Source organism: Hypanus sabinus, chromosome 9 (assembly GCF_030144855.1).
Source record: "Hypanus sabinus isolate sHypSab1 chromosome 9, sHypSab1.hap1, whole genome shotgun sequence".
NCBI lineage: Eukaryota > Metazoa > Chordata > Chondrichthyes > Myliobatiformes > Dasyatidae > Hypanus > Hypanus sabinus.
This window is the reverse complement of record NC_082714.1, coordinates 120,855,537-121,143,894: the sequence shown is the minus strand read 5'-3', so window position 1 is coordinate 121,143,894 and position 288,358 is coordinate 120,855,537. Positions and strand designations below refer to the sequence as shown.

The 288,358-nt window shown below is 41.1% G+C and overlaps 1 protein-coding gene and 1 pseudogene across 1 annotated transcript; both read left to right on the top strand.

The window, feature by feature from the left end:
* Positions 1–31,985: 31,985 nt before the first annotated feature.
* Positions 31,986–44,073, top strand: LOC132400114 (uncharacterized protein K02A2.6-like; annotated as a pseudogene).
* A 45,698-nt stretch (positions 44,074–89,771) lies between these two features.
* Positions 89,772–212,559, top strand: LOC132399759 (breast carcinoma-amplified sequence 1 homolog). Its single transcript, XM_059980477.1, has 10 exons — positions 89,772–89,851; positions 101,726–101,798; positions 148,111–148,631; positions 166,722–166,883; positions 170,311–170,373; positions 171,604–171,759; positions 175,726–175,743; positions 175,936–176,112; positions 202,063–202,344; positions 209,525–212,559. Exons 1-10 carry the CDS (start codon positions 89,780–89,782, stop codon positions 209,597–209,599), a joined length of 1,599 nt encoding a protein of 532 aa, XP_059836460.1. The 5' UTR covers positions 89,772–89,779; the 3' UTR covers positions 209,600–212,559.
* The last annotated feature ends 75,799 nt before the right edge of the window (positions 212,560–288,358 follow it).

Below are 288,358 nucleotides of genomic sequence, written 5' to 3'. Positions count from 1 at the left end.
AAATCAAAGTACTGAGTACAGGAGTTGGGATGTTATGGTGAGGTTGTATAAGACATTGGTGAGGCCAAATTTGGAGTATTGTGTACAGTTCTGGTCACCTAACTATAGGAAGGATATCAGTAAGATTGAAAGAGTGCAGAGAAGATTTACTAAGATGTTTCCGGGTCTTCAGGAGTTGAGTTACAGGGAAAGATTGGAGAGGCTAGGACTTTATTCCTTGGAGCGTAGAAGAATGAGGGGGGATTTGATAAAGGTTTACAAAATTATGAGGGCTATAGGCAGAGTAAATGCGAGTAGGCTTTTTCCACTTAGAATAGGAGTGATAAATTTGCGAGGACATGGCATTAGGGTGAAAGTGAAAAGGTTTAGGGGGAATTTCTTCACTCAGAGAGTGGTAAGAGTGTGGAATGAGCTGCCATCTGACATGGTAAATGCAGGCTCACTCTTAAGTTTTAAGAATAAATTAGATAGATACATGCATGGGAGATGTCTGGAGGGTTATGGACTGGGTGCAGGTCAATGGGACTAGCGGAATAAAGTTTCAGCACAGACTAGAAGGGCCGAATGGCCTGTTTTCTGTGCTGCAGCATTCTATGGTTCTATGGTTTCCTTGTACAGTCTAATGACAGAGAATGAGACAGATGTGGCATCATCTGATACTCACTCAGTCCCTTACATTTGGCATTGTATGTATGGATGTCTGAAACTTAGAGAAAATTCAATAGCTGAGTGCCAGAAATTCTAGTCAGAACTGTTAACACCACCTGGTAATCACAATCCCAATCTTGTTTTGAATGTGGATAAATAGGTCAGTACACACTTTACGGAATGTAACAGAATTCTGATAATGATAGCAATGGAAAGACAGAGCATTAAAGTTCAAGATAGAGACAGAGGCTGTTGGGTTTATTCTGGGGAGGGGTCAACTAAAAAAGATGATGGGTGATGTAAACGTATTTCCAAATGTCAAGATGAACTCAGTGAACTCAATGCCCTCGTCTCACCTAAACAGAATGTTTCTGGGTATACTGTAACTCTATGTGGAGAAGCTATTTCCACATATGGAAATGTTTATAAAGGTTAACTTCAAAATTGATGTTTTTATTCTTTAATTGTGTCTTAAAGTTCTAATCACAAGATTTATTTAACACCATTGAATGAATGTGAAAGAACCATTATATTTTTATTGAAGGACTAGAGTGAAAAATCAAGATAATCAATACAACATGCTCCAGGGCTGAAGAAAATTTTTGAAAGGAGAAAAATAAAGAAAAGCAGAATATTGAGGAAAATGTACAACTTACATTATTGCATTCTGATTAATGTACAGTTTCAGCTGCAGTGTCAAAGTAGAGCTCAACAGAACAGTTTACTCACATCACAGTTCAGATTTTGACTTTTATCCAAGGATTAAAGTCAAAATATTCCAGCTTGTGAAACTTTATAAAATTAGTTTTAAAGTCCTTGTACTTTCTAAAAAGGAACAAAAGACTAAGATTCAGAGAGCTCCCCGTTTAAAAGAGAGTTTAATATATATTTTAAAAATACTTTATAAAATCAAAGCACCAAGATTTGACTCCTTCAAAGACTGCTAGAGAATATTGAAAATAAGATGAAAATCCTGAATGTCAATCCCATGTTGTCTAAACCACACAGAGCTATGTTGGTGGAGATGACACGACACATGAAACTAATTCCATCTTCACTTTGACTGGTTTATCCCTGTTGATATGAGAATATTACACTCCTCATGTCTTAAAAAAATAAGCTACTTTCTATTTTCATGATGCTCTAATACAGAAATATGTGGAGAATTAACTACTTGAAGTGAAATTGCTTACATACACAAACTTTAAATTCCTTCCTCCATTATTACAGCTGTACATAACCATTGGCACTATACTACAGTACAGTTACTCAACTTGCATATTCTGTGTTCCTCTCCTGGATCTACAACCTCTCTCCACTCAGAAGGAAAGAGGGTGAGACTCAAGGGAGTACAATAATCTAAATGTTCCTCAAGTTGCTCATCACCCTGATCTGGAAATATGTTGCCACTCCTTCTCACCACTTGAACAAATTAGTGGAACTCCCACTCAACAGCACTATGGAGATTTTCTCAAAGAAGGTTAGGGTTGCACAAATGATAAAATATCCCATTAATGAATGATAAAATCCCTTACTTAGCTCACCAACTTTCCTCAGATATCATCCACTAGCCTCTGCAGGACAAATTCGTACACAATGTTTGCAGAAGTAAGTGACCAGAGCTGAATAATATTTGCTTTGAATTTCCTTTCCTGCACATCGAGGTTGCACAGGAGGAAAATGATGATATTGATGAAGAGGAGAATGCTACTGAAAAGACCATTTCAAATTTGTAGGTCTATGTTATCATGTTCTTTCATCATCAAAACCATATACGTTAACATCATTCTTCTGCTTTCCAACCCGTGTTCCAGCAATAGCAATTTTAATATAAAGCTGTGTACTTGTTCAGTAAGCTATCGTTTGATATTCTAAATGTATAATCCAGAGATTGTGATTGTAAATTGTTCTATGCTAATTTAAGAATATGAATTAATTTCCAAAATATATGGAAATTGAAACATCATCATTGCCAGAAATAATTCTGGCAATGTTAAATTGTGGGTAAAATTGAATTGGAAATCAAGAAGAAATTTTAACTCAGACCCATTTCATTTGTTTGTATCGTTAACACTAGACAACAAAGATTTTGCTTCCTGAATACTTTTGGGTGTATACTATGGATTTTGGGTTGCTGATCATGAAATTTCCCTATCACTCACTTTTTTTCTGAAATTACTCATATTTGGTATTTCAATTCATAATTCTAGTCAATTAAAATGTTGCCTACAATGCAAGCCAAAAAATTTTCTACCTTGTCCAGGCATGCCGATGCTGCACGGCAGGACAGTTTTAGAAAAACAGGACATGGAGTCTAAAGGAGGCAGATGAAGACGCTATGATGCGCGAGCCAGGAATGGAAAACAACACTGAAGTTGATACAGACTTTGAACCCTTTATATTGAATGAACCTCATCTGATAATTCAAGCTGAGTTAAATGAGCTGATCAGAGACTTGGGTTGTCAAAGGTAAAAGCAGAATTACCTGGTTCAAGACAGCAAGGATGGAATCTGCTATCACCAGGCAGAAAAATTTCCATGAAGAATTTCAACATTTGTGACAGATGTTTCCCAGAACAACTGATGCCAAGATTAAGGAAGACAATTTTGCTGGTCCATTAATCAAACAGGTCATCAATGATAGCAATTCAAAGAACTTCTAGAGGGTCTAGAGAAAATCACATGGAAGACACTCAAGGATGTTGTTGAAAAATTTCTTAGCATCCAGAGCACCAAACTATGAGCAGCAGGTTAACTACATGCTTCATGCATACAAAACCATGAAGTGCAACACGTCACTAAAGATTCATTTTCTGCATTCCCATTTAGATATTTTCCCTGCAAATCTTGGTGCTGTCAGTGACGAGCATGGTATTTGCAGTCCAGGACATTGCAGTCATGGAGAAACAGTATCAGGACAAATGGAATTCATCAATTCTGGTTGATTATGGTTGAACACTTAAGCGTGAAGCCTCAGACACCGAGTACAAATGAAAATCATCAACAAAACGTTTTCAATTTAGTTAAACTATTGCAAGATGTCAGCACTGTTATGCAATTAAACACATTATATTCAATAATAGTTCATTGCTTGCATCTCCAAATTCCTATGTGATAGAAGTAATCTGAAATTATACTTGTGTTCAGCTTCAAGTGGTCAATCATAACCCAAAACATATTCTGAGGAAGAAACACTTTTGAAAAAAAATTGTTTCCAGTGTAATTGTTGTAGCTAGAAAGCCTCTTGCATAATTAAGGAAGATGGTTGTGAAAAGTTATTAAGTCAAAGGACAAAATCAATATCCAGAGGTCTGAATTATTGATCTGTAGACTCGAGGTTAAAGTTCATGAAGAGCTGATTCTCTGCATATAAAATGAACGTGCTGGAGGAACTCAGCAGGTCGGGCAGCATCCGTGGAAACGAACAGCCAACGCTTCAGGCCAAGACCCTTGGTCAGGACTGAAATATTTTGGACTGAAACATTGACTGTTCATTTCCACGGATGTTGCCCGACCTGCTGAGTTCCTGCAGCGTGTTGTGCGTGTTGCTTTGACCCCAGCATCTGCAGAGTATTTTGTGTTTAAAATGAACATGTCTGGAATTATTTTAAGAAGTACAAGTAATTGTCCATGAAAGAGTTGGATTGTATTGAAATCCCACCTAGTTCAGTCTTATCCTTTGGGGAATGCAATCTACCATATGTCTAGCCACATGTGGTCCAGGAAGTGGATTGGCTTTAAACTGCCCTGAAGATTGTCTTGGATGGTTAATAAATTCTGGCCAAATCACTATACACTAATTGTGGGAACAAATAAATAAAATAAAAGTTAGTTTGTCAGTGACACCATGATCAAAATAGTGATTAACAGAAAATACGTGGTTGAAATTCTTACAGAGGTGGAATTAAGGAAGAAAGACCAGGTTTCTGTTTGAACAGGAAATTGTGGTGGTTATCTTTATGGGCAGCTAATAGAAGGAGATGGGTTTTTTTATCAGAATCATGATAAACATGCAAAGGAAATTTAAAGCACACTTTAGATGTCTAGGTTGTCCTAAACTGCACAGTTCAGCTTGGGTGTCAAGATTCATGGTGATGTTATGTGGGTTACAGAATTTTGCAATAATTCAAATCTATAGACCCAGAGGCAGTTGTGTGAGTGTCTAAAACCTGGAGCTGTTATTTTAAAATTAGAGGTTGCCCTTTTAGAACAGAGCTAAGACAATTTTTTCCCCTCTCAAAGAGTAGTAAATTTTTGGATTTCTCTTCCTGAAAGGATCCCTTAAGATTGTCATAGCCAGGGAAGTAGTGGTGATAAACTCCCATGATCTATTAAAAGCTTCCAATGGCACGAGTCTCAAATAGCCTCTGACAATCAAGTCTAGCTCCTGGCCTTCACATGTGGCTTAGCTTTTAAGCCCAGTGGAATAATTTTGTCTCAGGCTCCAGGAGCAGGATAGCTCTGATTTCAAACTTTCGCTGCCTCAAGAAAGGCTTCATGGGGAAGTCTTCGGGAGTAAATCCTGACAGCTGGAGTCAAACTGTATCTGTCTCTGCTGTTTCTTTGGATTCATTAGCTATGTAGAGAAGGGTAGCCTGCTGCATGGACAACAGCTTGCTCTCCGTATCTATTGCCCTGGCTTATGTAGACAGCTGGGATGCAACATCCATGGCTCATCCCAGTGAGGAGAGGACCTATTAACTTCCTAAAAGATGATAGAAGCCAAGTCTTTGAATATTGTTAAAGCAGAGACACAAAGGTTCTGGATAAATGTGGGTGACAACTGACTGGAGCTGCAATTACAGACAGATAAACCATGATCTTATTGAATGGTGAAGCAGGCTTGAACCTGCTTTGGACCTTATCAATTTGGTATAGGGACGAAATACTAAATTGCATCTGAACTTTTATGCCTTAATCTTTTGATTTAGATTTGATATTCATTTGGGAATTTTTCTCACTGCCAAATGAAAAATGCTTCAAGTGTGATCAAACTGGCATTAATCTGGTCATCAATGGTAAAACAGATCCCGAGGCTGAGAGTTTCGAAGGAATCTGGAATGAAAGCTGCAGTGATGTATTTTGAGAAGTTTAAAATAAATATGTCAGAAGAGTGGAAAATCAAAGCGTCATAAAGAAGCAACAGATTGCTTTCTACATGATTTGAATTTTTGCATGACATGAGCAGCAAGAAGGGATAAAAATTTTGAAAGAAAAATCCATTGGAAATGCTATCAGAATATTACTTATTAAAGTGTTATTAACACAATACACTGTTAAATTAGCATGTTTTGGATCAGCACCAATTGTTCAGAGTTTTAGTTCAAAAGAAGTTTCAGAATACATGCTGCAGTATAAGTTCCTTCTTAAACAGCCAAATGTTGACCAATGTTAGTCTATTAGTATCCTGCCCCATCTTGCAGCAATAAACTCGCGTTTACATTTTCATTTACTGAATCACTCTACATGTCAGAGAGTGCAAAAAGGTTATCTTGTTACAAAATGAACTGTTCTAACACCAGCTAAACATTCCAATCTGGAGGTATACACCTTGTGACCTTCCTACTAATGAAGCTGTTAATATGTATCCAAAGAAAAAAAGGACTCAACACAAGGTTTCTTCATGACTTAACTTCAGAAGTCCGAAAGTTCAGGTAATGTCAAAGCCTGACATTATCATCTGGTAGAGATATCCAGCATGTCTGCTCTGAGGCGCCTGTAATCATTCCTTTTTCAACAGTCTTCAAGAGGAGAATGTTCAGAGAACACTTGTTGATACTCTGCAGTATCTGAATGGTTGCAAACCGAATGACCTCGCTGATAGCAATCCACAAAGTGGATGTTTTATCAACCTTTCCTGCTATCACAAACAATATGATTCACTGTCTTTCATTTACTTTCATTCAATGGGTTAGTTCCTATACTTCTGGAAAAGCATGTAAAGAAATGCTGTACAGAGGATCACTGTAATTTTTAATAAAGCCCTGTGGCCAGGAGCTTCTTTCGTACCTGATCCTAGCTGTTGAATGTTATAAATCTGGTCTCAATCTATGGAGATCACTATATATCCAGGCCTCCCCTTGCTCCACTATAACAAGGTATAGGAAGTTCAGGGATAGAGCCAGTGGGGCCAGAGATATTAGCAATGAAGATTCAGTGGTTAAGGGGCTTGGGTGTGTGATTGGGTCAAATTCTGGGATTTGGTCAAACATTCAATAAGGAGTAAAGATGAATTGGCTTGGCAGAATGCAAAAAGATCAAGGGCTTTCTCAGTGTATATGTCGAATAAACTCTTCTCGGACTTCCAATTGGGTACAGGTATCAAATATAACCGATGTTGCAATAACAGACTCTGCCACCTTTATCAGGGATGATTCCTGAGCATGTCTAGTCCAGTGGTATATATACCCCCCTCATCCATTCCTCCTGATTAGTTAACCCTCATCCAATCAGGTTTCCACTGTCCCAACTTGTTTACAATTGAATTCTAGTTCTTACTTAGAGTGAGACATTTGTCTTTGTTAATTTTTTTTTACTCTAGTTTTATTTCAATAGCTTCCTCCACCAGTCTCAAAAGCCATCGGCGCATCACAATAGTTTTGTGCCATTGAAGTCAATCCTATGGCCATTGTGAATGCAATGTTTTACTACTGCCAATTTTTCTGGGTAACCCAAACGGGTACACCTCCTATGCTCTTTGATGTGGGTTTCCACTGTGCACCCAGCTTGGCTGATATACGCTGCTCTGCATTCACAGGGAATCCTGTAAATGCCACCAGTCCTGAATCCCAGATCATCTTTGACCCACATAAGCTGTGATTTGAGCTTCCTTACGGGTTTGTGGATGGTAGTAATACAGTATTTCTCCAGGACCCTGGCAAAGAGGAGGAACCCATTACTACTGCCTACCTTCCCTATATTTCCATGGTTTCTGGATGGAATGCCAGCATCTGAAGAAATACCAGCCAGATGGGATGCAGGGTGGAAACCCACAAAAGAAGAGCACAGAAGGTGAAAGAAGCCATTGAAATAAAACTAGGGAAAAAGAATTTTAACAAAGACGAAGGTTTCGCTCTAAGTAAGAACTGGAATTCGATTGTACGCTAGGTGGGACTGTAAAAACCTGATTGGATGAGGACTAACCAATCAGAAGGGATGAACAACAGGGGTATAAATACCAGCGGACTAGACATGCCCAGGAATCATCACTGATGAAGATGGCAGTTTGTCGTAGAAACATCAGTTAAAATCGAAATGTGTACCCGGTGGAAGCCCAAGAAGAGTTTATTAGTGAGCAGTATCTTTAATATTATAGGTAGTAAAAGGTGACGGGTATGTTAATTAGAGGTAAGAGTGAACACTAGGGAAGTAATTAATGGATTGTCTATCTGGAATATAACTGATGTCTCATGCACAACAGCCAGGAAAGGAATGGTGCTATATAGGCAGAACTTAAGGAGATAGAAAGAGTTCAAGAAGTGAGACTTAAAATATTTACTCCTGGAGATGCACAGTAGCAGGTATTGAGTACAGATATAGGAAATAGAGCTGATAATGTATGGCTGGAGAGGCTTAGGAGGATGGAGGGCTTTAGATTCTTCGGCACTGGGACTGGCTCTTGGGAAAATGGAACCCATACAAGGCAGAAAGGCTGCACCTTGATGAAACTGATAACTGTTTGTGCTTCTGGGGAGATTTTAAATTAGCTCACCAGGCAGATTGGGAACCAAGCATAAATTCTGAAGGAAAAGAAAGTGGGTTTGGAAATGGAAGATAGAAAATTAATGAGAATAAGGAAGGCAAAGCAAATATTTGGCAAAAAAAAAAGAATCTGGTTGGACTTTGGTATGTACTTAAATGCAGACAGCAAATAAAACACATAGGGTAACAGCACAGGTATACATGTAGAACCATGATATCTTAGGTACAAATGGAATATGGATTAAACAGGGATAGAATTGGCAGTATGGGCTTCTTGGTTACAAGGCTTTCAGATGAATTTGAGAGTAGATTGTAAAATAAAACCAAAATGGATATGCAAGAGAGACTGAAGATGCTGGAAATCTGGGTCTACTCACACAAAATCCTGGGGAAGCTCAGCAAGTCAGACAGCTTCAATGAGGTGAAATGAACATTCAACTTTTCGGGTTGAGACTCTTCATCAGGGCTGGAAGGGAAGAGAAGAGAAGTCAGAATAGAAGAGTAAGGGGAGGAGGAGGGCGAGAAGAGCTGATAGGTTTCAGCTCAATCCAGACAAAAGGACACAAAATGCCTAAATTGCTTGCTTAGCAACTTTTTAACCAGTATACTGCATGTTTAAGAGGCATGCACATGTGTATGTGTGAGAAAGAGAGAGAGGGTGGGGGGCGGGGGTGCAAAACAGCAAAGCTGATGTGTGACCCCAAGTGGTCTATACTGCAGGAAACCTAGGAGAGTACAAGAAGTGTAACGGTGAAATTAAAAAAGAACATAAACAGGGCAAAAACCCCCACATATTTTCCATGTAAATTCAAAGAAAATACACTGATGTTTTGTAAACAGGTGAAAGGTTAAAAGATAATTAAATAGAGAGTAGGGTTTATTAAAGTTAACCTGTGTATGAGTAAGGTTCTTAATTAATACTCTGCTGCTGTATTAACCACTGGTTCATAAATCAGATAAAAAGGCTGTGAGATTCTCCCACCTTATCTTTTTTATTTCCATTCGCCATTCTGGTTACCCTTTCACCCTTTCTGTTCTCATCATTTGCCTATCAACCCCTCTGTTTTCCTCCTCCTTCCTTTACATCCATCTCCGCTGATCTTTCCAATTAGATTCCTTCTTCTTCAGCATTTTGCCTCTTCTACCTATTGCCTATCAGCTTCTTACTTCTGTCACCCTCCCCCATCCAGCCACTTTCCTCCTCACCTGGTCTCACCTATCATGGGCCAGCTTGTATTCCCTCCCCTCCTCCTATCTTTGTATTCCTCTCCTACCCTTTATTATCCTTCCTTTCCAGTCTTGACGAAGTGGCATGGCCCACAGCATCAGGCATTTTTTTCCCCACCATAGATGCTGTAGGTCTTGCTGAGTTTCACCAGAATTTTGTGTATGTTGCTTAAGATTCCAAGCATCTGCTGCAGAATCTTTTGTGTTTATGAAATTCTTTCCTTTGCAAGCCAAGACATAAGAGAACAGAATCCTGTTCACCTCCCAATGGAGCAACGATATAGAACCCTCTCCAACTCATGATCTTTGACTGAGTAAGTGCACTACCTGCCGATTATCCAACCAGACCAACCCAGTACAATCATTGACCACCTCTTTTACAATGCCATAGCTTAATCATTGTTGGCGCATGGCAAGGCATCAGACTAGTAACCTGAAGGTCACTGGTTCGAGCCTAAGCTGAGGCAGTGTGTTTGTGTCCTTGAGCAAGGCACTTAACAACACATTGCTCTGCGACATCACCAGTGCCAAGCTGCATGGGTCCCAGTGCCCTGCTCTTGGACAACATCGGTGGCATGGAGAGGGGAAGGCCTGCAGCTTAGGCAACTGCCTGCGCCCTGGAAACTCCAGGTGCAGATCCATGGTCTCTTGAGACCGACGGATGCCACCACCACTACCAGCTTAATCATTTACTGTCACCCTCCCAAAATTGCCTCCTTTCAAATGATTATCTGGGAGGATGAGGATAACCTAAGCCAACCGTGTTTCTCCTCAGTCAGGATTCTGTCCTGTTATCTAATTCTTGCATCATCACCATCACCATTACATATGGTCTTTCATTGATTCTATTCTGGTAATTGGATTTATTGAGTATGCCCACAAGAAAATGAAACTCAGGGTTCCACGAGGTAACATATATATACTTTGAACTTACGAACTTTAAAAACTTAGCTACTGGTAATGTGTTTCTAATTTGAATTTTCTGAAGGTTTTCCAAGCTTGCTGCTGCATTGGCATGATATTTAATGGGAAGCCTAACCAGTCGTCATGTAAGTTATTCATTGGCACTAATTATATGACATAGTAACTCATTTAAGCTCAGTGAGTCTATGTCAGCAACATAGAGTTCCCTCGCTAATTCTCCCTGTAACCTATTAAAACAAAACATAAAACAGTATAACACAGGACAGGCCTTTGATCCCCGACATCTGTGCCCATCACAATGTTTAATTAATGAAAGGATCTTCTGACGTAAACCATCTAACCTCTTCCACCTGTACATGGACCATATTCCTCCCTTCCCTAAATATTCATGTGTCCATCTAACTACCTCTTGAGAGCCAGTATCATATATGCTTTCACCACTAATCCCGACCCCTCCCACTCACTGTGTAAGAAGACTTGTCCTGAACCTCTTTAAATCTGAAGGCTTCTTACGTTCTTCCAACATTTCCACTCAGCCCCACACCACTGTGCGGATTCTACCACTCACATACATATTCAGGATAATTTTGCAGTGTTGTTATCCTACCAACATGCATGTCTTTGGGATCTGTGAGTAAACCACAATACTTGGGAGAAAGCCTCATGGTCACAAGGAGAACATGCAAACTCTACTCAGACAGCACCGAAGGTCAGGATTGAACCTGTGTCACTTGTGCTCTGAGACAGCAGCTCCATGTATTACCCCACTGACAAGGGAACAAACAAATAAGTATGGTTATTCACACAAAATGCTGGTGAAATGCAACAGGCCAGGCAGCATCTATAGGAAGAAGTACAGTGGACATTTCGGGCCGAGACCCTTCGTCAGGACTAACTGGAAGGAAAGATAGTAAGAAATTTGAAAATAGGAGGGGGAGGGGAAAATGCAAAATGATAGGAGAAGACAGGAGGGGGTGGGGTGAAGCTAAGAGCTGGAAAGGTGATTGGCAAAAGGGATACAGAGCTGGAGAAGGGAAAGGATCATGGGACGGGAGGCCTAGGGAGAAAGAAGGGGAGGGGAGCACCAGAGGGAGATGGAGAACGGGCAGAGTGATGGGCAAAAAGAGAGAAAAAAAAGGAGGGGAAAAAAACTAAATATATCAGGGATGGGGTAAGAAGAGGAGGAGGGGCATTAATGGAAGTTAGAGAAGTCAATGTTCATGCCATCAGGTTGGAGGCTACCCAGCTGGTATATAAGCTGTTGTTCCTCCAAGCTGAGTGTGGCTTCATCTTGACTGTAGAGGAGGCCATACTGTTAAGATGAAGCCACACTCAGGTTGGAGAAACAACACCTTATATTCCATCTGGGTAGCCTGCAACCTGATGGCATGAACATTGATTTCTCTAACTTCTGTTAATGCCCCTCCTCCACTTTTTACCCCATCCCTTATTTATTTATTTCCTCCTTTCCCTCCCTCCTTTTTTTCTCTCTCTGCCCATCACTCTTTGTCTGTTCTCCATCTCCCTTTGCGATCTCCCCTCTCCCTTTCTTTCTCCCTAGGCCTCCCATCCCATGATCCTTTCCCTTCTCCAGCTCTGTATACCTTTTGCCAATCACCTTTCCAGCTCTTAGCTTCACCCCACTACCTCCTGTCTTCTCCTATCATTTCAGATTTCCCCCTCCCCTCCTACTTTCAAATCTCTTACTATCTTTCCTTTCAGTTAGTCCTGACGATGGGTCTCCGCCCGAAGCGTCCACTGTAGTTCTTCCTATAGATGCTGCCTGGCCTGCTGAGTTCCACCAGCATTTTGTGTGTGCTGTTTGCACTTTCAGCATCTGCAGATTTCCTCATGTTTGTATAGTATAGTTATTGCTGCTGTGTGGCCTTGGATATGCAATTATGATTTCCAGTTGTACATTCTTGAATGCCTTGACCTTATGAAGAGACATCTTTGTTGAAAATCTGACAGTGACCAAGCATGTATAACCCTGCTAGGGGGTGGAAAACAAACAGAAGAGACGGAGGAAGGGGCAGTTAGCTCACAAACAGAGAAAGCTTGTAGGCAGTGTGAGAGGGAGGATAGGCGGGTGATAGAGAAGGGATGCGCTCAGACTGATGGTTTAAGATGTGTCTATTGGATGGCTCAGGGATAGGAATGGCTACTTAGAGTGCCACGCTTTAGATGTTTCAGAAAGGACAGGGAGGGAGGCCAAAGAGGTGGAGGTGTGGCACTGCTGATCAGAGATAGGTTCACGACTGCAGAAAAGGAGGAAGTCATGGAGGGATTGTCTACGGAGTCTGTGAGTGGAAGTTAGAAACAGGAAGGGGTCACTACTCTACTGAGTGTTTTTTATTGAACACCCAATAGTAACAGGGACGTCAAGGAACAGATAGGAAGACAGATTCTGGAACGGTGCAATAATAACAGGGTTGTCGTGATGGGAGATTTTAATTTCCCCAATATTGATTGGCATCTCCCTAGAGCAAGGGGTTTAGATGGTGTGGAGTTTGTTAGGTGTGTTCAGGAAGTTAGGTGTGTTAGGTGTGTTTCCTGACACAATATGTAGATGAGCCTACAAGAGGAGAGGCTATACTTGATCGGATATTAGAAATGAACCTCGTCAGGTCTCAGGTCTCTCAGTGGGAGAGTATTTTGGAGATAGTGATCACAATTCTATCTCCTTTACCATAGCACTGGAGAGAGATAGGAGCAGACAAGTTAGGAAAACATTTAATTGGAATAAGAGGAAATAAGAAACTATCAGGTAGGAACTTGGAAGCATATATTGGGAGAGGATGTTCTCAGGGAAATGTACAGCAGAAATGTGGCAAATGTACAGGGGATATTTGTGTGGCATTCTATATAGGTACATTCCAATGAGACGTGGAAAGGATGGTAGGGTACAGGAACCATGGTGTACAAAGGCTGTTGAAAATCTAGTCAAGATGAAAAGAAAAGCTTATGAAAGGTTCAAAAAACTAGGTAATGATAGGAATCAAGAAGATTATAAGGCTAGCAGGAAGGAGTGTAAGAATGAAATTAGGCGAGCCAGAAGGGGCCATGAGAAGGCCTTGGTGAGCAGGATTAAGGAAAACCCCAAGACATTCTACAAGTATGTGAAGAGCAAGAGGGTAAGATGAGAGAGAATAGGACCAATCAAGTGTGACAGTGGAAAAGTGTGTATGGAACAAGAAGAGGTAGCAGAGATACTTAATGAATACTTTGCTTCAGTATTCACAATGGAAAAGGACCTTGGCGATTGTAGGGATGACTTACAGTGGACTGAAAAGCTTGAGCATATAGACGTTAAGAAAGAGGCTGTGCTGGAGCTTTTGGAAAGCATGAAGTTGGGTAGCTCACTGGGACTGGACGAGATATACCCCAGGCTACTGTGGGATACAAGGGAGAAGACTGCTGAGCCTCTGGTGATGATCTTTGCATCATCAATGGGGACAGGAGAGGTTCCGGAGGATTGGAGGGTTGCAGATGCTGTTCCTTTATTCAAGAAAGAGAGTAGAGATAGCTCAAGAAATTATAGACCAGTGAGTCTTACTTCACTGGTTGGTAGGTCGATGAAATCCTGAGAGGCAGGATGTTGAACATTTGGAGAGGCATAATATGATTAGGAATAGTCAACATGGCTTTGTCAAAGGCAGGTCATGCATTACGAGCCTCATTGACATTTTTGAGGATGTGACTAAACACATTGATGAAGGTAGAGCAGTAGCTGTAGTGTATTTGGATTTCAGCAAGGCATTTGATAAGGTACCCATGCAAGGCTTATTGAGAAAGTAAGGAGGCATAGGATCCAAGGGGACCTTGCATTCTGGATCCAGAATTGGCTTACCCACAGAAGGCAATGAATGGTTGTATGACAGTATTCTGCATGGAGATTGTTGACCGTGATGTGCCTCAAGGATCTGTTCAGGGACCCTTTCTCTTTGTGATTTTTATAAATGACCTGGATGAGGAAGTGGAGGGATGGGTTACTAAATTTGATGATGACACAAAGCTTGGGGGTGTTCTGGATAGTGTGGAGGGCTGTCAAAGGTTACAACTCTACCGTCATCAATCCTGATCATCAAGATATTTGTACATTTCATCCTAACTTCCAATTCTTTGACAACAGGGTGCCTGATCCTGATCTGATACCCTTTCCAAATAATCCAACCTCGAAATTAATACCCCTTTTACTGAGCTGTGCTCCCTTGTACTCCACAATTACAGTTACAGTTCTCTCAGTCCCATTCATAGAGCAGAATAGGTATAAAGATTGCATGATCAACTTTGCAGAGGAAGAGAGAGGAATCCTCAATGAAGCATGGACCAGATGGGCCAAATGACCTGTCTCTCTGTAATCCAATGCTTTGTTCCACCTTTTAATAGAAACGGATAGGACTTATAAATGTCAAACTGCTGTCAAACGAAGAAATCCTGGTTACAAATGTACTCACACCCTGCACTTCCCATTTCTAGCTCCTACCCTAGATCCACAAACCTGCCTGTCCAGGTAGACATATTGTCTCAGCTTGCTCCTGCCCCACCGAACACATTTCTGTATACCTTGACACTGTCTTATCCCCCCCCCCCTGTTCAATCTCATCCCACCTATGTTCATGACGCTTCTCATGCTTTGAATTTTTTCAATGATTTTAAGTTCCCTGGCCCCCACCGCCTTATTTTCACCATGGACATCCAGTCCCTATATACCTCCATCCCCCACCTGGACAGTCTCAAAGCTCTTCGCTTCTTTTTGGATTCCAGACCTAACCAATTCTCCTCTATCACCACAATCCTCCGTCTAGCGGAATTATTTCTTACTCTCAATAATTTCTCCTTTGGCTCCTCCCACTTCCTCCAAAACAAGGGTGTAGCCATGGGCACCCATATGAGTCCCAGTTATGCCTGCCTTTTTTGTTGGCTTTGTGGAACAGTCTATGTTCCAAGTCTATATGGGTATCCGTCCCCCTTTTTCCCTTCGCTACATCGACGACTGCATTGGCACTGCCTCTTGCACACATGCTGATCTCGTTGACTTCATTAACTTTGCCTCCAACTTTCACCCTGCCCTCAAATTTACCTGGTCCATTTCCAACACCTCCCTCCCCTTTCTTGATCTTTCTGTCTCCATCTCTGGAGACAGCCTATCTACTGATATCTACTATAAGCCTACAGACTCTCACAGCTACCTGGACTATTCTTCTTCCCACCCTGTCTCTTGCAAAAATGCTATCCCCTTCTCACAATTCCTCCGTCTCCACTGCATCTGCTCTCAGGATGAGGCTTTTCATTCCAGGACGAAGGAGATGTCTTCCTTTTTTAAACAAAGGGGCTTCCCTTCTTCCACCATCAACTCTGCTTTCAAATGCATCTCTCCCATTTCCCACACATCTGCCCTCACCCCATCCATCCACCACCCCATTCGGGATAGGGTTTCCCTTGTCCTCACCTACCACCCCACCAGCCTCCAGGTCCAACGTATAATTCTCCGTAACTTCTGCCACCTCCAATGTGATCCCACTACCAAGCACATCCTTCCCTCCCCCCCTTTCTGCTTTCTGCAGGGATTGCTCAATACACGACTCCCTTGTCCACTCCCCACCCCCCCATCCCTTCCCTCCAATCTCCCTCCTGGCACTTATCCTTGCAAGTGGAACAAGTGCTACACCTGCCCTTACACTTCCTCCCTCGCCACCATTCAGGGCCCCAGACAATCATTCCAGGTGAGGCAACACTTCACCTGTGAGTCGGCTGGTGTGGTATACTGTGTGCAGTGCTTCCGGTGTGACCTGATGCAGACTGGGAGACCATTTCGCTGAATACCTATGCCTTGTCCGCCAGAGAAAGCAGAATCTCCCAGTGGCCACACATTTTAATTCCACATTCCATTCCCATTTTCATATGTCTATCCATGGCCTCCTCTACTGTCAAAATGAATCCAAACTCAGGCTGGAGGAACAACACCTTATATACCGGCTGGGTAGCCTCCAACCCGATGGCATGAACATTGATTTCTCTAACTTCTGTTAATGCCTCTCCTCCCCTTCTTATCCCATCCCTGACATATTTAGATGTTTGCCTGTCCTCCATCTCCCTCTGGTGCTCCCCCCACCTCTTTCTTTCTCCCAAGGCCTCCTGTCCCATGATCCTTTTCCTTCTCCAGCTCTGTATCACTTACGCCAATCACCTTTCCAGCTCTTGGCTTCATCCCAACCCCTCCGGGTCTTCTCCTATCATTTCGCATTTCCCCCTCCCCCCACTACTTTCAAATCTCTTACTATCTTTCCTTTCAGTTAGTCCTGATGAAGGGTCTCGGCCCGAAACGTCGACAGTGCTTCTCCTTATAGTTGCTCTCTGGCCTGCTGTGTTTCACTGATAATTTGTGTTGTTACAAATGTAGGTTTTGCTCTCATGTTTTTTGATTCAGTGCAATATGCACTGACCCCTAAATGAAAAGCAGCTTTTTGGAGCAACAATTACTTTCTATGTTCAAGGAAACTGTTAACACGAGCCATTAAAAGCCTTTTATTAATATTCCTGGAAAAGGCAACCCGACTAGTTGCCTACATCAATGACTACATTAAGAACACTAAATAATCTGCACTATTCTATTTAATTGTTTGTTTAATGCCAGGGCAATGGCACATTCTAGGAATTTCCTTCTGCATTCAAAATAACTCTGAGAAGTCAACTGTTAAAAGGTCACTTGTTTTTCAAATATTCTAAATGAATTAAACCCAACTAATTCAGAAAAACTTGAAGACCTTATTCAACCCCAGTGATAGTTGAAATACTGGGTGGTAAATTTAGCAGAAGAGTTGGCATAAGCCCAACAAAATATCTGTTTATTTTATTCTTGACAACAATTCACTCAAATAATCAAGTTTAATTGTTTCACCTCCAGGCTTCCTGGCTGATGAGATCTCAGTTTTGACTGTGTCACTGAGTTCAGTAACAAGCTTGGGCAAGGCAGCTTGTTGACACAAAAGACAAGCAAGCATTCTTTCCTTCAGTGCCATTTATTTCCTGTTCACTCATGGAAATACCTCTCAACTTTTTGCTCTAGTAGCAGTTCATGAGGATTTCAGCAGGGTTGAATGTTGGTTGCGTATAAAAGAGTGATTTCTTTTCCTCAGATAGATTGCCTTTTCTGTTCAGAAATCCTTAATGTTTGGATTTAGGCCAGAACAGTAGTTAATTTTGTAAGATACTTCTAGCAGTCTTTCTAATATAAAGTCTTTGTCCTAGAAATTCTGGTATACCCTGAAGCCTGAACTACAAAGTTTTATTGGCTACTTGCCAGAAACTCTTTTGCTTGCAGGCTTGCCCACTGCAAGCTTCATTTTTGGTGAGAAGAAGTGCAGACTGACAGTCCAAAGATGGGGGTGAATGGGTGTTAGGGTTGTTGGGAGGTGGTTGGGACATGGGTGGCGGCTGATGTCTGATTGAAGCTCGTGGTTAGTTAGGAGAAAAGTTGATGTTGGGTGGACGTGAGATAAGTGGTTGAGGGGATTGTTTTCAGATTGTTCCTTAACCATGTTCAAGATCCCATTTCTTCCCTCATTGTTCACTCAGGCCGTGGCCTGTGTCCACTCATTGCTCACATCATCCATTGTTGAAATTCTTTTCTCTCATTATTTCACCAAGAGATCTATTTTGTAAAATTATCCCCAGATATGTTCTCTATTTCAAATCCTCCACAAGCGTGGGCTCATTTAAAATTCTATTTCTTGTACTATAACTTGCATCATCCAATTTAAATGTTAACCCTTTGCTTCCTGATCTAAACTAACTTCCAGTTCAGTGACACCTAAATTATAAAACTGACAGAGCAGGAATTATATTTTGTTATTGTTCAGTGTTGAATGCAGTTGAGAGTTTTGTCCCTCTGTTGTACCCACCTCCAACATTTAGTTCTATTGAAGTGTATGTGTTGAGAGAAGAATGAATAGTCAATTTTCTGGCACCTGTTTAACATTGATGAGTGAAGGCAAATTTCTGGGTTCAGAGCACAGTTTAGCCTCACCCCTTTGGATCCATTGTCAAGTCAGATCATATCAAATTAGTTTATACTCTGGGGTGCAATAAAATTCTTTGCTTACATAAGGCTCACAGAGTAAACAGCACACATGGTAGTATTAAATACAACAGTAAATATAGCCATGAGCACAAACATAATGGAATGGTGGAATGCATGGACCTACCAACTGTACTAATTCAAACAGAAATGCTAAAATAATTCTTATCCTTCCTCCTGTCATATCCTTACACTCCTACAATTGTAGCCTCTTGCCAATCTCAGTTTGTTTTGTTCCACCATTGATAGTTGAGTTTTCAGTTGTTCAGACCCAAGGTGCTCTCTGAGATTCTCTTATGCTCTCTCCCACTTCTCCTCTGGTTGTTCCTTTAAGATGCATCTTAGACTTGCTCCTAGATCAACATTCTAGTTATCAGAAATAATGCTTTCCTATGTCTCAAACATTGGCTAACCATTACTCCTAAGCTTAAGAATTAATTGCAATGTTCAAAATAACTTGTTGCTGTTGATTAGAAACTGAGTATCCTAATACAGAAATGAGCAAAAATTTGCAGCTGTTTAAAATCCATGCAACACGTGCAAAATGCTGGAGGAATTCCGCAGGTCAGGCAGCATCTATGGAAAAAAGTACAGTCGATGTTTCAGGCCGAGATCCAGGGTCCCAAAACACATGTGGTTGAGCTTCTCAAAGAAAAATTTATTATGAGTATGTATATGTCACCAAATATTACTTTGAGATTCATTTTCTTGCAGGCATTTACAGGAAAATAAAGAAATACAATAGAATTTATAAAAAGCTATACATAAACAAAGACTGACAAACAACCAATGTACAAACGTTTGTACAAAAGGGGACAAATTGTGCAGATAAAAAAAAAACACCAAGAACGTGAGTTGAGGAATCCTTGAAAGCCAGTCTGTAGGTTGTGGAATCAGTTCAGAGTTGTGCGGAGCAGACTCAATGGGCTGAATGGCCTAATGCTGCTCCTATGACTTACATCTTAGGGAGTGAAGTTATCCATAGCAGCTCAGGACCCTGATGGTTGTAGGGTAATAACTATTTCTGAACCTGGAGGTGTAAGACCCAAGGCCACTATACCTCCTGCCTGATGGTAGTAATGAGAGGAAGAATGACTTAATTGGTGGGGGACTATGATGCTGGATGCTGCTTTCTTGTGGAAGCGCTCCATGTAAGTGTGCTCAGTGGTGGGGAGGGCACTGCCTCTGATGGACTGGGCTGTATCCACCACTTTTCATATTTAATATTGTCATAGAGTGTGAAATGGCATGTATTTACAGGCTTTAAGGTACTCTGTATCTGAAGAGGGGGCTGAAGGCTTAAAAGTTTATTTAATAGTATGACAATGGAAATATGATTGTAATTCCAACAGGAATATACTCAAGCCTATCAGAATAGAGAGAAAGGAAAAGGATTTAGTTTAACAAAAATATTGTTGTGAAGGAGCTCTGAGTGTGGAGATACATACTAGAAAGCAATTTGCCACAATTTTGTTCATATATTGAATATGTCTCATGCTTTAAGTTAACGGTGTAATTTACCACAGGACTGGTACAGACACATTTATATATTTATAATAAAAATATATCTGGAATGTTTAATTTCTACCTGTTCACCGACTTCAGAACTATTCCTTAAAGTAAACACCCTCTTGCATATTTGCATTTTGCATATACAACTTTTATTTTACTTGTGCCATTATCCCTTTCGCCGTCTCCTCTGTTCTTTGTTTGCACACCTGCTTTCGTACGTCCCATTCTACCTTGTCACAGCCCATGCTTCACTGTCCTCAGTGATTTGTGTGCATCCATGTAATCAAGATAACAGTTTACGCAGCAGCCAACCGCCAAAGGTAAACTAGTTAACCTTGTTTCAGCCAAACATTTGGCTGGGTGCATATCCACAAGCTCTTTTCTACTGATAATTCAGGAAAATAATCAACCACATCTAATACTCTAAGCCAATTCAAAAGTCGAAATGATTTAACCAGATGTTGTCCCAGGTACTTAACTGATGAGTTCAGCATCAGCAAGCAAATAACTGCAATGTCATCCTATTTACATTGAGATAAATATCTTTAATATGCTAGATGCAAACTTAGGCTCCTGAAGGTTAACGGGTGCATTTGTTAATTTAGTTAAGTCCAGTTCAGGAGGCATTTGAACTCAGAAGTCTGCTTTTCAATATATGCTTAGGCCATTAGATTTAACAAAAAAAAAATAATCGGAGTATTTGTATTGAGTGAACATGATTACTATTTTAAAATCATCATTTCTTACACTCTGTGCAACTAAAAGAAGCAATGGTACATTTTATAAGCATAAATAAGGGAGTATGACCAAATGGTTTGGTCTCTGAGACTGTCTACAACAGAAAACGGCAACATTCATGAAGAAACTGAATGAAAGGGGCATCAAAACTAACCCACAACATATTTTCCACATCGCACTCATCACATTTAACGCAACAGATTGGATTTTGTGACACATTACTGAGACTTTTTTATATTTCGCTGCTTTAAAATTTCGTATCTGCCTTTCTCTTATATTGCAAATAAAATCACCTTCATAGACTCGCAAGTAACTTTGAATACAAAGGAGGAATGAAAATCAGCTATTAATCTTCTGCATCCAGGGAAATGGAAATCCAGAGAGATGCAGCATGCAGTGTCAGTGTCATGCCATCGCAGAAAATTCTGGAGCAGCACACAAGGTTGCTGGAGGAACTAATTGGGTCAAGCAGCAATATGGGGGGAAATGGAAAATTGATGTTTCTCAACCCGAATCCTTGACTGTTGATTTTCCTCCATAGATGCTGCTTGATCCCCTGAATTCCTCCAGCATCTTGTGTGTTGCATTGTTTCAATAACTCATCATTCTCCACCTTTAATATGCATTCCATTGACTTTAATGGAATTGGAGGCTGATACTTTTAAACAGTGCAATGAGCATTGCCAAATGGGGATGAAGTTATTGGTCTTATTCATTAATCCTGTTATAGTTGCCATTCTATAGATTTGCTGAGTAAGCCCACAAGAAAATGAATCTCAGAGTTGTGTATGGTGACATTTATGTACTTTGATAATTGAGTAATTTGGTAATTGAGCTCTCGCCAGTGACCCATCCAGACATCAGAAACTTGAGAAGAGGGGATTTCACTCAGGTCCACTGACCAAGTAGAAAAAGGCATGACCGGATCATGGCGGCTTAATTGAGCTCTGACCAGTGACCAGTCAGTGATTGGGATTGATTAGCAAGAGCAAATTAAAGGAAAGCAAAGGCAAGCACTGCGGGGCCATCGTCAGAGGCCATCACTGGAGTGGACAAAGTTAGAGTGGTGATGCTGAGGCTTTAGCTCTTCGAGGCTTCAGTAACGAAAGCTTTAGCCAGATAAAGCAAAAAAAAAAAAAATCTCCAGGTAAAGATTTCTTCTTCCTTCTCTTCTTAACACCTGCCCAGTTAGGACAGAAAAGATGTCAGGCAAGATAATGGATTGCTCCTCTTATGGGATGTGGGAAGGCAGGGAGACCTCCAGTGTCCTTGTCAACTACAGCTGCGAGAAGTGCATCCAGCTGCAGCTTCTAGCAATCCTCGTTAATGAGATGGAGCTGGAACTGGATGAACTCCGAGGATCATTCGGGAGGCTGATGGCATGATAGATAAGACATGTATAGAGACAGCTACACCCAAGATGCAGGATACAGGAAACTAGGTGACAATCAGGAAGGGAAAAGGGGTTAAACAGCCAGTGCAGAGTACCCCTGTGTACATCCCAAGAAAGCATATGGTACATTGGCCTTCATCAATCATGGGATTGAGTTTAGGAACCAAGAAGTAATGTTGCAGCTATATAGGATCCTGGTCAGACTGTGCTCTGTTCTGGTCGCCTCACTATAGGAAAGATGTGGAAACCATAGAAAGGGTGCAGAGGAGATTTACAAGGATGTTGCCTGGATTGAGGAGCATGCCTTATGTGAATAGTTTGAGTGAACTTGGCCTTTTTTTCCTTGGAGTGATGGAGGATGAGGGGTGACCTGATAGAGGTGTATGAGATGATGAGAGGCATTGATCGTGTGTATAGTCAGAGGCCTTTACCCAGGGCTAAAATGGCTAGCACAGTTTGATGGTGCTTGTAAGTAGGTACAAAGAAGATATCAGGGGTAAGTTTTTTATGCAGAGAGTGGTGAGTGTGTGGAATGGGCTGCTGGCGACGGTGGTGGAGGTGGATACGATAGGGTCTTTTAAGAGACTCCTGAACAGGTACATGGAGCTCAGAAAAATAGAGGGCTATGGGTAACCCTAGGTAATTTCTAAGTTAAGGACATGTTCAGCACAGCTTTGTGGGCTGAAGGGCCTGTATTGTGCTGTAGTTTTTCTATGTTTCTATGTTTCTAACCCCTCAACAACATGTATACCACTTTAGATACTGTTGAGGGGAATGACTTAACAGAGGAAAGTCACAGCGGTTGAGTCTGTAGGACTGAATCTGCCTTTGTGACTCAGAAGGGAAGGAAGGAGAAGAGTTGTGCTGTGGTGATAGGGGATTTGCTAGTTAGGAGAACGGACAGAGAATAAGATATTCCAGGTTGGCATGTAACCAGGGTGCTGGACATCTCAGATTGAATTCTCAGCATTCTTAAGTGGGAAGGTGAACGGCCTGAGATTGTGGTTCATGTATGTACTAATGACATGGGTAGGATGGGTGACAAGGTGCTGTATAGGGAGTACAGGGAGTTAGGTGCTAAGTTAATGGGCAGGACCTCTAGGGTTGTGATTTTTGGATTGCTACCCATGCCACAAGCTAGTGAGGCCAGAATTAGGAAGATTATACAGTTTAACACCTGACTAAGGAGTTGGTGTAAGATGAAGGGCATAAGATTTTTGGATCATTGGGCTCTCTTCCAGGAAAGGTGGGATGTGTACAGAAGGGTCTAGCTTGTACCTGAACTGAAAGGGAACTAACGTCCTAGCGGGAAAGTTTGTTAATGCTGAATGGTGGGATTTAAATTAGAGTTGCTGGGGATGGGAACCAGAGTGCCAGAAGTTAGTGGAGAGATTGTGGAGACAGATGTTGGTAAGACATTAGACAAAGTCAGGCATCAAAAGGTTGAGCATGGAGCGACTTGTATCCTGAGCTGTATATATTTCAAAGTAAGAAGAAAATTCAGATGAACTCAGGGCATAGATTAATACGTGGAATTATGAAATTGTAGCCATTAGTGAGACTTGGTCACAAGAGGAGCAGGACTGGCAGTTCAACATTCTGGGGTTCCCTAGTTTTAGGCATTAAAACAAGAGGGGTGAAAGGAGGTGTTGCTAGTCAGAGGAAACCTCATGGCCATGCTCAGTCAGGACCGAATGGAGAACTCATCTAGTGAGGCTTTATGGGTGGAATTGAGAAGTAAGAAAGGTACGACCACATTATTTGGGCTATATTACAGTTTACCCAACAGTCCTAGGGATTTAGGGGAACAAATTTGTAAAGAGATCACAGACTGTTGCAAAAAAACATATGATTGACATAGTAGGTGATTTTAACTTTCCACATATTGACTGGGAATCCCCTACAGTAAAAGGACTAGATGGGATAGAGTTTGTCAAATGTATTTAGGAAAGTTTCATTCTTCAGTATGTAGAAGTCCCATACAGCATGCAATACTGGATCTGCTATTAGGGAATGAGATGGGGCAGGTAACAGAGGATTGTGTAGGGGAACACTTTGCATCCAGTGACCACAGTGCCATTCTTTCAAAGTAACTATACAGGTCTGGTTTGGGGGATGAGATCCAATTTTGGTGGTATCAGAAGTGAATCAGAATCAGGATCAATATCACCACCAAATGTCACAGAGAGTCACAGAAAGCTACAGCACAGAAACAGGCCCTTTGGCCCATCTAGTCCATGCTGAACCATTTAAACTGCCTTGCCCCATCAACCTGCACCTGAACCACAGCCGTCCATCTCTCCCATCCATGTACCAACCAAACTTCTCTTAAACATTGAAATCGAAATGGCATCCACCACTTGCTCAGGCAGCTCGATCCATTCTGTAGCTTCCAGGATTATTCCTGTTTCCCAACATTTTCTCCACATTTCCGCAAAAGTTTAAATCTATTTTTGCATTTATTTATCAAATTGGCAATAAGACATGGAGTAAGGCCTTCTGACCCTTTGAGCCACACTGCCTCTGCAACCCTCAACAATCCCGAGAAAGCCGATCATCATGGGACAATTTACAATGACCAATGAACCCACCCTGTATGTCGCTGGACAGTGGGAGGAAGCTGGAGAACCCGGGGGAAACCCATGCATTCCATGGGGAGGACGGACAGAGACTCCTTACAGATGACACCGGAATTGAACTCTGAACTCTGACATCCCAAGATGTAATAGTGACGCGCTAACTGCTACATTACCATGGCAACCATTAATTTATCCCACTACTTGGTGAATGATGATGTCTGCAAACTCCCCCAACTCCCTGGAGATTGCCCCCCCCCACTGAAATGAGTCTGGGCTTGTTCAAACACCTCCAGGTAGTATCCAGAATGGGATCAACAAAATGATCTGGCAAGTGAAATGATCTTCCACATGGAAGGTTAGTTAGGAAGGTTCAACCATTAGGTATTAATATTGAAGTAGTAAAATGGATTCAACAGTGGCTGGATGGGAGATGTCAGAGAGTAGTAGTGGATAACTGTTAGTCAGGTTGGAGGCCGGTGACTAGTGGTGTGCCTCAAGGATCTGTACTGGGTCAAATGTAGTTTGTCATATACATTAATGATCTGGATGATGGGGTGGTAAATTGCATTAGTAAGTATGTAGATGATTCTAAGGTAGGTGGCATTGTGGATAATGAAGTAGGTTTTCAAAGTTTGCAGAGAGGTTTAGGCCAGTTAGAAGAGTGGGCTGAAGGATGGCAGATGGAGTTTAATGCTGATAAGTGTGAGGTGCTACATTTTGGTAGGAATAATCCAAATAGGACATGCATGGTAAATGGTAGGGCATTGAAGAATGCAGTAGAACAGAGTGATCTAGGAATAATGGTGCATTGTTCCCTGAAGTTGGAATCTCATGTGGAAGAAAGGGTGGTGAAGAAAGCTTTTGGTATGTTGGCCTTTATAAATCAGAGCATTGAGTATAGGAGTTGGGATGTAATGTTAAAATTATACAAGGCATTGGTAAGGCCGAATTTGGAGTATTGCGTACAGTTCTGTTCACCAAATTATAGGAAAAATGTCAACAAAATAGAGAGTACAGAGAAGATTTACTAAAATGTTATCTGGGTTTCAGCACTTAAGTTACAGGGAAAGATTGAACAAGTTAGGTCTTTATTCTTTGGAGCGTAGAAAGTTAAGGGGAGACTTGATAGAGGTATTTAAAATTATGAGGGGAATAGATAGAGTTGATGTGGATAGGCTTTTTCCATTGAGAGTAGGGGAGATTCAAACAAGAGGACATGAGTTGAGCGTTAGGGGCCAAAAGTTTAAGGGTAACACGAGAGAGAGTGGTAGCTGTGTGGAACGAGCTTCCAGTAGAAGTGGTAGAGGCAGGTTTGGTATTGATATTTAAAGTAAAATTGGATAGGTGTATGGACAGGAAAGGAATGGAGGGTTATGGGCTGAGTGCGGGCCAGTGGGACTAGGTGAGAGTAAGTGTTCGGCATGGACTAGGAGGGCCGAGATGGCCTGTTTCCATGCTGTAATTGTTATATAGTTATACCTGTAGATTGGCTAGGCTGCCTCCTGGCAAAGATGTACTTGGAAAGTGGGAGGCCTTCAAAAATGAGATCTTGAGAGTACAAAACTTGTACAAACCTGTCAGAATAAAAGTTAAAGATAAGAGGTGTAGGGAACCTTGGTTTTCATGAGATATTGAGGACCGAGTTAAGAGAATAAAGGAGGTACATAGCAGTTATAGGCAAATAGGAACAAATTAGGTGCTTATAGATTATAAGAAATGCAAGAGAGCTCTTAAGAAAGAAATCAGAAAGGCTAAAAGAAGGAAAAAAAGAAGGCTGAAGTTGCTCTAGTATGCCAGGTGAAGGAGAATCCTAAAGGATTCTACAGATATGCCCAGAGCAAAAGGATTCCAAGGGACAACATTGGTCCTCTGGAAGACCAGAATGGTAATCCATGTGTAGAGCCTAAACAGGTGGGAGAGATCTTACGTGAATTATTGGCATCTGGAGTTACTCAGGAGACATATAGAGTACATAAAAGTGAGACAAAGTGACATCAACATCATGGACCTTGTACAGATTACAGAGAAGGAGGTGTTTGCTGCATGAGGCAAATTAGGGTGGATAAATCCGCCTGGCCTGACAAGGTGTTCCCTTAAACCTTATGGGAGGCTAGAGGAGAAATTGCTGGGGCCCTAGCAGAGATATTTAAAACACTCTTAGTAACAGGAGGGACACCAGAAAAGTGCAAGGTGTTGCACCTCGGTCAGACCATCCTGGGTAGGTCTTATACAGTGAACAGTAGGGACCGAGGAGTGTGGTAGAACAAAATGATCTGGGAATACACGTCCATAATTCGTTGAAAGTGGTGTCACAGGTAGATAGAGTCATAAAGGAAGCTGTTGGCACATTGACTGTCATAAAGCAATGTATTGAGTATAGGAGATGGGGTGTTATGTTGAAATTGTATAGGCTGCTGGGTAGGCCTAGTTTGGAGTATCTTGTGCAGTTTTGGTCACCAACCTACAGACATGATATCAACAAGATTGAAAGAGTACAGAGGAAATTTACAAGGATGTAGTTGGGTCTGGAGGACCTGAGTTACAGGGAAAGATTGAATAGGTTAGGACTGCATTCTTTAGTACATAGAAAATTATGTGGGGCATACATAGGGTAAATACAAGCAGGCTTTTGACACAAAGGTTGGGTTGTATTACAACCAGAAATCATGGGTTAAGGGTGAAAGGAGAGAAGTTTAAGGGGAGCAGTAGGGGAAATGTCTTCACTCAGAGGGTCACGTGAGTTTGGAATGTGATGCCAGCACAAGTGGTGTATGCGAGTTCATTTTCAATGTTTAAGAGAAGTTTGCTTGGGTACGTGGATGGTAGAGGTTAGGGGTACAAATTTCCTTTGTACTCTTTCAACCTTGTTTACATCATTCCTGTAGGTAGGTGACCAAAACTGCACACAATATTCCAAATTAGGCCTCGCCAACATCTTATACAAGTTCAGTATAACACCCCATCTCCTGTATTCAACATATTGATTTCTGAAGCCCAATGGTCCCAGTGCAGGTTGATGAGAGTAGGCAGTTTAAATGGTTTCAGCATGGACTAGATGGGTTGAAGGGCCTGTTTCAGTGCTGTACTTCTCTAAGACTCTATATTAAAATTTAATTTGAACTTTGAACTTTGAAGAGAAAAAGATAAAGCATACAAAGGCAATTATAATATGAAGATGGAAGTAAGAATGACAAAACAATCATTTCAAATAGTGTTTAAAATCATGTGATTTTATTTGAAAGAACATCTGTGTCAAATCATTAAAAAGTGAGCATATTAAGTGATGCTGGTTGAGCAAGGACTATGAACATATATGTGTGAGTACTAAGGAATGCCATGGCACCAAGTTATTTTCATGAAATATTCAAGCCTTACATTTATTAAGTTTTCATTCCAGTATATTACCATATGATCAAGAGCTTTGATTAAGACAATTAACCTGAAAGATATCCAGCAAATCTGCAGTGTCTTGCTCTCAATGCTGCTAATGGAATATGAATATTAATTGTTTGGTGTAACACATTCATATGTAAGTATATCAGTGTCTCTCTCATAGCAGCTAAGGGAAAATTACTTCTCATTCTCTAATTCTCATCCTTCAACTTCCTCTGTTCATCACAATTTTGCCTTTATTGTATGAATGGTGATATAATTAATAATCCACTGATTTTTTTCTCTCTTCCATCTAACTTGTAAGTACTTCAATTTTTATGGATCCTAAACTAAATGAAATCAAGTCATTCTTTTTTAAAGTCCCAGAATTAGGAAACATCTTCCAATCTAATTATTTTCTATCTCCAAAAAGAAATAAAGCTTGGTGTCACTTAATCACTTCATTTAGACTATTTTGTCTCTTTTAACCTAATCCTCCTGCTACCCTCTGAATGAACCTTGCCCTTTCACCCTAGTTTCTCAATAAAAGATAGCCCAAACCTCAAAGGTTCTGCAGTTCTTTGGCAATCTCTTCACTTTGAATTTTTTTCTGTAGTAATTCTAATCCAAACAAAATGACCAGCTGGTACCACCAAGTGGTCATATATTTAAAAGTGCGATGTTGGTAATATTTCAGCAAAGTTTCTGCCAGGATTCAACTTCCCACAGATTATGAATTCAATCCAGGCAAGAACAACCTCAGTGTAATAGCAGAATTTTCGTGCCTCCTGTGGGGGTTAGAGGGAGGTCAAGTATCAAGATTCAACACAACACACACAAAATGCTGGAGGAACTCAGCAGGCCAGATAGCATTTAGGAAACGAGTACAATCAGCATTTTGGGCTGAAACCCTTCTGCAGGGTTGTTGACTCTTCTCCTGGATGCTGCCTGGACCGTTGAGTTCCTCCAGCATTTTGTGTGTGTTGCTCGGATTTCCAGCATCTGCAGATTTTCTCTTGCTTGTGAATTAGAATCAGGTTTATTATCGCTGGCAGGTGTCGTGAAATTTGTTAACTCAGCAGCAGCAGTTCAATGCAATACATAATCTAGCAGAGAGAGAAAATAGTAATAATAAATAAAATAAAACACAATAATAAATAAACAAGTAAATTAAACATATTGAATAGATTATTAAAAATGTGCAAAATCAGAAATAACTATATTAAAAAAGTATCAACACAATGCAATTTACAATAGGTATAAGTCAAACTGTCAGGAATCCAAATATTGACCAAGTAAAATGAATCATCAAATTATCTCTAAGTTTAGCATCAACCAAATTTCCATCACTATGTATATCATCCAGAAGATAAAAAAGTAATCTAGTACTTCGAGATAATGTAAAGAAATCTGGTTCTTTTAGAATATCACCATTTGTCTACTTCACTAAGACAGAGATTTCCAGAATGATGATGCAGAGATTGGTGAAAATAATCTATGTCAGTCAGAGAGAGGATAGAGTGAATATCAATGAATTTTCTGATACACCCCTGGATTTTAAAATCTGTTCAAAGTTGCACTTATTATCAAAGAATGTATAAATGCAGCCGTGACTGGGCTAATGAGTTAAACAGACAGACAGACAAACATACTTTATTGATCCCGAGGAAAATTGGGTTTCATTACAGTCGCACCAACCAAGAATAGTGTAGAAATATAGCAATATAAAACCATAAATAATTAAATAATAATAATATGTAAATTATGCCAAATTGAAATAAGTCCAGGACCAGCCTATTGCTCATGGTGTCTGACACTCCTAGGGAGGAGTTGTAAAGTTTGATGGCCACAGGCAGGAATGACTTCCTATGATGCTCAGTGTTGCATCTCGGTGGAATGAGTCTCAGGCTGAACGTACTCCTGTGCCTAACCAGTACGTTATGGAGTGGATGGGAGACATTGTCCAAGATGGCATGCAACTTGGACAGCATCCTCTTTTCAGACACCACCGTCAGAGAGTACAATTCCACCCCCACAACATCACTGGCCTTACGAATGAGGTTGTTGATTCTTTTGGTGTCTGCTACCCTCAGCCTGCTGCCCCAGCACACAACAGCAAACATGATAGCACTGGCCACTACAGACTTGTAGAACCTCCTCAGCATCGTCCAGCAGATGTTAAAGGACCTCAGTCTCCTCAGGAAGTAGAGACAGCTCTGACCTTCTTGTAGACAGCCTCAGTGTTCTTTGACCAGTCCAGTTTATTGTCAATTCATATCCCCAGGTATTTGTAATCGTCCACCATGTCCACACTGACCCCTTGGATGGAAACAGGGGTCATCGGTACCTTGGTCCTCTTCAGGTCCACCACCAGCTCCTTAATCTGTTTCACATTAAGCTGCAGATGATTCTGCTCGCACCATGTGACAAAGTTTCCCACAGTAGCCCTGTACTCAGCCTCATCTCACTTGCTGATGCATCCAACTATGGCAGAGTCCTCATGGCAAGACTCTGTGCAGTAGTTGAAGTCCGAGGTGCAATGGTGAAAAGAAAGGGAGACAGGACAGTCCCCTGTGGAGCCCCAGTGCTGCTGACCATTCTGTCTGACACACAGTGTTGCAAGCGCATGTACTGTGGTCTGCCAGTCAGGTTATTAATAATTCTTCGATAGGTTTAACAATTGCCCTCCTGTTCACAACCCCCCTCAGCACACCAGTCCAGGAGATGAGGCACCCAATACTCACCCAGCACTAACACCACCCCTCCTCACTCCTCCCCCTCCAGTTCAACACTTGGATAAACAACACAGGGTACCACTGTCTACATCCCCTCCTTGCCCTGCACCTACCATCCACATACCAACTGCTTTCATCCTGATCATCACCTCCACCCCCACCGGCCCCCACCTTCCACCAACTCCCCAGTAATCATGGACTCACCTTAACAGGTGAGAAGGGCTCTGGGAAAGCTTCACACGGAAAAGCATTGCAACCAGATTGCGTGAATCCCAAGGTCCCGAAGGAGTTTGCTGAGCAGCTGTGTGTGTGTGGAATTCTCCAGCACATTTTCAATCTGAGTCTCAGCCTGGAAAGGGCCCCGAATGTGTGGTCCCATTACCCAAGAAGGGTCAACTGAAAGTCTTGAATGACGACCGTCCAGAGGCCCTGATCTCACACATCGTAACAACCCTAGAGAGGCTGGTCCTGGTTGACCTCTCACCTCGCTGGTGAGATCAGCCCTCGAATCCCTGTAGTTTGCCTACCAGAAGCACTTTGGAGTTGATGATGCTGTCGCCTGCCTGCTGAGCAGAGCCGACTCCCATTTGGATAAGCAGGGCAGCCCTGTGAGGATCAGGGTTTTTGATTTCTCAATTGCCTTCAATGCCATACAACCCTCACTGCTGGGAGAAAAGCTCCATTCAGTACAGACTGGCACCTCCATTGTATGTGGGCTAATGGACTACCTTACTGCCAGACCACAGTTTGTGCGGCTTCAGGGCTGTGTGTCAGACATGGCTATAAGCATCACTGAGTTTTCATAGGGATCTGTTTTCATAGGGGACTCCCTTCCTGTTTACCCTGTATAACTCAGACTGTAGATACAACACTGAGTCATGTCATCTGATGACTCAGCAATAGTTGGGTGTATAAAGGGAGGACAGGAGGATGAATACAGGGCCCTGGTGGAAGACTTTGTCAAATGGTGCAAGTTGAATTATCTGTAGATCAGTATCAGTAAGACAAAGGAGATGGTGATGGACTTTAGGAAGACTAAGCCTGCACTGCTCCCTGTTACTATTGATGATGAGGACATGGATGAGGTGAGGACCTACAAGTATCTGCGAGTGCACCTGGATGGACTTGAGCAGAGCACCAACACAAAGGCTGTGTACAAGCAGGGCCAGGGTCGCCTCTATTTCCTGAGGAGAGTGAGGTTTCTTGGAGTATGCAGGCCTCTCCTTCACATGTTTTACCAGTCTATTGTTGCCAGTGCAATCTTCTATGTGGTGATGTGCTGGGGCAATGTTATCAACATGTGTGATGCCAACAGGTTCAATAAACTGATTAGACAGACTGGCTCTGTTACAGGAGTCAAACAGGAAACACTGGAGGCTGTGGTAGAACAAGACCCTATGGAAAATCCTGGCAGTTCTGGATAATGGTTCTCACCCTCTGCACCCCATCTTGGCTAAACGGAGGAGCACTTTTAGTAACAGACAACTGTGCTGTTCCAAAGAGCGCTATAAGAGGTCATTCTTACCCTTGGCCATTAGGCTCTATAATGAGTCAACATATAGTCGGGGAAGTGATGACCCCCTCCTGTTCAACTGCTTAAAGTAACTTATTTTGTATTCATATAACCATATAACAATTACAGCACAGAAACAGGCCATCTTGGCCCTTCTAGTCCATGCCGAACGCTTACTCTCACCTAGTCCCACTGACCTGCACTCAGCCCATAACCCTCCATTCCTTTCCTGTCCATATACCTATCCAATTTTACTTTAATGACAATACTGAACCTGCCTCTACCACTTCTACTAGAAGCTTGTTCCACACAGCTACCACTCCCTGAGTACAGAAATTCCCTCTCGTGTTACCCTTAAACTTTTGCCCCCTAATGCTCAACTCATGTCCTCTTGTTTGAATCCCCCCTACTCTCAATGGAAAAAGCCTATCCACATCAACTCTATCTATTCCCCTCATAATTTTAAATAGCTCTATCAAGTCTCCCCTCAACTTTCTACGCTCCAAAGAATAAAGACCTAACTTGTTCAATCTTTCCCTGTAACTTAGGTGCTGAAACCCAGGTAACATTCTAATAAATCTTCTCTGTACTCTCTCTAATTTGTTGACATCTTTCCTATAATTCAGCGAACAGAACTGTACGCAATACACCAAATTCGGCCTTACCAATGCCTTGTACAATTTTAACATTACATCCCAACTCCTATACTCAATGCTCTGATTTATAAAGGCCAACATACCAAAAGCTTTCTTCACCACCCTATCCACATGAGATTCCAACTTCAGGGAACTATGCACCACTATTCCTAGATCACTCTGTTCTACTGCATTCTTCAATGCCATACCGTTTACCATGCATGTCCTATTTGGATTATTCCTACCAAAATGTAGCACCTCACACTTATCAGCATTAAACTCCATCTGCCATCCTTCAGCACACTCTTCTAACCAAATGTCTTGTGGCAACTAACAGTAATTTTTATTAGGGAATGTTAATGGCACAAAATGACTGCAATGTACGCTCTCCACAAGATATATTGTAGTAACTGTGATTGTTTCATTGATCATATTATGATAGATAATGAGGACTGCCGAGCGCATCATTGGAGCCTCCCTGCCCTTTATTTTGGACCTGTACTCTTCCAGGTTGAAGAAGAGGGCGGGGAACATAATAAAGGACTCCTTCCATCCTGCGCACGGACTGTTTGAACTGCTTCCATCTGGTAGGCGCTTCAGATCCCTCCAGACTAAGACTAATAGGCACTGGAGAAGTTTTTTCCCTACTGCGGTCACTTTGCTGAACAGTTAACTGCCGGTTAACTGTCGGCTAACTATTACTTGGATTGCTCTACTTGTATGTATAATCTATATTTTCATTTATATTTATCATTATTATTGTTATGAGCAGAGAGACAACATCTGCCGGAAGTAAATTCCTTGTATGTGCACAGGTACTTGGCGATTAAAGTCTGATTCTGATTCTGATAAGTTTAGGGTATAAGTGGGAATTTGAAAATTTAAATGGTAAATTGGATTATTATTGTAACATGTACTGAGGTACAATGTAAATTTTTCTTTGCATGCCATCAATATAGATCCTTTTATTACAATATTGAATTTGTAGGTTTTCACAAATAAAACAAAGTGAGGCATTTTACGTGTAATGAAACCCCTAACACATTTTGTCGTCCTCCAAAATCTACACACAAAAGTGTGCTCAAAATCGTCATGTAATAACATAATCACGTAAGACCAGACTCTTAAATTGAAACCCCAATTCAAGGTCGTTATTTGTGAATTATGTAAATTTCCACCAATTATGTTACTCTACACATTAAAGTAGATTAAGGTAGATGGAATAAAGAAAATTATTATCATATATAAGTTCTCTTTCACGCCACACATCAACCTGAGCTGAGGAAGTACAGGATCATTTGTTGACTACTGTCAACTTAAAGTTCTCGAAGTCCTTTGCTCAAAACAAAGTGCACTTTTAACACAAGGAATAGAGCAGTTCCAGTCAGTTTCTCATTACTATTTTCTCATCAAAAGTGAAGCCAAGGGTATTAGGTTAAATAATTTTAAAAGTTATTAATGTTGTAACCCAGTCAAAATAAATCAATAATTCAAATGATAACTTCTATTGCAATGATTTTCTGACCAATCAAAGATTTTGCTTCAAACACTCTGTGTTGTAATGTCAGTATTATTAAAAGTAAGTTAATACTAATCGGGGAGTTGTTGGTAGCAAGAGGTGGGATCTGGGGTCGGTGGGGTCTTTACTTCCGCTCTTTTTACTCCCAGTATACATTGTATATAGTTCCTCCACCCAGGCCGCACGAGGTACCTGGAAGCATCTGTATTGTAAATATCATTTGCTGTCCCAGATAAAGATGCTCTTTTGGCCATCAAGTTGTCGAGTGGTCTCTTTGTAAAGTAGAAGTTACCACATATTTTTGATGACGGGGTAAACTGGTTTTGTGGCCCCGTTTTCGATCAGTAGCTGTGAGCAGGCGAGGAGCCTCGTGTTTGGATGGCTGCGTTCGGAACGGTCAGTGTGTTCGACGAGCAAATCGAGGAGTGGCCGGAGCACGAGGAAAGGTTGGGCCATTTTTTCTGTGCTAATGGAATTACTGAGGAGGCTAAGAAGCGCTCTATTCTCCTGAGTGTGTGTGGGGCAAGGACGTACAAACTGATATGGAACTTAGCTACACGGCGGAAACCGGGAGAAATTCCATACGACGAACTGGTCAAGCTCGTCGGGAACCACCACAATCCGAAGCCTGCGGTGATAGTTCAACGGTTCAAGTTTCACAGCCATGTCCGGAAGCCAGGTCAGTCTGTGGGCGATTTTGTGGCTGAGCTTCGGCGGCTGTCAGAGCATTGCGATTTCGGAGCCGTGTTGGATGATATGCTCCGTGACAGATTAGTATGCGGCATTAATAACGCCGCCGTACAACGCCGCTTGTTGGTGGAAACCCCACCGTTGACTTTCAAGACAGCCCTAGAGATTGCTCAAGGCTGCTGATAATGCCAAGGAGATACAGAAAAGATATGGGGGGTCGCAGTCGTCGGCAGTGCTCCAAGTCAGGAGGGAGACTGGTAAAGTGGGTGGAATGTTTTCGGTGTGGAGGGACGCACTATGCAAATGTTTGTAAATTCAAAGATACCGTCTGCCATGCTTGTAGCAAGAAGAAATATTTTGTTAAAAAGTGCAGGAGCATAAAGGGTGAGGTTAAGCCTGGGCAGGGGAAAGCTCAACAGACTCAGGCAGCTGCACATCACCTGGGAGAAGCAGACGTTGAGGCAACGTGTGCCTACGACATGTTTGGGGTGGAAACGGATGAGGGACCACCTGAACCATATTACGCCACAGTCACTGTCAAGGGAAAGGACATTAAGTTCAAGATTGATTCAGGGGCTACTGCATCGGTCATTAGTGAAGAGACCTACAGGAGGACATGGGGATCCAACCTGCCTCCCATCAGACCATCTAAGCTCCAACTCAGGACCTATAAGGGCAGCCCAAACCTCATTTATGGGTGTTATATGTGGATATTTCAACCGGGGGCCAGAAGGCTGAAGCCAGGCTGGTGATCGCTAAGGGCAGTGAGCCCAGTCTTTTGGGCCGTGATTGGCTTTGCAAAATCTGGCTCAACTGGCATGAAATTAAGTATGTACGCACAACAGAGGACATTCTGCAGCGGTATAGTGACATTTTCAGGGACGAGCTGGGCACACTGAAGGCTGTGACCATGAAATTCTATGTCAACCCTGAGGCCACGCTATATTTTTTTAAGCCCAGGTCAGTGCCCTATGCCATGAAAGGCAAAGTCGAGGCGGAGCTGGTACGTTTACAGGGGCTGGGCTGGGAGCTTCCAGTTTTGAAGGCGGATAAAACGGTGAGCATATGTGGGGACTACAAGCTTACGGTGAATCAGGTCTCTCAGCTGGAGGAGTACCCATTGCCACAGGTGGATGACCTGTCTGCGACCCTGTCAGGGGGTAAACTGTTCACAAAGCTGGACATGAGCCATGCCTATCAACAGTTGCTGCTCGACGAGGATTCAAAGGAGTACGTCACCATGAATACGCACAAGAGGTTATTCAAATACAATCACCTGGTGTTTGGAGTGGCGTCTAGCCCCGCCATTTTCCAAAGAACAATGGTCTCTTTGCTGCAGGGGATTCCACATGTAGCAGTCTATCTTGATGATATTTTGATCACGGGAGCCACGGAGGGGGAGCACCTGGCTAATTTAGAACAGGTGCTGAAGAGACTTTCAGATGAAGGCTGTGATTGAAATGCGGAAAATGTGTGTTCCTGGCTCCGAGTGTGACCTACCAGGGACAGAAGATTACAGCTGAGGGGCTTTGCCCAGTGGAGGACAAAGTGAGAGCTATCAAGGAGGCCCCAAGCCCCAGGAGCATCACTGAACTCAGATCATTTTTGGGCATGGTGAATTATTATGGCAAGTTTCTTCCAGACCTCTCAAAGGTTTTGGCCCCACTGTACAAGCTGCTTCACCATGACACTGTGGCAGTGGGGTGAAGAGCAGGAGGAAGCTTTCAAGAAAGTGAAAGAACTCCTGCACTCAGCGAAGCTGCTCGTTCACTATGACCCAGACAAGGAGATCACCCTTTCATGCGACACTTCGCCCTATGGAGTCGGGGCAGTTCTCTCACATGTGATGGAGGACCGTTCAGAGAAGCCTATTGGTTTTGCTTCATGTACCCTGGCGGCTGCTGAGAAGGGATATTCACAGCTAGACAAAGAAGGTCTGGCTATTGTTTTTGCGGTGAAACATTTTCATCAGTACCTCTATGGATGTGCATTCACAATTTATACGGATGATAAACCACTGATGAGCCTTTTTAGGGAGACCAGATGCATCCCACTGCTACCCTCAGCCAGGATACAGCGTTGGGCTCTCATATTGTCAGCCTACCAGTATACTGTAGTGTACAGAATGGGGATAATGCAAATGCTGATGTGCTGAGTCAACTCCCTTTACCTAAGATGCCTGTTACTACATATGTGCCTCCAGATACAGTGTTTTCATTGGAGGAGCTGTCAGAGACACCTGTAAAGGGGACCCAGTGTGGTGAACTATGTGCCTGTCGGGACACGCCCCTGCTGACTGCTCCTGTGGCTCCTCCCACAGGCCCCTGTATAAAGGAGGTCTGAGGCCTGACGCTCGGCCTCAGTCTCCAGGACATTGTATGATAGACACTCACTCCTGGTTCCTTCTTCCAGTCAATAAAAGCCGATATCTCGCCTTACGTCTCAGTGTGAGTTATTGATGGTGCATCACCCAGATCAAGCAATGGACAGACAGGGACCCAGTCCTGTCTCAAGTCAAGACTTTTCTTTTACAAGGTTGGCCCAGAGCTGTGGAAGGAGAGGAACTGAGGTCTTATGCCAAATGCAAGACAGAACTGAATCTGCAGGATGGCTGCATTTTCTGGGGGGCAAGGGTCATCGTGCCTCCCCCTGGCCATTCACAGATTGTGGAGGAAATTCATGAGACTCACCCAGGGGTGTCTCGAATGAAAAGCCTTGCAAGATCCTACATCTGGTGGCCAAGAATGGATCAGGATCTGGAGAACAAGGTAAAATCATGCACGCAATATCAGACCAATCAGAACATGCCACCACCAGCTCCTTTGCACCCATGGGAGTGGCCAGTCTACCCCTGGTCTAGGCTACATTTGGACTTTGCTGGCCCCTTTATGGGACGGATGTTTCTTGTAATGGTAGATGCACATTCCAAATGGATTGAAGCTCACATCATGAGCAATATCACAGCCCCCTCAACCATAGACAAACTCAGGTTCGCAGTCCATGGGTTGCCTGACACTCTGGTCACTGGTAATGGCCCGACGTTCACCACTGAGCTGTTCAGTGAGTTCATGCGGCAGAATGGCATTCGTCACATTCGGATGGCCCCTTTCCACCCGGCCTCAAACGGTTTGGCTGAGCGGGCTATTCAGACAGTGAAGGAAGGCCTGAAGCAGATGACAGGGGACTTTCTTAGTACCTGGCTTTCGCGTTTCCTGTTTAAATACTGCCTCACTCCACAGACTACGACTGCACGCACTCCAGCAGAGATGCTGATGGGGCATAGGCCTAAGTCAAGATTGGACCTGCTGCGCCTGGACATGAAGGCAAAAGTGGGGAGAAAGCAGGAAAAGCAGAAGGAGGGACATGATCAACATGCGTGAGACAAACTATTAGAACTGGGTGACAATGTCTATGTGAGAAACAATCAGCAATGGCTACCTGGTGTTATTCTTAAGCAGAGTGGTCCAGTCTCCTATGGTGTTAAGCTGACTGATGGGCGTGTTTTCCACAGACATCAGGACCATGTGCACCTGCGTCATGATTCCGGCTCAGAGGTAGACAGTTCCATGGAGTTTCCAATGGTGAGACAGACTGCTGGGGAAGCATGTCCACCAGTGACTTTGCCAGAGGGAGACACGGCAGAGGGGGCAGAGTCCCCTGAAGAGGATGGACCTTCTCACGTGGCACACAGACCCCTCTCGTGTCCCCAACAGTAGATCCACCCAAAACATCCTCACCAGCGGTGCCTGCTGGGTCACCAGGGGTAGTGCGTAGATCGCAAAGCCCTCGCAAACCTCCTGACAGACTGAACCTTTGATTGGATAGTTTCTTTTGTTGTTAGATTGAATGTTGAATTTGCCATGTTTTTTAGGTGTTTTTGTATTGGTAACCTATTGCTAATGATACCACTGTTTTTATACCCTGACGAAGGGACTCGGCCCAAAACGTCAGCAGTTCTTCTCCTATAGATGCTACCTGGCCTGCTGTGTTCCATCAGCATTTTGTGTGTGCCACTGTTTTTATTTCCCAGTTCTTCTATATTTGGGGAATGTTGGATTTTAAAGGGGGAGAAGTGTTGTAATGTCAGTATTATTAAAAGTAAGTTAATACTAATCGGGGAGTTGTTGGTAGCAAGAGGCGGGATCCGGGGTTGGCGGGGTCTTTACTTCCGCTCTTTTTACTCCCAGTATACATTGTATATAGTTCCTTCACCCAGGCCGCACGAGGTACCTGGAAGCCTCTGTATTGTAAATATCATTTGCCGTCCCAGATAAAGATGCTCTTTTGGCCATCAAGTTGTCGAGTGGTCTTTTTGTAAAGTAGAAGTTACCACAATATACATGTACTGTTCATAGCTGCAGCAATGCACAAAATGCTGGAGGAATTCAAGAGGTCAGATATCATCTGTGGAGGGAAATGCAGCCTCCTGTATATTGTTGAGACCTGACATAGACTAGGAGACTGCTTCGTCAAACACCTTTTGCTCCATCTGCCAAGGATGCAAAATTTCACAGTGGCCATCCATTTCAATTCTACTTCCCATGCCCATTCTGTCATTTCATTCCATGGCCTCCTCTACTACACTCAGGTTGGAGGAGCAACACCTGAGTTGCCCCAACCTGATGGTATGAACATTGGTTTCTTGAACTTCCAGAAATTGTCCCTCCCCTGCCTTTCCTCGACCATTCCCCAAACATGTTTGCCTCTCTCACCTTATGTCTATGTTCCTTTCTCTTCCCTTTTTTCCATGGTCTTCTGCCTTCTCCTATCAGATTCCCCCTTCTCCAGCCCCTTATCTCTTTCACCAAGCTCTTTACTTCACCCCCCCCCACCCTCTCCTGGTTTCACCTGTCACCTGTTACCTTGTACTAGTTCCTCACTTCTCCCCACCTTCTTAGTTTGTCTCATTCCCTCTTCCTTTACTGAAGAAGGGTCTCAGCTCGAAATGTCAACTGTCTACTCTTTTACATAGATGGTGCTGGGCCTGCTGAGTTCTTCCAGCATTAGTTTCTGTTGCTTTGGATAATTGACAGTTTGGGTTCAGACCCTTTAGCAGAATTGTCATATACAGAGGCAGAAACAGACTGCAGAGATGGAGAACAATAGAGTTGGAGGCTGTGGAGGGGATAGTTCAACATTATATACTGGCATCAGGCACATTGGTAAACTTTGAAAATAACAAGCCTAAGACAGGTTTTAAAAATATGTTTAAAATTTGTGAAAATATCTATTACATAATGTAACCCTATTAGTCCTAATTTAATGCATGGTGTTTGTTATTAAGAAGCACCTTTCTGAAGACACATACTTGACCAAAAGTTTCTACACAATACTTCTGTTACATTAAATTGATATAGTGTACCACCTTAACTGTGTTTGTGAAAGTTGCATGAAAAGCATAATCTTTAACTGTGAGGTTCATAGAACAGTGAGCTTATATTCCTTCTGTTACCATATGCTAAAGCCAATGTAGTCAGTTTCAGTTATGGACTTTATCTATATTTCTCACTGCCTCAGGAAAGCAGCCCTCCCACCCTGGGCATTCTCTCTTCTCTCCCTTTTCTTCAGGCAGAAGATACACTCTACCAGCTCAAGGACAGCTTATTTACCACTGTTACAAAACTCTTGAATGAATCTGTTTTATTATAAAGATGAACACTTGACATCACAATTGACCTCATCATGACCCTTGCACTTTGTCTACCTGCACGGCACTTCTCTGTAACACTATTCATTCTGTTATTGCTTTTCCCATCTCACCTCTTCAGTGTAATAAAGCTTGAAATGATGTATGTGGAAGGCATTTAGAATAAAGCTGTTCCCTGTATCAAATGTGACCAATTACCATCTTTTGCAAATTCCCACAGTAGTCCAACAAATGTAATCTCTACAGATACAACATAATACAGGAACAGGTCCTTAACCCACAAACTAATAACTAATTAAATGAGTTATCAAATCCCCAACTAAACTAATCCCTTCTGTCCACACAATGTTCATATTTTTCATTAGTCATTCATTATTCATTAGTGATAATTTTTCAAAACTCCTTAGATTCTGGATTAGTTCCTGAGGATTGGAGGGTGGCTAATGTAACCCCACTTTTTAAAAAAGGAGGGAGAGAGAAACCGGGGAATTATAGACCAATTATCTGACATCGGTGGTGGGGAAAATGCTAGAGTCAGTTATCAAAGGCATGATAACAGCACATTTGGAAAGCGGTGAAATCATCGGACAAAGTCAGCATGGATTTGTGAAAGGAAAATCATGTCTGACGAATCTTATAGAATTTTTTGAGGATGTAACCAGTAGAGTGGATAGGGGAGAGCCAGTGGATGTGGTACATTTGGATTTTCGAAAGGGTTTTGACAAGGTCCCACACAGGAGATTAGTGTGCAAATTTAAAGCACACGGTATTGGGGGTATGGTATTGATGTGGATAGAGAATTGGTTGGCAGACAGGAAGCAAAGAGTGGGAGTAAACGGGACCTTTTCAGAATGGCAGGCAGTGACTAGTGGGGTATCGCAAGGCTCAGTGCTGGGACCCCAGTTGTTTACAATATATATTAATGATTTAGACGAGGGAATTAAATGCAGCATCTCCAAGTTTGCGGATGACACAAAGCTGGGCGGCGGTGTTAGCTGTGAGGAGGATGCTAAGAGGATGCAGGGTGACTTGGATAGGTTAGGTGAGTGGGCAAATTCATGGCAGATGCAATTTAATGTGGATAAATGTGAGGTTGCAAGAACAGGAAAACAGATTATTATCTGAACAGTGGCCGATTAGGAAAAGCGGAGGTGCAACGAGACCTGGGTGTCATTGTACACCAGTCATTGAAGGTGAGCATGCAGGTACAGCTGGCGGTGAAAAAGGCAAATGGTATGTTGGCATTCATAGCAAAAGAATTTGTGTACAGGAGCAGGAAGGTTCTACTGCAGTTGTACAAGGCCTTGGTGAGACCACAGCTGGAGTATTGTGTGCAGTTTTGGTCCCCTAAGCTGAGGAAAGACATTCTTGCCATAGAGGAAGTACAAAGAAGGTTCACCAGATTGATTCCTGGGATGGCAGGACTTTCATATGAAGAAAGATTGGATCGACTAGGCTTATACTCGCTGGAATTTAAAAGATTGAGGGCGGATCTTATTGAAACGTATAAAATTCTAAAGGGATTGGACAGGCTAGATGCAGGAAGATTGTTCCTGATGTTGGGGAAGTCCAGAACAAGGGGTCACAGTTTAAGGATAAAGGGGAAACCTTTTAGAACAGAGATGAGGAAAAACTTCTTCACACAGAGAGTGGTGAATCTGTGGAATTCTCCGCCACATTTGTTGATGCCGGTTCATTGGCTATATTTAAGATATGGCCCTTGTGGCTAAAGGGATCAGGGGGTATGGAGAGAAAGCAGGTACAGGGTTTAGTCAGTGAGGAGGTCACAGAGATGGGCGATCAGCCATGATCATACTGAATGGCAATGCAGGTTCGAAGGGCCGAATGGCCTACTCCTACACCTATTTTCTATGTTTCTATATTTTTCCATTTCCTGAACATACATATACCTACCTTGAAAGCCCTTATAGTGCTAGCTTCCACCATTCCAGACAGTGCATTCCAGGCACCAAACACTCCCGGCGTAAAGAACTTGTCCAGGTCATCTCCTTTGAGCTTACCCATCCTCCCCTTGATCAATGACTTGTGGCTTTAGATATGTCAACCCCGAGAAAGTGATACTGATACTCTACCTATGCCTCTCATAATCATATAAATCTCTATCAGATCTTGCCTCTGCCACTCCAGCGAAAATGACCCAGGGTTGTGAACATACACACACAATATGAACAGCACCTGTCCAGTGACTGTGAGAGCTGCTAGTAACTCAGTACATGCCGCAACGATGGGAGAGAGGTGGAGAATGTTCCCAGGGGATCAGAAAGACCTCATCAGGCTGTGGCAGCCTTGCACCTAGTCGTCATTCAGCCAGTGAATGTTGAAGTTGCGTGTTCTCACATCTGTGACCCAGACATCAACATTGCTCTCCATTATTCCCTTTCTACAATTGCTTGTTGATCACTACGTAGAAGGAAGGGAGTCAGTTTCACTGTTTGTGAAAGTTTTGCAGAAGTGGACAGTTCAAATGAGAATTCTTAACTCTCTGTAAGGCTGTGTGGCCTTTTGTAATACTACACGACTCTATGCGCAACAATAGCCAAAGGACATAATGCCTGAGCTACTGCTGTAATCCCTGTGTCTATATGAGTATCTACAAGCCATTAAAGGTATTAAAAAGAAACAAGAGAAAATCTGTTGATGCTGGAAATCCAAGCAACACATACAAAAAGCTGGAGAAACTCAGCAGGCCGGACAGCATCTATGGAAATGAGTACAGTCGACTTTTCGGGCCAAGACCCTTCAGAAGGTCTGAGTGTAAAACTTTGTTTAAAAGTTACAAAGTATGAAAGTGTTAAAACTTTGGATAAGTTGTAAAACCTACCTTATTTTATTTACTTGGCATACACACTTCGTGAATATCTTACTCTTCACATTGTTCTTATTTCTTAGCAGATGTATCAAATAAATTATTTAAAAACCATACAAAATACTGAGTTTCAAAAGATGTCAATTGAATTAAACATTTTATTTTAGCTTTATTTATTTTACATTTTTTGCAGACCCAATTTAAGTTGAAATGTTGAAGAAAAGGAAGTATATTGAAAACTATTATATGGTTTCACTTGCACTAAAGGACATGATGGGACACAAAAGCCAAGGTGTCTTTACTGTGGAAAAGTTCTTGCGAATGGAAGTATGAAGCCAGCAAAACTGAAAGAGCACTTCGCATCTGTCCATCTTGAAAATGCATCTAAAAATGTGGGTTATTTCCATGCGAAGAATGCTCAATTCGAAAAAGTTCTGATACATCCAAAACTTGGATTTGCCATTTCATAAAAAGCTTTTCAGAAACCATGATATACAAGTTGTTTTGGCAAAGACCACACCACAATTTAATGTTTTTATTCAAGCTACGTTACAACAGCCTTCACACTGATATTTTTTTTAAATAAAATTTAATTTTAACTTGCCTGAATTTTAAATTTATCGTCTTGTTATTTAATGTGTTACTAAAGAAGTATATATATTACAATATCATAATTTGTTTTTTATATATATATTGATATCTGTATTTCAATATAATTGGTTTATTTTGTAATCCTTTGTATTTTATTTTATATATTTAAATGCATTATTCTGAGAAGGGGTCTATAGGCTTCACTGGACTGCCAAAGGGGTATAAAAAAGTTTAAGAACCCCAGCATTAGTGGGTCTGTGAAAGCCCCTTGTACCTTCCCTCTTGAAGGAAATGCCCCAGTCAACACCATACCCACTACCTAGTATGGGATGATTAAGGAGCCAGTGATTACTAAACCCAGATCACAATTGATTCTTTAAAAAGGCTGTGATTGGTTATAGGATCTCCAGTGAATTATTTAACATAACACTGGAAAATAAAAAGTGATGATAGGCAATACAATGCCTGAGATATAATCGGAAATGTAGACTCTTTAATTACAGTGTAGTTCTGGTACACTCTTCAGTGTGCTCCTAGTTTTCTATGAGCTAAAGAGGGAGGTTGTCCATTTTCCCCAAAAGCTCCATTTCTGTTGGTCATGGATAAAATGTTCTTCACATGACTTATGATGTCATTGGGAGTATGATTGATGGTGAGCAAGTGTCAACAATACTGAAATAGAACTATACCTGAAAGTGGCATGGCCACTTCTTGATAGTCACTCACTGAAGTGATCATCAAACATGATTTAACATGCGCAAGATAACTTTTATACATAATTTGTACATAAAACATATGAAATCAAATCCAATTTCTGGCCACCAGCGTGTTCCCTGATACAGTCAGTGGGAAGTACAACAAAAACAGAACATAAAAAGTGAAGTAATTATTCTTTGGTAGAGGGACTGCTCATTAATAAACAAGATTATAGACTCTGGCTTTCTCATTGTTTAATTTCTGTGACAGTACTCCAGCTGCATTGTACACCCTATACTTATATTTTTATTTTTATATGAGGCATGATAGCCAGATCAAACTGTATGATTGAAATTTGTTGTTTAATCAACACAGTCATATTAACATCTACTTGTTGATAATAAATTCTGGTCATTTAAAGATACATTGTCTATAAAACTCAGTCTTTAGCCCTACAGTGTTTATGTTATGGACTTTATGTGTGCTAAATCGATTCCCACATGGCATCCAGTATCTGTACACGTTTGTGTTGGAGTCAATCTGACTCTAATATAATTGATGGCTTTCATTCCTGCTCTGTTAACACCAGGTTATAAAATGACTCTAAATGTGATATTGATTTGAGAGCAGGAAATCATTATTGAACCTTAACATTATATCTTGTGCCATTTAACCACACACAGCGTAACAGCCACAGGAGCCTCCTTTCCAGCAGTGAATACTGGAAGAAGATAGTGCCAGCAAACAGCGGGACTAAGGATGACATCAGACGGTTCACAAAGCTGCTTCTTTCACTTCTTTTACGTATCCTTTTTCTTTCAAACGTGGTTCTGTTACTGTTGGAGCCTATGATCTACGTTTCACTGATGTGTTTTTGGGACAATTGAGCTAGCTGATGCTTTACTGTCTCTGAGGTTGTTCTGTGAGGCATGTGGCCTCAAGACCAAGAAGCCTGGAGACAAGACGTGAACCCATGATCGACCCCATTTCAGTCTGATCTTGCCAATTAAAGCGCTGAAGAAGATGGAAATCATTGACGCAAAGTAGAAGGCGAGGGAGTGCAACGCCATCTAGCAGCCTATCATTTGCAGCTGCTGGAGGAAGGTGCCTGTGTTTGACAGTCTCTCTCTCTCTCTCTCTCTCTCTCTCTCTCTCTCTCTCTCTCTCTCTCTCTCTCTCTCTCTCTCTCTCTCTCTCTCCCTCTCTCCCTCTCTCCCTCTCTCCCTCTCTCCCTCTCTCCCTCTCCCCCTCCCTCCCTCCCTCCCTCCTCCCAGAAGAAGGTCCCTGCCTTCCGATGGTCCTTCTCTCCCTCGAGGCTGTTGGAGGAACTGGGTTTTGGGCAGTTTGTGGACAGGACCCTCTAGTTCACATTATGGTGTTTTCTGATTTCCTGTCATTCCCTTTTTTGTTGCTATTTTGGGCGATCTTAAACTGGGCTGGCCTTTAGATAACAAACACCGAACTGAATTAAGTACGCCTGAACTCTTTCAACTTTGTGTTCTATATTCTGTGTTTTAGGCTAATTTTTTTTGTTGCTACTTACACAATTTTTTTGTGCAGATGGGGGGTTGGTGGTTGATGTTTTTCTTTGAATGGGTTCCATGGTTCTCTTTGTTTCATAACTGTCTGTGGGGAAGACAAACCTTAGGGTTTTATCCTGCATACATACTTTGATAATAAATGTACTTTGCTTGTCTGGATCTTTTTGAATGGTATTGATGCACCATCAATAACTCACACTGAGACGTAAGGCGAGATATCGGCTTTTATTGACTGGAAGAAGGAACCAGGAGTGAGTGTCTATCATACAATGTCGTGGAGACTGAGGCCGAGCGTCAGGCCTCAGATCTCCTTTATACAGGGGCTGTGGGAGGAGCCACAGGAGCAGTCAGCAGGGGGCGTGTCCCGACAGGCACATAGTTCACCACAGGTATACTGTAGGATCACATTACAGGGACCATGTTGAAGCAGACAAATCATTTTCTGGAAGTTATTGGCATCTATCTAAAATGCTTTTAAGTGCTTCCCACAAAATTGATCACTATATACAGGACTGTGAATCGTCTGAAGTATCGCTTTACATTTTATGGATTACCAAGAGAGCTTTCATCAGATAATAGTTCTAAGTTTGTTGCACGTGAACTTGAGTTCTTTTTTACTGAAGTGAAAAAGATTCATCATATTTTATACTCCATCATATCAATCTGTAACCAATTGTCCAGCTGAACATGCTAAACAAATATATAAGAAGATCTGAATAAAGCAGAGTTCTCTCTCATTCCTTTCACAAAATTAGGCTCAGTTTTTACTTGCATACTAGAACACACCTCACATGGTGACAGGAAAGATACCTGCTGTGATGTTTTTAAAAAGCTATCTTCACACACAGTTAACCTTGCTCAAGCCTGTCTTATCCTCCATAGTTTCAAAGCATCAACTGCAGTAATTCAAAAGCATGATAAAATGATCAGGTCTGACAAGTTATCCAAAACATGTGTGGACATTTGAAATCACAAGGAACCATTGACCGACACGGCATAAGTGGAAAATAGACAAAATCACATTCACGTGGACCATGTTTTACTTTACAAATCCCAAAACAAATAGCAGATGTTCTTTAGAATCAAAACAGAGACATGGAAGAGTTTACACTAGCTCATAAGAGAGCAGCAGAATCCATTTCACAGGCTAACAATTGTCCAATCTCACCAGTATACATTACCCTTAAATGAGGATATCCTATCTGGCAATGAGGCACCAGAGAGTCCCTGACCTTTCCCGTGAACATATCTGACTGTGTTTTATTAGTTATCAACAACAGATTCTATAAATGGGTAGAATAATCCCTTGAAAATCTCTGGTGTAGATCAGTCACTTCAGCCCAGGAGTTAGAATCTATTGGTGTTCTGTGTTGATTGGGAGTTGTAACCTGTTTACCCTTATTAAGGGAAATTTAATATATGGAACTTAGAAAACAGAATTCAGGATGAAAGCAACAGGTCAATCAACAGCAACACAGACAAAATGCAGTAGGAACTCAGCAGTTCAGGCAGAATCTATGGAACTGACAAACAGTCAATGAATCGAGCCAAGACACTTCTTCAGGACTGTGAAGGAAGGGGACCAGAATAAAAAGGTGCAGAGAGAGGAAGGGTGAGAGCTAGAAGGTGACAGATAAAGCCCGGGGAGTAGGAAAGATAAAGGGCTGCAGAAGAAGAAATCTGATAGGAGAGGAGAGTGGACCATAGGAGAAAGGGAAGGAGGAAGGGACCCAGGAGAAAGTGATAGGCAGGTAAGAAGAGGTAAGATGCAGGAGTGGGGAACAGACAATGAAGTGAGGGAGAGGGAACTTTTTTCCACAAGGAGAAATTGATATTCATGCCATCAGGTCAATCAACATGGAGACATAAAGATTGAGACCTTGCATCTGGACTGTTGCAAGGTGTCAACATTTAAGTTTGAAGCAAGGTGTCAATCTTTTGCTAAAATAGATGCAGACTTAACGCTGAAATCCTCCAGCATTCTGCTTTTTTTATTGTTCCAGATTTCAGCATTTGCAGTATCTTCTGTCTTCATTTAGGACTTTGCCTTGTTTTGTTGTGGGGGGCGGGCACTAGGAGGAGAATAGCTGCAGAGCCTGTGAAGAGCCCGTGGCTCGGTCTCATTATTATTAAAACAAGGTGATAGCAAGTTGGTAATCTGAATGAAATTCATATATCCACAAAACAGATCCTGGAAATGAAGGTTAGAGTTAGATAAGAACAAGAACAGAATCGCAATAAAAATACTTGACCTTCTGCTGCCTTTGAGCAGAATTATTTTTTGTAATGCTCTGTAAAGATTACATTTGTAATATATCAATTTCTGAAGAGAAGATAAAATATTTAGGGGGAACATTTATCTGTTACAAGACCAAAAGCTTTAAGTGTGAATATCTAGGTGTACTAAAATGGCACAAGGCCCGATGTAAAGATCAAGATCTTTCTTTCTTTGTCTTGCTGAGATCTTCAAACTTATTAATGGATGGAGTTATAGTAGGTATAAGTGTGGAAACCAGACCAGGGATCATAAATACCAGAATGTCACCGATAAAGTGATTCCAGTTAATTAGGCCATCAGGTAGTTGGGCAGCTGTTTACTTCAGACTGCTCTTAAAGAACAAAACCAGTCCAGAAACTACCCAGTATTCACTTTGTTTATCTTGGACACTATGCCACTTAACTGATTTAGGAGATTGTTGCAGAACAATTTCTGAATAGCATCAGTCACGTGCACTCATGTGTCCATCAGGCACAACACCCTGCTTAGAGAGAAAAATTTTTTAAATCGTGTCAGTTGCCTGTAGTTCTGTTCAAAAAGCTGTGATTTTTCTCACTGGTAGGTGGTGAGAAAAAAGCAGTAAGACAATTCAGAACTGCTTTGCTCAATGTGGTTTTGAACGTTCATGCTTTCATTTGCCCAGAAACAGTACTTCAACAAGTTCAGAACTATGATGAATTTTAAGGAGTCAATAATCATCTTGAATGTTACAATAAAATGAAGATTTGGAGATTGCAATCATTAAAAGCATTGTATGATGGCAGTCCATTAGCTGCACAAGGTGTCTTTGATTTACAGTCAATTGGAAGAACATGGCAACAGACACTGGATGAACTCCTCCATCAATAACTATTAAGGACTAATACACAGTTTTATAGTATTGTAGTAGTATTGGTAGAGATCCAACTTGTTCTGTATTTTATTTAAATATATAATTTATTACTCAGTTAAATGTTAGTTTGTCTGTTTCATGCCTTTTTAACTATTTCTACAAAGCTAATTGTGGCAGCCACTTAATTGGCCATAATGTATTTGTCCTGACGTGCTCCAGTTAACTGGAATCCACTGATGTCTGAAAGGTAATTGAAAAGTGATTGCAATCTAGTTATAAACACAAGAGGTTCTACAGATTCTGGAAATCAAGAGCAACACACACAAAATGCTGGAGGACCTCAGCAGGTCTAGTCAGCATCAATGGAAAGGAATAAACTGTTGACATTTTGGGCCAAGAGAAAAGAAGGAGGAAGAAAATTACTGAAAGTTAGAGAAATTAGTCTTCATACTGTCAGGTTGGTGGCTATTCAACTGAATATGACGTGCTACTCCTCCAATCTGAAAGTGACCTCATTGTAGCAATAGAGAAGGCAATGGAAAGACATTTTGAAATGGAATGGGGATTGCAATTAAAATGGATGGCTATTGAGAAATCCCACTTGTTGCAGGTGGAGTGGAGATGCTCTACAAAGCAGCTTCCCAATCTATGTAGGGTTTCACCAATGTAAGGGAGGCCACACCAGATACAGCAGATGATTCGGACAGACTTCTGCTTGCAGGGATATGTGCCAGTTGGGAGATGAATGGAGTGTGGAAAACGGAGAGTAGGAGGAAAGGTAAAGATGTGCTTTATGGTAGGATCCTGTTGAAGATGGTGGAAGCTGTGTAGAATTATATACGGCATGTGGAGGCTCATGCGGAAAAGCTGGATACATATATGAAGCAAAAAGGTATAGATGAACATAATGATAAAACAAATTGTGTTGGCTTGAAGTTTGTGTAGAGAATGAAGTAATAGTGTAGACCAGTTGAGGAGGTGCCTACTCCATTAGCATCATTTTCTGCCTTATTTTGCTGGGCTGGATGCTCAATAGCCTCAATGTATCGGCATATTCCCTCCATAGGCTTCAGAAAACAAGTGCATATTAAATGTAAAATGATAGGAGTGAGCTGAATATCTTTGCTGTGGAGCTGACAAGACATTTGTGGGCAAGCAACTGTGTAGTTTCTTATTCAGTTAGATGAAAGGATTTTGAAATAAATAGCATGAAGACTGTTCTGAAAATATTTTAAAATTCATTCCTTGTTCTTTCCTGATTCAGCAACAAGAGGTATTCACGAACAAAGAAGGCATTGTATACATACTAAAAGCTATTTAAAATGTACTTTATTAGAATTATATAAAGGGTACAAGGAAGAATACTTAACAAAGAAAACAAAATAAGACTTATCATCCACTTAATAAACTGATCTATACAATGCCAGGGGAATCATAGATGCCCAAAACCTTTCATGCAATCTTCTCACTCTACCCTAGCATCTTTCAAATCAGTAGTAAAAAAGCAAAGTTTAGTTCAAATTTAATGTAGAAATATGCAAGTTCACACCATTCTGTATATTTCAAGTATAGCCCTTTGTAACCAACAGCTAGCAGTACAATTTAGAGAGTATCTGTGAGATGTCTGATTTTATCTACATGTCTGGCTTGCTTGAGTTGCTGTATGATTGGATATAAGTTCAGGGAAGCAGTTGGTCTGGCATCAAGTTTGCCCAAAATAATTCCACATAATTCTTTCTTTGAGTGAGTAAGCTTACAGTTGATAACAGTATAGGCAAAACTTTTGTTTACAAAGGATGGGAATTAGAAGCTAGAGTGGAGATCTCTGGAATTGTTAACATGGTGCTTCAGCACAAAGATGGGAAAGCAGTTCCCATTTGAGGGATATTATTTGAGATGATCTTAAGACTATAAAACCATATGACATAGGAGCAGAATTAGGCCTTTGACCCATTGAGTCTGCTCTGCCATTTCATCATGGCTGATGCAATTTTCAATTTTCCTCTCAGCCCCAATCTATTGTCTTCTCCCCGTATCCCTTCGTGCACTGACCAATCAAGAATCTTGAAGCTGTCTGGCATGTAAGATATGAAGCTGAATTTTTTGTCAAACATATCTCTTGAATTCAGCCTGAATAAGCCAACATCAAAATGCCGACAACACACACAAAATGCTGGTGGAACACAGCAGGCCAAGCAGCATCTATAAAGAAAAACACTGTTGACGTTTTGGGCCAAGACCCTTCGTCAGGACTAACCGAAAGGAAAGATGGTAAGAGATTTGAAAGTAGTGTGGGGAGGGGGAAATGTGAAATGATAGGAGAAGACCGGAGGGGGTGGGATGAAGCTAAGAGCTGGAAAGGTGATTGGTGAAAGTGATACAGAGCTGGAGAAGGGAAAGGATCATGGGATAGGAGGCCTCAGGAGAAAGAAAGGGGGGGGGAGCACCAGAGGGAGATGGAGATCAGGCAAACAACTAAATATGTCAGGGATGGGGTAAGAAGGGGAGGAGGGGCATTAACAGAAGTTAGAGAAGTCAATGTTCATGACTTTCTTTCTCCTGAGGCCTCCCGTCCCATGATCCTTTCCCTTCTCCAGCTCTGTATCACTTTCGCCAATCACCTTTCCAGCTCTTAGCTTCATCCCACCCCCTCCGGTCTTCTCCTATCATTTTGCATCCCCCCCCCCCCATTACTTTCAAATCTCTTACTATCTTTCCTTTCGGTTAGTCCTGACGAGGGGTCTTGGCCCGAAACGTCGACAGTGTTTCTCCTTAAAGATGCTGCCTGGCCTGCTGTGTTCCACCAGCATTTTGTGTGTGTTGCTTGAATTTCCAGCGTCTGCAGATTTCCTCGTGTTTGCTATCAAAATGCCGAGTTGAGACAGTACACAAACAAAATGCTGTTAATAAGCAAGAGAACATGTATCTCACACACAACCTCACACACTGAAAGATACTAAATGAGTGATAGAGCCATGTACTATCAATATGCCAAGGAAACGGGACTGTAGATGGAGTTTTGATACCCAAATTGTCTATTCGAGGTCTGATTGGTAAGAAAACAAAGCATATTTCTGTTACATAATCAAATGAATTGTACAAGCTGCCAAATTCCAGGCACTAGTATATAACAGTTTAGATCAGGGGTGGGCAAACTTTTTGACTTGTGGGCCACAAAGGGTTCTAAAATTTAACAGGGGGGCCGGACCAAGAGCAGATAGATGGAGTGTTTTGGTAATACACCTCATAAGAGAAAATAAAATATCATGGGATATGTAGAAAACATGTGCTTTAATTTCAATTGAAAATGAACAAATGCATTACAACAAAATATCTGTCTTTGAAGTCCCATGGTATTTAGCTATTTATTGAAATGACTTTTAAAACACTGAAAATTAAATGAATCAAATACAGCTTTTTTTAATAGTAACAGTTATTATTTTAAAGCACTGAAAATTCTGTTATCCTTCAAGATATTATCATCATCACTCTCCTCCTGACTGTCTTTATTTCAAAAACGGTAGGAGATGCAGGTCTACTTGTCCTGCTCCTTCTTATTCAATTGTCCCCTGTGCCAAAACTCAACAACGACCAGCACAAGGACAGAACAGTGACAGCGCGCCAGTATGCGGAGTGCGTTATTTGATCTGGAGCGCATTTTTTATTTTGAGAACGTACGTGCACCTGTGCACTACTCATGTCCATCACTTAACAGAAATGACATGTAACATGTAAGGCTTATTGAAAAAAATATTTTCAAATGCATTTTTTACATAACACAACGAAGAAACTTATTTTTAATTTCAGTGGGAACAGTGTTGTTGGTCTCCCTTTTTAGCCAGCGCATCAAAGTCTGGATTTAGTTTTGTTGTGGCGATTCTCACGATGGATCTGAGGTGCTGGTCAGTTAACTTGGATCTGTGGCTGGCTTTGTTGATGTTCATGACGCTGAACGCCTGTTCACACAAATAGGTCGAGCCGAACAAAGAGTAAAGCGCAAATGTGGAGTAATACGCTGCACCTCAACAAAGGTCAATGTATATAGAGTGCGTCATCTATTGGGAAAACGCCAGAACTGCGGGGAAAAAATGTTAACAAGGTTTATTAATATAATTTCATCAAGTTCTGCGGGCCGGATTAAAAACCTTAACGGGCCGCATATGGCCCCCGGGCCGTAGTTTGCCCATGCCTGGTTTAGATATTACATTTATACAACACAGGATTTATCAGTTGTTTCCAGGCCAGGTCTCTGTACCTGACTCTCAAAATGAAGCTTAACTTCTCTTGCAAATAAGCACCTTCAGGAATTACTCTTGCCCACTACTGAGAGCCTCTCTCCACCGCATATCCGAAAATCAAAAGAGGATATAAAAATTCATAAGGATTTATTTTGAAAAAAACAAGATGAAACTAATATGGGATGATCAGAAATCTAACAACATTACACTGAATGATAGTCATTGAAGTATATTCAGGTCCATGTATGACATTGTGTTTGTAGGGTTCTCAGTATCAGTAGCAGTGGTGTTAACTGTTCAGGCTAACAAAATAGCTTCTCTGTATTTTATAATGAAATGGCTTCTCTGTAATGCTGTAATTGGATCCTGTGTCTCACATGTTTGGGTTATAGATATTGATAAAGGGAAAGCTAACCAATGGAGAATTGTTATGCTATCTTGTCTGTATAAGCTGAGCGGGAGTTCGCGGTCTTTTTCGGGAGGAAAGCGAGGAGGACGGACATGTGTGGAGTAGGCAGCGGTTCCAGAGCAACGGATACTAGACGTTGGTGGTTCGGACAGTGGCGGAAGGCTCGGAAGGTCGTTGTGGAAGGGAACCGGATGCTTGAGCTCCAACGTATTAAAATATGTGCACAAACTGACAAACTGATTATTACTTTGGCACCTTTAGATTATTTGTTTCTACTAACCCATCACGAAGAAATCACTATAAAGTTGCAATTATTTACTTGCTTTTGGGTATTGTCTGGTATTTGTCTTGTGAGTGTGTACTGGGGGGCATTACACCATATTTTCACAGAAGTATTGCACTACTGGCGGGGCAACAGCAGTTTACCCTAGGTGAACAGGGGTCAACTGGGGGCACGGGGGCTACACATTCAATTTTTCATTTACTTAAAATTGAAAGAATTTTGAAATAAATGGTGCTGTTACTTGCTGAGGGGTACCATCTAGTGGTGGCAAACTGTTGCTTCTAAAAGCTGATGGTATCTAAACACATCCATAGATGGCAGTAGATGTCAGTACAGAATGTAATAGAATTCGTATCATGAAAAGTAGATCTGAGTGGATAAGTAAAAACCAAAGTTCAAAGATCAAAGTAAATTTATTATCGAAGTACATATATATCACCATATACAACCTGAGATTCAATTTCTTGCAGACATTCTCAACAAATCCAAAAACCAAAATAGAATCAATGAAAGACCTCATCTAATAGGGCAGCCAAACAGCATGCAAAAGATAACAAATGGTGTAAGGACAAAAGGAGAAAAAGGAACTAATAATAATAAATAAATAAACAATAGATATCGAGAATATGAGATGAAGAGTCATGTAAGTGAGTCCATAAGTTGTGGGAACAGTTCACTTATGTGGTAAGCAGCATGCATCATCAAGGACCCCCACCACACAGGTTATGCTCTCTTCTCACTGCTGCCATGAGGAAGAGGTACAGAAGCCTCAGGACTCACACCACGAGGTTCAGGAACAGGTATTCCTACTCAACGATCATGTTCTTGAACCAAAGCGGATAACTTCATTCACCTGCCCTCGCCCCATCACTGAAATGTTCCTACAACCTATAGACTCAATTTCAAATACTCTTCATCTCATGTTCGTGATATTTATTTCTTATCCTTTCTTCTTCTCCTCATCATTATTATTATTATTTCTTCTTTCTTTTTGTAATTGCATAGTTTGCTTCTTTTTTGCACAGTGGTTGAATGCCCAGTTGATATGACCTTTCATTGATTCTTTTATGGTCATTGGATTTATTGAGTATGCCCATAAGAAAATGAATCTCAGGGTTATATATGGTGACATACACACTTTGATAATAAATTTACTCTGAACTTTGAAGTAAGAGATGCACACAGTATATTTTGAACAGGAGTTTGTACAATATATCGAGTCCTGCAACAAAAACATTGTCTCTTGACAAGGAGACATTCTTAAATTTTTTTTACTAGAAAATATTACAGAATGACAAAGAAAAGTACAGCAATATTTGTCCTGTTGAACAGGTTAGATAATGAATGAGGTATGAATAACTTTTATCCTATCAATGAAGACATCAACAACAAAGTGGTGTTAATGGCACACAATTCAAAGTTCAAAATAAAATTTGTTATCAGAATGCATACATGCATCACATACAATCCTGAGATTCTTTTTTCTGTGGGCATATTTAGCAAATCAAGAGAACGGTAACTGTAAACAATGAACAGCAAACTGTGCATTTGCAGATATAAATAAATAGCAATAAATAATGAGCATGAAATAACAAGATGACTCTTTAAATGGGTGCAGTTATCCTCTTTTGTTGAAGAGCTTGATAGCTGAGGGGTAGTAACTGTTCCTGAACCTGATGATGCTAGTCCTGAGGCACCTGTACCTTCTACTTATTGGTAGCAGCAAGAAAAGTGCATGGCCTGGGTGGGGAGGATCTTTGATGATGGATGCTGCTTTTCTACGACAATTAAAGTATCCTCTCAATTAACTCTAAGTATCCTACCTGGAGTCTATTCTACATGTGGGAGTTGAAAGTCTGGTGCATTACATATTCCATTGTGCAAAGGCCTGAAGTTCAAATTCTTCAAAAAATCCAACATTAAAGAAAACAACTGTTCTCTGGTTTATTGATGAAATGCAGTATAACCACACATTAAGTTACTGTGACTTTCTCAGGGAAGTAAACTTCTAAGCTAAGACCTCAATGTATTGAACATTGATACACAGAAGTGCTGGAGGTACTCAACAAGTGAGGCAGCATCTATGGAGAGGAATAAACAATCAATGTTTTGGGATAAAATCCTTCAGCAGTACTGGAAAGGAAGGAGGAAAAAGGCAAAATTAAAAGATGGGAAAGGAGAAAAAAAGTCAAGCTGCAGGAGATAGGTGAGATCAGGTGAAGGGAAGTGTGGGTGGGTTAGTGCAGATTAGGGGAAGGGTGATTGGGTGGATGGGTGAAGAGGAGGATGAGTAAGAAGCTGGGAGGTGCTAGATGGAAAAGGTAAATGACTGAAGAAGAAGTAATCTAATAGGACAGGACAGTGGACCATGGGAAAAAAAGGAAGAAGAAAGGAAATCAGGGAGAGTTGATGAGCAAATGAGGACAAGTGAAGGGGTGAGGTATCTTTAATCCCCCACTGCCAATCAAGGCCCAAACAGTCCTTCAGGGTCATCTATTGTATCTGGTGCTCATAGTGAGGCTTCATCTACATTGGTGAGACCATTTCATTGGGGGATGGGGGACTGCTTCATTGAGCACCTCTTTGTAGTCCATTTCAATTCAATTTCTCATGTTCATTATGATATGTCTGTCGATGGCCTCTTCTACTGTCATGATGAGGCCAAACTCAGGTTGGCAGAGCAACACCTCATATTATGTCTTGGTAGCCACCAACTTGATGGCCTGAACATCAATTTCAGTAAGTACTTCCCCTCCCTTTTCTCTTCTTTTTTCATTTCCCATTATGATTATCCTCTCATCCCTTCTGTTCTACTCACCAGCCCATCCTCTGGATCTCCTCTTCCATCCCTTTCTTTTTTAGTCCACTCCTATTTGATTCCTTCTTCATCCCTTTACCTCCTCTACCTCCCAGCTTCTTACTTCATTCTTCATTTTACTTCATACGCAGTCTGCTGAGGGCTAGTTTAGTGGCATTCAGGTTCAGAGACGAAGTAAAATACAAGATGTCCGATCTCCAGAAAGCCATCTCATTTGCAAAGTGGCAATTCTGGACCAAACTTGAATCACTGAAGGTTGCTTGACAGCTATGGCAGGGCTTGAATGCTATCAGCTCTTACAAAGTGACATACATGACAAGGCCAAATGAAGTCAATGCCTTTCGACCTCACCTTAACCATCAAAACATGGAGGCACCTTCATGAATTCCCACAGTCCCTGACTTCATGAGGGTGAAGCCACGGAAAGCATCCGGCCCAGTCAAAGTAACTGGCCAAGTGCAAAAGACCTGTGCTGATCAACTGGCTGGAGCATTCGCGGATATTTTTAATCACTTGCTTCAGCAGTCTGAGGGGCCCACCTGCTTCAAACAGGCCTCAAATATACCAGTGCCTACGAGGAACATGGTAGTCTGCCAAAACGACTATCATCCAGATGACAACACACACAAAATGCTGGTAGAACACAGCAGGCTAGGCAGCATCAATAGGGAGAAGCGCTGTCGACATTTCGGGCCGAGACCCTTCGTCAGAACTAACCGAAAGGAAAGATAGTAAGAGATTTGAAAGTAGTGGGGGGAGGAGGAAATGCAAAATGATAGGAGAAGACTGGAGGGGATGGGATGAAGCTAAGAGCTGGAAAGGTGATTGGCGAAAGTGATACAGAGCTGGGGAAGGGAAAGGATCATGGGACGGGAGGCCTCAGGAGAAAGAAAGGAGGGTGGGGGAAGCACCAGAGGGAGATGGAGAGCAGGCAAACAACTAAATATGTCAGGGATGGGGTAAGAAGAAGGGGAGGAGGGACATGAACAGAAGTTAGAGAAGTCAATGTTCATGCCATCAGGTTGGAGGCTACCCAGCCGGTATATAAGGTGTTGTTCCTCCAACCTGAGTGTGGCTTCACCTTGACAGTAGAGGAGGCCATGGATAGATATATCAGAATGGGAATGGGACGTGGAATTAAAATATGTGGCCACTGGGAGATCCTGCTTTCTCTGGCGGACAGAGCGTAGGTGTTCAGCGGAACGGTCTCCCAGTCTGCGTCGGGTCTCACCAATATATAAAAGGCCACACTGGGAGCACCGGACACAGTATACCACACCAGCCGACTCACAAGTGAAGTGTCGCCTCACCTGGAAGGACTGTCTGGGGCCCTGAATGGTGGTGAGGGAGGAAGTGTAAGGGCAGGTGTAGCACTTGTTCTGCTTACAAAGATAAGTGCCAGGAAGGAGATCAGTAGGAAGGGATGGGGGGGGGGGGACGAGTGGACAAGGGAGTCATGTAGGGAGCAATCCCTGTGAAAAGCAGAAAAGAGGGGGAGGGAAAAATGTGTTTGGTAGTGGGATCCCATTGGAGGTGGTGGAAGTTATGGAGAATTATATGTTGGATCTAGAGGCTGGTGGGGTGGTAGGTAAGGACAAGGGGAACCCTATCCCGAGTGGGGTGGCAGGTGGATGGGTTGAGGGAGAGGGTGGAAAGAGGAATAGTCCAGGTAGCTGTGAGAGTCTGTAGGCTTATAGTAGATATCAGTAGATAGGCCATCTCCAGAGATGGAGACAGAAAGATCAAGAAAGGGGAGGGAGGTGTCGGAAATGGACCAGGTAAATTTGAGAGTAGGGTGAAAGTTGGAGGCAAAGTTAATGAAGTCGACGAGCTCAGCATACGTGCAAGAGGCAGCGCCAATGCAGTCGTCGATGTAGCGAAGGAAATGAGGGGAATGGATACCGGTATAGCCTTGGAACATGGACTGTTCCACAAAGCCAACAAAAAGGCAGGCATAACTTGGACCCATATGGGTGCCCATGGCTACACCCTTGGTTTGGAGGAAGTGGGAGGAGCCAAAGGAGAAATTATTGAGAGTAAGAACTAATTCCACTAGATGGAGGAGAGTGGTGGTAGAGGGGATTTGGTTAGGTCTGGAATCCAAAAAAACCGAAGAGCTTCGAGACCATCTCGGTGGGGGATGGAGGTATATAGGGACTGGACGTCCATGGTGAAAATAAGATGGTGGGGGCCAGGGAAATTAAAATCATTGAAAAAATTCAAACCATGAGAAGTGTCACGAACATAGGTGGGAAGAGATTGAACAAGGGGAGATAAGACAGTGTCAAGGTATGCAGAAATGAGTTCAGTGGGGCAGGAGCAAGCTCAGACAATAGGTCTACCTGGACAGGCAGGTTTGTGGATCTTGGGTAGGAGGTAGAAATGGGAAGTGCGGGGTGTGGGAACTATGAGGTTTGTGGCAGTGGATGGGAGATCCCCAGAGATAATAAGGTTGGTGATGGTATTGGAGACAATGGCCTGGTGCTCCTTAGTGGAATCATGATCAAGGGGTAAATAAGAGGAGGTATCAGAGAGTTGTCGCTGTGCCTCGGCCAGGTAGAGGTCAGTATGCCAGACAACAACAGCTCCCCCCTTATCAGCAGTTTTTATAGTGAGGTTGGGATTGGTGCGGAGGGAACGGAGAGCAGAGCGTTCGGAAGGAGTGAGGTTGGAATTGGAACAGGGTGTGGTGAAGTCAAGACGGTTGATGTCCTGTCGGCAATTGGCAATAAAGAGATCCAGAGCAGGGAGAAGACCAGAGGGGGGTGTCCATGAAGAGGAGGAGGGTTGAAGACGGGAGAAGGGGTAATCGGTGGGGGTAGGAGAGTCCTTATCAAAGAAGTAAGCTCGGAGACGGAGCCGGCGGAAGAAGAGTTCAGCGTCATGGCGTACGCAAAACTCACTGAGGTGTGGGCGAAGGGGGACAAAGGTGAGGCCCTTACTGAGGACAGAGCACTGCCTCAGAGAGTTGAAGGTCGGAGGGGATGGTAAAGACCCGGCACGGATGAGAGATGAGATCAGAGGGGGAAGGGAGGCTGGTAGTGTCAGTGGAGAGGGAAGGGTTGGGGTGAGAGGAAGATGGAGCCTCTGAGGGCCCAGGAGCAGATGATGAGATCTGAGGGAGAGGGGATGGCAGAGTGGTGGTGGGGGAAGGGGAGACACGAGTCACAACCGCAGCATGTGAAGACCCGGCCTGGAGTTCAAGGCTGGAGTCGCAGTCAGTGGTTGCGCAATCGCTTTGAAGCTGTCCATGGTCATTGGAACCTGCGTTGATGGTGCTGGAGTCCGGGTTTTCAAAAACCCCTGGGTCGCTGGAGCAGCCGAGATTGACAGCCGGGGCGAATCCATGGCCGTTGGAACCCGCGTCATCCAGATGTACTTACATCCAGTGGAATTAAGAGTTTTGAGATGCTGGTGATGAAATATATCAACTCTTGCCTGAGTAGCAAATTGAATCTGCTCCAATTTACCTACCATCACAACAGATCAACAGCAGGTGCCACTTCTTTGGCTTTTTTCTCAATCCTGGAATATCTAGACAGTGAAGATGCATACATCAGGATGATCTTCATTGATTACAGCTCAGCACTCTATACTATCATCCTCTCAGAACTAATCAATAAGCTTCAAGGCCTAGGTCTTAACTGGACCCTTGATTTCCTAAATTGCAGACCCCAGTCAATTTGCACATCACCACCACAATTTCCCTCAGCACAGCTCTCCCACAAGAATAAGTGCTTAGCTCACTGCTCTAATCTCTTTATACTTATGACTGTGAGGCTAAGCACAGCTCCAATGTCATATTTATTTAAATTGTTGCTGTAGGACGAATCAAAGGTGGTGACAAATCAGCATATAGAATGGAGACTGAAACTCCGGCTGAGTGGTGCCACAACAACCTCCCACTCAGGCTCAGAAAGACTAAGGAACTGATGGTTGATTTCAGAAGAAGGAAACAGGAAGTCCATGAGCAAGTTCTCTTCAGGGGATCAGATGTGGATCAGCAACTTTAAATTCCTCAGTGTTATTATTTCAAGGGATCTGTCCTGGGTCCAGAACCTAAGTGCCATTACGAAGAAAGCACAATAGCACCTCTACTTTTGTAGAAGTTTACAATGATTTGGCATGTCATGTAAAACTTTGACTAACTTCTATATATATGTGGTGCAGAGTATATTGACTGGTTGCACCATGGCCAAGTATGGAAATACCAATGCCCTTGAATTGGAAAGACTACAAAAAGTAGCGCATATGTCCCAGTCCATCAGGGTTAAAACCATCCCACTATTAAACATATCTGCACCAACACTGTCACAGGACAGCAGCATCCACTATCAAGGAACCCACCATCAGGTCACGCTTTCTTTTCACTCCTGCCATCAGGAAGAAGGTTTAGGAGAATTAGGACCTGCACCTCCAGGTTCAGGAACCATCAGGTTTTTGAACCAAAGGAGATAACTTCACACAACATCATTCATCTAATCCCTGAACTATTCCCACAACCTATTGACTCACTTTCAAGGACCCTTGAAAGTATGTTCTTGATACTTATTGCTTTTTTTTAATTATTATCTTGGCATTTTTTGCATTTCCTCTTTTGAATGTATTGGTCATTCATTATGCATTTTTCATATTTTTGTGTTAACCATCTGTCCTGTATTGGCACAAGGAATCCCTCCATTTCTGAGAATAACCCTACTACAACCCTAAGTCAGGAGTTCAACGCTTCCTTGTCGATATCTAGTCTCCTCAGATTCTGGGGATGTCTTCCATGGAGGGTCGTGGTCTTCCATTGGTTAACTTCTTCTTCCACTGTAATAATCTCTTCATTTTTCTGGGTTGTGCTTTCATTTAAGTTTAGTGGTGTGTATTTATCAGAATTGCATATGCTTGCGTGGAGTGTTAAACCTGTTTTCATCGATGAAGATATATCCTTAGAATTTTTATCTGACTGATGTTTACTTTTTTTATGTCTGCAATTCTTCTTACTCCTTCTGTCCTAGGTAGTGTTAATCCAAATGCATTCGAGTGTGTGGCGACCCATTTCCTAGCGTATCCGAACCGACTCACAATTAGATAGCCTACGGGGGTTTGCGAGCACAGAGCTTTGGAGCCTCTGCGCCATGGGGGGCCGGTTGACAGAGGCTTAAAAGTGAGGCTGAAGTTTTCGAATAAAGTTTTTTCCTTCGACTGCAGTTACCAACTCCGTGTCGTAATTTCAGCGCTGCGTGTAGCACACCGCTACAAGTGTATATAGTATTTTCTAAAATTTGTCATTTCAGTTCTTATTTTTCTTTGTAAATTTTCCTAATTGGTTTCAGGCCAAAATATTATGTAAAAGAATACGTGAATACATGTTTACTATTGAGCTCTATTTGGCAGTTTTTCTTACGACTTGAAGTAAATTCTGTCAAAACTTTCCCCTTTATTACACTAGGATCTACAATCTTTCCTTGCTGATATCCCAGATATTTATATGCTTTATAGTCATTCAAATGTTCCAAATTTCAAAGTTTCAAAGTACATTTATCATCAAAGAATGTATAAATTATACAACCTTGAGATTTATTTGCTTACAGGTAGCTACGAAGTAAGAAATCCAAAAGAACCCAATTAAATAAAAGAAAACAACCCAACACCTGATGCACAAGAGAAAGGAAAAAAATACAAGTCATTGAAGTAAACAACATTCTGAACCAAACTGAGTCCTCAGATCTAAACACCAGAGCAGCCTGGACTAGGCCCAAAGCCTCTTCATCATACTAGCAGGCACAAAGCATAGCAGCTGGGGCAGTCTTCATAGCCTCAGAGCCAAGTAGAGAGGAGTGACCATCACAGGAAGCAAGCAAAATTGGCTCTCACCTCGGATCCCAACACTCTGTCCTTTCAGTCTATCTGGGTCAGCATTTAAATTGACCAAAGAACAGATCAGCAAAAAGCTCTAACACTCTGGAGAGAAGAGTGAACATCGTGGAGAGTGAGCGAAATTAGCTCTCACCTCCAATCTGGGCTGGCATTTAAATTGTCTAAATAGTGGATCATACCTCGCACCAGGACCTGGCTTCTGCGAAGGCCTCAAGGCCTAGACCACACCACTCTTCAACTCATCCCGGGCCCAGGTTTCACTAGCCAGTCCAAAGCTGATCTCAAGCTCTTCAAATCAGCTTGGGCCCCAGTGTGATCCGAACTCACACCAGGGCCATTTGAATGGCTATCAACTCTCCTCTGCCTCGACTTCTCCTCTTGGCACCCTAAGGGATCCAACCTCACACCCAGGACAGTTGTACAGGCATCAAAACTCCTCTGCCCTGACTCCTCCTCTCTGAATGGCTTACTCCATTTGCATCAATTCTGTAACACACCATCTCAGGTCATTCCCCAAGGTCAGCTCTCCATCACTTGCCCCTCACTGTTTGCCACAATACTTAAATTTAACACAATTTACCTCTGAAACAGTGATGTTAGTGATGTTTTTAGTCAAATTTCCTTCCTTTTTAACTACCAGTGAGCTGTCGCATGCATTTGGTAGCACAATCTTAGCCAGAAGTATCCATCAGCTGTATCGTATCCTGTTTCTCTGTTTTATATTCTACTAGCTCTATTGCACCTTTTTATATGTTTAATTTGGACTTATCTAGTCCAAAGTTCATATTTATATCTTTAGAAGATAGTTCTACTATTTGAATTAATTGCTTTAGCTTTACTGATGAAGGAGTGCATAATTTCAAATTGTCCATATGTAGAGCATGTGTCAAGATGTAATTTGTTTGGATATCTCTGATTGGATAACCTATTTTCATCCTATTCAGTAAATTAGAGAGTGGGTTTAAAGCTCAACAAAACCATAATGGGCTTAGAGAGTCACCCTGGAAAATACCTCAGCTTATTTTGATAATGATGGTTGTTCTTATTTGGTTGTTTATAGGTAGAGTGATTGTAGTATGCCAATGCTTCATCAGATGTTGAAGGAATTTCACAAGTATTGGTTACAGTTTATATATATATGAGGAGCTTTTAATAACCATGAGTAGGTAGAACCAAATACATTTTGGTCGTCAATATAACAACATGAAAGATTTCGCTTATCCGCCGGGCTTGATTTAGAATTATGGAATCAATTATCAGTTGTTCTTTACATCCTTTCATACCCTTAAAGCATCCTTTCTGCTCTTCTGTAAGTATATTGTGGTTATCTAAGTGAGTGGTGATTAGTTGTGAGATGCATGATGTTACAATTTTATATATAGTTAGTAAACAAGTAATAGGATGATCATTTGATGGGCCATTTGTGATTTCCCCTTTTGGTAAAAGATATGTTTTACCTTCTGTCATAAATTAGGGCACTTATTCAGGATTTTTAATAAAATTGTTGGTATGGATGAAGACAAGTAAATTTTTATACCATTAATTATATTAATTATGAAAATAATAACTGCAAGTAATTTTCCAGTTGTTATTTTTAATAACTGCTTTTAGTATATTCATTATAATTTCAGGAGTTTGTATGTCTTCTATTGTGTGAGTGTATTCTTTTTCCTCACTAATCCAGTTTGTTTCTTGATTGTGCGTCACACTGTTTGACCAGATATTAGACCACAGGTTCGTTATCTCTGTGCTTGTTGGTTATTCTGTGCTAAGTTGGTGACATTTTGGTGCATCAAATTTATTTTCAATGTCCTGTATAAATATTTTGTATTGCTCCTGAAATGATCATTCTGTTTTCTTCACCTGGCACATTTCATATTTCAATTTAGTTTGGCTTTGTATGCACCAAGCTTTAGTTTTAGTGTATAAATTCTATAATGCTTTCATTAGAGTTATCATATCTTGGATGGACCTTATAGTTCCTTGGTATTTCCTTAGCTTTTCACTTAACTTTCTTGTTTAGTTTATCCATTTTATACTCCATTAGGTGGGCTATTTCTGCTCTTAAGGTAATCCTGCTGAGGGCACTGCATCTGATTTCTCTACATTGTACAAAACAGATGTAAACTCCTAAAATGTAATTTTCATTTTGACAGCATATTTTGTTGTCCAGATCTTTTATTCTGCTTAGTTTTTGATTGTTTTTTTCAGTAAAATTATGTATTTTGGGATTAATACAAAATGAGATGAGTGCAATGTTTCTAAGTGTAGCTCCAGAATTCTAGGCATGATTTTCTCATTTCAATTAAGATTTCAGAACATTTGTGTATATGAGTTTGATACGTATCTGAGTTGGCATGATTTATGCTGCAATGACCTTGGATATTATAGTTACATGTCTGTAAAGAAGTACAGTGGCATGCAAAAGTTTGAGCACCCCGGTCAATATTTCTGCTACTGTAAATAGTTAAGTGAGTAGAAATAAACTGCTTTCCAAAAGTCATAAAGTTAAAGATGAAACATTGTTTTCAAAATTTAAAGCAAGATTTGTGTATTATTTTTTTTTGTATAATTTTAGAGTGAAGAAAAGGAAAGGAGCACCATGCAAAAGTTTGGGCACCCCAAGAGATTTGAGCTCTCAGATAACTTTTACCAAGGTCTCAGACCTTAATTAGCTTGTTAGGGCTATGGCTTGTTCACAGTCATTGTTAGGAAAAGATAGGTGATGCAAATTTCAAAGTTTTATAAATACCCTGACTCCTCAAACCTTGTTCCAATAATCAGCAGCCATGGGCTTCTCTAAGCAGCTGCCTAGCACTCTGAAAATTAAAATAAATGATGCCCACAAAGCAGGAGAAGGCTATAAGAAGATAGCAAAGCATTTTCAGGTAGCTGTTCCCTCAGTTCATAATGTAATTAAGAAATGGCAGTTAACAGGAACAATGGAGGTCAAGTTGAGGTCTGGAAGACCAAGAAAACTTTCCGAGAGAACTGCTCATAGGATTGCTAGAAAGGCAAATCAAAACCCCCGTTTGACTGCAAAAGACCTTCAGAAAGATTTAGCAGACTCTGGAGTGGTGGTGTACTGTTCTTCTGTGCAGTGACAACTGCACAAATATGACCTTCATGGAAGAGTCATCAGAAGAAAACCTTTCCTGCATCCTCACCACAAAATTCAGTGTCAGAAGTTTGCAAAGGAACATCTAAACAAGCCTGATGCTTTTTGGAAACAAGCCCTATGGACTGGTGAAGTTAGAATAGAACTTTTTGGCCGCAGTGAGCAAAGGTATGTTTGGAGAAATAAGGCTGCAGAATTTCATGACAAGAACACCTCTCCAACTGTTAAGCATGGGGGTGGATTAATCATGCTTTGGGCTTGTCTTGCAGCCAGTGTCACTGGGAACATTTCACTGGTAGAGGAAAGAATGAATTCAATTAAATACCAGAAATTCTGGAAGCAACCATCACCCCGTCTGTAAAAAAGCTGAAGATGAAAAGAGGATGGCTTCTACAACAGGATAATGATCCTAAACACACCTCAAAATCCACAATGGATTACCTCAAGAGGCACAAGCTGAAGGTTTTGCCATGGCCCTCACAGTCCCTCAACCTAAGCATCATCGAAAATCTGTGGATAGACCTCAAAAGAGCAGTGCATGCAAGACGGCCCAAGAATCTCACAGAACTAGAAGCAAGGAAGAATGAGTAAAAATCCCTCAAACAAGAATTGAAAGACTCTTAGCTGGCTACAGAAAATGTTTACAAGCTGTGATACTTGCCAAAGGGGGTGCTACTAAGTACTGACCATGCAGGGTGCCCAAACTTTTGCATGCCACAGTAAAACAGTTGTGGCCAATAAAAATTCATTGAACATTGATTATTCCAGAACTATACAACTTAGTTTGAAAGTTATAGCTATTAAGTGGAGAATGATTAAACTCTGTTAATTATACTTGTAATTGAGTGGGAGGTGTCAGAGTATAAAAAATAATTTCTCAGCTGGTCAGGCAGTGTCCATGGAGGGAAATGGACAGATGATGTTTTAGTTCGAGAGCCTTCATTATAAAATCTCTTTCATTTGCTTTATGCAAAGGATAAAGGTATTGCTGCTTTACCTTGAATTCATCTCAGGAAGAAAAGAATCAAAATAATAAAATAGAAAAGTGTTCTTTGCCAGGAAGCAATGGAAAGCCATAAGTTAAGGGGACCTTTAGTCAGGAACTTAAGGCTGGAGTGTGACATAACTGGTTTTGAGTTATAGGATTACATGGAATTATGTGTCTCTCATCTCAGCTGTCTATTGGATCAGTGACCAGCCCAGGGATCAGAATGCAACACCTGCTTGAATTTGAAGCATTTTTGAAGAAGTGTCTGAGTAGCAGCACTGTTCCTTCCACCTGCTGATATGATATAGCAACATCCTAGGTTTAGGTACTAGATAAACAATTGCCCTGAGCCATTAGCACTGAGGACTGAAGACTTGAAGAATGGAATTTAAAATGTAATGGCTTTAAGCTGTGGTTACGTACCTGTTAACATCAGCCAACCCTTTCTTTAACTGATCAAAATTCTCCAATTAGCAATATTTTGGATGTGTAACCTATTCTAAATAACTTAACATTCTAGACAAATTTCATTTACTGTGGGAAACAGAAGGAACAGATTCTTGGGGTGGGGACCTTGAAATAATGCAACTTGAGTGGATCACATAGCAACTTACCTCTAACGTAGACAGAAAGAAAACTACTCTTGCCTGAGGATAAGGGAGTTATAATTCACAAGGCCAAATATTTTGTGAACACGGAAGTATTGTAACTTGTGTAATTCAAAATAGATGTTCGGGTGTACATTCTCTCCATGACGACATGGTTTCCTCTGGGTGCCCCAGCTTCCTCCCTCATTCCAGAGACAGACAGTTAGTAAGGGTTAGTAAGTTGAAGGTATGTTTGCTCCAGAAGTATGGTGACCCGTGCGATTCTCCTCCAACACAACTTTCAATAGTGTTGGTCATTGATGCAAATAATGCATTTCACTCTTTGCTTCAATGTTTTGTTGTACAGTACATATGACAAATACAGTTAATCTTTATTTTAGTTTTTATGATCTACTTTTCTTCCACCATAGAAATTACAGCCAAAGATTATTTTTCTTAAGGTATATATATAAATTTTTGCTTTGAAATATGTCCAGGAAAATTTGTTTAAAACTGAACTACTGTTAACTGTTAAAACTGAAAACGGTTAAAATTTTCTTAACTCTTCTCTGAATCCTTCCCCTTTAAATTAGATTGGATTAGATCTGATTCAACTTTATTGTCATTGTGCTGAGTACAGATACAAAGCCAATGAAATGCAATTAGCATCTAACCAGAAGTGCAAAAGAATAGTGTTATTTACAAAATAACTGTGACTAAAAAGTGCTACAACACACAAATATAAAAGTACTGAGACAGTACAATAGGGGTGCAATACTGCTTAATGCTGCAATGTGAGGTTCAGCAGTGTCACAGCCTCAGGGAAGAAGCTCTTCCTGTGCCTGCTGGTGCAGGAGCGGAGACTCCTGTAGCACCTACTGGATGGGAGGAGAGTAACAAAATCCATCGTTAGGGTTAGATGCATCCTTGATAATGCTTTTTGCCCTGCCTAGGCAGCAATTATGGTAGATGTTCTCAATGGTGGGCAATTGGGTGCTGATAATCCGCTAGGCAATTTTCACCACACGCTGGAGTGCTTTGCGGTCCGATACGGGACAATTGCCATACCACACTGAGATGCAGTTGGTGAGTATGCTCTCAGTGGTACAGCAGTAAAAGTCCGTCAGTATCCTGGGACAGAGGCGAGCTTTCTTGATGCTCCGCAGGAAATAAAGGTGCAGGAAATATAAGTATACATATCTCCATTTCTTAAGTTGTCCGGTGCAAAAATCATACATCCTTCTTGGACTTTTACATCCTTTAGCCTTACTAATTTGAATCTTTTCATCATTTCTCCAATAATCACCTCTCCAACAAAACGGCTGTTTGTCTATTCACATGCCCATATTATGTAGTCCATTTGTTTTAGTTATTCTCTGTTTATCATGGAGATATGTCCTTCCCATAATGAAGCTTTCAAAACTGTACAATATATTCAATAGTTCAATTAAGTTCCCCAGCTGCTGTGATGGTACTTGATCTTGTGTCTGCAGTTTTATTCACGGCCTGTGAGCTGAGTGGGCTGAGCTTTAATCCTTGTCAAAATAGTACTCCCACTTTCAGTAATATGGTCGGTAAGGGCTAAATGAAACTCCCTGTAGAGGGGTAGTATAACATCTCCTGATGTTATCCCTGACCTTTTGTATTGTCCTTTTCATATCTTCAACGAGAGTCTGACAAAAATATTGTCTTAAGACATTTGCCTGTTATAAATCTCAAATCCTATTTCTGATTCATATCTGTTAGCACTTTCCACTGCATATGCTTCCCTTGTAACTTTATATTTAATGAGATCAAATTTATTAAGCGTTTGCTTATGTACCCAGCCTCTACCTTCCCTCAGCTTCCCCTCAGCTGTGACTGGAGAATTTCAGATAAAATAACACGATTTTATAGATTATAGATGCATCCAAAAAAAAAAATTCCAAACTAGAAATAGAAAAATCTAGTATATTCCTAAATATCAACCAACAGCTGCAGAGAGAGAAAGAAAAACAGCATTAACGCGTCAGGTTGATGGTTGGAGCACTGGTTTGGCAACTGGTTGGAGCACTGGTTTGACCTAGAGCTATTAAACTGAGCCATCTGGTTTATTGCCATATCACACTTCATTCTTATCCGGATGCTTCATCGTCATGCTTGTTCAGGGTGAGGCACTCAACTTTAATAGAGCTCACTGGGTGATATAAACCCACAAGTTATATATGAGTTTATATCTTACTGACCATGTAACTGACAGTACACTATGTTAATTTACACTATTTTATACCTTTAACTATGGATGATTGTACTAAACACTGGGAAATGCTAAGATTTTTAAAGTTTTAAATTTTTTTTAAGGTTTTGAAGATTTTTTTTAAGGTTTTGGACTTTGTACCTATAGTTTGGGATCTCTAGTCCTATCTAGCTTTTTCTAGTTTCTATATTCAACAGCACCGCCACTTTTGCTCAATTAATTCAAGCATCTTATAGAGTAGAAGATCCTGTATATCATCAATAGCTGCACCTATTTTGTCTGGATTCTTTGTATTACGGTGTATTGTGTTCCTTACAACATTGTGGGCTTTCTTAAATAGTATTTTACTCGTATTTGCTCAACATACAATGGCATTTACTCATAACTTTGGCATTACTGCATAGCATTGGTAGCTTAATAATTCACCCAACCAATTGAGAAACATAATGACTGAAAATGAACAAAGAAGCTCGTCAAACCCATAAGTAGAACAGATCTTTTTCAACAATGTGGACTTACAATATTTGCAGGAAGTGTTATGAATACATAACTTATCAAGTCAACAGATGCTGATATAAGCACATAGCTGCTCTTAAGTTGAGAATTTTAAAAGTAAACACTGGGAAGCTTTTATATTCATGTCAATGAGGTGTTTGTGTCACCATTTCCAAAAAATGTGAACAGTGTAAACCAAAATCCTCAGTCTTGGTAACCGAAAACTGTTACTGTAGGTAGATGCAGTCCATGTGGAATTTGTATGTTCCTCGTGTGACAGTGTGGGCTTCTTCCAGCTACTTTGATTTCCTCCAAAAATGTGAGGCTGATACATTAATTGGCCAGTGTGAACTGCCTCTAGTGTGTTGGTGTGTTGGTGAATGTGAGTAGAGTTTAAAAATAGATTAATGTAGAATTAGTGAAGGTGGGTTATTGATTATGTGGACTCAGCGAGCTGTGGCAACTGTTTCCAGTCTGTATCTTCATATGACTCCATGCCTAATAATAACTGCTAATTTTATCCACGTAATACACAAGAATTAATAACCAAATATTATGTGATTTATTTCTGATAACCTAAGCATTTTAACATAACATAAACACTTTTTTAAAAACTTTTTGTTTCAAGACTGCTCTTCAGCAGACACAAATTCAACCTGCTACTCAAATGTTACAATGCAAAGGATTTTCCATGCATGTATGTCAACAATATTGATGACACTGGCCATGACCATATGCTGTAGCAAAGAAAAATTATAACATATTGCATTCATTGAAAAAAAACTCAAAATACAGAATCATCTTTAAATGGTTCCAATCAACTTCAATATAAAATGTTTGCTTGTGGGTGGAGAAGGAACTGTTTAAATAAAGCAGCACAGAATTACTAGATGAGCCATTTGCTTTCCAGTATGTGGGAATGTTGGGAGGGAAATTATGTATCTAGATTCTTGCTCCACCCACAGTAATTGTATTCATGTTGTATGGCTTGTTATTTCACAATACATAGCAATTGCTTTTTTTATTTAACAGAGAGAAATGTCTGACACATTTTAAATAGAAACACCAGGAAGTTTGTACTCAGTTAAACAAAAGAGGAAAGATATTAATCAAATTAAGTTTGCTAGTTTACAACACCCTTTTTAACATTTCTCAATAGGCCCACCTTGCAACATTTTTAAGCAGGAATCTGTAATTTTTTAAAATTTCTTTTAAAATTGAAGCTATGTCTGGCTTGAACTTTGCTGGTTAGGGCATAAGAGTGCCTCTGTGCATTTTCTGTACTGAATGGTGCACGTGGTTGTATCCTGATTAAAGAGACATAATGAACATAAGAAATACACGCTAGGGCTGGCCTTATGAGCCATCTGGTCTACTCTACCATTCAATATAATCGTCATTGATCTTTCACATCAGTTTCACTTCATACACTATCCCTTTATCCTTTGTTAATCTTGAACATAAAGAGATTCAATCTCATTCTTGAATATGTTGACTTGGCACTAGTAACCCTCTGCAGTACAGAGTCTGCATTCCTCTGTGAAGAAATTATTTGTGTCAATATGAAATGTCAAACTTCCTTCTCCTCAGGCTAATTTTTAGAGTCATTAGTCAGGACAAAGAGACTCTGCAACCACTACACCAAGCCCTTTAAGAATGCTAAATGCTGCATATTGATCACCTGTCATTCATGAGCACCTAATAGAATATTATTTTCAAACTCAGCTCATGGATGGGCACAGAAGTGAGCCTTTATTTTACAACCTGTAAAGGGACTAGATATGTTTATCAGACTTTAGTGATGAGGCAAAGTTGTGCAGAAAGGAACCCTCAGCTCATGGAATTGTATCCTACTGAACCGATAATATTTCCCATTGATGACATCACCCTTGTCATTGATCCCTTTGTTTTCTTCAACTATGGGTTGTCTCAGCACTCATGAATCTCACCTGCTGCAGGGTGGTACAGTTATATCTCCAGGATCATGTCAGTCTCCAGTAATTTTGCTTATTTCAACCACAGGAATTGAAAACTTTTTAGTCTATCAAACTAAACTCTCCTCCTAAGCACCTCTAGATAACAGATACCGTATCTCCATTGACTATATTTACACATATTATTTCACTAGGCGAATTCAACTCTAACTGTTTACGGATTTGAAAAAATATGCTACTATTAAATTAATCGAAATTGAAAAAAGCAAAGATTTAATACAATAAATGAAAGTACAGTATATAAAATAATTGGTTTGGTTTATAAAATAAACTCATTTGTATTTCTCATAATTATATTCCTGGAAAATTTCAAAGCTCAAAGTAAATTTATTTTCAAAGTGCATACTGTATACGTCACCATTTACAAACCTGAGATTCGATTTCTTGCAGGTATTCTCAATAAATCCAAGGACCATAATAGAATCAATGAAAGACTACATCCATCAGGGTGGAGAAATAACCAATGTGCAAAAGACAACAAACCGTGCAAATACAAAAGAAAAAATAAGTAAGCAATAAATAAATAAATAAGCAAGCTAGCAATAAATATTGAGAACATAAGATGAAGAGTCCTTGAAAGTGAGTCCATAGGGAACAGTTCAGTGATGGAACAAGTGAAGTTATTTCCCCCCCCCCCCGGTTCAAGAGCCTGAGGATTGAGGGGCAATAACCATTCCTAAACCAGGAGGTGTGAGCCCTGAGGCTCCTGTACCTTCTTCCAGGTGACAGTGGTGAGATCAGAGCATGACCTGGGTGGTGGGAGTCTCTGATAATGGATGCTGTCTTCCAGTGACAGTGCTCCATGTAGGTGTGCTCAATGATAGGGAGGGCTTTACCCGTGATGGACTGGGCTGTATCCACTACTTCTCATAGGATTTTCCATTCAAGGGCATTGGTGTTTCCATGCCAGGCTGTGATACAACTGGTCGATAAACTCTCCACAACACATCTATAGAAGTTTGTCAAAGGTTTAGATGTCAAGCCATCTTTGTAACCTTCTAAGGAAACGAGTCACTGTCATGTTTTCCTTCATAATTGCCCTTATGTGATGAGTCCAAGACAGGTCCTCCCAAATGATAACTCTGAGGAATTTAAAGTTGCTGACTCTCTCCGTTTCTAATCCCCCACTGAGGTCCGGCTCATGAGCCTCTGATTTCCCCCTCCTGGTCATTAATTAGCAGTTTGTTCTTGCTGATGTTGAGTGAGGAGTTGCTGTTGAGTCACCACTTAAGGCAGAATTTCGATCTCCATCCTATATGTTGATTCATCACCACCTTTGATACCAATCAATACTTCTTCCAATGCCCTTTCCTTGTCACCAAGATGAGGTCACATTCATTGTTACTTCCCTTGATGACTTCCTCATTTCTAACTTGTTAGACAATTTGTTCAACATTCAGAAATAGAAGAATAGACTTTAAATCACACTGTACCCTTTCCATGACTCAAGTATTACTATACTTCGACTATGGTCTTGTGGAAATTTGATATATCACATGAAATATTATTCTTGATGTATACTCTCAGTGTCCACTTTATTGGTTATGCCAGTACACCTGCTCATCAATGTGAATATCTAATCAACTAATGCATGTAGGGTACATGGTCAAGAGGTACAGTTGTTGTTCAGACCAAACATCAGAATGAGGAAGACATGTAACCTATGTGACTTTGAATGACTGTTGAAGCCAGACGTGGAGGTTTAATTATCTCAGGAACTCCTGGGACTTTCATGCACTACAGTCTCTAGAGTTTATAGAGAACAACGTGAAAAAAAAACAGTGAGCGGCAGTGCTGTGTGAAAACACCTTGTTAATGAGAAAGGTCAGAGGAGAATGGCCAGACTGGTTCAAGCTGACAAGAAGATGACTCAGCTAACCACATGTTATAACAGCACAAAAGCATCTCTGAATGCTCAACATATCAGACCTTGAGGTGGATGCACAGCAGCAGAAGACCACAAACATACACTTAGTGGCCACTTTATTACAGGAGGTATCCAATAAAGTGGCCACTGAGTGTATAAGAATTGCATAATATGTTTCCTACAAATCCAGAGCTGAATGGTCATTTAATATTGCAACATTATTAATTGAGGCATAAATCTTTATGTTGAGTGTGGCTATCATTTTTACTGCCCAGATTTCAACTATTTTAGGTTTATGTTAAAACCATAATGTTTTGCACAGCTAGCAAGTCATAGTTATACAGATAAAAGATACCAGAAGCCTGGTGGTGAATATATGATTATTAATTACAATGTAAATTTCAACTAATGTTCACAAATGTGCATGAATATCATATTTACACCAAATTCTACATGATTTCTTTGATTTTATATTGAAGAGCCCACCTCTATTGATTTAGAAATATTCTGAAACATGGTAGATTAGTGTCTGGGGCTGAAACCTGTGATGTCCTGGGTTGTATGTATTGGGTTAAGAACATTGGAATAGTAAATAATCTCAGAAAAATCACAGAGAATGGGGAAAGAATACATTTAAGTACTTGTATAACAGTAAAATCTACATTTTATCCCTTACATTGACCTTCATGAAATGAAAGAAGCATGTTGTTAAATATGATGATGGCATTTCAACTATGTTGTTTGAATGAATTAATAGACAAGAAGCCATGATTGAATCATAATGGCATCCCTGTTATGTCATTAGATTATCCAAATTATCCAAATCATGCTGAAATATTTGTATTAATTCCCCCTACTCATCCCATAGTAATTTCTGAATCTATAAACAACTAATGTCACAATACTATAAAATTTCAACTATGCAGCAAAAAAATTAGCATTTTAGTTCTGAAACGACATACATCTTGACAGAGGCAGTAATGACCATTCATCGCTTACAGTGCAGTATTCTACCAGGAACTGATTAACTAAAATGACTTGAATTTTGAAATAAAATTCCCATTCAGAATGGATCTGAAATGAAACTAGGAAATTTAGGTGCAGTTAGACACAAAGTCATTAGTTAGTTTCCTCTAGTTAGTTTACTGAGAAATATTTTCAAGCTGTCAAGGCTGAAACTAGCACTGCAATTCCTGATTCTTTGAAAGTACATTTATGTTCTCAATGCGCACATTAAAAATGAAAATTATCTTAAATTGTATGCACTTGAAAAATGCTGTGTTTAATGTGCATGACTGATAGGTATATTGTTTGAAGGTTTAATTTGTTTATATTTTGAAGTTTAACACTTTCTCAGCTCCACTTTTTTAAAGTTGTTTTTCTGTTTCTTTATACCCTTTGCTTACTAATGAGTACCTAGAAATTTAGATGAGAATTGGCACTTATAAACCCTTCATAGCTGGGTATAAACCTTTGGGTAATTTAAAATTTACATTATATTAGTCTCAATTTTTTTTGTTTCAGTCTTAATAACTTTAGTACCATCAAACGAACATTTACATAATCTATTTTCCTTTGTAGGTGCGCCAGATTACTCTTGCAAATTAATTGTAAAAACATAGCTGCAATATCTTCAATTTATAATCCTACGCTTAATGTAAAGAATGAAAATATCGGCCACATAGTTCAAAATACCAATGTATTGTTGGGAATATTTTAAAACACCCTTCATCGTCATAACATTTATTAACTGGTCACTGTCCTGTCAGTCTATTTCTTTTGATGATCACACAATGTAGGTGCCATGTATAAAGCAGAGGAATGGATCTAGAAATCGCATTTATTCATTCATCAACTCTAAACTTAAAAATATAACAAAATAGAGAAAAAAAGTAGCAGGAACAGAACACCTGGCACCTCAGGTTTGTAGCCCCATTCAAAAAGTCTATGGCTGATCATTCACCTGAGTACAATTTTTCCTCACTAAACCCATTTCCTTTGATTTTTTTTAATATCCAAGAATCTATTGATTCCTGTCTTGAAAATACTTAGTGACTGAGCTGCCACAGACCTCTTGCTATAGAAACCTCATCACATCTCAGTTTTAAATTCCGGTCTCCTTAATTTGAAACAGTCCATGGCTTTGGATACCCCAACCAGGATAAGTATTATCTCTGCATCTACCTTGGCAAGTGATATGACAATATTTTAATGAAATACCTCTTATGTTTTCTAAATCAAAATTATTTCAGGCTAAGTATGTATAATTGTCTCAGATAGAACAATCTCACCTCATCCCCTTCTTAAGTCAGCAATCAATTTACTGAATCTCTGTATAACTCTCTCCGTGGTTGAATGTCCTTCCTTAGAGGGATACTTGAACTTAAGCCATTCAAATTTCTGCATATCACAGAGGCTTCATGACTCAGATAGGACATTTTCAGCCCATTATATTCTTGCAGAACAAGAAATTGATACAATCTAATATCACCTACCAGTACATGATCCCTGCTCGTGCAGGTCATTAAGTACATTGTCCAGTCATTTTCCAAATGCGATGAGGGTTTCTGGGTCCACTCCCTGCTAGGTCACAAGTTCCTGATCTCCATCAGACTCTCCAAGAAAAGCCCACCACTGTAAACTTCCAATGAATTGTTTTAAATCTATCTTCCTTGACTTTGACTCCTCAGGTAGGAAAAGAGTAAGTCTTTTATATTTACTCTGTCTAAGCTGCTCGTTATTGTACACATCTTAATTAAATCTTCCTATGTTTACTCTGTTCTAGAGAAAACAATTCCAATTTATCCCATCTTTCCTCCTCACTAAAATTTTCCAGTCTCTTCAATTCAGAAAGGGCTGCGTTCATTTAGCAATATCAGCAATCCTAAAGTCAATGTCAAAATCAAAGCTAATTTATTATCAAAGTATGTATATGTCAGCCTATACAACTTTGAGATTCATTTTCTTGCAGACATTTACAGGAAAATAATGAAATTTATAAAAAGCTATACATAAACAAAGACTAACAAAAAACCAAAGTGCAAAAAAGACAAATTGTGCAAATAAAAAACTAAATAATACTGAGAACATGAGCTGTGGAGGCCTTGAAATTAAGTCTGTAGGTTGTGGAATCAGAACAGAGTGAAGTTTTCCACATCAGTTCAGGACCTTGATGAATGAAGGGTTTCTGCACCTGGTGGTGTAGGATCTAAGGCTCCTATACCTCCTGCCCAATGGTATTAACAACAGGAGAGCATGGCATGGATGGTTGGGACCCTTGATGATGGATGCTCCTTTCTGGAGGCTTGTTGCTGTTTTCAATGGTGGGGCTTGTACTGAACTGTATCCACTATTTTCTGTAGAGTTCTGCATCCCTGGACATTGGAGTTTCCATACCAGGCTGTGATGCAACCAGTTAGTATATTCTCCACTGTGCATCTATAGAAATTGTCAAAGTTTTAGGTGATATGCCAAATCTATACAAACTTCTAAGAAAATAGAGGCTGTTCTGTGCCTTTTCTGTGATGGAACTTTTGCCCCAGGGCAGATAATCTTATATGATAACAACAATGAATTTAGAAGTTCTGACTGTCCATCTCCAATCCCCTAATGAAGACTGTGCCCTGCTTACATACATTTTTAAAGTGAGAGTTTGAAGACATTCCAGTCAGTTGATTAACACAGGTCAGCAGTACTCAGCCAAGTATGCCATCTGGGCAAGGAGCTTTCCAAGGATTTACCCTTCTGAAGAATGCTCTCACGTTGGCATCAGAGGGCCATCTCAGAGAGTGAAATTACAGGCTTGTCAGGGTCTATGGGATTCGTGAAAGCACTTTACAGCTAATGAAGGACTTTAGCAAAGTAATGTTGAAGGGAAACAGGGATAGCCAAAGTTCTCCTTCCAATAACTGTATGATAAGTGAAAGATTATTTACTTTTATATGTTGATTGGGGAAATACATTCTCACTGGGAGATGACTAAGTAATCCTACTTATTTTAAAACAGAGCCACTGGAGTCTTAATGTTCTGTGAGAAGAAGTAAAGTTTGGTTTGATATATCCAAAAAAGCATCTCTGCCAAATGAAATAGTTGTTAAAATTTATAGAATCAATTTAATAACTTCAAGTGTGCATGGTCCTTTTGGTGCATCTTTGATTATGTACTTCAATTCTTTGCTATTCACCTATCTACTTGAGCAATTTCTATACAAAGTATATAACTTTCTCAAATAATCTAGTGTTTTCATTTCTTTTCTAATGATTCCCTTGGCAAACATTCAGTTGTTGCAAAATATAACATGACAAATGTTTAGTTGAAGGTTATTCAACAGAAACAGAATTTTTACTTCAGTGCTCTATTGACATCAACAGAATCAGTGGTTGTATTGTAAGTTTTTAAGCGTCTTGTATTGGTTGTTATCTCACTCCTACAAAAAGAATTATAATGCCAGCTATTGTTTCATATTTTCATGCTACAACACAACACTGTTTAACTTCAGTTCATTACTAACAATAAAGCCTTATCTCAGTATGTGGTGTTTCTTTCAGAATTTTGAAACTGGTGCACTGTTATGTTTTTTATCCATCCCTTATACTTTTTTGACATGGAGTCTTTTATCTCAACATATTTGGCCATTTTAATGTTGATAATGAAAAATAATTAAAACAATTACCACTCATTAGTAAATACTGTATATGGAACAGAAGGAGTTGGCATCTGATAACAGGTGCAAATAAATGCCCTAAATGCCAATTCCCTTATTTTGCTTTGATATTTATTGCCCTGTTTGTCATTGCAATTAGAATAAATCGAAGTTTATATTAATTGCATCCAGTAATATAGATCGATAAAATTTAGGCATAAGTTAGGCATAAGTTATGTGGGTTGAACGTTTTCTGTTGTCAAGATTCTCCAGTAATTAATGTCGTGTGCTGGATTTGTTTTCACCCAATTCTGCACACAATTAGACGAGGCTAGCAGTGATAGCTCCGCCCTTGAGTAACTTGTGAAGCTGCAAGATGCAGGTAGCAGTTCGCTGCGAATGGAAGTGGCGATTTGTAGCAGGGAAGCAAGTGACAGGGGTCAGCAATTGAGTTGTCTCTTTCTCCTCCCCTTTCTGGATCCATTGGTTTTACGCTGAGGACAAGCTCACGCGAGCGGCAAGGTGCTTTTTACAGGCAAGTCTCACCTTTCGCCTTCACAGACCGAATCACAGGCTTCTGCTGAAAGATAGCCTGCCTCGCTAACTTAAAGGGATCATTTGTGAAGTTTAAGGCAATTTATCGTAATGTGACGGTTATTTTGTTAAAGCATAGATTTAATGAGGAGCCACATTTAAAAGCCGAACTTTGGTAAAACAAATCTAACCAGGCAAATTTTGCCTCAAGCTTTGAAAATGATCACTAATACCAATATTTTCCGGTAATAGTTTGCTCGTAGTTCTGTTGTATAATTTTATCTTTCTTGACATTCGGAAGTGTAACAGCACCTTGGGGTACATGCGCAGTATTTAACTGTGATTTATCGAGCGCACTTGTTAGTTGCCCTGTGGCTACTGCTGACTGCAGAACTGGAGTGGTACAGAAGTCGTCAGAATATTGCATGGGCTACTGAAATCGAGATATTTATAATTGACATCCACAAGCTCATTCCAGGGAAACTTATGGATGGAGAGAATACCAAGTTTGACCATGTGTTCAGACCAGAAGCAGTTGGGGAAAAATATGTATATGAAACCACGATACTTTTAATTGTCCCAGTATTGCTCCATATCAAAAAAAGTTCCGCTCCTAGAAAATAGTGATGGCAAAAAATAAACAGCAATAAAAACAGAAGAAAATGCTTATTGGCTTTAAAGCAATAGCTTGTTTGTTATTAACTAGTGACTGGTAAAACATTGGCACTCACACGTGACAATGACCCCATTGACAACGTTTCTTGATCAAAGAAACTAGTGATATCCATTACTACCCACTACTCTGACATACAATTATTGTTTGATTTATTATTATTACGTCCTTATATCTGTTTGTATGAAAAAGCATTACTACAATTTTTGTTTTCCTGCTTTGCACTGGCAAATAAAGAGTCCTTGTAAACCATAAAACATAGGAGCAGAACTAGGCCATTCAGCCCATCATGACTTCTCCACAGTTTCATCATGGCTGATCCCAGATCTCATTCAACCCTCTACACCTGGCCCCTCAGTATATCCTTTGATGCCCCGACCAATCAGGAATCTATCAACTTCCACTTTGAATATACCCATGGACTTGGCCTCCACCGCAGCATGTGTCATAGCATTGCACAGATTCACCACTCTTTGGCAAAAGAAAATTCCTCCTTACTTCCGTTCTAAAAGGTTGCCCCTCAATTTTGAGGCATTGCTGTCTAGTTCTGGGTACTCCTAGCAGAGAAAACATCCTCTCCACAACCACCTTATCTAGTCCTTTCAACATTCCTTAGGTTTTGATGAAATTCCCATGCGTTCTTCCAAATTCCAGTGAGTACAGGCCCCAAAGCTGCCAAATGCTCCTCATATGTTAATGGCTTTCTTTCGGCCCCAGAATAATCCTCTTGAACCTCCTCTGAGCCCTCTGCAACAACAATACATCCTTTCTGAAATAAGTCCAAAACTGTTGACAATACTCCAAGTGTGGCCTGTCTAATAAAGCTTCAACATTATCTCCTTGTTTTTATACTCTATTCACTTTGAAATAAATACCAACATTACATTTCAAACACGAGGAGATCTGCAGATGCTGGAAGTTCAAGCAACACACACAAAATGCTGGTGGAACACAGCAGGCCAGGAAGCATCTATAGGAAGAGGTCCAGTCGACGTTTCGGGCTGAGACCCTTCGGCAGGACTAACTGAAAGGAAAGATAGTAAGAGATTTGAAAGTAGTGGGGGAGGGGAAAATGCAAAATGATAGGAGAAGACCGGAGGGGGTGTGGTGAAGCTGAGAGCCAGAAAGGTGATTGGCAAAAGGGATACAGAGCTGGAGAAGGGAAAGGATCATGGGACAGGAGGCCTAGGGAGAAAGAAAGGGGGAGGGGAGCACCAGAGGGAGATGGAGAACAGGCAGAGTGATGGGATGTGGACTTAAAATTTGTGGCCACTGGGAGATCCTGCTTTCTCTGGCGTAAGACCGTTTTGCTGAAACGCGATGCAGACTGGGAGGCCATTTTGCTGAACACCTGTGCTCTGTCCGCCAGAGAAAGCAGGAACTCCCAGTGGCCACAAATTTTAATCTCACGTCATATTCCCATTCTGATATGTCTATCCATGGCCTCCTCTAATGTCAAGATGAACCCATTCCCTTGTGGATCCATCATTGATGCACTGTTCAATAGATGAGTTGCAACTTACATTGTAGTAAAAGTAACAGCCATCCAAAGTTTGAATGGTGGAGGAATATAGCTGAAGCCCAATCTGTCAGACAGAATCAGCCTGTTGACTGTCAACTTGAACTGCTGTCACTGGGTGTGGAACACAGTATGCAAAGTTGTTACAACAGTTGTCATCTATCAAGAATGCTGACCTGAGGAGTGGCACTGGATTAATGAAGCACAAACCTGAAATTCCTCCTCACAAAGCCGTACTGTAATTTTCCCTTCAATCTTGCCACTCTATCAATGTACTAAAATTTGCTGTCCACTATCAACTCAAACTCCTGCTGCCCATTTCATGGCAATGACAAATAGAACAGTTAACGTGGACAAGGTGGGCTGAAGCATCTGTTTCTATGTTGAATGATTCTATAGCTTTATGATCTGAAGATGATGCAATCCACAGTTCCACCTTTTGGTTTAGAGATGATGAAACTCATTTTACTAATCTAGCTGAAGTGACTTCAAAAGAAAACTCATTGGATTATGGCAGTTTATGCATAATTAGGACAAAAGGATCCTACAGAAAATTTAGGGCAAATAGCCTGATGGATTTTCATTAATTAAATTGAATACATACATTACTAAACAGGAAAATAAGATCAATTTTGCAATGTTTGCTCAACAACAATTATGTTCTTTTATTCCAATTTCAGTGAATCTGGCTGAAGATGGTTGTAAAAATGCTTTAGTCTTGTCTTTGCCACTCAGGTGCTAAGTACCTTCATTATTAGGTTTGCAGATATTATTGGAGGCTCTTTTTTTAATTGTACACTGCTCTTTATATCTAGATGTAAGGTTGATCTAATCAGGCAATTGTGGGATCACTTAGCTCCATCTGCTGCAAGCTGCATATAGAATGCATGACTCCTCATATTTAGATCTGCCTGGTGCTCTTTCCAACTTGGCTTTCATACCTCACTGTACACGGGTACCCTCTGGACAATAATGAAAAGATAAGTGATATGGTGGGCCGAGTGCTACAGATTGGGATGTGAGGCTGCACCTCATGGATAATTAGTACTGAGTGACCCAATCTTTTCTGAACCTAAAGATCAGATTAGAATAGAAAATGCTGGAAATAATCAGCAGGTCAGGCAGCACCGTGGAAGTAGAAACAGAGTTAATGATTCAATAGGGGACCTTTGGTCTCAATACACACAATGAATTACGAATGGAATCCTCAATGTGAAGTGGGGAATTTACTTCTATAAGGAGTGAGCTGGTCATTCCTGCCATGTTGTCTTAAATAAATTTATCTAAAATATGTAGATTGATACAGATGAATACAAATGATTCTGCAGATTCTAGAAATTTTGAGGATCATGCTGGAGGAACTCAGCAAGTCGGACAGCACATATAGAGGGGAATAAACTGCCATTGTTTCAGGCTGAGACCTTTCATCAGGACTCCTAGACGGGCTGTTTATTCTTCTCCACAGATGCTACCTCACTTGCTGAGTTCTTCCAGCATTTTGCTTGTATTGATGCTGATGAATTGATGTGTTGATTCACCTCCCATAAGCAATCTGGCAGTCATGCCTTCAGTGCCCATGTCACTCCATACATAGTTGCAAATAACACTTACCATGAAGGAATACAGATTCATTGGCTGCAAAAGAACATCAGTAGGTTTCCATGTTCATGGTTGAGAATCCACTTGGTTCAAGTAACTGTTAAAGATTCCCTATTCATCTTTGATTCCTAACCACCATTTTACCATCTATATTGGACTGATCTTCTCTGCTAGAGGACACAGTCAGTGATTTTGATGGAGGAGACTGGGGCTTTGACTGAATGTTTTGGTACTTTGAATGAAGCTCTGTATACTGGAGAAGCAGGATCCATTTGATGCCTTGGTACATGTGTGAGGACTTGTCCAGTTTTCTTCTTGCTTTGTTTTAGCATGGTTATTTTGATACATCTGAATTGTTTGCAAGGCCATTTCAAAGGGTAATCTACAGACAATGACACTCCTGTGAATCTGAACCATCCACCATCAAGGCCATGACCTCTTCTTGCTACTACCATTAGAGATGAGGTACAGAAGCCTTAGGTTCCACACCACTGGGTTCAGAAACAGTTATAACTCTACAACTGTTAGGCTCCTGAACTGAAGTGGATAACTTCAGTCTCCATCGCTCTGATCTGATTCTACAGAGTTACTTTCAAGGACTCTCTACAGCTCTTGTTCTCAGTATTACATCTTAATTTGTACAGTGTGTCTTTTGCAAATTGGTTGATTGTCAGTCTTTGTTTATATTTTTGTCATAAATTCTATTTTATTTCTTTCTTTCCTGTTAATCCAGGCAAGAAAATGAGTTTTCAAGGTAGTATATGTTAACATATATGTACATGGATAATAAATTTATTTGAAGCCACACATAAGTCAGATTCAGCCGTGCCAAGCCCTACTTGAGGGCTAATAAGGGACAAGTAATGCTACCTCCTTGAAACAATACCACACTGCTTAATATTTTTAATATTATTTGTTCCTGTTTATTAATTCAGGGATTGCTATAAGTTTTTCTGTTAAGTAGTATCTGCTGCGCATGTCCCACATACATACAGTTAGGAACATATTACACAGAGCATAATCTGATCAGAAGTATGGCTTAATTGCTATATTTACTCATTTGATCTCATTTTATGAGAGAGATTCCTTTTATGAAACCCATCCCTTTCTTTAACTTGTTTTCTGTTGTTTTCCCAGTTCTGATAAAATGCCCCCGACTTGAAACATAAACTGTTCCTCCTTACGAGAATGCTGACAGACCTATGTTCCCATCATTTTCAGATTTATTTTAGATGTCCAGCAACTGGAGTATTTTTAATTTTTATTTACTGGGAATATAGCATCTGTTTCCATAGTCTGGTGTAAGGCATACAACAGAGGTGACCAACTCAGAGTATCTGGTGATGTTGGTTGGGAGAAGTTCCTAACATTGGTTCACTTGTCCTTATGGTGAGTTGGATGATTTTTAGGACATGGTGTTGGAAGTATTTTTATACAAGGTAAATAATATATTTTTAATAGTTACTGAATATTCACAAACATTTACTCCTTTCTTGAACTTTGACAGTGGATTCAGCGCACAGACATTTTCATCATTGGGGTTTATTCAGTTCCACCAAGTAACAGGATATCCAACTCAAAAGGTCTCATTATTGCTTTAGAGCCTACTTTGTTGACAAAACTGTTGTGAGAAGATTTACACTGGAGCTTGTTTAAAGGTTAGGAAACGGATTATGAGTGAAGACCTACTTTTAGACTTCACAGCTGTTACATGAGGATCTTTGCTAGAATCTCACCATTTTACAATCTATGTGGATGACTCAGATGACAAAGCAGTGAGTAACCCATCCAAGTTTGCTGACTTCACAGATTAGTTTGCAAAGTGGACCGTCAGGAAGCTGTAAAGAATTACAAAGTAATTATTTGTTTTGTTGGAAGAATAGGAAAGTGTTTTTAAAAAGACCTTCGGCAAAGCTGAAAATGAAATACTGAAAATTCTTGTGCATTTAGGAAGACAGGTTTTGTTGCATTTTTTATTGCATAAAGGTTGGAGCACACAAACACAAATGTTTTGTTCTGATTGTACTATGCTTGCTTATGATTAAAATTTGAGTACTTGTGGGGTCCTGGGCTTTGGAATGTCTTGAAAGTTGTGCTGCAGAGCTGAAACATGGAGGAGACTCATGGGAGAAAGGGTTGTTCTTTGAGGAGGAATTAAATAAGATTGACCCATGGTCACTGGAGTTTAGTAGAATGAGAGGACATACTTAAGAATGCAAGATTCAAAAAAGGATTGTTGAGAAAAATGCTATGAGGCTACTTACCAAGAGACTCTCGGGACAAGGGATGTACCATCAAAAGCATATCAAGAGTATGATGAGGTAGTTTCCTGATAAGTCAGACTCCAACAACACCTGAAAAATTGGGCACCGTCCAAGACAAAGCATCGCATTTGATTGGCAAGCAATTTGCCATCTTAAGTGCTGGATCCACTGCCAAGCAAAGGCTGTATCATGTATCATCCACCAACTGCGCAGTAACAATTCTTCAAGACTTCCCCCAACTGTATACCCCAAAGTTCTAACCTCTACCATCTAGCGTAGAAGCAGTTATAAAGACATTGCCTGTAAACTCACTCCAAATGACACACAACCCTAATATGGAAATACATCTCTGTTCTTTCATCATCACAAGCTCCAAATGCTGCAACTCCTATCTCTAAAGCAGTTTAGGACTACTGTCCCCACCCAGACTGCAGAGGATTCACCCCCTTCTGTTTATTTTAACTGAGAATTTTTATTTGTGAATTACACACTCTTTTTCCGCAGAAAAACAGGGAAAATTGTAAAGTGTGAAAAAATACAAATTCAAAAACAGAAATATCAGCAGTACCCTTTGTTGAATACTTAATATCACCACCTCTCGCAGCTATTACAGTCAGTTGGGTTTTTTTGGGTTAAGTCTCTATTAGGTTGCACAATGTGATGGAGCAGGATTTGGCAATTCCTTCTTGCATGATTGCTCAAGCTGTACCAGCTTATTTGGGGAGCGGCTATGGACAGCAATCCTGATGACTTGCTTCAGATGTTTGATCACGTTAAGGTCAGGACCCTGACTAGGCCAATCAAAGAAATCAATTTTCTTCATTTGAAACCACTCCATGGTTGCTCTGGCAGTGTGCTTTGACTCATTGTCCTTCTGAAAGACAGACTTCCTTCCCAGTTTAAGCTTTCTGACAGAGGCTGGCTGGTTTTTATCCAGGACCTCTCTGTATTTAGCAGCATTCATCTTCCCATCAATGCTGACCAGATTTCCTGTCCCTGCTGCTGAAAAGCTTCCCCATAAAATGAAGCTACCTCCACTATACTTTACAATAGGAATGGTGTTACCTGGCTGAGGCGCTGCATTAGATTTATGTCATAGGTACTGCTTATGTTGAGGCCAAAACATTCCACTGTAGTCTCATCCAACCACAAGACCCTCTTCCATACCTTTACAGTATCTTCTAAATGATGCTTTGGAAGGTCTTTACAGGCAAGTATATGCTTTTGCTTAGCCAGTTTGTCTTCCTTGCCAATCTTCCAAAAATACCTTTTTTGGGCAAGGTCTTAGGGAATGTGGAGCCAAGAACTTCATCTCCATTTGCAGCCACTGACTTCTGCAGCTCACTGAGAGTGACTGTAGGTGTCATGGTAGCCTCTATTACAGTTGCCATTCTTCTTCTGTGACTAAGTTTGAAATGACGGCCTGACCTAGGTAGTATGGCTTGCTTTCATATTTTTTCCACTTTTTCGCAATGGACTGCACAGAGCTCCGAGGTATGTTCAGTGAGTTTGAGATAGTCTTGTACCCTTCACCAGATTTATGCTCCTCTATTATCATTTCACTGACTTATCTTGAATGTTCTTTTATCTTTATTCTAATTTAGTTTGTTGAAAATCTATCATACTGTTGTAACTTACAGAGAAAGGGGCTTTCTCTGAATACTGAATACTTCAGTATTCTGCTGAAGTCATTGAAAATAGGCAACCCTCCAATTTTGCACAGTATTGTAGTAATTTTATATATTGCACTGTACAGCTGCCACAGAAAAAATGTGAGTGATAATTGACCTGATTCTGATATGGGTCTCTATTTTGGTCTGAGAGTAGGAAGGAGCAAGGAGAGGGAAAACGTGGTCAGGAAAAGGGGAAGGGAGAGAAGATCGTGCAGAAAGCCCCAGAGACATTCTGCAATGATCAACAGACCAATTGTTTCAAATCAAATGGCCTTGCCTGGTGTTTCAGGGCTGGGTGTGTCCGCACCTGTGCCAAACCCCCCCCCCACACCTGGCATTATTTTTCTGCCACTTGCCCCATACCCATCCCTTGGTGCTCCACCATCACTGTTCCCAACACACTTCGTTCCGGCCAGATTTTCAAGCTTGCTCTCTGCTCCATGTTGACAAATACAGTGCTGTGCAAAAGTCTTAAGCACTCTGGCTATACATATGTACCTAAGACTTTTACATAGTACTGTATATCAACAGACTGGGTGAGTTGGTAAGGTAAAACTGCATTTTGCACCTGAGGAAAGTTAGCATAGTATTTACAAAGAGGATGAATATTTTTTTCAGCCTTACGATTTTGGTTTTCAGTTAATTATTGAGAGGTTTGAGAATTTTCCTTTGATTTGACATGATGCGCAATGTTTTGTTGATTGGCTCAAAAAATTTTAAAGTTTAAATTTTACTTCAATATATTTTAAAGTTAGAAAATTGTTGTGGGAGCTGAATATTTTTTCAAAGCATTATATTGCATTCACAACTCTCTGATAAATTAACATAAAATTGAGGCAGAATATAATGAGATTAGCTTTAGCTTTATTTGTCATATATACCTCAAAACATTGAAACATATAGTAAGGTGTGTTGTTTGCATCAAATCAGATCAGCGAGGATTGTGCTGTGCAGCCCATAAGCGTTGCCATGCTTCCACTGCCAACAGAGCATGCCCACAACTTACTAACCCTAACTCTACAGGTTAGTCTTTGATAAGATGCTAAAATTAGCAAAAATGTGTGCATTTAGAAACAATGACATGCAAGAGTTGTCTGTTTGTGACACATGTAATGAGCCTGGTTCATCAACGGAGAACAGGCACTGGGGCTAAAGGGTGTTCTGTTGTGAAATAGTAATTTTCTTGTGCTGACTTCCCACCTGAAATCTTGCTGAAGTAAAGACTACTGGATCTCCTGAAATTGTGTTTAATCACTGGGATTGTAATTCAAAATTATGACATATGGGTTGTACTAAACTGCTTGTACAGCTATCAGATGAAAAAGGGAAGGGGAGTGGAGTACTGTTTTCTCAGGGCCGGAGGGAAGGTAGGAGAGTGAACCACAGTGTTAATTTGCAAATTCCAGTTACACTAATCCTTCATTAATCCTATATTCATCCAACATTCTCATCCACTCACTCAAACTCTTCCATGCGCCCATGGGTTTAATTGCTGTGGAGAGGGGAGACTTGCAGCTTGGGCAACTGCCGGTCTTCATTAAAAAAAAACCTTGCCCAGGTTTGCGCCCTGGAAACTTTCCAAGGTGCAAATCCATGGTCTATTGAGACTAACGGAGGCCTACTAAATGCTGTGGTCAATTAACCTATCAAATTTTACATCTTTGTGATGTGGTGGCATCTCGTGCACCTGGAGGCTCCCCTTGGATTGTGAAGAACTCTGATGAACTGGCTTGTCTGGAGATGGTTGTTGGTTTGTCCAAGGAAAACATCCCTCAACTTTCCTAAACTGCTCTCTATGGAATTTTGGAACTTGAATGAAAAGTAGAAGGGACCAAATTTATCAGCATGCATCAAGGACCGCAGCAGTACAGGAAGGCAATTCATCGACACTAAGCTATGGGGAGTCAAATATTTGCTCAGCTTGAAAAGTCACATGGGATTATTAGAGCAGCCTTTTTTAAAAAAAAAATTCGTTTATGACAAATCAGAGACAAATTGATGCTCAATAATAAATAAGACTAACACGGGTCAAATTGCTGTTAGTTATGTCCAGAGGTTGATTAAGTGATGCCATTAATTGTGACAAGACAGTGTATTTTATACAATGTAAATATTTAAGAACAGATTAGATTCATTTTCTTATTTCTAGTATTTTGATGTTCCAATTTTCTATGTAATGCCTGGGTTTATGTTATTATAATTTAGTTAGCGTTATTATCATTTGCCCTATATTTTCAAAGCAGTTTTAAGTTAATTAACTTCGGATTATGTTTTTTGTTTTCAAACAGAATATTCACAATGGGAAATGTAGTATCAAATGAGCCTTTGAATGACTCAGAATCAGAACCTTCAGCATTGAAACAAGCCCAGGTAATAGCGGGTGTACAATTATCTGCAATTCATTTTTCATGAGCTTCTAATTGAATCTTAATTGTGTACTGTATTATTAAAGGATCAGCCTATTTAAACCAAGTCACGTTCTACTGTAAGTGCCTTAAATTTGTTATTGTGACTTTATAGTTGCTTTCTAAAAGGAGCTAGGTTTTAAACACCATTCAGGAACACAGACATTCCAAGATATTTATAGCTAAAATATATTTAAAGTGTAGTCATTTCTGTGATGTACAGAATGCAGCAAGGAATATGTGTATGGTATAGCCACCCACCCCCAATTAGGAATGTGATAAATACAAGTCTATTATACTTTTATTGGTTGAGAGAGAAGTATTCACCAGGACACTTCCATACTTGGAAGTAATACGATTGGACTTTCATATCTTTGTGAGGGACCAGATGAAGTCCTGTTGAATGCCTTGCTTTACAAATGGCATCTCAGTTATTAAAACCCTTTCTTTGAATTGCAAAAGAGCATCAGCTTGAAATATACATTCAAGTGTCTTGTGTTGGACTTGAATCCATGACCCTATAGTAAACACTAAAATGTCATCAACTGAGACATGGTTGGCAATGGGAATAAAAAGGGTACTACTCAAAGTTCAAAGTAAATTTATTACCAAAGTGCATATATGACACCATATGCAAACTCTGAAATTCATTTTCTTACAGGCATACTCTGTAAGTCAAAGAAAAACAATCAATTCAATGAAAGACCACATCCAACAAGATGGACAAATAACAAATGTGCAAAAGACAATAGCTTGAACAAATTCTTAAGGGATAAAATAATAATAAAAAAGCAATAAATATTGAGAACACGAGATGTTCTATTTTCTGCCTGTACTCCATTATTTGTGATGGAGCCCACCCCAGTGCTATCATCTGCAAACTTATAGATGAAGTTGGAGCGGAATCTGGCCATCCAGTTATGAGTGTACAAGGAGTAGAGTAGAGGGCTGAGAACACATCCTTGTGGTGCATCAGTGTTTAGAATAATTGTGGGGGAGGTGTTGCTGCCCATTCTCACTGACTGCATTCTGTTGGTCAGAGAGTCAAGTAATCTTTTGCAAAAGTAGTTGCTGAGTTCAAGTGTCTAGAGTTTAGTGATGAGCTTGCTTGGACAAGATTTGATAGAAACAACACACTTCACTATATGTCTCAAACAAGAGGAAATCTACAGATGCTGGAAATCCACCAAGGCACACAAAATTCTGGAGGAACTCAGCAGGCCAGGCAGCATCTATGGAAAAAAAGTACCGTCGACATTTCAGGCCAAGACCCTTTGGCAGGACTGGAGAAAAAAAAGATGAGGACTAGATTTTAAAGATGGGGGAGGAGAGAGAGAAACACAGGGTGATGGGTGAAACCGGGAGAGGGAGGGATGAAGGGAAGAGCCGGGAAGTTGATTGATGAAAGAGGTGCAGGGCTAGAGAAGTGGGAGTCTGATAGGAGAGAACAGAAGGCCATGGAAGAAAGAAAGGGGGAGGAGCACCAGAGGGAGGCAATGAGCAGGCAAAGAGATAAGGTGAGAGAGGGAAAAGGGGATGGGGAATGGTGAGGGGGCGGGGAGCATTACCAGAAGTTCAAGGAATCGATGTTCATGCCATCAGGTTGGAGGCTACCCAGACAGAATATAAGGTATTGTTCCTCCAACCTGAGTGTGGCCTCATCACGACAGTGGAGGCAGCCATGGATTGACATATCAAAATGGGACGTGGAATTAAAATGGGTGGCCACTGGGAGATCCTGCTTCTTCTGGTGGACAGAGCGTAGGTGCTCAGAGAAACAGTCTCCCAATCTACATCGGGTCTAACCAATATACAGGAGATCATGTCGGGAATACCTTGTCAAGGTTGATATTGGTACCAATTAGATAGGAAGTAAGCAGGGTGTCCCCCAAAAGACATGGACGGATTGGAAGAATGGGCAAAGAATGGGAAAAGGAAGATGGGGAAAAATGGAGAGAAAATTCAAAAATTAGTGATGCAACAGGACTTGGGAGTCCTCATGCAGGATTCCTAAAAAGTTAACTTGTAGATTGAGTCAGTGGTAAGGAAGGCAAATGCAATGTTAACGTTTATTTCGAGAGGACTAGAATTTAAATGTAAGGATGTAAATCTAAGCCCAGGAATGAAAGGGTTGACATTTGAGGAGCTTTTGTCGGCTCTGGGCCTGTACTCACTAGAGTTTAGAACAATGTTGAGGTGTTCTTAGTAAAACCTATGAATATTGAAAGGTCTAGATAGAATGAATGTTTTTACAGTTAAGGAGCACAGCCTCAGAATGGAGTGACATACATTTCGAACATTTCTTTAGCCAGATGGTGGTGAATCTGTAGAATTCATTATCACAGTTGGCTGTGCAGGGCAAGTCACGGAGTACAGTATATTTAAGACAGAGGTTGATAGATTTTTGATTTATTCTGGTGTCATGGGTTATGGGGAGAAGTCAGGAGAATGGGGTTGACAGGGATACTATATCAGCCATGATGGAATGGTGGAGTAGACTCGATGGATCAAATGGCCTAATTCTGTGCCTACGTCTTTTGGTCTTAAACCCTGATTGGTGACTGTAGATTCAGATGCACTGAGAACCATTAAGATGGGTGGTGACACACCAGTTTATTATGTTCAAAATGTGCATCAAATATGTTAAGCTCATTGAGAAGGGATGTGCTGTTGTCAGTGATACTGTTCCACTTTGTTTTGTAACCCATTATAGTATATAAGCCCTTCCACAGATGCCGGCTGAACTGAGACTCTATTTTGGACTGGTACTGTCTCTTAACATCTCTGATAGCCTACCTTTTGGTCTTTCTTCCATGGTCAACCCGAGTGCCCTAATTGGGTGGCAATGGAGTTGAGCTCCACTAAAGAACTATCTACCTCTGCACTTCTTGGCTCTGCACTCCCTAGTAGTCTGTCCAGATTAATAGCTAATCCTCTTGTTAGACACACTTTGTGTATATGGGCTCAGTTTAGGAAATGCTATGGTTTCCATGGCTTTTCCGTTTCCAGCCCTGTCGTACATAATCACCTTTTTCTACCTACTACGTACGATTCAGCATTCCATGTTTGGTATAGGAAGGGCACTAGGCATTTTGAAGATCTTTTCATTAATAATCGCTTCACTTCTTTTCAGCAGCTCTCTGTTAAGTTCAATCTGCCCAATGCTCATTTTTTTTAGATATCTCCAAATTAGACACTTTATTGCTCCTTTAATTCCTAACTTTCCTGAAATGCCTGCGAAAAATGCTATGGGCTTATTTCTTTCCATTAATCCACTAGGTAAAGGTTTAATATCAATTTTTCGAGATAAGTTAGCAGCCTTACGACGGGCCCCTGTGGATAAAATTAAAATGGCATGGGAGCAGGATTTAAATATCTCCTTATCTGATGAGAGTTGGGACTCGATTCTCAAATCAGTTAACTCAACCTCTCTTTGTGCTCGCCATTGCCTTTTACAGTTTAAGATTGTTCATAGAGCCCATATGTCTAAATCTAAACTATCTCGATTCTACCCTAACATTAGTCCGCTTTGTGATAAATGCAAGAGGGGTGAGGCCTCTCTCATTCATATGTACTGGTTCTGTCCTAGCTTGGAGAAATTTTGGAAAGATGTCTTCACTACGTTATCGTATATTCTGAATCAGCACCTAGAACCAAACCCCTTAATTGCTCTGTTCGGTTTCTGGGGCGAGACAGATTTACATCCGAGTCCGACCAAATGCCGAATATTATCCTTTGCCTCTCTCCTGGCTAGACGCTTGATCCTCCTTAGATGGAGAGATGTTGCCCCGCCCACTCATGCTCAATGGCTTAACGACACTATGGCCTGTTTGGACCTCGAAAAAATCCATTATTCAGTTCTTAATTCGGATTTAAAGTTCCATAAGGTCTGGGGACCTTTTATCGAGTACTTTCATAAACTTCCTCTTGACTAGGGTTTTTTTTTCTTTTCGGTCCCTTGCTTTCAGCTCCTTTTTTTTTCTGGTAGTAGGCATTATTATCCTCTGTTGCTAAGTTTGATTGTCCTGATTTATATTCTCTATATTGTGTTGTGGTTGGTCTGGAGTTTTTTTTTATTGTGTTGTGGGGTTGGGGGAGGATACTAAGTTTACTTGTCTTCAATTTAGGGGCTTTTTTTAATTCCCTTTCTTTGTATCATATTGTCATTGTATGCTTAATTTTGCACTGTATTAATGTTCCTCATTCTGATTTGGGGTTTTTTTAATTTGTAAAATGTATATAAAAAAGAACATCTCTGATAGCTTTGTGAAGGTCATATCTTGATCTAAGGTTTAGGATTAACTGATATGAATGCTGCAGATCTGGACTTCATAAGAGAGTGTATCTCCCATTAATTCATGGTTTCTGGTTTGGAATCACCTAATACAAACATTAGCAACACACACAAAATGGTGGAGGAGCTCAGCAGGTCAGTCAGCATCTATGGAACTGCATAAACAGTTGACACTTTGTGCCAAGATCCTTCTTTAGACCTGGCCTGCTGAGTTCCTCCAGCATTTTGCATGTGTTGCATTGGATTTCCAGCATCTGCAGAATTTCTTGTGTTTATGTAGTAAACATTATTCAACAAAGTGTCAAATCTAGATTGTGGTACACCAAATCAATCACTATGGAAAGCTTGGATGCAGGATTTAGAATGGATGTCCATGGAAAATAGCAGAATTCCAATCTGGTGAAATCTTAAGCAACAAACAATCTACTGGAGGAATTTAGGGGGTTGAGCAATGTCTCTGGATAGGGGAAGAAAATGACGATATGTCAGGTTGAAACCCTGTGTCAAATCTCTATATGATTTCCATGCACACCTTAATTACTAAAACAATCTTGTCAGGCGCATTAAGACTTGTATAGTTTTGTGTCTCTAGTTGATAAAGAAAAATTAGTGTTCATCCCAAATAATTAACAATTTTGGAGAGAGATTAGCTCTATTTGTCACATGTACATCGAAACATACTGTAAAATGTGCTGTTTTGCATTAAATTTTATCAAAGAAAATTGTGCTGGGGCAGCCGCAAGAGTTGCCATGATAAATAAAACAGGTAGTCACTGGGATGTCCTGTTTTTTCTAGTAGACAGGACACAGGTGCTCTGTGAAGCAGTCTCCCTATCTACATCAGGTCCCTTCTCTTCCCTTCCTCCACCATCAATGCTGCTCTCAACTGCATCTCTTCCATTTCGCGCAAGTCTACGCTCACCCCATCCTCCCGCCGCCACACCAGGGATAGGGTTCTTCTTGTCCTGACCTTTCACCCCACAAGACTCTGTATCAAGCACGTAATTTTCTGTAACTTCCACCATCTCCAACGGGATCCCACCACCAACCACATCTCCCCCCCCTCCACAAACTTTCTGCTTTCTGCAGTGATCACTCCCTATGTGACCCCCTTGACTATCCATCCCTCTCCACTGATCTGCCTCCTAACTTGCAAGTGAAACAAATGCCATACCTGCCCCTACACCTCCTCCCTCACTACCTTTCAAGGATACAAACAGTCCTTCGAGGCAAACTGACACATCACCGATGAATCTGTTGGAGGTCATCTACTGTATCCAGTACTCCTGGTGATGCTTCTTGTACTTCGGTGAGACTTGATGTCGATTGGGAGACCACTTTTCCAAGCACCCATGCTCCATCCGGCAGAGAAAGCAGGATCTCCCTGGGGCCACCCATTTTAATTGCACTTCCCTTTCGAATTCTGACACATTCATCCATGGCTTTCTCTACTGTCATGATAAGACACACTCAGGTTGGAGGAACAATGCCTTATATTCCATCTGGGTAGCCTCCTATCTGATGTCATGAACATCGATTTCTCAAAATTCTGGTAATGCCCCCACCCTTCTCTATTCCTCATTCCCTTTCCCTCTATCACCTCAACTCCTTGCCTGCCCATTGCCTCCCTCTGGTTCCCCACACCATTTTTCTTTCTTCTATGGCCTTCTGTCCTCTCCTTTTAGATTCCTCCTTCTCCAGCCCTGTATCTTTCACCAATTGACTTCCCAGCTATTTACTTCACCCCTTCCCCACCTTCCAGTTTCACCTATCACCTTGTGTTTCTTCATCCCTAACCCCCACGCCCACCAGCTAGCTCTGACTCCTCATCTTTTCTTCTCCAGTCCAGATGAAGGGTCTTGGCCCGAAACGTCAACTGTACTCTTTTCCATAGATGCTGCCCAGCCTGCTGAGTTCCTCCAGCATTTTGTGTGTGTTGCTACGGTGGGCAGAGTGGATATTTAAAGTTGTTAGTTATCAATCAAATGAGCTTCTAGATCCAACTAATTTTTCTTGACATCAAAAGATATCACCATTACTGAGTTCACCACCATCAACATGGTGGAATCAGCTACAAAAAGACATTTAACTAGATCAGCTTAATAAGTATTCAATCTACAGAAGTTAGTGAGTGGCTGGATATTTGGCAGTAAAGAATTAAATTCAGTTCCTGACTGCCCAGTTCTGTTCACCAATAGCTTGGCACTAATTCACTGGTTTCATAGCGCATTGATGTAACCAATTACCTCTCGAGCAGTTTATGCTCCATCCAGACCACTGGTGCTGCCTGTATGGGGAATGCACGTTCTAACTGTGACCGTGTGGGTTTTCTCTGGGGCACACGTTTTCTCCCATCTTCGAAAGGCATGGATGGCTACATTTATTTGCCATTATAAATTACCCTAAGTATATAGATGGGTGGTAGATCTGGTGGCATTGTGTGGAACATCTTTCTGGGAGATGGGGTTGCTCATTGGGAACTTGATTGACCTTAAGTCACGAAAGTTAGATTGAATGGCATTATATGGTAAGGGAATATGAAAATTAAATGTACCACCAAGCAATCTTCACTTACCTGGATAAGTGCCACTCCAAAAACTCATGCTCAAATCCATTCCATACATAGCAGTTTATTTACTTTATTCCCATCTATCACCATCAATATTCACTCCTTCCACTATTGACACATCATGTTTGAGGTGAACACCATCTCTTAGAGTCAGGCCGCAACTCATCAAGACTTATCAAAAAAGACACCTACCAGGCCCATGATCACAGAAGAATGAAATCACCAGAGTAAGGACACACCACTGTCCAAAAGTTCTTCAGAACCTGATGCAACAAGCTGATTCAGAAATGTGCCACCATTGATCCACAATCCTGTAGCTCAAAACTGAGAGCATCCTGACTGGCTGCCTCACTGCCTGGGATGGGAACTGTATTTCCTTCAATCGCAGGACTCTGCAGAGAGTGGTGCGGACAGCCCAGCGCATCTGTAGTTGTGAACTTCCCACTATTCAAGACATTTACAGAGGCAGGTGTGTAACCAGGGCCTGAAGGATCATCGGGGACCTGAGTCACCCCAACCACAAACTATTCTAGCTGCTACCATCCAGGAAATGTTACCACAGCAATAAAGCCAGGACCAACAGGCTCCGGGACAGTTTCTTCCACCAGGCCATCAGACTGATTAAATCATGCTGATACGTTTGTATTTCTACGTTGACTGTCCTGTTGTAATACTATTTATTACAAATTACTAAGAAATTGCACATTCAGACGGAGACATAATGTAAATATTTTTACTCCTAATGTATGTGAAGGAAATAGGAAATAAAGTCCATTCAATTCATATTAGTAAATGACTCTCACCAGACTGGGTTTAATGCTTCAAGAAGATTGCTTTCCTCACTTTCTCAAAGGCAATAAATACTGACCCAGAAGTGTAGCTCAATTGGCTCAGAAATAGTTCAGCTCCCAGAAAGGCCATTAAGCTATTAAATTCTAGTACGGCAACAACTAATTTTGTTTGTTGACCAAGATGGAAGTTCAGTTGCTGGAAACTGGCAAATGAGATCGGGTAACTCGATAGGACCAATTACCTGTCAGAGTAGTTGAATTTGTGGGGGCTGTCAACACTGAAGGGGGTGGGGTTTTGTTGTCAAGAACAGGAAAGCAGATCAGTAGAAGGGGTTCAAATTTCAAAGTGACTTTATTATCAGAGTACATATATGTCACCATATACTAGACTGAGATTCGTTGAGGGTTCAAGCTTGAGGGGCACTGAATGAGAGATGGGTATGTAGATTTTAAGGAGCTACATTAGTTAGCTTCCCAGCACTGAGCTGGAATCTGCACAGGGATGGTTTATTGAAGCATTCTTCAAAGGACACCTGCTAAAGATGGCTGAAAACAACCTCCTTGTTGCATGCATGCTAGGCTCTACTGTCGGTGAAGCTAATAATGTTCACAGAATCTTCTGAACCATTGGTTATTTAGTTGTCCTGCACTATTAATGAATGGATGTCAGTTAAACACATCTCTAATCTGACTTGTTAGTTCTGGTATTGGTTCATCTGTAGCATGTTGATTCTGATGGCTAGAATGCTTTCCTGTGTTGTACCTACATGAAGATCCCCTTCATTTTTAGGTACCCCAATGCTGCCTCATCCATATTCCACATTGATGAATGCCTTAAGGGGAATGCTAAGAAGAGGAGTATGAGGGGCAATAGGTCAAGATGTTATGTACTGTGTTGGACTATAAATCTGTTGCTGCTGAATTCCTCCTTAGACTGCAGCACAAGGACAGCAGATTTCATTCCATAGTTTGAAAATTACTGGATTTGATCTGATGGTTCCAACCAGTTTGTGGTGGTCATTTTGATGTGACAAACTTAAACCGCTGCTGCTGGATGGCAGGATAGTGAAGTAGCTTGCAATGGGGTTTGGGAGATTGAGCCTACTTCAGCATTATTTAATATTGCGATCCACTCCCCTCCTATGTACTCCATTCTTCAAAAGAGTGTGGAAGCACACAGAGGAAAGGCCTTTGTGTGAGTCCCCCATGCAAAGGCTGACCCTCATTACATTATGGCTTGGTCCCTGCATGTGGCAGACAACCACTCTATTTCTCCACACACAGCTGCTTTACTATGTCTTTTTTGTCATGCCTTGACTTTTAGCCCACTACACTATATTTCCTTATTCATTTATAGAAATAATTAAATTTAAATCCATGCCTCATGATTCGATTGGACTTCTAGCAATACCATAAGATTAATAAGAATCATTAGGTTACATTTCATACACTGACCCTTGAAACAGGGATCCAGTCTGTCCCCAGTCAAACATTTTGCTGAATGAAATGAAACGTATATTTTAATTCCCCAACCTGCAGATCAGAGAAAAAATCTTAAAATTAATCCTTTGTGTTGAAATAATTAGGTAATTCAGGAAGATAATGGGGTGAGTAATAAGGATGAGCAATGCGTAAAAAGGATATGCAAATCACAACCGATATCTCTGTGGTAGGAGGAAACAGTTTAAGCTAGTGACAAACACATTTATGGTTGTTATGAGGATCCTTTCTTCTCAGATCAATATATGGATAATGCCAGTAAACTCTGTAATGGTTTTTCGTGTTGAATACTGGATCATGTTTTGGATGTGTGCAATGGTTGCCTAACAGATTAGGTGGGATAAATGAATGGTCCCCTCCATTTATCCTGACTTATAACAAGCAGATAAACTGAAAGTGAAATAACTGACAGCTAATTTATGGTCAGCAGGCTCTCATTCTAATGGCATTTCATTCTCGCATAGTGTAAGCTAGTGAACAATGGTGGTTAAATAATGGTTTGCATCAGGACACTGAATATAAATTTTCACTTCCCACTTGTCCCTATGCATATGTTGTGCATTTATCTGAAAGAGGAGCTGCATTTTGAAGTGTCTCTATGCACTTAACTTTTAGTCTGTTTCATAATTATTGTAGTCATTTAGTTTGAATATTTTTGTTCTTTATTATCAACTCTGCAAGAAAGTTTGATGTATAAAGCAAAAAATACAACCAAGAGAGCATTATAGTCTGAGTAAAATTCTATTTGTTCTTTTCAGTACAGTGGAATAACTCATATGAAAATAGTTGAAAAATAAGGGAAATTTGCTTTAAACAGCCAAGCTGATTAATAAAGAATTTAAACTGCTGTATTAGTCACTGAATATACATAAATTGTGTGTGCTGTGAACATTTTGGTGGGGGGAGTAGTAATTCTTTTAAAATGGTAAAAACAAATGACAGGAACTAGTTTGGAACTATTTACAATCATTAAGATAATCAGATTACGCAATTTGCAAATAATGGAGATATGAGTGATTTAACTTCACCCGTAGAACAAAACAAAGCTAAATTTGATGAAATCATCATGGAAATAATAGAAAATTGAATTAGTAATGTTTTCCACTGTTTTTTCACTCAGAGTTTTGTTTTCCCATACCAGATGGGAATGGTTAGATAAAAGGGCTGGAAGATTTGTAGATTTTGTGGTCCCAATCATTTTCCTGTCACATCCCTATAACTTGGAATATCTATTTCCAGGATTAAGTAGTTGTATGTGGCAGCAATGATAACATTAGCAGATGAGGCATAGGACACAGAAAATGTTAACTTGTGATAGAGTTTACTAACTTTTAGACCCCACTTCTTTTTGATGGAATGTTTGTCCTGTTTTGGGTGTTGATACTATGGCCCAGGTGGTGAAAACCCATGGAGAGAAGGAAACTAATGGGACTTGCTTGAGCCATATCTCTCCTGCCAAAATGTTACTGAAACCTGGTTGCTATTGTACAGTGTAATGATAAGATGCTCCCAAATAATCAGATAATATTCCAAGATAGTGTTGTCCAGCTGCATTGTCAGAATTGTGTCAAATACCTAATGGAGATATGCAGCTGGAAATGTTCAGTTGTATTTCTAGGATGGTAAACTTCAGCCTGGAAATGCATTTCCCACCTTATGATTAAATGATTGCTGTACATGTTGTGCACGGTAAAACAATACTGAGAATATAAATTTCAAAGACACCGTGCTTGAAGTCTTGGTGTTTCCTTGAAAAGTTCTTTTTATTTTATTTCAATACTGATGAACCCATGTTTCTAAGAAATGCAGCATAACCCAACAGAAAAATCTTCTGACAGTCCTCTCTTGTGAAAGCTCATTGGGATTTCCTGAGTGTGTTTTTTATTCGTTGCTGATGCACTTCTGCAGTAAAATATTATGCAGCAATGAACACACTTAACAAAATACATTCAAATTATAATAAAGCAGGTTTCCTGCTGAAATCAGTGTCATAGTTTTGTCCAGACTTGAATGATTATGGAATGCAATTACATCATCATTAGACTAGATCTCTTCATGATACTTGTTTCAGTTTTCTGAGGAATAATGTTTGTTTTTGGTATTCGGCAAGATTATTTTCATTGCTGTAATTTTACTCATTGTAAAGGATAGGATACGCTGTCGCAAATTTTGCAGCTGGAACAGAATTTTTAAAGAAATCAAGATTGTTTTGAGTCTTGATATTGACTTGTGAAAAAGATAATTTCTTTAGTCTTGGGGCTGAGCTTTACAGATATTTCAAAAAACTTCTCAAGAGGTATAACTTGTATTAAGAAGATACTGTTCACAATATACTTGTATTATACCATAGGAACACATTTTATTCTTTTAAGAAAATAGAGATAATTGAATGTGACTGTAGCATTAATGCCAGAGAACAGGTGAATACAGAATTTATTACACTGTTGAGGAAAATCAATTCTTTACATGAAACTTCGTTATCCATAAATTATCAGCCTTTTTTCACTTAGTGATGTGTGAATTCCACATTTCAATAAGATGTGCAAAATTATTTTTTTCATTAGCTGTTGGTCTTAAATTGTCCAGTTATATATTTCTCAATAGGAGATTGTAACGGATATCACAATTAGTCATACACAAATATAGATTTATCTTCTGATAATTATACATATTTTTCTTTCTCAGGCTCAAAGCAATACTGAGGTTATTCAGAATGGTCCAACTCAGCAAAATGCTATTCAAGATAAGTGTGAAAATGGTATGTCAGAGCTTTATCTATAAGCAAATAATTGATTTAAGTTGAACAAGATTTTGTAGCATTATTCTGCTTAGTCCATATTTTGGGCTTTTGTATTTTCAAGTTGACTGCTTAGGAGGTCATATTTACAAAAAATCTGCGTGATAGCCAGCAAAAAGTAAATTAACATCCAATAAGTTTTAACTTAAATTTACTAGATCCTTTTAATTAACATCTTTTAAAAAAATTTTTTGTCAGGTATATGGACAGGAAAGGAGTGGAGGGTTATGGGCTGAGTGCGGGTAGGTGGGATTAAGAGTTCGGCACAGACTAGGAGGGCCGAGATGGCCTGTTTCCGTGCTGTGATTGTTATATGTTATATGTCCATCAAATGATTTCAAGCCCACAATCAAATTCATGTACATGTAGCATCAGATATTCAGTCCCAGTTCATTCACATCCAAATATATTTTCAGTTCTCTAAACAAAATCGGATGCAACACTGAATGGAATTATTGATCTGTTTTGCATACAATTAACATTTAGCTGATCTGCGGCAAGTGCATGCTGATGTGAGTTGGAAAGTACCTGCTGCTGTGACAAGAGATCTCAAGAATTGTAATATGTGACTCCGCTAAATCCCACTAACAATTTGTTCACGATATTGGGTCACTGAAAGTTCTAGGAATGGCGCCAACCAGCTGCAGGCATTTTAATCTAAACTGCTCGGATCACTTTGAAGGGCCTCACAGTAGGAAACTGGTATGAACCTGGATTACAAGGTCTGAGTGATGATGGACCAGGTAGAAAAAACATTAAAGTGTAAAACTAAAAACTTGAATGTTACGTTTTAATTGGATTTTCATTCCCATTGGTTTCACTTGGTGGAAGCATTGTGATTTGCTATCTAACTGGTGAAGCTGGATTCTGTTGACATCACATACTTGCTTGAAACTTGAAGGCACATTTCACTTTAAGCTGTCACCCTGGTCTGTTTGGTTACAAATGAGCATGTGGTCTTTCAAGATGGGTAATTTTGACCAGTTTCAGCTGGATAGCCATGTTACTCCATGCTGATATCGTACACGCTGTTCCAGTAAAACACATGGCTTTTCCAATTTTACGAAGACTTCCCTGGCTAGAAAGTTGCTGAGGATTGGCGTGGAGAATAATTGGCAGAAGATTTGTCCATCTTTTAAAAACTCTGCCTGATTTCCCTTTCCAATGAAATACCCTCTAAGCAGAATCACAGTACTTAACAGCTGGCTATGAATGCTGATATGTCATTCTATAATTATGCAGAAGGAAGTCACACTGCCCAACAAATCTACAGTATGTCATCTGCTAGTGATGCAATTATATTAGTCCCAGTCCTCTCATTTTATTTCCTTTATTTATTCAATCAATCACATACATGGGACTCTTTCAAAACATTATCATTAATCTACACCAAAGTGTAACTTTGAGTAACTTGTCAATAGACTGCCACATCACTGGGATATGGGAAGAATCCCAAGCATCTGGAGGGAAAGCCGCACATTTGTGAAGGAAACAGACAAGCTCTGCACACAGCACTCCAGGTCAGGATTGACATGGGTCTTTGGAGTTGTGTAACAGCAGTGCTAACTTGTGGGTCATTACGCTGCCCTACTTGTTTAGTATTTAGGTAAAGGGGATGCATAAACTACTAGCCTGTTCCACAAACTGCACCACTTAACATCCTATCACTTTCTTTCATTAACATTTTTCTGCATCATGCTCAAGTACCACATATGGTACTACATGACATATATATCAATAATTGTAAATGCGACAAGTAAAATCGTCGTCCTCCTCAAATTCAGCTTGGACAAGTAAAATAACAAGATTCTAAATTTCTTCCCTTGGAAAATCTGTTTGAAAATGCACGCCTCCAGCACTCCACTCCCAAATATACTAAATTGGATTTTAATCATTCTCCACACATTGTTTGCATGTAAGTGCAACCAAAAGAATAAGGATCATTAAACTGTGGATGAGTTTGAGCTGATCTTCAGTTCTATTCCTTGGTTCAAGGCAATTATTTCTGGTAATAGATGGTTTCAACTGAAGTGAAGTGATAAAATAAATTATTGCCATCATTTACTTTATAAAAAATAGGCCTTGTGCAAGAACTATGTTACTTCAGTACTGATTCAACACGGCTCACAAAAATCCGTGAGCATGACTATTTCTAATCTGAGAAAGTCAATATACAACAACATAGTCTGGTTTTGACATGCAGTACTAATTCTTCACCAATAAATGGCTCTAGTGTACTTCATAAAAAAAAGTCCTGTACTGGTTTCCCAGGGTATCAAAATACTTTAACTCATGGATCTTATACTGGTCAGAACTTTTCTGGACTTGTGTTAGAGAAAGTATTAAATAGTTAGCAGTACTGTACTCCTGAACAGAGAAAATTAACTCTGCTATAAATACTCGAACATTGGGTGTCAACCGATTATCACACAGTACAGTCTTTAAACACCAACATCCTGGCAATCAACTCTTGTAAACCCTTTATGTGCTCTCTGATGTTTGCTTTACTGTTCTATAAGCAAATATAATTAATCAGTATCTGAAAATGCATATTTGCACTTAGCTTTTGCCAATTCTCTTTTAATCTTGTGGCATTTTTTCAGCCTGACTTCACTAAGTGTAATACCAGCTTTCTTGGAACAATTACTTAAAAAAAAGACAGCAGATGTATTTTCCTAAAAGCATATGATGTGCTTTTGGTAATAGCTGAATGTTAAAATATTCATCTTTTATGGTGTTAAACTAAGATTAAATACAACAAATATGAATCTCTGAGTATCAGTTAATTATGTTTTGTTTATGAATGCAAATGGTGGAAATGAACTTTGCAGATTATCTGGGTGTTGCTTTTGAAAGACTGTACTGGGATTAATCAGCACGCTGTTGTGAGTTGACACCCAGAGTTCCAGTACATATATCAGGTCATTCCACACGCAGTGGAAATGTTAAATCAAGTCGTTAGTCACAGTCATACAGCACAGAAGCAGGCCTTTCAGCTCACTAGCCAGTCCATGCCATCAACCACACAAATCCTACACCAATCCCATTTTATTTTCCCCCATATTCCCATCAGCTCCCCATTCACCTGCTCATTAATGTCAATTTACGGTGGCCAATTAACAGGCCAACCTAAGTTTTTGGGATGTGCGAGAGAGAACTCAAGCACCTAGAGAAATCCATGCAGTCAAAGGGAGAACGTGCAAACTCCACACAGACATCAGGGAACAGGATCAAACCTGAATCACTGGAGCTGTGAGGTAGCAGCTCTGCCATCTGTGCAACCTGGGTAGGCATTACATTTGCTGTGCTCTGTAATTTTCTTTATAATAACTAACAACAATGTCATTATAAATAAAAGACCATTCCCAATATCACCATGGTGATAACTTAGCAGTCAACTTTAAATAAATAGTTCGTTTTAAGATAGGTACATGTTGCAGAATGGGAGGATGTATAAGAAATATATTGACACTGGATTCTAGATTAAACTTGCTTTGGAATTTAAACAATAATAACCAAGTTAATTTATTTAATATTCCCATAATACCAATTGTGGGGTATGTAGATAAACCAACTAAATGTCATGAGGAAGACATATTGTACCATTATCTATTTTCAAAAACATGAACTGATAAAGAACATAAATTATATTGTACATATAACTCATGCTTCAGCAAAGCATAAACAAAGTACAAAGTATAAAGAAAAGTTGCAAAGCAGCTTAAAATTCCATTTTTAAATCCTCATATGTGGTTCATTGTTTAATTCCACTTTGCCCACAGTATAAAATCAGAGAAGCATGGGATTCTGCAACACAGTAATGGCCCTTTTGCTTCTCTAGATCTCCCCCCCCCCCCCGACCCCACCGTCCCCACCGTCCATGCTGATAGTGATGCCTACACACATTATTCCCATTTGCCCATATTAAGACAAGTACCTCTCATCCCTTTGTATCAAGCACCTGGCCAAACACCTTTTAAATGTGATTGTGCCTGTCTTCTCTACCTCCTCTGTCAGCTCATTGAATATATTCACCACACTGTGAATCACTTCCCTCCAATCTCCATCCAGTCTCTCCTAATAACTACAGCTCTCCATTCCATTTAGCATACTGGTAAAGCTTGTCTCTACACTCTATTGTTACTACATCTTTCCTGCAGTGTAGCAGTCAGAATGGTGCACAGGACTCCAAATGTAGTTTAACCAATGTTTTCTACAACATCCTGTCTCTTATATTTAACCTCTGCCTATAAAACCAAGCATTGTAAATGCTTTCTTTACTACCTCATTTAGCTTTTATCACTTTCAGGGAGCTAAGAATTCACACCACAAGGTCTTTATATACATCAGTGCTCTTAAGAGCTTTGATATTTACTCTGGGTGTTTGACCAAAACTTGAATTTCATCTGTCTCTGCTTCACCAAATAGTCTAGTTGATTTATGTCCCGCTGTATCCTTGAAAAACTTCTTTGCCCATTGTGACTCCAGCCTGCAGAGTTACTAATAATATCATTGAGATTCTCGGCCAAAATGTTAATACATATTACAAACAACAAAGGTCCCAGAACTGATCCATGTTGTACATAACATGTTAAAGAAGTACCAATCCACCACTATTCTCTGCCTCCTCAAGTTTGGATCCTGTTTGCCAATGTTTCTTTGGCCCTTTCTGCCTTAGTCTTGTGGATTAGCCTAGATGATGTGGGATTTTTGCCAAACCACAAGTTTATTGCAGAAATTTCCTTCCACTCTGATTGCTTTTGGACTTGACTAAGACTTCTGGCTTGGAATTTCCAATGACACTCTGCTCCTTGGTCCTGATCTCACTGAGTCAAATCCAATGGTAACCTAGCATGTAGTTAGGCACCTCCCAGCTTTGGTTTGCCATTTAGCTGTCAGGTCTTCAATTTTATCTTTAATCTGGCAGCCAGTCTCTAAACTGGTGCTTTGCACTTTCATTCTGTACTCTAAAACTAAGGCTTCATGTCTGAATTGTTAGTCAGGCTGAATGGATCTCATTCAAGTAACTGTCAAGGATAGAACTGTGGCATAGGTAGAGAAGCTGCTGCCTCATAACACCTAAGACCAAAGTTTCAACGCGTGGAGTTTGCATATTCTCCCTGTGCAGAAGAGGTGCTTCATCTTTCTCCCACATTAAAATGATTTACGTGTTAATTGCCCACAGTAAACTGCTCCTACTTTGTAGGTAAAATATGCAGAGAATAAAAAAATAAGTGAGTTTAATGTAAGAATGGTGTAAATGGGTGGTTGATGATCAGGACAGACTCCCTGGACAAAAGTGCCCATTTCTATGCTGGGTCTCTCCATGACAATGATTAGGATGCTGGCAATTATAGTTGACTTACTTAACAGGCACTAGAAATCCTAACCAGAGAATAGTACTGAATAGATAATATTTAAATCTGTCTAAAGGATCCAATGATCATTAGATCAAGCACCCCTCCCATGGTGTTCAACCCTCACCATTCCCAAATCCTTTGCCCAATCCAGATTTACAAACTTTCTCTCTGCTCCATGTTGACAAATACCATACTGTGAAAAAGTCTTAGGCTATATGTATGAGTCTAAGACTTTTGCACATTACTGTGTATGAAGTTATGTGAGTAAAATGCTCAGGTACTTAGTCATTAAGCAGCTGTAAGGGAGAGTTAAGCATGTTCCCTACAGTGTAACACAATGCAATACTTACTTATCACTTTGCTTCCTGTCTCTTTATATCCCATGGATTTTTTTTTTCATTTTCATCATTCTGTCTCCTATTCATCTTTTCATCCATCTGAAGATTTCTGGCGATTTGATTACCTGATGAGGAAATTGCATTTAAAATCCAGAAATAACAAAGGTATGTAGTCAAAGTTTGAGATCTCCTGTGTTCCACCTTCCTAACATTACTATCTCTCCCTTATTGATGTAAAGCAATTTTAGAATTCTGTTTCGCTTATCTCATACATTATTATTTTACCTGCTTTGTATCCAAATGTTTCAGACAATATTTTTCCTGTGTCACTGGATATCTTTTCTATTCATTGTGTATCATCGATGTGAAACTCCTGCATTTACTTTTGATTCCCCAAAGAAATCTTTAATTTGTTATTGAACAAACATATTTAACTGCATGATCCAAATTATGCTGTCCTTTATTGGGAAAATGGGTATGAGTTTTGAGTAACCGTGTGAAAAGCAACCATAGTTCCACTGTGCAAAAGAAAAAGAAACTGAAGCTGTTGAAGTTTACGCAGAAGGAAGTATAAACTTCACAGATTAAAAATAATCTGTATAGTGACAAGCGTAACATGTTCAAAATATAGATCCATATCCATTCCACCTTTGTACTCTGCCTAATGCCACTGCGATTCAACAAAAAGATCCATTTCTAAAAATAATATGCAGATTTAGCAAGTGCTAACATATCACTACTGATAAGAACTTGAATATCAATTCACGTACTGTAAAAGCTGATCCATGAGCACATTCCATTTTAGCATGCTGGGCAAATATTTTCTTTCCAGATTGATTTGTTTCCAGCTGTTACAGAACTGAACAGCCTTGTACTTTATATTCCTCCGTTATGCATCATCAGAGTATCTGTTGCTTTTAATCAAAATGTATGTAATAAAAATGAACCTGATTACTATTTTCAATATAATGAAATTAATTATTCATGCTGAGTATCCTTGGGAATATGTTTTCTTTCCTTTAAATGCATGCTGAGAATACTTGGAGATTTGGCAAGATAAATCCTGGAACTAACTTAATAACCTTGTCACTTTTCCACAAAAAAAAAGTCCAGAATGGGATAAGATGCAAACTCAGCAAATAAATTAACAAACTATTGAAAAGATTCAGTGGTGAGCTTGGTTGCCTTGTGGGTATGGAGATCGGGTTTATGCAATTCTTTAAATTTGTTATGGGTATGTTCTGTCATGTAATGCAACTTGATGACTTGAAAATATCCATCCTGCATTATAGCAGTGAGGATGTGGCTTTAAAGAAAGAAACTTTGTGAAATAATGAAGGCTGGTGAACTAAACAAGATCAACTAGTTCATTAAGAAAGATATAATAATTGTTTAGTAATGTATTTATTTACCAAAATTTGTGTGACTGAACTTTTGAAATATTGTTTCTTCATCAATTTGCAAAATGCTATTATATGCCAGCTCCTGCAATTTTCGTTACTGCTTGTTAATTACTCATGATTAAACAAAGTTTATGCAGAAAATGCACCAAAGTCCTTTCTAGAAGTACTGCAGTAATTCTTACCTATAGCTCAGCCAAAAGATAAAAGTTCTTATTTTCCAGGTTTTTTTAGTTGCAGAATGATTTTAAAACTTCCAAGGGATGGGAGATACAAATAGATCGTGGTTGCAGTACAATTTGTGATAGCATGAGTGCTAGCCATTGCCGTTGTGACTTCCTGCCTATTGAACTACTTCTCTAAATCTTCGACTACTTCTTCAGATGTGAAAACATGTCGTTCAAATATGAGTATTGGTTTGTGAATGAAGACATATAGGCTTATTCCATCCACAAGGATGAGCTAAACTGAGGTTGTGTGGATCAAGGTCCGATACAAAAGCTTGTACAATGTGAATGTGTGGTTTTCTGAAAGTGGAGAATATGATTTCCTTACTCTTATTTTGAGGTTTAGCTGGATTTATGCAAGTACAAGAAAAAGTCCATTAAAGAAATACTATAAGGAAGCAATACAACAGGCAATGGAGAGACCAAATTTACACTTGGTTTTCTACTTCGGATTATGGAAATTCCAAAGTTCTATTCAAAATTCATGGAGATTTGAACTGAATTGACTTTATTTCTTACATCCTTCATATACAAGAGGAGTAAAAATCTTTGCATTATGTCTCCGTCTAAATGTACAATGTGAAATTTGTGGTAGTTTACAATAAATAGTATGTACAATAGTATAGACAGTCAATATAACATAGAAATGCAATTGTATCAGCATAAACTAATCAGTCTGATGGCCTGGTGGAAGAAGCTGTCCCGGAGTCTGTTGGTCCTGGCTTTTATGCTGTGGTACTGTTTCCCGGATGTAGTAGTTGGAACAGTTTGTGGTTGGGGTGACTCAGGTCCCCAATGATCCTTTGGACCCTTTTTACACACCTGTCTTTATACATGTCCGCAAATTGTGGGAAGTTCATATCTACAGATGCGCTGGGCTGTCCACACCACTCTCTACAGAGCCCTGCTATTGAGGGAAATACAGTTCCCATACCAGGTGGTTATGCAGCCATTCAGGATGCTCTCAATTGTGCCCCTGTAGAAAGTTCTTGGGATTTGGGGCCCATACCAAACTTCAACCATCTGAGGTGAAAGAGGCTATTTTGTGCCTTTTTCACAACACAGCCAGTATATACAAACCATATGAAAACCTCAGTGATTTGTATACCAAGGAACTTAAAGCTGTTCACTCTCTCAACCCCAGATCCACTGATGTCAATAGGGGTTAGCCTGTCTCCATTCCTCCTCAAGTCCACAACCCCTCCTTTGTTTTTGTGACATTGAGGGAGAGGTTGTTTTCTTGACAACACTGTATCAGGATGGTGACTTCTTCTCTGTAGGCTGCCTCATTATTATTTGAGGTTAGGCCAATTAGTGTAGTGTCATCTGCAAATTTAATTAGCAGATTGGAGCTGTGGGTGGCGACACAGATATGGGTATACAGAGAGTAAAGGAGGGGGCTTAGGACACAGCCCCCTCATAATCAAGTTTGATTCTGTATTTAATATCAAAATAATGATTTACTGATTATTAGATACATTTGCTTGAGGAATATTATTATGTGCGTGCACACACACACAATCTGCAAGTCAAGTTTATTCATATAATATTTAAAAAGTACACTGCAAATGCATGTTCAATCTTTAAGGTAATAAAGATTTAAAATTGAAGTACTTTAGTTGCTGAAGTAAATATCCTTGTATTTCAACCACAAAGGATTAAGAAACAATTCAGGAAATAATGATCGAAAGTGCACATTGACCTTAGCAATTTTTCAATGTAAAACTGGGTCGAGACACCATTGTATGAGAAGGAAGTAAGGTTTTCTATCAAGAGAGAAGGGGATTCCAATGAATTCCAATTCCATGGAAGGCCAAATAAACAATTATTTTCAGACTTCATTATTGTAAGTAAGTGGTGATCATGTTAGTGAAAATGTACGGTATGTGCACTGTAGTACAGAGTGGGTTTGAGGTAGATTGGTGGTGGGGTAGGGAAACAAAAGATTGTTCAGGACAGAGTCACCGAACATTACAGCACAAAACAAGCCTTTTGGCCCATCCAGTCTGTGCCAAACAATTAACTTGCTTAGCCCCATTGACCTACACCCACACTCCATCCCCCTTTCATCCATGTACCTATCCAAATTACTCTAAGTGTTGAAATTAACTCCACATCCACCACTTGCAATGGCAGCTCATTCCAGTTTCTCTCCACGCTCTGCGTGAAGAAGGCCCTCCTCATGTTCCCCTTAAACATTTCACCTTTCAAACTTAACCCAAAGTCTGTAAGAAAAGCCTGTAACCTATCTAAAAGCATTTACCCTATCTATACCCCTCGTAATTGTGTATATCTCTATCAAATCTCCCCTCAATCTTCTACGTTCCAAGGAATAAAGTCCTAACTTATTCAACCTTTCTCTGTAACTCAGGTCCTCAAGACCCAGAAATATACTTGTAGATATTCTGTAAACTCTTTCAATCTTATTTATCTCTTTCCTATAGGTCAGTAACCAAAAATGCACATGATACTCCAAACTAGGCCTCATCAGTGTCCTGTACAATTTCAACATAACATCCCACCTCCTGTACTCAGTACATTGATCTATGAAGGTTAATATGCCAAGAGCTTGATTTATGACCTGTTTTACCTGTGACTCCACTTTCAAGGAACTATAGAGCTGTGTTTGGAGATCCCTCTGTTCTACTGCATCCCTCAGTGCCCTACCACTCATCGTGTACACCTACCCTGGTTGGTCAGCCCAAAGTGCAATACCTCACACTTGTCTGCGTTAAATTCCATCTGCCATTTATCAGTCCATTTTTCCAGATTCTGCTGCAATTTTTGATAGTCTTCCTCGCCATCCACTACATCACCAGTCTTGGTGTCATCCACAAATTTGCTGATCCAGTTCACCACATTATCATCCAGATTGATGTTATAGGTGACAACAACAACGGACGCAGCACCAATCCCCGCAGCACACCACTAGTCACATGCCTTCAGTCAGAGAGGCAACAATCTACAACAACTCTCTGGCTTCTTCAGCAAAGCCTGTATCTAATCCAGTTTACTACCTCATCTACTACTGGATTGTCATCTTGAATACCAAGCGACTAAACCTCCTTGACCAATATCCACTGCTTTGTCCTCATCATTTTTCCTGATGACTTCCTCGGAAAACTCTATAAGATTGGATAGATACAATGTACCATTCACAAAACAATGTTGATTTATCCAAATATTTATATATCTGGACATCTAGAATAGCTTCCGATAACCTTCTCACTACTTAGCCTCATCAGCTTATAACTTCCATATGCTTAGAGCCATTCTTAAACTACAGAACAATGTCAGCTACCTTCCAATCCTCCAGCACCTTACTGTGGCTAAGGATGTTTTAAATTTCTCTGCTAGGGCCTTTGCAATTTATGCACTAGCCTCCCACAGGGTCCAAGGGAACACCTTATCGGGCCATGGGGATATATTCACCCTGATTTGCCTCAAGACAGCAAATACCTTCTCCTTTGTAATCTGTATGGGGTTGTTGTCATCGCCACTGGATTTCCTCATCTATAGACATCTATGGTCATTCACCCGAGTAAATACAGATGCAAAAAACTCCATTTAAGTTCTCCCCTACCTCTTCTTGCTCTACGCATAGATTACCACTCTGATCTTCCAAAGGACCGATTTTGACCCTTGCTATCTTTTTTCTCATAATATATCTGTGGGAGCCCTTAGGATTCTCCTTCACCTTGTCTGTTAGAGCAACCTCTTGTCTTCTTTTAGCCCTCCGGATTTCCTTATTAGGTGATCTCTTGCATTTCTTATACGCCTCAAGCATCTCATTTGTTCCTACCTGCCTATACCTGCTATGCCTCGTAACCAATATCTCTTGAAAATCAAGGTTCCCTAAACTTGTTATCCTTGCCTTTTATTCTGGCAGTTACATACAGACTCTCTACTCAAAGTTTCACCTTTGAAGATCTCCCATTTACAAAATACACTTTTAACAGAAAACAACCTATCTGATCCCACACTTGTCAGATTCTTTCTGATATTATCAAAATTACCCTTTCTCTAATTTAGAATCTTGACGCATGGATTGCAACAATCGTTTTTCATAATTACCTTGAAACTAATGGGATTATAATCACTAGATGCAAAGTGTTCCCACAAACATGACAAACTCTTTCCCATCGAGCCCTTCGTCCCAGTCAATATATGGAAAGTTAAAATCACCTATACTACAACCTCATGTTTCTTTCAACAGTCTGTGATCTCTCTCCAAATTTGCTCCTCTAAATCCCATAGACTATTGAGTGGTCTATAATATAATCCCATTAATGTAATCATATCTTTCTTGTTCCTCAATTATACCCATAAAGTCTCTCCAGACGGGCTCTCCAGCCAGTCCAGTCTGAGCACAGCCATGGCATTTTTCCCTGATTAGTGCCGCCCTTCCCCCCTTTAATTGTTTCTGCTCTGTCACATCTAAAACAACAGAACTTTAGAACAGAGCTACCAGTCCTGCCCCGTCTGCAATCAAGTCTCACTAATGAGTACAGTGTTATAATTCCAGGTGCTGATCCTGGAATTCTCCTGCCTTTCCTACAATATTCCTGACATTGAAAAATATGCAGCTCAGAACATTAGTCCCACCTTGTTCAACCTTCTGATTCCTGATCTTGAATGTAGGCTTACCACCTTTCTTCACAACCACTCCGCAATCTGTCCTGGAGCTCTGGACCCCATCCACCTGCAACTCTAGTTTAAACCCACCCCTGTGCAGCACTAGCAAACACTCCCACAATTATATTAGTCCTCCCCTAGTTCAGGTGTAAACCATCCCTTCTGTCCAGGTCCCAACTTCCATGAAAGAGAGCTGAATGATCCTAAAATCTGAAGTCTTCCCTCCTGGACCAACTCTTTAGACACGTGTAAAACTGTATGATCTTCCCATTTCTGGCCCCACTAGTGCATGGCATGGGTAGCAATCATGAGATCACAACCCGGGTGGAGCTGTACTTTAACATAGCACCTAATTCCCGGAATTCACTTTGCAGGACCTCATCACCCATCCTACCTATGTCATTCATACCAAGGTGGACCACACCCTCTGATGGCTCTCTCTCCCATTTAAGAATGCTGTGGACTTGATCTAGATGTCCCTGATCCTGGCACCCAAGAGGCAACAAACCATCCAGTTCTCCTTCACAGAAACTCCGTTCTGCTCCCAAAGCCAATAAATCCCCTAGCACTACAGCTTGCCTCTTCTTCCCCCCCCCCCTTCCTCTCTGAGCCACAGATCCAGACTCAGTGCCAGAGACCTGCTCACTGCAGCTTCTGTTTGCCCTGATCATCAAAGTGACGTCCAAAGTGGTTCTCAGTAGGTGCAAGAGCAAAGAGTAGTACACTAGGGGGAGTGTTGTCTGGACAAGGCAGAGAGTCATCCATGACAATGGTCAAAAGAATAGCAGGTTAGAAAAATAACAGTGAGAAAGTGGTGGAAAAGTGGAGAATCAGTAATTGAGTGGAAGAATAGAAGATCAATAATGGAATAGAAGAGTGAATTGTGAGTGTCTAGGTGGAAGAATTTTGGGTTTTTCGATTGTGTGGATGAACAGAGGATCTGTAATTGAGTGGAAAAACAGAAGGCTGAATCCCTTCTGAAATAATTGGAAATTGAGTTCTGATTTAGGAGAAAGGTGATTTGCCATGGATAAAAATTAAGAGGAAGGGAATTATGATTGATTTAATTGTGGTCAAGGGGACCACAGTTCTGTAAGAAGTCATCATTTTACTAGAAGAACAATAGAGCCTCAAATTTGGATTGCATGTTACATCATTATTACTGAATGTGTGATTTAGTTTCAACAAAATATCATTTGGAAAGGAAAACTGTGGATTACTAGGAGCTCTAAGTCTGTACTTTTTCCTGCGGCCATAAGGAGTGGACACACAGGGTCCAGGCCAGCACAATGGTATTTAATGACATGAAACACATGCACCTTGGGATGCAACTCATGGATATATACTAATTTGACACATCCAATGCTTGACACATCCAATTCAGTGCAAGAAGCAGTATTTTGCAGATCACAAGAGATTTGGTTCTACAGTAGTTGAAGACATTTTACAGATTTCTCTAATGCCAGTACGCTGTGGCTACATTAATAAATCTACTTCCACAGTTTGAAGGCTGGAAATTGGGACTGCAAGGAAGAACATAGAACAATACAGCACAGTACAGGCCCTTCAGCCCACAATGTTGCGCCGACCCTTAAACCCTGCCTCCCATTTAAACACCCCCACCTTAAATTCCTCCATATACCTGTCTAGTAGTTTCTTAAATTTCACTAGTGTGTCTGCCTCCTCCACTGACTCAGGCAGTGTATTCCATGCACCAACCACTCTCTGAGTGAAAAACCTTCTTCTAATATCCCCCTTGAACTTCCCACCCCTTACCTTAAAGCCACGTCCTCTTGTTTGGAGCAGTGGTGCCCTGGGGAAGAAGCTCAGACATTTCTTGAAAGTTACTAACCCTGATGTCAAGATGTGCCTATTGTTTTAGCAACCATCTCCAGGTGTAGTGGTTACATTTTGTTTTAATCTTAAAATCTAAATGTGGTTTCCCATGCAACTTTTTGATGCATTACGAAATAGGATATTATAATCTACCCATGGTTTATAATGTGTATTAGTTTCAATGATTCACAACATAATTCACGCTTTGAAGAAAATTATTTAGATTTTGTTCTAAACCATTGCAGTCATTGTGTAATTATTACCAATATAGTGAGCATATAAAAATGCACAACTCCTTTAAGTAGCTTTGAGGTCTTTCCTGAGATCTAGTGTGGTGACTAAGATTTAGCAATGAACAAGTAACATACTGATACGTTTTTTTTTAAAAAGTAGAAACATTTCATGTGTACAATTAAAAGAATATTGTTTTTTAAGAACTAATTGGCTCACTCTGCAAATTTTCAAACTAGTTATTTTCACATCTATTGTAATCCACAAGCATTGCAATTCAGACAGTGCTCAAAGTATGCATTTTAGATAATGTATTCAGCATTTATTTTACAAGAGGTTTATTGTAGTTGTGAAATGCTGGGAAGTCACAAGTTTTGCAGGCTGAGTCATAGAGCTTGTATTGTGCTTTGTGCGTTCCTGGACACATTCTACAGGACCAGATGGTGTCAGCTGCAGTTGGTTATCATTTGCACTTTAGTTAATTAACACGTTTACGTGCCACTAATGCTTGACTAATATTTTAAAAAATTATTGTTCTAGTTAGTTTTCGTGGAGAGATTGTTGACCCTACCTCTAAGAAATCAAGGGCAACATGAATAAAGTTACAGTTTCAAATTAGTTAGACTTACCAGTGAAATAGAGGATACTATTACAAAACTATAATCAAGGCTCAAATCTGGAGCAAAGGGTTGAGATATGAATTAGAAATTCACTTAATATTAGGAAGCCTGATAACCAAAGTAAAATAAGAATGTGTGAGAAAATTTGAGAAGCACTGAAATATTTCAAACATAAAAAATTAGATTTTACAGTGCCTGGCAGATAATTCAGTTCTAATCTAAGTAAGGTAGTTTTAAGATCAGACCCTCAGGACAGAGAAGAATCATTCTGATCACTCTATGTAATAATCTCAAGGAATGGAGCATTCAAAGAACATTTGCAAGCCTCCAGTGTGATTTAACAAGAAGAAAACAGATATGATGACTCTTTTATTCATCATTGTCTTATTTTACAGATCTATTAAGAATTAAAACCAAAGATTTTCAGAACTTTGCATATAATTTTGTTCTGTTCTTACAGTGTTGGTAAACTTGTGAAGAAATGTCATGCTACAAATGGCTGAAATGGGCATTGTTGTTGTTCTTTAGGATTGCCATTGAAGACATAGTGGTAAATTGAGAGATCTTTCTGGGTCCACATCTAACCAGCTACTAACAAGACTAGGAGCTACACATATAGTACCTCAAAAAAATTACTGGCACATTTTCAACCAGTATGTTCATGACTTTGTCTCTTTCTTCTGCCCTTTATTGGCATTATGCATACATATCTAAACAACTATCCCTACATCTCTATTCCTAACAGTGATTCTGATCTATTTCAGTTTTTCAGTCAAAGATTTGCTCATACTAATAGGTTTATGAATTCACAGGCATTCACTGGATCACCACGAAACAACCCTTTTCCCAAAATATTTATTCTCTCAGAGATGTATTTATAAGTGTAATCTCACTACAGAAAATTATAAATTAGGAGTATCTCTCCAGCTTGCCAACAATCAACATGGGTGCCCCCACTGCTCTACTCTCTGTACACTCATGAGTGTATGACTAGACACTGCTCAAGTGCTGTCTATAAATTCAGAAATGGCACAACTGTTGCTGACAGAACATCAGACGATGGCAAGGAGGCTTACAGCAGTGAGGTAGATCAGTTTGTTGAGTGATCAATCTTGTGCTCAACATCAGCAAGACTAAGGAATTGACTCAGGTCTTCAGGAATGGAAAGAAAGGACAATACTCAACAGTGCTCATTGAACAGGTTGGCAATGGAAAAGATAGGGAGCTTCAATTCTTGAATGTCCTAATCTCAGAGGACCTAACCTGAGCCCAGTGCATTGATACAATGATGAAAAAGGCATACTATCATTTCTGCTTTGTTAGGAGGTTGAGGAGATTCGTTGTGTAGGCAAAGACTCATATAAATATCTACAGATTATGCTGGGGAGTATTCTGACTGGTTGCATCACTGCCTCGTATGGAGGCTCCAAGGTGCAGGATTGAAAGAGGCTGCAGGGGTCTGTAAACTCAACCAGTTCCAACATAGGCACAACCCTCCCCACCACTGGAGTCACCTTCAAGAGGCAATTCCTGAAGAAGGTGGCATCCATCATTATACAGAACATGCTCACTACTGCCGTTGGACAGGAGATACAGGACCGTGAAAACCTTCATTCAATTTTTTAGGAATAGATTCTTCCCCTCTGCCATCAGAGTTCTGAACAGTCCACAACCCCATGAATACTACCTAATGATTTCCATTTTGTACTATCTATCTGTTTATTTTAACTTAGAGCAATTTTTATGTGTTGCACTGTACTGCTGCTGCAAAGCAACACATTTCACAACATATGTCTAATAATATTTTGAAATGGGATTGGTTTATTATTGTCTCATGTACTGAGATACAGTGAAAAGCTTGTCTTGCATACTGATCAAGTAATTCTTAGTGGATTGAAATAGAACAAGGTAAAATAAAAAATAAAACAATACAAAATAAAGCGTAATAGGTACTGAAAAAGTGCAGTGCACAATAAAGCATAACAGATAGTGCAGTACAGGTAAACAATAAGACACAAAATTATAACAACACAGCTTGTGAGGTCAAGAGCCCTTCTTATCATATTAGGAGACCGTTTAATATCATATAATAGCAGGGTTAAACTATCCTTAAGCCCGATGGTATGTCCTTTCAGACTTTTATATCTTCTGCTCAACAGAAGAGGGAAGAAGAGAAGATATCTATGGTAGAGGGGCCTTTGATTATTCTGACTGCTTTACTGAGGAAGTGAAAGTATAAAGAGAATCCACAGAGGGGAGGCTGGTTTCCATGACGTGCTGAGCTGTGTTCACAACTCTACTGTTTCTTGTGGTCATGTACAGAGCAATTGTCGTATCAAGCCATTATGCATCCAGATGGGATGCTTTCTATGGCACCTTAATAAAAAATGCAAAGGGTTGACTGGGACATGCCGATTTTCTTTCGCCTCCTGAGAAGATGGAGGCATTGTTGACTTTTCTTGGCCATGCAGTCTATGTCATTCGACCTGGACAGGCTATTATTGATGTAGGAACCTATAGTTCTCAGCCCTGTCAACATCAAGGTCTTTGATGTAGACAGGAGTATGTGCAGCACCCCCTTCATGAAGTTAAAGACCAGCTCTTTAGTTTTGCTGACATTGAAGGAAAGGTTGTTGTCATGTACTATATTATCTCTTATTAATTCTTTATCTCCTTCCTGTACTTGGGCTCATCGTTATTTGAGATACCTGATTCTGAATGCCTTATGCAAGTACAGATTGCTTATGATAAAAATAAACTTTTCAACAGTCCTGGATAGTTGAGGATGATTTCCTCCAGTTCTGCAATTCCTGAGATCAATAATGCAGTCAGTGAGTCTGTGACGCCTCCACAGGTGGAGTGGAGGTGCTTGAGAGGGTGGTTGAGTGTCAGGGTTGCTAGTGCATTTGTCCCACTGTTTTCAGTGGGCTTCAACAAGAAATGATTCAGCACCATTAATCCCAGCTGCTCTGTCCTCCCTGTGAGTGGTCACGAGCTAAGATTTCCAAATCAGTGCGAATATAATACTCTTACATAGAGAACTTTTGAGTAATTTTGAAGTGCTCCCTTTGTCATGCTAGTACTTCCTTGCCTGACAAAGCTTAGAGTGCAGAGACAGTTCATAACAATATAACCTTTCCAATCATTAAAACTGCAATATATCTTTCATTCAATGTTGGATCCTTTTCTCTCTCTTATTTTGATTGTAAGACATCCCAATTACAAATGAAAGAGAGCAGCAGTCTACTTCAACCTGCTACCTATATTAACCAACAGTAAGCTATGTTTATTTCTGTGTAACTGCCTTCATGTCCATGGAAATTTTTTTCTTGAGAAGCTACACCTGTTTAATGCTATTTAATGCTTACGATATCAACAGAGACAAGGATGAAGGCTATAATCTACAAGATTATAATGGTTCTTAATATATTATTTTCTCTCTCTCACTTCTTTATTTACTACTTTAAATTTCTTTCAATGCACTAATCCTGTACACCTCAACCATTCCCAAGAACCACATTAGCCATTCTAGGATCCGTTGGTAATTATGCTGCAAGTGTTGTCTTTCCTGAACATAGGAAGATTTCCACAAGCCAAGTTCCTCAATTAGAAAAGGTACTACAAAAGCTTACACATGTTGGAAATACTGCCTGGCCTGCTGTGTTCCACCAGCATTTTTTGTGTGTGTTGTTGTTTGAATTTCCAGCATCTGCAGATTTCCTCGTGTTTGCTCTTGGAAATACACAATTTGTCTTGTGGCAGCTCAGGTGAAAATAAAAGATGGAACAGTTTTGTTTGATGTTGCAAACCTGGGACCAATGATACAAATCCTTTTTGAACTTTCTCTGGAGGCTGTATGTACATTTTAGAATGTGGCATGAGAGCTGTACAGCATGGTATTTAAAGTGCTTATAAAATGTTAATTGATTTTTTTATTGCTTGAGGTTGATGCCTTTACTTCAAGAATTCAGGAGTGTGGATCTATAATCAGCTGCCAGGAAACAGCAAGAAACACACTGATGTAATCTTCCATTATTTTCCCGTTGACTGTAAGAAAATGATACAGTACTGTAGGATGTAGGATATCACTGTATATGAGTATATTACAGTGGCATATGGGTCATCATGTTGGAAAGGAGAATCCATGCATTGTAATGCAGGCACTGTTGCAACAGTCTCGTGGGACTTGAGAACTCATTGACAGATAGATAGATAGATAGATAGATATATATATATATATATATATATATATATATATCAGCTCGTGTTATTTAAGAATAAACCACTAATTCTTTCGGTGAATGTATAGCAAATGAAGATATTACAAGTACATTTATTTCATGGATTACAGCAGTTAAGGAGTTATTAGACCTTGACAATAATTTCATGAATAGATATAAAATAAAAGTAAGTCTCCACTCCAGTACATCCCTGTATATCGAGGATTGTCTATAATGCATTTTATTTTACATAGTGCTCTCACCCTTCACATTGCTAATACATTTTATATTACATAACAATTGAAAGTTGGATTAGCAATGATTATTCATCCATCTGGATCATAGCTACAAGTCTGTATATGCGTTGTGTACTAGGACTGCGTGACTGTAGATTGGTTGCGGAATAATTACTTGTGTGTTTTGTATCTTTTATGAAGTTTCTTTATCAGAAGTTGAAAGTAAATTTCTTAGCAATGTGGGTGAAAATGTCTACATCATCCAACTCAGTTCCGGTTCCAGCCACCTCCATGGGGATCTCCATTGTTTTCTATGACGTCAGGTTGGGACCAAATTTCAGGCTCGTAATGAACGAGTGACATTTGGTTAAATACATAGTGAGACTTCTACAGTGTCGGATGATTCATGCTACTTGTTCAGAAGTAAGCATATATTTTTTGTTGTCTTGGAGGAATCTGATTACACACATTAATTTGCAGTATTGTTCTGCCAGGTGACCTGCTAGGTGCTCTGTGAAAAGCAGATTTGACAGTGTACCTGCACTAAAAGTGCATTCTTAGAACCTCAGAGGAGTTATTTGAGGTTATTTTAATGATGGTTACTGGAGAAGTGCTCTAATCAGCTAAAAATAATTGCCTGCATTTGGTGGATTTTAAATATAAGATGAACATTGAGAAAATAACACAAAAATTGTCCCTTCTGACCTTTTAAGTTAAATATCAAGGCCTAAACTGATTATAAGAGTGAGTTTTAATGAGAGTTTCCCTTTTCGTTGTACTGAAATTTAACTTGCACTGTGAGAACATGAAAATTGCTAAATGTCAAGGTGTTAAAAAAAACAACGATAGGTTTGACTCACTACTCTCAAAACTTTCAAACAGGATCATGATGGATTTTAAAGAACAATAGAATGAATTCTCTTGTATCACAGGAATGTCATCCACATATGTTAAATTATCATTACTCTGTTTATAAAGACTGTTGGTAGTCAAGATATAATATCAAAGAAGCCACAATTGCTCTCCTTCTCTTTGTAAGGTATTGTCAGGAAATGTAGAGGAGGCTTGACCCAAAAGCAAAGCGGCAGAGGCAGTTGTAGCACCAAATGATACTTCACTAATAAACTGAAAAATAACAAACCACAAGAGTCCGCACAACAAGAGAGAACATATTCTTAACACAACAAGGTAACAAGGGTAAGAGCAACCATTCGCTTCAATGGGTGAACAAAGGACAGTGGATAGGAGCTGAGTTTAAGTAGGCTGCGGGTGATGAGTTGTGTGGATGATACTGTGATGATACTGTGTGGAATGAGCTTCCTGTAGAAGTAGTAGAGGCCAGTTCAGTTGTGTCATTTAAGGTAAAATTGGATAGGTATATGGACAGGAACGGAGTGGAGGGTTATGGGCTGAGTGCGGGTAGGTGGGACTAGGTGAGATTAAGGGTTCGGCACGGACTAGGAGGGCCAAGATGGCCTGTTTCCGTGCTGTGATTGTTATATGGTTATAGGTAACTTCAGTTAGCTGGGTGGAGGTACCCGCCTGTGCAGACCTGACACAAACCTTCCTGCTATTGCCAGCACCCAACGGCCTAGAACAACCTGGATGGGTTGGATAGACCTACTTCTTGAGCTATTGATAGAAGATGAAGCTGGACAGCACCCAAGTCTTCTCTTCCCAGTTGACTAGGTACTATACACTAGAACACCTTCCACCTCTCTTGGTTCCAGAGGTGCAGTCTCAGGTGGGTTGAGTGGTCCATGGACCACAGGCTTGAAGTGAGGCACATGGAAGGTAGGTGTGATCCTAAGGGATCCAGCTGGAGATGGTAAATAACTGGGTTGATGCACTGAGTAATCTTAATGGGAGCAATGAACTGAGGTGAGAGTTTGCAGGAGTCAGTGCACAGGGGCAGATCTCGGGTTGTCAGCCAGACTCAATCCCCAGGTTGAAGTAATCTGCCTGGATGCTGATGGGGTTTAGCCTGGTGGCATTGAGGATGGCCTCCATGTCCTCTTCCGAGCATTCTGGCATCGGCAAACCAGGACCCTGGTGGACAGGACCTCCACTGTTGCCTCCTCCATGAGGAACAACAAGGATTTTGTTGCCATGAAACACTTAAAAGGGTGAGTATCTGTGGCAGAGATGTGCAGAATGTGGGACAGCTCAGCCCAGAGCAGTTCCTTCTTCCATGTGGAATGGTTAGAGGCAGCAAGACATTGCAGAAACTTCTCCATTTGCTAATTGCCTCTTTATGATTGAGTGTTGGTCTGCCAGAAGACAAACTCACTGAGGTGCAGAGGAGAGAGCAGAAGGCTCACTAGAAGTGGAAGACCAATTGTCTGGCACAATATCTGAAGGGAAATTACATGTTGTAGAACCAGATCCACTTTCTCAGTGGCTGACAGAAATTTGGGGAGGGCAATGAAGAGGGCTGCCTTGGAGAACTAGTCCACCACTATCAGGATCAATGTGGCCCCATCAGAAAGTAGCAAATCCATGATGAGATCCATGTGATTTGGGGCCACAGGAGCCCAGAAGGCTGTTGGTCGGAGGAATTGGACTGGGCACATTGAGGACAGGCAGCGAGTAACTGACACACATCTGCGACCACGGTAGGCCACCAGAACCAGTGTCACAGAAAATCCAGAGCCATCGGGTGTCTGGATGGCTGGAGAGCGACTAGGAGTGGGCCCATTGGAGTGCCTCAGAGAGCACAGCTGCTGGCATGTACATGCAGTTGACAGAGGTGTAGGCTGGAGCAGGCTCATGCTTTAAGGCCTGGTGGATCTAGTTCTTAGGATCTCAGGTGATCAGGGTGAGGAGCTGCCAGGATGAAATGATGGGCTGCGGGTCGAACTCAGTTTCAGCTGTGTCGAACTGCCCTGACAGGGCATATGCCTTAGTGTCTTAGAGCTGGCTGGGTAGAAGATAGTCAAGTTGAATTGCTTGAAGAACAGGCCCAACAAGCCTGATGTGGGTTGAGTTTGGAGGTCTGTTATATGGATATGAGGATAAGAGGCCAGTTCATTATCAGAAAGGATTCAGTGTTTTCCAGTCTCTCTCAAAGACAGTAGCTCTCTGTCTCCTACTCCATAATGGTGCTGTGTAGAGCTGAGCTTGTGCAAGAAGGCAGCACAAGCTTCTGTCTTCCCATCCAGTCCTCACTGGTAGATGATGGCCTGGTGCCCACATCAGATGTGCCTACATCTACTGTAAAAGTTCCGGAGGCATTTGGATGGTGGCGAATGAGAGCAGGGGTGAAGAGCCCTTTGAGTTCCACAAAGGTATGGCCCATGGCCTCAGACCAGGTTATCAGTGATGGAGGGGAGAGGAGTGGTAAGTTGGCCGTAGTTCCTGATGAAACAGTGATAGAAGTTGGAGAAGCTAGAAGTGTTGTAGCTGTTTGAGGAAGTGCGGTTGGGGCCATTCAGTGACGGTGTGCACTTCCTCTGGCTCCATGGTTATACCTTGGGATGAAAGGATATAACCCAGGAAGGAAATGGCTGGTGTATAGAACTGGCATATTTCTAATTTGCAGTGCAGCCAGTTTCCAGGAGATGCTGAAGAACTGAATGAACGTGATAGACGTGGTCCTGGGGATCATTGGCAAAGATGAGGATGTTGTCAAGGTACACATTCCTGTGTAGCACGTGTTGGCGGATCTAGTTAATGAAGGCTTCAAAAACAGTTGGACTGTTGGAATATCGGAAAGGCATCACCAAGTATTTATAGTGGCCAATGGGTGTTATGAATGCCGTCATCCTCTCAGACAGACATACTTTATTGATCCCGAGGGAAATTGGGTTTTGTTACAGCTGCACCAAGAATAGTGAAGAAATATAGCAATCTAAAACCATAAATAATTAACTAATAATAAGTTAATCATGCCAAGTGGAAATAAGTCCAGGACCAGCCTATTGGCTCGGGGTGTCTGACACTCCAAGGGAGGAGTTGTAAAGTTTGATGGCCACAAGTAGGAATGACTTCCTATGACGTTCAGTGTTACATCTCGGTGGAATGAGATCCGTGATCCACCTCTCATCCGTGAGGTGGATGTGGATTAGGTTGTAGCGGCTCCATAGATCCAGTTTGCTAAGTATCTGGGTCCTGCAGAACGTTTTGAATAGGTAGATACTTTGATCTCAAAGGAAATTACAGTGTCATTACAGTAGCATTACAAGTGCAAATGCCCTGTCCTTCAGGGGTAGTGAACATAGAACATAAAACATAGAAATCTACAGCACATTACAGGCCCTTTGGCCCACAATGCTGTGCCAACCATGTAGCCTACTCTAGAAACTTCCTAGAATTTCCCTAGCGCATAGCTCTCCATTTTTCTAAGCTTCATGTACTTATCTAAGAGGTTCGTAAAAGCCCCTATTGCATCAGATTCCACCACCACCGCCAGCAGTGCATTCCATGTGTCCACCACTCTCTGTGCGGAAAAACCTACCCCTGACATCTCCTCGGTACCAATTTCAGAGCACTTTAAAACTATGCCCTCTTGTGTTAGTCATTTCAGCCCTGGGAAAAAGCCTGTGGCTATCCACATGATCAATGCCACTCATCATCCTATACACCTCTATCAGGTCACCTCTCATCCTCCGTCACTCCCAGGAGAAAAGGCCAAGTTCACGCAACCTATTCTCGTAAGGTTTGCCCTCCAATCCAGGCAACATCCTTGTAATTCTCCTCTGCACTCTCTCTGTCTCTCTGTGGTATCCAATATTGTGTGTGTGTGTTTGTGTGTATAGGTGACCAGAACTGAAAGGGAGAGGGTAGCAGCTCTTAATGATTTTTCTGATTCCATGTTTGTCAAGGCAGGGACAAAGTTCTCCATATTTCTTTTTGACAAAGAATAACTTTGCACTGGCTGGGGAGTGGGATGGGCGATTGAAGCTCTACTGTAATACTTTGGCAAAGTAGTCACTCATAGCTTGTGTCTCAAGAAGGGAGAAGGAGAACAGTCAAACTTATGGAGAGGAGGGTACCCAGGAGGAGGCCGATTACACACTCATGCGGTCTGTGTGGCAGCAGGATTCTGGTTTCCCTTTTATTAAAGGTGATGACTAAGTTGTGAAATTCCTATGGGAGTTTAAGCATTTCCTCTGTCTCCATGGATTTACAGAGTGAAGTCGGCTGAAGTTGCAGGCATACGTTCTCACTGGTGGGTCCACAACTCATGTGAATTCAGGTGAAGTGAATGTCATGAGTGAAGAGCCGGGGGTAACTCAAGATGAGCGGGTTACCCCGGTTCAGTGATGAGAATGTTGGGTAAGTCAATAAGGAGGAATCAGATGGACTTGCAGTGTTCTCCAGCACTACATGCACAGGCTGTGTCTGTGCTTGGATCATCCCAAAGCCAAGGGACAACCATCAGAGGCCATGATGTTAAAGGGGTGGCAGATAAGCTCGGTAGGGAGTCCAAGATTGAAATGAGAGGTGGGTTCAGAACGGTGCCTGCTGTGCCGGAATCCACTGAGCCTCCTGTGTGCATAGAGCCATTAGACTGTGAAGGAGGACAAGGAGAGCGAGTCGGTGTGTGGTGCTGGAACAAGCGGCTAGGGGGAGCTTACCAGAATGAAGGGTCTTCATCTCTACACAGAAGTGCTGTCTAACTGGACGTAGTGGGCATTTGATACTTGAGCGATTGGAGGCTCTGTAGTGAGTGCACAAATTATTTCTCCACTGACAATCACACTCTTAAGTTACTGGAGCTGCTCCTAACTATATGGGTTCTGGAGACATTGATGAGGGTCCTGCATCCTGAAGTGGTTCTGGAAAGCGAACTGAGGTTCCAACTTATCTTCCAACTAAGACGGCTTATCTACTGATATCTACTATAAGCCTACAGACTCTCTCAGCTACCTGGACTATTCCTCTTCCCACCCTGTATCTTGCAAAAATGCTATCCCCTTCTCGCAATTCTCTGCCGCATCTGCTCTCAGGATGAGGTTTTTCATTCCAGGACAAAGAAGGTGTCTTCCTTTTTTAAAAAAAGGGGCTTCCCTTCTTCCACCAACTACTCTGCTCTCAAATGCATCTCTCCCATTTCCCGCACATCTGCCCTCATCCCATCCACCCGCCACCCCACTTGGGATAGGGATCCCCTTGTCCTCACCTACTACCCCACCAGCCTCCAGGTCCAATGTATAATTCTCCATAACTTACGCCACCTCCAACGGGATCCCTCTACCAAGCACATCTTTCCCTCCTCACCTCTTTCCGGTTTCCGCAGGGATTGCTCCCCCTACGCAACTTCCTTATCCATTTGTTTCCCCCCCCCCCCCATCCCTTCCCACCAATCTCCCTCCTGGCACTTATCCTTGTAAGCAGAATAAGTGCAACACCTGCCCTTACACTTCCTCCCTCACCACCATTCAGGGCCCCAGACAGTCCTTCCAGTTGAGGCAACACTTCACCTGTGAGTCGGCTGGTGTGGTATACTACGTCTGATGCTCCCGGTGTGGCCTTTTATATATTGGTGTGACCCAACACAGACTGGGAGACAGCTTCGCTGAACACCTATGCTCTGTCTGCCAGAAAAAGCAGGATCTCCCAGTGGCCACACATTTTAATTCCACATCCCATTCCCATTCTGATATGTCTATCCATGGCCTTCTCTACTGTCAAGATGATGCCACACTCAGGATGGAGAAACAACACCTTATATTCCGTCTGGATAGCCTCCAACCTGATGGCATGAACATTAACCTCTAACTTCCGTTAATGCCCCTCCTCCCCTTCTTACCCCATCCCTGATATATTTAGTTTTTTTCTCTCTCTCTGCCCATCACTCTGCCTATTCTCCATCTCCCTCTGGTGCTCCCTTCCCCCTTTCTTTCTCGCTAGGCCTCCCGTCCCATGATCCTTTCCCTTCTCCAGCTCTGATTCCTTTTGCCAATCACCTTTCCGGCTCTCGGCTTCACCCCACCCCCTCCGGTCTTCTATCATTTTGCATTTCCCCCTCCCCCTCGTACTTTCAAATCTCTTCCTATCTTTCCTTTCAGTTAGTCCTGACGAAGGGTCTCGGCCCGAAACGTCGACAGTGCTTCTCCCTATAGATGCTGCCTGGCCTGCTGTGTTCCACCAGCATTTTGTGTGTGTTGCTTGAATTTCCAGCATCTGCAGATTTCCTCATGTTTGAGGTTCCAACTGATGCTCTGGAGGGTCATTCCATGGGACTCTTGTTAACCTAGGTGATGAGGATTTTAAGATCAGAGGGCATCTCTTGGCTACGAAGCTCATCTTTCAAGCACCCAAGAAGCCATGATGATAATGCATCAGCAGAGCTACCATTTTCCAGCTGTGCTCTGCTGCAAGCGTCGTAAATTCAATGGTTTAACCCAGCACCTTGCGCGACCCTTAACACAGGTGAAGAATCCAGTCCACTGCCTTCCTTCCACCTCGTGGATATTCAAAAACCTGGCAGCCTCATGTTTATTGAAGACATTGGTTTTATTCTCCCATTTAGCAGTGGCCAAGGTCAGAGCTTGCCCAGTCAGAAGAGAGATGAGGAAGGCTATTTTGGCTTGATCCACAGAATACAGAGATGGCTGGAACTTGAATTGTAAGACATACTGGACAGGAAGCTGCAGCATCTCATTGGGGATCAGTTGAAATGTTGGGACAATGGAATCAGGGCTGTAAGGGAGGAGGTTGACTGGCACGAAGTTGCTATATGAAGATGGAAAGTTGGTTCAGAGTAGCAAGCAGATGGTTAATAGTTTCCTGTTGCTTGAGGATTGTATGCTCCTGTCAATGGACAACTTCCTTTAGTCGAGCATACTCTGCTGGGTCAATCATTGGTTTGCCCATCCTGTCAGGAAATGTAGAGGAGGCTGGGCCCAAAAGCAGAGAAGATTTTTGCAGCAAACTGCAAAATAGCAAGCCACAGGGGTCATAAAACAAGAAAGAATAGATTCGTAACATGACATGGTAACTAAAGGCTAGGAGCAACTGCTTGAGACTGACTGGTTTGATGGGTGAACAAAAAACTGGATAAGAGCTGGATTTAAAATGGCTGCAGGTGATGACTTGGAAACAAGTAGCAGGTGATCCCTGTTAGTTCGGTGGAGACGGGGAGGAGCCTATCTGTGCAGGCCTGACAGATATTTTCTAAACGTTAGTGATCAGGTGGCTTCACAGTGCTCAATGAGCAAATCATGAAACTAAAAACATTGTCATTCATTATTTTGTAATCATGAAATTCAAAAACTGTAGTAGACAAATCGACAGTTGTTATGAATATCTGTTATAATTAAATGTTTGCTGTTAAAACTTAATTCTGTAATCTCACAGAATTCTGTAAACTGTTTGTCAGTAAACTACTTTTCCAACTGAATTAATTAAGTTCCATCACTGTGATTACTTTGAAGTTCTGTTCACCTACTGCCTCTCCCACATCTTACATGGATGTAAGCTGTTTAAGTTGTTTATAATGTTACACAAGTCCTAACTGATTTACAACAGGAAGCCACAATGAAAGGCCTAAGATCATAGACACAGATCTTGTTTCAACTCTGACATAAATAATTCCTCATGTTGTTTCTTGTAAAAGTCATTTGAGACTTCAACCTAATCCCTTCCCCTCACTCCACCTCACTACCACCATCAAAACTATCTTTTCACCTCTACTGTGATCTGTAATTCCCAAAAATAAGGAAAGTGTATGTACTTTACTCTTCTAATACAGTGATCATACTTGTTATATGTTCTACATTTAATCGATGAGGGATGAGCATCTTACTTTCAATGGATTTATTCAAATTTGTAATGTTTTATTAAATTTGATAAAACAAGAAACCGGTTTTAATTAATAACGAGTTACTATATTTGTCCGGGGCATAACTCGTCAACATACCAAACAATGTCACCTGAAAATTGTCTTTGCTTTCTAGAGTAGCATTTCTGCATTTTTCTTTTGTGCCGCATAGTTGAAAAATTGTGAAAGCCTGTCAATTTTTAAACACAAATATAAAACTTAATTGAATATTGCATGTCAGTAGCACACATCTGAATCATCATCATAGATCCTCTATGTATATGACATACAGGCACAGGGGCCTTTCACTCCATGCGGTATAATCAAATAGCATGAAACAGTCCTCTTGATATCAATTGCACGAAATTACACCACAGTGAATAGTGCCAGCCTCGTGCACTAAAAGGATCTATACGAGGCCTGCTTTGTTATTAGTTAAATGTCTTTCTGGGTGTCTGCCAGGGTGTCTTTGTTTTCTGGAGTGGCATTCCTTTATACTTATAGCATGTCTCCACAACTTTCAGATTCACCCCCCCCCCAATCCAATTCTTCTTGAACTTCTCAGTCCCTCCTTTGATTATTTCATTAACACTACACTGAGCATCTCCCTAAACATACTGTTGTCTCCCTGACACCAACAGATTCCTCCCCAGTTGATGTTCTTGTTTCCTCCTACCACTCCAACTAATCATCTCCAAATCTTACACAATCTTTTGCTCTTAATTAACTTACCTTTTCTCTGCCCAACTTCCTCTTCAATACAGATCTACAGGCAGAACTAATTATGATTTAAATACAGAAGTCATCTTTCCAGACATGGAGAAGCACATTGTATGTTAGACTAACCTGACAATGTTTATTGGGTAAAATAGTTGTGTTCCATAGAGTACAGTTGTCTCATATCTCCAGCCGCACAGATTTGATACCAATATCCAGCATTGTCTATGTATAATTTAAACAAATTCCCGCCAATATCTCATTTGGTAGATTAATGACTACACTAAAATGTGTATGTGGTAATGGGAGGATCAGTAAGAGATGAGGGGCTGTAGTGGAGTACAGGGCATCAGTGACAAAATCATTGAGGAAATGGCATCGATACATTGCGTTGATGAACTGCATGGATGTAGTAGGCTCCTCATGTAAGAAAATATGACAGAAAAATCCAGTCAGAGTCAATGCACAACTGGATGAAGGGCATTACATTTTTTTTATTTTTAAGCTCAGTTTGAAGCATTTCCTATCACTAAGCATCAATCTTAGCACTGTGATAAGAACAAAAGTTCAGGGAAGTGAGTATCATCTATTTTCACTCATCAAACTCAGTAAGCCACTAAAATTGTTGGAGTACTATACAGGAGATAGAGCTGTTGTAAATCAGGAATAAACTTCTCCCACTTATCTACTGTACTGTGCAAATAAAGAATTTCCTCTCCATCAATTTCCCTGCTTTTAGAAGCATCTTAACCACTGCACCACCAAGGGTACATTTTAATTTTGCAATGTAATAAGCTACTGTGGGATGTTATTTACTTTAAAACATGTAATACTACAAGTATTTAGATGTTTGACTTCTATATACTGCAATTATTTTGAGCATAATGATCAGTTCCAAGTATTTTCTGATGTAAACAATTTTGTTATCATTAGCCTTTTGAAGTAATGGTTCAACTTTGTGAGCTTTGGCTGCCCTCTTGGTCATATAGCTTGTGTACCCTAATGTCTGTGGACTACTTTGACAGTGTCAACTGTGTTATGATAAGAATTTGCAAATGTTATTTTAATGTTATGAAAGAACTTTAAAATTATCTTGCTGCAGAAATATTAGAAAACATGTTATGCTCTATAAAAAGTCTTGGTTTTTAAAAAGTTCTGTGATGAAAGTTAGTTTCTAAAGCTGACAAACTAGGCATTGATTGAAGCTTGAATTGGCCTGTCACTTTAATACTGCATCACATCCTTCTCTGATCTCTTTGGCCTCCTACGTTATTCCAGTATTTCCCGATGTAGGTTCACAAAATAATACCTTAGCTATTGATTCGACATGTTTCTGCCCTTGGGCCTCAATATCCAACATAAAGGTTTCATGCCATTCCTTCTTGAGACTGAGCTATCCAACTTTGACATTAAGTTATCCACCCACAATATTCACTTGTTATGTCTCCCCACAGATGCTGCCTCATCAACTGGCTAATCAGCTCTGTTTTAGATTTTCGGTAAAGTTTTCTGCACCTTACAATTCGTTTATGCTCTTTTGTTTCTGCTTTTTGTCTAACTGCATGCCCAAAAGTACAGTTGGCCCTCCTTATCCGTGGAGGATTTGTTCTGTGAGCCCCTGCGGATGCCAAAAAACACGGATGCTTAAGTCCCTTTTTTAAACTGTCCCAATGCAGTGGTCTTTAGGACCCAGCAGTACCCCGGACCTTATTTAACCTGTATCAGTGCAGTGGACTTTAGGACCTGGTGCAGCTCTGAATCTGCAGTGTTTCTATTCATGAAGATAATCACGACCACGATAGAAAATAAAGTGGAAGTAATAAAGCATTCGGAAAGAGGTGAAACACCATCGGTCTTTGGAAAAGCATTAGACTACAGTCAGTTTAATGGTCGGAACAATTTTAATAAAGCGAAAGGCCTTGCCCGATGAAAGCTACAATTATTACCAAGCAAGGCAGTGGTTTAATTATTGAAATACATATGTTTCTTAAGTGTTTTATATGCATAGGAAGGTAAAAATATATACTATATACTAAGACAAACGTTTTACTAACTGAGGCTACATAATACCGGATGTACCTGTTCGGACTTCAAATCCGACTTAAAGACAGACTCAGGAACAAAACTCGGTCATAACCCGGGGACTGCCTGTACTTTTAAATCATCTCTAGATTACTTATAATACCTAATACAATGTAAATGCTATGTAAATACTTGTTATACTGTATTGTTTAGGGAAAAATGACAAGACAATATAGTCTGTACATGCTCAAGCAACGAGTGCTGGAGAGAGAACTTCTGGGTTTTCCTGATCCACGGTTGGTTGAATCCGCGCGTACGGAACCCTCGGATAAGGAGGACCGACTGTAATTGTCTCCTGAGAACTGCCTTCCCATTTCTATTACACCCCCTGTTTCCTGTCTTTCCTCTCCCCTCTGCAACTTAAGATAGATATACTTGTTTTCGTACATGTTATTATGATTCACACCACGGATCCTGCTAGATTTGCTGAATAATTTTATCATTTGCTGTTTTTTTTTAAGCTAGCCTTTGACATTTTCTCAATTGTCAGTAAATAACCCATTTATGAGCCTGATACTACTAACATTGTCTTTTAAGCAAAAACTTAGTCTGCGCGATTCGGAATGAAGTTAAAAAATAGAAAGTGACAGAGACTGACAGTCGGTTCTATTTAAGTTCTGAGTTCTATGGAGAGGTCTTTGGTATACTCGGTAAGTAATAACGCAGAAATTACTTAGCTTATGATGAACAAGGTGGGGAAACATCGCTAGATCATTTCTCCAATGAGACAAGATTGTATTACAAGTATTGAATCCTTTGATGGTTGTCATTTTAAATGTCCATTTGCTGTTTGATATAAAATGGATTAATGATGTTAGGAAATGATTTCTTCCTCTGCCTTTGGAACACTGCAAATGGTGTGCAAACCTATTAGGTTGCTAAAGTTCTATATCAGATTTATTCCATCATAAAGTTAAGTTTTAGACAAAACTGTATGTGCATACATTTCCCAGAACATTAATGCAAATTATCAGCTTTCTGGTAATGAAGATTCTGAAAGCAGGGCTGGACATTTCCTAAAGCTCTCCTCGCTGTTTTGTGTGGTAAGGGAATTTTAGGCACCTTCTTCTCTGTTTCCATTTCCACCTGTGGATTCTGAGATGGCTGAAGAGACCAGTGTTGGATTCATGGACTCTGACGTAGATGGGTCAGGCGGTGTTTGTTGTGGTAGGTGCACAGATTATTTGGAAATATGTACATTACTTGCACTCTGTGTATCCCAACTGTAAACACTCAAGGTTCTCAATACATTCCTTGCAAGATTTTCAAGTGGTCTCTGTGTACTCTGGATGTTTACACTCAAGGTTCTCAATGCTTTCCCAGATACTCCTCTTCCATTTAGTCAGTAAGGGCCAGGGCTTGTAATGAGGAGTGAATGTTACATTTTTTCAAAGATGACTCTGCAAATGCCATCAAAGCATATTCCTTGTCCTTCTGGATATCTCTTGCTGCGACAGTTTGTCATAGAATGCCTGCTTAAGTAGCCTGGTGTTGGGTGAGCAGTTAATGCTACCCACACACTGGAGCTGTCAAGTGCAGTCAGATACTTAGAACAATACGAAGCAGGAAATCTTCCCAGTTCCTAAGCTTTCCACCTCACAGTGCAACGATGCAGTTCAGATGTGAAGCATGTGTTAAAGCCTATTAATGCGAGCATTTATCTATTGATATCCAGTTGTGCACAGACACAAGAATTTGGCGATGAGGATGAACCTAAATGTCAGAAAATATCACAAACTGCAGTGACGGTTACAGGACTAAACAGCACTAGAAAGCCAGCACAGACGTTAACAAAGGCGTGAGTACAGTGTGTAGTAACAGTGAAAGGTGTTCAAATTTAAAGTGAAAATAACGTGCCAATAGCTTCAGCCAGGGAAGTTGACGAAAACTGGGAGTCATATAACAGGAGGGTGGAACAAGAGTGTGTAATGCAAACAGCATGGAGGAGTAAAAGCAAGCCACTACACTTCTTAGCTTAATGGGCCCAAGAACATACAGGCTCTTACGCAACTTAGTAACTCCTTGAAAAGCCAGCAAGAAAGACGTTTGACGAAATTGTTACAATCTTACAAAATCACTTGAGCTCTAACCCACTGGTAATAGCTGAGAGACTTGGGTTTTAAAGAAGGAACCGGTCAAAAGATGAAAGCATTTCTGAACACATTGCAGAACTTGCACTGATGTTTCCTGTACTATGACTTCAGAGATGGACATTCTGATGCGTTAAGGGACAGGCTGATATGTGGCATACATAGTCAAAGCACTCAAAAGAGGCTATTATCCAAAAGAGACCTTAGAATGGGCATTGGAATATCATAAAAGACTGCACCAAAGGATGCAACAAATCTACAGAAAAAGAGGTTAGAACATGGAATGCACAAAATGTTCCTGAATGGTGAAAAAGCCAAAGGTGTTATCAATATGGCAAATCCTCTCATGAGGCAAATGACTGTTGGTTCAACAAAAAAGTCTGCAGAAAGTGTCAGAGACAAAGGCACATGGAGAGAGTGTGTATGGCAGACAAAAAACACAACCGAGTGAAGAGTCTCAAACACAAAACTAAGCAAATGTATAAAGTTACCAAATGTAAAACGAAATCAGCCAACATAGAGTCTGAAAAGGTGAACTGTTATGGTGAAGTGGCATGCATAGAACTGCATAGTATAACTGAAGCAGATCATAAAATCATCTAGATCACAATAGAAAATTGAGCTGGATATAATTCCAGAGGCTGACTACAACAAACTATTTGCTAAGATACCATTAGAGAAGACCTCAGTGATGTTAAAGACCTGCGCAGGCACAAAAATGTCTGTCAAAGGCAAACTGAAGGTAAATGTGATATACAGAGGCCATACACAGCAGTTAGAACTTCATGCATTGAAAAGTGGAGGGCCAGCACTCTTCAGATGTGAATGATTGAGAAAAAGCCAACTAGGCTGGCACTCAGTCAAAGTTCTCAGTGTGGCATCAACAGGGAACTGTAGCCCAAATGGTAGCACAACCAGAGGCTGACACAGCTGCCTAATGCTAATGAGCAGGTGTCTGAGAAGAGTATTGGTGAACTCAAAGGAATGAAGGCCAGACTGAACTAGATGAAACAGCAACACCAAGATTCCATCAAGTGTGTCCAGTGCCTTACATACTATGTCCTAAAGTGGATGCTGACCTGCAGATCTTGGAGGTGTCTGGGATTCTCTCCAAGGTTGAGTGGAGTGATTGGGCTATGCCCATTGTCCCACTGATCAAGAAAGGTAAGGCCAGAGCCGTTTGCTTATGTGGGGATTTCAAGGTGAGCATCAGCCTGGTGCTATGTACTGTTTAGTATCCTCTGCCACAAATAGAAGACACTTTTTGCATCTTTGGCAGGTGGGTAGAGGTTTTCCGAGATTGACATGTCACAATCTTATCTGCAAATGGAGATTGAGGAGTCAAGCAGGAAGTTCCTCACAATCAACACTCACAAGGAGCTGTTCCAGTATTATAGTCGCATCAGCTCCAGCCATTTGGCAAAGACCAATAGACCATATGCTCCAAGATATCCCAGGAACGCAATGTTACCTTGATGATATTGTAACTGGAAAAAATGAAGACGAGCACCTTCAGAACCTTAGTAAAGTGCTTACCAGGCTGAGTGAGTATGGTCTGTGTGCAAAGAGAGAGAAATGTGAGTTTTTCAAGAAAGAAATCTCATATTGTAGACATGTCATTGATTCGTGCGGCTTAAGTAAGTCACAAGAGAAGACAGAAGAGGTGCAACAGGCATGCACGCCGGAAAATATGTCACAACTCAGGTCATACTTGGGCTTTGTAAACGACTACATTTCCCTATGGGGAACTTTATCAAAACACCTTATTAAAACCCATATACACTGCATCCACTGCTTTACCTTCATTGACATCCTCAAAGAATTCAGTCAGGCTCACGAGGAATGACTGACCTGCCTCTCACAAAGCCATGCTGACTATGGGCTCAAAGTTTATTGTCAAAGGAGCAGTGATCTCCTTCCTTGCTTCTTGTTTGTAGAATCCTTTGATGTATCTTGCCAGGCCCTAGGGACTTGTCTATCCTAATGTTTTTCAAAAGTTCCAACACATCCTCTTTCTTAATGTTGATATATTCTACCATATCATCCTACTTTACACTGTCCTCTCAAACTTCAAGGTCCCTCTCACTGGTGAATTCTGAAGCTAAGTATTTCTTAAGGACCTCTGACTCCAGCCAGATATTTACTCTTCTATTCCTCATCAGTCCTACCTCACTCTAGCTATCTTCACATTTGAGTGAAGTGACTTGGGATTTCCTTAATTGTACTCGCCAAGGCCTTCTCATGTCCTTTTCTAGCTCTTCTAGGTCCATTCTCAAGTTCCTTCCTGGCTGCCTTATAACTGTTCAGAGCCCCGTTTGATCCCTGTTTCCCAAACTTTGAATAAGCTTTTTTTCTTCCTCTTGGCTACATGTTCCACATCTCTAGTAAATCATGGTTCTTTCACCCTGCCATCTTATCCCTGTCTGAATGGGACAAACCTGTCCAAAACTCTATACAAGTGTTACCTAAACAGAGTACTCTGTTCTCAGTTTAAGCTTTCAGTTTCAAGCCTAATTACAACATGATTCACCCTTCCCCAATTAAATACTTTACCACAAAGTCTGTTCTATCCTTCTCCAAGAGTGTGGTAAATGACCGGGAATTCTGGTCACTGTTTCTGAAATGCTGTCCCACTGTGAGATCTGACAGCTAACCAGGTTCATTGCCTGGGACCAGTTCCAGATTGATAGGTTCTTGATTAAGGGTTAGAGGGTGAGAGAGAAAGTAAATCAGGCGTGATCAAATGATGGAGCAGACTCAATGGACTGATTCTTCTCCTCTGTTTTAAGGTGATTCCAGTACAATTTTTCTTTCCATCCTATAAAATGTACTACAGTGCTGGTACATTGAGTGAATATCAAATTAACAATGGCAAAAAAAAGAATCTTGTCAATGTCAGATAGGTGAACGCCTAAGAGTGAAGAATGGGTTCCTGTTGATACTTTTATCAGATTTGAGGAGGAAACAGCTGCATCCATAGCAGTAACCATGCTCTTCGATTTAGAAAATTAGCAACATGTGGGTTAGCGTGGTCTGTATCAGATGAAAGGAGAGGAAAGAAAGCTCGAGGATAAGAAAGAACAATTGATTGAAATGAAGAACTTTTGAGCATTCAGAAAATAAACTATGAATTAAACGAAGGAAAAAAATTGAGCCATAGAATATCAATTCAGCAAATAATTTATACCATTTAGCATAGACAAATAACATATTGTATATTCCAGTATGTTTCAAAAATTGTAACCTGGGCTGCAAGAATAAATGAACTGAATCAACTTTGATGCTTCAACTGGAAACCCAAGTCAAATATAAAGATGTACAAAATCGCTAAAAGGGAGATCAGAAAATCTTGGGAGACTCAAAGTTATCAAAAGTAAACCTGAGAACCTTAATAGTTAACAGCCTGGCAAGGGAGCAATTAAAAATCTTAGCAGTAATCTCGGGAAAGTTTAGTAGCAATACTACCGGGGGCTAAATTAAGAAGCTACAAAACCAGGTGCAAGGATCACTGCATACAGATAACATGCATTCATTTGTACTGACATGGACTGTGTACATATATAGTGTCATTAAAATAGTGAGTGGCTTATCACCTCAGCAGTGGGCCCAATTTCACAGAGGGCTAGGATTGGTTAAAGTGAATTTGTTTAAAGTCATCTGCATTTCTTAAAAGGGAGGTGCTTTATGGTTGCAAGAAATTGTGGTAATTGCTGAGGTAACTGAGATTGTCAGAGGAGTAGAAAAGAGAAGGCATCACAAGCTTCCAATACTGGCATTGCAGCCAGGCTAAGGAAGATGTGAAAAGAAGAGAAATTGTACATCTGCAGGAGACCCTCCAGGTGCAGGTTGTGAGGACAGTAGGAGGGAGTCAAGGAGATCAATGGGAGGAAGCAAGAATCTAGTCTGTGGATGCTCTGCCTCAGAATGTTCAATGACCTTGCAGAAGTTATCAACATCATTAATCAACTAACTTCTCAGAGCACATCACATCATTCACCTACCAACAATCTCTTCCCACTCCGAGATCAAACCTACATATTTATGGTTCATCATACTCTCAAGCATTTAGCGCTGCTGAAAAATACATCCATATCTTTCAGTTTATAGGCACTGCCACATACTCAACTATGGAAACTGCATCACCTAGTGTTAACTCTTGGTGAAAGTGGGACAAGGAACTTCCTACTGGGAGACAACAAGCACTGACATACTGTAAGCATAGAGCATAGCAGAGTACACCATGGGAACAGGTGATTTGTTCTATGACGAGCTTGTTCCCAGTTAGTATTTACAATGGCTCCTGAGACGGTGATGTGCCTCTCCTGTGAGATGTGACAGTCTTGGGGGAACTCCCCTCTCCCGCAGAGTCACATCTGCCAGAAGTGCTTGCGGCTGGGCGATCTGGAAGACCGTGTGAGGAATCACACAGCTGGATGACCTTTGACTCATAAGGGAGAATGAGGCAGTCATAGATGAGAGCTACAGGGAGGTAGTCACACCTAGGCTGCCGGAAGCAGGTTGTTGGGTGACAGTCTGAGGGGAGAAAGCGAAGGAGAGTAGACAGGTAGTGCAGACCACCCCTGTAGCTATTCCCCTGAATAATAGGTTTACCGTCCTGGATGCTGTTGGTGAGGACAACCGATCAGGTGTGAGCCATGATGGCAGGGCCTCTGGCACTGAGTCTGACCCTGTGGTGCAGAAGGATGGGATGGAGAAGAGGAGAGCTGTCGTCATTAGAGACTCTATAGTCAGGGGAGCAAGCAGGAGATTTTGTGGGCGTGAGAAGGAAACCCGCATGGTTTGTTGCCTCCTGGGTGGCAGGGTCCGGGATGTCTCTGACTGGGTGCGTGACATCCTGGTACAAGAGGGAAAGCAACCAGAAGTCGTGATACATGTTGGGACCAACGACGTAGGCAGGAAGAGGGATGAGGTCCTAAAGTGTGAGTTTCAGGAACTAGGCAGAAGGCTGAAGAACAGGACCTCAAGGGTGGCGTTCTCAGGATTGCTGCCAGTGCTACGTGTTAGTGATGGTAAGAATTGGAGGAGATGGCAGTTGAATGCATGGCTGAGGAGTTGATGCAGGGGGCAGGGTTTTAGATTTTTGGACCATTGGGATCTCTTCTGGGGAAGGTGGGACCTGTACAGATTGGATGGGTTGCACCTGAACTCAAGGGGGAGCAATATCCTTGCTGGTAGGTTTGCTAGCATGGTTCGGGAGGGTTTAAACCAATTTGCAAGGGGGATGGGACCCACAGCGATAGAGCAGTGAAAGAAGTGCATGGAGTAAAGCCAGATGTAACACATAGAGAGGCTTTGAGGAAAGAGCAGCAGAATAAATGGTGTAAAGGTAGTAAGGTAGAAGGGCTAAAGTGTGTGTACTTCAATGCAAGAAGCATCAGGAACAAAGGTGATGAACTGAGAGCTTGGATACATACATGGAATTATGATGTAGTGGCCATTACAGAGACTTGGCTGGCACCAGGGCAGGAATGGATTCTCAATATACCTGGATTTCAGTGCTTTAAAAGGGATAGAGAGGGGAGAAAAGGGGAGGAGGGGTGGCATTACTGGTCAGGGATACTATTACAGCTGCAGAAAGGGTGGGTAATGTAGCAGGATCCTCTTTTGAGTCAGTATGGGTGGAAGTCAGGAACAGGAAGGGAGCAGTTACCCTACTGGGGGTATTCTATAGGCCCCCTGGTAGCAGCAGAGATACTGAGGAGCAGATTGGGAGGCAGGTTTTGGAAAGGTGCAAAAATAACAGGGTTGTTATCATGGGTGACTTTAACTTCCCTAATTTTGATTGGCACTTGATTAGTTCCAAGGGTTTAGATGGGGCAGAGTTTGTTAAGTGTGTCCAGGATGGATTCCTGTCACAGTATGTTGACAGGCCGACTAGGGGAAATGCCATGCTAGATCTGGTATTAGGTAACGGACTGGGTCAGGTCACAGATCTGTCAGTGGGTGGGCATCTGGGGGACAGTGGTCACAGCTCCCTCACCTTTAGCATTATCATGGAAAAGGATAGAATCAGAGAGGACAGGAAAATTTTTAATTGGGGAAGGGCAAATTATGAGGCTATAAGTTTAGAATTTGCAGGTGTGAATTGGGATGATGTTTTTGCAGGGAAATGCACTATGGACATGTGGTCAATGTTCAGGGATCTCTTGCAGGATGTTAGGGATAAATTTGTCCCAGTGAGGAAGATAAACAATAGTAGGGTGAAGGAACCATGGGTGACAAGTGAAGTGGAAAATCTAGTCAGGTGGAAGAAGGCAGCATACATGAGGTTTAGGAAGCAAGGATCAGATGGGTCTATTGAGGAATATAGGGTAACAAGAAAGGAGCTTAAGAAGGGGCTGTGGAGAGCAAGAAGGGGGCATGAGAAGGCCTTGGCGAGTAGGGTAATGGAAAACCCCAAGGCATTCTTCAATTATGTGAAGAACAAAAGGATGTCAGGAGTGAAGGTAGGACCGTTTAGAGATAAAAGTGGGAAATGTGCCTGGAGGCTGTGGAAGTGAGCGAGGTCCTCAATGAGTACTTCTCTTCGGTATTCACCACTGAGAGGGAACTTGATGATGGTGAGGACAATATGAGTGAGGTTGATGTTCTGGAGCATGTTGATATTATATTAGGGAGAGGAGGTGTTGGAGTTGTTAAAATACTTTAGGACGGATAAGTCCCCGGAGCCTGATGGAATATTCCCCAGGCTGCTCCACAAGGCAAGGGAAGAGATTGCTGAACCTCTGGCTAGGATCTTTATGTCCTCATTCACGGGAATGGTACCGGAGGATTGGAGGGAGGCAAATGTTGTCCCCTTGTTCAAAAAAGGTAATAGGGATCGTCCAGGTAGTTATAGACTAGTGAGCCTTACATCTGTGGTGGGAAAGCTGTTGGAAAAGATTCTTAAAGATAGGATCTATGGGCGTTTAGGGAATCATGGTCTGATCAGGGACAGTCAGCATGGATTTGTGAAGGGCAGATCATGCCTAACAAGCCTGATAGAGTTCTTTGAGGAGGTGACCAGGCATATAGATGAGGGTAGTGCGGTGGATGTGATCTACATGGATTTTAGTAAGGCATTTGACAAGGTTCCACACGGTAGGCTCATTCAGAAGGTCAGAAGGCATGGGATCCAGGGAAGTTTGGCCAGGTGGATTCAGAATTGGCTTGCCTGCAGAAGGCAGAGGGTCATGGTGGAGAGAGTACATTCAGATTGGAGGGTTGTGACTAGTGGTGTCCCACAAGGATCTGTTCTTGGACCTCTACTTTTTGTGATTTTTATTAACGACCTGGATGTAGGGATAGAAGTTTGCAGATGACACAAAGGTTGGTGATGTTGCAGATAGTGTAGAGGATTGTCGAAGATTGCAGAGAGACATTGATAGGATGCAGATGTGGGCTAAGAAGTGGCAGATGGAGTTCAACCCGGAGAAGTGTGAGGTGGTACACTTTGGAAGGACAAACTCCAAGGCAGAGTACAAAGTAAATAGCAGGATACCTGGTAGTGTGGAGGAGCAGAGGGATCTGGGGGTGCATGTCCACAGATCCCTGAAAGTTGCCTCACAGGTAGATAGGGTAGTTAAGAAAGCTTATGGGGTGTTATCTTTCATAAGTCGAGGGATAGAGTTTAAGAGATACGATGTAATGATGCAGTTCTATAAAACTCTAGTTAGGCCACACTTGAAGTACTGTGTCCAGTTCTGGTCGCCTCACTATAGGAAGGATGTGGAAGCATTGGAAAGGGTACAGAGGAGATTTACCAGGATGCTGCCTGGTTTAGAGAGTATGGATTATGATCAGAGATTAAGGGAGCTAGGGCTTTACTCTTTGGAGAGAAGGAGGATGAGAGGAGGCATGATAGAGGTGTACAAGATATTAAGAGGAATAGACAGAGTGGACAGCCAGTGCCTCTTCCCCAGGGCACCACTGCTCAGTACAAGAGGACATGGCTTTAAGGTAGGGGGTGGGAAGTTTTTCACTCAGAGAGTGGTTGGTGTGTGGATTGCACTGCCTGAATCAGTGGTGGAGGCAGATACACTAGTGAAGTTTAAGAGACTGTTAGACAGGTATATGGAGGAAGTTAAGGTGGGGGGTTATAGGGGAGGCAGGGTTTCAGAGTCGGCAAAACATTGTGGGCCGAAGGGCCTGTACTGTGCTGTACTGTTCTATGTTCTATGTCTTTACCAACCACAGGGCCAGTTTAAAGTGCAAACCTGTCTGCACATTGTCTGTATCCCTCAACTCCCTGCCTGCCTAAATGCCAATTATGTATGTATAAATACATCTTTAAAATGTCAGCCCCTCCCCTGACAGTGGTGTTGTAGGCAGCCACCACTTCCTGTGAATGGAGGACAAGCTCAGCCCGGCTTGTCAGGCAAGTCTTTATGATCTGCTTTTCTATCTCCTCCTTCTTCTGTTTAAGTTTTCACTCTAACTTTTACTTATTCTAATCTCCCAATTAATTATTCACCAGATAGCCTTGTTTACAGCTTATTCCCCACAGTCACCACCCTCCCCAACACCCACCTCATGCAGTTTAAAAATGTCTTTGTTCTCCTTTCCCATCCTTTGACCTGAAACATTAAAATTGTTTTTCTTCCCATAGGACTGACCTGCTGTGTATTTTTATCATTTCCTGTCTTTATTACAGCAAATCAATAATCAACTTGTAATTTAGAAATCTGTTCCACAGCTCCATTGTAAACAGATCCGCCACCAGGCATCAAACTTAGATCTATTGTTTCTCATGTTACGTAACTTGGAAGAAGGAGCCTGGCTCTCTGCACTGTAGTGTCTATAGGCTTTACTGTGTTCTGTTTACAAAAGCAAGTAAACAGAAGAAGAGCTTTAAATAGAACATCTGTCATTGAAGTTGTCAACTCTTAACTAAGCAATCAAGTGATTCAAATAATTCTAGTCCATGAACTCTATAGCATGCTCAGTCCATTTAACTGTGTTAGGCACACGCGTCCATTCACCTCTCACACCTGAGTGCAAGGACATCCTACAGAACCATAGAACGTTACAGCACAGAAACAGACCCTTGGCCCTTCTTGGCTGTGCCGAACCATTTTTCTGCCTAGTCGCACTGACCTGCACCTGGACCATATCCCTCCATACACCTCTCATCCATGTACCTGTCCAAGCTTTTCTTAAATGTTAAAAGTGAGCCCACATTTACCTCTTCATCTGGCAGCTCATTCCACACTCCCACCACTCTCTGTGTGAAGAAGCCCCCCCCTAATGTTCCCTTTGAACTTTTCCCCCTTCACCCTTAACCCATGTCCTCTGGGGTTTTTTCTTCCCTAATCTCTAGAAAAAGCTTGCTTGCATTCACTCTATCTATACCCATCATGATTTCATATATCTCTGTCAAATCTCCCCTCATTCTTCTACGCTCCAGGGAATAAAGTCCTAACCTATTCAACCTTTCTCTGTAACTCAGTTTCTCAAGTCCCTGCAAAATCCTTTTAAACCTTCTCTGTGCTCTTTCAACCTTATTAATATCCTTCTTGTAATTCGGTGACAAAAACTACACGCAATACTCCAAATTCGGCCTCACCAATGCCTTCTATGATGTACAGAGTTGAGGGGTCAGATAAACTTTGTAACTAGCATATATAGTGCAGCCTCATTCATTTGAATTGGGCCGCCAACTTTCACTGAAGTGGAAAATACAGGCAATATTTGTTTTATTGATATTTTTAATGTTTTAAATATGTTTGATTGTCTCTAAAAGGTGCTGGTAATTGTAGATACTTCTGAACAGTATAAGTCTTTTTGCATGATGAGCTGTTGGAAGTTTGCCAGACCAGGCTCAGTTTGGGGCCTTAGCTTTCTCTCCTTCCAGCCTGGATGATATTCAAGAATCATTCTTCCTTTTTGGTTGCTCCCTCAGAAAAGCTGGTAGGATACTGGGAGATTTGCTTCCATGAGAATTATGTGCACCAGTGAATATCCTGGAAGAGCCAAACACAGTGCATGGGCTGATTCTAATATGATCTGCCCCACTGTTTTGAAATGTATATTCAAGGCATTTCTTAACTTTCTTAGTTTTATAAAAACAGTCTTAATTTGTGAAATCTTTCTGAGAAAATGGCATTTCAGTATAATTCTTGTCAACCTGTACTTCCAAGTTAAGTACTATATATCTCTCCCAATATGTGATTTTTAAAAAAGGACAAAAGAAGAGTTTACACAACTACTAGGAGGTATTTTTATTCTACTTTAAATTGCCCCATAAATATATTTGGTAGCCTATAATAGCTATAGCTTTCAGGAAATAGGCATCCGTTAGTCTTGTGAGACCATGGATTTGCGCCTTGGAAGGTTTCCAGGGTGCAGGCCTGGGCAGGGTTGTATGGGAGACTGGCAGTTGCCCAAGCTGCAAGCCTTCTCCTCTCCATACCACCATACCTTCCAAGGGAAGGGCACTAGGACCCAAGCAGCTTGGCACCGGTGTTGTCACAGAGCAATGTGTTGTTAAGTGCCTTGCTCAAGGACACAATGTGCTGCCTCAGCTGAGGCTCGAAATGTGACCTTCAGATCACTAGGCCACGCGCCAACACCTCAGAAAATAGACTGACATCAGATCATCCAGATAATTTTCTTTCCTTATTGACTTCAGCTCCTTTCCCTATATTTATGATAATTATTTTAATCACAGTATACTATGGCTCCTTGTTTTGGTCCAATGTTACCTACTCTTCTCATGAGTAATGGAAGGTTGTTGTTTGAGTGCTGTTGCAACAACCTTGCACTCAACATCAGAAAGACAAAGGAATTGATTTTGGACTTCGGGAAAGGGAAGTCAAAAGAAAACACTCCAGTCCTCAAAGTATCAGCAGTGGAAAGTTTGAGCAGTTTCAAGTTCCTGGGTGTCAACATCTTTGAATATATCTATCCTGGACCCAACATTTTGCTGCAATTACAAAGAAGACAAGACAGCAGCTATATTTCATTAGGAGTTTGAGGAGACTTGATATGTCACCAAAGACTCTCGCAATTTTCTACAGATACACCGTGGAGAGAATTCTGGCTGGTTACATCACAATCTGGTATGGAGGGGTCACTGCACAGGTTCGGAATAAGCTGCAGAAAGTTGTAAACTCAACCAGCTCCGTCATGGGCATTAGCCTCCCCAGCATCAAGGACACCTTCAAAAAGTGATGCCACAGAAAGGCAACACCCATCATTAAGGACCCCTATCACACAGGACATGCCCTCTTTTCTTTGCTGCCATCAAGGAGGTGGTACAGGAGCCTGAAGACACTTAACATTTCAGGGACAGCTTCTTCCCGTCTGCCATCGGAATGGACATTGAGCCCATGTACACTTCCACACTATTTTGTGCTCTTTTTTTCTGCACTACCTATTTAATTTGTGTGTGCATATGTATGTATGTGTGTGTGTACATATGTATGTATGTGTACATACACTTAAAAATTGTAATTTATACTTTTTAATATTCTGTACGGCTGCCTCAAAACAACATATGCCAATGATGTTAAGCCTGACTCTGATTCTGGTTTAAAGAAATATTGGTATCTTCAAATTCAGACTTTTTCCTAAGCTCATACAACTATGTAATTAATGGGTCAGGTGAGCATATAGGGTCTTAACCCATGTGTTCATCTACAATTAAATCAAAGTCTATTGACAAGCACACTCTGTCCACTGAGAATCAGCTACTTCACAGTCTTATGTAACAAATTACCATTAATTCAATAAGATTACCTCGTAGTGGACTTTCTTATGCATAATATATATAGAATCTACTGAAAATACAGATGGACAGTGATCCTTTTCACATTAGTTGGTCTTATCCTTGAACAATGAAGAATGTACAATTTTCTGAGGAGCAAGTCGTTAAATATGGAAGCTGATGATGGTCCAGGAAAAAAGAAATACAGAAATTAGTTTTTGAATAACAGAAAACGAAGTAGGTCTTTGCTCGATTAAGCTGGAGGACTGTGGCATTATCTGTCCAAATACTGTGGAAGTGGGAGATGGAATGAGTACATTCAAAATCAGTCCAGGTCCGAAAGGAAGGAGAAGAATATTGTATTAAGAGAGAGAGAGAAAGAATTAATTTAAAACAAATATAACCCCAAGAAACAGATTCTATGCTTGCAAAAGCTTATTTTAGTGTCAGGAAGGTTAACTGATTGAAATGAAAACCTGTTGTGTTCTTGAAGCCATGCGTAGACTGAAATGGGTGTCATAGTAGTGTGGCAGTTAGCACGATGCTATTACAGTTGAGGGCATCAGAGTTCATTTCCAATGCCATCTGTAAGCAGTCTGTGTGTCTTCCCTGTGGAATGCATGTGTTTTCACTGGATGCTCCAATTTCCTTCCACAGTCCAAAGACACACTGGTTAGTAGGTTAATTGGTCATTGTAGATTGTCCCATGATTAGGCTAGGGCTCAGTTAGGGGTTGCTGAGTGGCATGGCTCAAAGGGCCAAAGTGGCCTACTCTGTACTGTATCTCAATAAGTAAACAATAAATGAATAAACTAAACTTAAAATGCTATGGTTATTTCACTTCTTCTATACAAATTCCGGAACTTCGTGTCAGCTGCCACACTTCAGTGATGAAGCAAACATTGGGATGCAACTTCTCCAGTCTAACAGTAGAGTGTCACTCTTTAAGATCCAAATTTCAACATACATCTGTTTGTTGGTGCCTAATTGCGGAAAAATAATTCTGAATGTTGTTAGCCCTACTGTCATCTGCCCAGTGTAATTTTTTTGTTAAAATAGTGAAGTTGGTCATTGAAAATGGTGAAGTTAAGAACTGTACATTTTATAGGATGAAAATCATAAGGTTATTGTTCTTATTATTTCCATGTGTTATATCTCTAAATAATAAATAAGTATATAAATTTGTACCTTTTGTATGTTGCGTTGCTGGGATGCAACCTTTCTTGGGAGGTGTGCAGCTATTCCTGAAGTGGTCAACTCTCTAAATAGTTATGTAGTAAATTCCAAATTCTTTCTTCAAGCATTAGGACTATTAATAACAACAAACAAATGCACTCCAATTGCACTTAAACAGTAGAAATGCAGAAATACCTTATCTTTCTTTAATTGATTTGAACTATGCTCATCAACCATTAGTCCTAGAAAATAAACTCAGTGTCAAGAGAATGATTTAGAACAAGGGCAAAAATACTTACATTTAACCTCTAGTAAATCTTTCTGAGTATTAGCTGAATTATACCAACAGCCTCTTAGTATGTTCAGCCTACAGTTAAACTAATGTGGTAATTGCCGCCATCCTTGCATATTTTCCTAACCCACAAAATTACTTAGTGTGTCGAATAATAACATTTCAGATTGCAGTGAATTAAATCTGAAAGTAATTTATGTTTATGCTAGGTATATGTGGACAAATTCAAATTGAGAATGCCATGTAAATTGGAAAATCTGGACATATCAATAGAACTCTGCTGACAGATTATTTATAAGATGTTTGTCCTTGTTTATATTTTTGTTTGCACGGCAACAGATGTTGAACAGGACCCTGAGACATTCACATCACAGAAAACAATGGAGATGAGCCCCAGTGCTAATGCAGAGGAGAAAGAACCAGTGAAATCCGCAAAGGCTGGTTTGAAACCGAAATTTTCATTCTCCTTGTATCGCTCTGTACCAGGGCGTACAGATGGCCCTCCTACAGAGCCAAAATCGGAAACAGCCAAGCTCCAGACCAATCAAAAGGACTTCTCAGTGAACACAGTATCTATTGATAAAGTGAATCTTCAACAATCCTCCACACAAAAAGGAGTTTCTACTCAAAAGCAACGGCAACCCTCTACTGATGTTGCTGAACCTGCTGAAAAAGAAGCAGAACAACCAAAGCAAAAAGAAATAAGCTTTTTTGAAAAACTTTTCAAACAGGGTGATAAAAGCAAATCAGTTGATGGGCACCAGAGAGATCTAAAAACCACTGAAAATCGGGACCTAACAGCAGCCAATAAGGAAGATACTGAACTAATATACAGACGGAACAACTTCCATCAGTACTTGGTGAGTACAATCTCTTTTCATTTCATTAACTTAGCATCTTGGACTGTACATGAGGAAAATTCAATCCTGGTTAAATGAATTTTGCTTCCAGAAACTTTTTTAAAACTTGCAGGAATTGTACATTAAATATTTGTTATTCACATCCCAATCAAAATTTAAATTTTTGGCAACAATATTTGCATATTTAATTGTTGTTTTGTTAGTTATGCCCAGATCATTTGGGTAGAGCAGCTGAGTCATTATTTTCTCCCCTATAAAATCCACTAAGAGACCCATTGCAATCAGTCTTTTCCAATCATAGACTGTTTGCTCAGTCAGAACATCATTACCAGGTTTACAGTATCTGCATGGAATACCATTGGTCCAAAAAAAGACAAACCTCATCACAAGCAATACATCTGTATAATTCAATTATTGACAAAATTTCTGACACTGCTGCCTACCAAAACACATTCTTGCCTGAGATCGAGGTTTAATTTAGAAATGTCTTCTCTTGCAATCATGCAGAATCTAATACCCTCCTTAGACTTCAATGTTACATGGATTTACTCCAAAGCTGAAGAAGGATGTAATTAGTATATGCTTCCATTCTATGTTCTATAAGACAGCTTCAAAAGTGCCTTACTTTGATTTTCCATGCAGAAACAACCAATCACCATTGCCTGCCAAGGCATCAGTTTGAAAATATAGTCAAAGAGTCACACAGTACAGAAACAGGCCTGTCATCTCACCACTGAGGGTTTATCTATATCAATCCCATTTACCAGCACTTGATCTGTAACCTTCTATGCCTTGGTTATTTAAGTGCTCATCCAGATGCTTCTCAAATGTTGTTAATACTTTAAATGAAGCTTCACCAAACCCCTATAAATCTCAGCCAAACCTCTTTAAAAGCCAAAACTCTTTAATTTTGTATTCTAATCCCCTTTGCAATAAAGAACAGGATTGAATTTACTCTGGATCTCTCTGTGTTTTATATTTACCCATAAGTGTTGTTTTCTGAACTTCTTAGCAGAGTGATCAATTTCACATGCTCTTATATTATGTTCCTTTACCTGTCCACTCTCCTGATCTTCTAGCATATTGCATATTGATTTGCCCACAGAACTTTGTATAATGAATCCAGGTATTTTGTACATTACAATATATGTAATTTTAGTCTCCATGTATGAGAAAGGATATCCTGGAGTCCATGCATTCTTGATTTATTAGATTGATTCCTGAGATAATGATGTAATTCAATAAAAAGTAAGCAATTAATTTTGGTTAATAATCCCTTTAGTACAGAAGAATAAGAATGATCTCACCGAAGCCTATTAGAATCATTGACAAGTTGGACACAGGGAAGCTTTGTTCCTTAACTGCAAGTTCTGAAACAGTTAATAATGGTCTCAAGATAAGGAAGGAGTGAGAGAGAGAGGCTCCAACATTCAGTACGGTGATGAGGAGAAATTTAGTAATGCAGAGGATTGTAAATCCTTGGAATTTGTTACCTCAAAATACTCTAAATATTCAATAGTCCAGCATATTCAAGGTGAGAAATGATACATTTTTGGGCACTCAATGGATGTGTGAATTGGGCAGCAAAATAGACAAGGCACAAGATCACTCATAATATTAAATGACGTGGCAGGCTTTTGAGATATGTGGCTTGCTGGTTCTAATAAGAGATTAAACAGAAAGCACTTAGGTTGGTGTTCACTATATAACTTTACCTACAGTTGGATTTTGGCTTTGAGTTTACTATCAGATTCCTTCCTCTCCAGCCCTTTACTTTTCCTACCCACCTGGCTTCACCGATCACTTTCTAACTAATCCTCCTTCCAATACCTGTATCTTTTAATTCTTGCATCTTCCTCCTTCTTTTCCAGTCCTGAAGAAGAGTCTCAGCCCAAAACATTGGCTGTTTATTCATTTCCATAGGTATCATCTGCTGAGTTCCTCCAGTAGTCTGTGTGTTGCTTTGGATTTCCAGCATCTGCGGAATGTTTTGTGTTTCTGAAAAGCAAATCCTACTCAAAGGAGTGTTCACCATGAATGTGAGCCATGGAAGAATACAACTTTACCGAGCACCAGCTCGAGCACACCTCACTTACTCTTTTAAGAAAGATGGGTTTTACAGCAGCTGATTCCTATGTCATGTGAACTCAACAAGAGGGCAGACATGGGGACAGCACTCAATTTGAGTGTTGCATCTCAGGATTATCAATAATATTTCCTAAGCAGTAGCATGGATGGATTTGGCAGGGTTACCAGCACACTGTGCACATTTATAAAGAGGAATGGCCCTTGACTACACATAACATTGGCAGTGACATTTGAAAGAGCGAATTATTTGCAGTGGGTTTTTTTTTGTCCTTTGGAAGCATGACTTCCTACATAGAGCATTAACTGAATCCAAACAAATGAATACTTTCAGGGATTGTTAGAAATATCCAGCATGTTAGGCAGCACTTTTGAAGAAGAATGTACAGTAAACTTTTCTTGTAAGACAAACATTGACCTGAAGTGTTAATGTTTCTTTCATACACAAAGCTGAAAATAAAAGTGAGCACTAGTATGATATAAATACCACTTTGAATATACTTTACTCCAGTAATTCTTACAAATAGCGTTATTGTTTATAGGTTTTGTTATTTTGTTATTTTGTTATATGTTTATTGTTATTGTTTTGACACACAAAAGCCAAATTTGTCAAAGTGAATTTCCTCAGCAGTGTTTTCACTGTGATAATATGACCAGGCACTTCCATTAACAAAGCAGACAGACATTGAAGAGCTCAGCTGTGAGACACCTCCAGACAATCTGTGAGGAAATAGCATAATGCTGTTTTCAAAACAGCCAAATCCCTTGTAGATCCCATCCCAGGTTTGGGAATGGTGTGAGATAGGTTGTGTTACTTGCCATCTCTCTTTTAGAAACAATGCCACTCAACTTTATAGCCCCTTCCCAACCACAGCAGTGATTTTCCTGCAGTGCCCAGCATCCACATCCACCCCATTCACCACCACAAAAGTTATGTCTTGTTTTGCATAACAATTCCTCTTGACTCGCTGAACTGACCCCAACCAAGGCTTCAGCCAAACTGTATGACTGAAGTCCAACTCCAGGCCAAGGCCCTGATCTAGTCCCCACAGCCCTTTACCCAATTAATTTTTTGCTTTTCTAACTCTCCAATGGTATGTGAAAGAAAGAGTGGAACATCCATGCAGCTAGACCCAATGGCTAAAATACTCATTGGGATAGTATGTCACAGCCCTTCAGTCAGACTTCAAGGTCATTCATTGTTCCACTGATGTACAGCTCATTGTTAACAAAGAAATGTGGCTTCACCACATCTGTGAACTGGGTCTTTCTCAGAGTTACTCAAGAAAACAGTTGCAATGTTGCATGAATTATTATCTTGCTTTTCAAGTCTTTAGACTCTTCAACTTGTATTCACTAGTGAAGTCAAATGCACTTGAGAAACTGAGGCCTATTCAGTTGTAAGACATTGAAATTGGATATCCACCTCTTCCTGAAAAGGTTTTGTGCGTGTAGTTGTGCTGTGTTGTGTGAATCGAAGGTTTTCAGTATCATACTTTAGATTCACACAGCACAGAAACAGGCCATTAGATCCACTGAATCCACACACTGACCAGCAAGAATTATTTGGCTCTAATTCCATTTTATTTTCTTCACATTCCCATCAACACCCCTTAGATTCTACCATTCACCTACATACCAGGTGCAAGTTATAATGGCCAGCAGTTCTTTGAGATGTTAGAGCACTCAGGGTGAAGCCACCTATTTACAGAGATCAGCTTGCTGGACTTGTAAGGCTGCAGCTCTACCAGTTGCAGAACTGCATGTGTACACTTGTGTTTTTCAAAGGTCACAAACCCATATCTACGTTTGTAACTCAAGAAGGAGGGCTATGCCAATAAACTACTGTAGTTGATTTATTTGCTTTTTCTGGGTATTTAATGTGTCAATGTTTCCATTCTGATCAGCCAATACCCATAGTTCACACAACAGATGGCCAAATTGTTCTCCATCCAGCTTTCTGCTGGCTTCCAATAATAAACAAAATCAGTGGAGAAACAATTCCTCTCCAACAGTCTGAGTGACTTTCACCATCCACCCCCATCACTTCTTTAATAACATTTAATTTTGACTTAGCTTTGACAGTTAATTTTCACTTTTAGGCATGCTTTCTTTAGGATTGTTTTCTGCATTTTCTTATGCAGTAATTACTGTGCTCAGTTCTGGTCGCCTCACTACAGAAAGGATGTGGAAACCATAGAAAAGGTGCAGACGAGATTTACAAGGATGTTGCCTGGATATGGGAGCATGCCTTATGAAACAGGTTGAGTAAACTCGGCCTTTTCTCCTTGGAGCGACGGAGGATGAGAGGTGATCTGATAGAAGTGTATAAGATGATGAGAGGCATTGATCGTGTAGATAGTCAGAGGCTTTTTCCCAGGGCTGAAGTGGCTGCCTCAAGGGTACACAGTTTTAAGGTGCTTGGAAGTAGGTACTGAGGAGATGTCAAGGGTAAGTATTTCATGCAGAGAGTGGTGCGTGTGTGGAATGGGCTGCCAGCAATGGTGGTGGAGGTGGATACAATAGGGTCTTTTAAGAGACTTTTGGATAGGTACAAGAAGCTTAGAAAAATAGAGGGCTATGGGTAACCCTAGTCATTTCTTAAGTAGGGACATTTTTGACACAACTTTTGTGGGCCGAAGGGTCTGTATTGTGCTGTAGGTTTTCTATGTTTCATCTGTGAGCCAAGTTGCTTCACGGTTGAATATGAACTGTAGAATGTAGATTTTGTAAAGTGTCTGTCATAACATGAATGAAAGAAAATGAAGGGCTACATTATTTTCTAAATTTAGCATCAGTTAAAATGCAAATGTTTACCACTATTTGAAATTTTGTACATTGTCAATATTTTATATTAAAAACAATGAATAGTTATCACAATTCTATCTCCTTTACATTGGAGAGGGATAGGAACAGTCAAGTGAGGAAAACATTTAATTGGAGTAAGAGGAAGTATGAAGCTATACTTGGAAGTATAAATTGGGAGCAGATATTCTCAGGGAAGTGTACAGCAGAAATGTGGCAAATGTTCAGGGGATATTCCTTTCTGCACAGGAACGTTCCAATGAGACAAGGAAAGGATGGTAGGGTACAGGAACCATGGTGAACAAAGGCTGCTGAAAATTTAGTCAAGAAGAAAAGGAAAGTTTACGGAAGGTTCAAAAAAACTAGGTAATGATAGAGATCTAGACAATTTTAAGGCTAACAGGAAGGAGATTAAGAATGAAATTGGGAGAGCCAAAAGGGGCTATGCGAAGGCCTTGGCAAGGAAGATTAAGGAAAACTTCAAGGCATTCTACAGATATGTGAAGAGCAAGGAGATAAGCCATGAGAGAATAGGACCAATCAAGTGTGACGGTGGAAAAGTGTGTATGGAACCGGAGGAGGTAGCAGAGATAATTAATGAATACTTTGCTTCAATATTCACTATGGAAAAGGACCTTGGCAATTATAGGGATGACTTACGGTGGACTGAAAAGCTTGAGCATATAGACATTAAGAAAGAGGATGTGCTGGAGCTTTTGGAAAGATCAAGTTGGACAAGTCACCGGGACTGGAAGAGATGTGCCCCAGGCTACTGTGGGAGGTGTGGGAGGAGATTCCTGAGCCTCTGGCGATGACCTTTGCATTATCAATGGGGACGAGGGTGGTTCCGGAGGATTGGAGGGTTGCAGATGTTGTTCCATTATTCAAGAAAAGGAGTAGAGATAGCCCAGAAAATTATAGACCAGTGAGTTTTACTTCAGTGGTTGATAAGTTGATGAAAAAGATCCTGAGAGGCAAGATTTATGAACATTTGGAGAGGCATAATATAATTTGGAATAGTCAGCATGGCTTTGTCAAAGGCCGGTCATGCCTTACGAGCCTGATTGTATTTTTTGAGGATGTGACTGAACACATTGATGAAAGTAGAGCAGTAGATGTAGTGTATATGGATTTCAGCAAGGCATTTGATAAGGTACCCCATGCAAGGCTTATTGAGAAAGTAAGTAGGCATGGGATCCAAGGGTTGCCCAAAGAAGGCAAAGTGTGGTTGTGTGACCATATTCTGCATGGAAGTTGGTGATCAGTGGTGTGCCTCAGAGATCTGTAAGGGACCCCTTCTCTTCTTAATTTTTATAAATGACCTGGATGAGGAAGTGGAAGGATGGGTTAGTAAATTTTCTGACGACGCAAAGGTTGGGGTATTGTGGAAAGTGTGGAGGGCTGTCAGAGGTTACAATGAGACATTGATAGGATGCAAAACTGGGCTGAGAAGCAGATGGAACTCAACCCAGTTAAGTGTAAGGTGCTTCGTTTTGGTTGGTCAAATATGATGGCACGATGTAGTATTAATGGTAAGACTCTTGGCAGTGTGGAGAATCAGAGGGATCTTGGGGTCCATGACCATAAAAAGCTCAAAGCTGCTTAGCTGGTTGACTGTGTGGTTAAGAAGGCATACGGTGAATTGGCCTTCATCAACCGTGGGATTGAGTTCAACAGCCAAGTGGTAATGTTACTGCTATATAGGACTGTAGTCAGACCCCATTTGGAGTACTGTGCTCAGTTCTGGTCACTTCACTACAGAAAGGATGTGGGAAGATGCAGAAGAGATTTACAAGGATGTTGTCTGAATCGGGGAGCATGCCTTTTATGAGAATAGGTTGAGTGAACTGAGCCTTTTCTCCTTGGAGCGACAGAGGATGAGAGGTGACCTGATAGAGGTGTATTAGATGATGAGGGGCATTGATCGTGTGGATAGTCAGAGGCTTTTTCCCAAGCCTGAAATGGCTAACATGAGAGGGCACAGTTTTAAGGTGCTTGGAAGCAGATAAAGAGGAAATGTCAGGGGTAGGTTTTTTTACATAGAAAGTGGTGAGTGCTTGGAATGGGCTGCTGGCGATGGTGGTGGAGGTGGATACGATAGGGTCTTTTAAGAGACTTCTGGTTAGGTACATGGAGCTTAGAAAAATAGAGGATTATGGGTAACCCTAGGTAAACTGTAAAGTAAGTACATGCTCAACACAGCTTTGTGGGCCGAAGGGCCTATATTGTGCTGTAGGTTTTCTATATTTCTGTGAAATGCAGCAGGTCCCCAGCGCACTTTCGTGTTGGTATTGATTTCTATGAAGTTATGTGACACAGCTGTCGAGAATGTAATAATGTTAGATTCAGTATGGAATGAGAGAGGGTGAGATTGTGGAAATGAAAATTCAGTGTTTGCCATTTCTTGACAGTTATCATATTGTTGCTTCTCACTGTTATCTACAGTAAATGAGCTAGATGTCCTGCATCATTGCCTAACTTGCCAACACTCATTAACTAGGGTCAGTCTAAGAAATGGAAATAGGACAACTTTCACCAAAGACTACCAACATGTATAGTTGTATTAGGGAGGAATTTAGAAAAAAAACAACAAAATTACAACATTTTTGTGTCAGTATTTTCCACCTCCTACAATTTCAAAGCTTATAAATTGACAATGCCCTTAACAAAATCTGAGTAAGAAACATCAAAGCAAAATTATTTATTTCATATTATATACTCAAGTGTTACCTTAGATATCTATTCCTTGTTTTAAACAAAATGTTTAAAATCCAAAAATTGCTTTGTTTGTATACTGGAAAGTTTACAGCCCTGGTCAGACTGAGCTGTCAAACAAAAGGTATAAATCATTAATGTTGAGAATAAAAGCAAAAAAAAAACTGTATACTGGTTTCTGGACAGTGGAATTTAGACATATTCTTAGAAAAGCCAGTAATAAGATGTGGTACAGCTGGCCATAATTCTCTTAATTCCACACCCACAGACTGAGTTGAAAACACGATATGGAACTATGGAACACAATATTTTCCTTCACCACTCTAAGCGGAGTCAGGTTATTTGTGCTCTTGCAGAGCAGTTCCACAAGTTTTCCTTTTTCCAATGGGAGCCCTACAAAAACATATTGTGAAATTGGGTGGTACACTTTGATGTCACTTATGACAACCTCATTTATGTATATAAGACGTATGAATTGTACAGACATTGAAGGAGCCCTTAACCAGAGAGTTCAGAGTTCTCCAGAATTTCAGTCTACTGCTTTTGAGTATGTTTCTTGCAGCAGACCATGTCTCTTAATGCTTGGTGTTCACTTCTGCCTCTGATAGGCTTACAGCCCCTACACTCAGCCAATTGCTTTCCCCTCCCCACCACCATCAGTACCCAATCATGTGTCTGACACCCCAAGAAAATGGGATTAGTGCAGATGATCATTAAGGTTGGTACAAGGGTACATTTTGGTTCCACAGGGCTCTACAACACTCTATGACTCACTACAGCCCTCCCCCCCCCCCACAGACTCAAGGCTTGATTCAACCTACCCATTCAATTCATGCACTTCCATGACACTGATCCTTCCAGTACTCTGGCTGACTGCTGCTCCTGAATTCTCAGTGATAATGCTAACATAGGGATAAAGGACCTAGCGCTTTCCTGATGGATATGATGAATAAACTCTTCTCAGGCTTCCAGTCAGGTACAGGTATTGATTTTAACCATTTCAATGACAAACTCTGCCATCTTCATCAGGGATGATACCTAGGCGTGTCTAGTCTGGTGGTATATATACCCAGTGGAAACCTGACTAACCATTCAGGAGGACTGGATAACAGGGGTATATGACAGACTCTGGACAGCAGAGTCTGTCATGGAAATGTTGGTTAAAGTCGATACCTGTACCTGACTGGAAGCCCATGAAGAGCTTATTCTAACTTATGCACATTCCTTTACCCTTTTCTCCAAATGTGCTGGCCAGTGGAGTTTTGTGCTGGTGGAAGTTTCCTGATGTTGGCTTTCAACCTGAAATGTCAGCAATTCCTTCTCACCACCCACGGAAGCTGCTTGTTCCACTGAATTCCTCCAACAGATTATTTTTTACTCCGGATTCCAACATCTGTCATCTTACTTGTATTGCCAGAATTTTATGCTGGTGGATCTTACATCATTTACTTTTCTCTCCTAAATTAGTAGAAGGATGTTTGGGAAAGTATAAATGGGTATCCATCTACATTCCAACCATCCTTCGAGCTGCCAGCTGCTCCTCTCCTATTATCTAATCCCAGCAGACTCTCTTGGACCCTAACCAACTCTTCATTTCAATTACTGAGTCCAAGACTTTCCTAATATGCTTAAAGCCACCAAATAGTCCCTGTTTAATTCTCATCTCCCAGCTAAAAGGGCATCTTGATGACAATTTACTGCTGTTTATTTTCCTAAAGAGCATCATGATTGTACCCTGAGAGATAACTCTGAAATTGATATCAGTGCTAACACTCTGCTGTCAGTACTCACGTCAGCCTTTCTCAATTTTTAGGATATGGGTTATTCAAAGTGCCAGGAATATTTAATTTTAAATTGAATGACATTATCACATGAAGGTGTTGAAATATTTCAAAACATCTAGGTTCAAGAATTCTAGTGCTGTCAAGCTGACATTTCAGTGTGCACCCTTTTCTGCAGATTTCAGGACCAACTTGACCTTATGCGGCTGGAGTCAGATCCAGAAGTGAGGTTGTGGGGGAGAGAGAGAGAGAGAGATGATTTGCTAGAGGATGAGGGTCAGGTCATCACAGGCAGGATAGGGGATCCTCTTATAGGTTTCAAATCAATGGAATAGCCAAGATTTGGACAATTCATGGATTGGGGTCATCTTTCGTAGGGGTGAGCTTTGGAACATGCTCAAATATGAAATATATCAGCAGGGGAAATGGCAGAGTTAGGGGTGTAGAGTCTGTAGCCTCTATCAAGCAGCAAAGGGTTGCTAGTATAGAAAATGGGTCTTGGAGATTCAGGACTACCATAGTATCTCATATTTGGACAGTCATGGAAGTGGTGGTTAAAATGATGAATGGTAAGCAGGGAACTGGGCATACATGCAGCATTTTATGATGCATAGTTAGCATGGGAATGAAGAAGGCAGTCAGCGAAGATCACCTACAATGTTCCACAAAAGATATTGCAAATGATGGTGCTTTATGCATAACTTAAGTGAAAATCATTATGTGATTCAGACCAGTGAGTAACCAGTCATACTTAAGCACTGAAGCAAAACACACCAGGAATTGGTGTTATAGGTTAAATCAAAACCAAAATCTTCAGCCTCTGGAAATCTGAAACAAAAATAGAAAATGTTAGGATCACTCAGCTGGTAAGGTGTCCTCTGTGGAGAGAAATCCAGAATTAATTTTTTGGGTCAAAATTTCTTCCTCAGAATGAGTTAAATTAATTTTGAATCACTGAATTGGTCAGTACTCTGCCTTAAATTTTTAAGCCTGAATTACCACCAAGTTAACATACTTAAGTGTTGATTGTGCAGTATACTAGTTAAGTAAGTCAATTTAATTGTATTCTCAAATTTTGCAGGCGATTTTCAAGTGAGTTATAATTTGCCCTTTGAAATTATAATTGAATTGTAATTGTAAGCATAGAAGGGAAAGGTACGTGGAATATGTGTGTTTATGGTAGCTTTCATATTACATGCAAAATACTCATAGTTTTGAAGAGTATTCACTTTCATGGCATAATCCCAAAGATGAATTGGTCTCCTTTGAATTAATCAGCTGAGGCTTAGTTGCTTACCCTGAGAAGTCCACTTGTTTATAAAAGGGCATGAATTCTTTGACATCTACAGCAATACCGTCCTGCCTTATTAATATAACCACTTGGATTTAAAAATACAAAATACTGATTTGGAAATATGCAAAATATAATGAGAAAGGAAGCGATTTAGTGAATGAGCAATTCACTAAAGGTGACATGCAATAGATTACACCTTGGCATGACACAAAAGCTTCATAAAATAATAATAGAAAAATTTCATGAAGGAAATACTTCTTAAATTGGAAATTGCATGCTTCAAAATATGAAATATAAAATGCTACTGTAATAAATGAACAAAGTCATGCTTTAACTTCTTTTGCAACTGAAGTAACGGTGTAGTTACCAGCAAAGGATGATGGTCCATCATGATGATTAGGGCAAATAGCCACGGTTCATTTGGGGAAGTAAAATGCTGCAGTTGGTAGAAATTTGAATTGCCAACAGAAAGTGATAAAAATACTCAGTAATATCTGTGTAAAAGAAACAGAAATAATATTTTAGGTTGAAGATCTTTAATGAGAACTAGGAATAGTTAAATAGAGAGAAATTGATTTAAGATACAGAGAATGAGTTGGGGATGAAGAAAACACAAGTAATGCCTATGGCAGGCTGGATACAAAGTGAAACTGTAAGGTAAATAGCAATGGCTGAAAGAGGCTGGTAAATCAGGACACAGGGCGGAGGGAAATAAAAGAATGTTGGAATTGAGGGATACTGAACACAGCAGTTACTGCAAATCTGAAATATACTTTAAAAAGCAGGAAAGATTGCAAATATATCAAGGTGTAAGATAGGGACTGGTAAGTCATAGGTGAACCAGATGGGGATGCTGCTCCTGGTTTCATCTGCCTGTCATCCCCTTTCCATCTGGTTCCACTTACAACATTCCAGTTTCTATCTCACTCTCCTACATACTGCAACATATTGGAATTTTTTGCTCTTCTCTCTCAGTCTTAATGTAGGGTCGTGCCCTGAAACATTTATTTTGCTTGGACAGATAGTGCCTGACCAGCTGAGTTCCTCAATCTTACACTTTTTGTTCCAGATTCCAGCATCTGCCATCTCTTTTGTCTTCGTAATAGGTTGATGGCTGTTCATCAGAATTGAACTTGTTAAATGAAATAAGTATTTTGGATTTTTAGACCCAGCATGTTCATGATGGGTCATAGAGCTGATACTTCTATTTTAAATATACACTCCATGGTACACCTGTACACCTGCTGGTTCATGCAGGTATCTAAAGATCCATTTATGAGGCAGCAACTCATGCAGACATGGTCAAGAGATTCAGTTGTTGTTTAGACCAAACATCAGAATCAGGAAGAAATGTGGTCTAAGTAACTTTGACAATGAAGTGATTATTGGTGCCAGATGGGGTGGTTTGAGTATCCCAGAAATTGCTGATCTCCTATTATCATGCACAACAGTTTCTAGCGTTTACAGAGAATGGTGTGAGAAGCAAAAAAAATTCAGTGAATGGCAACTCTGAGTGAAAATGCTTTGATAGTGAGAGATGTCAGAGGAGAATGGCCAGACTGGTGATAGTAACTCAAATAACTACACCTTACAACACTTTCTATTCATCATCCCATTAAGTAGTCAAAGTAAATTTATTATTTAGGTACAAATAAGTCACCATATACAACCCTGAGTTTCATTTTCTTGCAGGCATACTCAATAAATCCAATAACCAATGAAAATCAATGAAAAACTACATCCAACAGGGTGGACAACCAGTGTGTAAAAGACAACATGCTGCAAATGTAAAAGAAAAAAAGAAATAATGATCATAGTTAAATAAGCAATAAATTTCGAGAACATGAGAGGAAGAGTCCTTGAAAATAAGTCCATAGGTTGTGGGAACAGTTTAGTGATGGGGTGAGTGAAATTAAGTTATCCGCACTGGTTAAAGAGCCTGATGGTTGAGGGGTAATAGCTGTTTCTGAACCTCATGGTGTGAGGCCTGAGGCTTATGTAACTTCCTCCTGATGGCAGCAGCTTGTTCCTTGTAGAAGTACTCAATGGTGTGGAGGGCTTTACCTGTGATGAACTGGGCCATATCCAATTTTTTGTAAGATTTCCATTCAAGGGCATTGGTGTTTCCAAACCAGTCTGTGATGCAGCCAGTTAATATACTCTCCACCGCACATGGAGAGAAGTCAGTCAAAGTTTGGATGTCATGCTGACTCTTCGCAAATTTCTAAGGAAGTAGAGGCACTGCCATGCTTTTTTTATAATCGCACTTAAGTGCTGAGCCCAGGGGATCGATCCTTTGAAATGATAAAACTGAGGAGCTTAAACTTACTGACCCTCGCCACCTCTGATACCCCAATGAGGAACAGCATATGGACCACTGGCTGCCTTCTCCTGAAGACTGGGGTTGCAATTTTATAGTGCTCAGCCCTAACTTGTTCTAGTCTATTGTTCTACTGCACAGGTAGCCCACTACTTTTAACAATCAATGTATTGTTGATCCCTTTAAAATAGGCATTTTAGGCAACAAAATCTGAATCAAACTAGGGGAACAAATTCTGCAGCTGTTATTCTTTGCATTGGGATATTAAGTATATCCATAGTGTTTCTGACAACTGGAGCAAGAGCTGATAAGTCTGCATTTAAACAGCTCATGATCAGCAATGGTATTTGTTGTACAGCAGACTATTTGCTTCTGTTCTCATTTAATTGCCTCTATTGCCCATTGGAGAGATTTCACAAAGTTGTGGATATAAAACATTAACAGATTTATGGCTGTAAAGAAAGCCAGCTATTGAACAGGGCTCATCAAAGATCAAAGTTCAAGGTAAATTTATTATCAAAGTACATTTATGTCACCATATGCAACCCTGAAATTCATTTCCTTGCAGACATACTCAATAAATCCAACAACCATAATAGACACAATGAAAACCTGCACCAACAGGGCAGACGACCAGTGTGTAAAAGACAACAAGCTGTGCAAATACAAAATAAAGAAAGAGGAGAGAACAAATAAATGAGCAATATATACCGAGAAGATGAGATGAGGAGCCCTTGAAGGTGAATCCTTTGGCTATGGGAACAGTTCAGTGATGGGGTAGGTGAAGTGGAGTGAGTTTATCCACTGTGGTTCAGAGGCTGGTAGTTCAGGGTAACTGAACCCCATAGTGTGAGTCCTGATGCTCCGGTACCCTCTTGCTGATGGCAGCAGCGAGAAAGGAACCTGGTGGGGTGGGGTGGGGGAGGGGGGGGAGAGGGGTCCCAGATGATGGATGCTGCTTTCCTGTGATGACGTTCCTTGTAGATGTAGTCATGGGCTTTACCCATGATGGACTGGGCCGTATTCACTATTTTTTGAAAGATTTTCCATTCAAAGGCATTGTTGGTTCCATACCAGACTGAAATGTTGCCAGTCAATATACTCTCCACCACACATCTATAGAAGTTAGTCAAGTTGCAGATGTCATGCTGAATCTTCGCAAGCACCTAAGCAAGTAGAGGTGCTGCCGTGCTTTCTTCATAATTGCACTTGCATGCTGGACCCAGGACAGGTCCTCGGAAATTATAACGATGTAGAACTTAAAGTTGCTGATCCTCTCCACCTCTGAACCATTCCCGTCCCCCCGTCCCCCCGATGAGGCCTGGGTCATGGACCTTTGGTTTCCTCCTCTTAAAGTATTTAATCAGCTCCTTATGGAGCAGGGGCTAAGCACACAGCCTTGTGGTGCACCTGTGCTGATGGAGATTGTGGAAGGGATGTTGTTGCCACTCCAAACTGACTGATGTCTGCAAGTGAGGAATTGAGGATCCAATTGCTCATCACCAATGAATGGAATTAATCATCGAGTCTTGGCATTCCTTATCCATCAAGGTGTTTCATTGAAATCTGTATTTGACCTCACTTCTTATAATCTCATTAGAAAAGCTGAGGTCAAATTGTATGCAAGAATGAATGAGTCTGATGTATTCTTTTAGTTTGCTCTATTAGTGCCAAAACTTTACAAACTATTTAATATATATTAATAAATTGCTAACATTACCATCACACAATGGTTTAATTGTTTAATTTGCACAATGGCATTACTATCTTTGTAAATGTTATACAGGAGGCAACATGAAGACAATTGCAATAGAAGCGGTTCTTGCTCAGGACCATTAAAGAGAACGGATACCAAGATTGTAACCACTTCAATAAAATAATTACATTAAAATGTCAGAGCAATTTAAGAAATTATAGAAAATATCAATAAACAAAAGTTTGGAAGGAAGAAGAGAAATATTGTGATCATTTTTAGAATGCTTTGTAGAATAAAATGCATATTGGTTCAGTCAGAAAAGCTGTGTGTTAATCCTGAGTACTGGCATTCTCCATTATGCTGCAAGTTCTTTTCAAAACATCTGCTGGTGCGGACACAAGCACCTCATTATCCTGTGCTAGCAGCTAGTATTTCAGTAACAATAAATGAGTCATTTTAATAAGACTTTGCTGTTCACTCGGAGTTCAACACTGCATCAATTTACAGTTTATTTTCCAAAGGCCATAAAACAATAATAGTATTTTTCAGCTTTCTCCTTCGTAATTTGTTTTTCTTCTTTGAGTAGAACTGAAAGTATTATGTTTCAAATTCCTCATGGCTCATGAACACTTAGATCATTGAAATTTAAACGATGCTTCTTTATAACCAAGTGCAAAATATGATTGTTTATATAATATAGAACAGGAGGGCACCAATATACTTTATGTAGACTCCTTTATTACAAAATGTTTGGCAGTGTTGATGTGCATGTTTTTAACTTTTCAGAGATATTTCTTTTTTACAATTCACTTATATTTTACATTTGTTCAAAGTTTATTATTTTTAGCCTTATTCTTCCAAGCCCTTTTAAAGTAGGGTGCAATGAACTCCTTTCATAGATTTGTGAGAATTGTTCAAGGCAGTTCATAAGTTGGCACAAATCAATCTAACTAACTAATGAGCCTACTTTTAATTTTCAGTTTAACTTCACAAAATAGTTATCAAGTAATGAATGCAATACTAAAATATTATGGATCTATGGCTTTGTAGCCTGGAGCAAGCATGAAATTAGGGAATCTGGGGTTCAAATCTGATGTAAATTATTTGCTGTGATTAAACCGGAAAACGCAAATCTGTAATGTTTACAATTGGAGTAAATATTATTACTTTTACCGATTGTAGACTGATTTATTTCTTTCACTGCAGTTTTCATTCTGTCTTCTCCTTTGTCAGCAACTTCAAATTCAAGATAAAGTAATTTTTTTCAATTCCAGTAATTGCTTGAAGCAACAATAAAATCTAAAACTTCTCACTTTGTGTCTAACCACAGTGCCTGGTGAGGCAGAATGGTGACAACTTGCATTTATATCTTGTCTTTGAAGTGGAAAATTATCCAGAGGCAGCTCACAGAACTAGTTAGATGATTATGAATGCCAGGTTAAGGGCTTGATATTAGGAAGCCCATTGTTTGTGGAGGGGTGAGTTTTAAAGAGAAGCTTTAAAGTGAAGGTCTTACGGAAAGGTAGCAACGTGGGTGGTAGCTGTCACAATCACAACTAGGAAGATGAATAGTGGGAGAGATGCAGAGGAGAAGCAGTTATCAGCAGAAGGGGCTGGTAGAGCGGGATGATGGAAATTAGATGGGTTTCCATCACATGGTCACAGCACCGAAGGCCATTTGACCAGGCCAAGTCTATGCCTGCTATATTATTTTGGCCTTTCGCATAGACCTGCAATTTTTTTTCTTTTGGATATTTATCAGACTCACCTTTTGAATGCTATGGTTGAATCTGCTTGCACAATTACTCCTGAAAGAGCACTGCAGACACTCACCACACACTGTATATGATTTATCTTCATGTGTTCTTTAGTCTATTTTCCTATTCACTCTCAATTTGTGGCTCTTACTTTTTGAACCTTCTGTCAACAAAAACAGTTCTCCACCTACTCTCTACTTGCCATGATTTTAAATACCTCAATTTGATTCCTTCATGCCCTCCTTTGAGGCAAAGAACACAATCCCAGCTTTTCCATCTATCATGTAACTAAAACACATTCCTGGAGTAACTTTGGTAAGTACCTTCTACATTTCTCTAATTTCCTTTATATCTTTCTGAAAGTATGGTACACTTTACTCCAATTATGACTGGATGATTGTTTTACAAATGTTTGTTATGACGTCCTTGTACTTGTACTTATGCATTTAGATTAGTTAAGTGAAGATTGTGAATATGTTTTGTTTCATCTGAAGTAGGTGGAATGATTTTCTTACAGTTGTGTTGGCATGTGGAGACATGGAGCTAGACCAAACACAATTCTCATGGTTTACAGAGGGTCCTTTAGAATGTCCCAATCCATTGTTTGGTCACATTCAGTTCCTCCAAACTAGTGTAATCAGGCCCATGTCTACCCCTTCCTTCACCCCTCATAGTGAGGATGCAGCAGTGAACCAAAATGGACTGTATACCCATAGTAAACACAAAGTATACTGCAGAATGCTGTGATCAAATAACACATACAAATAAACTGGATGAACTCAGCAGGTCAGGCAGCACCCGTTGAAAGGAGCAGTCAATGTTTCGGACTGAGACCCTTCGTCAGGACTCCGAAACGTTGACTGCTCCTTTCAACAGATGCTGCCCGACCTGCTGAATTCATCCAGCTTATTTGTACGTGTTACTCTATACCCATGTTTGGTCAAATACTATTTTCACTTGCCATTGTGCTGCTGAAATCACTGTGCCAAATTTCTGTAATACTTTTACAATCAAGTCAAACTCTAAAACCAATATAGACTCTGTTGCTATTGATCTCATTTCACCCAGAGTTAAATGTCCAAAGCTCCCTGCATTGTCATCAAAATGCAAGATACCACAAAATGAAGCTAACTGTTCTTCCAAGGTCAATAAATGACCAGTTATCTACTTCCACTTAACATGTCTTATCATATATTCTCAGCTTTAAAAATAATACATGATTAAAATACATACAATGCAATTACAAGTTTCATGATAAAATAAGCAAATTGATGAAATCAAAAAACCCTATATTTTAATAAATACATTTTGATATCAACCATTGTCTGTTGGCCACAATCTGTGCCCTCTTCCTTTCCAGTCCTGTTGAAGGATCTCAACCCAGTGTCAACTGTTTATTTCTCTCCTTAGATTTTGCCTGACTTGCTGAGTTCCTCCTTCCTTGTGTGCACGTTGCTCAAGATTTCCAGCATTTGCAGAATCTCTTGTGTTTATCCCCAAAGTGGACTGTGCATCTTGATTTTTATAAAAACCAGATTGTCTCACTCATTTTGAGTAATGCCATAGGATTTCTATATTAAGGGAATAAATACATTAAGAAGCTGTTTGACACATGTGATCTCGAAACTAATTTCTAGGAAACTGGTGATGGTAACAAGGATTATATGACATCATCCAATGGTAATAACATATCTCAAAATCCAGCATCTGCCAAATTATCTGAGAAGGATACTGAGAAGGAACATAAAACAGGGACGCCTGCAGATGATAATTCTGTCATGAATTTCTTCAAAACACTTGTAAGTAGTGATAAAATGCTGTTTCAATTATTGACATGATTTTTAGCATATTAGCCAGGATGTTAAATTATTTCTGGTTTAAAGAATACAGGGCAAAAACTTATGCAAAATTGCAACGAAAAAAGTCACCTCTATTACTTTTTTGATAAAATTGTAACTTTTCACTGGCATACAGTATGCTATGAAATTTGTTTTACGGTAGCAGTACAGTGCAATACTTAGTAAAGAAACTATAAATTACAATAAGAAATATATAATGAATAGTGCAAAAAAGAACAACAAAAATAGTGAGTCAACTCAAATGCTCATTTACTGTATTTACAGTACTTACTAAATGTCATGACAGTACTTGCTTCCACCACCTACTCAGATAATGCATTCCAGGTTCAAAACACCGTCTGGTTATTAAAAAAAAAATCTCCCCTTTACACTCTAAACCTCTTCCCACTGACACTAAACCAATACGCTCTAGTTTTTCATACCTTTATTAGAAGAAACTTATGCCTCTTATCACTTCATACACCTCTGTCAGGTCAGCCTCAACCTCACCATCTCAAGTTTATCATTCCTCATATCTGAAATTTTCCATCCATTCTAACACCTTGATGAACTTCCTCTGCACCCTTTCCAGTGCAACCAAATCCTTCCTGTAATGTGGTGACCAGAACTGCACACAGCAATCAGGCAGTGGCCTCACCAATGTTTGATAAAGCTGTACGATGGACTCACTGCTCTAACATTCATTGCTCCAGCTAATGAAGAATGAGAATGCTGAGCACCTTGTTTACAATTTTATCTAATTATGCTGCTTCCCTTTGAAATCCTTGGACATGTACACTAAAGTATATCTGATCTTTAATACTCCATAGGGTCCTACTATTTATCATGTATGCCCTAATGAATCCGAAGCACAGAGGAGATTCACCAGACAGGGATGTTCCAGTTATGAGGAAATACTGGATAGGCTTAGTTTGTTTTCCCTTGGCATAGAGAAGGCTGGAGGGGACTCTAACCCTTACAACCCTTACAAGACCTTAAACAGTGTCTCTGATTAGGGACACTGTTGAAGATCTTACTACTGAAGTTCAGGTGGACTATATCAACCACACTACCCTTCACAAACGATTTTGTTACTTACTCATATACCAATTAACATGCATTCTGCAAGCCAAACACACAATAATGTGTTGATCTCTTAGGTGTTATATGTTGACCAATGAATGTGAATTCCAAGCACTAATATTAATTTCTGTTCCTTTGGTATCTCAAGAATTTATGTTGCATTTTCTGGGATATTTCCTTCTATCTCTTAATCTTGATGTTGCTTTGTTATAAACCACAAGGGGACCTATGGAAGCTCCAAGGATTGATCCTTGGCCTGTCCCTTACAAACAAATCTTTGGGTACATCACCTGAAATCATTGGTAAGGCCTTCCAACTATATTTCCTTCAAACCTTCCTATTGATCACTCTATTGATCCAACAGCAAGACCTGGAGGCACAATTTCTTTAATGAGGCATTGTTAAACAAAAAACACCATCTTCACTCACCCTTAAAAGACCCCAAACTTCCACAATCAAATCAATCTCTTCATATCTCCGCCACTGAAGCCATATAACATGATCCAATTCGGGTTTTTTCTCAGCTCATCAGCTATTGAAAACACTATTTATAACCAAGTTATCTCCAGCCAACTCTTTTGGGATTGGGCTCCCATCCTTCATCCTTCATGAGTACTAATGCCAACCTGATATCATGTCTCACTCACCTTTCACCCTGTTCTTACGAAATGTGTCTCTCAAATCCTTTAAGTTCAAATTTGAAATTTTCTTCTTTACTTAAATCTTTCCCTGGGATATGTAACTTCCTCCAGGCCCACAATTCTTGCGAAAACTGTGGTCTTCTTATTGTAATTTCTTTGGATGTTCACTATTTTGATCAACATTTGTCTGTACCATTCTGGATGTTATATTACTATTTATCCCACAAATCACTTTATTCTTAAACACAATGCCCAAAAAGGGTTTTTCTTATAGGGATATACTCTTTGGCTCATTTTGTCCTTCATGAGTAAATTTCTTCTATTAGCTTGATTGAGACAAGTTAAGGACAATAAAATTTTCTCCAGCTTTAAGCGAGGTATAGATATTGATTATAATCAATGTTTTGATGACAAACTTTGCCATCTTCTTCAGGGCATCATTCCTGAAGAAGATGGCAGTTTCTCATTAAAGCTTTGGTTAGAATCGATACCTGTACCTGGCTTGAAGGCTGAGAAAAGTTTATTTGTTGTATTCGCCAGGAAAGCACTAGATCCTTCTTCAAGTTAAGGATGTTTTATGAATCTATGTTGCTATTATTAATCTTTTCCCTTGTAACAATCAATGAATTATTACTCAATGAAATATATTATTTTCCTTTGTGATAATATTTCCATTGTTCATAGGAAAATAAAGAATACATTATTAATATTTGATTCTAACACATTTTATGTTAGTCATTATGTTTTGCCTTGTGTTGATAACCTTACCATGTTATGACATATTCATTATCAAGGCAATCAATGGACAACGCTGGAAGTGTTAGACTTTATGCAAGGATGCTTGGATTGAAAGAAAATGAAGCAGAAATTCTTCTTCAAAGCATAGAAATACATTTATTGTTTTGTTTCATTTGTGTTTTACTTTCTAAATCTATTAAGTACCATTGTCCCTGTAAGACCTTAATCATGCAGAACCCAAATTTTATATCCAATTCATAGAGTCACTGCAAAACCAGCAGGTTAACTCACTGAACTAGTAGCAGCATGAGCTATGTTAGTCAATCTCTCTGTACAGCTGTGCAAGTTTCTGTGCAGGTTCGTAGGTGGTATCTTTCACGTGTTTGTTGTAACTGGTGATTTCACTATCTCCTTGTGAGTTTCTGCCCCAATGGTTGGGTTGGGAGATTGGGAGAAAACTTGCACCAGGGCATTCCCCAATGCCTCCTACTCTTCAACTCAAAAACAATTGGCAGAAATGTGGGAGCAGCTGACCTGCCTGGAAATCTGTGTAGAGCCCTTTAGAAATGCCCAGAATAGGAAGTACAATCACACGGAGACAGAGTTTCGAATTCATAGTAAATAGCTGGACATCTGGAAAGTGAATAAGACAGCACTTTGCTAATCCTCTTTTCAATTAAAAGCAAATTGGTATGGTGGCACAAATGCTTTCAAACAGGCTTTGATACTTAAAGCAATTGGATTTTTTTTTGCTCAGCATAACAAAACTTTCAATTTCCAGGTACACTTACATTTACATTTCTTCCCCTCAGATATCGGGTATCAGAACACTAACATCAAAATAATTCATTTTATAATTCTAAATAATTTCTTTGTTGGTTTGTCAATATGCAATTGAAAACTACACGATGTGCTGATTATTTTAGGTGACTCCAACAAAGTCCTCTACCAAGATAGATCACGACTCACATCAGGCATCAGATGAAAAGGTAAACTTTCTCATTTATCCATTTATGGTTTTCAATACAACTGACTATCTTCAGTCAAGAGGACAAACAAGAGGACAAATCTGTTTTTTTAAGCAGTTTGACAGTATCTCGTGGTTAATCACCTTTCAATATTACTTTCCCCTTCCTACGAAAGTGTGCAGATTAGCATGCTTGCAAATCCATGAGTTAACTTTCAAGGGCACAATGCAATGAATTTTTAATGTAATTCTTACAGTGTTAATCATTTTAACTTTCTTATGTATCATTGAAGTTTTGAATGAAGAATCTCTTCTCAGTTTTTAATGTCATAAATAGTTTGCTACATAATGGGCTAATCTAAATAGAAAAAACCCAGCATAATTTATTATAATTGTTATATGGTGAGCATCTTCAACACACAAGGAATACTTATAAGTTAAAAGGTAACAACTATGTTTGTTAAAGGTCACATTGAAGATACGAAATGGGTGTAAATATAATGACAGTTCAAGAATATGGAATTTTAGACAATAGCATAATTGACAATTAGTAAATGAGATTCTCAATAAAATGAAGTACATATAAGTATTTGGAAAACCAAGCTTAATTTCTTTTTAACACATTACAATAAATATGTAATCTGTTTTTGCAGATGGCAAGTGGAAAAAAATGCTCAAAAAATGACTGTGCTTAATGATTGAGTTAATTACTAATGTGCAACAAAACTGAAATTAATCTTTCCTACAGTTCATGTTTGTTAATTTGTTTGATTAAATGCAGCTGGCATATTGTAAGTTCAGAATTTTCAAGTCGCACCAAAGATCTTCAAGGAAAGCAAAGAAATATTTTAAAATTTCATTGACATATTTATACTTGCATTTTCCAGTTTGCCATTCACCACAAACATTTATAGCCGAACCATTGTGAGTGGAAATTTGGAAGGATGATGTTAAATATAATCTTTTAAAAAACAATTCATGTGTATCAAATGTTTATGCAAAGAGTAGTTTATTATTGTAGTATCATGTTTTATGTGATAATAGTGCAAAGGATAGAAATAGTGGTGTGGACAAAAATCTTAAATAAAAGCATATAAATTCAGCACCATTCACAACCTAACTTTTGAGAAGGATTGTTAGAATGAGCAAAGGGCTTGACTTTTTTTCTTTACTCTGCTGATGCCAGAGTGGTGTTGATGCCAGTAGAACTGTCACATTGAAATTCTGCCTTCATTTTCTGAATGGTTTGCAGAAAAAAGTAAATGGTGAACACAAGGAACCAGCAGCCAAAGCCCACAAATTAGAACAACAGAAGGTATCCAAGACTAAAGGTACAGATTCTGCTGATGGAGCAAAATCAGAGAAGTCGCCGATACAAAGTCCGTTTGGAAAACTGTTTAAGCAAAAAGTAAGTAATAATATGTTTGCTATTCTAATTTAAAATTATGTTATTCTCACTGCAGTAATCTCTTTCGATAAAGTTCTTTGCTGAAACAGAGAAATAAATAGATAAAAACACAAAATGCTGGCAGCACTCAGCAGGCCAGACAGTGTCTATGGGAGGAGGTAGTGACGACATTTCAGGCCGAAACCCTTCATCAGGAAAACCAGCATTTTGTGTTTTTATTTATTTCCAGCATCTGCAGATTCACTCGTGCTGAAAATAAATAGATATTCTACTTTTTAAAGTGTTTTAAATATTTATTTTAAAATACAGTGGATTCTGGTTAATTGGGCCACATTGGGTCCAGTATATTTTGGCCCCAATAAGTGGCTACCTGAATTGACCAAAGTTTCATGGAAATAGTTGAAAAGGTATAAAAAAAGATAAACTGAGTAACAAATTATGTATTTCAATGAAATACAGAACAAATTAGAACACTACCAATAGTACATAGAACATAGAATAGTATAGCACAGTACAGGCCCTTCGGCCCACAATGTTGTGCCGACCCTTAAACCCTGCCTCCCATATAATCCCCCACCTTAAATTCCTCCATAAACCTGCCTAGTCGACTCTTAAATTTCACTAGTGTATCTGCCTCCACCACTGACTCAGGCAGTGCATTCCATGCACCAACCACGCTCTGAGTAAAAAACCTTCCTCTAATATTCCCCTTGAACTTCCCATTCCTTACCTTAAAGCCATATTCACTTATATTGAGCAGTGGTGCCCTGGGGAAGAGGCGCTGGCTGTCCACTCTATCTATTCCTCTTAATATCCTGTATACCTCTATCATGTCTCCTCTCATCCTTCTTCTCTCCAGAGACTAAAGCCGTAGCTCCCTTGATCTCTGATCATAATGCATACTCTCTAAACCTGGCAGCATCCTGGTAAATCTCCTCTGTACCCTTTCCAATGCTTCCACATCCTTCCTATAGTGAGACAACCAGAACTGGACATAGTCCTCCAAGTGTGGCCTAACCAAATTTTATAGAGCTGTATCATTACTTCACGACTCTTAAACTCTATCCCTCAACTTATGAAAGCTACACGCCATAAGCTGTCTTAACTACCCTAACTACCAGTGAGGCAACTTTCAGGGATCTGTGTTCATGTACCCTAGATCCCTCTGCTCCTCCACACTCCCAAGTATCCTGCCATTTACTTTGTACTCTGCCTTGGAGTTTGTCCTTTCAAAGTGTACCACTTCACACTTCTCCGGGGTGAACTCCACCTGCCACTTCTCAGCCCACTTCTGCATCCTATCAATGTCTCTCTGCAGCCTTCGACAATCCACAACACCACTACCCTTTGTGCTGTCTGTAAACTTGTCAACCCACCCTTCTACCCCCACATCCAGGTCATTAATAAAAATCATGAAAAGTAGAGGTCCCAGAACCAATCTTTGTGGGACACCACTAGTCACAACTCTCCAATCCGAATGTACTCCCTCCACCACCACCAGTTTAGTACTACAGTAGTAAAGAACTGTGTGTTAGTTCCTGATAGTTATTAACAGAGGAATTCATCCAATGAATGCAAAATCAACACAGATGCTGAGTGCAGATGATGGATTGCCTTCATACAATGCTATCAATGATTGCATCCTGTAAAAATTCTTTTTCATTGTACGTTCAAGATTATTGCCAATACCTTCAAATTTTTGTCCTTCTTAATTTGCTGAAGTGGTGAAATTGTAACATTTTCACTCCCGGCTGCTTCTGGCATCTCCAAGTCTGATTGTTTGATGCTGCAGTGAGTCTAACAGTTCAGAAATGTCTTGCTGCTTATTTCTCCCCAACTATAAGTGACAAAAATCACTGTTTTTTAAACAGAAACACATGCAACTCATGCTATTTAAAAGCTGTTCATTCTAAGCACGGTGCAGCATCAACGGCCGCACAAGTGCATGAGACTGATGCTGGTTAGCACCTAGTCAGTAAATCTTTTACCCCAATTAAGCGGCGCATTGTCCCAAATAAGCAAAGGGAATCCTGCCGATTTTCTCGATTTGATTTTATTCTTTAAGAGTTGTCCCAACTAGGTGGCTGGCCCAATTAAGTGGAATCCACTGTAATTTTTGTTGAATTGGATATACAGACAGACAGACAGACATACTTTATTGATCCCGAGGGAAATTGGGTTTCGTTACAGTCGCACCAACCAAGAATAGTGTAGAAATATAGCAATATAAAACCATAAATAATTAAATAATAATAAGTAAATTATTCCAAGTGGAAATAAGTCCAGGACCAGCCTATTGGGTCAGGGTGTCTGACACTCCAAGGGAGGAGTTGTAAAGTTTGATGGCCACAGGCAGGAATGACTTCCTATGACGCTCAGTGTTACATCTCGGTGGAATGAGTCTCTGGCTGAACGTACTCCTGTGCCTAACCAGTACATTATGGAGTGGATGGGAGTCATTCTGCAAGATGGCATGCAACTTGGACAGCATCCTCTTTTCAGACACCACCATCAGAGTCCAATTCCACCCCCACAACATCACTGGCCTTACGAATGAGTTTGTTGATTCTGTGGGTGTCTGCTACCCTCAGCCTGCTGCCCCAGCACACAACAACAAACATGATAGCACTGGCCACCACAGACTTGTAGAACCTCCTCAGCATCATCCGGCAGATGTTAAAGGACCTCAGTCTCCTCAGAAAGTAGAGACGGCTCTGACCCTTCTTGTAGACAGCCTCAGTGTTCTTTGACCAGTCCAGTTTATTGTCAATTCATATCCCCAGGTATTTGTAATCCTCCACCATGTCCACACTGACCCCTTGGATGGAAACAGGGGTCACCGGTGCCTTAGCCCTCCTCAGGTCCACCACCAGCTCCTTAGTCTTTTTCACATTAAGCTGCAGATAATTCTGCTCACACCATGCGACAAAGTTTCCCACTGTAGCCCTGTACTCGGCCTCACCTCCCTTGCTGATGCATCCAACTATGGCAGAGTCGTCAGAAAACTTCTGAAGATGGCAAGACTCTGTGCAGTAGTTGGTCTAAGGTACGTGTAGCCTGCTGAGTTACTCCAGCATTTTGTGTGTCTGTTGCTTAAACTAAAAACATTCTTGCTTAATCATAGCAATGTAATTAAAATAGAATGACTGAAATTAGAGAAAAAACTGCCTATCATTTTTCAGGGAACCATTAGCATTATAATTTATTACTAAAGAAAATATGTTATTTACAGCAATAACCTTACAATAACATTGTAGCTTAATATTTAGAAATCCAAGTAAGGTCAAAAAGTTACATGTACATCAAATAAGTATTTGCTTGTACATTTATTTAAAGTAGGTTTTCTGGCAAGGCCAGTATTTATTGCCCAATTACCATGATTACCCAAGAGAAGTTAGGATAGCCACGTTCTGAACCAGGACAAACCTTCAACTGAAAGTAAACCAAAAGTGAATTCGGTGGGAGGTTCTAGGATTTAGACCGAGCAGCAAAGGTGATACCTTTCTAAAGTCATATGATGTGTCTTTTGGACAGAAGTATGACTGCAGTGCATTTCTCTGCACCTTCTAAACTTGCTCTTCACAGTGGAAAACATCACCACTTTCAGCAGTGCTATCAGAGAAGGCAAATCATTTTATTTGTTACTAGTGAAATTTGTAAACTAATGGATATTTCTGAGCATTCATGGCCTCTTCATAGAGACAGGGATGAGTACTATAAATGCTGATGAACAGAATTGTAATAAAGAATATCTACCTTAAGCGTTCAACCCTACATTGTCTGTCACTCTGACATGCCTCGGTTTCAGAACCAAAGCTGGCGATGAATCTTGGTATAGCAGTGAACATGGCACATTGGTGCGCTGAACTGCTCACAAACAGATGCGACATCTCAGAAATTATATATTTAATTAAGTAAAACCTTGTTTAATAATTAATTTATTTTGGTCTCTTTTTTTTTAAACAGACTATCAAGGAATCACAGGTCAGTGAAATTCAAAATGTAAGGTAATGGTATATTTTAAATTCCATGATGCTAATTCACCGACTTGTATTCAATTAGTGACTAGAAATACTGCATTTAATATCTTGTGCACAAATTTTATTAAGCTGTCATTGTGCTCATGTGAAATAGATAAAGGTATATTCCATTTATTCCATTCCATTTATTATCCAGTTTGAACAAGAAAATGTGACTAGTACTGCTAGTATGAAAGCAGAAAAGGGCACGTCACAACCACAGAAACAGATTTCCAAGCAGGGAAGTAAAGATTCTGAAGTTGCACAGCAAATTAAGGCTGAAGAAGAAGTTAAACCAGCCAAGAAGGGCTTCCTGAATTTCTTCAGACAGACGGTAAATGTATTCTGTGTTTACGCTTATTAACTCATTCAATGCGGTGTCGAGTTAAAACTAAGACATATTTAATGCTTGGCATATAGATCAAAATATTCTGAACAGATCTTTTATTTTACTATCAAAATCTTCAGAACTGACCTTTTATTTTCTCAGAATTATTTGTTGGAATCTACTTAGAGAAGGTAATGTAATAATTCAGTAAAGTTGATACTATTGCAAACACGAAGAAATCTGCAAATGCTGGAAATAGAAGATCGATGCCACCATAAACAGAGGAAGATGAACAATGAAGGGTTAAAGTAGAATAAAATATCTAATTCAGAATTGTTCCTGCATTTTTGTGAGCTTAGACATAATAGTTAAAGAATTCAATCCTAAAAACCTAAGGAATGAACTTTAAAAAACCTCCATCAATTCTCCATGGCAACAAAATCTTCTAGCAGATATCATTTGGTGAATATTGTGAAATAAAACTGGAAAGCCTTATGAAACTGGAAAACTCTTTTCATCTCTGCAGTGGAAATTATGACTTATTCTGAAAGAAAAATAGTCATTTACATTTTCACATGACTGTATTGAAATCCTGCCCCATGCTTAAGAGCAGTGCACACATTAGGGAACGAGCAGAGAACTATAACCTTTATCCAATTTGCAAAATAGCTTCCAAAATCTAAAGTAGATTGAAAAAAGCTTGTATTTATAGCACTTTTTTAGAGTAAACAGTACCAAGACAGTTCAAAGGTGTATTATCAAGCATAATCAAAAATCTAATCCACGTGAAGGGAACCTGGGGCACACGGGCAACACAGCAGAGTAGCCATGAGTACAGTGGTATTACAGCACAGAATCCCAAGTTAAATTCCATCAATATCTGTAAGGAGCTTGTATATTCTCCCCATATCAACATGGCTTTCCTCCAGGTGTTCCAGTTTTCTCCCACAATCCAAAGATGTACAGTTTAGTAGCTTAATTGGTCACATGAGTGCAATTAGCTGGTGTGGGCTCATTGGGCCAGAAGGGTCTTTATCTATTCTGCATCTCCAAATAATAAAAATAACATGACAAAAATCGAAGTTAGATGGAGAGATAGACACTTTATTGACCCCAAAGGAAATTACAGTGTCACAGTAGCATTCCAAGTGCACAGACGTACAATTAAACTAAGAGAAGTAAGAAAGAATAAAACTAAGTTACACAGCTAGCTTTCAATGTGCACCATGTAGAGAGTTCTAGGGAGGAAATTCAAGAAGATCCTTATGGCTGAAATAGTGCCCATAGTGTGGACTTCTCCAGTGGTCCGAATTGGGGCAGCACAGATATCTCAGAGGGTTGTAGAACTGGAGAATATTTCAGAGAAGGGGGTAGACAAAACCATGGAAGACTTGGAAACAGTGTAGATTACATGAATTCTAAGAATAATAAAACCAAGCCCTCATTTAATTCAGAGCCTGTTGGGAACTGAGGGACTTTTGACTCTCAGTGTAGAAGAAGTGGTGGACAAACGGACTTTGGCCAGTTAAGACTTAGAAAACAGAGATTCAAATGACCTAAAGTGAATGGAAAGTATGAGGTTCATTGAAATAATCAGGTCTGGAGGTCCAAAGACCTGGAGACTGCTTCAGCAGCAGAGGAGTTGAGTTGTGTCAATTTGAGTATAGTTACTAAATGAATCATTAAAGGAGTTGTGTTCATTCTTAGACACTTGGCAATAGAAAGTTAGTAGATAAAAAAAATAATTCAGATGTATAGATCATGATAGATTCAAAGAAATTATCCTTGCACAAAAATTTTTAATATCAAAATTAGAATCAGTTTTAATAGTATCGGCATACATCATGAATTTAGTTATTTTTGTAGCAGCAGTACAATGCAATCCATAATAGGAAAATAAATGAATTACAGTAAATATATATACAAACGTACGTGTGTGTATGTATATATATATAAATATATATATATATATTAGCATAGCACAAAATGAAAATAATAGGTAGTAAGGTAGAGTTCATGGGTTACATGTCCATTCAGAAATTGGATGGTAAAGGAGAAGAAGCTGTTCCTGAATCATTGAGTGTGTGCCTTTAGGCTTCTCTGCCTCCTTCCTGATGATAGCACTGAGAACAAGCCATGTCCTGGGTGTTAGAGGTCCTTAATGATAGATGCCACCATTTTGAATCATTGCTCCTTGAAGATAGGACAAAAGGCCAAATTCACTCAACCTATGCTCAGAAGGCATGTTCCCCAATCCCCTGTCCTTGTAAATCTCCTTGCACCCTTTCTGTGGTTTCCACATCCTTCCTGTAGTGAGGCAACCAGAATTGAGCACAGTATTCCAAGTGAGGTCTGACCAGAAACATCTGTAGAATTAGGCTAGAGTCTTTGGTGACCTACCAAATCTCCTCAAACTCCTAATGAAATACAGCTGCTGTCATTCCTTCCTTGTAGTTGCATCAATATGTTGGGCCCAAGATAAATCTTCGGAGATATTGATATCCAAGAACTTGAACTTTCTCACTCATTCTACTTCTGCTCTCTCTATGAGGATTGGTTTGTGTTCTCTCATCTTACCTTTTCTGAAGTTCATTGGTCTTACAGACTTCGAGTGCAAGGCTATTACTGCAACACCACTCAACTAGCTGATGTATCTCGCTCCGATATGCCCACTCGTCACCATTTGAAATTCTGGAAAAATAGTTGTGGCATCAGCTAATTTATAGATGGCATTTGAGCTGTGCCTACCCACACAGTTGTGGGTGTAGAGAGAGAGAGAGAGAGAGACAGAGCGAGAGAGAGAGAGTAGAGCAGTGGGCTAAGCATGCATCCTAGAGGTGCACCGGTGTTGATAGTCAGCGAGGTGGCCTGTTCCCTTGCGAGGGTTCACCCTCTTGAAAGACAGTCTCACATCAGTCTCTGAGACAGAGATCACAGGGTCATGGGTGCTGCAGGGATCCTCATAGCAGTAGTTTTATTCTCTCTTTTAAAGTATGCATAAAAGGTGTTGAGCTCATCTGGAAGTAAAGCACCACTGCAATTCATGATGTTAGATTTAGCTAGTGGATATCAGAAAGCAGTCAAACAATTTAGAGATAGTCAAGGGTCAAAATGACATAACATAAGATTTTGCATTATATTCTAAATACTTGAACTATGAAAGCAGTCAAGGGGCATCGAGAGTGAACAAGGAGGCAGTGTCAAAGCCAAAATTGGATCTGCCATGGTTTTATTGAGTATAGGGCATGTTCAAAAGGTTAATTGTCCTTTTGCTGTTCTTAGTTCTTCTGTTCTTATGTTCCATTAATGCCCTGTTAATAATAGAAGGAGAAAGGAGAAGAAGGAACAAATTTTTAGGGTATTAATGGGGCTAAAGTCCAACAAGTGCCTTGGATCCGATGGCCTCATGCTATGGTTTTAAAGTAAGTGGTTGCAATGACAAGTTGGTTGCTTTACAGCAAAATTCCCTGAGGTTCAAAAGGACTGGCACATTTCCCTGAAGTTTAATCTGTCATTATGGAAATGCAGAAATAAATTATTAATGAAATAATAGCAAGACCTTTGTAAAGTCATATGCCATAAGAACAGAGTCAATGTGGCTTTATGCAAAGGAATTAGTGTTTGATAATTCTCATATTTAACAAACATGGTGAATGAGGGGATATCAGTAGCTGCAGTTTATTCAAATTTCATGAAGGCATTCAACAATATTCCATACACAATGTATGTGTGCATAAGTTAATGGTAAATATTATGGCATAGATAAGGGAATTGCTAACAGAAGACAGGGAGTCCAGATAAATAAATTAATTTTTGATTAGCACTCTGTAAATAGTGCCAAAGATAAGTGGTGGGGCCTCAAGTAATTACAGTATGTGTTAATGACTTGGGTATAGGGTCCTGATGATCCAATAACGGGTTAACAAGTTGTGAAGAGGGCACAAAGAGGTTGTAATGAGAACTGGATATATTAAGTGATTGGGCAAGAAAATGACTGATGGAATATAATGTGGGAATTATGCTTTTTGGAAGAGATGATGTATAAAGAATACTATTATTTAATTGGCGTAAAACTACAAAACACTGTGGTATTAAGGTTCCTGGTATAAAAAACACAAAATCTATCTATTGCTATCTAGATGCAGCACATAATATGAGAGGCAAATGGAGTGTTGTCCTTTTTTGCAAGGATTAGGGAGAATTAGCAGAAAAGTTTGATGTAACTTTGCAGAGCACTGATGAGATCACCCCTATAGTACTATGTATAGTTTAGATCTCCATGTTTAAGGATCTACTTGTATTGGAGACAGTTCAATGAAGGTTCATTAAACTGATTTCTGAGATGAAAGGACTGATGCCTGAAGAGAGGATGAGCAGGCTGACCCTATTATCAAATGCATACCAAGAAATGAGAGGAAATGAGAAAATCTGCAGGTTCTGGAAATGTATCAACACACACAAAATGCTGGAGGAACTCAGCAGGCCAGGCAGCATCTATTGAAAAGAGTGCAGTCGTGCTGAAGGGTCTTTGCCCGAAATGTCGAGTGCACTCTTTTCCATAGATGCTGCCTGGACTACTGAGTTCCTCCAGCATTTTGTGTGTGTTGAAGAATGAGAGGAGATCTGATTGATATATGTAAAACAAAATGGATTGACAGAGTTGATTCTGAGAGGTTGTTCCCCATTGTAGGCATAATTTCAAAGTAAAAGGTTGTCCATTTCAGAGATTAAAATCTGTTCTTTCAAAAGGTCATACTTTTTTATAACCAATGGAGAGAAGAATTCTGTATCCTGTGAGAGCTGTGAAAGTAGCACTTATTGGATATATTCAATATGAAGACTGGAATATATTGGAAATACAAAGGGATATTCATGATTTTTGAATGGGAAAGTGGTGTTGGGGCAGAGATCAAACCAGCTATGATGTTATTGAGGGATCAACCGGCATACTTTTCGCATTGAATCTAGTAGTAACACAACAGGAGCCCCAGAATAGCCTCATAAAAATAAAAGCGCCTCACAATTCGGAATGGGCAAATAACAGGATCCAGAGAAATTTGCTTTCCTTTTGTTGTTTAATTACTAGTTTGATTTGTGGTGAAATTTTTAGTCCTCAATATTATTGACTAAACAAAATAGAACATAAAATTACTTTTTTATGCATTATTGAAAGTGAGTCCCATCTCCTGGAGTGAGTTACATTAATTGTGCATGCCAGATTGCATTAGTAATGCAGGCTGGGCTCCCTTTCAAACTCAGCAACAGCACACATTTGGAGGCACATACTTACTGACATGCTGACAGGAAAAAGGAATAGTAATAAAAGACTTATAGAATTTTATAGTACAAAAGGAGGCCATTTAATGCATTGTGCTTTATATTTTTCTGGAGCTATTCCAAACTAATCTCACTGGCCTGTTATCTCCTAATGCCAAATACTTCTTTTGTTTTAAATGCTCATTCATGCTATTTTTAAAATATGCAGTGGTCTCTGCACTAACTATTCCCCATTTGAATCATTGGATCCCTTTGTTCTTGCCCTGTGTCTGCACTTTTTCATTAGATTTATATTCATGACCCTTGATAGTCTCCAAAAATGCATTGCATCACACTTTTCCCTTTACATTACACCTGCCACCTGTCTTTCTAATCGGCTAACTTATGTACAGTATTGGTTCCTGCAGCCATTTCCAGTTTGCCTTGTAGTATCATGTCATCAGTACACTTACAAATTGTGCTGCTTAGACCAGATCATTTATGACCATGAACAAAAAACTGGCCTCTAAAATAAAACATCTTTACATGTGCACATAAGTCAAACATTTGCACACTAAACCTCATTTCCAAAGGATTTTGTTTCTATTGAAGAATCCTTTGTGGAATTGTAAAGAAAAATCTCAACATTGCGTTTTAGAAAAGTCATACTTAATTTGTTGATGTAAGCCTTTAATAGCAGCAGTATAATTTTAAAGATAAACATAATTTCAATTTCACCAGTCAGTGGAGAATATTCTTAATTTCATAAAATCTGAAAGGTAAAACCAATTTTGACTGAATGCATGTTTGGAAACAGGAATGATTTACATATCCCCATCATTATTTCTTGAGTCATGACCTTAGTAAAACATTGTTAGCATTGTTTAGGACTACATCAAATACAACCTGGCACAATTATGGTGTGTCCCAGATTTGACCAGAAATTTGTGATGCAACCAAGCTTGTTAGGCAGAGTTTGAATTAGGCCATCTAACTCAATACACACTAAATGCAGACTAATTTGAGTTAAGAGCTTGCCTTTGGCATTGATCCCAAATCCGAATGAATCAACATGCAATAGTACTAACAGTCACAAATGTTTACACATCAGACATAGTAAGAAGAGTAGATTCCAGCACATTGCCTTCCACATTGAAAATGTCTCAAAGCACTCACTATTAATACTGACAAATGAAGCTGAAGCACTCTAACTGGCCCTAAACCATTTCTCAGTGGGTAGAAATTTCAAGAATAAATCACACAAGATTAAAGTTTCTTGACATGGAAAATTCAGTATACAGTGAAACAATTAACTAAGGTGTCTACAAACAGTTAACAAATTGTTCTGACCTTGTTTTATGAAAATACATGAAGGTACTTTAATTAAAAGTTAATATAGAAAGTTATTGTAGCACCATGTCTATCACCCAATCTATTGTGCTGAGCTTTACATCAAAGGTGCAGGCTAGGGGATTTTAGTTTCTGTTCTTAAAACCCACTACTTCCTGCCCTTTACAGTTTAAATTAGGCAGTTTTTCCTCTTTTAAAATGACATTAGTTAGCAGACAAAGAAGCAAACATTAATCCACAGTGCAAATGCTGGAAATCCAAAGTGACATAAAATTCTGATGAAAGGCAAACAATCAGAATGTCAGAACTTGTTTCCTTTCTGTGTAGATGGTCCAGCATTTTCAACACTTCCAGCATTTTTACTTCTCGTCATTCTAAACTTTAGAATCTAAAACATATGTAATGATGAAATTCCATTATATGTTTGTCATAAGTAACAGTAAATCATGCACTTTCCAGTTGTTCCTTTATTTCATCAGTTTATACAGAAAGCTATTCTCACAAAAAGGAAAGGTTTGAAAAACAAATTCTCATTGGAAAGGAATTGAGCAAGGGGAGGATGAAAAACCAGCATAGAAAGAGCCAGTGCACACTCTTATCTCATGTTTCATTTAATGCTGAAGATCCTCAACATATTTGCAACACTAAAGCACACGTGAAATAGGTACTAACACACTGGATGCTTTATTGAGGTTTTTTTTGTTTTACTTTTTGTGAAGTAATGGCAGATTGTATTATGATTGTAGCCAGTCCCAGAGAATGATAAGCAGTATGATTCTTTTCAGTCATCTGCAAAGCCTCTTTCATACTTAAACTGCCAAAAGGTAAAGGGCAGCAATAAAAGTTCAAAGTAAATTTATTATCAAAGTTCATTTAGGTCACCGTATACAGCCCTGAGATTCTTGTGGACATTCACAGTAGATACAAGAACACAATAGAAACAGTGAAAGATGGCGGCCAACAGGATGGACAAACAACCAATGTGCAAAAGACAACAACTGTGCAAATACAAAAAGAAAGAAAAAAAGAAATAATAATGATATTTTAAAAAATAAAGTTTGGAGAACATGAAATGGAAAGGTCTTGAAAGTAAGTCCTTAGGTATTGGGAACAATTTAGTGATGAGGTGAGTGAAGTTGAGTGAAGAAATCCCCTCTGGTTCAAGAGCCTGACAGTTGAGTGGTAATTCCTGTACTGAACTTGATGGTGTGAGTCCTGAGACTCCTGGACCTCCTTCCTGATGGCAGCAGCAAAAAGAGAGTATGGCCTGGATGGTCTGGGTCTTAATGGTAGGTGCTGCTTTCTTGTGACAGCACTCCATGTAGAAATGCTCAATGATGGAGAGGGCTTTACCTGTGATGGACTGGGCTGTATCTGTAGAGTATTCAATATTTCAGTAATATGGTAAATATATTGTTTGATTAAGCATGCTTTGTTTATTTACATATTTCATGATGGATTATATGTAAGATGTATGTGAATGGTATATGTCATTATGCCACTGTGTCATATGTGAGTGCCTCATTGAAAAATTAAGGAAAGAAAATGAAGTAGACAAGTATCCCAGCTCCTGTATTTTTCATTAAATTAATTTCTGGAGTTACAATACCTAACAATAGTGATAAAGAAGTTTTAAAATGAACCCCAGATGACCACCTACCTGATGAAGTGCAGCATATTTTTCTTCTGATGAGAAGAGAGATGTTTGAATTTTTTTTTAAAAAGACAAAAAATAGACAAGTTAACAAGCAATGAATACTGCCACAGGTCTGTAAACACTGAGTACCAGATGATAATAATAAATCATAAATAAACAGAAAAGGCCTCATCAGAAAGATGAACAAATTTGATTGCAAAACAGATAACTGGATGATATATACTGAACAAATTGAACAGTATTTTGAAGCAAATGTAATAGGCAATGAAAAATGAGTTCCTGTATTGCTGAGTGCAATGGGTGAAAAAGCATACAGTTTCCTCAAAAGTTTAACTGCTCTAATCAAACCAGCCAAAATGAGTTTTGCTAATATTGTAAAAACAATGCAGGAACATTTAGAACCAAAAACATTGTTGTTTGCAGAAAACTTAAGGTTTCATAAGTGGAATCAATAGGAAGCAGAGTCCATTTCAGTTTACTTGCTTGAATTGAGGGAATTATCTGAGCATTCAGTTCAGTGACAGGCTTAATAATTGTGAGTGTTTTGAGACATTTTCAACACAGAAAGTAATGTGCTGGAATCTACTCTCCCTGCTATGTCTGATATGTACACATTTGTGCTGATAGTACTTATTGCATGTTGATTCATTTAGATTTGGGATCAATGCCAAAGTGGTTATCGGACCACTAGAAAATAATGCTGGAAAGGTGGGAATGGGGGATAACAAAATAAAGGTCATTCTGAATAAGTATTTTGAGTCAACCTTCACTGTAAAAGACACTAGCAATATGTGGACATTCCAGCTGTCGGGGATCATGGAGTGTGTGAAGTTACCATAGCTAGAGAAAAGGTTCTTGGGAAACTAAAAGATCTGAAGGTAGATAAGCCACCTGGAGCCGGTGATGTACACACCAGAGTTTTGAAAGAGGTAGCTGAAGAAATCATGGCGTCATTTGTAAGGACTTTTCAAGAATCACTATATTCTGGAATGGCTCTGTAAGACTAGAAAATTACAAATGACATTCAACTCTTCAAGGGGGGAAAGTGACAGTAGAAACAAAACTATAGGCCAGTTTGCCTTACTGTAGTAGTTGAGAAGACATTGGAGTCAATTATTAAGGATGAGGGTTTAGGGCACTTGGAGGCACATGATAAAATAGGTCATTGTCAACATTGTTTCCTCAAGGAAAAATCTAGCTTGACTATTTTGTTGAAATTCTTTGCAGAAATAACCAGCAGGATAGACAAAGAAGAATCAGTTGACATTGTGTACTTGGATTTTCAGAAAGCATTTGACAAGGTGACATGCATGAGGCTGCTTAACAAGCTATGAGGTGATGGTATTACAGGGAAGATTCTAGCATGGACAAAGTAGTGGCTGGTTGGCAGGAGGCAAAAAGTGGGGATAAAGGGAGGCTTTTCTGTCTGGCTGCTGGTAACTAGTGGTGTTCCACAGGGGTCTGTGTTGGGATCAATTCTTTTTATGTTATCTGTCAATCATTTGAACGATAGAATTGATGGCTTTTCTTCATGGTGTGCAGATGATATGAAGATAGGTGGAGGGGCAGGTAGTTTTGAGGAAGTGGAGAGGCAACAGAAGGACAGACTAATTAGGAGAATGGGCAAAGAAATGGCAGGTAGAATACAGTGTCGGAAAGTGTGTGGTCATGCACTTTGGTAGAAGAAATGAAAGGGTTGACCATTTTCTAAATGGAGAGAAACACTTAGACACAAAGGGTCTTGGTAGATTTTGTGCAGGATTATCTCAAGGTTAATTTGCAGGTTGAGTCTGTGGTGAGGAAGGCAAATGCAATGAGGACTAGAATATAAAAGCAAGGATGTAATGTTGAAACTTTATAAAGCACTGGTGAGGGCTCACTTGGAGTATAATAAACAGCTTTGGGCCCTTTATCTTCGAATGGATATGCTGAAAGTGGAGAGGTTTCAAACGAGGTTCACAAAGATGATTCCAGGATTGAATGGCTTATCATATGAAGAGTATTTGATGACTCTGGACCTGTATTCACTGGAATTCAAAAGAATGAGGGGTTACCTCATTGAAACCTATTGAATAGAGAATGGCCTTGATAGAGTGGATAGGGAGATGATGTTTTCTATAGTGACAGAGTCTAAGACCAGAGGACAGATCCTCAGAATAGAGGGGCATCCTTTTAGAATGGAGATGAGGAGGAATTTCTTCAGCCAGAGAATAGAGAATCAGTGGAATTTTTTGCCACAGGCAGCTGTAAAGGCCAAGTCTTTATGCACGTTTAAGGCAGAAATTGATAAATTCTTGATTGGTCAGGGCTTGAAGGGAATCGGGTAGAAGGCAGGAAATTGGGGCTGAGAGCAAAATTGGATCAGCCATGATGAAATAGCGGAGCAGACGCAATGGGCCAGATGGCTTAATTTTGCTCCTATATCTTATGGTCTTTTAGTCTTATGTTCTTGTACTGAACTGAAAACTCTAGATATCCAAATATGAACATACTGGAGGAAAAAGTGACTCCTGTGGGAGTGACAGACAGAACATTTAGGAACAAGCCACTTTGGACCTGTATGTGGTAAAAACAGGAGGGCCCTGCATCGTGGGGTCATGAGTGACTGAGCCAACTGGAACTTAATTGGAGAACCATCCACCATTTACCTACTATATCCCCTGCAGTATAATCTACTGAAAGCAAATTAAGATATATGCTAGATGATGCCACAGCAATGTTCAAGGATGACTTTGGAAAACTCAAATATCAAAGGTAAAATTATATTAAATGACCATATCACGCCCAAGATTAACAAATCCCATCTGGTTCCTTATATCATCCATGTTAAAGTATCCAATGAGCTAAATCACATGGAGGCTGAAAGAATTCTTTCCAATGTTGAGAGTTGCCCATGGGGAATAACAGTGGTCCCAGTAACCAAGACAGATGGGGATGTCAGGATTTGTGGTGATTTTAAGGTCACCATCAACTCAGTTCTGAAAATAGATCAATACACTCTCCCTTGGATAGAGGACATTTTTGCCAACCTGTCTGGAGAGAAACACTTCAGCAAAGAAGAGTCAGAAGTGTTTCTCACCGTAAACACTCATAAAGGGCTTTATCATTAGAATTTACTTATTTTTGGACTAACAACTACACCGACACTCTGGCAGAAAGCAATGGACCAGGTGCTGCAACGTTGCCCTGGCCATCAGTGTTTCCTGGAAGACATCATTATGACTGACAAGGATGACAAGGAATCCACACAATCTGTGCGGATTGGGAATAACATCTCCACCTTGCTCTGGCACACCTCAGCTTCTGTGGCTAATTATTTATGATGTACTGGGCTCCAGCTTGCTCTGTGCTCTACCTGCTCTACACCCATGACTGTGTAGTTAGGCACAGCTCCAAGCCCAAGTGTAAGTTTGCTGATGATACAATCATCACATGATGACAAGAGGGTGTACAGGAGAGAGATATACCAGCTAGTTAAGTAGTGTCCTAACAACAACCTTGCACTTGTCATCAGTAAGACCAAAGAGCTGATTGTGGACTTAAGGAATGTTAAGATGAGGGAACACACCCCAGTCCACAGAGGGATCAGAATTGGAGAGAGTAAGTAATTTCAAGTTCCTGGGTGTTAATATCTCTGAGGACATAACCTGGTCCCAATATATTGATGCAGCTATAATGAGTTTGAGGAGATTTGGTATGTCACCTAAAACGCTCACAAATTTCTACAAATATACCATGAAGATCACACAACTCAGGACACATGCCCTCTTCTCATTGTTACCCTCAGGAAGGAAGTACAGAAGTCCAAGGACACGCACTCAACAATTCAGGATTGGCTTCTTCCCCTCTGCCATTCAATTTCTGAATGGACATTGAACCCATGAACACTACTTCACTGTTCTTTTATTTCTGTTTTGCTACACTTAGTTAATTTAACTGTTTTAATTCACAAGTTTTTTTCTATATCATCATGTATTGCATTATGCTACTGCTGCAAAGTTAACAAATTTCATGACAAATGCCAGTGTTATTAAACCTGATTCTGATCTCCAAAATCTAAAAACAGTGCTATAAAGGTAACATGATTATGGGCTCAGAACACAACATGGCAATTGTGAATTTGTTTAAAAAAAAGCTTCACTTACTGTGATCACACCTTGACGCACAAGAATTACACAAGTGTGCTGAGAAAATTCAAGCAGTGATGGACACCATAAGACAAAAGGACATGTTGAGGAACTTTTTAGGATTTGTCATTTACTATAACAGGTTTCTGCCAAACGTGGCAATTGTGCTCCGCCCCAAACTTCTAAGAAACCAGAGGTGCTGCCATGCTTTCTGAGGGATTCAAAGTTGCTGATCATCTCCACTTCTTATCCCTCAATGAGGACTGGCTCATGGACCTTCGGCTTCCTCCTCCTGAAGTCAATATTAAGCTCCTTGGTCTTGGTGACATTGAGTGAGAGATTGTTGGTGACACCACTCAGTCAGATTTCCAAACCTCCCTCCCATATGGTGAATCATCCCTACCTTCGACTCAGCCAATTAAAGTGGTGTCTTCAGCAAATGTAGTAGGGCATTGGAACTGTGCATAGTTTCACAGTCATAGGTATAAGTGAGTAGAGCAGGTGGCTAAGCACACAGCCTTGTGGTGCACCTGTGCTGATGGTGATTGTGCAGTAGATGTTGTTGCCAATCTGAACTAACTGGGGTCTGCAAGTGAAGAAGTGGTGGATCCAGTTGCATGAGGAGGTATTGATGCCTATGTCTTGAAGCTCATTGATTAGTTCTCAGGAAACTTCTTTTTCTGAGGGGGAGGGATGGGGATGTGTTGCTATTGTCGCTGTCTTTTTTCCTGTGAAGGAGATGGTCAGGGATTGTTATTGTTGCTGTTTTTTTCTGCGAATGAGGGGATCAAGAATTGTACTGCCGTTATTTTTTCTGCAGGGAAAGGGTTGGGATTATTATTGTTGCTGTCTTTTTTACTGCAGGGAGAGGGTAGGAGATTGTTACTATTGCTGTTTTTTCTGCAAGTGAGGGGATCAAGAGGTATATTGTCGTTATTTTTTCTGCATGGGAGGTCTCGAGGATTGTTATTGTTACTGTCCTTTTTTCTGCAGGAGAGAGGGTCAAGGATTGTATTGCTGCTGTTTTTTTTCTGCTGAGGAGGGAATCAGGGATTCTGGGGTCTGCGAGTTTTGTTTCTTTTACTTTTCACGTGTATTGCATAGTTATCTGGAGAAGACAAATATCAGAGTTGTATTATACTTACATACTTTGACAATAAAATTAACCTTGGACCTTGAACCTATTAAATACCAAGCTGTACTTAATGAAGAGCATTATGATGTATGCATCTTCACCGTCCGGGTGTTCTAATAAAGAATCCTTAATTGGTTGTGGAAACTTCTCAGTGGAAGGACAAGCGAGTGTAGTTATCCCCCTTGTTCAAGAGCCAGATGGTTGGAGAGTAGTAACTTTTCATGAATCGGGTTGGCAAGTCCTGAGGGTCTTGTACCTTCTACCTGGTGGAAGCAGTGAGAAAAGTGCGTGGCATGGGTGGTGGGGATCTCTGTTGATGGATGCTGCTTTCCCACGACGGCATTTCATGTAGATGTGTTCAATGATTGGAAGGGCTTTATCTATGTTGTACTGGGCTAAATCCACTTCCTTTTGTAGTGTTTTCCATTCAAAGGCATTGATGTTTCCATATCAGACTGTGATGCAGCCAGTCAGTATACTCTTCACTACACATCCATAGAAATTTGTCGAAGTTCTAGATGTCATGTTAAATCCAAATCACTTTTCAGGCAGAAGACGATATGTTTTGTTACCAGCTTCTCAAAGCATTTTATCTCTGTGGACGGAAGTGCTACTGAGCAATCGTCATTGAGGCAGATTAGGTTATAATTGAAGCCTGCTTGAATCAGGAGGGTACCTCAGACTGCTGAAGTAAAGTTAAAAATATCAGTGAAACTCCAGTCAGCTGATCAGCCCAGGTCATTTCTACTTTGCCAGGAACCCTATCTAGGTTGGTTGCTTTCCATGGGTTTACCCTCCTGAAGAATATGCTCACATTGGCCTGAAAGACTGGGAGGGTTCCGGAAGGTTCTTTGCATGTTTGGATGGTCAAAGCAAACTTAAAACTTGTTCAGCTCATCTGGGTGCGAAACCTTGTTGTTACCTATGTCACTTCGTTTCACTTTGTAGGAGATGATAGCATTCAAGCCCAGCCACAGCTGTAAAGCATCCTTCAGTGATTCAAGTTTGGTCCAGAATTGCCACTTTATACGTGAGATCGCTTTCCGGAGATTGTACCTGGACCTCTTCTATTTAGTTACATCTCCAGACCTGAATGCCACTGACCTTGCCCTCAGCAGATTGCAGATCTCATGTTTCATCCAAGGCTTCTGGTTTTGTGGGGACGCACTACTTAATAAGTAGTCACTGGCCTTCACCAGTGCCAAAAGCATCACAGGTCATGGCAGTAGGTGAATGAGATGCAACATTTCAGATCAAAAACACGTTGTCAGAACTGCTTTTCTTTCAGGATTGCGCTGAGGTGAGTAAATGTTGGAAGTTTGAGAGTAGGTAGGTTACAGTGCATAAGGAGAGTGGAAAAATCATTGTGGTCAGTGTCATGCTGGTAATCATTGATGTAAAGATCAATAAAGGATGAGACGCGAAGATACCATCATGCATCAAGAATTTTAGAGACAGAAGAATCCCTCCTGCTTTAATGATAACTAATAAACCATTTACCAATTTTCAACCTTTCTTTCTGCCCAGCAATCACAAGCACTAGTTTATTAAATTGTTATTCTTGCTACAATGTCAACGTCCGTTATTCCACAAGATCCCATCATCATTTCCCCTTTTCACAGTCACTACTACAAGGCCAAAGGTCAGGATTCCTGTTAAGGTCCCACATCACTCCTGTTACCCAAAATTGCCTTCTGATTAAAAAGCAAAAAGAAAAAAAAAATCACATAACACAGAGCTTTCAGAGTCATTTTGCTAATAGGTCAAGAGAGCATTTAGAGAAAGAACATAAAAAAACAACTGAATTGGCTGGAACTGCAGAAAGCAGAACACAGTAGTTGCTGATAATCTGAATTAAAACAGGGTGATGGAAAAACCCAAAAGCGCAGATAGCATCTGTGGTGACAGAAAAACACTGAGTTAATGTTACAGGTGAATGAACACAAACAGGAAATGCGTGTTATCTGAAATTGTTGAGTTCGCTATTGAGTTCTAAAGTCTGTAACATGCCCAGTTAAAGAATGAGCTCCTGTTCCACAAATGTGTGTTTTGCTAGAACAGTGCAGAATACCAAAGGCCATGAGCTCAGAGTGGGAACGTGACAGAGTATTAAAATGATAGAGGCATGAAGGTTCAGGATCACCCTTTCAGAGTGAATGGAAATTACTTGCAATCAATCAACCAAACTATGTTTGGTTTGTCCATTGGGGAAGCAACCACATAGTGAGAAACCAAGTACAATAACTGGATAGGATGAAGTATAAGTGAATTGCTGCTTCACCTGGAGGAACTGTTTCCAGCCAAGCAAGAAACAGATTTTGACATTGATAATGAGCTCACAATATTAAATTTGGCAAGACCTTACATTGCAGACTTTAGCAGATATTCCTGCCATTTTCATTGCAAGCATAAGGCTGGTTAAGTTTGTAGATGTGCTGTATGTATGTTTTGTTATAAATAAGACACAGAAACATTGCTCTGCTCTAAGCAGCTGATAAAGAGCTGGGATAGGAGGCGGAATGTTGGAAAGCTGTTTTACTGATTCAATGATTGTGGCTAGTGATATATCACAGAGATTGGTGTGAAGATCTTTGATGAAATTTGCAGATGACATGGAAATTAATGGTGATGTGGATAGCAAAGAAGATTGCCCAAGACTACAGCAGAGTAATGAGCAGATGAAAGCTTGGGCAGAGGATCAGAAGATCAAATTCAATCATGATAAACATGAGCTGGTGTATTTTGGGAAGTCATTTACTGGTAGGTCATAGTAAATGGAAGAGGATCAAGGAATGCTGATGAACAGAGAGACCAAGGGATCCAAATCCATGGTACCCTAAAAGTGGCAACACATGTCAATAGGGTGGTGAAGAAGGCATTTGGGATTTTTCCCATTATATATCAGATTAAAGAACATAATATTTCAGACATAATGTTGCAATTTTACATGCCGCTGATTAGACTGCATTTCAGGTATTGTGTGCAGTCCTGGCCACCGCACCACAGCAGGGACAATTATGCTGGAGAAAGTACAGAGAAGATTCATCAGAATACTGCCTGGAATGGAAAACTTTATTTATGGCCAGCAATTAGATAGACTGGGCTTGTTTTCCCTGAAGGGAGGGAGGGTGAAGTGTGACCTGACAGAGATATGTAAGGCTATCAGAGACATAGATATCTTTTTTTTTTAATATCCCTGGTAGAACTCTCAAAGACAAGAGAGCCAAGTTTTAAAGTGATAGGATTGACTTTTAAAGGGGATCTGTGTGTTTTGATATCTGGGACGTGCTGCCAGAGGAAGGGATGAAATCAGATGCAGTTACATTTAAGAGACATTGATACACAGTATACTTGAATAGGCAAGGCATTCAAAAACAGATATGTTCCTACATAGGCATATGGTAACAGCATAGATGGACAAAAAATTAGAATAGAGGTGGTGGGCTGACTGACACATTTCTGTGCTGTACCAGTCTCTGACTGTACTTTCTGAAGTAAAGAACTGCCCATGTCCTGAAACTGTGAATTTGCCTATAGAGCCCCAACTCCCCTATTCCCTATCCCAATCTCCAACATACAGAAATGTCATTGTACCTGCAATCAGCTGCGGAACCTTGGAAGAATAAGATATTCTTCAATAAGATCTTGATTCATTCTTCTAAACTCTACTGAATATCCCTTTATGCAAGAGTCCCGTCATCCCAGGAATCAGTCCAGTTTACCTACTGCATTCTCTCTGTGGAACTTTATCCCTACTTAAACAGAGAAACTAAAAATGCACACAATAAATCAGATATGGTCTTGCCTATGCCTATACAAGCCAACTTTGCTTCCAAACTCAAAATCCATTAGGAGATTGAACAACGTACTGCATAATTTGCCTTTATGACTGCTAGCTGCATCTGCATTAATTACTGATGTATAAAGACACTCAGGTTCTTTATCCATCAACATTTCCCAGTCTTAACCATTTAAAGAATTCTCCACTCTTCAGCCTTTCCTGCCATTAATCCATGCATTTGTTATGCATCAAACTTGAACAACTCAGCTCTTTGTATCCTGTCTGCCCCACCCTGTTTCAAGTTGCTGACAAAATTATAAATATCACAGTTTGTTCTACCATCCAGATCATTGTTCTACATTGTAAATATGTGGGGCCCAAGTGTTGATCCCTGCTGTACTCCACCTGTCCCCCCACTTCCAACAGAGGCTCACTTATTCCCAAACATTAGTTCTGACACCCAATGTTCAATCCATGCCAGTATACCATCCTCCAATCCTATATATAGTTCTTTTATTTTGAACAGAAAGCTCTTTTATTTGATTTTAGCAAAGACAAACTGAAAATTCCAAAGCACCAAAGCAAATTGTTCTCCTCCATCTAATCACCCAGTTTCATCAACAAAAAAACTCAAATAAATTTGCCAAACATGACTTCCCTATCACTGACTTTGTCTAATCTTGTTCATATTTTATAAGCGTTCTGTTATTGTATACTCTTGTAATTTCCCTACCATTGCTTTTGACAAAGTGGTATATCATTCCCATTATATTTTCTCTCTCTCTCTCTCTCCACTTTCATAAATAGTGAGTCCAGTCCAGTCTGCATAATCATTATGTTTTGGAAAATGACAACCAATATATCCACAATTTCCATTGAGATCTTTTTTAGTACTCAGGGACGAAGTTCATAAACCACTGGAAATGTATTGGCTTTTAGTCCTATTGATTTCTCCAGCACCTTTTTTTTAAATGCCAGTTAGTTTGACTTCAGTGTTTGGGAAGATATTGGAATCTATTATTAAGAATGAGGTTTCAGAGTATTTGGCACATGGCAAAGTAGGCCAAAGTCAGCATGGTTTTCTTAAGAGGCAACCTTGCTTGGCAAATCTGTAAGAATATTTTGAGGAAATAACAGGCAGCATAGACAAAGGTAAATCAGTGAATTACGCTTTTTAGATTTTCAAAAGGCTGTTGACTAGGTACTGCACATAAGATGGCGTAACAAGGTAAGGCCCCATGGTGTTACAAGAAAGGAGATTGGCTGACCAACAGGAGGCAAAGAGTTGAAATAAAGGGGACCTGTTCTAGTTGGCTGCTAGTGACAAGTGGTCGGCTGTGGGGGTCAGTTTTGGGACTGTGTGTTTTCACATTATCTGTCAATGATATGGATGATGGAATTGATGGCTTTGAGGCTAAGTTGGTAGATGATACAAAGAGGGGTGAAGGGGCAGGTAGAAATGACAAATGGAATACAGTCTCAGGAAGTGAATGGTCATGTACTTTGGTAGAAGGAATAAAGGCATAGACTATTTTCTAAATGAGAATATTTAAAAATCAGGCGCAAAGAAACTTGAATGTCTTTGTACAGGATTCCTAAATGTTAATTTTCAGGTTGAGTTTGTGGCTAGGAAAGCAAATGTGATGTTAGTATTCATTTCAAGAGGGCTAGAATATAACAGCAATGTTGTGATACTGAGTCTTTATAAGGCATTGGTCAGACTGCACGGAGTATTGTGAGCAGTTTTGGGCACCTTAACAGTGCTTTACAGTCCCAGCGATCTGGGTTCAATTCCCACCACTGCCTGTAAGGAGTTTGTGCATTCTCCCCATGACTGTGTCCGTTTCTTCTGGGTGTTCTGGTTTCTTCCCACATTCCAAAGACATACCGGTTTGTTGGTTAATTGGTTATTGTAAATTGTTCCATGATTAAACTAGCATTAAATTGGGGGATTGCTGGGCATCGCAGCTCAAAGAGTAATTTATTTATGTCAATAAATAAATGTTGGTGGATCTGGAAATACACACAGACTAGGTTATGTCTGAATCACAGGCTTTCTCCATGAAGGACATTAGTGAACCAGAAAAGGAAATGACACCCAATGATGGCAAATGTCAAGTCCATTTACTCCACAGAAAAAATTTCAACATGAAATACACACAGAAGTTTTAAATCTGTGCCTATGTTTTAACACATTACACATAAAATACTGGTGCAATGATTTTATTCTAATCTAGTTTCTAGACCAAAGAATGTTTCCACTAGTGAAGAGCAAAATTAGAGCATTCTATAACTAAAGGTATTTAACAAATAAATGAATGGGAATATTCAGAACAGCACCAACAAAATTCTGGAGGAACTCTGCAGGTCAGAGTTCATCTATGGAAATGAACAAACAGTCAATGTTTCAGACTGAGACCCTTCTTCAGGACTGGAAAGGAAAGGTGAAGACACCAGAATGAAAAGAAAGGGGAAGGGGGAAGAAGGACTAGCTAGAAAATAAAGTTGAATCTAGGTGAATGGATGGGAAAGGTAGAGGGCTTGAGAAGAAGAAATCTGATGGAAGAGAAGAGTGGATCATGAGAGAAAGGGTAAAAGGAGGGGTACCCGGCAAAGATGATACCCAGGTGAGAAGAGGTAAGAGGCCTGAGTGGGAAGTAGAAGAAGAGGGAAGGGGGAATGATTTTTTATTCCCAGAAGGAGAATTCAATGTTCATGCCATCATAGAAACATAGAAATCTACAACACATTACAGGCCCTTCAGCCCACAATGTTGTGCTGACCATGTAACCCACTCTAGAAACTGTCTAGCACATAGCCCTCTATTTTTCTAAGCTCCATGTGCCTATCTGAGAGTCTCCTTGATGCACCATCGATAACTCTTGGGACGTGAGGCGAGATATAGGCTTTTATTGGCTGGAAGAAAGAACAAGCAGCAATTGACCACCACACTGCATCCTGGAGACTGAGGCCGGGGCTCAGGCCTCAATCGCCTTTATACTGGGGTCTGTGGGAGGAGCCACGGTCAGTAGGAGGAGTCACAGGAGCAGTCAGCGGGGGGGGGGGAGGGGCGAGTCCAGACAGGTATATGTAGTTCAGCACACTCCTAAAAGTCACTGGTAGTGTATTCCATGCAACCACACCACCCCCCACCCCCCACCCCGTGCCAGCCAATTCAGCCATGGGAAAAAGCCTCTGACTATCCACACAATCAATGACTCTCATCATCCCATACACCTCCATCAGGTCACTTCTCTTCCTCCATCATGCCAAGGAGAAAGGGCCAAGTTCAATCAACCTATTCTCATAAAGCATGCTCTCCAATCCAGGCAACATCCCTGCAAGTCTCCTCCACACTGTCTCTATAGTGTCCACATTCCTCCTGCAGTGAGGCAACCAGAACCAAACACAGGACTCCAAATGGGATCGAACTAAGGTCCTTTACCTCACAGCACTTGAACTCAGTCCCACGGTTGACGAAGGCCAACACACCATGCGCCTTCTTAACAACGCTAATTGTCTTGCTGGAAAACAAATCTTCTCCCAAGTCACAGTTCAAAGTTACTCAGATGGAATGTGAGGTGTTGCTCCTCCACCCAGAGACTGGCCTCATCGTGACAAACGAGGAGTCAGTGGACCAGCAAGTCAGATTGGCAATGAGGATAGGAATTAAAACGGTTGGCCACAGGGAAATTCTGCTCTTGGTATATGAAGCAGAAGAGCTCAATACGGTCCCCCAATTTACAATGGGCTTAATTAATGCAGTGGAGGCCACATCGGGAGCACCAGATATTCAGAAGAATCATTTTTTAAAAAGTGCACAAAGAAATGTGAAATTCTAGCAAAGGGTAAAGGCTAAAGATGCCTAGCCTAGTTTTCGGGAAAGAAAGAGCTAAAGGGTTAACTGATAGAGGTAGATGAGGAGGATTTGAGTAAAGCATGAATATTAGAAATGAATCAACTGAGTCAAACACTTCTGCATTGTAGTTACCTTGTAATTCTATATGATTATCTAGACTGTTCGGATGATACAAGATCCCCCCTCTGCACAAAAAGGATTTGAAGCTATTGCACTATTTTAGCATTGAGGCCAAGGGATATGTTTTCTATAAATACCTATGAAGACCAAAGCAGAGCATAATCCTGCAGTATTCCTTAAAGACTAATTAACATACCCAGTGCTGAGTACCTAAATCATTTAATCTTGCAGTCTAATACCAGAAACAGTACTGTGCAACTTGATAATGGTTATCTGAAGCACTGTGTAAACCAGACTTCAAAATCTGAAAACATTTATCCTTCCAGTCGTTTCACGTTTGAATTTCCTTCTATTTCAGGCTGATACTTCTCTCCATTTCACATTGAAATTTATCACTTTCCCCTCTTTCTTCATGCTGCTTCCCATTACCTCTGTCTCCTACTTTACGGCATGGTTGGACAAACACACAAATCCCAGATCCCACAATATCATCATCTGTTCAGGATTTTTCATGCACAGTACTTAACGATGGGAATCTTAGCAAATAAAGCAGCAGAAGAATAATTTGAGAACTAGGGTGTGTAGAGGAACAGAGCAGGATGTATTTTAGGAATATGATTTTCACAACATGTTGTAATTCTGCACGTTAAACTGAACATTTGATTTTTTCAAGTAAAGTATTTATAGTCAAAAAATACTTAACACAAATATAATATTGAAGATGGAGGTTGATAGATTTTTTATTGGTCAGGGCATAAAGAGATATTGGAAGGAAACGGGATTGGGTTGAGAGGAAAATTGAATCTGCTATGATGAAATGAAGGAGCTGATTCGATGGGCCAAATGGCCTAATTCTGCTCCAATATGTAATGGTCTTAGAGCTTGCACGGCCATGTAGAAGTATTCAGATCTGGCATGCACTTGTGTGATCAGCTTGCATGTGCATTACTAAGATGCAAACGATTTCTTTAAATTTTTTTTTAAATGTTTCAAAATATGAATTTCATTTTAATTTTAAAAGTTATTCTAGATTCTGTTTATACTGACCATTTGGCAGTCCAGTCCAGTGCTCTACTCTCCACAGAGGCATTGGGTTGAATGCCACCATTTCCATTATGTGCATACCTGTCCATTCTTTTGGGGCAGCATGGTAGAGTAGCAGTTAGTATTATATTATTTCAGTGCCAGCGACCCGGGTTTAATTCTACCATTGTCTGTAAGGAGTTTGTGTATTTTCCCCGTGACCATGCGTGTTTCCTCCAGGTGCTCCAGTTTCCTCCTACAAAGATACAATTGGTCACATGAGTATAATTGGTTAATTGGTCACATGAGTATAATTGAGCAGGGCAGCCTCATTGGCTGGAAGGGCCTGCTACTGTGGTGTATTTCTAACAATAAAGAAGACTCTAATAATCAATTGGCAATACTCTTCAATCGCTATTCTATCCAACTCCAGTTTTCTCGGAAATATTGTGATTAACAGTGTTTAGCTCTGATTCAAGCCTTGACCCAAGGCACTGTTAAGTCTGTTAATGCCATGTTTTCCAACCTTAATCACTCATTATTCTCTTTACCATCCCAAATTTATTCAGATCACTTTCCACACATATACATAAAACCACAAGTTGTCCTGCCTGTTGGCCAATCTTACATTCAAAACATTTAGTTATGTTTACTCTCTCACTCTCTATCTGAAATTCTGATGATTCACAATCCTGCTATTTGAAAATGCCAGTGGTTCAGCATCTCATTATCAGGAGATGTTTCTTGGGTGCTCCTGAAACTTACTGGGACCCCTTTGGCTGTGCTATCTTAAACTCACCAGGATCCCATTTCCTCTGCACCTTTGAAACTAGCAGGAGCACCACCGGCCACATGTCCTTGAAATTCATTGGGACCCTTTTTCTTATGCTCCCTTGAAACCTGTTTGCCGAGTTTCCTTGAAATATACCATATACATAGGCACAAGTGATTCTGCAGATGCAGAAAGTCATGGCTCTAAATATCGACTCTTTATACCTCTCCAGAGATGCTACCTGACCTGTTGAGTTCCTCCAGCATTTTGTGCATATTCACTAGGTAACTGTTAAAATGTGTAATTTCTTTAAAAAAAATGGTGAATTAAAAGTGTGTTGGGTTATAACATGGAAAAGCTTCCAATAAATCAGAATATCTTAATTTTTAATTCAGTTTTAATCGTGCTTACCACTCCTGTTCTGACATGTTTGTCCATGGCCTCCCTTGTGCCATGACAAGGAGGCCACCCACAGGATGGAGGAGCAACACCTTGTATTCCACCTGGGTAGCCTCCAATCTGATGACATGAATATTGATTTCTCCTTCTGGTTAGAAAAAAAATCCAACCCTACCCCTTTTCTATTGCCCACCTTGGCCTCTTACCTCTACTCACCTGCCTATCACCTCCTCCTGAACCCCAACCCTTCCTTTCCTTTCTCCAATGGTCCACTCTCTTCTCCTTTCAGATTCAGTCCTCTCTAGCCCTTTATCATTTCTAGCCACCTACTTCACCCATCACCTTCTTGCTGTTGTCATTCCCTTCTCCCACCTTTTTATTCTGGCATCATCCTCTTCCTTTCCATTCCTGAAGAAGGGTCTCGTCCTGAGATGTCGACTATTTATTCATTTCCAAAGATGTTACTGACTTGCTGAGTTCCTTCAGCATTTTATGTGTTCCTTTGGATTTTCAGCATCTTCTGAATTTCTCGAGTTTAGATTATCTGCCAGTCTGACACCTCCAAAGCCCCAAGCAGGTTGGATTTACCATATTCTACTATATTTCTGTAAAAGAAATCCTTCCAATTTTTACGCCACATCTCCAATTTCAAAAGGCTGGCTTCAAATGCTTTGGTGTCCACATTTTCAATGATCTCTCCTGGTCCCTGAACTCCTCCATCCTGATCAAAAAGGCGCAACAGCGCCTTTATTTCCTGCAGAGCATCAAGGAAGCTCACCTCTGTCCCAGGATACTAATGAACTTTTATCACTGTATCATTGAGAGCATACTCACCAACTGCATCTCAGTGTGGTATGGCAATTGTCCCGTATCAGACCGCAAACCACTCCAGCAAGTGGTGAAAATTGCCCAGCAGATTATCGGCACCCAACTGCACACCATTGAGAAGATCTACCCTAAATGCTGCCTGGGCAGGGCAAAAAGTATTATCAATGATGTACCTCACCCTACCCATGGTCTTTTTAACCATATAATATAACCATGTAACAATTACAGCACGGAAACAGGCCATCTCGGCCCTTCTAGTCCATGCTGACGCTTACACTCATCTAGTCCCACTGGCCTGCACTCAGCCCATAACCCTCCATTCCTTTCCTGTCCATATACCTATCCAATTTTACTTTAAATGACAATACTGAACCTGCTTCTACCACTTCTACTGGAAGCTCATTCCACACATCTACCACTCTCTGAGTAAAGAAATTCCCCCTCATGTTACCCTTAAACTTTTGCCCCCTAACTCTCAAATCATGTCCTCTTGTTTGAATCTCCCCCACTCTCAATGGAAAAAGCCTATCCACGTCAACTCGATCTATCCCCGCATTATTTTAAATACCTCTATCAAGTCCCCCCTCAACTTTCTACGCTCCAAAGAATAAAGACCTAACTTGTTCAGCCTTTCCCTGTAACTTAGGTGCTGAAACCCATGTAACATTCTAGTAAATCTTCTCTGTACTCTCTCTATTTTGTTGATATCTTTCCTACTCTCCTCCCATCTGGTAGGCACTACAGGAGCCTCCGCTCCCGCACCAGCAAGCACAGTAAGAGCTTCTTCCCTGAGCTGTGTCCCTGCTGAACCTCACATCACAGCGCTAAGCAGTATTGCACCCATATTGGACTGTCTCAGCACTTTCATATTTGTATGTTGTAGCACTTACCTTCTTTTCGCAGTTGTTTTGTAAATAACACTATCCTTTTGCACTTCTGGTTAGATGCTAACTGCATTTCATTGGCTTTGTATCTGTACTCGGCACAATGACAATAAAGTTGAATCTAATCTAATCTAATATTTATTCATTGCAATTACTTCCTTTTAAGCAATCCCTCAGGATCTAGAATAACTTGTTTCCATGCTTATTTTATAGTAAGTCATAAGGGCATTATGGGACCACAGGCTCTTGCACAGATAAACAAGATTTACGTAGATGCAATCCTTATGCCATTTTTGCTGAGTTTCTGTGTGCTCCTGATGCATGGACTCAGGGCTTTGAATACTTGCTCAAATGGTCTTTTTCCACTTTGTTCTATCATGGGATGAATACTCCCAAGAAGTCACAGGACACTGCATTTCATTAAGGTTTTGAGCACCCTTGAACCTTCTACCCTGTCTGCCTTGTATTTTCTTCATGCAACAGGGCTCAGGATAAAAAAATCCATTTTATGAGTCTGGTGTCTGTCATGCCTTGCCCAGTAGAGCAAAGTAAGTGTAACTTGATCTTTAATGCTTGGTTTGTTGGCCTGAAGAGAACACTTCAATCTATACTTCTAGTGAATTTGAGTATATTTAACAACAGCAACCATACAGCAGCTATTATGTTACCAATACTGCAATAAAAAGCAAAAAATAAATCAATCTATAACACTAAGCTTTCAAGTGATAACACAAAATTGTGACAAAATGATTGCATCCTTTTCAGGAATCAGACCTGACAGATGAACCTGCAAAAAAAGAAGTCGAAATAGGGGAAAACTCTGTGCAATCACCAAAAAAGGCCAATGACAGTTCAAAACAGAAAAAGGCCATCTCAGAGGGCAAAGAAGAAACTTGGAGAACAAAATCTTTGGAAGTGCATCCTCCCTCACAGCAACCAAGCACCATTTCAGAACCAATAGCAAATGGCAGTAATAACAAAACCAAAGAAACTTCTGAGAAGAGAACAGATAAGAAGCAATCATTTGGGATGTTCCTAAAACAGCTGGTATGTTAAAAGAAGCTCAGATCAAACAAGTATCTGAAACCTTTCCAATTTTAAATTAAATGTATATTTGTCATTTTTAATTCATTATTGAGTTTAGGTTCGTCAAGCTGTAATGTTAGGTTTGCTTCTGTCCCAAACTCTCCCAATCCTTCCAATAGTTTTCTATTTATGTAATATATCCCGCTAAGTTAATGAAAGAATTTTAGGGCTTGCAATTGCTGTACTGCAAAGAAAAATAAAAGCAGTGAAATTCATGTAATTGAAAAACTCAGTTTCAAAATTCCAATTGAATTTCAACATCAAAGCATTATTCAAGGCTCAAATCTACCAATATTGTAAACTCAGCAGTAATTGGGAACACAGTTGAATTTTCTTATTGACCGACCCATGCATTCAGTTTTTCTTTTTCCTTGTCTCAATTCCCTCATTGTTGTGCAGGACTAAAGATTGAGAATTCTCTCTCAAATGGCCTGCAAATGGCAACTCATGTTAAATTGACACTGCATAGAAACATATATGAGCTTTGTGCAAGATTCCATGACACTCAAGACTTGAAGTGTAATAGCTAATAAAACAGGAAATGTACAGGAAACTTATCCAAAGGCCTTTCATTCATGGGCTTTTGGCCTGACCTGCAGAGGAAGTCAGTGCTGTTATGAAAGAATGGGTTACAGGAACACAGAGAAGTGAATGATGGAGAGAAGGACTGAGTAGAAAGAAAATCATGGAAGGAGGACTGCAGAATGTGGGGCAAGTGGATTGCAAGATGGAAAGATTTGATCAGGCAGATCCTTGGAGTACTTGTGCAGAAACTAATCAGAGTGGCTGAAGAGGTCACTGAGAGTATGAAGTCCAGAAGCCTTTGGTGGCAAGGGGAAAGATCAGTGAAAGCATTCAGTAATAAAGAATACAGTACTTATGAACAAAGCTGCCTGGAAAAAGATAGATGCGTCAGGTTTCTTGGCAGTTTCTCACTTCTGGTCAGGATCCCCAAGTCCTTCCAATTAAGTCCAGTCTTACTATATGGCTCCACACTGTAGTCCCTCTGTAGAATAGCAAAATATAGCATTTAATAATAACAGCTTAAAATAGCATTGTCTGCAGACGATTCATGCCTGCAGGTTTTGGGATATTCACAACAACAGTTTTTATAAACTTCCAACATGAATCATTCTTTTAAAAAGCCTAATGTTATGTGAAAGCATTTCTGGGCTAACATGCTTCCAGACCTTTGCCACTGCCTCCCATGTCTGTGCAGATGAATGTATGGGAATAATTTATAATGACCATCTTTCAATGCAGCCCACATCTTGTAAATGAATTTGATTATGTAATTATAAACACAAGAGATTCTGCAGATGCTGGAATGCACACAAAAAAAATGCTGGAAGAACTCAGCAAGTCAGGCGGCATCTATGGAGAGGTATAAATAGTCATCGTTTCTGACCAAGACCCTTCATCAAGACTGGAAAGGAAGGGGGGAGAAGTCAAAATAAGATGTGGAAGAGGGGAATTTTTGAGCATGCGATTAATTAGATTTTAACCAGGTTCAGTGCTACTCACCAATGTTGCTTTTAAATACTGTAACTCTACATTTAACCAATACTGAATATGCATGTACATAATTCATGGGCCACCAGTTTAGATGGAAAAACATATTGCATTATAATTTGTGATCACAACACCACAATACCCAAATTTCTATCACAGCACAAGAGCTGTTTAACTTTCACAGCTGGCCTTATGTTTAGATTTTCCATCTATTTTATGAAGTAATCCATTGTGAATATGTATCTAAAATTTGGAAAGAATACATCAGATTTAACAAAAGCTGCAGGCATATTGAAAGAAAAACTGAAATATAATCCAGACAAATAAAAGATATTCTCCTAGGAGTATCTTTGGCTTCATACTTCACAGTCAAGAAGAAAGTTTGTTAATATGTTTAATCTTTTGATTAATAACCAAAGAAAATGGTTAATAGACAGTTTTATTATAAAATCTTATGGTTAATCATCCTTTTTAATTTTATAAAATAGAAAGCTCTGACGGGGACGATGAGCTTGTCCAAATCTAGACTTTTCAATCAGTACAAAAAAGGAATTTTGTCTCTTCAAGTACAATAAGTATGCATTCTAGCTGCTAACACCAGCTGGTTACTCTTCATGCAAGTTGCGCATTATTTTGATGTTTAATGTAAAGCAATGGTGCAACTTTAAATTATGACAGCTACCATTCATCACTACACTAATGGACATTAATGGATGTAATGATTATGATTTCTGAATTGAACTATTAGATCTATTCACTATTCCTTTCAATTGTATTACTCTATTGCATATTTTTGTTAAGCATTTTCCATTTGTTCTCATCAACACTGTTTTGAAAATTTAATTCTCAGATTTTTTTTTACAACTTTGTTAATCTCATCCATGGACCATTCATGGGTGACACAATTGGTCTCAGCATCCATGATTAGCGTGGATTTTCAATTGTTCATCAACTACCTGCTTAAGGGGCCCAAGTGCAGATGTCAGAATTGCAGGACTCTGATGACCTTCATGGTTAAATAGTCTGCTGTGACTCATTGTAATGCTCGCAATAAAATAATGCCAGTTTGTATGAGCTTCAAGGATAATCGTCAGTTTGGCAAACAACTAAAATATTCATAATAAATTTTCTCCTGGAACAATGTTGCTTTTCTTTGAAAAGAACCAAATGTTCTACATTTTCCACAGTCCAGTAACCTTGGCTGAATACTGTGGATAATTGCTGTTTAATCTGTGTTACTTTCAGTTCAGTATATCACTATCATTGCTATATTATAGTGAGAAAATAAATAAATCAGCTAGCTGATCTAAAATGGGGCAATGATGGAAATACCAAGGTGCACTCAGAGTTGCTGTGAGGAAAATCATTGAAGGTTCCCATTCACAATTGAAAAGTAGACAGTAGTATTGAAAGCGCACACATGTGAATGGCTTAGGAGAAAAGGATTAAACTCATCGTGTGAAGTATTCCACGGTCAAAGAAACCACCAGTGTCAGCTACCATCCTGAATAAACTTGAATGGTCAAAATACCAGAAAGCAACGTATCAGAACTTCCTGCAGGGAAGGAAAAAACTTAAAAGGAAATATTAAATGGTAAATTTCTGATATACAAAGCTGAGATAAGGTAGGTTGAGAAAGTGGTTAAGGAAGTATCATATTGGATCCTTGTTTTCATTTATATTATGTATTTTTGTTAAGTCCATGAAAACTACTCTCCCTGGCCTTGCATGCCAGATCTTAACTATTTGTGGAATAATAAATATTATACAGAAAACCATTAAAAATATATGAAAGAGTAATACCATGGGCAAAAAATAAAAGAGCAAGGAAGTTAAGATGAACCTTCAAAGAGAACGTAGAGAGGTAAGTAGAGAGCTGGAAAACAGGATTTTCATGGTAACAATCTCTGAATTGTTGCCTGTACCATGCACTAGTGAGAGCAAGAATAGAACAATTTGGAAGATGAATCCGTGGCTGAGGAACTGGTGCAGGGGGCAGGGTTTCAGATATATGGATCATTGGGATCTCTTCTAGGGAAGGTATGACCTGTACGAAAGAGACGAGTTATGCCTGAACCCAAGGGGGAACCAATATCCTTGCAGGTAGGCTTTCCGGAGCTGTTGAGGAGGGTTTAAACTAATTTGGCAGAGGGATGGAAACTGGAGAGATAGGACTGAGGATAGAGAAGTTTACAAGCAGAGGTAGTGTATGGTGAGATTGTCAGGAAGGACAGGCAGACGATTGGGTAAAATTGCAGTCAGTGGGATGAGTTGCAGTGTAAAAGGGGGTCAAAACTGAAAAGAGTGACAAATACAAGAATGAAGGTGTTATATTTGAATGCACGCAGTGTATGAAATAAAGTAGATGATCTTGTAGCCCAGTTAGAGATTGGCAGTTATGATGTTGTGTGTATCACGGAGCCATGGCTGAAAGATAATTGTAGTTGGGAGTTTAATATCCAAGGATACACAATTTATCGAAAACGTAGGCAAGTAGGCAGAGGAGAAGGAGTGGCTCTGCTGGTAAAAAATAAAATCAAATATTTAAAATGAGGTGACATTAGATTGAAAGATGTAGAAGCCTTGTGGTTAGAGTTATAAAGCTGCAAGAGTAAGAACCCCTGAAATGTGCTGAGTAGTAGCCAGGATGTGGACTACAAATTACAGCAGGAGATAGAGAAAGCATATCAAAAAGGCAATGGTACGTTAGGCATGGGAGATTTCAATTTACAGATAGACCTGGAAAATAAAGTTGATGCTGGATTCCAAGAGAGAGAATTTGGAGAAATCTTTGAGATGGCTTTATGGAGCAGTTTATGGTTGAGCTCACTAGGACATCAGAAATTCTAGATCAAGTATTGGGTAATGAAGCCTAAGTTAAAGGAACCCTGAGGAAACAGTGATCATAATATGATAGAGTTTACCCTGCAATTTGAGAAAAACAAGCTAAAGTCAGATGTATCAGTATTACAGTGGAGTAAAGAGAATTACAGAGGAATGGGAGAGAAGCTGGCCAAAGTCGTTTGGAACAGGACACCAGCAAGGATGATGGCACAGCGGCAATGACTGGCACAGAACAGATAAATCCCAAAGAAGAGGATGTATTCTAAAGGCAGGTTGATGCAACCATGACTGACAAGGGAAGTCAAAGCCAACATAAAAGCAAAAGAGAGGGCATTTAATAGAGCAAAAATTAGTGGGAAGTTAGAGGATTGAAAATTTTTAAAAACCAACGAAATGCAACTTTAAAAATACCATAGGAGAAAAGATGAAACATAAGGGTAAGCCAGCCAGTTATAGCAAAAAATAATACCAAAGCCTTTTTCAGATATATGAAAAGTAAAAGAGAGGTGACAGTAAATATTGGACAACTGGAAAATGACGCAGGAAAGATTGGAACCAGAGGCAAGGAAATGGCATACAAACTGAATAAGTATTTTGCATCAGTCTTCACTGTAGAAGACACTAGTTGCATGCCGGAGGTTCGAGAGTGTCAAGGGACAGTAGGGAGTGTAGTTGCTATTGCTAGGGAGAAGGTGTTGGGAAACTGAAAGGTAAGATAAGTCACCTGGACCTGATGGAATATACCCCAGAATTCTAAAAATGTAGCTGAAGAGATTGTGGGGGCATTAAGTAATGATTTTTCAAGAATCAATAGATTCCAGCATTGTTCCAGAGGACTGGAACATTGCAAATGTCACTTCACTCTTCAAGAAGTGAGGGAGGCAGAAGAAAGGAAATTATAGACCAATTAACCTGGAATTCATTGAAGTAGTAACAAGTAGGGTAGACAAAGGAGAATCAGTGGATTTTGTGCACATGAATTTTCAGAAGACCTTTGACAAGGTGCTGCACGTGAAGCTGCTGAAAAAAGAGAGAAACCCATGGTACTACAGGAAAGATACTAGCATAGGTAGAGCATTGGCTGACTGGCAGGAGACAGAGAGTGGAAATAAATGGATTCCCATTTTGCAGACTGTCTTTTGTTGACTTATGAAGTCTTTGATGAGACTGCTTCTTTTTGTGTTGCATGTCAGCAATTTAAGCGATAAAATTGATGGCTTTGTGGCCAAGTTTGTAGACATATATGGAGATAGGTGGAGGGGCAAGTAGTGTTGAGGAAGCAGAGAGGCTGCAGATAGAATAAGACAGATTAGAAGAATGGGCAAAATGGTGGCAGATAGAATACAGTGTTGAGAAGTGTATGGTCATGCACTTTGGTAGAAGAAATGAAACCACAGACTATTTTCTGAACAGGGAGATAATTCAATAATCTGGGGTGCAAAGGGATTTGGGAGTCCTTGTGCAGGATTCCGTAAGGGTTGACTTGCAGGTTGAATTGGTGGTGAGGAAGGAGAATACTTGGAGTATTGTGAGCAGTTTTGGGCCCCTTATTTAAGAAAGGATGTGCTTACGTTAGAGAGGGTTCAGAGGAGCTTCACGACAATGATTCCAGGAATGGAAGGGTTATCAAGTGAACAGCAATTAAAGGCTCTTGGCCTGTACTCACTGGAGGGGGCTGTCACTGATACCTATTGAACGTTGAAAGGCCTAGATAGGGGTGGAAGTGAAAAGGATGTTTCCTTTGGTGGTGGAATCTAGGTCCAGCGGGCACAGCCTCAAAATAGAGGTATGTTCATTTAGAACAGAGATGAAGAGGAGGGTAGAGGAGAGAGGAGGCTGCCCTCTATAGCCGATCTATGGAATTCCTTTCCACAAGTGGATGTGGAGGCCAGATCGCATTTAAGACAGAGGTTGATAGGTTCTTGATGAGTTAAGACTAGAAAGGTTAACAGGAGAAAACTTGAGAATGGGGTGAGGGAGGAGTGGATCAGCCATGGTGACATTAGGAGCTGGCTTGATAAGCTGAATGGCCTAACTCTGCTCCTACATCTTATGGTCTTATACATAAAGATAAGATGTCCTGATTCTGGTTTAGACTTGGAATTTTGACAACCCCTTTACTCCCATAGATGCTGAATTGACCAGAGACCCTCAGACAGATTGCTTCTTGAACCTTTATGTAACCCTGCTTCACTCACAACTGGAAAAGACATAAAAAGTTAGACAGGGTGCAGGAAAGATTCTAGGAATGACTGACAGTGTGTACATGGATGAGAGGCACTTGGTCCATGAAGTCCATGCCAGATCTCTGAGCAACCCTATCAATCTATCTCTCCTTCTATGTCATAAAGTATGAGAATGGAACTAGTTGGATTGCTCTTCCACAGAGCCAGTGTAGTCTCAACAGGCCAAGTAGACCAATTCTGTTCTGTATCTATTCTGGTGCCTAATCCCAGCTCACGAGTTGTTAAATGGATGACATGTTAGCTTAGCAATTAGTGTAACACTGTTACAGTGCCAGTGCCCCAGGTACAATTCCACCATTCTCTGTAAGAGTTTGTACGTTCTCCCCAAGAAGCACAGGTCTGCTCCTGGTGCTCTGAATTCCTTTCACATTCAAAAGACTTACAGGTTGATCACACAGTTGTAATTGTGCAGCATGAGCTCATTGAGCCAGAAGGGCCTGTCACCATGCTGTACTTCTAAGTAAAATTTTAAAAACAATTATTGCTAAAACTGGTTCTGTGATTATCAATGTTGTCATCTTCATTTTTCTGCTTTACAGGGAGGGAAGAAGACAGCAGATGCTGCCGTGCAAACAGATCCTGTTGTTATTCACCCTGCAGGGAAAACGAAGTGATTCTGGCCTGCAACGGCATCACTGCACCCCCAGGAAGCTTGGCAACATGCAATACTACTTGGTGAAATCACAGACCACACACATCTCTGACTAGCCCTTTTGTATCTGTATGAATCAGGATGTGCCTGAGAATATCATCTGAATAATATTTCAGTTAATTGATTAAGGGACTTGCAGCAACTATCTGAACTTCTTACATCACATTTTTAGATTTAAATTACATAATTTTCTACATATTAGATGATTTCACTAATGGTTCTGGTAATTACTTTTTTTTATAATAACATCAAATACTTAATACAGGAAAGCATGCTGCTTCTCCTTTTTATTTCAAGGCACTTGTATATCATAGGGTTGAAATATCATCACAGACCAGCAGTACTAAGCTAAAGTGACTGATTATTATTGTCATTAACTTGTTTTCTTGAACATCCAAAGGAGTAAAAAACAAACTGCTGGGGAGAAGCTCAGCAGGTCAATCAGCATCTGTGAAGGAAAAAGATAGTGTATGTTCTGGTATCAGGATCAAGAAAGTAGAGAGAACATGGTACAGTATATAGATGCAAGAAGGTGGGCTGATACAGAGGCTGGGGAATGATTGATGCAACTAGATGAAGAGGTGGAAGAGATTGTGTAGAATCAGAGACTGATAAATGATAGATACAAGTAATCCCCTCCCTTACTAGTTCCATCTGCTTAATCTCCCTACCTCATTATCTGTTTACACCTACCACGCACCAGCCTCTATCTCTACATCCCCCCTTCCACCACCGACACCATCTGGCTGTCATCTTCCCCCATCCCTTTCATCTGGTTCCACATACCAGCATCGGTTCCATCATGCCCCTTCACTTCTACGTATATACTGGCTTTCTACCCTCTGCAGTACCCTCTGTGTCCTGATGCAAGGTCAATGATGTTGACCACCTTCACAGATACTGTTTGAGTTCTCCCAGTGCTTTATTTTTCACTACATCCGCAGTCTTTTGTATCTCCACACCCAATAAGTAGTTCATTATAATGCAGTGAATTTAATACATATTCCATTTGATGCATTGGTGACCAGATAGTGGCTTACAGACAAGCTTCAGCAAATTATCTCCACTCAGTAGTAGGATGCCATGTAGCTAAGTTAATGCATTTTGATCTGCCTCCAAAATTCATTCCACTGAAATTCATTCCATATTTAGTATTACCAACTTGGAATAAATTTCTTTACAATTTTCACTATAGATGTTATATGGCAATGAATGTTGTGAGTATATTAACAATAAGTACTATGTACCAGGTTTGTGATTAGATTTGGGATTAAAATTGCATCCTAACATTGTTAAAAATTAAATTGAATCAATGCTCCTAAAAATGCTTAACCATTACTACAAAATAATCCTGGTGGAAGAAATTCAATAAAGGTTGTGTCCGTACACCAGGGGGCAACAAAAACTTTAATTTGAAGGAAAGAGGATTCAACTAGTTTTTCACACTTTTGTTTTAGATGGATTTCATTTCAAATGATTTCAAAACAGATACATACAAGTTGGCATGACGATAAAATTTATTTCTGATACTTTAAATATCAAAGGTGAAGTATCACACAAATGTTTGGAGAAAAACTCAGGGTTCGGTAAAGTTATCTTAAAAAGTTCAAAGGTCAAAGTTCAAAATTCAAAGTGAATTTATCATCATAGTACATATATGTCACCATATACAACCCTGAGATTCATTTTCTTGCTTGCATACTTCATAAATCCAATAGCCATAATAGAATTAACGAAATACCGCATTAATAGGGCAGCCAACCGATGTGTAAAATACAGCAAACTGTGTAAATACACACATAATAACTAAATAAATAAATAAATAAATAAATAAATAAATAAATAGAATTAAATAAAATAAACAAGCAATAAATATTGAGAACATGAAATGAAAAGTCAAAAGTGAGTCCTTAGGTTGTGGGAGTATTTCAATGATGTGGCAAGTGAAGTCATCCCTCTTAGTTCGAGGTCCTGCTGGTTGAGGGGTAATAACATTTCCTGAACTTGCTGGATTGAGTCCTGAGGTTCCTGTACCTTCTTCCTGATGGCATCAATGAGAAGAGAGCCTGAGCTGGGTGGTGGGAGTCCCTGATGATGAATGCTGCTTTCTTGCAACAGCACTCCGTGTAGATATGCTCAATAGTGGGGAGGGCTTTACCCATAATGAACTAGACCACATCCACTACTTTTTGTAGGGTTTTCTATTCATGGACATTCGTGTTTTCATACCAGACTATGATTCAGCGAGTCAATATCCTCTCTAACATACATCTATAAAATTTTAGCTGTCAAGTTGAGTCTTGGCAAACTCCTAATTAGAGGCACTGTCATGATTTCTTTATAATCACACTTACGTGCTGGGCCCAGGACAGGTCCTCTGAAATGATAATACTGAGGAATTTAAAGTTGCTAACCCTCTCCACCATTGATCCACAATGGACCTCTAGTTACCTCCTCCTGAAGTCAATAATCAGTTCCTTGACCTTACTGACATTGAGCAAGCTGTTGTTGTTCTGGCACCACTCAGCCAGGCTTTCAATCTGCCTCCTATATGTACAATGGAAATTAATATATAATTTGACCAATTGAATTAAATGACACATTAGCAGTGAAAAATAAATTGAAATAAATTAAACAAATAATTATTTTATGCTTTAATATTTATTGCTAACAAAACTGTCTTTGGTTAGTTTCTGGCAATAGTTCAACAAAGTTGTAAGTTAAAACCAAAATAATATTATTTCTCTATAAAATAATTATGCTATAAAGCTTTCATCATGTGTTAATTATGCTATTAAAACATGCAGAGATCCAGGAATTGTTGCCAACTGATTATGAACTGTTTTTCCTTTGGGCACTTCCTTTCAGGCTCTGTGCTTGCATTCTTTCAATTCATTTATACACAATTCATTGTTATTTAGAGCAATTAAAACTGTTCAAAATCCTATTGGTATCCTTGTATTTAATAAAATAATCATTTTATCAGATGTCCATTCTATTTTAGCAGTCCTGTCTAACATCTGTAAAGTGTTACCTTTAGTCAATTCACTATTGAAATCAATCAGTACTTAGTTTATAGCTGCAGACATTTTATAAGTTAACTGCACATACACCAACCAAGGTTTCATCAACAGTACAATAATATAATATGTTTTTATATGTAAGAATGTACTCCTTATGGGAAAAAAACCCTTGCCAGCATTTTGTTTCACAGGAATTTAAAATCGTCCAGTATGTTATCCAGACCATAAGATATAGGAGCAGAATTAGTCCATTGGGCCCATCAAGTCTACACACCATTTCCCACTCATTTCCCTCTCAGTCCCAATTGCCTGCCTTCTCCCTATATCCCTTCATGCCCTGACTAATCAAATATCTTTCAACCTCTGCCTTAAATATACTCAATAACTTGCCCTCCACAGCCGCCTGTGGCAAAGAATTCCACAGATTCATCACTCTCAGGCCAAGAAATTTCTCCTCTTCTTCATTCTAAATGGAAGCTCTTTTATTCTGAGGCTGTGTGCTCTGGTCTTAGACTCCCCCACCATAGAAAACATTCTCTCCACATCTAATCTATCAAGACCTTTCAATATTTCATAGGTTTCAATGAGATCTCCCCTCATTCTTCTGAATTCCTGCAAGCACAGGCCCAGAGCCATCAAATGTACTGTGGCGACCCATTTCCCAGCACACTCGAACCGGCTCACAAAGCGGCACGCGCCGGCATTGAGGCCGGTCCCAAAGAGGGCGCCAGGCCTTCTTCACCAGCAAGGGGAAAAGCCCGCGCACAGGACGGGACTGTGGATATGCGCCCCCTATGGCATTCCCGCCCGGGGAGGGCGGGAACAGGAAGGCTTTAAAGCAAGGCCGCGAAGTTTGAATTCACCTCTTTGCAACTGCAGCTCACTGACTACGTGTTGTTATTTCAGCCTTGCGTGTAGCACACTGCTACAATACCTCATATGATAAGTCTTTCGGAAGAATATTTGTGAGCCTTCTTTGAATCCACTTCAATGTCAGCACATGCTTTCTTAGATAAGGGGCCCACAACTTCTCACAGTTCTCCAAATGAGAGCTCACCAGTGCCTTATGAAACCACAGTATTACATCCTTGTTTTAATGTTCTAGTCCTCTCGAAATGAATGCTAACATTGCATTTGCCTTCCTTACCACCAACTCAACCTGCAAAAACCAAACCAACCTCCAGGCACAAGGACTCCAAATCCTTTTGCACCTCAGATTTTTGAATTTTTTTTTCTCCATTTACAGAATAGTTTGTACTTTTATTTCTTCTATCAAAGTGCATGACCATACATTTCCTGACACTGTATTCCATATGACACGTTTTGCACATTCAATACCTGCCCCTTATCTTCATATCATCTGCAAACTTCGCCATAAACCCCTGAATTCCATTATCCAAAACATTGATATATAACATAACAAGAAGTCGTCACAACACAGACCCCTGTGGAACATCACTAATTTCTGGCAGCTACCCTTTGCCTCCTACCAGTCAGCCAACGACCTATCCATGCTAGTATCTTTCCTGTCATACCATGGGCTCTTATCTTGCTAAGCAGCCTCATGTGTCACTTTGTCAAAGGTCTTCTGAATATTTGAGTACACAACATCCACCAATTCTCTTTTGTTTATCCTGGTTATTTCTTCAAAGAGTTTCAACAGGTTGGAAACCATGTTATGGCCTATTTTATGATGTGCCTCCAAATACCTTGAGACTTCATCCTTAATAATCAACTCCAACATCTTCCCAACCACTCAGGTCAGACTAACTGACTTATAAGTTCCTTTCTTCTGCCTCGCTCCCTTCTTGAAGAGTGGAGTGACATTTTCAATTTTACAGTCCTCCAGAACCATACCAGGATCTATTAATTTTTGAAAGACTATTACTAGTACCTCCACAATCTCGACAGCCACCTCTTTCAGGATCCTAGGGTACACACCATCTGGTCCAGGTGACTTGTGGACCTTCAGACCTTTCAGCTTCCCAAAGCACCTTTTGCCTAATGATGGAAACTTCACTCACTTCCACCCTGACACTTTCGAACTTCCGACATACTGCTAGTGTCTTCCACAGTGAAGACAGTTTCAAGATACTTATTCTGTTCATCCACAACTTCCTTGACCCCCATTACTATCTCTCCAGCATCATTTTCCAGTGATCCAATATCTGCCGTCACCTCTCTTTTACATGTTATGTTACTGAAGAAACTTTTGGTATCCTTGTCAATATTTTTGGCTAGCTTGCCTTCATATTCCATCTTTTCCTTCTTTCTGACTTCTTTAGTTGCTTTCTGTTGGTTTTTAAAAGCTTCTCAATCCTTTAACTTCCCACTATTTTTTGTTCTATTATATGCCCTCTCTTTGCTTTTATTTTGGTTTTGAACTCCCTTGTCAGCCATTGTTGCATATTCCTGTCTTTAGAATACCTCTTCTTTCGTATGTATCTACCCAATGCCTTCCAAATTGTTCCCAGAAACTCCGACCATTGCTGCTCTGCTGTTGTACCTGCTAGTTTTCCTTTACAGTCAATTTTAGCCAGCTCCCCTCTCATGCCTCTGTAATTCCTTTTCCTCCACTCTACTGCTGATACATCTGACTTTAGTTTCTCTTTCTCAAATTGCAGAGTGAATTTGATCATATTATGATCACTGCCTCCTAAAGGTTTTAAGCTTTTACATCAATTCTGGTTTATTGCACAACACCCAATCGAGAATAGTTGATACCCTAGTGGATTCAGCCACAAGCTGCTCTAAAAAGCCATTTCAAAGGCATCCTTCAAATTACCTTTCTTATCATCCAACACCAACCTAGTTTCCCCAATCTACCAAATCCCCCATGACTTATCACGTTTACCCTTTTGACATGCGTCTTCTATTTCCCGTTATAATTTGTCGACCACATTTTTACTACTGTTTGGCAGTCTGTATGTAACTCCAACAAGGTCTTTTAACCCTTGCAGTTGTTTTATTTCTATCCACTATGTTTCTGATCCTATGTCATCACTTTCTAATGATTTGATTTCATTTTTACCTACAGAGCCCCCACCCCCTTTGCCTACCTGCCTGTCCTTTTGATACAATGTGTATCCATGAACAATAAGCTCCCAGCTATAATCTTCTTTCAGCCACAATTCAGTGATGCCCACAACATCATACATGCCAATCTGTAATTGTGCTCAAAGTTCATCTCCTTTATTCCGTAAACTGCATGCATTCAAATATAGACCTTCAGTCCTGTATTCATCACCTTTTTCAATGTTTGTCCCCATTTTGCTTTGCAACTTATCCTGCTGTCTGCTTATCTTTATACCAGGGGTGATTGATAAGTTCGTGGCCTAAGGTAGAAGGAGTCAAATTTAGAAAACCTAGCACATTTATTTTTCCTACATTTACACACTTAGTCCAGCAGTCATGGAGCATATGGATCCCTTCATTGTAGAAGTCGGCGTCATGGACCTCCAGAAGTGGTCCACAGTATGGCTGTTTGATAAGTTCGTGGCCTAAGGTAGGAGATGAGTTATTAACTTCAAACTTTCTGCATCTTCACTCAAAGAGTTGAACTGCACGTTCATGTAACAAGACCTGTATAACTCATCTCCTTCTACCTTGGGCCACAAACTTATCAATCACCCGTTATGGACCACCTGGAGGTCCAAGACTCTCTTGTTACATGCACATACAGTTCAACTCTTTGAGTGATAATGCAGAAAGTTTGAAGTTAATAACTCATCTCCTTCTACCTTAGGCCACAAACTAATCAATCACCCCTGCTGTGGACTCTTCTACAATGAAGGGATCTGTATGCACCACGACTGCTGGACTAAGTGTGTAAATGTAGGAGGGGACTATGTTGAAAAATAAATGTGCTAGTGATGCACCATCAATAACTCTGAGACGTGGGTTAAGGTAGGCTTTTATTGGCTGGAAGAAAGAACAAGCAGCAAGTGACCATCACACAACATCCTGGAGACTGAGGGAGGAGCAGTGCTTCCAACCGCCTTTATGCCGGGGTCTGTGGGAGGAGCCACAGGAGCAGTCAGCCGGGGGGGGGGAGTGGGGGGGCGTGTCCAGACAGGTATATTTAGTTCACCACAGCTAGGTTTTCTAAAACTGACTCCTTCTGCCTTAGGCCACGAACTTAACAATCACCCCTGCTGTGGACCACTTCTACAAAGAAGCGATCCGTATACTCCACGACTGCTGAACTAAGTGTGTAAATGTAGGAAGGGACGATGTTGAAAAATAGATGTGCTAGGTTTTCTAAAACTGACTCTACCTTAGGCCACGAACTTATCAATCAGCCCTCGTTTAAGTGCTCATGCAGTAGTGTGAACAATGTCAGTAAATATAAGCTTCAAAACTTGCCAGTTTTCAAACAGATATTCCAATCAATTATTAGGAATTCTGCTTGCTTTGTATACTTTCCCTGAGGCAAAGAAAACAGCATCTGTAATGCCATTTTTATTGAGATCAGCGAATTCAACACATTCCAAGAACCAAATCCAATAATTCCTTTGCCAGTGTTTCTTAATCCTATTGTGTCAGATCTATTTAAGGAATAGAACATGTGTGTGTTTGCAGTCCTTCTGCAATAACTTTGTATGAAGAATATTATGTTGAGTTATTTTGGATTGGACAACACTCTAGCCAAAGAAACGTTTCTAGAATTCAGCTTTAGAATAAATGTTGAGCATTTGTGGTCATTAGTTTCTTAGAAATTAAAGGAAGAACACTGGGAGTTGACTAACAACATGCATGAGTGATAACTTCCAGAAACAAGGTTCATCAACATTGAACTCCAGTAAATGATTTTAGAATAAAATGTATTTCCTTATTGGCCACTTCCAAATTGAAACAACATACATTGAAAAAAAGAATTCTTCAAAGGATTAATTTGGGAGGTTTTGCTATACTGAATTTCAACTCTCTGAATCAGCTGGTTTGAAGTTGTTTCAGACATTAAAAAGCCTTGCTCGAGAAAGGAACCTAACTTGGTTTTAGAGGAGAGGTAACTAGTCCATTTAAAGTAACTCGGTTGTTCATTTTAAAGCTGCTTTCAGTCTAACAGCTTCTTTCAGCTTAATAAACTTTTAACCACAGGACTCTCAATATCTCAAGTCTGTCTCATGACATCCAGCAAAGGGATTGAAAATATGACGTACAGTATATACCTTTTCAGCACTGTTTGTGGCCCAGGAGAAGTAAACAGGATGTATCTAGGACAAGCAACATTGCCATGTTAAAAGGGCAGAGATATTTCTATGAAATCTGTGCCTGGAATGATTGGATAACAAATAAACATTATTTTAAAATTTTGCATTTGGAATGCAAATTAGTTCATCCAGTGTCTACTGTCAAGCATCCTGGTAAGTGGGAGACAATGTACAACACCTTTTAAATAAATGATAGCCGTTTCATCTGACATTAATACTTATATTTATTATTATAGATATGCCTAGCAACAAACAGATGTTTTTTTACTTTATTCTGCTAAAGATGCCTTTAATTTCTTACTGAGGTGGAAATCTTTTATGTAACCAGAGAAATTTACACTATTTGACATAGGCGTGAATTAAAATTTTAATCTGATCTGGCAGAGGTCAGAGTTCAGAAATGAAAATTATGGGTTTTTTCTTCTCCTAATCCAGTTAAGGTTCAGAATCAAATCTGAGACTCTGAAAAGCAGCATCAATATCCAAATGTTTAAATTTTAGCCAAACCAACAATTCTTCCAATATAGTTATTCTTTACAAAGCATCACAATAACCACACTGATGATAAATGGTGTATATTCCTGGGTCCACAGTAAGAAAGTATGCTGCAATAATATTACTATGTGATTTAATTAGGAGTTAATTCTGCCAAAAGTATGAGTTAGCAGTATTGGTTCTAAGTCCAGAAGGCACCAGTATCTCCAATACTAAACAATCCTTTCTTAATTTTGAGCTTGTTGTAGATATCATGTTACAGTTTTAAGCTGTTTCTCTTGAAACCTTAAATAGTCCTAAATTACAAAGCAAGACTTGTTTCTTTTATTATCAATTTCTTATCTAATTTTCTGAAGGAAACGATGTGGAGGAGTAAAGTCTCATGAGACCCACTGGATAGTTAATCATGATGATGCTTACAGTCATATTTAAGCTCATCTGTTTTGGTAATGCTCTTTTCTCAATGTAGCATTAAATATGCTCTACGCTCTCCAAAAATTATCAATTTAACCCCTAAATAGAGCTTGACTTTACAATTCACGTAAGCCTACCATTCTTTCCTCTTAAGTGTATGGCAGAAAATTCAATAAACTCAGTAAACAGTCTATTTACAGATCAGAGCTTCCAGCAACATTTCCCAATAAAAGCACATTGATTTCGCCAGGAAAATAAAAAGTGCTGTAGATCAAGCATACTTAAAGATAAAATTATGCACTTTGAACCATTTTCAGTCATTTGTGACAATGTGATCAGTAGGCTAAATTGCAAAATAAATTAGTCAATCATCATCATTCAACTGTTACGAATAAGTCTGCTGCAATATGTAGCCCAAGCAAATATTAATAGAGCAGGGTTACAATGGGAAGGGAATGTACAGACAATTAGATCACCTTGGTAGCAGGCCAGGTAAGACTAGAACAGGTAATGCAAAATCCCATGATAGGCATATCTTGGCCACAGTATTCAATAAAAGTTACCATTGTAAGATATCACAATCACAATGGATATTATGAAACATCTGATCTTCTCCTACATACATACAGAGCAGAAGATTTTGATTAAATTCATTCCCATTAAAATCAGGATCAGGTCTAATATCACTGGCATGTGTCATGAAATTTGTTGCTGTATCACTGCTGCTGCAACACATGGGTTCATGGTCCATTCAGAAATCTAATGGTGAAGGGGAAGAAGCTGTCCCTAAAATGTTGTGTGTCTATCTTCAGGCTCCTGCACCTACTCTTTGATGGTAGCAAAGAGGAGAGGGAATGTTATTTTAGATTTGTTTACTTAATGATGGATGCTGCTTTTTTGAGCCAACGCCTTAATGCTAGAGAGGTTAGTCACCATGATGCAGCTGGCTAAGTTTGTAACTTTCTGCAGCTTTTTCTAATCCTGTGCAGTGGCCCCTCCATACCAAACGGTAATGCAAACAGTTCGCAAGCTCTCCATGGTGTATCTGTAGAAATTTGTTGAGAAGCTTAGTTTAATCCTGATGGCATCTCCCCCACCTCACACTCCAGCCAAAGGTACTCCAAATTGCATCAAATTCCTAATGAAATATAGCTACTGTTGTGCCTTCTTTGGAATTGCATTAATATCTTGGGCCCAGGATAGATCTTCAGAGATGTTGATACCCAGGAATTTAAAATTGTTCATCCTTTCCACTGCTGATCCCTCCAGGAGGACTTGCATATGTTCCCTCGACTTCCTCTTCCTGAAATCCACAATCAATTCCTTTGTCTTACTGACATTGAGTGCAAGATTGTTGTTGTAACACCACTGTATCTAAATCCTGTACAAGTTCTGCCAGCAATAGTTGTATCATCATCAAGTTTATAGATGGCTTTGGAGCTGTGCCTAGCCGCACAGTCATGGGTGTGGAGCAAGTAGAGCAGTGGGTTAAGCATGCACCCTTGAGGTGTGCCAGTGTTGATTGCCAACCAGGAGGAGATGATATTTCCAGTCTGCACTGATGATGAGGAAGTCAAGGATCCAATTGCAGAGGGAGGTACAAAGGCAGATTTTTTGGAGCTTGTTGATTAGTATTGATGGCATGAAACAGCAGCCTGACATAGGTATTGCTATTGTCCAGATGATCCAAGGCTGGGTGGAGGGCCAGTAAGATTGCAATTGCTGCAGACCTATTGTGACAATCTTAGGAAAGAATTGATTCTGGCCATGGCCTACCTCTCAAAACACGTCATCACATTAAGATGTGAGTGCAAATGGGTGACAGTCGTTGAGGCAGCTCACCCTGCTCTTTTTGGACACTGGTATGATAGTCGCCTTTTGAAGCAGGTAGGAACCCTCAACTGTAGCAGCTAGACAGTGAAAATGTCCTTGAACAGTCCTTGCCAGTTGGTTGGCACAGATTTTCAGTGCCATACCTGGTGCACTAATGGGGACTGACAGGTTGCAAGGATTCAACCTCTTAAAGGATTTTCTGATGTTGGCCTCAGACAGATATCACAAGTTTCCTTGATGCTGCAGGGACTCACAGGGGTGCAGTTTTATCCTCCCTTTCAAAGAGTGCATAAAAAGCATTGAACTCATCTGAAAGTGAAGCATCACAGCCATTTATGATATCAGGTTTCGTTTTGCAGGAAGTAATGGCCTGCAAACCCTGCCAGAGCTGACATGCATCCAATTCCATTGCTAATATCATTCAGAATTCTTTTTTATTATTAGAGTAGCCTTCTTTAGGTCATACCTGGACCTCTTGTATAATTCTGGATCAAAATGATATATTACTTGTGAGAATTTCCATGCCCACACATCAGAAAAAAACATTGACACACATGCCTCTATTTACATCTTCATAATGGTCCCAAAGCATTTCCCAGTCAGGAAATAGCTCTGAAGTGTATTCCTGAGGGCAAAGAGTGGTGCATCATTCTTTGCTGGGGGAGGAAAATAGACTCATAAACCAACAGCAAATGGCACCTCAGTGATGAGATCATTCTGGCGGAGTACATCAGCCTGAAGCAAATTAAGCAACTATTTTACATGAACTGTAGGAAAGGAAGAGTGCAGATGCGCTAGCTTCAGAGAAGCAAAGAATTCAGTGGATGTTTGTAATCAAATGATATTACAAAGGAAATACTAGATAGGACTGTCGATATGTCAAATAATTTATATCTCAGGGGATTGGGGAACCGGGAATGAGCGAAGTTCAGGATGGGAATAACTTACAGCGAAGAGGACACTGATAACATGGTTTCAAATGAGCAGCACTTTATGGAAGACAGGAAGCTGATGTAATTGGGAGAAAATGTATATAATTCACAACCACCAACATCAGTTGGAGTTTTGCTTTAAGAAGCTGGTCTGACCTGATGATGCTATTGCATAAGAGTTTTAGTGCACTTTTGTTCGTAGATTTTGGAGTTCAATAAAATGAATTACGGGTTTCATTAAGCATAAAACAGCTCATTTGGTTTTATTCGCGATAACCTACACTAGTGACCCCAATGCTCTAGGACGATTCTAGAGTTATTGAGCACGTCGACCACTGCAATTGCTTTGAAACTGCCAGAGTTTTGGGAGCAAAATGTCGTCACTTGGTCCGTACAAGCAGAGGCCCAGTTTGCACATCAAGTAATCTCCGCAGATGACACCAAATTCTCCTACGTGATAGAGTTGTTCAGCAATCCCACGGCTGCCAAAGTGGTGAACGCCCATCGGAACACAATAAATACCGATCGCTGAAACTCACCTTTTACAGGCTTTTGGACTATTGGAGTCCAAGTGCACCAAGCAATTGCTCCCCTTACCCAGTGCTGTTGATGGTAAGTGTTTGGAGATTTTGGACCACATGCTGTCTCTCCTGGGAAATCAGCATCCTTGTTTTATTTTTAAAGAACTCTTCATGCAACAAATGCCTGAGCAAGTTCGCATGGCCCTCACTAATACACCCATGAATGGCTATAGGGAGCTTGCTAAAATGGCTGATAGACTACATTCAGCCAGCCAGCAGAGGTGCATCATTCTTCCTTCTTTTTTCTATCTCATTAAGCCCAGTCAGCAAGGACACCCACAGCTGTGAAACAGACTACGCTGGGTCTGTGTTTTTGCCACACTCATAGGAATTGTAGGAAATGCCGACCATCTTGTAACTATGCCAGTGCAGTGGGACATCAGAGGTCTGTGAACACTGTGGGTTGTACCTGTCATAACAGACACCTTTTAGGGCGATGTTACCTGTACGACTTGGGTGCTCAAGTGAGTGTGCTGCCAGCACCGCCTATTGATCAGAAGACAAAGAGCAACAAAACCTTGCTGAGGGCCGCCAAAGGCAGCAAGGCCCTGACTTATGGGACACAACGGGTCCCTTTGCTTCAGTGGGTGATATTACACATGGGACTTCGTCCTGGTTCAAGTGACTAGACCTCTGCTTGTTGCAGATTTCCTGTGTGCCCAAGGACTATTAGTCAATCTTAAGAACTGCCGGCTTGTGGATGTCAAGGGCTTTGGGTCAGTACCTTGTGTCTCCACAATGACTCTCCATATGGTCCCTACAACTCTGGTTGGAGGTGTGGGGCAGCAACTCACCTTCTTCAGTTGGCAGCTCCATCCCTCTGAAAGGAAGTACAGAACGTTTGACTGCAAGCATTTTCGTCTCTATGTAGCTGTCCACCATTTTTGTTTTCGTTGAGGGGATCTCGAATTCACAACATTCATTGACCACAAATCTCTCGTGTGCATGATGGCCAAAATATCAGTTCATTAGTCTGCACAGCTGCAATGCTACCTGGCCTACATATCCAATTTACAACATATCAAAGGGAAAAATAATACCTTGGTTGATTGCCTCTCATGACTAGCCGTTGAGGCCGTACACATAGAGGTTGATTATGCCGGCATGGCAGCCAACCAAATTACGCATTCAGAGGTCCAGACTTACTGAGCAGTAGTCACAGGCCTGCAGTTTGGGGAAGCTGGGGTTTCTCTCCTGTGCAATGCTTCAACCAGTTGCCCTGGCAAAGTGGAGATGAACTGTCTTTGACTCCACACATGGCCTCTTGCATCCAGGCTGGAAGGCCTCACAGAAATTAGTTGCACTGAAGTTTGCTTGGCACAGCCTTAGAAAGGAAGTGCATGATTTGGCTGCAGCTTGTGTGGAGTGCCAGCGGACAAAAATTAACCATAACGTGCAGTTGTCATTGGTACCTTTTGAGGTCCCTGAGTGATAGTATGACCATGTCAATATGGTCTTCTTCCCTCCTCCCGTGGTTTCAGGCGCCTTCTTAGCATGATGGACTGTACCACCAGGTGGCAAGAGGTCATCCCTCCAGAATGACGACAACCACAGACATGCCTCAGGCATTCATCAGTACCTGGATTGCTTGGTTTGGCACTCCATTTGATATTTCCTCTGACTGACTCCGACTCTAACATTGGCATTAGGATACAGCAGTCCAATGGCCCATTCAAGTGGTTTCACCGCTCCTTAAAGGCTTCTCTGCCATCCATGGGTCCTGCTGAGGCTCCAAACTGCTCCAGAAGAGGACCTGTGGTCGTCCATAGCTGAGTCGGTATACGAGCATCCAGGACAAGTGCCAGGTGTTTTCATTTCTGTTGCCATAGCCTCAAACATCATTCCACCCTCCTCATTAAATTCAATTCCTTTTCAACTATTGCTGTCTCCTGTCGTGGCGTATAGCACCTCTTGGGAGCCTGTTGACCTACATTTCACCTCATTTCTTTTTGTCCACCATGATGCATACCATCATCCCCTTAGACTCCTGTATGATGGTCCGTTTCTCATTCCCATGGAATACAGGACCCAAGCTAGGCGGCTCGTCCAAGCCCCAGATAGGCCGACAATGCCTGTTTTAGTTAATTTGGTGGGGTTGGGGCTGTAGAGGGTAACATAATTGGGAGAAACATACTTAGTTCACCACCACTGACATTGAGGTTATGGTTTCGCCTTAAGAGGCTGGTCTGACGTGGTGATGTTATTACATAAAAGTTTTAGCATGCTTTTGTGTACAGGTTTCAGAGTTCAATAAGATATGTTATGGGTTTCGTTAAACATAAACACTTAATGAGGAGCATATTGTTAGTGGAATCTTTATGATGCCAGGTATGTTTGAAGGCTTCCGCAGCAAACAATTGAGGTTGGAGAAGAGGGGCCACTGAGAGAATGTGATCCAAGCGATGGAGAAGAAATGGATTCAGATCTGCTTCTTTGAATCTGTGACATAACCCAGTCTTAGGCAGTGGCCTAAGGAGAAACTGAAAGTAACAGTTTTAGCCTTTCCAATATTTAACTCAAGCAGCTTAAGTCTCATTCATCTGAACATTGTGTAAGTTTTTTTACAACATGCCGGTGTGGAGGAGTTAGAGAAGTGGTGAAGGAACATTGCTAGTATACTTTTGGTGGATGATGTCATCCATCTGTTGAAATATACAGTTCAGGAAGAGCAATAAAGTCCAAGATGGGTCTCTGCGGAAATAAGTTGGAAGTTAATTGGAACAGAATTCATTGAGACAGGATCAAGAAAAAATTTGGAGAGTGTAGGAAAGAGCAAGCCAACCACAAAATCAGGATGAGGAGCAGAAAATGAAACTGGCTAGTTTGGAGTAAATGAGAATTGGTTCAGGGACAGCAAAAAGCTCTCAGATGAAATAAGCTGGAACCTTATGGTTAACTTTGTCTTCCAGGAATATGAAGGAGTAGTTAGCAGATTCACAAGGAATGTGAAATGGTACAGAAGCAGGAGGCGAGTAGCTGGGTGACCGCCAGGAGAAATAGGAACAGGCAGTTTGAGCAGAGCACCCCTGTGGCCATTCCCCTCAAAAACAAGTATATCATTTTGCATAGTTTTGTGGGGGTGACCTCTTGGGAGAATGCCACAAGGACCGGGTTACAGGCACTGAGCATGGGTCCGTGGTGCAGAGCAGAGCGAGAGAGAAGGGAGCAGTAGTGATAGGGAACTTGATAGTGAGGAGAACAGACAGGAGATTCTGTGGATGTGGACAGGACACCTGGATGATATGTTGCCTCCCAGGTGCCAGGGTCAGGGATGTCTCAGATCGTATCCACAATGTTTTGGAGAGTAAGTGGAAGGAGCCAGATGTCTTGGTACATATTGGTACCGATGACATAGAAAGGAAAAGCAATGCGGTCCTGAAAAGAGAATTCAGAGAGCTAGGTAGAAAGCCGAGAAGCAGAACCTCCTGGCTAGTAATTTCTGATTGCTGACTGTGACACACACGCCACTGAGGGTAGAAACAGAATGATTTGGCGGATAAATGCATGGCTGAGAAGCTGGTGCAGGGAGCAGGGCTTCAGGCTCCTGGATCACTGGGATCTCCTCTGGGGGATGTATGACTTGTTCAAAAGTAATGGGTTGCACCTCAACCCGAGAGGGACCAATATTCTTGTGGACAGGTTTGTTAGAGCTGTTGGGGAGGGTTTAAACTAATTTGCCAAGGGGGTGGGAACTGGAATGAAGGGACAGATGGTAAAAAAGTAAAGATAGCATGCAGTCAGACTCTCAGGAAGGACAGGCAGATGATGGGACATAGTTGCAGCCAACCGGCTGAGTATCAAGAGATTAGGGATGTAGAATCAGAAAGGATAACATATGCAGTACTTAAGGTGTTGTATCTAAATGCGTGTAATATAAGAAATAAGGTGGATGGTCTTGTTGCAATATTACAGATTGCCAGGTATGATGTTGTGGCCATCACTGAATCTTGGCTGAAGGGTGGTTGTAGTTGGGAACTGAATGTCCAAGGTTACACGTTATAGCAGAGGGATAGGAAGGTAGGCAGAGGGGGTTGTGTAGCTCTCCTGGTAAAGAATAGTATCAAATAAATAGAAAGATATGACGCAGGATCAGAAGGTGTTGAATCCTTATGGGTTGAGTTTAGAAACTGCAAGGATAAAAGGACATTGATGGCAGTTATATATAGGCCTCCCAACAGTGGCTGGGAAGTGGATCACAGATTACAACAGGAAATAAAAAAGGTGAGTCAAAAGGGCAATGTTATGGTAGTCACGAGAGATTTTAACATGCAGGTTGGGAAAATTAGGTTGGTAATGGATCTCATGAGAGTGAGGTTGTTGACTGCCTAAGAGATGGCTGTTTAGAGCAGTTTGTCATTGAGCCTACTAGGGGATCAGTGACATTGGATTGGGTGTTATGTAATGAACTGGACGCAATTCAGGAGCTTAAGGCAAAAGAACCCTTAGGAACCAGTGATCACAATATGATTCAATTCAACTTGAAATTTGATAGGGAGAAAGTAAAATCTAATGTAGCAGTATTTCAGTGGAGTAAGGGAAATTATAGTGGTATGACAGAGGAGTTGGCCAAAGTAAATTGGAAGGAGCTGTTGACAGGGAAGTCAGCAGAGTAGAAATGACGTGTGTTTCAGGGAAAAATAAGGAATGTGCAGGACTCATGTATTCCAAAAATGAAGAAATACTCAAATGGTAGAATAGTACAACCATGGCTGACAAGGGAAGTCAAAGCTATTGTCAAATCAAAAGAAAGGGCATATAACAAAGCAAAAATTAGTGGGAAGATGCGGGATTGGGAAGTTTATAAAAACCTGCAGAGAGCAACTAAAAAAATCATTAGAAGGGAAAGCATGAAATATGAAAGTAAGCTAGCAAATAGTATCAAAGTAGATAATAAAAGTTGGTTTCAAGTAAGTTAAAAATAAAAGAAAAATGAGAGAGGACATAGGACCGCTACAAAATGAGGCAGGAGAAATAATATGGGGGACAAAGATGGTTGATGTACTAAATGAGTATTTTGCATCAGTCTTCACTGTGGAAGACACTAGCAGTATGCCTGAGGTTGCCATGAAGGAAAGAAGAGAAGTGGGTGCAGTTACAATAACGAGAGAAGGTGCTCAAAAAGCTGAAAGACCCAAGGGTACACAAGTCACCCAGACCAGATGAACTGCATCCTAGGGCTCTGAAAGAGGTAGCATTAGAGATTGTGGTGGCATTAGAAATGATCTTTCAAAAATCATTGGACTTCAATGCTTCAAAAAGCATGGTGTCATAGGACTGGAAAATTGCAAATGTCACTGTACTCTTTAAGAAAGGAGGAAGACAGCAGCAAGGAAATTATAGACCAGTGAGCCTGACCTCAGTGGTTGGAAAGATGTTAGAGTCAATTGTTAAGGATGAGGTGATGGAGTACTTGGTGGCACAGGACCATGGTTTCCTTCAGGGAAAATCCTGCCTGACGAACCTGTTGGAATTCTTTGAGGAGATTACAAGTAGGACGGATAAAGGGGATGCAGTGGAAGTTGTATATTTGGACTTTCAGAAGGCCTTTGACAAGGTGCCACACATAAGGCTGCTTAGCAAGTTAAGAGCCCATGGTGTAAGAGGGAAGTTAGTAACTTTGTTAGAACATTGGCTTGTTGGTAGGAATAAAAGAATCCTTTTCTGGTTGGCTGCCAGTGACTAGTGGTGTTCCACAGGAGGCAGCATCGGAATCACTTCTTTTTATGCTGTATATAAATGATTTAGATGATGGAATAGATAGCTTTGTTAGCAAGTTTACAGATGATACGAGGATTGGTGGAGGGGCAGGTAGTGTTGAGGAAACAGGTAGGATGCAGAAGGACTTAGACAGATTAGAAGAATAGGTAAGAAAGAGGCAAATGGAATACTATGCTGGAAAATGCTTGGTCATGCACTTTGGTAGTAGAAATAAATGTGTGGAGTATTTTTCAAACAGGGAGAAAACCCAGGAATCTGTGATGCAAAGGGACTTTGGTGTCCTTGTGCAGAACACTCCAAAAGGTTAACTTGCAGGTCGAGTGGGGAGGGCAACGTCCATGTTAGCATTCACTTCAAGAGGTCGAGAACACAAGAGCAAAAATGTGATGCTGAGGGTTTATAAGCCACTGGTGAGGCCTCACCTTGAGTATTGTGAACAGTTTTGAGCTCCTCATATTAGAAAAGTTGTGCTGGGATTGGAGAGGGTCCAGAGAAGGTTCACAAGGATGATTCTAGGAATGAAAGGGTTATCATACAAGGAACGTTTGATGGCTCTGGGTCTGTACTCACTGGAATTCAGAAGAATGAGGGGAGAACGCATTGAAACATTTTGAATGTAGAAAGGACTAGACAGAGAACATGTGGAAAGGATGTTTCCCATGGTGGGAGAGTCCAGGACAACAGGGCACAGCCTCAAGCTAGAGGGGCACCCTTTCCAAACAGAGATACAGGGAAATTTCTTTAGCCAAAGAGGTGTGAACTTGTGGAATTTGTTGCCATGTGCAGCTGTAGAGGCCAGGTCATTGAGCGTATTTAAGGCAGAGATTGACAGGTTCTTGATTGGACATGGCATCAAAGGTTACGGGGAGAAGGCTGGGAACTGGGGTTGAGGATGAGAAAAAAATAGGATCAGCCATGATTGAATGGCGGAGCAGACTTGATGGGCCATTTGGCCTAATTCTGCTCCTATATCTTATGGTCTTATGGCAGTGTAATATGGTAATGGAAAAATCAGGAAATTAATGATTAAATAAAGTTTATTATTCAGCTGGCAAGCTATTGTTCAGAGCTGCATTTTAAATTCAATCCACAATTTACATTCATATTTGAAGATTTCATACCAGGGTTCACAGCACTAGTGGCCTTGATTAAAGGTGGGTATTACAAAGTAATGTTCTTGGACCATGGGGACACAAGAAGCCAGTGGCATATTATTCTGCGAAACAGACAGCTGTTGCAGCAGGACTTCCCCCTCTGCATAGAAGGTCTGGACCGTGCCATGTAGCCAGTGCGAGCATTCGAAACATTTATAATGATGGGACAACTCATACCACATGTATCCCATACCATAATAGAGCTCTTGCATACAGGGAGGCTGAGAGGAGTCACCAGCAGCAGAAGGGAAGCTTGGGAGGCAGTTCTCATCCCCAAAGACAAGCCAGAAATGATAGTTAGGACACTGGAATGAATCCCGCCAGCACTATCCTAATAGAAAGGAAATGAGCGGGCAGACATCAGTGCGAAGAAGGCAGCAGAGGAACAAGAGGCAACTGAATTTGCAAGTGTGCAGGAAGAAACGACAGAAGCCAGATTAGTAAAATTATATGAAGAGATGGAGATGGAAACAAAGAAGAAATGGAGGAGAAAGGGATCAAATGAGGGACCAGAATGGAGGTGGACCTACAGGGCGGAAGGACTCGTGGCGGCTCCACCATGTATTAAGCAGATATCACTGAAGATGTATCATGGGGTGATGTATCAGGGAAGGCAGAGCATGTTATGACCCTTCAGCAGGACTAATGGTGATCAAGGATGGGCAGGGATGTTGAGAAATTCTGCCACTGTTGTATCATTTGTGTCCAGCATAACCCTGGTAAGGGTATAAAGCTGCAGCTGGCAAACCAGCCATGGGAAAACATCCAGATAGTCCATGGAGCCCCTGCCAAAAAGTAGAGAGAAAAGTTGCTGTTTAGTAGTTATGGACATCTTTGGGTTTCCCAAAAAGGGACTGCACTGCCAGCTCTGCTGCTCGGATTCCAGTTCAGGGAATTCTCCCGAGATGGGGAAGTTTAGTCCAGGTGGATTCAGACCAGAGAGCACATTCCACAGGGATGAAGAAAATGTGCCGACCGTCAGGGATTCATCAACAGTTCCATTTACCCTACCACCCTCAGAGTCCAGGAAATGGTAGAAAAGGATGAACCAAACAATTAAGAATTCCTTAGCCAAAGCAATAGCGGAGTCGAGAAAGGCCTGGGTTGGTGTATTACTAGGAATCCTGATGAGATTGTGAGCAACTCCAAACTGTATGCTGGGTCTTAGTCCCTATGAACTATTGATGGGGCTAGCAATGTGAATCCCTTATGGGGTAATTACAGATTGCGCCAAGCCTGGAGCTTACATGGATAAAACAACACAGTCTGTGAAAGACCATTATAACCAACTTAAAGTGTTGAAGAACCAAGCAAAACAACAGCAACACATTGCTGATCAGAGAGAGCCAGAGGGAAAGGAGATCATCCTCCCACAGCTGGGTGATCAAGTCATGGTGAGGGTGCTGCCTGAAAGGGCAGGGTTTGCTCCCAGATGGACAGGACCACAAATGGTACTTTTAAAAAGTGACACTTGTGTCTGTGTGCAGACTCCACAAGGCAGCCAGTGTAAACGCTGGACTCACATTAAATCGTATGACTCTCTTTCTTGTTGCCCCGGTGGATCAAGTGTACCCAGTAAACATGTAATTACAGAGAGCCTAAGAGATGAACACCAGCTGGGCACACCAGATCTGACCACATTTGATGGAAACACACCCACAGCAAACGCAAAGGCAGGAGACACAGGGTGCAACAAGAAACCCCTGAATAGCATGCTGAAGTGTGATGGTAATCATACTCTGTCATGAAGGCTGGTTGCTAAAGGTAGATGATCAGTTGAATAGCACAGAATTGAAAAGATATTGGGGAAAATAGATGGGGAGGGATTTAAGTTAAAGCAGAGACGTCAGGCTCCACAACTTAGATTGTATGACAGGCTGAGAAGCATTACACACAGCATCAGAAGGCAGTCACCCCCAGCCTGAATGGGGAGTGAATACAAATGAGCTGGGCCCTTTCAGCAGTTGGGCCTGCAATCAACTGGACAGTTCCGAAGGGGGTGCTACCAGGCAGAGGTCCTTGCAGTCATTTAAACAGAGACCACCCCAACCCTTCCTATGTATCGATGAGAGGGCCTGTGAGCCTGATGCACTTACCTTACTGGTGCCCCTGGAAAGAGAGAGTTTAAGCTACCAGAGAATGAAGGGGTGAAGACAAGGAATGTGATTATGCTATAATTGCCAGTAGGGGAAGAGCCAACAGGCATACAAACAGCTGCATTTCTAAAGACTGTTGTTCAAATTCCTGGAACAATCTCTCTGTTTAACATTTTGTAGGTAGCAATTATGGATGACAGGATAGATGTAGATGCACATAAAATAATTGGAGGGGGAGGGGAATTCCAATGCAGGGCTTTTTACTGACCTATTTGAGTAGCTCCTCTTTAAGGCTGGCATTTCCTAATACAAATTTATTTTTGTTCAGGAGGGACTGTTAGAGCGATTTTTGAGTTAAGCACAATTACATTTACTTCAATCACCAATCTTCAAATCAGAATGTAAATTGTAGATTTAATTTAAAATGCAGGTCTGAACAATAGATTTCTATAAGCCATGAATCACAGACCAGATGATGCTTATCAAAATTCACTCAGATGTCTGTGGTGTGGGTACGGATCAGGGGGTGAGAAGTTTGTATTAGTTTCAAAGAAAGCATTGAAGATATATTGTAAATATGGAAATGTCCTTTGATGTTTAGCACATAAAATATCGAGCCCGCGTTGGGCCAGCCAACCAGACCTTTTGACCAAAAGCATTTCCATATGCTACCTGCAGTGTCTTGTTTTGTCGAATAAAGACGCAGCTTCATATCTAGCAGTACTTTTCTCCAGTGACTTTATTCATGCAACAACACTATGAATGATGGTCTTTATTAAATTAAACAAAATTATGTCAGCCTCACCTAATTCTGTCACCTGTTCTGCCTTTAATGATCTTTCTTTCTCCAAAAGCATCAAAAATTTTAAATCCCTCCATCGCTTTTCTCCTACCTCCATCTCCTCTTGCGGTTTGTTACTGTGGCCCTCATGTGTCCTTATTCTTCCAGCCATAGTTCTCTTGGCTTTTTTTGAGATAGTACTTTGAGCTCCCTTTGAACACTGAAACCATTCTCCATCTTCAAAACACTAGTCTGTAAACTACAAATTCAGCCCTCTTAAATTGCTCAGCCTATCTTTTTCTCACTCTTCTCTCCAGCAACTTTCCGAAATCTTTCATCAAGGTTCAGTCTGCTGGGCATTACCATCTGGCGAAATATCTGTCTTGACATGAATTATTGAACAACATGCATCTTTTTTTTTTCGGTTCTCAAAGCCTACAGAATATTCAATTTCACAGAAAAATTCTATGCATAATTTCGTGCTATTTTCTGTGAATAATGATTTCCATAGTACAGTGCTTAATTTAGAGGGACTTTACTTCATGTCCAAAGTGCTTTTTTTTTTACAGCTTACAGGCAAATTGAACACTACATAATGGGAGTTGTGTTTAAATTGTCATCAAACTGGCTGTTCAATGTGTAAGCTTCAGTATAAACAAGACTAGCTGAACAAGTGAAACAGGTAGACAGTCCAACACTAACATTACTAGAATTCCTGCTGCACCTAGGTAAATCAACATATTCTTGGAACCATAATGCACAAATTATGTGCAACCTTCAACCCTTTCATAGAGAATGGCAGATAAGAACTACTTAACAGAAGTGGTAAAGGAACATTACAGCATGTTTGCAAGTTTTCTGTCACATCTGTGTTTTGCAAAAGTATTCTTGGGAAATAGCTTCCAGGTACTATTTTCATTAACGGTTATTAACAAAGTGATCAACTTAGCCTTCATATACAATACAACATGTTATTGTTCTTCTCATTTTAAACCCTTCTAGGAGGGTTGTACTTGAATTCAAGGGAATTTCTGTAAGCTAAGATCAATAGAATTACTATTCTGAAAGAGCATTCTGTTTCTTTGCTATTTCCCACCCCCTTCCCCCTCCCTAAATCACTTAAATTACAGCTAATGCACTCTAAGCATTCTAAAATGTAGTGGATTCATAACATCTCATACATTATGTAGTGATACCTATGCAACTTATTTTTATAAAGTACCGTCATTTTTTTAATACATTAGACTGAAGGATAGAGAGTGCTTGACATATGGAGTAAACCCAAAGTAAATCAAAATGGAACTTCATGGTAACTTAAAGCCTCTGAATGAAGCAGCTATGTTCCATAGGAAAATGATTAAATTATGCCAACTGTTTGGTGAGTGTACATACTAATATGTCTTGTGACATGGTGGACTTCTGATGAGTCCGTTTCTTCACAAGAGCAGGGAAGAATATTGCAAAGTTTCTATTTTTGTAATACTTCATATTCAGACTTTGATATCAAGTCTCATGGGAATATTTAACCGCACTGGGCAGCACAGATGACCCCTAAAATGACCTCAAGAACTATGCACTTCTGACAGATAACTGTACTCAGGAGCAGTATCCCAGACTGATTTCGTTAGGGGAGGCTAAAAAACTTAGTTCAATCTAAGGATGAAACCCAGAGACACGATTGATTAATACTTTACCCCTTTACCAAATATACCCATTCAGACATCAGTTGAATGTATTTTTAATTTTAAAAATGCACATGGTAGAAAAAGTTTCTGAAAACTTTTTGAACTAGGACCATTATAAACTGTTAACTTTAGACAGGGGAATATGAGATGTAAATAAATTATTCCTTAAAGGAAATCTCTCTACAGAGAACCGTGCTTGTTATCTCAGTTCTCCACACTAGGTGGCAGTTTCCTTTAAATGGGATCTATTCTCTGGAGGAACTCTTGCTGAATGTCGGCAGTTTGTGAAACCTATGTTCTGATGGATGAGAATTCCTCGGTTGCAGAGAGTACAGGAAATTACATAACTGATGTCATTATATCAGTGGAAATACTCTGTCATCCTATAGACTAGGTTTTCCTTGTGAAGATGTATGAATATATATAACAAATAGTAAATGTATCATTTTTTTGTCTGTTGCGAGGTAACCGATGGAACTACATAGGCAAGAGTGTCGTGATACAATAAATCCTCCTCTTAAAAAGGTTTCTATAAATATAAAAAAAAAAGAATTTCATGGCTATCCTGTGGTAGGAAGCACTTTTGATTGCAAAAGTTTAAAAATACCTTCCACTGTCACTGTCAACAAAAGTAGAAAATTAAATGATAGGAAAATATGCTCAGCCCACTTCCACATCGTTTAGCAACGATAAGGAAGCCACTAAAAGTCTCAGGCACACACATATATATATATAGAGAGAGAGAGAGAGAGAGAGAGAGAGAGAGAGAGAGAGAGAGAGAGAGAGCTAGGGTGCCGAAGACTTTTGCACAGTATGTATTTGTTAATATGGAGCAGAGAGTGAGTTTGTAAATCTGGCAGGAGGAAAAAATGTTAGAATGGTGAGGGTGAAGCATCACAGGAGGGGTGTGAAACAGGTGGAGAGAAGGAGTGCTGGGGCAGGGATATCATGGGTGTAGACACACCCTGTCCCCGAGACACCAGGCAACGTCATTTGATTCCAAATAATTGGTTTGTTGATCATTACAGAATGTCTCTCTGGCACTTCCTGCTCCCTCCCCTCTCCCTTCCCCTTTTCCCATCAATGATCTCCCTCTCCCTGCCCCCTTCCTACTCTCAGTCCACAATAGAGACCCTTATGCCTCAGACTTTTGCCATTGTAGTAAGCTATCGCTATAACCAAGCACATTAAATGGGACATTGGGATCCTACAGAAATGATGCTTTAGGAAAAATAATCTTGCAATGGCAGAAAATAATTGTTGGAAATTTGAAATACTGTAGAGAATTTAAGGAAGTGCATTACACAATTGACAACATAAGAAAGATAGGCTGCTGGTCAGGATGATATAAGGAATGTTAGATTTGGAGAGATTTGTAAGAGAAACACAATTAAAAATTGGACTGGTCCTTTTTTTGAAAAACTGACTAAGCTGTTCTGCATTTATGGAATTTTCTCCTCTAACCTTCTTTCTAACTAGCTCAATACTCAGGCAATTTTTTTAAAAATGCTGTGTGTAGAGATTTTCATTAAGCCTCCCTTAACTCACTTCCTTATATCCGTTGCTTAATCCAGGAAATAGTAGAAAAGACCACATGATCAAGATGGAAATGGCTGACCTAATAGATTCAGACAACAGTATTTATCTGAATTAGTTTCCTGAGTTTGCTGAAGTGTAGCAATAGTTCTATTCTAACCTTTATATAACATAGTGGAAAGGATTTGCCAGCCAGACAATGTGAACATTTTTTTCCATATAATGTGTTAATTTACTCCTGTTTAACTAGAAACTGCCGGTTTTGGTGGAATTCTATTGATTAAAATACCAAAAGCACAACAGAAATGCCGTCACTGATAATGTTGCTCTTATTTATATAAGGATTGAATTTGATGCTAGGAAGACAAATAATAACGTAAATCACAAAATGTCATGTGTTATCATGACCAACTGATGAGCAGACATCAGGAAGGCATTAGCTGGGGATACATAGGAAATCCAGAGTTACGATGGAAACTAAGTCTCTCTTGCACCACAGCTGGACATTTTCATTCCAGTTTTTGTGATGAATGTAATATTTTGAATCTGAAACAGTCCACAATTAAAAGTTAACAGTGGCAGATACAGGATTTTCCATTAAATTTGGCCCATTAAGTTCAGATCAGCTCCTATCAGTACTATTTCCTCAGTTATTTCCCAATAACCAATTCTCTTTCCTCTGCCACCCACCTACATTAAGGGTAATTTACTGTAACCAGTTAACCTGAATCAACTCCGAGGCCAACCTTTAAACAGGTAACACCCCTTCCTACAAGCAGGAGATTAATGTTGCAAACAGCTGTTTAAGAATCTATTTGTAAAATGTGCATATTGTATCTGTTCTCCAATTTTTCCAGAAACTAGGAAACCTAATCATTGCTCCTGAAAGGTGCTATGATATGGACGATTGGGTCCATGCAATATTATGCCCAATTGGCATGTCTGTGCCCAAAATCCTCATCCTCCCCCCACCCCACCATTGTTTACAAATCCTTTGACCAGGGGAGGAGGGGAGGAGGGAATGTGATCACCACCTGGTTAGTTAAAAGTTAGGATCATAAAAGCTGGGAAAATAAAAGCTTCTCTTTTTCTGTGGATCAGAACTTGCCTGATTAGGAAGTGTAGACTTGATAATCATTATTGTATATGTAGGGGAGTTGTCAGAAGTATAAAACTATCTTTGAAACACATCTCCTTTTTACCCACATGATTTCTCTTTTGCTGGGTGACCTGTGGGAAGTAGGAAGTGTCCGTTTTCAGTAACAATACATTGTGTATGGGACGGGATGAAAGTTTAATGGTCTTTTCATATGCAAGAATCATTTTCATCTAGGTAGTATGTTGACTATAGAAAAATGCACTGTAACACATCAAGGGGAATAATTTATGTAATATAGGCACATGCTAAACATACAGAAAACCTGGTTAAATAGACAAACCTGAATGACAGTGAAAATCAGACTGCTGGAGAAACTGAGTAGGTTGAAAAGTATCTGTCAGGGGAGAAGAGATTCAAAGTTCAAACTTCAAATTAAATTTATTATCAAAATACATGTCATCAGATACAACCCTGAGATTTATTTTCTTGCTGGCGTTCTCCATAAATCCAAGAAAAATAATAGATTCCATGAAAGACCGCACCCAACCGGAAGAACCTACAACCAACATGCAAAAGGCAATACTGTAGCACAGTGATTGGCATAACACTATTCAGACCGGAGTTCAATTCCCACCACTGCCTACAAGAAGTTTGTATGTTCTCCACATGGGCTTCCTCTGGGGTGCTCCAGGTACCTACCATAGACCAATGACATACCGGTTGGGAGGTTAATCAGTCATTTTAATTTGTCCTGCGATGAGGGTTTTAAATTAGGGGATTGCTGGGCAGTGTGACTCAAATAAAAAAGATAATAAATAAAAAATAAATAAATAAGATACCAAACTGTGCAAGTGCAAAAGAAAAAAAAATGAATTGGAATAAATAAGTAAGCAATGAGTAATGAGAACATGAGATCAACAGTCCTTGAAAGTGAGTCCATTGATGGTGGGAACTGTTCAGTGATATGGAGCCTTGGATCACCTGGACAATGCAAATACCTGCTGTTCATTGACTATAACCCAGCATTTAACACCATCATTCCTACAGTCCTGATCAAAAAGCTCCGGAACCCAGACCTCTGTACCTCCCTCTGCAACTGGATCCTTGACTTCCTAACCAGAAGATCATAATCTGCGTGAATTCGAAATAACATCTCCACCTAGCTAACAACTAACCCTGGTGTTCCACAGGGATGCATGCTTAGCCCACTGTTCTACTCTCTCTACACCTGTGACCATGTGGCTGAGCACATCTCAAACACCATCTATAAATCTGCTGATGATACAATCATTGTTGGCAGAATTTTACATGGTGATGAAAGGGCATACATAAGCAAGGGATACCAGCTAGTCGATTAGTGCTACAGAGCAACCTTGCACTCAACGTCTGCAAGGCCAAAGAGCTGATTGTGGATTTTAAAAAGGGAAGATGAGGGAACAGAAACCAATCCGCGTAGAGGGATCAGAAGTGAAGACAGTAAGCAATTTCAAGCTTCTGGGCGTCAGTATCTCTGAGGACCTAACCTGGATGCAGCTATAAAGGTGGAAAAATAGCAGCTATATTTCATTAGGAGATTTAATTTATGAAATAAAACACTCAAACTTCTATAGATGGAGTGCATTCTTACTGGCTGCATCACCGTCTGGTATGGGGGTGGGGGGGGGGCTACTACGCAAGATTAAAGTAAGTTGCAGAAACAATTAGCCAGCTCTATCATGGGTTCCAGCCTCTGTAGTATCGAAGACATCTTCAAGGAGTGGTGCCTTAGGGAGGCTGCATCCTCTATTAAGGATCCCCACCACCCAGGACATGCCCTCTTCACACTGTTACCATCGTGAAGGAGGTATAGAAGCATGTAGGTACAAACTCAGCGATTCAGGAACAGCTTCTTCCCCTCTGCCATCTGTTTTCTAAATGGACACAGCCCATGAACACTACCTCGCTACTTTTACTTTTATTATTTTGCACTACTTAAAGTTAACTATTTAATAGACACATATATCTTCAGTGTATCTCAGCTTTTTCCGGCTGTATTTATTTATCATGTATTTCATTGTACAGCTGCCGTAAAGTTAACAAATTTCACAACAATTTGTCAGTGACACTGGATCTGATGTAGCAAATGAAGTTGAATGAAGTTATCCCCACTGGTTCAAGAGCCAGATGGCTGAGAGGGAATAACTGTTTCTCAACCTCGCAGTGAGAGTCCTGAGGCTCCTGAGGTACCTTCTTCCTGATGGCAGCAGCGAGAGGACAGCATAGCCTTGGTGGCGGTTCTTGATAATGGATGCTGCTTTCCTATGACAGTGCTCCACATAGATGTGCTCAATGGAGGGGAGGGTTTTACCTGTGAAGGACTGTAACGTTACACTATTTCTGTCAGATTTTCTGTTCAAGGGCATTGGTGTTTCCATACCAGGCCATAATGCAGCCAGTCAATAAACTCTCCACCTATATTTCTAACTCCCCATATCCGTAGAATTTTATCAAAGTTCTATATTTCATGCAAAATATCACAAACTTCAATGGAAGGAGAAGCCTTGCCATGAGCTCAGAGAAGGTCAGATAGAACCAAAGAGAGGAAAGGATCCAGTCGGTGATATGTACGACTAGAACTAGGTGGATGAGGGGTCAAAAATGGGCTATGGGGGCTGGAGAAGGTGGTGATGTAAAGGGAATAATAATGGGAGATGCATAAATCAGGATGGTCTTTATCAACTACAGCTCAAGATTCAATACGATCTTTCTGTCAAAATAATAAGGGGAATAATATCTGAAGGAGATAGAAATGAGAAAATGGAGGTAAGTGTTACCTGAAATAGGAATATTCAGTGTTAAATCCATTGAGTTGTAAACTATCCAGGTAGAACCTGGAGACAGAAGTAAAGGAAACCAAAGGTTTGGAAATGCAGAGTTAGTTTAGAATCAAATTTAAAACAAGTTTATAACATTGAAAAGTATGAAATACTGTAGACCTGAAAGCCAAAGAGGCAGCCAGCCTTGGGATTGTGGTCCAGTGCAGAAAGAAACTCAGGGTGAAGGTAGCTCAGCTGCTGACTGGTAAGGTATGATGTCATTTCCTTCTGACGACATCAGAGGATATGTTTTTGACTTTTATGAAGCCCCTAAATCATCAAAGACAATTTAGCAAAAAGATTTTCCTTTCATTTTTTATAGAAGGGAAGTTATATGATAGATACGAGCATTTTTATATTTATTGTTAATTGTAATATAATGCTGCTGTAGTCGATAATGTAGTCAATATCATAAAGACATTGAGCAAAACTTATTCTGTTGCTAGTTAATATATGAATCAGAATTTATTTCAATGGGTGACTTCACCACAAATGACGTACAAAGGAAATGCTGTTCTTGTTTGAAATATAAATCAGTCAGGACTTTTTGGTACATAAGCACAGACCATAGAAAGACAATTGTCTGGTCTGAGACACATTGAAAACCTAGAAAATAGAGGGTGCAGAAAAGATTTACTGTAATGGTTCCAGGGAAACGGGATTTCAGAAGATGGACAAAGAATCTGGGTCTGTTCTCCTTGAGGCAGAAAAGGCTCAATGGAGATTTGATAGATGTATACAATATCTTGACAAGACTGAATAGGGAAAAAGAGAGAAGCTGATTCAACTACCAAAGAGAGGCAAAGACAAGGCATACAGACTTAAAGTGATTGGCAGAAGATCTAGAAATAACATTTGGTAAAACATTTTTAATGCAATATTTTCTAGAAACTGTTGCTGGATGTGGATTTTTTTTTGAGAGTTTTAGAAAGGAACAGGATAAATATTTGAGGATTAAAATATATGTAAGGTTGTTAGGAAGTTGTGTAGACATGGCTGGCTGGATCCTTTCAGAGCCAGCACAGACTCAGTAAGGCAAATAACCTCTTACTGTGTTGTAACAAATCTCCCGGAAGATACGGATTCCATAAGGTGGCAAATCATGGGATAAGAAACATGAACTGGTATGGGGCTATGGTTTTACAAAACACTGGTAATCCACTGGTCAGGGATAGCGTACAGAAAGATTGAAGAATAAGGGAAGCTATGAGTTTGAGAACAGAATGTGGCTACGACTAGGGAATTTTAGCTCTGAGGAGATACAAACATTTTTGCTTTTTGGCTGGAAAGGCTGAGATATTTCAATGAGGTGCTCAGAATTCAGGGCATCAAGGTAGTGTCGCAGTTCGTACAACACTATTACAGCTCAGAGCATTGGACTTCAGAGGTCAATCCCGGCCTCTTTCACCCACCTGAGATATTTATTAGCAGCACTGCATATGCGGCATTGCCAAAGGTTCCTCCCACCCATCCCACAATCACTTTGACCTCCCTGCCATCAGGCCGGAAGAGCCATAGCATTAGAACAAGGACTGTTAGGCTGGGAACTAGTTTCTTCCCTAGGCCATGAGATCACTGAACTCCCTGCTACCACCCAGGTCTCAAGACATATGAAGAGCCAATTGTGTTGTACTGCTTACTTTTTAACTTTTGTCATTAAATAGACCTTATGCTAAATGTCAGTCTTCTGGAATACATTTTATTATCTGTCAATTTGTTGGTTAGTTGGCATGTGTCTGTCTCGAGGACAACGGGTGATGATGGTCTTCATCACAAGCCTGGGCGGGAAGGTATGGAGATCCTGAGATGCCCAGTCACCCTCTCTCAGCCTCATCAATGTAGCCACTTTCTGTAGGGACACAACTGGGAGCATCCTGACTGGCTGCATCTCTGCCTGGTATCGGAACTGTACTTCCCTCAATCACAGGACAGCCCAGCACATCTGTAGTTGTGAACTTCCCATGATTCAGGACATTTACAAAGACAGGTGTGAAAAAAATCATCTAGGGATCACTGGGGACCCGAGTCACCCCAAATATGCTCTACTTCAGCTGCTACCATCTGGGAAACGGTACTACAGAATAAAGCCAGGACCAACAGGCTCTGGTACAGCTTCCACAAAACCATCAGACTGATTAACTCACGCTGATTTGTCTGTATTTCTATGTTACATTAATTGTTCTACTTATCATAAATTATTATAAATTACTATAATTGCAGGGTGACTTTGACAGGTTGGGTGAGTGGGCAAATGTATGGCAGATGCAGTTTAATGTGGGTAAATGTGAGGTTATCCACTTTGGTGGCAAGAATAGGAAGGCAGATTACTATCTAAATGGAGCCAAGTTAGGAAAAGGGGAAGTACGAGATCTAGGTGTTCTTGTACATCAGTCAATGAAAGCAAGCATACAGGTACAGCAGGCAGTGAAGAAAGCTAATGGCATGCTGGCCTTTATAACAAGAGGAACTGAGTATAGGAGTAAAGAGGTCCTGCAGCTGTACAGGGCCCTGGTAACACGCCACCTGGAGTATCGTGTGCAGTTTTGGTCTCCAAATTTGAGGAAGGACATTCCTGCTATTGAGGGAGTGCAACGTAGGTTCACAAGCTTAATTCCTGAATGGTGGGACTGTCATATGTTGAAAGATTGGAGCAACTTGGCTTATATACACTGGAATTTAGAAGGATGAGAGGAGATCTGATTGAAACATAAGATTATTAAGGGATTGGACACACTGGAGGCAGGAAGCATGTTCCCGCTGATGGGCAAGTCCAGATCTAGAGGCCACAGTTTAAGAATAAGGGGTAGGCCATTTAGAACACAGATGGAGAAAAACTTTTTCACCCAGAGAGTGGTGGATATGTGGAATGCTCTGCCCCAGAAGGCAGTGGAAGCCAAGTCTCTGGATGCATTCAAGAGAGAGTTAGATAGAGCTGTTATAGATAGTGGGGTCAAGGGATATGGGGAGAGGACAGGAACAGGGTACTGATTGTGTATGATCACAGTGAATGGCTGTTCTGGCTAGAAGGGCCGAATGGCCTACTCCTGCACCTACTATCTATTGTCTAGACACATCACTACAATGTAGTAATATTACTTTATATGCTGTGGGCGAATTATATGTACTGTGCTGTTGTCAGGCCTGCATGGACAGGCAACTCCCAGTCTCCACCCAGCTAAGAGGAGTCACCCGCTGCTCACTTCCAACTCATCACTTGTGCAGCCTATTTAAATCTAGCTCTCATCCACATCCTTGTTCACCCATCAAACCAGCCAGACCCAACCAGCTGCCTATCTGTTCTCCCCTGCTTTGTGATACCCTGGTGGCTCGATACTTAGCAGTTTATGAGTAAATATCGTTTACTGCCAAATCGTCTCTGCTGCTCTGCCTTTGGATCAAGCCTCCTTTACAGTTCCTGAGTGTGGGTGAACCCACCATTGACCCAGTGGAGTATGCTCACCTAAAGGAAGTCATCTGTCAATATGCACGCACGATCCAGAAGCAGCAGGAAACCATTGACCATCTGCCGGCCTCATCCAACTTTCTGACTCGTTACAGCAACCACACACCAGTCAACGCTCCCTCGGAGCCCTGGATTCTGGTTTCCGAATGCTTCGATGGACCTCTAACCCAGAGCCACAACTTCCTGTCCAAGTGGAGCTTGCATTGTGAGCTCCAGCCATCTCAATGTATGTTACATACAGAGCCAAAATTGCCTTTGTCATTTCTCTCCTGACTGGGTGAGCTCTGACCTGGGCGGCCACTAATTGGAATAACAAGGCCTCTATTTTCAACAGAAACAAGGATTTCACTGCTGGGGTGTGGAAGGGAGGCAGCAGACTGGATACTCCTCCTACGTCAAGGTTCATACTCCACATTGGATTACACTGTGGAACTCAGGACCCTCGTGGTGGGGTGAAGCCGGAATGTGGAAGTGCTGTTGGCCCACTACCTTCACAGCCTATTGGAGCACTTGAAAGATGAGCTGTCTGCTGGGGAGATGCCTACCAGCCTTAAAAGCCTCATCATTCTGACCCTCCATATTGACAAGCGTCTTAAGAAATGACCCTTCTGATCATCAGCAGAACCCAGTTCCGTTCCCAGAACCACTTCAGGCTGCAGAACACTTATCATCAATGCCTCCAGACCTATACTAGTAGGGAAAGCTCTCTTACTGCCCCCATCCTCCAAGAGCATGAGAGTCAGTGGAGAAACAATGTGCGTGCTTATGGCAGAGCCACTGGTCACTCAAGAATCAAACCCTCACTGTGTCCAGGGTACGGCACCATCAGGTAGGCATGAGGGGTCTTCCATCTGCTAAGCTCCCCATGACTCCTTTTTCCAGCACTATAGCCCAACCTAATCTCTCTGTCCTCCACACCCCAATGGCTCTACGGACACAGGAGGCTCTTGTGGATTCTGACACAACAGGCAACTTTCTGGACTGGACGCTACGTGTGCAGCTTGAACTCCCTACCAAACCAGTCTCGCACTCCTTCTGCATCATGGGCATCAACAGACATCCATTGGGATCTAAGATGGTGCACACGGCCTATGCACATGAGCATTGGAGAACACCACGAGTTCATCCACTTCCTCTCGATCAACTCACCCAACAGACCTCTTACCTTGAGTTACCCTGGCTCTCCAGTCACAACCCTTACTTCACCTGGTCACCTGGTTCACTGCTGAGGTGGGGAACAATTTGCCAGACTAGCTGCCTGCAACCTCGGCTGACTTCACCCTGTAAATCCATGGAGTCAGAGGAAACTTTCAATATCATCTAACTCCACCAGGAGCACCATGACTTAGCCATTGCCTTCAGTAAAAGGGAAGACAGCGCTCTGCCACCTCACAGACCACATGACTGTGCGATCAGCCTACTCCTGAGCACCAGCCCTCCCTGAGCTCCTCTGTTCTCCCTCCCCCTCCTGGGTCCCAAGCTATTGATGACTACAAGACTGAAGCTTCATTCAAGTTCCCAGATGGTGCACTACTCTTCTTTGTCAAAAAGAAGGATGGGGTCTCAGTCCCTGCATCAACTACTGTGGACTCAGTAAAATCACCATTAAGAACTGCTACCCTCTCCCCTTGATGCATAGCAGATTCAAAACACTCTGCAGCCCTAGACTTTCTTCAAACTGGATCTATGGAGCACATTCAACTGGATCGAGAGATGAGTAGAAGATGGCATTCATAACACCCACTGGCCTCAATGAATATTTGGTGATGCCTTTTGGATTTTCCAACAGACCAGCCATTTTACAAGCCTTTGTTTACAAGATCCTTTGAGCCCAGTCATTTCCTTCCTGGGTGCTTCACCACTGATCCTATTCTCTGCCACCAAACCCCTCCACCTGTGGTAGAGGTCAACACATCTGACATGGACACTGGGGCCATCCTTTCCCAACGAGGACTAGACGGAATACACACCCTTGTGCTTTCTTCTTGCACAAGTTCAACTTTACACAGCACCATTATGGAGTTGGAGACAGGAAGTTACTCACCATTAAATGGGCCATGGAAGAATGGAGAGGTTGGTTCAAGGGAAACATTGAACCTTTCCTGAACTGGACTGACCACCAGAACCTCATGTCCATATTAAGGACCCAGCAACTCAACCCACATCAGGCTCACAGGGTCCTCTTCTTTGAGCAATTCAACTTTACCATCTTCTACTGGCACAGCTCCAAGAACACTAAGGTGGACGCCTTGTCACAACAGTTTAATGCAGTGGAAACAGAGCTCAACCCTCAGCCCACCATTCCAACCTCACAGATTCTTGCCCCGATCATCTGGGACCTTGAGAACCAAATCTACCAGGCCCTGATGAGCCTGACTGGCACAGCTGACAACATGGTGGTCATGCGCTCTGAGGCACTCCAGTGGGCACTCCTGTCTGGCCATCTAGCCATACAATGCACTCTGGATTTTCTACAATGCTAGTTCTGGTGGTCCACCGTGATTGCAGATGTAGGTCAATTCATTGCTGCCTGTCCTCAAGGTGTTTAGTCTAATTACTCCAAACTGCAGCCCTCTGGGTTCCTGCAGCCCCTACTGGTCCCTCAACATTGCCATGGATTCCATCATGGGTTTGCCTCTTCTGATGGGGCCATGGTGATTATGATTATCAGCCTACGTTATTGTCCTTCACAAGCTTTCATCAGCCGCTGAAGAAAGAGACCTGTTTTTCCAACATGCAGTTCGCCTCCACCGCATCCCTCAAAACAGGACAAGGGCCCACAATTCATCTCCTGCTTCTGCATGCCTTCTGCTCCCTCCTCTGCACTCAGTGAGTTTGTCCTCTGGCTATCATCCACAGACCAATGGTCAGTCAGAAAAAGCCAATCAGCAAGTGGAGAAGTTTCTACAATGCTTTGTTGCCACTATCCCTTCCAGATGGAAGAAATATATACACTAGACCGAGCTGTCCTACCACTCTGCACATTTCCTCTGCCATGGCTATGTTATCTTTTGAAGTTTTCCCTGCTGAGGAGCCAATAGTTGAAGTCCTGCCCATCAGGACCCTGGTTCACTGCTGCCAGAGTGCTTGGAAGAGGGCATGGATGGCCAGCCTAGCTGCCAACTAGGTCCTGCCACCTGGCCAACCACCCACAGTGCCCAGCCAGACCACTCTGGCTTGGGACGGTCTCTGACTGTCCACCCAAGATCTGCCTTTGCCCGATTCCCACGAGCTCTCACCCCGGTTCGTTGGTCCCTTAAAGATCACCTATCGCAGTCACATACCATCTCCAACTTCCACCGTCCCTCATGATCACAGCTAACTTCCACATGCTCTGCCTCAAGTGTGCTTTCAGTGGAACACTCGACCCAGCTGAGCATGCACTTTCGGAACCTAGGATGGTGGAAGGTGGTCCAGTGGACGCAGTTTGTCAGTTAATGGATTTACATCCATTAGGGATGTGGTGTGCAGTACCTCATCGTTAGATTGCATCTGGAATTTCCAATTGGCGGACGATTTCCCTCCACGCCGCTCTGACATATTGGGAAATCATGTTCGTGGTAGGTTACAGCAGCGGTTTGCCATTGCCTTCTGCTGGGGTAGATTAAAGAGATCACCACCTCTTGCAGTGGATGACCAGGAGATGCCTTGTCGTGCTCTTAGTGCTCCACCATGCCTGCTGCCTTCTTGACAGTTGGACTATTAATTATTCTCTTCAGCTCAATCTGCCAGGGCCAGACTTCACACGCTGGGATAGGCAGATCCCGTACCTCAACGAGGGTCAAATGCCCGTTGGCTACCCTCACCTGGTTTGGCCCGTCTGCCGAGACGGTTTACCGGAGTTTGGCCGCTGCACGTGTTACAGCTACTAGGAGCCACAGGTGAGAGCTGAGCACCAGGTGGGGACCAAAGGTGGACAAGCTGCCCTGATAAAGGGCACGGCAGTTCCCCCCCCCCCACCTGTGTGGTGTACGGCCAAGTGGTTAAGGCATTGGACTAACGATCTGAAGGTCATGAGTTTGAGCCCCAGCCAAGGCAGCATGTTCTATCCTTGAGCAAGTCACTTAACTCAGTCCCCTTGGCTGAAAATGGGTTAACGTCAAAATGCTGGAGGCTAACCTCGTGATAGACTGGCGTCCTATCCTGGGGGTGGGGGACGGATGTCTCATACTCTCCGTCGCTTCACACCATGGAAACTAGCATAAGCAGCAGCAGCCTGATGAGCCTATAAGGCTTGGGACAGACTTTAAATTTAAGACCCCTCACCAGAGATGCTACCCCTCCCTAGACACCCCATACACCCCGTGCAGTACCTGATCAACTGAAAAGGCTTCAGCGCAGAGGAGGGGTCTGTCCAGTTTCATCTTGGATCCATCACTCATCAAGAAGTTCCAACGGGCCCATCCAGATCATCCTGAGCTGTTGGGTGTTGACTGTAGGAGGGAGGTCCTGACAAGCAACTCCCAGTCTCCACCCAGCTTACAGGAGTCACCTGCTACTTGTTTCCAGCTCATCACCTGCAGCCTGTTAAAGCCAGCTTTCAGCCACAGTCCTTGATCACCCATTGAACCAGCTAGTCTATACGAGTTGCACCTTAGCCTTCAGTTACTGTGATTCCTGTTGTATTTAGTACTGCTCTCTTCTTTTGTAGCCCCTTGTGCCTTGTAATTTTGCAGTTAATCAGTAAAGTATAATTCACTGCAAAATCACCTCTGCTTTTGGATGAGGCCTCCTCTGTAATTCCTGACAGTTTTGCACCACACACTGGAGGAATGTTATTCTGTTTGGTAGTATACGTGTATATAGCTGGATGGCATAAACTTGAGCATGAACTTGAGCTTTTTTCCTCAGAAGATGTTGATAAACTATCCTCCTTTGCTGCTGCTAATTTTGGTGATTCTATGATTGCTTTAATGATGTGTTGCATAATAGGGAGCACTCTGGAGTAAGGTGAATATAGCAGATGTTAATTCAAACAAGAACCAGGTACCAGTTCTTAATGTAAATGTAAATTAGGTCAGGAAGCTTGCAATTAGCCTTCAATTGTTTAGTAAATTGCAAGCAGTAAATAAAGACTTCATGATACAGGAACAGAATTAGGCCATTTGACCCATCAAGTCTGCTCTGCCATTTCATTATGACTGATCCAATTTTCCTCTCGGCCCCATTCACCTGTCTTCTCCCCTTATCCCTTCAGGCCCTGATCAATCAAAAATTTATCAACCTCTGCCTTAAAAATACATGAAGATTTGGCTTCCACAGTTGCCTGTGGCAAAGAATTCCACAGATTCACCACCCTCTAGCTAAAGAAATCCCTCCTCATCTCAATTCTGAAAGGACACCCTTCTGTTCTGAGGATGTGTCCTCTGGTCTTAGACTCTCCCACCATAGGAAACATCTCCTTGATCAAGGCCTTTCACCATTCGATAGGTTTCAATGAGGTTACCCCCTCATTCTTCTGAATTCGAGTACAGGCCAGAGCCATCAGACATTCTTCATATGACAAGCCATTCAATCCTAAAATCATTTGTGAACCTCCGTTGAATTCGCTCCAGTTTCACATCCTTTATAAGGAGCCCAAATCTGCTCAATATTCGAAGTGAGATCTGACCAATGCTTTATAAAGTTTCAACATTACATCCTTGCTTTTATATTCTAGTCCTCATTGCATTTGCCTTCCTCACCAGACTCAACCTGCAAATCAACTTTTAGGGAATCCCAAGTCCCTTTGTGTCTCAGTTTTTTTTTTGTAATTTCTCTTCATTTAGAAAATAGTTAACCCTTTCATTTATTTTACCATGGTGCATGACCATACACTTCCCATCTGCCATTTCTTTGCCCATTCTCCTAATCTGTCTAAGTCCTTCTGTAGCCTCTCTGCTTGCTCAAAACTACCTGCCCCTTGATCTATCTTCATATCATCTGCAAATTTTGCACCAAAGCCATCAATTCCATCTTGACAAACCCCTGTGGAACACGACTGGTCACTGGCAGCCAGTCAGAAAAGGCTCCCTTTTTTCCCCATTCTTTGCTTCCTGCCAATTTGCCACAGTTTTATCCATGCTAGAATCCCTCCTGTAATACCATCGGCTCACAACTTGTCAAACAACGTTATGTACGGTACCTTGCCAAAGGCCTTCTGAAAATCCAAGTACACAACATCAACTGATTCTCCTTTGACTATCCCGCTTATTACTTCTTCAAAGAATTCCAACTGTTTTGTTAGGCAAGATTTTCCCTTGTAGAAACCATGCTACCGATTGCCTATACCATGTGCCTCCAAATACCCTGAGACTTCATCCTTTATAATCCACTCCACCATCTTACCAACCACTGAAGTCAGACTAACTGGCTTATAGTTTCCTTTCTTCTGCCTCTCTCCCTTCCTTAAGAGTGGAGTGACATTTGCAATTTTCCAGCTTCTGGAACCATTCCAGAATCTACTGATTCTTGAAAGATCTTTACTGTTGCTTCCATGATTTCTTCAGCCACCTCATTCAGAACTCTGCAGTACACCAACTGGTCTAGGTGACTGTTGTGATGGAAAATAACTGGTTCTTTGAGTCTCAACAGTAGAGGCCTGGACACACACAGTTTTAATAATAAGGAATTTATTTACAAGGGGAAATCAGGTCAACACAAGCAACTACAATATTCTGACAAAAAACGCTTAGGGTTAACACGTGTGGGGAAGGTTGGGTCGGCTGTACGATACACAGGAAGCGGTGTGGGGACAGGGTACAGTTACACATACAAAGAACAAGGGAAAAGCACTACAACAGCTATCCTCCTTGACCTTGGATAGCTGCGGCTCCCTTACCAGGACAAGCGATAAACCTTCCCAAACGTGAATCAATGCACTTACTTTCAATGGTCTGTAAGAGCGAGTGAGCCAGGTACATGTCTCACCTTTTATAGCATGGGGCTGGGCGAGATAATCCAATTAAGGTGACCAATAATTTAGGTGTGCATTGATTAGTTGCGAATGACCAAATGTTGATTGGCGTGTGGTGTGTCCTCCGACCAGCCAGGTGGCAGTGCATCTGTCACATGGCCGGTATCTCTGGATACACTCCACCCCTCGGAAGACGCACCACATAGCCAACACACATAAGAGGGTGAAACAATATCACATACACCAGAAATAACTATTTTTAAGCAGCTAAATAAATGCAGACACACTCTTAATCATCTGGCATGCACAACATAGTATAAAAATGGCTATGATTACAAGAATGAGTGTGATAGACCAGTGAATGACAGTTGCCCACCACCCCTCTAGGGACCCAAACGGCCACCAATTGCCCCATGAGGTGTTGTGCTGGAGGAGCTGGTCCCTTGATTTTTGAATTTTAGCCACCGAGTCCTGAATGTGAGCGGCCAAGTGAGTGATGTTGCTGGACTCATCAGGGATAAAGGTACAGCATTCCTCACCAACCACTGCACACGTTCCACCATCAGCAGCGAGTAGGTGGTCCAGTGCCATTCGGTTCTGCAGGGCGACCATCCTGACAGTTGTCAGTTCTGCCGCCGTTCGGGTGAGGGCATCCTCCGTGTGTTGCAGTGTCACTGCCGTCTCGTTGGCCAGAGTCTCGAGCACACTGGTCATCTGGATCACCTCCCGGGACAGCCGGGCCGTACCATCCTCCGTGTGTTGCAGTGTCACTGCCGTCTGGTTGGCCAGAGTCTCGAGCACACTGGTCATCTGGGTCACCTCCCGGGACAGCCGGGCCGTACCATCCTCCGTGTGTTGCAGTGTCACTGCCGTCTCGGTGGCCAGAGTCTCGGGCACACTGGTCATCTGGATCACCTCCCGGGACAGCCGGGCCGTACCATCCTCCGTGTGTTGCAGTGTCACTGCCGTCTGGTTGGCCAGAGTCTCGGGCACACTGGTCATCTGGATCACCTCCCGGGACAGCCGGGCCGTACCATCCTCCGTGTGTTGCAGTGTCACTGCCGTCTCGTTGGCCAGAGTCTCGGGCACACTGGTCATCTGGATCACCTCCCGGGACAGCCGGGCCGTACCATCCTCCGGGTGTTGCAGTGTCACTGCCGTCTCGTTGGCCAGAGTCTCGAGCACACTGGTCATCTGGATCACCTCCCGGGACAGCCGGGCCGTACCATCCTCCGTGTGTTGCAGTGCCACTGCCGTCTCGTTGGCCAGAGTCTCGAGCACACTGGTCATCTGGATCACCTCCCGGGACAGCCGGGCCGGACCATCCTCCGTGTGTTGCAGTGCCACTGCCGTCTCGGTGGCCAGAGTCTCGAGCACACTGGTCATCTGGATCACCTCCCGGGACAGCCGGGCCGTACCATCCTCCGTGTGTTGCAGTGTCACTGCCGTCTCGTTGGCCAGAGTCTCGAGCACACTGGTCATCTGGATCACCTCCCGGGACAGCCGGGCCGTACCATAACTGGGAACGGCTATCACCCAGAACCTCTCTGCCTCTGTAATGGCCGTCTTGTCCCGGTGGCCGTTGTACACCTGATGCTCCCCAAGGTCATTCAGGGGGTGGATGAAGGGCACCACATATGCTGGAAAGCAGCAGCCGTACCAGCTCGTGGGGAGCCACGGGTAGGCAGGGTTGCCACAGATCCAGTGGGTCCCGTTTAGATTCCAGGGAGCTCGCAGCTTGGCGACATCGTCGGCAGTGGTCACTGGGGCACCCGGCTACCAGTTTCGCTGACAGTTGCTGTGACCAACAGAAAAGTTAGAAGTGTGTGCATTGCGGAGTCTGCACCAGCATTTATTAGGTCTACTCAGTGGCTGTGGAATAACTCTGAGAGTGGGGACTCGGATGGAGGTCAAATTGTAGGGAGGGAAATACCAGTTCCTGAAGCACCCACCCCAACGGGGGTCAAGGGAAGAAATGTTGTGTAGTAGGGAGGAGAGTGGTGGGGGACTGCCAGCAGGGCCCCCCCCCCCCAAACAGATATGCCAAAACCAGCAGGAGCAAACAGTCTGTGTAAACAGTTCATCTCGATGTCATCCAGCGGGATCGGTGTGAGTGGCAGCGCATAATCAGCGTGTGCTGGGGCCCGCAAGCAGATCCAGCAGTCCGATCTGTTGGTATTGCTGGCAAACTCGTAAGCGACCCTGAGGAAGGTGTTGGCAGCTGTCACGGAGCCGAGCATCACAGCGACCAGGAGGGATGACTGGAGTCGCACCATTGTCCTGTAGAGGGAGACGGGGGGGGGGGGGGGGGGGTGGGGATAGGTGTAGGAGGAAACTCATTCCCTTCTGGTTAAATGCCGGGTATGTATACAGGACAAATCAGATTTACCCGGAATGCCAACCCAGCGGGCGTCCCCTGGACCGCACGCAACAATTTCTCCCTTTCTGGGGAGGTTCTGCGGCTGTCGAATCCATACTCTGCCCGAGTCCTTGGTCTTGGGGGGCTTGGAGGTTTCCCTGTCGGGAGATGGGGACTGTGCCATGTGGGGGCCAGTGGGGATCCCCCTTGGCTAGGGAGCCGTGTGCTTAACTGGTCAACGGCCTGCTGATGGACACTTAGCCACCCCTGTAGCGTGCGAGAGGGTGTCAGAGTACGAATTTTTTCCTTGAGCAGGCCGTTCATTCTGTCAATTAAGCCCGATGCCTGGGGGTGGTCGGGTATATGGAACAGCCACGAGATCCCCGCCTCAGCCGCCCAGGTCTGGGCTTTGGTCCCAGCAAAGTGTGAGCCCTGATCGGATTGTACCTCCCATGGGACCCCATAGAGAGAGGAGAGGTGCTGTAATCCTCTGATGGTGCCATTCTGGTTGGCCCTCTCACAGGGCACCGCCACCAGGACACCCGAGTATGTGTCCACCATCGTGAGGACATACTGCTTCTTATTCTGTTGCGGGAGCGGTCCAATATAGTCGATTTGCCATACCTGACCCGCCCCCGGGCCGCGACGAATGTGGCCCGGTGGCCCTATCGGCCAGTCCCGTGGCCTGACTTGCTGGCAGATGTGGCAGGTATCTACAGAGGTTTTACATTGATTGAGTGTCAAGGCGACACCGAATTGTTCAGCCCAGCGCCAAGTGCCATCTAAGTGGCCACCTTTGCGGTGTGCCCATGCAGCTAGTGCACTGGGGTCTGTGTCAGGGGAGGAAGTGGTGGCAGATGATATTTGGGCAGCCTGGTCCACAGCGGTGTTAAACGTTGCCTCTTCATTATCTTTTCAGGTATGGGCATCCACATGGTGGACAGAAATTTTTCTGTGGGTTGCCTGGTCCCAAATGAAACGCCAGTGGTGCTGTCCCCAGAGGGGACGTCTGTGTATTTCCCACCCCATGTCTCGCCACCGGGCCATCCACACTGCAATGCCGTTAGCTACTGCCCAGGAGTCAGTATAGATGTGGACTGGTCCGGTCGTGTTTTGGAGGGTGAGGGCTACTGCTGCCAGCTCGGCAAATTGACTGGAACCCCCTCCGGTGGTTAAAATTTTACCCGTGGCAGGATGAAGAGCTGCCATTTTCCAAAATTGTTTACCCCCTTTCCAGCGGCTGGAGCCGTCTGTGAACCAGGCGCGCAGTTTGCTGTCGGGGTCGAGGGAATCGAAGGGTTGACCCCAACATGCTGGGGAGGGTTGTACCTTGGGGATGTACTGGGCAAGATCCTGGGACTGGGGGAAAGCCATGACTTGTTCATGGAGGTGGCTGACCCCTTCAGGACCTCTGGGCACGGCCCTCCTTGTGGGTAGAATCAGGGGACTTGACCCACCGCATTATGGGGAGATGGGGGCAAAGGACGACAGGGTTGGTGCCTGTTTGGTGTTCTGTGGCGAGGAGCGCCAGGTAGCAGGCTGGTAGCTGGCGCTCGCAGGGGCTGTAGCGCATTGCCATTTCAGGTAGGGACTTAGTCCAGAAACCGAGGGGGACTCTACGCCCTGGGGTCTTCTGCCAGAGGCTCCACTCAGCGACCGTCTCGCTCGCTGAGACCTGTAACTCAAAAGGCAGACCGCCTGGCGGGAAGAAAGTGGCATGGCTTGTTCCACTGCTCGTTTCTCCGTATCAAAGGCAGCCTGTTCCACTGGCCCCAAAGAAATGTGGATTTTTTCCTGGAGGTCCTATAGAGCGGCCAGAGAAGCATGGTCAAGTGAGGTTTATGCTGCCGCCAATAGCCCAGGAGCCCCACAAATCTCTGTGTGTCAGTTTTATTCGAGGGGACGGCAAAATTTAAAATTTTATTTTTAGCGGCATCGGGTATGCTTCTGTGCCCAGAGTTCCATGGTACTCCAAGGAAAATGACACCCTGGCTGGGGCCCTGTATCTTTAATATTAATGGCCCAGCCCCATCCCCTGAGGGATTCGATTAGCGTGTGAAGGGCCTTTGACACAATGGTCTCAGAAGGGCCTTGGAGAAGAATATCGTCTATATAATGTGCAATCGAAATCTCCGGCGGGAATTGGATGTTGTGTAAATCGCGGGAGACAAGGCCATGGCAGATTGTGGGGCTGTGAATGTAGCCGTGGGGCAGGCAATTACATGTGTATTGTCAGCTATCCCAAGTAAAGGCAAACTGGTCTTGGCTATCTGAGTGCAGGGGAATGGAGAAAAATGCATTCGCTGAATCGACAACAACGTACCAGGGTTTATGGGGACGACCTGCGATGTCTGCAACAAGGGTGACAACGTCAGGTACAGCGGCGGAGGGGGGGGTGCAGCCTTGTTCAATTGCCTATAATCAACGGTCATCCGCCGGGAGCCATTCCTCTTACGGACGGGCCAAATGTGGCTATTGAAAGGTGAGGCAGCTGTTCTAATAATTCCCTCCCGTAACAGGGCTTGAATGAAGTCTGCGATTTTTTTTCGCCCCCCGGCACTCTGTACTGACTGTTACAGATGATCTTGGAGGGAAGGGGAATAACAATTGGCTCCCACTTAGCCGCCCCGACAACAATAGTGGCTCGCGCGATGCCAAATGTTTCAAGTGATTGTCCCTTTAAAACATTGATCCCGAGGATACATTCCAGGGAGGAGGCAACAAGGACTTGTACACGTCTGGGGAATGGTTGCCTATGGCTAGGCGAAGTGTGACCTCCCTGGCGGGTAAAAGGGAGCCCCCCAATCCCTCTTTTTCCATGTCCATACCCCTCCATAAGGCAGGATTGCCTGGGATAATCGTGTGCTGGGTGCCTGTGTCGACAAGCGCCGTCCACCTCTGTGTGTTTCCCTTTCCCCAATGTACTGTGACGGGTACATGTGGCCTCAGGTCCACCTCTGTGTGTTTCCCTTTCCCCAATGTACTGTGACGGGTACATGTGGCCTCAGGTCCACCTCTGTGTGTTTCCCTCTCCCCAGTGTACCGTGACGGGTATATGTGGCCTCAGGTCCACCTCTGTGTGTTTCCCTTTCCCCAGTGTACTGTGACGGGTATATGTGGCCTCAGGTCCCCCTCTGTGTTTCCCTTTCCCCAATGTACTGTGACGGGTATATGTGGCCTCAGGTCCCCCTCTGTGTTTCCCTTTCCCCAATGTACTGTGACGGGTATATGTGGCCTCAGGTCCACCTCTGTGTGTTTCCCTTTCCCCAGTGTACTGTGACGGGTATATGTGGCCTCAGGTCCCCCTCTGTGTTTCCCTTTCCCCAGTGTACTGTGACGGGTATATGTGGCCTCAGGTCCACCTCTGTGTGTTTTCCTTTCCCCAATGTACTGTGACGGGTATATGTGGCCTCAGGTCCCCCGGGCTGGAAAGGGTGAGAGAGCAAATGCGACAGGTGCCCTGGCCTTCATCCTATGGGAGGGGGGGAAGAGGGCTGCCACGCCGGGAGTGAGGAACTATGCTGGTGGAGGTGGGACATTTCCTGCCTGACGAGCTGTCTGAGTTCTGCTTCGAGGGCCTTCCAGTCAGTTTCAGGTAAGGGAGGCGCGGAGGGTGGCTCGGTGTGGGCATGGTCTGGCCTGGCGGTCTGGGGGCTGTGGGCATCGGGTCTGGTGGTCTTTTTGTAAGTAGTCTTCCCCCTGCAATGCTCCTTCCACAGGGCATATATGTTGGGGGTGGGGATTCCCTCTATCTGGTTATGATCCACCCCTGCACACAGCAGGTCCATGTACAGCTGCCTGCGTGTATATCTGAGAGGGATAGTGTCTAGAGCCCTTGTCTCCGTCTTGTGGACCTGCGTAGGTGCCCCCCTCTTCATGTATTCTAATCCCTCCAAGAGGGTGATGGGATCCCATACGGTCCTACCGCTGGCTGGTGCCATGAGGGCCAGGATTACAGACTTCAGATCGGGGCACGCGGTAGTGACCACGTATCCCACTAGGGCACTGGTCACTCGTCTGTTTTCAAGGAAGTTGCGGTCGCAGCCACCTTGATAGGTGCCGTTGACCAGTGCCCATTCCCTGATAACCCGGGTGCCCTCACTGACCGTACCCCATTGCGGGCGCCCGTGTAGACCCCACTCCAGAAGTGTGGGATAGCGAGCTCATACTGTGGTCACTACCCGATCCCACAGGGTTGTGCTGTCGCGGATTTCTGCTTGTGGCGCCCGCAGCGCATTGTTTATGCTCTGCTGCTCAGAGAGGCTTCCCAGGCCGCTTGTCTCCTAATGGGAGAGGCTTCCCAGGCCGCTTGCCTCCTGATGGGAGAGGCTTCCCAGGCCGCTTGTCTCCTGATGGGAGAGGCTTCCCAGGCCGCTTGTCTCCTGATGGGAGAGGCTTCCCAGGCCGCTTGCCTCCTGATGGGAGAGGCTTCCCAGGCCGCTTGCCTCCTGATGGGAGAGGCTTCCCAGGCCGCTTGTCTCCTGATGGGAGAGGCTTCCCAGGCCGCTTGCCTCCTGATGGGAGAGGCTTCCCAGGCCGCTTGTCTCCTGATGGGAGAGGCTTCCCAGGCCGCTTGCCTCCTGGTGGGAGAGGCTTCCCAGGCCGCTTGCCTCCTGATGGGAGAGGCTTCCCAGGCCGCTTGCCTCCTGATGGGAGAGGCTTCCCAGGCCGCTTGCCTCCTAATGGGAGAGGCTTCCCAGGCCGCTTGCCTCCTAATGGGAGAGGCTTCCCAGGGCACTTGCCTCCTGATGGGAGAGGCTGAGGTTGGGCCCCCCCTCGTCCCACAGCCGGAGCAGCTAGGCGGCGAGGTGCTCGCCTGGCCGTTGGCGGTACCGATCCGCCAACTGGGTCAGCTCCTTGGGGGAGAAGTCCCGGGTCTCTGTCTCGGAGTGACTAGGGGAAGGTCCGGCCGTCTCCCCCTCGTTCCCTTCCTCCCTGCGGTGAACCTGGGACCGCGTGGTGACGGGTCGGGCATGTTGGAGCTCGGGTGAGAATGGGGAAGGGTGGTTGTGGGACCTTGGTTCCTCGGGCACCCCCCCGCCGTCACTATCCAGCCAGATGTCCCCATCCCCCAGCCATGCATCCAGCTTGTCGCCACACTGGACTAAGGCTCGAATCTTTAACGGGTCCGGCTGCCAGCCAGACCGACGGGCTGCCCAGGCCTGCTGAAGTTTTATGGGGCGACAGGCAAGTCCAGTTCCCTGAACTTCAAGGTCATCGGCCCGGGCCTGGGCAGCCTGTGCTGCTTCCTTCAGCGTGCAACTACGCTGACTGAGGTCTTCAATTTCCCCGTCCTTCCAACCACACAAGTGCTGCAGGTGATCAGTAATTCTAACCTGGCGTCTCAGCAGGGACGCAAACAACCAGAAGGCACCCCTTTGACTCCCCTTGGCTTTGGGGAACCCTGATTCCTTCAGGAGGGAGACCACATGATGGCCCAGCTTCTCTCCACGGAGCTCTAACTGCTCAGACCAGTCCACTGGTTTTCCGTGGTCTGCCAGCATGCTGGCCAGACTCTCAAATCCCTCCCTTTCATCAGCCCACCCAGGGATCTTATCCTGGGTGCCTGCACTGGCTTTCTTCCCCTTATTCCAGAACATTATCCCCTGTGCTTGTGTCCAGCCAAAACCTATGATACCCTGCATCACAGTGCCAAATGTTGTGATGGAAAATAACTGGTTCTTTGAGTCTCAACAATAGAGGCCTGGACACACACAGTTTTAATAATAAGGAATTTATTTACAAGGGGAAGTCGGGTCAACACAAGCAACTACAATATTCTAACAAAAAACGCAGGGTTAACACGTGTGGGGAAGGTCGGGTCGGCTGTACGATACACAGAAAGCGGTGTGGGGACAGGGTACAGTTACACATACAAAAAACAAGGGAAAAGCACTACGACAACTATCCCCCTTGACCTTAGACAGCTGCAGCTCCCTTACCAGGACAAATGATAAACCTTCCCAAACGTAAATCAATGCACTTATCTGCGGTGAACCACATATACCTGTCTGGACACGCCCCCTACTGACTGCTCCTGTGGCTCCTCCCACAGACCCCTGTATAAAGGCGATCAAGGCCTGAGCCAGGCCTCTCGTCTCCAGGATGTAGTATGGTGGTCACTCACTGCTTGTTCCTTCTTCCAGTCAATAAAAGCCGATATCTCGCCTTCACGTCTCAGAGTGAGTTATTGATGGTGCATCATTATCTTCAATGAGGTGGTCTGTAAGAGAGAGCAAGCCAGGCACATGTCTCTGGGTGGCAGTGTGAAATGTCAGGAGGATGGTATGAGAATGCAGGGTGACTTGGACAGGTTAGGTGAGTGGGCAAATGTATGGCAGATGCAGTTTAATGTGAATAAATGTGAGTTTATCCACTTTGGTGGCAAGAACAGGAAGGCAGATTACTATCTTAATGGAGTCAAGTTAGGAAAAGGGGAAGTACAACGAGATCTAGGTGTTCTTGTACATCAGTCAATGAAAGCAAGCATGCAGGTACAGCAGGCAGTGAAGAAAGCTAATGGCATGCTGGCCTTTATAACAAGAGGAATTGAGTATAGGAGTAAAGAGGTCCTTCTGCAGCTCTATAGGGCCCTGGTGAGACCCCACCTGGAGTATTGTGCACAGTTTTGGCCTCCAAATTTGAGGAAGGACATTCTTGCTATTGAGGGAGTGCAGTGTAGGTTCACAAGGTTAATTCCCAGAATGGCAGGACTGTCATATGTTGAAAGATTGGAGTGACTGGGCTTGTATACACTGGAATTTAGAAGGATGAGGGGGGATCTGATTAAAACTTATAAGATTATTAAGGAATTGGACACGCTGGAGGCAGGAACATGTTACCGCTGATGGGTGAGTCCAGAACTAGAGGCCACAGTTTAAGAATAAGGGGTAGGCCATTTAGAACAGAGATGCGAAAAAACTTTTTCACCCAGAGAGTGGTGGATATGTGGAATGCTCTGCCCCAGAAGGCAGTGAAGGCCAAGTTTCTGGATGCATTCAAGAGAGAGTTAGATAGAGCTCTTATAGATAGTGGGGTCAAGGGATATGGGGAGAGGGCAGAAACGGGGTACTGATTGTGTATGATCAGCCATGATCACAGTGAATGGCGGTGCTGGCTAGAAGGGCCAAATGGCCTACTCCTGCACCTACTGTCTATTGTCTATTGTCACCTTTTATAGCATGGGGCTGGGCGAGATAATCCAATTAAGGTGACCAATAATTTAGGTGTGCATTGATTAGTTACGAATGACCAAATGTTGATTGGTGTGTGGTGTGTCCTCCGACCAGCCAGGTGGCAGTGCTTCTGTCACGTGGCCGGTATCTCTGGATACAATGACTTATCTACCTTCAGATCTTTCAGTTTCCCAAGAACCTTCTCTCTAGTTATGGCAACTTCACACACTTCATGCCCCCTGACACCTGGAACTTCCACCATACTGTTGGTGTCTTCCACAGTGAAGACTGATGCAAAATAATTATTCAGTTCAGCTACTGTTTCATTGTCCTCCATTACTACATTGCCAGCATCATTTTCCGGCAGTAGCTGAAGTTAAAAGCATAGTCTGCACCTCAGACCAAGAGATTGCAGATATAAGATCCAAACTTTAAAGTTATAGGGTTGTGTAAATCAGATTGCATCAAACTAGCAATGTAGGCTAAGATATTTCCAAAATTGAGTCTTAAATGCAAGCTGGCAGACTAGATGCATGTTGTCATTTACCATATAAAAACATGGTAACAGATACAGGCAATCAATAGTTTTTTGTGTATTGATCATATTTCTGTACACAGAGACAGCTCTGACAACATTAATTATGGGTGTCTGGCTCTCTATCATCACAAGGATTTAGAATACCTGTGTTAGTTTGTTCTCCCAGGGGTGTTTGGAGCTTCAGAGGAGTCTTATCAATTACAATGTATCTTCAAGGAACCATTTGTCAACCCAAATTATAGAAGTAAACAATGGCATTGAAATTGTTTTAAATCACCTGCTGCTGTCTTTTCATCTTAAGGGTAATAAAAACTGAGTTGGGGAATTTCTACTGAGAGTGTCTCCAGGATGACGCCTGCTTGTTGCGCAGAACCGAGACCTCAGTGTCTCTCTGGTGACTTTCATCAGTCACAACATGGCACATGACAGCTGCACAATTACAGAAAGAACATGCAGTGAAATTATAAAAGAAGCAGGGGAAGAAGAGGTGAGGGAAGGTAGATAATAAATAATTAGGAATAATTGAAGTGGTTCAGTAGAGATTTTTAAGCAGCCCAGATATCCTCATAGAGGAATTATGAAAATCTGAATGAGCTATAATCTAAGACATTAGAGCAGATAATCAAATATTATGGCAGGGAGTTAGTCTTAAAGAGCAGGATAGAGATGTTGAGTTTTAGGGAGGGGGAACTGGGTGGAATCATTTTGACCTGAGGGACATGGATATCTAAACGATTGTAAAATCAGATTACAGAGACATTGGAATGGGAAGGGCTTGAAATGGGACTTCAAAAGGGGTTTTCATACAAAGATGAGAATATTAAAACTCAGCCAGTTTCAGATCCTGATTTCATGCAAATGAACAGATGCAAATGGTTTTGTTGTGAGCTAGAATGTGGATGCAGAGTTCTGGATGAACAATCATCTAGGCAGGGCAGAAGGCAGGAGCCAAGACAGCCAGGAATCACAAGTGATAAATCTAGAAATCAGGTTGAGTGATTCAGCAGAAGGGTCTGAAGCATTGTGGAGTCATGTGATATTATAGAGATGGAAGGTAAAGACCTTCAAATCAGCCACCACCATCCCTGTACCAAAGACCTCTACACCTTCAGAACTAAATGAATACCACTAAAACCAATCATCATGAAGTGCTTTGAATGGCTGATAATGCTACATATCAAAAACTCTATTGCTGCCACACTGGATGCTCACCAATATGTTTACCAACAGATCTGTTCTACAGCAGATGCATAGCATTCTTCATGCACCTAGTCCTGACACACTTAGAAAGCAAGTACACTTATGCCAGAATGTTGTTTCTGGATTTCACTTTTGTCCCACAAACATTGGTGAACAAGGTCATACTACTCGGTCTAAATGCACCACTGTGCAACTGGGTGCTGGGCTTCCTATCCAAAAGACCTCAGATAGTCAGACCCCATCCAACTCCATTATCCTCAACTCGGCTGCCCCCAGGGCTGTGCGCTGAGCCCACTGCTGAACACTCTGCTCACACATGACTGTACGGCCAAACACCGGAGTAATCACATTGTCAATTTCAGCGAAGATGTGACAGTGGTGGGGCTCATCACCAACAATGATAATATGGCCTAAAGAGAAGGATGGAAAAGCTCAGTACCTGATGCTAGGCAAATAACCTCTTTCTCAATGTCAACAAGACAAAGGAGATGGTTATCGACTTCAGCAGAGCTTGCGGCACTCATATACCTCCTTACATTGGTGACACAGCAGTGGAGCAGTTTCAAACTCCTGGGAGTACATGTCTCACACAACTTCTCATGGTCTCAGAATATGTTCCACACATTCAGGAAAACTCAACAATGCCTCCACTTTCTAAGGAGGCTGAAGAGAGCGGGATTATGCACATCCATGATCACGTCATTCTACAGATGCGTAGTAGAGGCATCCAAGCAAATAGTATCACTGCATGCTATGGAAGCTGCACTGTGGCAGAGAGAAAGACTCTACAGCGAGTCATCAAAACTGCCCAATGTATCTTCAGCACCAGCCCACCCACCATCAAGGACATGTGTACAGAAAGATGCCAGAAAAGAGCCAGTAACATCATGGAAAAGGGATGGCATAAGATTTCCCAATATTATATTCTAGAAGACCTACTTAGTTAGCTCTCTACTCGGACTTTGTCTTATAACTTAGTGTATGAGGGTTTGAAAGAAATACTGATATACATGAAATATGCATGGACCCTACTGTAATTTTGGCTGGTGCTATCGAAGGACAGCTTTTAATTGAGCAATGGCATTTAGGATGGATTTTCGAGATACCAACAAGAACACAATCATTGAGAAGTTTACCAATTTGTATTTTGCTTTTTGTCCCATTAAGTGAAGGGGTTGAGAAAAAGTGGCCTGAGGAGGGGTAAGGAGTTGTAAACCAGGGAAGCACAGAAGCGGAGGATTGATGGTACTGCAGCAGTTGAAGTTACTTGTACTTGTAGCCCAAAGACCTAGACTAACAATCCAAAGAGTTGACCTCAAATCCTATCATTGCCAGTAATTGTACTTAAAATCAGTTAATAACTTAGGAATAAAAAATTCTTCTTAACAGTAATCCAAAATCTTTTTGTTGCAAAAACCTATCTGATTTATTAATTTGTTTCAGAAGAAGAAATCAGGGACTGTGTTTTTGGACAACTCCAGACCTGTGCAAGCCAGTTCTCTGGGGGGCTGGGGGGGGGTGGAAATGCTGGCCTTGCCAATGATGTACAGGTGTTTTCCTTTAAAAATCTATCTACACTTATGATTTAATGATTTAATTTAGTAATTCTGGTTGAGAAATAAATGCATCCCTGGTCTATTTTGAAATAATACTAAGGAATATTTTAAATCCTGAGTAAACGGATAGATGTTTGTGTGAATTTAATATCTCACATAAATGTCAACATCTCTAACTGTATAGCACTCCATTGATAAGGTAATGTCAATTCAAGGTTACAAGGTTACCTCGAAATTGTCTTGTTGATGAACAAATTGTTTTCTGCTGAATCTCTTGAACTTCTGAGGCTGACTCAGTTTTGAAAAAATTACATCATACAAATTTGGAACAAATTTGGAACAAAATTAACTAATTTAATGGTCAAGTCTGTTAAAATCAAAACACAAATTGTAGTCTTTTATATAAAAATATTTAAAGCGTTTTGTGACATAATTGCTAATATTCATTAATATGCTTTTCAACTGCATGTTTGTAAAATTGGACTTCCTGCTGAGATGCTTTTGGGGAAATTACCCCCAGGTGCTATCCCAGTGAGTTAATCTCTTAGTTATAAAACACAAAAAAATTCCCAGTAGTTTTATAAGGCCAAGTAGCTCTCTAGCAATTCGGCTATATCAAAATTTCTAAGTGTAAGTCTCAATATTCAGGAAACGTAGAAAGAAAATGCGAGAGGAAATTAAATGTACTCATCAAGATTGTCTTTGTCTTCAAGTCACTTACAAAGAATTATCACTTACTGTACACAGCTCCCTTATCATATACAATTTCTTCAAGTTTCACATTTTCTCAGATTTCACTCTTATCTGCCCTGACTCACAATTATCTTTAATATGTTCTGTGCTAAGAACAGGAAGTTAAAACTTACTTTTTCTTACACCTGAATAATAACAATGGTAATGACTTAAGTGAATTAAAAGATAAGTGCTCACTCAAAGTTTACCAAAAGTGGTGTCAATTTCTGAAAGGCTTTTGTGCAGTTCGGATTCCTTTGAATTCAATGAGCTGTTCACTTTTTATAATAGAAATTAAAAAGATAATGTTCTCTGTAATGTTGGCAGCAAATAAGACAAAAATGGCTTTAAGTAATTTACAACTCAAAGTACTTACTAACCTGAATGACTTCAAAGGATGTAAAAAGAATCATTTGGGTTTCATAAATACCCAATTTACGGGCTAGTTAATCATTTTGAGGTCTATTGTGTAGCATTAAAGAAAACTTATTTTGCCTAAAAATTGAATTAGACCTATTTGGAGCACATTGAAATATGGCTGCATTTAGTGCTAATTCATAACCCAGCCCCGTACTAGCAACTATAATGTTGACCAGCATCCAGCTTGAAGTACTGTGGCATGCTTTACACCCAGAAGAGAAGTGTTAAAGCTGAGTTTGCACAGTTCCTGGTGAGCCCAGCAACTAATGCCAAAACTTCATTGTGCTGAAACAACAAACTGGCTTAAAGCCTAAGAGAGGTAGAGAGAATGATTGAGTGGGGAAGGAAGGGAGAGAGAAAGAGAGGGGGAAAGGGGGGGGGTGAAAAATTAGAGAGAGATTACGACAGAAAGAGACATAAGGAAAATAAAGAGGGCAGGCAGGAGTTGGAGTGAGGCCAACATGAGCTTTTCACCTCATGGTCTCTTTATAAGGACAGAGGAGCCATAACCATCTGAAGAGAAGTGAATACAAGAAATCAATTAACGGCATCTACCAATTGTGTTCCACTGTGATTACAACATTTCTACAATCTCTTTTGATATGATCTTCTGAAGGCATTCTTACTATTATCTATGTTGATTTGTGCACAGCCTGTAATTGCAGCTATCTTTTGTTTATTCTTTGCAATAGATGGTGAGAGAACCTCAATTTCACCACTTCCCAGTACAGCAGAACTCTGTATGAAGAAAGCAGCTGGGGGTGTACGGAAAACTGGAGGGAGTGGAGAATATGGCAAAAAAAAATGAATATAATCATTGCACATCATTGAACATGAACCCCGTGTCACCATCTCAGAGACTGGCATCATCAGGTTCTGGTGATAGCAGATTCAGGTTCAGGTTCTCACCAGAGACTGGTGACACTGGAAGACATAGCAAGGCCTAACAGAGTGACTGCAAGAATCTAGCATAGAAGTTCACCAGAGCATTGGAGCAGACACCCTTACTGTCCAGAAAATTCTGATGAGGAGCATATCTAAAATGCTTTTGTTGCAGCTAGACATAAATGGGCTTCCTTCGCACATCCTTTCTGACGTCCCTGACCCACCCAAGAAGCCAGCAATGGCTGCAATAAAGCTTCCATCAGTAGAGTGTTGCTGAGTTTGTCATTCAAAATCACAACATCAGCAAACGAACGGTTGGGAAAGTCCTTCCTGTTCATTGTAACACACCCTGTGGAAGGTGTTTGAACATTGTGCAATCTGGTTAATCTGTAATCTCATGATGTTAACAGCAAGTCCTTCTAAGTATCAGAGAAATAACAAATTGGTATGACTGGCACTGAGGGATATTAACTGGGTAATGATATCATTGGATGCGTACCCATCACTATAAAATGTCTGACACATCATTGCAAATAATAATGGAATAATTCAGTCCAATTTCATATCAAGCATCATTTCACCTGGAAATGATTTCCACCCTATTTTTACTCTCAGTCAAAATTGAACTATGTGTGGAGTACTGGCCCTATTTGATGAAATTTTGATGATATTTTTCACCTTTAGAATTTATGTTTTAAGCTCATCTTCATTGATCATCCTTGAATGCATTTTTATTTCAAGGTGAAGCATTGCCTGGTAGTAGCCTTAATCTTGAATGAGAAGTTTGAGGGGTTTGAGAGCCAGTACTGCTTTTTCTCATTGGATGGTAAACTAACAGGATTTTTTTTAAACTTCAGAATCTGTAAACATAAAACAAAAACAAAATATGCTGTAAATATTCAGCAGATCAGGTCACTCTTGTTCCTCTTCCCAATTGCAGACATTAATTTAAGGACATTACCATCTTAGGATAATGTCAAGAATACACAGTGTCATGTCTAATATTTGCTCCCCATCAACACTGAAGATGATAATCAGGTCTTCAATTTAATTGATTTCTAGGATCTTGTTCAGCACAACATTTTTGTGATTTTCTGATCTCAGTTGTGAAGCAGTTTAGGAATTTTTATTTGTTTTTGAAGAACAAGATGTTCTGATGTCTTATATATCCATTGTGTACTCTTTACTTCTGATCGTCACCGGTCTCTGAGTTCAATCAGTGAACATACACACTTTTGAAAGACGGGCAATGATGTTTAGTGCACAAGATTCATTCCCACTGAGTGCAGAAATGTTATTTTCAGTTGTCCTGGATGACCCTTATTATAAGACAGTGATATCTGGTTCCATAGAGGAATCTTCTAGCAAGTAGAGGTCAGTGTTGTCAGTAGATTACAAATTTGTTCTGAGTCAAAATCAGTTTTATTATCATAGACTTTTATGATGTGAAATTTGTTATTTTGTGGCAGCAATACAGTGCAAATACAAAAATTACTATAAATTACAAAATAAGTAAATAGTGCAAAAAAAAAATAGGGTAGTGTTCATAGACTACTTAGAAATCTGTTGGTGGAGGGGAAGACGCTGTTCCTAAATTGTGTGTCTTTCTTCCCCAATGGTATTAGCAAGAAGAGGGTATGTTGCAAATGGTGAACATCCTTAGTGATGGATGACAACTTCTTGAAAATGTCCTTGATGGTAGGGAGAGTTGTGCCTGTGATGGAATAGACTGAGCCTATAGCTCTCAGCAGCCTCTTGTGAACCTGTGCGCTGAAGACTCCATACAAGGCAGTGATGTGACCAGCTGCAACTCTCTCCACCATACACCTATAGAAATGTGCAAGTCTTGATTTTCAAATACTCTCTTCCTCAATTAACCAAAAGCTGCTCTGGTACATATAAAGCAGTGATGAACTTCATCACTGAAAACAGCTTTTGCCACATGGTAGTACCTAACATATGAAAGTATGTCAATAATTTCCAGGATCTAGCCATGATCCTTATTGACACATTGGCAGGGTTGGTGGGGATACTTTGTCTTGAAATTGGTGAGTGCAAAATTCTTCCTCCTTTCCACTTAATTGAACAAGCAAACAATACACGCACACACACACACACACACACACATACACTACCTTTGCAATTTTTGCTCATTTCTTTCTCAATTCCTGCTAAAACATTGTTTACATTGCTTACATTTATGTTTACATTTACATCATTTATTATTATATTGTAATTTGCCCTTTACTGCACCTATTGCCTTGTTTATTAATTATTGTACTGTCTTGCTCTGTTTTGTGCACTTTATGTAGTCCTCTGGAGGTCTGAAGTCTAATGTAGTTTTGTGTTGTTTCATGTAGCACCATGGTCCCAGAAGAATGTTGTTTCATTTTTACTGTGTACTGTACAGTACCAGCAGTTATGGCTGAAATGACAATAAAAGCGACTTATTGGAGCTTGGAATCCCAGCAGCATAAACAGAGACATCATCTGGTTGCTGCTCAGGTAATCTTGGTTCTGGACCTCCTTAATGATAGATTCCAGCATCTTTCCTTCTACTGATAATCACCTTGACAACTTTGTATTCCCCGGTTTTTTCTTCCTTATTTTTTAAGAAATGGGATTACTTTTGGTATCTTCTAATCTGTGGGAAATATTCAAGCATCTATAAAAATTTGGAAGGCTTGAAAAAATATTCATAACACCTTATTCACTCTAAGTTTATAACTCTACATTTCCAAAAGATTAGTATCCTCTTCTATGAAAACAAAGTATTTAATTTCTCTGCTGCTTTCTTATTCCCTTACATAATTCTCTATTTGTGAATCTGTAGAGGACCCATTTTGCCTTTAGATAATATTTGCCTTTTATGTATTTTATGCTTCTTGCCAGCCTGTCCTTGTAATGTATATTCTTTTTCCTTTTGAAGCATTGGTTCTGCTTCCTGAAATGTTCCTAATCCTCAGGGTTTGTGTTCTTTTGTTTCTGTAATATTACTAGACATTCCCTTTGATCTAATACTACCTAAAATTTCCTTGATAGCCACAGCTGGGACTCCTTTTCCTTTTGTTACTTTTTTCCCCCTTAAAGCCACCTTTATTATGAATTAGTTATTTAAATATTGGTGATTTTCAGTTTCATGTTCAGTAGTTAGTCTTGTCTCCCAGTCTGCCATTGCCAACTCACTCCTTGTAGTTCTGCAGTTTACTTGTTTTATAGATCTAAAACCCTGGTTTCAGATTAAACTAGATTGAACATGTGGGTGGCTGCCAGAAGCAGCTCAGATCCTGCAAAAGAACATGAAACAGTCATTTGGCAATGGAACTATGAGCATTTTGCTCAGCTGCTGGCAAAATCAATGATCCATGAAGTTCAAGACATTCAGTGTAACTGAACAAGGGTTGCTTTGCAAGGTTTTTCTTTAGCACGCATGGAAAATAAATTATGTCTGCTAGGGGTGCAGGGTTGGGAGGGATGGTCAGGTACAAAGACTGGAGAATAGGAGGAGCTGGGGTGGGTCCATTGATAAAGGCAGCAGGATGATAGTTGGCTATCTAGGATCTAAATGGAGGTTAGATCATTATTTTATTTTCTTACTTATTTATTGAGGTACTGCAAAAAATGGAGCCTCCCAGCCCTTTGAGCTGTGCCGCCCAGCAATCCACGATTTAACTCTTGGCTCAACACTGGACTGTGGGAGGAAACCAGAGCACCCGGAGGAAACCCACACAGTCACGTGGAGAATGTACAAACAATAGTGGAAATAGAATCCGGGTCACTGGTACTGTAAAGTATTGTGCTAGCCAGTATGATACCTTGGTCAGAGGAGAATTGCCAGACTTGTACAAGCTGACAGGAAGGCGACAGTAACTCAAATAACCACGCGTTAGAACAGTGGTGTGCCGAAGAGCATCCCTGAACACACAAAACATCAAACCTTGAACGGCTTCAGCAGCGAAAGACCACGAGCTTAAACTCAATGGCTCCTTCCTGAGATAAGTGAGATTCCTAATAAAGTGGCCACAGAATGTACATAAATGAACTTTCATCATAATATATTGCATGGTGCACAAAGACATTATGCAATGCAACATGACTTCCAGGCAGTATTTTATCCGTATATTGGCAACTGCAGGAAATGGCTGACTTCCTTTTTCTTTTACAAACTCGTGTGCATTTTTTTACACTGTATCGGAATGTATTTCAAGCTTGTCAAAGTGATAAGTGTAAAATTAGCAGTGAAAGAGATATGTGGTGTGCAAGTGTTCTTTATCAGATCAAACATCCTATTACGAAGAAATGTCTTTAAAGTGTCATAAGCAGAACATAATGTTTTGCTTTAACTTGTAAAAATCTCCTTTATGACATGACATTGTTAGATTATAAGAAAGGATGAAATGATCTACTAAAGACCACAGCACCATACCAGTGGTGTTGAACAAGCAGGAAGTTCTGCAAAATACTACTCACCAATTTCACCAAATAAATTTGCATTTTTTTTAAGTCCAGTAATAGATTTGTTGCAGGCCTAGCTTATAACCAGGTCTGTAAAATAATTACTTTAAATATGTCATCTTACACTCAGGTTGTTTCAAGCTGGATGTTTATTTTAGCAACCAATGCACTGAACTGAGATGGAAGACTAAAATAAAACTATGCACGCTGGAACTTTGAAATGAAAGCAGAAATGAATAAAAATACACAGCAGTTATACAAAGTCTGAAAGTGAAAAATACAAGTTACTACCTCAGATGCACATACATTGCCTGCCCTATTTTTGGCCTTACTTCTGTTCCAATATCCTTTTAGGGTAACATTGGACAGAAGGCACAGGAAAAATTGTCAAATGATTAGTAACTAGACTTGATGGGATAAATGGCCTCAATCTACAGTATATAATGAAAAGTATGAATATGGACATATGGTAAAAAGTGGTTAGAAACAGTTACTTCTGGAAATATGTGGGTGTCAGCAGATATTCTTTAATGCAGTGTTGCAGAAAATTCAGCCACCTTTCCTCAATAATGCATCTTCAAATGTTGTACCTTATCAAGTGCACCATTTTAGGATAATGTGTAACACCTCATTGTTCACTTATCAACAATCTTTTACAGTCAACACTTGAACTAATATTGAACTTTCTTCACCTCTTCTTCACAACAACTGCAAAGCTCAAAACAATATATCCAAACTAGTGACCACATCAACTATTTAAACATAATAAACCATCATCCAAACATTTTACACCATTGTGACTGTTATTGTAGGCAAACATAGCATTAAACCTATGGGTGGTCCTGGTCCTCATGGAGCAGACATTTATTGCTGAAGGCACAGCTAATCATATGCAGCTGAACCAGTCCCTGGCCAAGGTTGCCTCATATCCCACTTCCTACTCAGCCTATCACCTTCTGACAGACAAGTTGCTGATGTATTAATGTGCACATCTTACTGTGCCCTACTTTCTCTTTTGAGATATCCATGAATTGCAACTTGGCCAAAACAGCAAAGAGACTGATGAAAATACAGTATACAGGTGGCCCCCATTTTTTGAATGTTTGCTTTACAACAGTTCGCTGTTACAAAAGACCTACATTAGTATCTGTTTTCACTAACCATAGCCTCAAAATTGAGGGGTGACCCTTTAGAACAGAGGTAAGGAGGGATTTTTTTAGCCAGAGAGTGGTAAATCTGTGGAATGCCCTGCCGCAGTCTGCGGTGGAAACCAAGTTTGTGCGCACATTTAAGGTGGAAGTTGATTGTTAACAGATCGGTCAGGGCTTCAAAGGATATGGCAAGAAAGCAGGTGTCTGAGGTTGATTGGGATCCGGGATCAGCCATGATGGAATGGCAGAGCAGACATGATGGGCTGAATGATCTAATTCTGCTCTGACGTCTTATGATCTATAGAGTACAATTTAGATCATAGGATAGAGTAGGATTTGCACAAATGGCTTGCACCAAGGATAGAGCCAGGGATGACAAAAGTGGCAACTGGCTGAAGGGAAAGTTTTCAAGTTAGAGTGATCTGATGAGAAATTCAATCAGACAACCAGTGGTGAACATGGTGCAATCAAGAACTATAGAAAACTATACTGAGTATCATGCAGAAAAGGAAGGCATGTACGCATGAATGGGAACTGCAAGCCATTGGACACGTTTCACACAGCTGGGGTCCCACCGTCAATTAATGTATCAAACCTTGAAGGGCCTGAGTTAAAATTCATAGACCGCATGATACATTCAGTATGCATAAAGCAGACATGGTCAATAGATACAGCTGTTATTCAAACATCAAAATGAGGAAGATGTGATCTCAGTGAATTTGACTATGGAGTGATTGTTGGTGCCAAACAGAGTGGTTTCAGTATCTCAGAAACTGCTGCCCTCCTGACATTTTCATGCATAGCTGCCTCTCAAATTTACAGAGAATGGTACAAATAACGAAAACAGCCAGAGAGCAGCAGTTCACTGGGTGATACTGTCTTTTTAGTCAGAAAGGTCAGAGGAAGATGGTTTGATTGGTTCAAGTGGACAAGAAGGAGACAATAACTCAACTAGTCATGCATTACAATAGTGGTGTGCAGAAGAACAACTCTGAATGCACAACATATTGAACTTTGAAGTGGGAGCAACACACACAAAGTGCTGGAGGAACACAGCAGACCAGGCAGCATTTAGGAAAAGAGTACAGTTGACATTTCGGGCCAAAACCCTTCAGCAGAACTGGCATTTTGGCATGAAACGGCAACTGTACCCTTTTCCATAGTTGCTGCCTGGTCTGTGAGTTCCTCCAGCAATGTGTGTGTTGCTCAGATTTCCAGCATCTGCAGATTTTCTCCTGTTTTTGAACTTTGAAGTGGATGGGCTACAGCATTGATGAACGTACACTCTGTGGCCACTTTATGTGGTACAGGAGGTATAACATAGCCACTGAGTGTATTTAATTATAGAATTAGGATTGTACAGCACAAGAACAAGCCGTGATGCCAAACAAACTCATCCATCTGCCTGCTCAAAGTCTGTATCATTCTATTCCATGCTTGTTTATGTCTAAATCCTTCTTAAACATAGCTATTGTGCCTGCTTCTACCACCTTCTCAGAAGGGTTAGCTGAGAAGGACTGAAATGCATGAAAATTCACTTCCACAATAACCCTCACAGCTACAGGCAATTTGGTCCTTGCCCAGTGCAGTTGTGGCACGGGTATTTCATACACCATTTCTCAATCAGAAGTCTTTGGGTGAACATGGCTTGACAACTCCTCTCTCCTTGCTTTAAGGTCTTCCTCTGTCCACAGACTTATCTGCTCTGAGAACCCTCTACTCAATCACCTGATAACACATTGTTCTGCTGGAGGTCTATTAATGCACCTAATGAAAGAAGACAACTAGTTTGTTTAGAAACTTGAAGTCAGCAAACACTTTTTGTTACAAGCGGGCATTGGGAGTGGACCCAAGTGCAGGACACAGACACAGAGGTAGTATAAACAGAACAGTGCTTATTGATAGTTACTCGGAAGACCAGGAAGTGAGGACAAAACTGTCAACGTGGATGTAAACGTTCAATAACAAACCGGTAAAACCTGGACTAGGACTTGGACTTGGACATGGACAAGGAACCTGGACTTAAACTTGGTCTCACACTAGGACACAAAACTTGGACTTGGACCTTGACTTGGACTCAGACTTGGATCTTGACTCGAACTTGGAATTTGGATCTTGACTCGGACTCAGAACTTGACACGGAGCCTGGAAATGGAACATGAATTGGAGCCAGGACCTGGACACAATCTGGAGACTAGACTTGGACTAGAACCATGAGGAGACAGAATACCCAACTCGGAGTAGCAGCAAACGGCCGGACCTACTCTGCTGGAAAGACTTGGACAACAAAGAGACAGAACCACAAAATGACAGTCCATTCATATCTAGGCATGGAGTAGGGGGAAAACAGCTGCAAAACTCAGCTGGATGGCAGGCTCTCAACTCGACCCCAGGAACTTGACTCGGACTCGGAACTGGACTCGACTTGGGCACAGAAGAGGGTCCCTTATTCCCAGCGGCTCGGAACATGCATACTGCACCGGCTACAGTGAGCAATTCTCAGCCAGACAAACAACAGGATTCACATCCCAACTCGCAGTTGCAGCAAAACGGCCGGCAACTCAACTGGATGTGAAAACGTCAGAATTCATTAAGCACCAAAGCAATTTAAAGTCCATAATTCTTGGCGGCTCTGGTGATGGTACAGGCATCTCGGCAGCCCGGAGCATGAATCGCTGGACTAGCTTCTGGTGACGGTCCAGCAACTGAGTAGCTGTAACCCGGAGCCTTTTATGTTGCCGGTTCAAAATGAAAATCAGGTGTTTTAATCAAGGCACCCAACGTAACACGGGGAAAAGGAAATAACTGGAATGAGGAGTCCATGGACCAGACCATGACACTTTTCCAGTATTTGCCAAACCTCACACTTTAGATTACCACTTAAAATACACCAAGCTAGAATTTTGCTAATTATATGGAAAAATTATCAACCAAACTGATGGCATTTTTCAAAAGGTAGCTTAGGCATTGGGTGGCTGCAGTCCGCGGTTCTGCTCTATTCATATTCAGCCATACAGGGGTATATTAAGAGTTGCACAATAACAGGACGCCTGATTTGCCGAGCTCTCATGTACACCTGCAATGCATGTGCTATTGCATTGCCAAATTGACTTCAAGTGAAAGTCATATATAAAAAAATACGTGCATCAGGTGACATCTTGAACACAAATAGCAACTAACATCCAAATAATGGCTGTCAATGCACCAAGATAGTTATTCCATGTAGGGCTGCGGTGAAATGGGTGAATGTCTGGAGTCAGCATAGATCATGATGATGATGAATGGTTAAGAAGGGTCTTGAGGGTTAAACAGCCAATTCTTGTTTGTATGTTCCTTAGCCCCATATTCCTAGAGGACCAATTATCCTATAATTAACTATGAGCTTGGCAACATAAATTTATTATCTAGATTTCCTTATTTATGTCACTTCCCCCCCTGAAAGTAATGTAGAACAGCTTAAAATAAGACCATGTTAGTTAAACAGTGCTCCATCTTAATAACTAGTCATTTTGACTGTGTTCCAGATCACTGACAGGCAATACCACAGCCAACCTCCAAAATGCAGGCTTCAAACAGTTTGTCATATTATTACCAGTGGCCCATCAACACATGTAATTTACATCTTGCACTTGTATCAAAAATTGACAGCTATGTCTAAAGTCAAATTAAGACAAATACCTTTTCTCAAATGACAAAGATTGATGCAAGACATGTTAGATCAAGCCCAGGGGTTTTCAATCAAGTCTTTTATCCTGAGTTCCATAAATCCTTGCAACAATTTCAAGTCTGTTACAAGAAGTGTGCGTCTTAGCAGCTATTCACAAAGGTAGCACAAATGCGATTGAGCAAGAAAGCAAGAGAAGCCTTTTTCATTGTTCAAATGAGTTCTCAGCGATTAATGAATTGGCCATTTATAAAATATACAATAACCTCTTTTTTTGTTGAAGCATAGTCATACGATTTGGTGTTATATTTAATTGAGAAAGATTATTTGAAACTAACACTTCTGCAAAAAATCCTCAGTATTTTGTTACTAATGCCATTATTGCCATGATATTTTGATAGTCTGTTTCATGTGTATGGGTGATTAACAGTTTGTGTGTCTTCATAGATGATGAAATTGATACTTGCCAGGAATAGAATGAAAATTCACAGGTGAGAAATGTATCTTTAGCAAAGAACTAATTTGAAATCTAAATGTCTCAACTCTGCTGAGTATAGCCAAGCACATAGACCAGACTTCTGATCAGCTACAGAAGAATAGCTTAGAATCCTCCAGGCATTTTCACCCTCTGCATGGACTGTATACTTTGTAAGTGATTATTGAAAGGTCCGTTCTTTATTTTAAAAAAAACAAAAACTTTAACAAGTTGCAATGCTTTGGAATGATATTTCCCGGAGAATCCTGTTGCTCTAATTCAGAATCAAAATCAACAGCATATGTCATAAAATTTGTTAACTTTGCTATACATGATATTAGAGAGCAAAACAATTGAACTACTGTATGAATATATATAAATAATAGTTAAATTCAAAACGTAGTAGTAATTTACGTTTTGCATTAAATTCAGTTTATACTGAAACTCCTTACCCTCATAAAGCAATCATTTTATCTTAGGGGAAAAACAACCTTACTTTTCCCTTTCCTGCCTATAGTGACAACTTCCTCTAAGATGAATCTATACATGAAAGTGACTTAAGCTAGTATGATGAGGTATAAAATCGGAACATAAAACGTTGGAAATTTCGCAAAAGTCAGGCAGAATTTGAGAAGTAAGAAACAGAGATAATATTTCAGGTCAGTGACCTTTCAGGAGGGTTGATGATTGTCAGATGAAATTTTAGCAAGCTGAAATACTAACTTGATTTCTCTTTCCACAAATGTTGCCTGTTAATCTAAGGATCTCCAGCATTATTTGTATTAATTAGAAGGCCACATGTTGATATGTCAATCATCTGTTGTGAAGCTGAGCTCATCAATAAGAATTTGAATGTTAAAGAGGTCACCAACAGTGAAAGGTTTATTTTACTTTATCTGTTTTTAATTAATCTCTAGTGTTTTAAGATGTTTTAATTCAATTTTCTTTTCACAGTTTTCAAAGAATTGAACATGTATATTTTAGTCTATACGTGTACTGTATATATAGATCAGATTTTAATAAAGAACCATCTAATTTTCAAGGCCATTTAAAGATAGTTCAAAGGCCTTTGACAGCAGTGATCTGTCAAAAGGACTTCATGGCATTCCCAGATCAGAGTGCTAGGATTCATCAGGCTCAAAGTCCATTCCATTTCACAACAAACCAAGCATCAGTTGCACCAGTTCTCCATAATCAGAGTAACCCAATGTGCGCAGGTGAGTGCTACATTTCAGCATACAGTCCAGTCCAGAATGGTTTTGTGTTTATTGCATTGGCGAGGTGCAGTTTAACAGCATAGGGATGAAATCAACATTGTCAAGAATTGCTGTCATGATTTTCTCCACTGCATCCTGCAGATCGGCTGTGGCATCCCAGGCACTTGTGGAAACAAATGCAATACATGCCACAGATGTGCATATGCACTTAATGCTGCAAATTAGCCATCAAAACTAACCCATTGGGTGCAAATAATTGTTTACTCTGCAACTGAATTTCCTGTTCACTGTTCTTCTGCTCATAGAACCAACACAAGGAAATATGTGTGTTATGCATTCTCTGGTAACGAATTAATCACAGGATCAAATACAGAGAATAAAGCTGCTATTTTCAGCCTTTAACTGCACATCAATGTTACAGGCTAGACTATTTGTGTTTAACATATAGACTTAGAAACATTAAAATTTGGCGACGTTATTAACATTACTCTTATGTACATTTTACTAGTTCATTCAGAACTCAGTGAAACTGTATACTGGCAAATAATTTTTTCAATGATGTGCTAAAAATTCCAAAAGATCAGGTTAAAAAAATATATGTTTGGACTGTCTCAGGAATATATATATTGAGTTAATCCTTTCTTTTTCTTTACATTTATTATTTCCTCTGTACTACACTGACCTGGTCTTGATCTTGAAAGACTTACTTCAAGTGTTTCTGTTGAAGACCAACAGATTAAGTGCAACCAATGGTTCAACTTGGCCAACATCAGTCAAAAGTTTCAACAACAATTTGTATTTAGACAGTTCTGCTCTCAGTGGTCACCTTATTCGGTAAAGGAGGTACCTAATATAGTGGCCACTTCATGTATTTATTCATGTCCATGGTCTTCTGCTGCTGGAACCCATCTACATCGAGGTCCTGCTGAAGGGTCTCGGACTGAAACATCAAGTTTATTCATTTCCATAGATGCTGCCTGACCTGTTGAGTCCTTTCAGCATTTTGTGTGTGTGAATTCAAGGAATGAAGTGAAATGTATTCAGAGATGCTCATCTGCACACCGCTGTGGTCGCATGTGGTTAGTAGAATACCTGACGCCTTCCTGACAGCTTGAAGCAGTCTGGTCATTCTCCTCCGTCTTCTCTTATTAACAAACAACACACACAAGATGCTGGAGGAACTCAGCAGGCCAGGCAGCATCTATGGAAAAGAGTAAACCATCGGGCCGAGACCCTTCCTCAGGACAAGGTGATTATTCACAAGGTGTATTCACTGACAGAAGTGCCACTCACTTGATTTTTTTTGTTTCTCGCACCATCCTTGGAGGTCAGTAGTTTCCGAGAAACTCAAGCCACTCTGTCTGGCACCAAAGGTCATTGTGTGGTCACAGTGACTTAGATCACTTTTCACCTCCATTCCAATGTTTGGTCTGAAAAACAACTGAAACTCTTGACCATGTCTGCGTGCTTTTATGCACTGAGTTGCTGCCACATCTGATTAGAAATCTACATTAACAAGCAGGTGCACAAACGTACGTAATAAAGCAACCAGTGAGTTTCTAGCAGTGGTGTCTGACAAGACCTGATTGTGACCCATAGAATTTTGTTTATTTATTTATCACTACTTATTCAAAGCTGGTTTAAAAAAGTAAAAGCTGCCTTTAAGCAGCTTAAAGGAGGGAATAAATCCAAGTGACATGGGGCCTAGGTAACTGCAGGCACAGTTGCCGATGATGGAACATTTTCTTAATTCTGAAAACTTTACAGTTGCAGCATCTGTAATTAAACAGTACAAGCTTGCAACTCTGCATCAATAATTTCCTATTATGGCCACAACAAAAGGAGGAACTGACAACTCAGCTGCTATTCCTCAAAGAAAAAGCGCAGTTAAACAAGTAATGGCCCAGAAATGAATTGTTAGTGACTCACTGAAAATATTAAAGAAACATGCCTCTTTAAACTGCAGTATGTCATTGAAAGCAGAGCTTGTGTATTGGATTACCTGAACCAGGGAATCCTGCTGCATGCTGAAGAAATCATGTTTGATGAAATTTTTTTTGGAAATTTCAATGCAGGGGACTTACACAGGGGTTTCCTAAGTCTGCAGTTTTCTTTCTGGACTGTGTGTAATACATACTGACACAAAAGCACGTCATGCACATAATTGTATCCAACACCATGCCATACATGCCTAAATGGCAAATTTCTAGAACTATTTGATTCAGACTTTGTGCACAGGTAACATGGGCACTTTTGAGAAGACAAACGTACATTGACAGGACTTTAAAGGAACTTGGCTTTGCAGGTGATACACCTGGGTCCAAGGCCAGGATCTGATTACAGACAAGTCTTCATTAGGTAGAAATTCTCATTGAAGTGGGTCTCCATCCAGCGCCCTGTTTTATTTCCTCCCCCAACACAATCAGACCTCCATGCTACACCCTCAGACCATGATTCAGTTACTTTCTCTAAAGGCCAATTACACCTTTTGCTAAAACGCCAAGTCAGACTTTAAAGTCTCAATTTCATATTCCCTTGTGACTCTGAATCTCTGCTCACACACCAAGCTCAAGTGTGCTGCTTCACAATCCGCAATAGTAGGTGAGCAGAGGAAAGACTTGTGACAGTCAAGAGAATCATCTTCTCCTGCACTTGTTTCCCTTGGCTCCAAGTTCAATGGAAGTGTACAATGGCACCCTCATGCAGACAGGAAACAGGGGGATGAAACAAATGGAGTTCCCTGTTGAGGTCCTCCCTGCGGGCTAGCTAATGCCTCAAAGCTGTACTGAAATACAGAGGCCAGAGACAAGCAAGATGTGAGCTCCCACCTCACTGGGCTCAGAGCCCGAAGATGGAGCGCCAGCTTCCTGAGCTGAATATTTTAACGCTGCTAAGTGCAACCTCATTCCTTTGATGGGGCTGCAAGATCAGTTGATTTAACTGGATGTCTTTGATTAATTTATTTCAGTTTACAGGCGATTTAAAATGGCCAGCAGCGAGATGAAGGGTTCAGAAATTGCCCTGCCTTGAGAAATGGCTGGGGAACTAAGGCCTTGGAAAAGCAGAGCCTCTAAAACTGTGGCAACGGGAAAATGTGGGGAACATGATCCGGCTCAGTCATTTTGCCTATTGTTGTAAATGTGACAAAGCCACTGGACAGACACTGCACTGGTGATGTAGAAGTCTTTATTCAGCACAACATCTGAACTCACTTGGAAGAGGCTCACAAACTCAAAGTACATCAGATTTTTATACCCTTAAGATCATTGGTAACTCAATACAGTTTCGATAGTTATAATTACATCATTTACTTCAATACTTTTGGCTGACATTGCTTCCTTTTGAATTGCATATCTACAGGGGGAGACACCCCTGAAAGTACAAATATCTTGGAAGGGACACTTCCTTGAATTTACGCAATGTACAACTTCCTTAAAAGCAGGACAATTAACACAACCCTGTTGTCTTAATGTATGGCTGGTGCATATGCAATTCCTTATTCTATGAAGCAACCTATGTTTGTAAATTCAACTTGCTGCTTGAAATTTACAAAAAAAAACTGAAGACTCCAGGCTTCCCACACTTATTTATATAAGCCCTGTAACGTACCAGCAGCAATAGATCACAGATTGAGTCAGGTTTTAATGTTAAAACCACTACTTTTATTAGTATCTACTCAAAAATATAGAGAAATAAACAGAAGTTAACAGTGTTGTGTGTGTGTGTGTCTGTGTCTGTGTGTGTGGCTCCTAAATTGTCAAGTTTAGGAAAAGTTCTTAAAGTCTTAAGATGATAAACTAGAAAGGTCTAGTAATCCACAGAATAAGTGAGGGGAGGGACTGGTAAATCCACATTAAAATGTAGAGAGGAGGCAATCACAAAGAATTCCATAGGTTCCATGCTGGGAAAGCGAAGTAACAGTCGCCAAAGATCTTATCCGTCAAGTTGTCCCGACATCCACGTAGAAATACCATAAGGTGACAGTCACACATCCAATACGCACTGTGTGCCATTAATCAACCCAATCCTTTGGGCATGGAAAAGTATCAGACTTTACCAATTGTCACAGCAAACTCCAGCCAGCAGCTTGCAGTCCAAAATTTCCTTTCTCTCTCTCTCTCCCCCTTTCTCCTTCACCCCGAACGTCCCAGCGGTCTGTCGCAGCTTGTTATACTGACGTCATAGTCCCACCTCATCCAGGTATTTTAAAGTGACATCCACAGTAAACAAAACCATGGCTACTTAACAGCCCCCAGGTTCAGTGAGCTGTGTTAGTCTAGGGAAAGACATTCTCTGGCCCACCAAACTTATGAAATCTCATTTGTGTGGGTGCTGCGTGATGTTTTCCCCATTACAAATCAGTCCCATGAAATAACAAACAGTACACAATATGCAATTAAATGATTTACCTTTATACTTCTTGATTTGACTACAGGGTTAGTAAAGAAAACAAAAAGAAAAGGGCCCATTTCAATGAAACAGTGTATTGCGCACGTTGGAGCTCATGACTTTCCTGTCCGTTCATTCTCCACTAATTCCCCCTGGGCATAGTCAACTCCCAACCCCATTCATGTCCACTCACTCCTGCAGTCTTTGACTTCTCCATTCTGGCATCTTCTCTCTCCATCTTCCACTGAACAAAAGCCCACGAATACCTTCTCTCAGACCCACAAGAAAGAACAACATGTCTCATTGGATGGCACACATTCCAAAGCCCCGTTATCTCTAATCATAACCCAAACACTGCTGCTACAGAGAAGCCATTACATTAGGAGGGAAACCTTACAGAGCATTACACTCCCCCCCCCCCACACCAAATTTAGTCATGTCCTCATGAGATAATTCACCAACCGTTCCTGAAAAGCACGAAGTCCAACCCAGGTGTAAAAGGCAGTGACATAGCTCCCCAAAGTGGTAGGGGCCACACTCTGTTCTCCCGGTGCTACATAGGCCAGCCTATCTGGTGGTCTCCTGATTCTGTGAGATCTCCGTACCCCCTCATCTAACCCTCCATGTTCCGACACTACTGGGAATACTTCTGGTCTACCTGAAGGCCTCCCCCACCCTATCACTTGTGCCCACCAGCACATCTGACCCTTCTGTACCTTGACTAAGCCCCATTTCATCCCTTTCAGGGTCCCGCTGCTACCCAGAATGTCCACCGTTAGCCTCCTGATTTCACCTGACTCAGCGTGAGAAGGGTTGGGAGTCTCTTCCTCAGTCAGCGGGGAGTTAGCAAAAGGCAGCATATACCACCCCTCCTTGTCCTCATCCTCCAAATCAGTATCCCTCTCAGTGGTGGGGGTCAGCCTAACCTCTCCTGCTGTTGGCCCTGGAGTCACTCTGTGTCACTGCAGAGTCCTCTTACTAGGTGTAGGTTCCAGGTCAGACTCGGGGCCAACCTGCACCTCTTGTCCCAGAGGGAAAAGGTGGTTCTGATGGAAAATCTTGACAAGCCCATTCCCATCCTCTGATTTCACCCGGAAAACTGATAGATTTGGCATCTGACTCTCCACCATATAGAGTGTAGCTGCCCAGCGGACAGCCAACTAACGCTTCCCAGGTAGCTCCAAATTCCCTATGAGGACTCCGTCTCCCGGCAGGAGTTGGGAGAACCTCACTGTCTGATCATAGCTGCTCGTATTTCCTTGATTCAGCTTGGTAGCCACGACCCAGCTAATTCATAAGCCCTTTTCAGCTACCTTCTCATATCAGACACATACAAGTCACCCTCATCAGTCCCAACACAAAGGGCAATGGGCAACCTCGCCTCGCACACAAACATCAAATAATATGGCGAGTACCCAGTAGCTTCATTTTGTGTACAGTTGTAACTGTGGACGAGATATCCAATCTGTCTTTCTATTCTATATAACTAACCATCTACCTCCAAGAACCAGCCTTCATTACAAAGTATAGGTACTGTACCATAATACTTTAAACTTTATTAATGGCTTGCTGACATTCTCTCTCTCCCCCCCCCCCCCCCCCACTGTCTTCTGCATTTGCATTTTCTGTTCTCTTTCATCTGTAGGTCTACTTGCATCAGGTGTGATCAGATGTGATGCAGCAGGCTGGTGTTCATCACTTTGATTCTCTGTAATGACACTGTTACTGAAGAGACCTGATCCCTTGTTCTTTCTGTGAAAGCCACAAGAAGGCAAGTCATACGGTTTAAACTGAGCCCAGTGTTTCCACTGGCTGCCTTGCTGGGCCTGTACACAAACACAACTGACATTTGCCGGACCTGTGGCCTGTTCCACCTGGGAACAAGCCCTTCCTTTTCAGGCAGTTCCCTTATGAGGACTTAGTCACCAAATTGGAGCATTAACTTCTCTCCCTCTGACTCTCTGCAATCAGAAATATGTAGCTGTTGTTGTGTTCAGTTCCTCAACATATTAACCTGGTTATAGCAGTCCTTCACACTCCCGTAAAATCTTACTATACAGGCTCTTGTAGTTTCTTTCTGTACACTTTCAATTTCTGTCAACCTGTGTTCCTTTTCTCTCTTTGCCCTGTGGCCTGCACGGCACACTCTATCTCTTTCTGCTATGTACTCTCCCCTTTCTGGTGTGTCTTTACTTTAATTGCTCTTCGCTCTGCAGGCAGACACACTGCTCTAATGTTTAACGTTTGGGACCTCCTGACACAATGCACACATGTTGTCCCACCTCCTGTCCCTCCTGTCCCATAGATTCACGAGGCTAATTCCTAGGATGTCTGGACTGTCTTACGCAGTGAGGTTAGAGAAACTGGACTTGTACACGCTGGAATTAAGGAGATTGAGAGGGGATCTGATTGCAACATATAAGATTATTAAGGGATTGGACTAGATAGAGGCAGGAAATATGTTTCAGATGCTGGGAGAGTCCAGTACCAGAGGGCATGGTTAGAGAATAAGGGGTAGGTCATTTAGGACAGAGTTAAGGAAAAACTTCTTCTCCCAGAGAGTTGTGGGGGTCTGGAATGCACTGCCTCGGAAGGCAGTGAAGGCCAATTCTCTGGATGCTTTCAAGAAGGAGCTAGATAGGTATCTTATGGATAGGGGAATCAAGGGATATGGGGACAAGGCAGGAACTGGGTATTGATAGTAGATGATCAGCCATGATCTCAGAATGGCTCAAAGGGCTGAATGGTCTACTTCTGCATCTATTGTTTTTTGTCTATTGTCTATTGCTATCCCCCTGTGGGCCACATCATCTGTTTTGGGGATTGTATTTGTTCACTGTCCCTGTCTCATCCATATTATTTTTCCCTTTCCTGAGTCTGTGACATCTCCCTCCTTACTTACTGTGCCTGTCCCAGGACAGTTCCCTCATTGTCTGAACACACCCAAAAATCTACGGGAAGCTGCAGTCCCTCAATCTCAAGTACCTGGGGCTGACTTCTGTCCACCATCATTGTTTCACCTCCTGCACTGGTAACATAAATTGTCTCTTCAGCTGTGAGCAAGGGTAGATCAGTTATCGATACTGATGTCTACTAACTTTTCACAATGGCAGCCCTCTAGTAACCCTTTGTATACATTCATGGCTAGCCATTACTAGCAAAGGAGGCTGCTACCTGCCATTCACCTGACCTGGATATTATCCTCACTCGCTCTACAAACTGGTCAGCAGTCAAATCGGGCAGAGAAGGTGCTTCTGTCATTTCTGCCTGTTTTGGTGGGTGACTCATACCTTCCTCCCTTTTGAGGACACTGCCGCCAACCATGGCCTGATCGGCTGCAGCTGTATCATGTCATCTCCTTTATCATTCTACATCTGTTCTTGCACTCCCTCACTAGGTGCCCTGATTGCTGGCATACAAAGCAAGTGTCTTCACAGCAGCTACGTCCTTTGCAGCCACATTGCTGCTTCTCTTGTCCCTCCTCTGGTCCAGCTCCCTGGCCCATGATATTATCACTGGGTAAATTGTTCCTACTGCCTTCCCCAAATCTAAAACCTCCTGGCGGACTGAGCTCAGGTTTTCCTTCAGCGTTTTCAGGAAGACTGGGTCATCCCTCCCTGGATTATCCAACCTGGAATACTCCTCATACACTCAGTATTTACATTCTGCATAATCCATGGCAGGTTCATCAGCTCTCTGAACTATTGACATTATCATGACCCAGTTACTCTCATTTACCACCCCCGCCCCTCGCACTGCCTCACCTCCTCCTAAACACAGCAAAGCAGCAATATCTGATTATCTTTCTTTGTTGAAGGATTCCCAATAGTAGCTGTGGTGAACTACATATACCTGTCTGGACACGCCCCTCTGCTGACTGCTCCTGTGGCTCCTCCCACAGACCCCTGTATAAAGGCGATTGGAAGCACTGCTCCTCCCTCAGTCTCCAGGATGTTGTGTGGTGATCTCTTGCTGCTAATCGTGGTCTCTTGCAGCTAATAAAAGTCTATCGTTTGCCTCCCGTCTCCAAGAGCTATTGATGGTGCATCAGTAGCCCATGTACACTCCTGCACTCCCTGGGCCATGGTGTCTCACAAAGCCCTCAGACATTTAGTTTTCACCAACATGTTTATGTTTTTGGGTGCACCTGCTGAGCTTCAATCACCTCTTCGAGCTAGTGCTGAAATTCTGAATTCCCACAAGCAGCTTCAAGTGAGGGCCACTCAGACAAAATGCTTTGTTCCTCCCTGGGGATGATGGGCTTGTGAATGGTAGTAATCAGAATCAAGGGGTCATCAGGATTCTTAATCTGAAGTGTCCAACCCCAGCAAATTCTATCTCAATAAATATGTCTAGGTATACCCTCTCAAATATCTCCACACTAATTCCCATGATACACAAAATATAAAAGATGAAGTTAAACAGTACATGCTTAAAACCTTACATTGGGTAGTCTGCATTCTTCCACTTGCTGCTGAACTCACAATGTCTGATGCATTCCTTTACATTTAAACCTCTTGCTAACAATTTATTCTAAAATACATAAGCACACTCCTGAACAAGTAAACATGCACCCCTCTGGGGTCTCGAATTATCAGTAACCAGCCTGTGCAACTGATGGCCCTGTCACCAAACTACCCAAAATGTACGTGTACACACACACACACACCTTTTGTACCTACCAGTTCAGCTCTTGGATGGTGGGATGGAGACGCATCTCTACCAAAGAAGGTGTATGGCACACCTTCCCTCTGCTGGCCTGCAGGTCATCCTTGGGCAAGGAGAGCACCTAGCCCCCAAATGAACGTCAAGTGAAACTATGGCTTGTGGGTGGTGGATAGTCATATAAGCAGCTAGTGCATATCATAAGTTATGGTTATGTGACTACTGATGCCAGGTAGACACTCTCTGAAGAGTATTGGTAATGGCTGGAGTCACCCGTCTTATAAAGACAGTGCTCAGAAGAAGGCAATGGCAAACCTCGACTGTAGAAAAATTTGTCAAGAACAGTTATGGTCGTGGAAAGACCATGATTGCTCCCGTCATATGACACAGCACATAAGAGATGAAGGAGTTCAGTTCTCCACTGTTTTTTGAGCCTTTATGGTTCTGTGGTCATTGACCTGAACAGATCTTTGTGTCAGTGCTGCTCTTGAAAACATTCACCCACTTAGACCGCTGAGATCACTGGTTCTAGAGTGTGTCATGAATGTATCCTGGACAAGCCCCCAAATGTTGTGACTGTGATCGAAGTCACCGGTGAGACATGGAATCTGGTGATATAGAAGTCTGTATTCAGCACAACAAGCAGGCCATCATTCTGGAGACATTCTCAGTAGAGGCTCACAAGCCCAAAGTGCTGTAGTGAAGTGCTACACACAGAGCTAGAAATAACGACACGCAGTCTGTAAGTTGCACTCAAGACTAGTTTATTCAAACTTCGCGGCACTGGCTTTTACGCAGTACCATTCCCGTCCTCACCGGGCAGAAATGACATCAAAGGTGCATTACAAAAGTCTCTTCCTACACGCGGGCTTTCTCCCCTTGCTGGTGAAGAAGAAGGCCCAGCGCCATTTTGGGACGCGCCGCTTTGTGAGCCGGTTCGCCTGCGTAGAAAGTGGGTCACCACAGTATATCACATTTTTTATACCCTTAAGATCAGAATCAGAATCAGGTTTATTATCACCAGCATGTGATGTGAAATTTGTTAACTTAGCAGCAGCAGTTCAATGCAATACATTATGTAGAAGGGAAAAAATAAATAAATAAGATGATAATAATGATTTTAATAATAAGTAAATAGTCATTCAATTACAGTATTCTGATTCTTTCCTGCTAGGATATTGAAGCAACACACACAAAATGATGGAGCTAGGATACTAGTCCCCAACTCCTTAGCCACATACTAAACTATATAATCTTCCTAGTTCTGCCCTCACTAGCATGTGGCATGGACAACAACCCTGAGATCACAGCCGTGGAGGTGCTGGGCTAAGGAGTTGGTGCAGGAGGGAGGGCATAAGATTTTTAGATATTGGTCTCTCCTCCAGGGAAGGTGGGAGCTGTACAGAAGAGACAGTTTATATCTGAACTGGAAGGGGACTAGTATCCTAGCTCCATCATTTTGTGTGTGTTGCTTCGATATCCTAGCAGGAAGGAATCAATGGTAACAGTAGGTGATTCAATACAGCTTCAATAGTTACAATGACATCATTTACTTCAATACTTGGGGTCGACAATGCTTCCATTGAATTGCATATCTACAGTGGGATAATGTTCAAATACCTTGGCTAGGAAAATTCCCTGAATTTACACAGTGGTGCAAATTCCTTAAACCCTTAGTTGATGTAGGGCAATTAACACAACCCCATTGCCTAAACACATGACTGCTGCATATGCAATTTCTTAGTCTCTGGAACAGCCTGTGCTTGTAACTTCAATTTACTGTTTGCAATTTATACAAAAAAAACTGAAGACTATTTGCAAGCTTCCTGAACCTAATTACATATACAATTAAAAACTGGAGCCTGGTTCTTGTTTGAATTGGTATCTCTTATATTCACATAACTCAGAATACCCTCTAACACCTGCCACACGTGGAAAACTAAAAACGTCTTTTGTAACGCCATATGTTTCACATCTGAAGTAAGCTATTCAACCCATTGATGTAGTAATGTTTTAATGCAACTCAAGACTCCTCCCACTCTGTTGCATTTACCACATTCAACAGAAATATTCTTCTGTGTCTTATTACCACAGGTACTTGGATAGTTTCCTCTTTAATTGCAGCTCTACAATTTACTTCAGCTCCTTTATGATCCTGTCACCTTGCAAATAAAAGTAACTTTCAGACTTTACTTGAAATGTTAAACCATTCCTGCTGCTTTTACTTGAGGTAAATCTATCATTTTCTAAGCACCACACACAGAATGCTGGAGGAACTCAGCAGGCCAGGCTGCAGCAATGGAAAAAATATAGTTGACGTTTCGAGTCAAGATCCTTCAGCAGAACCAGAGAAAAAAAGATGAGGGGTAGATATAAAAGGTGGTGGAGGGGAGAGAGAAACACAAGGTAATAAGTGAAACCAGGAGGGGGAGGCATGAAGTAAAGAGTTGGGAAGTTGATTGGTGAAAGAGATAGAGGCCTGAAGAAAGGGAAATCTGATAGAAGAAGACAGAAGGCCATGGAAAATAGAAAACAGGGGAGGAGCACCAGTGGGAGGCAATGAGCAGGTAAGAAGATAAAGATGGGAAATGGTGAAGTGGGGGGGGGGGTGGAGGGTTGGGCCATCACTGAAAGTTTGAGAAATCAGTGCTCATGCCATCAGGGTGAAGGCTACCCAGATGGAATATAAGGGGATGTTCTTCCAACCTGAGTGTGGCCTCATTGCAACAGGAGAGGAGCCATGCATTGACATATTGGAATGGGAATAGGAAGTGGAATTAAAATGGGTGGTCACTGGGAGATCCCACTTCTTCTGAGGGACAGAGCATAGGTGCTCAGCGAAATGGTCTCCCAATCTACGTCAGATCTCATACCAAAGGCCATACCAGCAGCACCAAACCCAGTGTATGACCACAACAGACTCACTGGTGAAGTGTGGCCTCACCTGGAAAGACTGTTTAGGGCCCTGAGGTAGTGAGGGAGGAGGTGTAGCACTTGTTCCATTTGTTCCATTTGCAAGGATAAGTGCCGGGAGGGAGATCAGTGGGAAGGGACGAATGGACAGGGAAGTCCCCTAGTGAACAATCCCTGCAGAAAGCGAATGTGGGGGGGGGGGGGGATGGAAAGATGTGCTTGGTAGTTGGAGATGGCGGAATTTCCAGAAAATTATGTGCTGGACGCGGAGGCTGGTGGGGTGGTAGGTGAGGAAAAGAGGAACCCTATCCCTGGAAGGGTGGTGGGAGGATGGGGTAAGAGCAGATGTGCTTGAAATGGAAGAGATGTGGGATTCCTTTCAGGAGGTGAAACAGTCTGTTGGGGTCATATACTCTGTCCAGTGTTCCCGGTGTGGCCTCCGATATATCGGTGCGACCTGATGTAGATTGGGAGACCATCTCGCCGAGCATCTGTGCTCCGTCCACCAGAAGGAAGCAGGATCTCCTAGTGGCTATCTATTTCCCATCCCCATTCCGATAAGTCAATCCATGGCCTCCTCTACTGTCGTGATGAGCCCACACTCGGGTTGGAGGAACAATAACTTATATTCCGTCCGGGTAGCCTCCAACCTGATGGCATGAACATCGATTTCTCAAACTTCCGGTTATGGCCCCACCACCTTCACCATTCCCCATCCCTATCTCTTTGACTGTCCATTGCCTCCCTCTGGTAATCCTCCCCCTTTTCTTTCCTTCGTGGTCTTCTGTCCTCTCCTATCAGAATCCCCCTTCTCCAGCTCTGTATCTCCTTCGCCAATCAACTCTTTACTTTGTCCCGCCCCCTTCCAATTTCACCTATCAGCTGGTGTTTCTCACTCCCCTCCCCACCTTTTATATCTGCTCCTCATTTTTATTTCCTCTGGTCCTGCTGAAGGGTCTTGACCCGAAATGTCGACTGTGTTCTTTCCATAGATGCTCCTGGCCTGTCTTCAACATTTTGTATGTGTCACTTGGATTACCAGCATCTGCAGATTTTATCTTGTCTATCATTTTCTATTTTGATTAGATGCATACTCATTCCTTTATTTATTTTGAAGACATTCCCATTTATCATTTTGCAGTGTGAATAAAATG

Excerpts from the sequence above, each read along its gene's own strand:
- LOC132399759 (XM_059980477.1), top strand. The coding sequence starts at position 89,780 with ATGGGAAATGTAGTATCAAATGAGCCTTTGAATGACTCAGAATCAGAA. Across the intron at positions 89,852-101,725 it reads CAGCATTGAAACAAGCCCAG|GCTCAAAGCAATACTGAGGT; the intron begins GTAATAGCGGGT and ends TTTCTTTCTCAG. Across the intron at positions 166,884-170,310 it reads TGAATTTCTTCAAAACACTT|GTGACTCCAACAAAGTCCTC; the intron begins GTAAGTAGTGAT and ends TGATTATTTTAG.